Source organism: Carassius auratus, chromosome 43 (genome assembly GCF_003368295.1).
Source record: "Carassius auratus strain Wakin chromosome 43, ASM336829v1, whole genome shotgun sequence".
NCBI classification, from domain to species: domain Eukaryota; kingdom Metazoa; phylum Chordata; class Actinopteri; order Cypriniformes; family Cyprinidae; genus Carassius; species Carassius auratus.
This window is the reverse complement of record NC_039285.1, coordinates 20,371,272-20,624,509: the sequence shown is the minus strand read 5'-3', so window position 1 is coordinate 20,624,509 and position 253,238 is coordinate 20,371,272. Positions and strand designations below refer to the sequence as shown.

The window sequence follows — 253,238 nt, the reverse complement described above, 5'->3', positions numbered from 1 at the left end:
TAGTTGTTTTACAGAACATCAAAGTTACAGCACAGACCAAAAGTTTGGACACACCTTCTCATTCAAAGAGTTTTCTTTATTTTCATGACTATGAAAATTGTAGAGTCACACTGAAGGCATCAAGGGCTATTTGACCAAGAAGGAGAGTGATGGGGTGCTGCTCCAGATGACCTGGCCTCCAGTCACCGGACCTGAACCCAGTCGAGATGGTTTAGGGGTGAGCTGGACCGCAGACAGAAGGCAAAAGAGCCAACAAGTGCTAAGCATCTCTTGGGGAACTCCTTCAAGACTGTTGGAAGACCATTTCAGGTGACTACCTCTTGAAGCTCATCAAGAGAATGCCAAGAGTGTGCAAAGCAGTAATCAAAGCAAAAGGTGGCTACTTTGAAGAACCTACAATATGATATATTTTCAGTTGTTTCACACTTTTTTGTTATGTATATAATTCCATATATAATCCACATGTGTATATTCATAGTTTTGATGCCTTCAGTGTGAATCTACAATTTTCATAGTCATGAAAATAAAGAAAACTCTTTGAATGAGAAGATGTGTCCAAACTTTTGGTCTGTACTGTATATATGACATGATAATAAGGCCTGAAGTTAGGAAGAACATTTTAAGGAAAAAAATAATAAAAAAAGTTTCATAATGATTTTTTCCTTCTCAAATCTTGTATGTGGTTTAAAAACACCCCTGGCCAAACGGGGTGCATCTCTTCCCACTGATAATTACTGTAGTTACCATGTTCTGAACATCACATCCTTTCTTTTCTAACCAGATGTAATCTATATTATGTAATCTATATAATCTATAATATATATATATATATATATATATATATATATATATATATATATATATATATATATAGGTGGCTGAATAAAAATATGTGGACATTATAAAAATTACATCAACTTAGCACCAACAAGCTTGTTAGCTAGACAGTTAGCATCAGCTAACAATATTTACTTATTTTCAATACGATGAACCTTCATGTCTGTCTACTCGTCTAGTTAATCCAAACAATATACATATGTATAACGTTACTTTCGATAAACAATATAAAAACAGACGTCACATAGGACATTTTAATAAAACTGTTAACATTACGGCAGCGGTGAATTTGAACGTGCATGAGTTATTGTATTTAATCTGTGTTATTTTATGGTTTTTTTGTTGTTGTTGTTTTTTGTTGGTTTTTTTACCTAAAATTGATGTGTCTGCATCGTCTGCACTCGAGCATTTCAGTGGGCTTAAATAGATCACTCTTTTCAACGGATTTAGTCCCCAAACAACTGACAGTTTTGACCTAAATATGATATTCAGTTACAATAATTAATCCAAAATTTCGACATTAATAACTTACTTTTAGCAACGTCAGACGCACACGCGCTCACAAGATCTCCCGGTTCTTACTTCTGGGGACTCGTCTTGCACTAAACGGTTCATTTGAATCAGTGAGTGGTCGACACCAGAACAGCTGCAATCGGATCATTCTAATTCGTAAACGAATCGTTTGATGTGATTCGCGATCCGATTTAAAAGTTTATTTTGAAAGGATTCAGTTCGTTCATGATGAACCAGGCACCGCTTCTGCGTGTCGGAGCACGTGATATATTATAGTGAGTAACGATATGTTTTATGAAATGTAGTGAAGTAAAAAGTACGATTTTATGCTTTGGAATGTAGTGAAGTAAAAGTAAAAGTTGCTCAAAATAAAACTACTCCAGTAAAGTACAGATACTTGAAAAATGTACTTAAGTACAGTAACGAAGTAAAGCTACTCCGTTACTGTCCACCACTGGTAAATGGTGAGCCCTCTTCTCTAATTTAAAAGGATCTTCTTTATATTTTCAAAGACTTCTTTGTGTTGTATGAAATGTGCCTTTAGTTGTGGTTGAATAGAGTGATTTAACTGAACTCCCATTTGTCACATCATCTAAAGCTGCATTCACGTCATGTCAGAATGATCGTTATTGCAAGTTGAGTGCACAAGTAATAATTAGCGGGAAACAGGGCCTATGTCAAGAATTATGGCAGAAGCAGATTGTTATTGATCATAATACGTTGTACTTCTGAATGTTGATGATACAATTCAGTATACAATCTTAGTTCCTGTCACTTTGTTTACAGGTGATAGTCACAAATAGACAATAGCATATACATATACATAGTGTTCAAGCCTCTAATGCAAAGATATTTTGATTCTCACACTTACAAGTAAATGCTGTTGTCAATCCTAAAGGCAGGTAGCATGAACACAGCCAAGGTCATGAGATATATCTGTGAAGTTCCCTATCTGTCGGTCACTACGAGTTATGTCGAACGACATATGGGGTCTCACTTGGGAGGCCAATCATCTCTGAATTTAAGAAAAAACGGCAATGAAAATTGGCTAGTGGATTAACATACCTGAGCCACTACCCGTGCCAACGGGTATAAATAGGGCGACAGGTGCATCCACTCATTAGATTTTTGCTTCGGAGCCGAGTAGTTGATGAGAGCAGTCACTACAGAGCCAATTCATCTTTGTTTTGAGGAGCTGTTCCTGGTCGGTGTGACGGCACGGTACAGCGGTGTCCCTGTGAAACGGCGATTCCCCAGGGTCCTTCGGCTAAAAGAGACAGTTTCTAAAAGAGCAAATCACGGACGATTCGCGTCTTTTTCAAGATGCCGTTTCATCCGTGTCCTTCTGGATATGGTCATTTCCTGTCTTCGGTTGACGGTCACGAGCGTTGTCTGCAGTGTCTGAGGCTGCGCTCGTGGATGATTCATGCGTCTACTGTGGGCGTATGAACATGGCAGCGCTGCGATCGCATCTCTCACTCCTCTCACTCCTCAAGGGGAGTGCAGCAGACCCCTCTGTCGCCACCCATCCAGGTTTCTCTGGCTCGAGCAGAGGACCGCCGGCTGGCACTCTGGGAGATCTGAGGGTTACAGTGAGAGCTTCTCCGCCGGGCCACGCCCCACGGACCTCTCGCTCCTCCCGCGGTGCCTGTCCCGTGCAGCTGCCGATTGATTCTGACTTGGAGTTGTCGGCCATGCTTGCCCGGGCAGCCGTGAGTATCGGGCTGGAGGTGACTACACCGCCCAGTCCCGAGCCCTCGCGGCTGGATGATTGGTTTCTCGGCGCGGGACGCGGCTCACAACCTCGTTCTGCCTTTCTTCCGGGAGGTGATGAAGTCGTGGACGGCCCCTTTCATGGCCAGAAGCCGCTCGTCTCCCTCTTCCATCCTCACCACCCTCGATTGCGGGGCAGCCAGGGGGTACGTGGATGTTCCCCAGGTGGAGAGAGCGGTTGCGGTGCACCTGTGCCCGCAAATGCCGCCACTTGGAGGAATCATCCGCGTCTCCCGTCCAAGGCCTGTAAGCTGTCGGCCACGCTCGCTGCCAAGGCTTACAGTGCTGCGGGCCAAGCTGCCTCCGCCCTGCATGCCATGGCTATCCTGCAGGTACACCAAGCCAAGGCGCTCAAAGCAATGCACGAGGGTGGTACCGACCCGGGGTTGATGCAGGAGCTGCGCACAGCGACTGACTTCGCCTTACGGGCAACAAAGGTCACGGCGTGGTCCCTCGGGAAGGTGATGTCCACGCTGGTGGTCCAGGAGCAGCATCTCTGGCTGAACCTGGCTGAGATGAGGGACATGGACAAAGCCCGCTTTCTAGATGCTCCCATCTCCCAGGCAGGCCTGTTCGGCGACACTGTCGAGGACTTTGCCCAGCAGTTCTCGGCGGTGCAAAAGCAGACTGAGGCCATCCAACACATTTTGCCCCTACGTGTTCCTCTGGTTGCCACCATTCCGTCGCGGGCAGCGCCTCAACCTGCTAGTCGCCATGGGCGGCCCCCTGCATCCTCCACACCAGCTCCGCCCCATGCTGAGAGTTCTTCGAGGCCGGCGGCGGCGAGCCCCGCGCAGGAGAGCGGTGCCCCCCGTGTCACTCCTGGCTGCGAAGTCCTCAAGGAAGTCGACTAAGCGGCCCTGACACGTGCAACTCCGAGATGTGGGGAACTGCTCTTCAGGAGCTGGTGAAGACAGCGCCACTCCTTCCCCCGGAAGAGGGCCGGGTGGAGAATCTTCAGTTTATGTTTCTGTTGGTTGCGCCTTACTGGCCCACCCGGACCTGGTTTTCGGAACTCATGCTCCTCATGACAGCCCCTCCTTGGCGCATCCCCCTGAGGAGAGACCTTCTCTCTCAGGGGCTTGGCACCATTTGGCACCTAAGTGATCTGCCCCCAGCGGTGGTAGACACTATCACTCAGGCTAGAGCCCCTTCTACGAGGCAGGCCTATGCTCTGAAGTGGACTCTGTTCACGAATTGGTGTTCTTCTCACCGAGAAGACCCACGGAGTTGCCCGGTCAGAATCGTGCTTTCTTTCCTGCAAGAAAGGTTGGTGCGTAGCCTATCACCCTCCACCCTGAAGGTGTATGTGGCTGCCATTGCAGCCCATCACGATGCAGTAGGCGGCCGGTCCCTGGGGAGGCATGACCTGATCGTTAGGTTCCTGAGGAAGATTACATCCTCCTAGGACACCCCTGATTCCCTCCTGTAACCTCTCTATTGTCCTGGCGGGACTTCAGAGGGGTCCCTTTGAGCCGCTGGATTCAGTCGAGCTTAAGTTCCTGTCTCTCAAGACAGTGCTCCTGATCGCGCTCACTTCCATCAAGAGGGTCGGGGACCTCCAAGCATTTTCGGTAAGTGAAGAGTGCCTTGTGTTAGGGCCGGCCTACTCTCACGTTGTCCTGAGACCCCGGCCTGGATATGTGGCCAAGGTTCCCACCACTCCCTTCCGAGGCCAGGTGGTGAACCTGCAAGCGCTGCCCCTGGAGGAGGCAGACCCAGCCTTGGCGTCGCTGTATTCCGTAAGAGCGCTTCGCATATACGTGGACCGCACCCAGAGCTTTAGAAGCACTGAGCAGCTCCTGGTCTGCTTTGGAGGTCAGTAGAAGGGGAAGGCTGTCTCTAAGCAGAGGTTGGCCCACTGGATAGTGGATGCCATCGCCTTGGCTTACCATTCCCAAGGCGAGCCGTGCCCCCTGGGGGTGAGGGCCCACTCACCGTTAGCATGTACTGGGCTAGGTGTTCATATGGCTTGGTTCCCTACAGGTAATCCCATATGCGTATTCTTCCACGGTAAGGTTTCCCTCTTGGCAAACCCGTGTCTTCCCTTGACAGACCCGTTCTGTCAGTCTCTTCTGGCAGCCGTTCCATCCCTACTCCAAGGTAGGACCTGCCTCAGAGACCCCTTCCATATGTAATACTGCCCCCTGGGTCAGTCCATATCAGTATATCCACATGTCACCTCCCTATGGGTAGGATGTGGTCTCCGTAGCAACCTTCTCCTAAGGCTCACTTCCCCATTGTCTTGCCAGCTGAAAGAACAAATAGGGAAGATTTGAAGCAATCTTTCTCTGAAGGTTGAAATCCCTTCCATTAACTTTATGTGGGCGGAACAGCAGCGGGCCTTCTCCAGCAGCAAAGTACTCACCCTTTGGCCCCTTCGGTACCAAGGTCAGTGAATTTGCGCTGGGGCTTTGGGAAGGTTACGACCTTAAGCGTAGCTTTTGTGGCACGCCAGAGCTTGTCGACAATTGCAGCGCCACAGGGTTGTGACGATGTTCAGGTTGTGGCGTTTTCCATATGTCGTTCGACATAACTTGTAGTGACCGACAGATAGGGAACGTCTCGGTTACGTACGTAGCCCTCGTTCCCTGATGGAGGGAACGGAGACGTTATGTCCCCATGCCTTGAACCATCCGCTGTTGCCGGGACACGTTCTCGGCTCCTCAGCATAAAACCTAATGAGTGGATGCACCTGTTGCCCTATTTATACCCGTTGGCACGGGGAGTGGCTCAGGTATGTTAATCCACTGGCCAATTTTCATTGGCGTTTTCTCTTAAATTCAGAGATGATTGGCCTCCCAAGTGAGACCACATATGTTGTTCGACATAACGTCTCTGTTCCCATCAGGGCACGAGGGTTACATACGTAACCGAGACATTATTCTATTTAATTAAACTCATCCATCCAATTTCCCACTTGGAAAATCACAATAAATTTGCTTTCTTAATTGCAGCAGGATGTTTTATGGTCAGTGGAAAGATATTGAAGTTGAAATGTCCCACATCTGGCTTTGTATGGAACACACACAGCATACTATTCTAACTTGCTGGAGATCCAAACTGGCTAAATAGTGTGGACCAATCAAACACAGATCAATCACAGTAGCTGAAATGACAAAAGGACACTACAGAAAGTTCATGTGGATCGTTTAATGACAGATAATAGTGCTACACTCTAGGGTTACCGAACAGGCTTATGGAATAGTCACATTTTTCTTCTTCATGTACGTATACATACATTTACATATTCTGAAAAATCAGGATCTGGAAAAACTTAGCACAGGATCATGGTAGCTGCTGTAAAACTCAGTCATTACAAAGGCAACAAGACAGAAGACCAAAACCCCAAAGTTTATTTACAATCTTTCTGCTGCACTTTAGTTATTTATTAATTTTTGGTGTATGCTCTGTTCAGTAAAGGTTTGTACAGTATTTGTTTTATGCTCTCAATGTTTTAGGGATAGTTCATCCAAAAATATATAATTTTCATCTTCATTTACTTGCCCTTATCTCTTTCTAAACCGGCATGACTTTAATTCTTCGGAAGAATCCAAGAGGTGGTGCAAAAAATGTGAATGGGGACAGACTCTGTCAAGCTTTAAAAAAGACAATGATATTCGAAGCAGTTCACATTCACATTGATTCACATTCAGATGTGTTGTGAGAACACATTCTGTCTTGTTTGCCATCAGTAAAACCAAATGACATTGAATTTTGCATCTTTCATATTTGCACCCAATTTTGTTATGTTTAAAAATTTCTTAGACCACCTCGATAGAATATGCTAAACATCTCATTGGTGTTCCACAATAAAAATGAAGCTATGTAGGGTTGGAACATCATGAGATTGAGTAAATGATGACAGAATGTTAATTTTGGGATGAACTATGTCCCTTTAACTTTCAAACAGATCAAATGGACATCTTAACTGTTTCTTATGGATGTACAGAAGAAAGCTAGGGTTGCATTGCTAGGCTATTTGTAAAGGATAGGTAGATACATTTTCATACAGTGCATGTAGAGCTCGTAATTTCAAACTTTCCTGCAATTGCACACAAAGGACAGGTTTTCAGGACACCAATTCTGAGTCCTCCACTTATATAGATTTTTAATCTGCATTTGGTTGACCGTCCCTACCGGAGTATGTGAGCGGAGTGAAGAGTGGAGCGGCAGGATTTTTTTTTCTGAAGGAGTGGATTTTATGAAAGTCGGAGCATCGTGCTTTAAAGATCATTAGCTAGCTTGACAGATATCACAGTTAGCACACATATACGTTTGAAAGATGTCTGTTAAAGATTGCGTCATCTGGAAAGCATCTGCTGTGTACAAATATCGGTAGCACTTTATTTTACAGTCCTGTTCCTCAAGTACATACTATGTACTTATTATAATAATTACAATAACTATGTAATAACTAGGTACTAACCCTTAACCTACCCCTAAACCTAACCCTAGCCCATGTAGTTACCTTGTATTACCAGAACTTTCTTAGATAAATACACTGTAAGTACACTATAAGTACATGTTAGTACACGTACTGTAAAATAAAGTGCAACCCAAATATCTGTTAGACATCATTAAAATGTCAGTTGTACATACATTCTTAATCATAAATATCTTAAAGACATCTTCTAAACGTCAATTTGGCATCTGATAGGAAATGTCCTATAGATGTATTGCAGATGAGCCAACGCTCTTAAAAAAAATGTCTTGCAGATGTCAAATAGACATCCCTGTATGTATGTTTATCACTCAAATCAGAAGGAAGGTGAAGGTTATAATGAAGGCGATGGATGAGTGTGGGAGGTTATATCTCAGGCATGTTGGTTTGTAGTATGTGGATACTCAGTATTGATTGTGTGAATTCAAGTTTTAAACTGTTTATTGTACAGGTAGTTAATCTCCGCTCTAAACTAATGTGCTGCTACACTGTTGAACATGCACACACAACACACAAGCTCCCACATAATGTACAGATCATAAGCACATATAAACATTCAGGAGTGCAGAAAATTATTGTCAATGCTGTTCCGTGATTTTGTGATTTCGTGATCAGCTTCGCCTGAGTAGAAAGACGTTGCACAGACAAGTGAGTTAAATTGTAGTTGGAATAATCTAATTGTAGGGTTTAAAAAAAAAATAATAATAATAATTTTTTCTAGTATTGTGCATTTAAAATTTAAATTGTTGCCGCTACACTCTGCTCACAAACTCTGATCCCCAAAGGTCGGGTAACAATCACATCATCAAGTTATCATGACCGCCTAAATTTCAAACAAATAACAAAGAACACAAGTTGCGTAAAATCTGCAGTTCAAATCCCAGTAGCGTGATGGAGTCTCATCCAACAAAGTGTGAACTGGATGTTAAAGTGTGCCCTCATCTAGGAGTTTGTTTACCCCATCGCAGATCTTCCTCAGGTTAAGTCTGTACTCTTCAGATTGGCCGTACAGCTGGGTCAGGAAATCCACATCTGCGAAATGGTTGAAAACGTGGTCGATCCTTGCGTGGGAGCGCATGGTCAAGTGGTGCTCCACCAGCTCATGGAGAAGGTCCCTACATTCCATCAGCAGCTCGGAAAGAATGCCACGATCGAATGTGTACTCCACCTCGTAAAAGCTCACCACTGTCATGGCCGCCTGGTTCATCTTCTTTTTGAAGCGCTCGACGGTCTCCATCTCATCAGGACTGAACTGGTGGTTTCGATAGAGAATGCCAATCTTCAGGGCGATCTTGATGACATCTTTGATGATCTTGTGGGCTTCTTTCTTGCTCTTGGTGTATTCACGACTGGCCTTGTAGAGTTCATCCAGAATCTCGCTGCTGGTATCGTCCGTGAGAAGGTTTGCCACAGCCATGGTGGCCATTTTACTTAAGATCTTCTTTTGGGCCTGAAGGGCCAAACTCTTGGAGTTGAAGCTCTCTTGACCTATACAAACAAAGAAAACATAAAGTTAGCCACTCCAATATTTGTTTTCCTCTCTCTCTCACGTAAGTCAGTTTGAATGTCAGCAATGTTCAATTTTCAATAGAACATTTTTCTGTAAATGGGCTACAGTGTTTTGAGTAACTAGGTCAAGGGCATCAACAGACATCTCTGTCAATATGATAACATGCTGAAAGGCTTCAAATATAAAACATTCCATCTGCCTTTCCTGTATTTTTGTGATAACCTCTATTCAGTTCTTGTTGAATGAAATGTTCTAGCATTTTTAAAAGACTGAAACATTCCTTTGATGTTGAGTTTTGTATTGCAGTCCATCTTCGCTCTTTTCATTTTAAATCTGAATGATGCACATAGTATTGATTTACATATTAGCATTGATGTTTTTTTCTTCTATAAGTTGAGCTGATTTACTACAAAACAAGCATGGAAAAGTAGATGGAAAAATAAGAGTTCTTAGTGACATCAGAAAAAAGAGCAAACAATTTCAGGCTTAGCAAGTTGGTACTGGAAGTATAATTATTGGAAATATAATTTATTTATCAGGTTGTGCAGTTATAAAAGTTAATTAGAAAAGGTTTAGTATCACATTGACCAAGGCAACTGATTTTATGTAATACAATGACATTTACATTTTTTTAAAGGGATTTTATTGAGTATGTAAGTGTGTCACCATAACTGTATGGTGTGTAAACAGATTGCAGCAAAGCTGTTGATTTGCTAATGATTTATACAGGTGTCTAATGGACAGTGATAATATTAGCACAAGCTGTTAGTAAGACTGGAGAGACTGTGCTGTTTAACACAACGTGGGCAGTACCCAGAGTTTCAGTGTGTTCATTCTGCTGAGGTTTGCTGTCTCTTTGATCTGGCGTTGTAGCGGTGGAAACTGCACGTTCAGTAACTCAATAATAAGATTTGGGCAAAAAACAGGACAATGAAAAGAAATGGATTCCATAGAGAGTTTATGAATCTTAGGGGGCTTTCACACCTGCCTCATTTAGTTCGGTTGAATCATACCAGAGTTAGTTTCCCCTTTGGTGCGGTTCGTTTGGGCAGGTGTGAAAGCAGCAATCGCACTCGGGTGCGCACCAAAGGTGGACCAAACAAGAGTACCGAGACCTGCTTGAAGAGGTGGTCTCGGTACACTTTCAAACGAACTCTGGAGTGATTCGTTTGTGGTGAGAACGTGATCCGACCTCGAACAGACCCAACTGCAAAAAGTACTGATCATTTTTGGACTAAACCAGCTGTCGTAGTCAGCTGCGCTGTGCATTATGGGATGAGGAAGTGTTTGTTGACAGTTTGCACTTTAGCTTGGCAGCTCATGGACAAACTCCAAGTTTGTCCATGAGCTGCCAAACTAAAGTGAGGAGGTGCGGAGCCTCATAGAAATTTGGTCTGATGACCATGAGCATGTCAGAGTTAAGAAGAATTAATGCACGCCTCCACTTGAAGTCACGAGCGATGCCCGCTCGCCGTTTGCAGGTTATTAGAAACGTTGTTTTCAAGTCTTATTCGCGCTTCATTGTAGAAATGTATTGTTTGCATATTGTGGTGTATACAAACAATGTAATAGATTATGGCCAGGGACAAAACCAGCCTCCGCAGTCGTCTCTCCATAGTGCTGTCTCCGTGTTGTTTGCTGGCTTTTACTCTTATGTTGGAATTTTCCCGCACGTAAATTCTGACCAATCGAAAAGCAGTTTAGGAAATACGTCATGGCCAATGAGTGATGTGGATGTTGTCATGTGACCAGTGCCGCTGCTAGCCATTTTGGTTACCTAAGCATAATTCCTTTATGATGCCCCCCACCCCGACACAGAGAAGAAAAAAAAACGTTCGCCCACGCAAACAACCAGAAAGGACCATCCGGCATGGGGGGGATGCCGGATGGTCCTTTCTAGACTAGACTAGAGCAATTATTAAATATCTTTCTTGTTCCCCCTGTTTTGTTACATATACATGGCTAAAATGTGGCTAATATTTCTATAGGCTAATGAAATAATACCGGCATTTAAAATAAAAAAAATAATTAGGCTATTTTTGGTGCCCCCTCAGCAATTGGTGCCCTACGCACAGTGCGTGATACGCGTGGTGGGAGCGGCAGCGCTGCATGTGACTGCGTTTTGGTTCGTTTCAACTGGTTCGGACCAAAGCAATCAGTGTGGTGTGAAAAGGAACCAAAAAAACGTAAAAATGCTATAATGAAAGTGAAAGTGAAGTGACATTCAGCCAAGTATGGTGACCCATACTCAGAATTTGTGCTCTGCATTTAACCCATCCGAAATGCACACACACAGAGCAGTGAACACACACACACAGAGCAGTGAACACACACACACACACACTGTGAGCACACACCCGGAGCAGTGGGCAGCCATTTATGCTGCGGCGCCCGGGGAGCAGTTGGGGGTTCGATGCCTTGCTCAAGGACACCTAAGTCGTGGTATTGAAGGTGGAGAGAGAGCTTTTTCATGCACTCCCCCCACCCACAATTCCATCCGGCCCGAGACTAGAACTCACAACCCTTCGATTGGGAGTCCAACCCTCTAACCATTAGGCCACGAACAATTGTTTGCCCTTGGTTCGGATCAGTTGAACCGAACTAGAGATGTGAAAGCACCTTTATGTTGGATTTCTTGACAACTAGTATGAATATGAATAATGTTTCCTACAGAGTTTTGTCCCCCTTTCACTATATGGATTTGAGGATTTATTAAATGGAATTTTTTTTTAAGAATATTTCATTTTGCTTCCTCAATAACCACCCTGACAGAATCAGGTAGTTAATTTAGTGAGTTTTTTTTTTTCTGACTGATTCAAACATTTTATTAAAAGAACCAGCTCATACAAGTCATTTGTTGGTGAATCAGAATACACTGTTCAGGTTGTGTTTTTCCATTCGGTTTCATTTTATTTGTATACAGTTCGGACTACAAGCTAAAATTTCTGCAATATAGATCCAGCAGGGGTGAAGAGCAGTACAGGAAACACTTTAAACACATACATTTCTGAGGAAGTACACACTCAAATGCCTCACAGAAGTTTTTTTAAGAGAACTCATGATAGTGTACTGCAGAAATGTTTTCCGTCCTACCATGTTCCTCTTTTTGTACTTTTGTGCTGCATTTTTGCATCACCCATGATAGACTTTTACATTTGAGTTCATCCATCACGTCCATCATGATGTTCAATATGATATCTCATGGCTTTGTGAGATGCACATGTGGGTTTATCTTGGGCTGAGCTGGTGAGATGGCAGATGGAGGAGGGAATTATTTTGTCATATTTATCTGTAGGAGGCGTGGGCAATCTGAGTGCAAATTTTATTTAGATACCTCCTATAGTTCAAATGACATACTACAGCCGTGATTAACAGAAAAAAAAAAAGAAATCCAGAAAATCAGTTTCTTCCTGTACTCCTCTGCAGAGAGCTGTTGCTCTCGTTTACTGCCTCACACAAATCACAGTTATATGTCAGTGGGGTGGTCTGGAAAATACGTCATTTGAGAATGCCACTGAATGCCACAGAATGGCACTTGAATGCCACACAAACGCCCGACCCGGACCCCGGTCTCTCTTACTTCATGTATAGAGAGCCAGAGTGAAGTTGACCTCTATGTGCACACGTCCAGCTGCCAGGTGAGATAGAGTGACCTCGATCTGATCTTGGAGGCATGACCTTTAGCTAGTGTCTCTGACAGGAATTATGATGTTCACCCTGAATGACAAACTGGTTTATGTAATGTAAGCTGTAGCTCAGCTTGTAGTACATGACACTAGCTACAATGAGGTCATGGGCTTGATTCTCTAGCATACTTAAATAAATGAAAAAATCTCATTGAAATAATACACTTTTAAGTTTACAATTCAATTAAAATGTATTATAGTTTAATTTTATATTATTATATATTATATTTATATAAATGGTAGTATTAAATTCATAAATGTTATATATGTTAATAACATTAAATGTTAATACAATTTGTTGATATTTTGAGTGTGTTTTTTTTTTTTACTCAAGTCAAAATTAAGTACATCCCCATGTATAATTTCATAATTGCTTTTGAAATATGGTTAAAGTGTACTGTTGAATGTATTGACAAGTATTTATTGTAAAGTAAAATATACATTTATTACAATTTAGTACATTTAAAATGCAATCTTTAAATGTAATATCAAATAACACACTGTAGTTCAAATTATGATAAAGTATTTGACGTGCTTTAGTATGTTGGTTAACACATCAAAATAAATGTACTTCTTTAAAGAAGAGCAAAAGATTTTTAAAACAATAATTTAAAATGTACTATAAGGAAACACTTTTAGTTTTACATTATTACAAACTGCACATTTTTGAAGTGTATTGAAGTGTATAAAATTAAAGTCCAAGGGCACCTAGATCGTACCAAAAGGGCACTTTGGCATCATCGATTAAAGGGTCAGGGTCTCGAGTAGGAAATACTGCTGCTGCACATATAACATGTACAACCTGTCCTCCAACCAACACACCATATGGTCTATAATAGACAACTGGATTGTTCATGATGTCATGAAAGTGAAGCCGCCACGCCGCCATAGTGGTAATCCCTAGTAATTTAATTGAATTAATAGGAAATCATAAAAACATCACCTAATAAGTCAGCTATTTTAAATCTGAAGTATCTATGTACATTCCTAAAATGCAAACACCATAGGCATGTAAACAATAATTTTTTAATGTCGGGAATTTCCACTACTTATTAAAAAGCTACATTTATTACAGTAGCGAACATCATGAACATGATAAACATTATATATATATATATATATATATATATATATATATATATATATATATAACAAATAACAAAGAGCTCATCCTGAAATCTGAAGAAAGTTTTATGCTTTGTATACACATACCTTTATTCGCCTTGTACAATTATTAATTGTATATATCATTTTGTTATTGTGTTTTTATTTGTACAGGTGCTAACTGTGACTATATATATATATATATAACAAATAACAAAGAGCTCATCCTGAAATCTGAAGAAAGATTTATGCTTTGTATACACATACCTTTATTCGCCTTGTACAATTATTAATTGTATATATAATTTTGTTATTGTGTTTTTATTTGTACAGGTGCTAACTGCAAATTTTTCAACAATAATTTAGTTACCAGCATTAATTTTGAAGCAGGTATGATTTAAACGGTGGTTAAATTAATTATTAATTTAGGATACAACTACAAGGAAACGGTAAGGCTAGTAAACATATTTGAGCAGTCTTGGAGAGTCTGAAATAGATTTTGCTCAATCAGGACAATAAAGATATACACATCATAATTTATTCAGAGAAATAACTGACTACATACAGTATGGACATAAAGCTTTATTTCAAGATAGTAAGTAAAGCTTTTCAGTTCAGTATGAAGCAATATAGAACAGAGGCTATTGTATTATTCATTGTATATTCAAATCAATTTCTGATATTAATAGGTCCATGTTTAATAATTCCTGAATAATCACGTACATAAAGAAATAGGCTATATTTTGTGTTGAATCAGTTATCTGTGTCAGCAGTGCGCAGGAGACACATCCACCTAAACGGCTTACCGTATTTTTCGGACTATAAGTCGCACCTGACTATAAGTCACATCAGTCCAAAAATACGTCATGATGAGGAAAAAAACATATATAAGTCGCATTTATTTAGACCCATGAACCAAGAGAAAACGTTACCGTCTACAGCCACGAGAGGGTGCTCTATGCTGCTCAGTGTCAGCCTACAGGAGCAATGAGAAGCATAGAGCACCATCTGGCGGCTGTAAACGGTAATGTTTTCTCTTCGTTCATTTCTCTTGGTTCATGTCAAATTAATTTTGATAAATAAGTCGCACCTGACTATAAGTCACATGACCAGCCAAACTATTAAAAAACAGTGTGACTTATAGTCCAGAAAATACGGTATATATATTGTTTATCCTGCCCAAAAAGACTATAAACATTGCAGATAACATCTGAAGTGAAAATTAATTTACATACACATAACATAAAAACGAATCCCATTTGACTGATTTGCTTCAAATCGGGTGATTTTAGGTCAGTGGTTTGCATGTGACTCCGGTAGGGATTAGTAAGATCTAACACTCTTTCCGGTGGCTTCACTGCCATGAGCGATCCAGTCATATATAGATCAATGGTCCGTTTAGGTCGTTTGTTCAAATCCCTGAAATACGAACCCAACAGAGTGTATAGTACATTTACGCCCCTATTGGCAACAGGATGTTTTCATATTAATGTTTTGTACTCTTTTATTTATGATATAATTCGGATTTTGTGTAGTTCAGTTGGTAGAGTATTGCGTTATACGGCGATATGTAATCATGTGATCATTGGTTCAATCCCAAAGAACACACATGCTCATAAAATGTATTTGCGTTATAAATCATAATTTTGCATGATTTCTGAGAGGGGTAGGTTTAGGGGTGGGGTTAGGTGTGGTCATTCGAATGAATAAGCCACCTAGTAAAATTTGTTAAATATAGCTTGTAATTGAGATGCTTGCACAAACAACCTATATAGTCGTTTTTTGTTGGAGGACAGGTCAACAAATACCATAATATATGATATTACCCCATATAAAACATACATAAAATTACCCTGTAGCAGATCTATACAGGTGGAGTGGAGGGGTTCTGAAGTGCTCTGCAACTGCTACATCAAACACGAGCCAAGTATTTGAATGTTGAGCAGCAAGCTCATTGGCTGCTGATGTGAAAAGAAACCAGTCAGCTATGCCATGTGAATGATGACGTAACTATAATTATAACCTATGGACTTTTGTTTAAATGCAGACTATAAAAAGCATTGCTGTTTTGTGAATAAGAAGTAGCAAATTAACAAAAGATTCATATTGCAGTGATCATATTTGTGTTTCTAGTGAAGTGATCTTGGTTGGCATCTAATGCTGGCATCACTTTAAGGTGTTATATAATGAAAATCTGATTTTTCTGGGTTTAAGTGCTATAACTTTGTTTTGGTAAGCCTTTCTCTGCAAACATCTGAAATAAAACAGTGGGTCCCTTTGTGACATGGCAAAGGGATCTCATTATAATATTACACGTTTCCACTCACGGCACCGCCATTCTTGTTTTCGCAAGTGACAACAGTGTGCCAGTTCTAGCTCCATGGCAAAAGTTCACGCAAAGCATGCTAACTGTTCTATCGTTAGCTGCACAGATGAGCACAGATGAGTCCCAGTCTCAGTTTTTGTAACTCATCTGTTTTTTTAACAAACTTTTGTGTATTTGACAGTTTAAGTGCAATAAGACATGAAGATAATTTAATGTAGTACTCACATGCCATGTGGCGGATACTTTCTGTGTGTGTGCTTCCGGTGTGTGTGCTTAGAAAGCACTATATCAGAAGTTTAAACTAATATGGTTTTAAAACATATGATTTCTGTCCGATAGACATGATAATCAAAAACAAACAATGGTCTTTTTTTTAAGAGTATCTGACATATGAGCTGTATATATTATATAGCTATATAAAAGATGTTCCTTTCGAAATAAATGGGTATGATACACTGGGTCATACTGTACTTGGCCACACATCACTTCACTCATATGACTGTAAGTAATGGCCTGTGGTTTGACTCAAATGTTCATTCAGTAGCCATTTTATACAGATTTTGTCTGTGACTCATATGTGAGTTGTTTAAATGATTAATTAAAAGAACCTGCTCATTTAAATATTTGGTTTGTAATTTAAACTATAATGAAGGCACTGTGTTTGATGTTCTGTACAAACAGGCAGCACAAAACATGTTCTGCCTTTCTATATTTTCCACTGTATTTTTTTTTCGTGGGGCCAGAAAATGCAGATTAACCAACACAGAGTTTTCCAAAGCCAGATCTTAAACTAATAAACTTAAACTATTTTTAAACTGCCAGGCTCTGAAACCCCTGGCAGTTGGTTTTGCAGTACACAGGGATTTGACTGTTTCTGCATCTATGTCAGCGCTGATGTTTGTTGTTGTTGTGAATCGAGGCTTTGTTTGGCATCTCTCTCTGTCATTATGTAAAGTCAGTGAGTGACAGACACGACCTGTGGCATCAACAAACGCCAGACCAACCAGACACTGACCCACTAAACAGGCGTTCCTGCTCTCTCTGTTCTCTGGGCCATAAAGTTGTCAGGGGCTTTAGAGGGTCATGCAGATGAAAACAGAAAAAAAAAAAAACTGCACTCTGGAAGTGTGCAAGAGGAGTTCACTAATAATGAATTTTCGTTCAGTCACTGAGAGTAATTATGTGCATTAACTGTCTGTTGGTTTAACATAGATTTACTGAAGCAATTATGCAAAACAGGTAGAGGCATAAACAATTCCAAAATAAATGTTCACTGAAGATAGTTAGCATGTCACAGTTCTCCATTTCACTGACCAATTCTGAGTGCTAAATTGGAGAGGATGCTGTCGACTATCAAGATATTGGATATGACGGTCTTCTTCATTATCTGATGAAAAACAGCTCTTGAATTATTGATCATGTTTTAACGTACACAAAACTGTTCATCATTTGCTTTCCATCGACAATGCAAAATTAATTGCTCCATGAAATATTGCTGACTTGTGAAAAGTGAGAATGTGCTTACTGTAATTACAAATTATGATTTGTATGAAAAAGTAAGCATGAAACTGCTCCCAAACACCCTCAGTGAGGCATGAACAGGAAGGAGTGCACTGTAAGTGTAGCTTGCTGCTTAACTATTACAATGCAACATTGGAGGAACTAACCAACTTGTCATGACTGTTTCCTGAAACCATAGTAACTAAGTCACAAAATCCATCGTTTGAACCACAGTAGTTCAACAATATAAATGTGTTGTTAATGATGTCACATGTAGGTGGTGGAGTAATAACTTAATAATAATCAATTTTGTTTTGTTTTCCTTGTCATTTTGCTTTAAATTGATTGTAAATTGATTCATCAGGGGTTCCCTCTTATGCCCAATTCTGAGATTCTCTTATGCATTCATGCCTAATGCGCACTATTCAGAAACAATGTTGATATGCTTTAATATATAGACTAAAATATATTCAAAAGTAAAGACACATTCTTAGGGGATTGTTCTAACTTTCCCACTATAATTCGCCCCCGCTTTTGATTATATTTGATTAACAATGCTTTGGGAAAATGCACCCCTGATCATATGAAAATTGGGATTTAGATTGTATATACTGTTCTGCAATTCAGACCCTTCTTATTCACTTCATAATTCACAATTGTGGGCTTATTTCATGCAATTGTGTGAAAAATTCAGAAATGAAAGAAGTAAGCTTGCAATTGTGAGATAAAAAGTTGTGAGATAAAGGTAATCGCCATTATCTTTTTTATCTGGTGGAAAAAGGCTTCCATAGTAAACAGCTTCCTCCACAACATAATTTGCTGTAAAACTGCTGCTGTAATGAACATGATATCTGATGACTACTTCACTTCAATAATGACAAGCTAAAATATATAAATTGAATTCCCCATGTCATAGTAACAAGAAACTATGGTATACCAGCAACACTGAATATTATAGCAGTAAAGTTATAATCTCTTAACAAGTGGCTTGTGTATTTTTCTGTCATAATAGGGTATTGGTTTCCTGCTATCCCTGTCTATTGTTTGGAACACATGAAGACAACTGGAGGAGGAGAATGAGGACAGGGAATGCTCCAGCAGCCTACATGGCCTCCACACACTCACCAAGCAAAACCTGCTTAAAACTGATTTGTTTACATCCGACCAATTAAAAAAAACTAACCAATTATTCTCCTCTGACCACATTGTTTTCTGCTGTCTTCCCCAGACTGTGTTTATTGTGTTCAGGCTATTGCTGTGGTGTGCAGAGATCAGATGCTGGTTGAAACGAAGTAAAATTAATAACTCTGTATGATTTTGATATGTAAAGTATTTGGTCATTATTTTAACATACAAATGCTGGTCAGTACATTCAGCAGTACACTTTAACAATATTTAAAGGACAAGATTATAAATAATTATGAAATGACATATGAAGATGTACTTAAGTGGGTCAAAAATCACTCTGAAGTGTATTTTTTTTTTTTTTTACTTAATTGCAATTAACATGTATTTACGTAAGTGTCCAAAAGCATAACATTCAGTTCGAACTTAAGTATATTCTTTAAGATTACATTATTTCCATAATATGTACTCTTTTTAAAAGTGCACTTCTTTTTCAATATCATACCTGTCCAATAGCTGTTTTGTCTTGTTTTTGTTTGTTTTGAACTATAGCCAGTTTTATCATTTCAAAAAATGTGTTTTTATTAAATGTTTGCAAAAGTGACAGCCAATGAATCTTTTGTGTGTTCACGTGTTTGCATATTGACCTTCAAATGAGCATCTGTAGGAAAATGAGATGGACTGGATTTAAATACAGGACACAGTTTTCTTTGTATGCTAGACATGTTTATGTTGCACAAAGAGATTTATGGCTTATGTAATACTTTTTGAAGTATACAGGACTTGAGCCAAAAGATTAAACAAACTCTTAGACAAAAATAAATAACATAATATTTTTATTTTCCCTTCAAGATTTTCCGCTCTGTGCCATGTCAAATACTTTCATGAAGGGTATCCCGGTCTTAGAGGGAGATGTTATTTCTCATGGGATGCTCTTTCAAAGGTCAGGAAACTTACTGAACATTTCAGTTGTTTCATTGAAGTTTCAACTCTTTGACTGTAGACTTTGTAGATTTGGTAGCTTGGTAGTTCTTTACCAGACTTGCATGGACTTTTTTGTGGCCTCTGCTTATCATAAAGCACTATGGTATCAGATAGTAATACAATGTCACTTTGATATACTGTATATCATGGTATTTCATATGGTATTTACATGGTACTTCAAGGAATCCCTTGTGAAAAAGAAGTGTGCTTAATTGCTTTGAATGTGCACTTGTAGTGTATTTCAAATCGTAGATGTATATTCTTAAACTACAGTAGTTGCAGATAATATACTGTTAGTAAAATAAAGACCACTCAAGTGTATTTTAGGATACTTAAAGGGCCTGTCTAAATACCCACACTTGGAGTCTTTGGACTTGACCATCAACTGAGCATGAAGACCACAAGTGTGCGTAGATCTTTTCATAACCTGATAGGACACAATTATATGTGGTAAAAATACAAGTGTTTACAGAGCTCTATTTTGATTTTCAATATTTTGTACTTTAAAATAAACTTCTAAATGTCTGCTCAGTACTCCCTATAACTGATGACATGATTTAATAACTATTTAAGCTATGGTGCTTCTAATTAAGTGATAAAAGCAGTTGTAAATGTACAAAATACGCAGCCATCTTTTCCATTTTTACCATCTTTGCATTAATAAACTGTGCAACACCTCATGTTTCACTACCAAATTATAAGTAATATCTAATTATTATTCAAATGTAACTTACACTAGAAAGGTTTCCATGACAACCCACAAGATCTCGGCAAAAAGTCTCATGACAGCTTAGTTGAAGACACTTCATTTTTGGCAATTCTATCGACTTAATTGCACAGACACTATTGAAAGAGAACTGAATGACATCATCAGCAATGAACTGACTTTAGCTGAGAAACTGACAGTTTACTATTGTTCTCTTTTTAGAACTGCATTACAGCAGAATTGAGTTTTGTTTAGATTATCGACACTATTTTTTTGTTTAACACTGTAAACCTTCTTTGACACCATTTTAATGGAATAAAGCGATACATAAATAAAAGTGACTCGACTTGACAGCAGAAAGTCTCTCTCAGAAGCAGTATTCGAGATGGTGGATTTAATGGCTATAATGTGCGTTAAGGGCACTGCGCTTTGTGTTTTCAAGACTTGGGACAGTCTTGCGCACTTAGATTGCAAGTGTAGGTATGTGTACAGGCCCAAAATTTCTTAACACACTAATTGCACTTTGTCAAATTAATGTCAAATTAAAAGTTTACCTTAAACTACTTTAATTAAGTTGTTTTAATAATACTTAAGTGGGTCGAAAAGGTTACCTAAAGTTCAGCTAATTGTATTTAAATTTTAAACCATAAAACATTTTCATTTATTAACATGCAATTAACTGTCCAAAAACATTACATTCAGTTATTTTAAATTGTATTAATTACATAATAAGTACTCTTTTTAAAAGTTTTACCATGGAAACATCATCCCATACCAGTCCAAAAACACTGCACTACTGTAGTACCATGTCGAAACCCTTATACCATGGTACATTTTGATAGTTTTTTTGTGTCATATCTGCAGTTGGTATGAGTTCAGACTGATAATCTGGATAATAAAGATTGCAGTGTTTCTCAGTGGACAAGCAATGAGCCTGGGGCATTCCACTACCCATAATCCTCCTGTCATACCAATCATTTATGATGGGGACACAGAAAGAGAACTGCTAATGACTACTGTGGTGTCACAACATCACACTTAAATTCACTTGACAAGCTCGCAGCTCCAGATTCGAGAAGTGGTACAAATGGCTGCAGGGGGAGTGAGTGTGTTTGTGCGTGCGATTGACACAAGCTTGTCACAGTGTGTGTGAACCACAAATAGACATTATTAGGGGTTATTTTTGGTGTGTGTGTATATTAGGGGGTGGGAATGGTGAGCGTGTTTGTGTCTCTGGAGGGCTTGCTCTAGAATCAATGTAAATTTAATCAGCATTGTCAGCGTAGTCAGTTTATTGACTGATGAAGGAAACATGCAAAATAAAGCATAAAATATCGTATTGTAAATGTAATTTAGTTGGTATTATTAGAAAACAAACTTATTTTAGTGTGGTATATACATTGGGTACGGAAAGTATTCAGACCCTCTTAAATTTTTCACTCTGTGTTTCAGCCATTTGCTAAAATCATTGAAGTAAAAAAAAATTCTGCATTAATGTACACACAACACCCCATATTAACAGAAAAACACAGAATTGTTGACATTTTTGCAGATTTATTAAAAAAGAAAAACTTAAATATCACATGGTCCTAAGTATTCAGACCCTTTGCTGTGAGTGACTTTCATATATTTAACTCAGGTGCTGTCCATTTCTTCCGATCATCCTTGAGATGGTTCTGCACCTTCATTTGAGTCCAGCTGTGTTTGATTATACTGATTGGACTTGATTAGGAAAGCCACACACCTGTCTATATAAGACCTTACAGCTCACAGAGCATGTCAGAACAAATGAGAATCATGAGGTCAAAGGAGCTGCCTGAAGAGCTCAGAGACAGAACTGTGGCAAGGCACAGATCTGGCCAAGGTTACAAAAACATTTCTGCTGCACTTAATGTTCCTAAGAGCACAGTGGCCTCCGTAATCCTTAAATGGAAGACGTTTGGGACGACCAGAACCCTTCCTAGAGCTGGCCGTCCGGCGAAACTGAGCTATCGGGGGAGAAGAGCCTTGATGAGAGTTAAAGAAGAACCCAAAGATCACTCAGCATCTCTGGAGAGACCTGTAAATAGCTGTCCACCAACGTTTACCATCCAACCAGACAGAACTGGAGAGGATCTGCAAGGAGGAATGGCAGAGGATCCCCAAATCCAGGTGTGAAAAGGGTGTAGATCAAAAGGGTGCGTCTACATACTGAGCAAAGGGTCTGAATACTTAGGACCATGTGATATTTAAGTTTTTATTTTTTAATAAATGTGCAAAAATGTCAACAATTCTGTGTTTTTCTGCCAATATGGGCTGCTGTGTATATTAATGAGGGGAAAAAATGAACTTAAGGGGGTCTGAATACTTTCTGTACCCCTATATATATATATATATATATATTATTTTTTCATTTTATACTTTTAAATTTAGCATGTCAACTTAATGTTGACTTGACATTTAACTGAAACAAGTTTAATTTGTTTTTATTTATTAAAATATAGTTTTACCCTTTATAGTTAACAATAGCACTGACAGTACAGCACTGATTCTTTGGAGGCAAATTTGTTGCTAAAATTGACATCTTCATTCTGGGATGTCTTAAACGTGTGTGTGTGTGTGTGTGTGTTAGAGGTGGAGGAAGAGGTATGTTAGTATAGGCTATATTTATAATATTGATGGTATGTCTGCAGCTAGATAAATTTGCGTGTTTATCTTTGAGGTTTGTTCAGCTGTAGCACTTTTGGAATAGGTGGAGAAGGGTAAACGATTCGATAAACAATTACGTAAAAAATATAATAATTTAAATATTGATCAAAGTTTGTTTATCTTGACCGTGGAGCAAGATTTAATCAGTAGTGAACTTCCCTACCAATCGAGCCTGCTTTTTGTTTTATCCATGACACCAAACACAAATACTCTAATGTCAGAGAATGCTGGTTTAAATTCAACCTTTTTGGACAACATGCCAGCTTTGGATGAGTGTGTGTGTTTCGTGCATTCATGAGGATTTTATTTATTTTTAGGGTGAGGTAACAGTATTTATAAAAGCAATAGAAGTCTATGAAATGTCCCCATTTAGATAGTTAAGTGTGTGTGTACAGTACACACACAGAGGGAGGGGATGTTAATCAGATGCAACATCTTGCGGTGTTTAATTTAATATTGGTGCGGAAAGTATATTCTGCCAGTGATTTTATTACAGTTTACATTTGTAAGTGTTTATATTCTCACCCACACTATCCACAATTCAGTTATAAATACACAATTCGTTTATAAATAAGGACGTTTACTTAACAAGATGTTTAACAGCTGCTGATACTTAAAATTGGAATAAACAGTGGTTCAACTCTAAAAATGACTGTCATCATTTACTCAACGTATCCATGTACTTTCTTGAGGTGAATATCTCCTGAACAGTCAGAATGACAGTTGATGAATGTGAATGTGATAACTTGTTGCTGCGACAAAACATATATATTTATCTCAAAGAAGAAATTACATGGATCGTATTTTGTGTCACTCTTTATTCACTCTGATTTTTCACAAGATTTGCAACAATTAAACATTTGTAATGATGAAATTGTACTTTAGTACATTTAAAATATATTAACGTTAAATGGAATATCAGATAACACACTACAGTTCAAATTATAATCAAGTACTTTACATATGCTTTAGTATGGTGTTCGAAATGGCATACTTGCTTACTGCTTACTGGCCAGTACACAGTGTATACTGCCTACTATTTTTTTTTTAATGAATAGTGTGTGAAACAGTATTCAATAAGCAACAAATGTTTCAGATTAGTATGCTAAAGTGTTGTCACATGACAAACCATTAATTCAGCACAGCTGCTGAGTCCGTTACCTCAGAAATAATGTACTAATTCTTTTTACAAAGGATTGTTGATTAAGGATTCATATTAGTAAACAATGCTATATTGCTCAGTTGAACTGAACTGAACTCAACTAATTAATGGACTTTACATACTGAGCAGAACTCATAATAATTATGTAATAGTTAGGTGGTAGATATTTATATTTCAGTACTATAGTACATTATAAAACAGTATGCATTAACATAGTGTGTTTAAATGATCACACTTAAAAATATTATAAAATTAATGCAACTTTATTGGGACAAATAAACCTCCCAATGGAGGCCTCGAACTCGAGTCGCTCATGTCAAAATCATTCATTAAAATCAGAGGATTTCAGTGACATTAGAGTATGTGAATGATTATTTTCATTTTTGAAACTATTTCTGTAATTTTCTTATTTCTTGTACCATAACACAACAAAGGCCGAAAATGCAATTTTCAAATGTCTGCACCTGACACAGTGACTGCACTGTTGTAATGTTTGATTTCAGGTCTGTGATCAGAGAGATCCGTTGGGATCTGACAGAGGTGTGTCACTGAGTTTAACTGGTCCACTCTGATCAGTGGGAGGACCGTTCATGCTCTGATTGGACGCAGCATTTGGAAAGAACTTGTCACATATTATCAATAGTGTTTTTTCACAGTTTATGTTTTTACAGATCTGCGATAAACCAATGAATGGTTTAGTCAGCTCAATGCAACAAACAAAGACAATGCACACACATGTACGTGTGTGCACACACACAGAGACCATCATTCTCCTGCTTGCTTGTGTGTGCTTGTATGTGTATGTGTATTCATCTAATCCATCATTTCTTGTCATGCATCGTGCTGCCTGAGAGTTCTCATTTATATAATTATATTTACCCCAACCATATCTAAATGTTAGTACCAAAGTTCAGTGTATAACAACCAATCACTTAATGTGCCTGCTGTTTATTGCCCATAGTAAACAAGCAAGAGACAGAGAGAATTAGAACAGACACAGTTTTACACGGTTGGAATATGAGTCCTTATAAGGCATTAATGTTTTTAGCATTGTATTACGTCAAGTATTACTTTTAATATTGCTCAAATGCAGGGACTATCAGTATCAATGAGATATAAAGGTCATAAATGTTTCCTCAAATTGTGCAGACTTATTTTGATTGGTCTTATGATTAAATGGATGTACTCGCTCGTCTCGCCCATCCATTGGACTGATTACACACATGGTTCAGAGCCAGTCATACTGAAGGGTGTCTTGTTACCTCGAGGAACAATGGTTACATGTGTAACCTGAGACGTTTTCTCTCAATAAACTGCTAATTTCCTGCTTATTAATAGTTCGTGAGGTAGTTGTTAAGGTTAGGTGTTGGTTCGGGTTAAGGGATCTAGAATATGGTCATGCAAAATGGCATTAATATGTGCCTAATAAGTACTAATAAACAGCCAAATGCTAGTGATATACATGCTAATAAGCAACTAGTTAATAGTGAGAATTGGACATTAAAGTAGTTAACTATAAAAAAAAATAGATTGCTGAATGCAGTGCTTCTGTGTCAGAGGCTACATGCCATTGGGTAACACATTTGCATAATGTCCGCCTATGTTCTCTGTTGGCGGCTGCAAACAACTTGACTCCGCCCTCAAATACTGTAGCTTGTTTGTGTCGTTAAAAGTTTATTTCTAGAAGATATTGTGTCCTACGCTGTGAAAGTTTTCTGGGCCATCTGACCAATAAGAGCAGAGTAGGCTCATGGAAAGGAAAGGTTTAGAAAGACTGAATCTTAGAACAGCTTCAGACAAGCGGCAGCCTTCCGGTCTCTCTCTTGAAACCAACATGGAAGTGACTTAAGCTGCAAGTCATCGACTGGTAGCTAGAGACTGGCTCCGAAAGAAGTCAATCCCATAGACCCCTACATTAAATTGCCCAACTTTACAGCAGAAAAAAAAAAAAATTATATATATATATATATATATATATATATATATATATATATATATATATATATATAATGTTTACAGTCTAGTGCAAAAAGTGGTTCTGTTCTATAGCTAATTTTGCCCTTTATGGCAATGGGAGTGGGGTGAATTTTTTGTATACCTCATCCATTTAAATTATATTTAGCCTTAAAGTTTTGCATAATTAAGGGCATGGCCATTTGAGTGACAGGTGGATTGCCTGCTTGTCGAGCTAGGCAGGTGTGGTTACAGCAACCAGGCACCTCAGCTCCACCCACGTCCCAGCTTTTTGCCCCTTTTTCGATTGTCCGGGAGTGACGTGTTGCCAAGATATCTATGGCTGTCTCTGCCCACTTTGGGCTTCAATGCTCTTCAGAATCCTACTACTGACATAATGGACACTATGTCTTTGTTTTTATATGGTCTATGCTTCAAACAAATCATTTGAGAATCGTTAGAAAATTAGGTGGTATTAAATGCACATTTTGAGAAAAAAAAGGCATCATAGGGGCACTTCAACTTTAGCTACTAAGCAACCACCTATAACCTGTATATTAGCAACCATTAATAAAACGCTACCAACCACATAGCAATGCTTTTGCAAACCCTCACATTGCACCATTGCAACAAATCTTTCAAGCAGCACTTTTCTAAAGAAAAATTAAAAACAGAATCTGTTTCATTTGTGCACTCTTTGACAGTATTGTTCTGGATTTTACACAGGATCCAGTCCTCCATACAGAGAGTTTTTGATTTTCTATGTAAACATGCACTAGATGAACATGTCTGACCACTGCTCTCGCATGTTTTGCAGCATTTTACCCAACATGGCATTATAAAAACCAACGTAAACTTTGTAATTATGTCAATTTAAGTTTTACTTTAAAGTACATTTTAAATCATTATGTTTTGATAATAAATTTCATGTTTTAAAGACATATTTGATTATAATTTTACCTGTAGTGTTAATTGTTTATAATATATAATAAATCTACTTAATGAAATTAAAGTATACTTGTAGAATTGTACAATGCAAAAACATTTTAAAACAATAGAATTATGGAAAAAAAGTCTTAAGTGGGTCAAAAAGTAAGGTGACGCATTACTGCCACACACATATTTTTTTCCCCACTCAATTATGTCGTAATAACTAGATGTTTTTTTTTTCATAAAAATGACATCTTTACTCGTAATAACGAGATGTTTTCTCGTTAAAACAACATATTTTCTCGTAAAAACTAGATGTGTTCTCGTTAAGACAACATATTTTTCTCGCTAAAATGACATGTTTTTCTCGTAATAATGACATATTATGTCCTAAAAACTATTATTATAGATGGTACATTATGTGAGCGATAATCGACTGTCCGTGCTGCTGTTGCCACAGTCTGACATAAACCAGGATCTGCATGCTGCTGAAATTATTTAAATAAAATGTTTTAAATGTATTTTAATGTAATTGTTTTAATTGTAGTGGTATGTTTATTAGGATTAATCTCCAATCTAGCTACAATATAGTGCTAACCAATAACTGCACCCATGACTTGTTTAGGCTACGATCAGATCAGTTATTTTTGAATAATCAACTCTTGGCTTTATATTTCTTTTATTTGAATGACTGAAGTTTGATTTAACAACAAATCGAAATACGAAAAAAAAAAAAATGAAATAGAGATTTTCTGATAGAAAATGTGTGTGGCAGCAATGAGTCACTGTAAAAAAGCAGTTGATAGTTCAATTTAATATACATTTAAACTATCATACATTTTCATTTCATTGCAAATAACATGCAATAAAGTGTTCGAAAAACATCACATTCAGCTTGAACTTCAGTAGTTTCCTTTAAATTATAAATACTTTTTGTAAGTATGCTAAAGTGTACTTCTTTTTCACAAAATCATCATTGCCAGTAAGTGGTTTTGTCTCTCAATAAATCTCTCTCTGTATCTGTTTTTCACATGCTGTCTGTTGCATAAGATGCAGTATAAATATATTAAAGTGTTATTTCTTCAGCTCTATTTTTTCCCTCCTCTGTGTGTGGGTGGGTGTGTGTGTGAATGTGAAGCTGTCAGCTGAGATTTTTTTCAAACACTAAAGAATTAATTAAAAAGGTGTTGAAAACACATGACTCTAGACACAACACAGACCCCTGCTCTCCTCTCAAACCCCCTCCAGAACCCAACTATTACATCTATAACACAAAAACAAATCTGCTATTTTACATAAACAGATAATGTTGAGTGTGTGCAGGTGGTGATTTGTTTTGACATTAATATATTATAAACATGAATGTAGATTGTTGTGGTCAGAAATGAAGAGGACACACATATGTCCCATAAGACCCACTGCTTGGCATTCTGGGTCAAAGTGAATTTGGATATTTGTTGCCATACACTGAATTTCTTAAAAAATTCAAATTATTACCAGTTAAACCAAGAGGCTTTGCTATTGTTCTCAACGCAGTTCCAAAAAGTGTAATGTTACTTTTAAGAAACTTTAGTTCAGTGGAAATCAACATTTGATGAGTTTTGTGGAAATATTTATATGTTGCTATTTTGAAAACACCAATGTAGCCATAAGGTTATAAGAAATGCTCTTTGTTTTCTCTATTTTCCTGCAGCAATATTTTTTTGGCCTTTATTTTATTTTTTCTATTGGAACTAATGTTTCACTAAAAAAAAAAAATATAGAAGAGCCTTACAAAATACTGCTATGATTTATGCAGTTAAGCATATTTTGGAAAGATACAAGCTAAATATTTCATACATGTCTGAATTTAGGGATTTAGAAACCCATAAAACTAGAGTGTTTGCTAGAGATTTAATTTGACTATCTATCTGTCTGTCTGTCTTTTATCGAGTGCAGCGTTAGTTCAGTCAGGCCATGGAGGCATAGGCTGCGACCAGCTGATGCGGTCAGCTGTCATCGCTCCAATCACTACCACTCTCTTATTAGACACGGGACATCACTAAGGCTTTCAAGTCTTGGCGGGCATGGACCTCACTGCTGAGAGACACTCATCTTTATAATCAGGCTACAGGATAGACGTCCAGCTGCCACAACTACATGATTATCACTGTTTGCTTTAAAGACATTAATAAGAGTCTTAATTGTCATGTATTTCCAATACCGCCAAAGATAAATTGTTCAACAAACTCAAGTAAACTTGCCAAAGTGGTTTCTGTCTGAACTTTCTTTCTGTCATGATCCAGTCTTTGAACTGCCGTTAATTCACCACACAGACTTTCACTCTACACAGTACACCCTGGACTACATTTCCCATGCTCCATTGCACCAATCACATTCACTTGATAACAATTACACAATGCTCCTGAGACCAATCACACACACACACACAAACACACAGCACAATCATCAGACATGCTTTATAAGCATTGGACTTTCCCTCTCACACTTCCGAGTATTGTTCTGCACATATCCTTCTCCTAGCGATAGCTGCGATACTACATAAGCCTTTCCATGTTTGTTTATATTTTTCATTGTCTTGTCTCTATTTCTAGTTTTCATAGTCTTGTCTCTGTTTCTAGTTTTTATAGTTTAGTCTTTTTCTTGCCTTGCCTTGTTACTCGTGTTTTGACCCTTTTGCTTTGGATACTGGATTACCCCTCTTACTTATCCCTCTGGATATTGTAAGCTCATCGAAGACCCAAGCATGCCCTAGGATTACTCTTGTGTCTTGCCCCTATATACCTGTTTACCAGTGTTTGACCCATACCTGTTATGACCATGTCTCTGTCCAGTAAAAGCTTGCATATGGATCCGCACGTCTCATCGGCTCCCACGTTACTCTTTCTTTCTTTCTTTCTTTCTTGACATTTGGGGAGTAAAGAACAATATATTATACTATTAATTTTCTTAGGAAAATACAATATACATAAAGTGGACTCTTCACATTTTATAAATCATACCTAATTATGCATAAACCTTATGGAACTAAAAAACATGTAATGTTATAAAACACTGAATTTTATTATTTTTTTCTTTTCTGGCAGCTAATGTTGTTAAAATGAAATAGGTCTTGTTCTTGTATCATTTATTACAATTGTTTTGAAGGCAGGACATTACTAGATCAAACATACTAAGCATCCCTGTTTAAAATAAAAGCAGAAGTTTCATTAAAAAATGTTTTTTGTGTGTTAGTATGAATCGTTCTTTCTGAAGTGGAATTGTTTTTCTAGGAGGAGGAACTTCTTGTTATGCATTATCTCATAAAAACAGTGGAGTGCTTTACGGTAAGTTACATCAGGTCTTTTCCTGGTATCCTCACACAGATATAAAAAAGTAATCAGGTTTACTTTTCTTGCTGGTCATGAGTTACAAGCAGCTAGCTGAATGTTTGAGATGTTTATTCACACGCTGCCCAGCTGCTGGACTTCAGTGTACTGGAGTAAACATGCATCTCATTCCTTTAACCACTTGAAGTTATTGTTTGGATGATTGACAGCAGGCCAACATTTATTTCAATTCTGAGTCGGAGTATACAGTACAGTATGTTCAGTGCCAGCACAACATCTCTTTATAAATCTCATACACTGATAATTAAATAAGCTCTAATAAAGATTTGTTAGGAACACATGTAATCTTTCTGTGCTTCCGAAAACAGATTTGCACTGAGGGAATTCCTGTTTCTGAGGACGACAAGACTCATCTTTACTTTCCTATCTCAAACTAATGTTGCCATAGGCTACCTCTCTCCTTCCCACTCGTTTTGCTCTCTTTGTCTCTATTTATCTCTCCCTCTTCTGTCTTACTCTGAGGAGAACACTCTGATTTCTGAAAGCTTCTCCAGTGAGGTCCCCGAGGGACAGATTCAACATGAAAACAGCTTCTTCCGCTCTTATATCTCTCCTACTCTGAACCAGCAGCCGTCACAACATGAACGATAAATGATAAAAACATTCAGCAAGTGATGATCTGACTTCTCGAGCTGGAATCCTGTGTAGAATGTAAGAGTTATAATTTGGAAGTCAGATTGCATTTGCAAGGACTGTGTGGGTTATATACAGTATATATGTATGTATACATATGACTCATGACTATATGACTTTTTTTCTTTTATTTGTATATTTATTTTGGAACACAAAATAATATATTTTGAAGAAATAATTGAACCCTTTTAGTCTATGTAACAGCTTTTTAAGTACAAAATAACATTGGTCCCTAATGATACACGTTTTATTATTCTCAAAAACAGTAGCCACTGACTTGCATTTTATGAATGATCAAGGACCATGGTTTCAGCTGAAAATCTTCTATACTGTTTTACTGAAGAAAAAAAGTCACCTACATTTTGAATGACCTGAGGGTAAGTATTAACACCAAATTTCCATTTTTGAGTGAACAACCCCTTTAAGATTGCATGAACTACATACAATAGGAAGTTTGAATAGAGTTTAAGTGGCTTAACAAGTTTAATAATCAATTTTTAGGGCATAAGAACAAACCTTAAGCAGACGTCTTGATGAATATCAACACATTGTGGTCTTTCAAGCACTGTAATAAAGTGTGGTGTGATTAGTAGTGTGTGGTGGCAGCAAAGCTGTGGGCCTCCTCGTCTGGGATCGGCACCAACTCTGGCTTGACGTTTACTCCTCTGAGGAGCTGTCAACTTTCAAAAGACGCACAGCAGAGATGGTTCACTGCGAGTGAAAGCTTGGCACAATATTGTGAGCCTTCACTGTTTCCATACTGGAAAAAGACAGAGAGGAAACGCGCATGGAACAAAAATGGGTAAAATCTAAAAAATAACAAAAAAAGAAGAAGAGAAAGAGAGGAGAGGGAAAGTGTGAGCAATGATGGAAGGTGAAATTCATTGGAAAGACTGATCTAGTCTGCTTAGGTTTCAATTTGATGTAAAGGTCAGAGCTTCTTGCACAATACTGAAGAAAAAAAACGGAGAGCGCAACAGACAAATGCATAAATTAAAAGAGGGAACATCAGGCAGGAAAGAAAAACAAGAAAAACAACAAAGATCTTTTTGTTTCAGTAGTGTTTTACACAGTCATGTATCTCCTGAAGGGATGGACAATACAGCTAAAACAGTTAGTTCATCCTAATATTTTTTAGAAGAGTGATTTTTTTTCAAAGAAGATCAGTCAAAACAAACAGTAAATACAATTTAAAATGTCTAACCCAAGCATAAAAAAAAAAAAAAATTCTATTTATATTTAACAAATAATGTTTTCCAACGTTTTTCCTGCTGAAGTCTTCATAGTTTCGACACTATCATGTTAGTCATGAGACAAGGAAGGATTGTGAAACTAGTTCAATGAAACAACCTCAATGACCAACTAAAATACAAACTACAATCATAATCATCATGAATATATTGTTATATATCGTCTTAGAAGTTTCTCCTGAGAAATCTCACATCTGCCTCTTTTAGAGCTTCAGAAAAGATTAGTTTCAGCCAACCATGTCTCAGATTGATTGCCATTTGTAGTGCATTTCAGATCTTAAAAGTGTATAAAAAACAGCAGTTTTAGATAATATAAGTTAAATAAAAGGCCACATAAGGTTTACTGAAATAAAGTACTCTTTCACGACAGCTTTAAAACGTGTACTTTGGAAAAAAATGACAAATTATAAGTTTACTGCAATTGTAGTTGTTTTAATCTTTTGTTGTCCAGTATACTTATTTTAATGTCTCAAGCTTTTTGCTTATGTACTTAATTGCAGCTCCATCATTAAAAATGTTATAATTACAAATACATTTAATCCATGACACCCAAGTTTAAATTACATTCAATTATTTAGTATATTTTAGTATATTTAGTAGTATGCCATAAATTCTTGTTATTACATCTGCCAGTAGCTTTAGCTTTATATCTTTTATTTATATATTTAGCTATGTAGATTAAATTACATATCAACTATAGTCATGAAATTAATATGTTCTAGGTTCTTGTAATAGGGACTTTTAAATTGTATTTCTTTTTCACAATGCCAATGACTAAGAAATAAAGCATTCCTCTGGGTATAAAACATCTGATCTCTGGCAGTGTATCCACTAAAATGAGCCAGAAACAAGAGAAATCATTACGCTTTTCTATGTGCGACCTATCAACTGCTTTCATTGTTTCTCATCATCTGCAGCCCACACATACACACTAACAGGAAACACTGATTCTGAATCAATACGCTCTTCTCTGACGACACAGTTCAGATTTAGCAGCCTGAACTCATTAGCTGTGTTCCAAACCCTAGAGTCCAGGCATCACAAACACACTTTTAAAGCAAGGACTGATCCAAACAAGATGAAAACAACATGAATGCTGTTTAAAGAAAAATAAAAAATCATTAACCCTACAGTCTGTTCCATTCCGATGCACTCCTTCTGAGTTGTTTTTGACCGCAAGAAAAAAGCCAGTGGCAGTAGCCAGCGAGACGGCTCATTAGAATTAAGAACAGAGCCAGTATCAGTACACATCTCAGTGTGATCTGATCTGATATCAGTCCAGACCGACACATACTGACCTTTGTCTGAAAATGCAGAAGGTATATGGACTATTCTCAATGTGTATGTGGTTTGCACAAGCCTTTGTATTTTTTATGTGTGATAAAACATAAAGGTCAGCTGTCAACACTGTGAGATGTTGGATTTTGCTCCACAGTGTTTCTTTTAAATCAATTTATTGCATGGTAATAGAGATGCATCTGATTGACTGACTAAATGTAGGTCATGTGATAACACTGGTTTATTAGAAGCTTTGATGTCAGGCTCGTTAAATGTGTTTTGTTTGAGAGAGATGGTTTTTCCTTTGTCCTTTGCTCTCTGAGGCTGTTAATTTGGTCCATGGTGTTTAATTGTACATAGACTGTTGCCCTGTGGTATGATTTTATGAGATTCTCTGGTAAAGTGTTGACTGATTCGTGCCATGTATTATGTTTTTCCTACCCCCTATACTGTGCTGCAGGAATAAGTCCTAAAACACAGAAATAAGTCAACATTTTTGAACTTCTGCTTCCAATTTCCTGAAGTCAGTGTGTTTGTGTGTGTGTGTGTTTGAATGGGGTTTTAGTCAAATTCCTGAAATAAGTTCTCTGGTTAAAGGATTAGTTCACTTCCAGAATGAAAATGTCTTGATAATTTACTCACCCCCATGTCAAGGACTTATTCTAAAAGTGAACTAATCCTTTAACACAACTTCAAGCTATGGTTTTATACCACAAAATGCATTGTGATGTTTATTAGCTTTTACGTGTCTTTAAAATCTAACTTAAATTACTAAATGGGACTACAGAGATTGTAGTGGACATGAATCATTAAACATAATGAACAGGAAAACTCTACTAACGAGTTGTCATTGTGTAAACTTGCACTCTTGCAAACTATATTCAAGAATTCATGTTTTTTTCATTCAGATATGTAAATCAACATGTATAAATTGTTAGTAGTCAATTAATGGGGAGATAAACGAAATCGAATCGGTCTGAAAAAATTAATCATTAGATTAATCAATGCATCGAAAAAATAATCGCTAGATTAATCGTTTATAAAATAATCGTTTATCCCAGCCCTAGAAACAATGCTACATATTTGACATAAAATGTTGATCACACACACACTTCGAAATTCATAAAAAGTTCATCATGTTCGGTTGTAAAGATTTTCACCATGATCAAAATGTTTGATCACAGATTTTATTTTCTGCAATTGTCCAGGAGTCAATGGAAAAGTCAAACTTGACTTTTGTTGAAGGAATCAGAGCGATTACAGTTCAGATTGAGTTAAAAAACAACTGCTTAAAATGACTCCTCACTTTTAATGTGTGTTACAGTGTATTACACTCCAATAATTAATCAAAGGATGGCAACATACACCACCACAGATGTCTGGACTAAGTTCAGAATATCAACTGACCCTAGAAATGTCCCACTGCGGGGGTGTCAAGTGTCATATCTGAAATCACAGTGAGTTTTTCGAATTACATTCATCATTGTAATTCTGGTTTTAATATCTTGCATATAATTGCCAGTTTCAAAAGACCATGTTATTTGCCCAGTGGTAGGGGCTCAACTAATGACTGACAATGAGAAGCTAATCAGATGCTTAGCATGAAATCAGATCTAATAATGGCTCTGAATATTCTCAGCGCTCCAGATATAATGACAGATTTAAATGTGCATCTGCTGTTTGTGATATCACTGAGAGCAGCTGCTCTGTGATTATTTAGACTTTGGTGAGTCTAAAAAAGGACAACAAAGGACGAAAACCGCGAGAAGAAAGATGACTGGCCAACCAATGTCAAATATAAGTGTCCTCCTCCAAAGGAGAAGCCAGAACAGCCTGGGGTGATTATGGGGATTTAAGGAAGCCTTTGAGGGCAGAGTTACTCTCCCTCTCGTCTGGCACACACGTGCATTTTCCAGACTCAGCAGAAACCGCAAGAGGTTTGCACCCGGCATTTGATTTCTAAATGGAAGCTAACAGTTTTTAAGTCACTCCCAGTAGATCTTTTAAATGCCAGATGGAGCTTGATACCTTTACATTTGTGTGTCCCAAATTCGATATCACAACCCATTCAAGACTTTCTTCCTTCTGCTTCAGTGCTGATGGACCCAAATTATCTATAGTGAAAATGAAGAGTCAACAACAAATATTAAACTGAAAGGGAAATTTTATATTTAGTTCTTTAGTTCTGCTTTATTTCAGTTCTGTTTTTGCACTTAAGAGTACACATTCATGACTATGTTTCTTAACACACTTAAGTACAGTTCGAAAAGGGCATATAGCAATGTCAAATTAAAATATTTATGCAAATTTTAAATTGTGATATAATTTGTATTTTTGTTATGCTTTAAAGAATTACACTTATTGTAATGTGTTTCATAAATATAATATTTTCTGGATTACAATCCGCCATCAAAAGAATATATTTGATTGTTCTAGCTGCTGCGAGAAAAGGCTATAAACGATCCATCACCCGCAGGATCTGCATGCGATCGCCTTGTAGGGACAACTTCTTTATGTTTGCAGACGTGACGTAAAGATGCAGTGCCATGCTCGAAATTCCCGCAAAAACTTACCCGAATCACTCAAGTAAAAAACATTATTATAAGCTAACCGTTGTAAATCGGGCTAAAGTATCGCGATAGTTTTGAACACTGGCTGGTTATGTACTTGCTGAAATATTGATTTCAGATAATTTTTAACCAAAAAAGTTATGGACTGCAGCTTTAATATTATATTTAAAGTTGATATATTTCAAATGTTTGAAATTGCAACCTCATCATACATTTAAATAAATAACATACAAGTTACAATAGAAATTACATTAAAGTATATTTCAGCTTACCATAAATGATTGTCGGTACATTCACCAGTACAACTATATTTAAATTACAATAAAAGTAACAATGACATATAATACAATAATACAAAGATTGCTTAAGTTATACTTAAGTGGGTTGAAAAAAAACCACTCATGCTAACTACATTTAATATTAATTTAATTTATAATACATTTTAATTTGTCAGTATATCAAGAATGCTATACTACTTTTCACAAGGATGTCTGTATATCTCATTCTGCACCCTTTGCAGAGAATATTTTTTTGTTATGAATATCAGTTTGCTATGAGCATTAATGCTACCTGAAATCATGCCGCTTGCAAGTGTACAATTACTTCTCTAAATGATCAAATTCAGTATGAAAATAAAATACTGTAGGTCAATGGAACATCCCCACCATGATCGAAAAAACAAACGCATGCGCGTTTGTGCACATTCCACATACTTAAAGCCCACAAATTTGTGGACGCACAAGCAATACCATTGTTTACTGTCTGCATCCCTGAACAAACCCCTAACCCCAAGCATGAACTATTAAACTTTGGCTTGTTACTCATTCAGCACTTGAATGACAGTGACATGAACGATACGTTAAACCAGTGGTGTCAATTCAATTCCAGGAGGGCCGGAGTCTGAGTTTTGTTCCAACACTGCTCCAACACACATATTGTACCGTGTAGTTTTCAAATAAGCTCGAAGGACTTGATTATCTGGATCAGGTGTTTAATTAGGGTTGAATCTAAATTCTGCAAGGCTCCGGCCCTTCAGGAATTGAGTCTGACAGCCCTGCCTTTAAACTATGCAGCTTTCTTCTGGTGAATGACGGAGAGGATGACAAAATCTCATGCACTTTGAATTCTTCAATATATCTTGTTTTGTGTTCCACAGACAAAGAGTAAGTAAGGCTTGAACATTAATTTCCCAGAAAATTTCAATCAACTTGTAACTTCAGATAATCCCTAATCCAAACATATATGTATATATGTATAGGGAAATGTATGTCATATTTTATATATATATATATATATATATATATATATATATGTATGTATATGTATATATATATATATATATATATATATATATATATATATATATATATATATATATATACATACATATATGTATATATATATGTTACATACAATGTTTGTATGTAAAAAAAACAAAAAAACAAAACAAAAACAAATTATAGCTGGGTCGGAAGCAAACAAAGCACACATCTATGTACAAAGACAACTCTTGTCACTGGCATAGAAGTGGCCCACCCCACTCCACAGTCTCAGTGGGTGACTTCCTGTCCAGAAAAGCTCTCAGCCTGAAACACTCCTGCCAGCTTCCTCATAACCCTGATGAGTTTGTGTGAGGGTTACTGTCTCACTTTTGGCTCACACTCTCAAATCTCTTCATATGAATGCTTTTATAATTATAAAAGTCATTTATTCTATGAGTTATGCACATTAATTTTGAAAATGGAGCTGTCGGGAACAATTCTGTCTGTCACATCGAGACAGAGTGTTCGATTGTAATATTTTAGATGCATAAAACATCTCAGGAGCCAAAGGACATAAAGATCTACACCGACACACACCCTAAAATTATAGACCCCCAACACACAAAAAAAGAGGGTATGATCCCAGAGAAACAGAATACTGCCAGCTGTGCAATATGTACCGCATACTATTTTTTATACTATTAATGTACATTGAAAATATCCGTGTCATTTCTTATATGATCTTCAGAATGTGCTTAAGTTCATGCCTTACCACGTGTTGATGTTTACGCCAAGCGAGAACTCATGAACCCGCATATGACAGTTGGCTGGAAACAATGGTTCATCATTTGTTTCAGAAAAACATTGATACATCCACTGTGATATCATGTATATTTCTGTCATGTTCACTTTGTATGGTTTTTGAAGTGTCATATTCTGAGGTCCTGTTCACTTACATTACTCACAGATTATTTTCCTTAAAAAGAACATTTTAATTTTTGCATGAGTGTCCCTCCAAAGTAAAAGAGCCAATTGCACTGCAGCTGCTGTTGGAAGTTTCAAATAACATAGAAACAGCCACAAAATAGTTAAACTTTTGCATGTTTGAGCATATGTTGTGTTTCATTATGTATCCATTTTGTCTTTGGTATACATGCTGCATACTACGAAGACATAAATAGTATAATGAACAGTATGTTTTTAAATAAATATAAGATTTAAATTTTTATTCAAATCTCATATTGACTTACACTGGTAGCATGTTCAGCATTCAAAACAAAACCACTGTCTATGGAGATATTTGCATACTGAGTTCTACATGCATGCACAGATCACCTCAGCTTATCTCGAATTTTAGCACTGTTCTTTTGCTGCCTTTTGAGCACAGCTTGTTCCTTCTGGAAATACTAATCTCGTTATTATTGTCATTATCAGAACACGCTGGCCAAAACTGTAAATGCAGAGGCTAATAAAGCCCTCACAGACCCCAGGCAGTTCATTTAACAGTGCTTTGCTGTGGCATTCCTCTGTTTAATAGTAGAGAGCAGTAAAAAATATGGCTGTGGTATGCCTCAGGGAGCGATTATAGACACTCATACTTTTGTCTGATTTCACTGATGTGATTCTTGTTAAATGTGGATCAGAAATATTCCACTATTTCAGCACAGTTTCTCTCAAAATTGCCGAAAAGCTTAGAAGAGTGTTTAGATGGTTACTTTTCTCATTTACACACTCATTCTTCATGCTGAGGGAGGTAAAAAAAAAAAACTATCTTACATTCACTCACACACTCTTGGTTTGCTTTTATCTCTTTGGTGGGGCTGATTTTTCCTCTGGCAGGACACAGAAGCACAAACACAAAGAGGTTTGCCTTCGTTCTGGTCCACACGTGGCTTCACAGTCTCTCTATGCAGTGTGTTGGTTGTGTAATAATGAACTGCTGGTTGGTTGTGTGGTGTTATAGTTCAGATATCAGTACAAACAGATCAAAAATACTGTCTCGTGGATTGAGATGGTTATTTTAGAACAGCTGGATATCACATGCCTCTGAACTGGATTTAACTCAGCTAAAAGTGAACTATATAAATTGGGCTGTTGATTTAAAGCATTAATTTAGTGTGAGTAATAATTTGACAAAATAATCCCACTGGTCCATATGTAAATTCCATAATAAATTATATTCCTTTTGCCTCCAGTTCAAGCTTAATGTACACCTTTTAGATATCAGACTGCATATATATTGTACATAAATTACAACTAACAAGTCTTGTGGGTTACACTTTCTGTGAAGCCCATTTTTATAACACATTATAAGGGTACTCTTAAGGCATAAAAAAAAGTTTAATCTAATAAATTATTACCACAATTGTTAGTTTATCTAAAGTCATTTTTGCTTATTAGTATGGTTGAATTGCATCATCAAAGGTACTGGTACAAACGAAAAAGCAGCAAAAGGGCCTTTCACACCGCTTTACTTCCAGATCTAAATGTACAGTACTAAAGTACGGAGATGATTTTCGCGAACTATTTCCTATTACCATTTAAAGGGTTGCATTCGCACTGACCGTGTGTACTAGGAACTGACGTAAGTCAGTTCACAGTGACGTCATTTGTGCGCGGCATTGAACTACAAAAAACAAAGCAGAACAACGTTAACAAAAGGAGATTGGAGGATCAGAGCTGTGTTTTTGTTTTGTCTTGAAGGTTTTACAATAATGGACATGGAATGTCGACGTATACATAAAGCAATTGAAAGAACGGAATGGAGGACTAAGAATCTCCAACGACAACTGGCAGTGCTACATTTGCTACAAGTGCCTGCACTTCAGCGCCCATCCATCTATCTCTGTTCATCATACGTGTGAAATAAGTTGACACAATGTTTACAGTACAGGTGCTTCTCAGTAAATTAGAATGTTGAGGAAAAAAGTTCATTTCAGTAATTCAACTCAAATTGTGAAACTCATGTATGAATTTGCATGAATGCATGAATCATGTACTCATGTATGATCATGAATTTAAGTCTTTGGTTCTTTTAGGTGTGATGATTTTGGCTCACATTTAACAAAACCCCACCAATTCACTATCTCAACAAATTAGAATATGATTACATGCCAATCAGCTAATCAACTCAAAACACCTGCAAAGATTTCCTGAGTCTTCAAAATGATCTCTCAGTTTGGTTCACTAGGCTACAGAATCATGGGGAAGACTGCTGATCTGAAGAGTTGTCCACAAGACAATCATTGACACCTTTCACAAGGAGTGTAAGTCACAACAATTCATTGCCAATAAGTTGGCTGTTCACAGAGTTCTGTTTCTAAGCATGTTAACAGAAAGCTGAGTGGAACTAAAAAGTGTGGAAGAAAAAGATGCACAGCCAACCGAGAGAACCGCAGCCTTATGAGGATTGTCAAGCGAACTGGATTCAATAATTTTAGAGAATTTCACAAGGAATGGGGAGGCTGGGGTCAAGGCATCAAGAGCCACCATGCACAGATGTGTCAAGGAAATTGGCTACAGTTGTCATACTCCTCTTGTTAAGCCACTTCTGTACCACAGACAGTGTCAGAGGCATCTTACCTGAGCTACGGAGAAGAAGAACTGGACTGTTGCCCAGTAGTCCAAAGTCCTCTTTTCAGATGAGAGCAAGTTCTGTATTGAAATTTGAAAACCAAAGTCCTAGAGTCTGTAAAGGGCAGTCTGTTACTAGAATCGCACCCAGTTCCGACGGTGTGAAAATGCCAAGAAGTGGGTAGTTCCACAATAATTTCTGGTACTATGAAAAGGTTCCTGCGGTGCGAAAGGCCCTAAAAAAGACACTGGATAATAAAATTGGATTAGATACATTTGTGTTGACTTCTTAGTTATAACTAGCGTTACTTTTTTTAATATACTTTTTTTGAGTAAAATGTTACTTTACTAGTTACTTGAAAAAAAGTAATCTGATTATGTAACTCACGTTACTTGTCATGCATTACCCCCAACACTGATTATAATGCATTAAAATTGTTGTTATGATTACCCATGAGATGATACAACTTATTCAGGTTTTATATATTACACTATGTATTCATTATAATGCCTTAAGGATACTCTTATAATATTTTATAAATGTGGGCTTCATAGAAAGTTACTAAACAGATGCAAGAAATTAGTCGACAGGCAACTGTAAAAAATGTATTTTATTATGTAACTATTTTTATAGCACGTTTAAAGATGATTCACAGTTTTACTCAGAATTTTAGTGTTAAAGTGGGAATGATTGAAATATTTGGTAAAGTTGTTTGCGTGAATGGCAAATGAGGTACATTCACCGGAAAAGGCATTCAGCCAACTGTATTGCAATTTAACAGGTTTCATTTGTGAAAGTGGATGTTGACGGTGTGCCAGACTGCATTGGTTCAGAGATAAATAATAAAGCCTGCTGACACAACAAACACACACCCACTCGAACCCTTCGCATTTCACCAGAAAGGGAATCTAAGGGTGGACACATGTCCCAGGAAGTAGATCAAGACCTTTGATTACTTAAACACACACCCTGACCCAATGCAAAACATTTCAGCAGTATCCACAGAAAACTGCTGGGTTTTGGAAAAAAAGACATTCCAAACAGTGTCTGCAGTTTTTAATTACCTACTGACATTTATTGACATGCAGACTCAACACAAATAACCTGAGTACATCTGTTCTTCTGAGTACCTGAAGCCCAAAATCAGACATGGGTTTTCAGTCTAAATTTTGTTTTAAAGAGTAATTATCACAAAAATAATATACTTGAAAAATACATAACTGCAAACTTCATGTAATGTCATCAGCTACTTATTGTGTGTTAATTTCACATAAATTAAAATTCATTATAGTTTTAAATTAAATTACATACTATTACCTGTACTTTATACTGCTGACCCACTTAAGTATGACTTAACTACATCTCACATAAAATGTACTCTCTTTAAGTACACTTAAGTATCCTTTTATTTCATTATTACATTATCTGCGAGTAGCTTTTAAAAATATACTTTAATTGTTTGAAGTACACTATAAGTCACGAGGTAAGGCAGTACAAATCACATGCATTCTTTTGCTATACTCTATATATAGCCCAGCCAAAGGAAAGAAAACCATATTCGAGATCTCTTTGATGCCTGTTTCACACTTTACACAAAAGCATTGTGTAAGTAGAGCAGCAGACCAACATTGTTCTTTCAAACAACATCTTCAGCTCTACAATTCTGAGATCTCCTTTAAGAATTATTAAATACCCTCTGAGCTGTAGATGTTGCAGAGTCACATGTGGCTTTGCATTGTAGTTTCTCTAATCAGCTCTGCACTTACTGATCATGAGGAAAGCATGTGCATGTGAGAAAGAATGTACTATATGTGTGTAGGGTGGGACGGAAATGTCTGGCAGCTATTCCACTGCGAACCTTGCTCCTCATGCTTTATGAATCTAAGGCAAACCAGTCTGCAGCGGATTACTGCAATCTGCAATACTTTACTGGGACTGTACAGAATCTTTCCACCACTGCAGTCCAGGCACCTTGAATTACGTTTTTATTCAAGGAGTAGGCCCATCTAATCTTCTAATTAACCACCAGCGCATTCAAGCAGCCATTTACATTACAGTGTCAGTTGTTCCTGCATCTTTCCACCTCCTCAACTCCATCTCTACAGTGTCTTGCCCTGTATAATAAACTCAATGCATTAGTAGTCCCATATGGGGGATATAAGAGCTTGAACTGAGTATCCTCCAGTGCAGATAGAAATCTAAACACATTTAACCAATCATCTATTCTCCAAACTGCTTTTTCTATCAATACCTCGTGCCACAACCAAAAAAACACCTTGGATGGATGGTCAGTCTGTCAAATGGATAAAAACATGTTTAAAACCTTTACAGCTCAGTGATTAGATAGTCGTCAGAACTGATGAAACTGCAATTTGAAAATGCCAAAATTGCAGTTAACTGTACTGCAACTAGACATCTGGATATGTGTTTGGTTATAACAGTCTTCTCCATCATTTGATAAATTACTGCTGCTGGTTTCCAGTCCAAGAAGGCATATAAAAAAACCTGCGTGCCCATGTTCCCTCAAGTTATGCTGCCCGACCAATCAGCATGTAACTGTCAATTTCCATCAGAATTTGCCATTTTTTTGCCAGTGGATTCGGGAGGTCTGTGGCCATGTCTTCTGAGGCTGAAACTGGAGGCAAACTGGTGGATTATTCAGCCAAGATGGAGAGAAAACAAACAGCAGACTTGATCAGCCAATGGAATACCAGAAACATGAAAGAACATCTCCCTCTCCAGTCCACAACTCCAGAAATCTTTTTAGGGAGACCTCCGGCCAAACCTCACAGTAGCTGAAGAACTCAAGCTTTCCCTCAGAGGGCCACACAACTGAGACAGTCTGTCAGACGCCCCACCAATGTAATGACTTACACATACAACTTGCACTACCACATTTACGCTTCATCAGCAATGGAGTCCTGCAGTTAAAGGAATAGTTCTGCCAAATGTAAAGATTAAAAGTTCTCAGTTATGTATCTTTAAAGGCTGTTATCATTATTACATGAACATATACACATAGCATAGCTAACATCATTAGGCGTTGGAAGGATCTGGTTTTCTGAGCACAGTTGCTGCAGTCTCTATTGAAACTCTAGAAGATACTCAGCAGGAGAATCTGCCTGTAAGTCTTTTTACAGCTCCTTCAGTGAGATTACACTTATTATTTATCGTGACCACATGGTTGTTTCAGATTTGTATGCCAGTTTGTATCATAAGCAGTTCAAGTCTGTGAACCTTGCCAGCAATAAACCAAAAAAAAAAAAAAAAAAAGTGCGGCTGTTCAGTTTTCCACTGCCCTTGCATTCAGCCAGCTCAAATATCACAGATTAACTTCTCCTCGGAGAGCAAAACGCAAAACCTCAGACACAAAGCCCTGAAGAGATGCCACAAGCACTTGGCGGATGGGCGACCTGTCACAGGCTGTCACGCCGGGCGAGGAAGATGAGTACGATGATGAATGTTAAATGTGTTAATGAGAAAAGTAGCCACACGTGCCTGTGCTCGCCTGCACCGCCAGACAGCTGTGAATAGAGTTTGAAAAACAACAACAACAACAACAACAACAAAAAAAAAAAACAACGAGAATGAGAGGACTGATCCCTTACCTGGAGAGATCTCTCCTTCACTCTGTTCCCCAGAATCTGAGTCCATCTTTCCACGAAAAAACCTCTCCACTCTTCTCCTCTTCTCTTTTCACTACTTCCTCTGTTTCTGTCTGTCTCTGTGCTGTCTCCCTGCACTGGAAACTGTTTTCTTGAGCTTTAATGCACCAGCTCTCCGTGTTTAGAATATAACTGACTCAATGAGTGCACACTGTTTGCAGAGCGCCTTTTCTGTGCAGTCAGACTGCCTTTTTTCACTGACACTCACTTGCTTCCACTTTCTCCTCTCATTTGCTTCCTTCCCCTCTCTCTCTCTCTCTCTCTCTCTCTCTTTCTGTGTCCCTCCTCCCCCTTCTCCCCTCAGCTCGACATTGTTATGCCTACAAAAACATTAAGAAGAGGAAAACTCTGCCTCTCCCTCTGAGCTGATTTCTTGCCTGTGCAGAAGGTTTTGTATGTTGAAGAGGTTTTTTCATTCAGTCATATTGCTGGGTGCTTTTTAAGGGGCAACTTCAGTATTTAATGTTAGCAAATGCTTTTCAGATGGACAAGTGAATCAGAAATGACAGCGGTGTTGGTGCTGTATTAGAGTGACGGTGCCACATCAACCAGCTCAAAAATAATAGAGAGACAAAGTGACTAGGTGCCATCAACAGGTCAATGCTAGTTTAGCTGGTTTAGTTAGCCCCTGCTGGTAGGTGATATAACTACACCATTATAGGGGGGAAAGCATCTTTCTCTTTTGATGGTCATTTGAAGTAGTTGCATATTGTGTATATAAAATAGATTTTGAACCATGTCTTGATTGTTTTCCTCTGTTTTCTGCCTTTTATATACGGCTCTGTATAGTCACTATAAGGGTTTGGAATTGTGTGCGTTCTTGCTGTACCATCAGTCAATTAGTGTCAGTGAATGTCATTTCCCAACAGCTTTTGATTGATTAGTCATAACCCATAAGCCTGAATTTAGATAGATTTTTGTACCTCCAAAAGTGATAAGTAGCCTACAGATATATTCAAGTATAGCAAAAACCTTAGAGGATGTATTCATGTAAGTATCTCATCTACTTGAATAGAACAAAATCATTTGTTTAAATTATATTTCAATAACATATTTTAAACCGTATTTTAAAATCTGACACCAACCAGTGTTCGATTTAAAGGGAGATGTGAGGAAAACAACAACAACAACAACAACAAACCTTGCCAAAAGCATCCCCCTGTAAAACCATCCAATTTAGATTAATAGTGTACTGTTTTATATAAAGCATCTAATGCAACTATTTATACTTTTTTACATATGATAATGTACAAGATAAAAATAATTGCTATTGGCCAATCAGATCTGAAAATTTCAATGAACTATGCACAAGATCAAATAAGTATTTGTCTGATTTGCACTCTTTAAAAAAGGCCAAGAGGATGGTGCAAAAACAAGAGAACAGAAGGTAAGTCGACTGTCTTTTAGGACATTCCCCTAATGTGACATTAGAAAGAATAATGGATATAAATACATTGATTCAATAAGGAATCATTGTCAAGGCTGCATTGAATTGTTGAAAATGAATCCAATCACCAAGGTACATGCATATTCTAGGTATATGTATCTGTGAAAAAAGTCAGGTTTTAGTCCCTGAAGTTTTGAGCAAATAATCTGCGTCAAGAGACAACAATTCAAACAATGAAGGGAGAGAAATTATTACCATTAGAAATGAGCACCCTCTCTTAATCATCCACTGTGAAAGCTTAGGTGCGCAGAAAAGTATGGGGCTCAAAAATAATGGTTATTTGGAACTCACTTTAAGAGTTATTTTTATTAAGAATGACAAGAAGAATGGGAATGACTTTAGAGGCAGTAATGTTTAGACTATATAAACACTTCCCAAAGTGAAGTGCCCTTCGATTAATTCCATTAATCAGGTTGGTTGGTACACAGGGGAGTGTGTGTAAGAGAGAGTCTGGTGCTTAGTCATATGAGACTACAGTCACTTAAGTACATCATTAATTTTAAAATGACTTCTATTAAATTTGAAATATGGTTCAAGTGTACTGTCGAATTTACTGACAAGCATTTATGGTAAACAAAAAATGTCATTAACAATATAAATAACAGTTACATTTACACATTTTTAATAATGAAGTTGCAATTTAATTAATGTTTTATGTGTTAACTTTAAATGTAAAAGTAGGTAGTGTTGTAGTGGTTGTAGTAAGTGTTTCAGAATGTTAGTCAACACATTAAAATGAGTTGAAATGTATTCAAAAGCATGACAAATCATTAATAAAACAATGCAAATGTACTTCAGACTGGCGCTTATGATGTGTAAACACAAGTTTACTTTTTATGTGTAAGGCTGGACTACAAACTCCATAGCATTACAATTTCTGCAATTCATATGTCTTCAAGTAGACCCTCTTTTGGTCTCAAATATACAAGTGATTCAAATAAACCTCACACATCTGTCTGCTGAAAACTCCGCCTATATGAAATATTGGTCCAACAATCCTGTTCTACATTACTGCAAATTAAAGTAAAATATACTCTGATTGTGGTGAGGCTCGCAGAATTGAGTTTTCTTCAGAAGCTTCTGTCTGTCTGAGCAGCTGTCATTGTGTCTGTCCGTTGATCTGTTTGTCCTTCAGGAGTTTCTGATAGCTCGTGGCTCTCAGCAGGGTCAGTGTGGTGGCAGATGGCATGGAGGTGCCTCAGGCTGAGGGTGTGTGGGGTCAGCTGTCACATCTTAATAGACAGATGGTCATGAACTTTCTCTCTATGAGTCAAATTTATGTCCCAGCTCAGTCCAATGAAGCAGTCAATCGCCTCAAACCACTCACGCTAAAGTTCAGTTTAAGTCTGATGGTAAAAACATTCATAGGTAAAGATGCTGTAGTTTTTGTCCAATCACAGCCGACTCTTCGTCATTCTTTACCTTTCATTGTATTTGGTGGAACATGTTTTAGTTCCTGTTGGGTTTTCAAGGCTACAAATGTGCTGGCTGTATTCTTGACATTTGACGTCTGTGTTTGCGAAAGTTTATTCTGGTTGATTTTCTACTTTCCACAAAAAGGTAAAACATTTTTATTTTTTGCCATGAAAACCTTTATTGTTGATGTAATTGCTTGCTATTTAAACTCTGCCACCTGCAGTCCTGGAGTAATAAAGTCTGAAACTTATATGTTTGGGATACTTATAATTGTCTTTAAGTTTTGTTATAAGCAATATTGTTTTAACTAATTTCTGTATTTTTTGTCATATATATCATACTGTACATATGTGGGTGTGTGTGTGTGTGCAAGAAATGTTGTTGCAAAGAGTAAAATTTTATTAAAACAATTCAACAAAGGCATCGGTGAACTTATTCATATTTGAGTGATTCTGAGAATGTAACATTGATGACTAATGATCGAAATCTAGTTGACTCTAAACATTCTTGTTCAAAATTATTCGACGCCCAATAGTCAAACTGTATTATTTTAAACCACCAATAAACGCTGGTCAGACTGAACAGGCCACTCGAGTACATCCTATGACTGTTCCCTGAACCAGGCATAAGAAGATTTGGATACTTGGCTATAATGCAAGTCCATTGATCATCAGCATCCGTCTTTGCACCAAAGTCATCACAATTCTTGCCAAAATGGCCTGCTACTTCAAATAATCCATGATGTCCTTCATACAGTCATGATTTCCACTTTCTGCAACAGTGGTCCACCTCCAAGTTTGACCATGGAGATGCTGTTCTTCTGTTTATAAGCTTTGCCTTTTTTGCACAAGACATAATGCTTGTCCATGGGTCCAAATGTTCCAGTTGTGTCACTTCGCTCCATAAAACATTCTTTCAGAACTCCACAGGTCTACTCAAATTAATTTTGACATGTTCAAGTTGGCCGTTTATGTTCTTCTTTGTCAATATTGGAATTTGGCAAGATGCCCCAACACACTTGTCTAATGTTCTTCTTTTACTTTGCATTGAAATGGTTTTCCTCCTTTCATCAGGTCATCTTGCAAGTCTTTGGCTGTACTTTGCAGGTTTTTCTTAGTTGCTCTGATCAAATTCATTATGGTATTGTGCTTTTTCTTCAACACTCTCAAATGTTTTCTGGTAGGCTAAGGGGTTTCACTTTATTTTGATGGTCCCTTTAACACATTCTGTTGACTATAAGTAATGTTGCACCTACATGTCCACTAACTCTCATTAGAGTGTTAGTAGAGTGCTAGAGGACTGGTAGGGTTAGAAAAAGTTGACATGTACTTGCAAAGTTACTTATAGTCTGTCAAATGTCTGTTGGAAGACTATCACAATGAAGAGTTAGCAGATATTAAGCAGAAAGTCTTCTAATACTCTAACGTGGGTTAGTAGACATGTTGGTGCGACATTATTTATTATCAACAGAATGTTCAAAAAAAGACCATTAAATAAAGTGTTATCAAATAAGCTTGCCAGCTGCGTCTCTAAGAACTTTTAATAATTTGAAAATTTTCATGTAGCCTTAGACTTTCTAATGTAACACAACTATTTCTTCTAGAGGTTTTTAGAGAGCTCTGTTGAAGTTGCATATTTGTCATGCATGGGATAAGTTTATGTTTAATAGAGTTTCTAAAGGCTTAATTGCGCTGTAAGAATTTTTTTTTCCCACCATACAAATTTTTTTATCAAATAAAAAAGTGACTTGAAAACAGCAGTGTTGAATAGGGGTTGATATAAACTTCCAATTTTGAGAAAAAAGTCAGAATTGTGAGCTATAAACTCGCAATTACAAGAAAAAACACAATTGCTTGTTATAAAGTCAGAATTGCAAGATATGATCTCGCAATTCTGAGAAAAATATCAGAATTGTAAGTTTATATCTCACAATTCTGAGAAAAAAAGTCGCGATTACCTTTTTTTTCATTCAGTGGCGGAAAAAGGCTTCCTTAGGAATAGGATTTTTTTTTTTTAAAAAAGGTCTAAAATAAAATTTTTAAAATGGTGTCTTTTAAGACATTTTCGTTTTTGGTAAATTAGTTGGTTAGGCTACTTTAAAGCATTAAAGCTGAGTGTTTCAAATATATTATAGTACTGTTTGAACCGTATCCGATGTGGATGCATTTGGAACAAAAACACTTTTTGTCTTAATGAACTAACTGGAAAATTTTAACTAGTTATATGTTTGATCATAACTTCTTATTTAGTAGACAAATAAAAGAGATAAGACAAGAAAAAGTACATCTTTTTAGGTGTTAGATTTTATTGTTAAAAGTATTGAAATGTACACAGTCTACCTCTACACTATTATTCCATTACGAACACAGCCAGCCAGGGTCACTGCCTTATGTGACACAGCTAACAACATGCATTAATTACCATTATCCCAGTACACGTAAATACTGTACAGTCTATTGCAGAGACACACACACGTAAGCAGCTGCCAGTGAGACAGAAAGAGATGAAACCACAGTTTAATGGGAGTTAATTGCCGTCTAATTCACTCTGAGATTAAACCCTGGAGGGAACAGCACGGCTCAAGAAGTTACTGCCAAATACATTCCCTGAAAACCTAACATGAAAAACACAATTCTCAGTCTGCAATGCCAGAACAATCCTGAGTTCAGGCAAACCACAAACTGCCTCTAAAAGCCTCTGATTTTCTGGTAAATGGCGAAAGAACGTGCATGTGGGTGTGCGACTGTTATTATATGTGATAGATTTCCCGGTTATACATAGAACTGCTTTCACAGGTCGTTTGGTTTAGGAAGCTTATGGCTCACTTTTTTATTCCTGTCTGCAATTTATTTATTCCTGTGTGCAATCACAGTATGGTTGTTTTGCCATATCAAAAAAAAAATAAAATAAATAATAATAATAATAATAATAATAATATATATATATATATATATATATATATATATATATATATATATATATATATATATATATATATATATATATATATATATATATATATATATATAATTAATTAATAAAAAATATATGAGGAAATAATAAAGAGCAAAACAATAAAACTATTTTTTACCCAATATGCCATCAAACAGTGTGTATATAAAAAAATGACTAGCGTTTCTAAAGTAGTGTCAGTGTGAATGGAAGAACAGCAAAACAAATTGTGTTTAACTAATTAAAGTCCTCTTATGTCAAACAAATGTTAACATCTCACCCACTTAGAAATCACCACATTATGTCTGAATTAAAGTGAACGTGAAATGACAATCTGTTAGCAAACATGTTTTTAATGATCCCTGAGATTGGTTTATGACAATCTAAATGACAATCTGATAGCAAACATGTTTTTAATGATCCCTGAGATTGGTTTAATAAGAATAGATAACCCATCAATTGAAATGTGCTGTAGTCAACTTTCACCACCAATGGCTCCTCTAGTGAATGGGTGAATGAGAGTTCAAACAGCTCATAAAAGCATCACAATAATCCACGACTCCAGTCCATCAGTTCATATTTGGTGAAGCATAAAGCTGCTTGTTTGTAAGAAACAAATCCATCATTATAATGTTTAACTTTAAACCATCACTTTTGGCCAAAATACTTACTACCTCCTCTGTTGTCTTCTCACATCAAAATCCACCAACATATTCGCCTATGAAATGTCTTTAATCTCTGTATATTATTATCCTGATTTAGATGAGAGAACTTTTTCAGCGGACAGAGGACTGTATTGAAGCAATGTTAAAAACTTCTGTATTACAAAACACACAGTTTGTGGATAACTTGCATAACTTGTGGATTATTGTAAAGTGTTTATCCTCTGTTTGAGCTCTCGTACTGTTGGCACCCATTCACTGCAGCGAATCCACTGGTGAGCAGGTAATGCAACTCTACATTTCTGTAAATCTGCTCCAATTAAGAAATTCATCTGCATCTTGCATGGCCTGAATGTAATTTTCATTTTTGGGTGCACTATTCCTTTAATGAAAATAGTAACTGTGAACTGTATTGGTTAATTGCCAGTCTGAAAAGTAGGAGATCTAATAATAGTCAAACAACAGCAAGTAGTGAAAAAATAAAAAGCTACACAAATCGCTTGTTACTGTAACATAACAGTTAGTTTATAGACATGTAAAATGATTTTAAAAAGCATAAACCTGATGGGACTTGATGTGTTTTGGCTTAAATAAATTATATGTAAAGTAGGACTATATGCAAATTGTGTTTCATATGCCTTTAAGCTAGAAATATCAAATGGAACTGAAACGAGAATTTCTTATTTTATTTATTTATTTTTTATGGAGAGAGTGGACTTCCTCAATTCAGAAGATCACATCACACCACTAGATCCCAGAACACACAGCATATACAGATTTCATTAAAAGACAAATTGCTTCTAAAGTATATATATATAATAATAATAATACCATGTAGTTGCTCTGGGTTAGTTTCACACAGTAACAGAGGGCTCAGTGTTTGTAAGAGCCTTTCTAAAACCACAGAGTGTCCTGAGGATTTGATCTGTCTGACGCCAAAGCCAGATCTGAAGTGAAATGTAACTTTGATGTGATCTCAGAGCTGGAAAGCGTCCATGCCGAATGAAAGAACTAATGGTTTTCTACTATCTCTCTGTCTCTCTGTGCCAGTATGATTTTAATAAGAGGAACGTTATTCCCTTTGCTTTGATTACATATAAAGCAAAGAGTCCTTGTTTGTCTTTGCCACAGAAGACAAACAAGGTTGGCTAACTTTACTTAAAGGAATAGTTCACCCAAAACTGAAATGAAGATACTTGGTTTGGCATCCCTCATTCACATTCCTTTTTGTTCAATGAAAATGAAACTCTCCTTTTAAGTTCCACAGAGGAAAGAAATATTTTTTTTTTATTTATTTATTTATTTTTTTCATTTTGGAGTTAATTACTGTATTTCTTAGTCAAAACTAAGAAACAGTTGTATTGCACCAAGACCTAAAATGAATGGGTCAGATAAGGGAGACATTTAAAATGTGTAGTTGTTGCAAGAAATTGGAAACACTGGTATAAAAAGCACTAATAATCTTTGCTTTTTTCAACAAAACAACAACAACAACAACAACAACAAAAAACTCAACTAAACAAAACTATACTATACTCTTGTTTTGATCCTGCAATGGACAATTATAGATACAAAATGTTCAGGCTGAGGTCGTTCAGGTTTTGCCTCGTAAAACTGATTTTAGGTAGATATCGATCTCATCAGATAGTACTCTTTTTGTTTTCTGTCCTACAAAGTATCCCGTTACTATTTCCATGTGATAAACTGCAGTGCACAAGTGTACTATACAAATGAATCAAACTGAATTGCGAACCATTTCAGACCATTTTGCAAACCCGTTTAAATCATTACATCAAAACAAATGAGTGATTTGTACGCTAATCTGGTATTCCGAACAGCTGACAATATTTCTATCAGCTGTTTAAAATGGTTGTTACTGTATACGGTTATATATATCTCCATTGACAGACATGGATGTTATAATTTAACGGGGTATTTTTGGGGGGTTAGTAATATCTGTTGCTATCGCTAAGCCATCACTAAGGACACACAAAAATATTTATATAATAAAGTGTAAAATGTAGTCATCACTATAACCAGTCATTTTTTGTTGATCATGGCAGCTCTCTCTCCTTGTGTTTTGAGGTTTTCTGCTTAGGGCATACTCTCTTATCATAGAGTTTGCCTTGAATTAGCGAAGGAAACGTTGGTTATAGATATTTGACATGTGGGTCAATGACAAGCTAGAGTGTTCAAGATAATGAAAGCTTTAAATGAAGGGTTTCTTAGAAATGTACCTTGGATTCGTGCTAGATTTATTTCCTAGATCATTTTCAAGGTCGAATGTAATGACTCAGAATGCAAAGTAAAGTAAGCCTCGCATACTGAGAACGTGTGTACACACTAATGATTATTTTCAAATAAATAAACCATTACATTTTCAAAATGTGAAATTAAAATCATGGCCACGTTCGCTTTCATTGTATGGAAAAGAGCAGCGTGAACATTTTGCACGGTCTTTCCTTTACTGTTCCACTGAAGAAAGAATGTGATGGTCTGATGTATTTACATTTTTGGGGGGAGGACTGTTCATTTAACAGATGCTGCACTTATTTATTCCTGTTAATAATTAGAGAATTGTTATGGAAGTGGCCACAGTACATCACAAATGAGCAAGAATAGGTTAGACAGAACTTTCTCTATTACCTCCATCCATAGCTCTTCTTCTGTTGTGCTCTGAAGGCATGAATATCTCCTTGTATTTGCTGATAAATGTTTTCCTGTTTCCTGTTTAGAGAGCATTGACATGGAGATCTCTGGATCAAGCAGGTGTGTGTTTTTTTTTTTAGTGTAACAATGTGTATTTGTCTACAGTGTCATCTGGTCGCCACTAACACAGCTGTGCAGGTTACCACGGCAATAACGAGACATGCGTCATATTCCTTTCCGTCTTCATCTAAGGGTTGGCCACTGATTCTCACAGAAAACAATAAGCAACATGGATCCGGTCTGTCTGAAAGCTCTGCTTTAGACGGCCTGAATATGATAATAATACATCAAAACAACCAATGCAAATGTAATTTAGAAATCATTTAATATGCATGCCAAGTAAGTTAATCTTGACTGTTTTCATCTGCTCATGACCTATTAAGTGGTGTGTGTGTGTGTGTGTGTGTGTGTGTGTATGTGTGTGTTCATGGTCTCTACATGTTGGCTGACAGCTTTACGGGCCCCATGTGGAAGAAATGGCCCTTGAAAACTAATGGACCCTGAGACCCTTATGCTGCCTGCCAGCTACACAACGGAGCTGTACAAATGGGGTCTGCTGAACATCTGTTGAGTCCAACTAGTTTTGAATTCACTGAACTCATTTAAAACTTGACAGCTCGGAATTCTCAATCATTTAAATTAAAACCGTCGTTTAGTTCAGATGATTTATTCACATACAGTGTTCACACTGTCCTAACATGGAGTAACAGCGCCCTCTGCTGGTGAAACTTACTGTATGACGACACACACGTAATGCAGACATACTGCAAGTGCTTTATCATAATCAAACACATGCACTACACATTTGACAACTGATCAACCCCCTTTCCTATTAAGGCAACACAAGGACTGTTGTGTTCTAGCAGTGCAGTCTGTCTGCTTCAGTGTGACCTGTGTCTGTTATTATTTGTATTTATTGTTTACAATTTTACAATGTATCTATACACACATAAATGGTACTTATATTGTATTACATGAAATAGCTACTACACCTTACACCCCTGATTATTATTATTGTGGTTGTTTATTATTGTTGTTATTAGAAAAACAAAAACGATTAAAACAGTAAAACAATTACAGTATGAACCATTAAACAATTAATGAGTAAATCACATACAATATTATTCTAATATCGTTTAGGCCACCTAGCCTAGGCCTATATGATATTTTCTTATTACAAATTACTTAAAAAAAAAAAAAAAATGTTAACATGCATTTTCTTTTTCTCTACTTTATAATTTGTGTGTGTGTGTTTTACACTTATACGGTATATTCATGTTTATGTGTGTGTCTGGGTATGTGTTTTTGTGTATATTTGTTACTGTAAAACTACACATAAAAAAAGAGAAAATAATCAGTTAGTTACACCATTTGAGAATACGTTTATTGACATTTATTAACAGTAGAAGACACCAGTAATTCATAGAAAGCCACATTCATCATATATCAGCCATTGCATAGTGTTCCTGTAGCTCAATTGGTAGAGCGTTGCGATATCAAGCGCTAGGTTGGGGGTTCGATTCCCCGGGAACACATGATAGGTAAAAATTGATAGCCTGAATGCACTGTAAGTCGCTTTAGCGTCTGCTAAACGCATAAATGTAATTTCACACCGAAATATAAACACAAATATCTCTGACTACTAAAAGCAGTAGATAAATACGTTAACAGTGACAGAGCAGCAGGTGGAGGTGAATCAGAGAGCGTTTCTGAGGATGAGCTGCACGCTGAGACTCGAGGGCTCCTCCACCGGCTGCTGTGACAGGTCGTTCGTTTGGGGGATGCTGTCTACAGTACAGCCCTTCACAGGACACACAGAGAAACGGGACAGCAGCGTCACAAGAATGGACTTCATCATCACCATAGCCATGTGCTTCCCCACACACGACCGCGGGCCGGATCCGAACGGCTGGAAGAAACGACTCGGCACCTTGAAAGAGAGACAGAGAAAGGTTAAAACATACTATGTTGATTTATGAAATATTTACTTTATTACTATTATTATTATAAAAAAATATATAATAATTCTGAATCTTTTTTTGGGGGGGAAGTGATGTTTGTTTGTAAATGTTTGTAAGGGCACTGAATACTAAACATTAGATGATTAGATCAAATATATATAAAAAAATCTTTAAAAAACTTATTTATTAAAAAAAAAAAAAAAAAAAAAAATGGGATCATTCTAAAACAATCCCAGAATCTTTCTTATTAATTTATGTGAGTGTATGTGTGTGTGTGTATATATATATATATATATATATATATATATATATACACTATGGTAAATGTTTGTAATGGCACTTACAGTGACAGAAATACAAGACAAGAAACAAATTTCATAATGAGGACTCACGTTTTTCTGGAAGTTGTCTAGACTGAACTCATTCGGCTTGGGGAAGAATTCCGATCTGTGCATCCGACCCACGTTCAGGATGATGTTTGTCCCTCTTTTCACTTTGTAGCCTTCGATGACATCATCATCCAGCGCCCGGCGCATGGTGAAGTCCACGACCGGATGGAACCGGAGCGACTCGTTGATAAAACTCTCCAGAATGTGGAACCCGGACAGATGTGAGTGCTGCAGGCTCCGACCCGCTACAGGATATTCATAGAACCAGACAATCACGTGAATGAAACATACACTGACAACACAATCAAAACGGAATCATTCATCCAAAACAAAAAATTCTGTCAGTATTTAATGACTTTCGTGTCATTACAGCCTGTTATAGAACATCATGAACAGTTTTCTTTTGGAGTCTTTCAATGAATGGAAAAGAGTTATGAATAGAATCTTCTACATTTTTCTTGTATCCTACAGAACATTTCCAGAATACGGGTTTGGAATTATATAAGGATGAGGAAATAATTCCCTTTAAAACAAGATAACTGCATTTTGTGTCTGCTCGTACCTAGGACAGCGTTCATTTCCTGCAGGATCTTTAATTCGACGTCTGGATTCTGTTTGAGCAACAGCAACATGAAGAACAGACTGATAGAGAGAGTGTCTGGAGCTGCGATTATCATCTCCAACACACACTGCCTGACGTTCTCAGTGCTCAGCTCCCCGTGGCTCTAAACACACAAACACATAAGGGGAGTCATTCTCATACATGTTTCAGAAGTGTGTGTAACATTCTGGCATGCCACATTCACCTGAGCAAATATCAGCTCTGCTGTGAAGTCGAGCTGGTCGAATTTTTCTGCACGTGTCAGCTGAACTCTCTTCTGTTCGATCAGAGCTGCAATAGCATCCTGCAACTCCTGACTGAAACACACACACACACACAAATACAGTAGACCATGAAAACATTTTCAAAGCCTTTACAAATGTTCACAACAGAAAAACACTTTACAATTCAGCCATAAAAGAGGGTTTTAAAGCTCTCTGGATTCTGCATTTGTGTATGTCAGATGTTATCACATTCATATACCATGGTATTTCCTCACGGTATCTCCAATATGACATCTCGTGAACTCACGCGTCTCTCTTGTGCTTCCCGTGCAACCACCAGGCCAGTCTGAAGTACACATCAGGTTTGATTAGTACCGTCTGCCAGGTGTCAAAATATTTATGAATCTTCTGAAGCAGATCATGCTCTACAACACAGCAGCACATTATTTAAGAATACATAAGGCCAATAAACATACAGTAGCATATTAAAAATATGATACTGATCAGTTGTTTATAGTTGGTAAGATTTATTGCATAACATTTATAAGATCATTTGTATTCCATAACTGATTATTAAATGTGATTTAAGTGCCTGTATACTTTTAGTTTATGATAGTCTAAGTGTTTCTCAAGACTGACCATTGAGAGGGACTCCTAGAAACAGTCTGTTGGAAATGTCCACTACAATGCACCGCAGTAAGTTGAGGATGTCCACCTGTCCCCGGGCATCCATCAGGTGTGACAAATTATCCAGGTGTGTGTTTGTGGAAGTGATGCAAATCTCCAATGTTCTCTGAAGTCCTGGACCTGTTAAAGCTGTCACACACACACACACACACACATGGCCATGCAGTCTGAATCAGCTTGTTCTCCTTCAGTACAGCATAACTTGCATATTATTAAAAGGTTGCATACCTTTAGCGTAAAAGGAGCGGACTTTCTTCCAGAGTGCCACATTTGAGTTGAATATAATGCCCTGTTCATGCATTCCGATACACTGCAGACCCAGTTTGCTCCCAAAGCGTGAGGTGTACAGAGATTTCCTCAACACATGATACACAGCAGTTGACCTTCGATACACACAGCATTAGAATGCCACATCTGAGTTCATTTATCCTGGAACATTCTGTGATATGGTGCTGGCAAATTCTGTCACTTAATTGCATTCAAAATTAGCTTAATTATTTTGAATGTGCAATTGTAGCACACTTCAAATCTTAAAAGAGTATTATAATAATAATAATAAAAACAATAACGATAATAATAATGAAATACACATACACCAAATTGTAACTTAAAGCTGCGGTAGGGAACTTTTGACGCTCTAGCGGTTAATAAACAGAACTGCTTGCGTCTTGCGGAAGAACATCGTAGCCGGAACTACTTCTCTCTGTTTATGTCTATGAAGAATCACAAAGGTACTGGGTTACTCCGCCGCGCTACCCCCGAGTCTGAATATAAACACTTATTATCGGTGCACCCTAGTGATTCAGGACAAGCTAAAAACACGGTTTGGAAAATGGATTCATGGTGTACTTGCTTATTATATACATTTTTCTACATTTTGAACACAAACAAAGTTACGGGCCGCAGCTCTGATTGGTTGTTTTTTACCGGGAGCGATGGAGTTTCTGCAAATGGCAATAGGACCACTGGGAGGAGCCAGAGGAGCTGGATTTTTTCACAGATTATCTGTCTCGTATTCTACTGTCAGGACATAATGACAGGCATATTAAAGTATGTATATATATATATATATATATATATATATATATATATATATATATATATATATATATATATATATATATATATATTTTTTTTTAATAACTTGAATTTAAACATCATCATAAATGTGTAATAATGAATATGACATTCAAGCTCCAACAGTACATTTTAATCATATTTCACATAGATAAAGTAAATAATTATGAAATTACATACAAATATGCACTCTCAATTGCATTGAATATAAAAAATGTAAATACCATGCAATTACGTGCCCTGTACACATTACATTCAGTTTGCACTAAGTAAATTATTTTAAAGCATATCATTTCTGTATTAGGTACTCCTTTTAAACGTATGCTAAAGTGTAATGTCTTGGGGGGTGGCGTTTGTGTGTGAGAGAAGTTACCTGCTCAAGATGAGAGTTTCCTCACCATTGATCCAAACCCGCACAATGTCTCCGTATTTGCTGTTGTAGTAGTTGCTGGCCGTGCCGATCCCAGACCAGATGAACCGACAGTAAGAGAGAAGAGGACCCAGACCCAGCAAGAAACAAGGACCTGAATGAAACATATTGCAGCAAACAAGCATTAATGCAATGAGGATGTGAAATGCTTTTTAAACAACATTTTCTTGGAGTTGTTAGGACATCATAAGAATTAATAATTAATGTGTTGTGTGGGCCTTCCACTTTTACTCTGAACATTTCATTATCTAATTAGAATGGGTGACTATACTGTCTACCCAAAATATATATAGCATAGTCATGAAAACATGCTTAAAAGGCAAAACACTGCATGATAGGAGATGTAACCAACTGAAAACTCTTCTTTCCCATAACCATCACTTCAAAAAAGAAAAAAAAATAATTGTAATGGATTTAATAAAGTAAATGCTGTGCTAAATAATAAAGGACAATTTTTCAAATGAACCCTACCAACCCGGCACATGGTCTTTCTCTGTCCAATGGTGTCTGATGGCCAGCAGCAGGCAGAGTAACAGCAGCAGTAGTGTGGCCATGGCTCCGCACACATTGTCTTGAGCACCGTAACTGCTGTTATGGGCTCCTTGCATCAGAAGCTCCAGAACAGCCTCACCAAGATGCACCTGCTTCATTCCGCAGGGCTGGAGAAGTTCACCTGCCATGAGAATGGATTGAGTATTACAGCTCCTTCAAGTCTGAAGCACCAGAGCTGCGGACATACTCTTTTATATGTGAGTGGTTACATGGGATTGGATCAGGATAAATCAAAAGTCAAAATAAAAACTCAGCGTAACCTTGCGTGCGTCCTCGTGTCCTTCAGCATCAGTTTCCAAAACATTGTCAAGACACGCAAACCTTCAGCTGTGCCAAACTCATCTCTGCATCATCTTTTCATCAAGACATCAAAGACTTTAGGAGATATGAGACATCTGCGGCATGACCTTGAGTCATTCCACATCCCCTCCTGTTAAAAAAAAAGAAGGGTTTTCAGACTTAGGCATACTAGGGGTTATTGACATAAACCCATAACCAATGCAGCTTGTTGGGAAGCATTACTATTTTTTTTAGTATTATTATCATCATTTTGCAAACAAACTAACACACTTATAAAACAAGTGTACAGAAAATTAAAAATATGTGTCATATTTTATGTTGTCAATGTCATTCAGTCTGGACTTTGTTTTAGGTTTGCAATATTTCCCTGCCTGTGTTTGTTGTCATGGTTACTGATTTGATTTGTCATTTCATTGGCACTAATCATCTAATTTGCATTGTGTACTGAAGTTCTCTCTGTTTCAGTTTAATTCATCTGGTCCCGTGATACGTTTGTGCTGAAGCTACACTGTGTTGGATTAAAAATTTTGGAACATTCACATTCATCTTCTTCTCCATGCATTTGTGACATATTTTCAATTCTTAAATTAAGAACAATAACTTAGAATTAGTATACAGTAGACACTATAGGGCTATCAAATTAACTAATTATAGACATGGGATAGAATCTGTATCTTAGGAGGCATTTGGAGATATTTACACAGACTGTTTCATGCAGCTCAGAGGTGACATGAATGCATTTACACTGCAATTAAAATAGCATTCATGTTTTAATTATCTGAATATAGAAATATGAAATGTTTGAAAATTAAGCATTACTTTAATGTTAAGTTAAAATTGCCAGTAGGTAATAGCAAGCCACTGTAAGTACACTGAATCATTCATTTAACGGATTCAAAGTAAAAAAAAAATCATTTTCATTGTGTTTTTCTTGTTTTGTAATGGCATATTTTTGATCGTTTCTGAAAAAGTTACGTTCAGTTTTATAAAGTTACATTCATTTTTATAGAACCAAATGTAATTCCATAGAAATTTCTTGTATGTCAGAATCTCAGGGTGGTCTTAATAAAGACTTGAGCCTGTAATAAAGGAGTCGACCTTTTGAGCATGCAGCTACAACACACATTACGTATTCGGGGCTGGAATGTCTTTCTCGGAATGAAACAAGTCATCTTTAATTCATTGGAGAACAAAGTGTCCCTCTGCACATTGAAAGCCACATCACTTAAATATGTTGTCACTTCAATAAGGTCTTTGTGGTCCTTGAATTTCGCAGTTCTTCAAATAAGTTGTTTGTCCCCTGTAGCAAAACTGTGGGCAGGAAGCCACAAGGAAGGGAATTGTGGGCACTGTCAAACATAAATTTATAGATAATTGACATTTATCTTGCTTGCTGGTGCTTTCTTACAAAGCATCCAATATAGTGCCTATATCGTGTTTTCGGAAACTGCATTTTGTGATAAATATTAGCTACAAAATTCCATAAGTACATTTACATTTTTCATGATTATGACTTTTTTTGTTGTCCATCCACTTAATTACTTTGGTAGCCCATCACTAACACTTTGCATCTTGGGGAGGGTTTGTGTTGATCTCTGTGATGGTTGTGTGTTTAGCTCAATGTAAGCAATGTAAGCCATACAGCTGTTGTGGGTGGACGTTTGTTCGGTTTCTCATGAGGAGTGCCAAGTGACAGATAATAACAGCAATGTTTGAGACAACGCACAGGGAGTGAAGCCAAACCACTTCCCTTTACTGAACACAGTCCAATGTCTACTCAACTGACCTCTTTGAGGTCTGAGGGCATAAACATAAAATTTTTGAATAAATAGCATGAATCTATCTATCTGTCTACCCCCCCCCCCTCATTTCACATGATCACACATTTGGTTGTGGTTTTGTATACTCTTGCTTCTCATAAAATAAATAAATAAAGATAATTAAAACACAAAAGAGCCATCCTAAATACATTAAAATACGGCGTACCACAGGGCTCTGTTTCAGGCCCTTTGAAATTTATCTTGCACATGCACTCTTTAGGAGATTTATTAGGAAACTGCATTTCATTGCTATATAGATGATATACATCATTTTATCTCCTTTTTCTAACACAATGGATTGCATTAAGGGCACAAATCTAGATTTGCATGTCATGTTGAATATGTTATAGCCTACAGTTATAGTGTACTTCTTTATAACCTTTTCATGATCTAGATCCTCATTATCTGTCAGGAGAGTCAGTGAACTTGGTTGACCTTGAGTGAATTTTGAGTTTTATGGTTAAAGTCAATTTGTTTTTCAAGCCAGACATCTCTACTGCTGGCATGTTGCATTTTGTAGCTTATTATGGCCAAGAACCACCCACTCAGACAGGAAGACTCTCTGACTCTCACATGTAGACTTTCTAATCAGAATTTCAGAAGTAATAAGTATTAATAATTTCACAGACATCACACACACACATATATATATATTACTCAGTAATATACAGCTGTGCTCAAGAATATGCAATCCACTGTATTTCTAGATGTCTTAAAAGTCCTTTTTAAAGATTAAATTACACGAACCACATAAACTTGAGTTACTCCTCAGAAATGCACACTGTAGCAGTCTGGTAATCAGAATTTAATTCCCTGTCAGATTTTTATAACCCCGTATGCACCAGCCAGTGAAAAAAAAGGTTTTCATTTTCAGAAATATTGTACTTTTTATTTATTTTTTTATTTTTTTGCAATATGTAGTTCAATAGTTCAACGATTCTGTGTTTCCCGAAACCATAGTTACGTGGTAAGAACTACAGCTCTCAACCTGTGGTTAGAAGCATAGTTTCTTGTTAGCAAGAGATATAGTCTTAAATAAATATGCTCTTGGGCACAGTAAGCAAGCTAACATGCAGTGTAATCTATATATTACATTCTATCAAAATATAAATACATTTTAATCTTTGTATGTTTGCACATCCTTTAAAAGCATTGAGGTTATAATACAGTTTCTCCCAATAAAATTAACTGATTATGTTGCATTGTTGATTTTTATGCAAGCTAAAATGTTATTTTGTATTTGCACATAGAGTATCCTGATGCGGCTTTCATTTAAACTGAACAGCTGATTGGATTTAATTGGGTCTTATTATGTAACATATGTATTACTTCCAATGCTTATACTAAATATTTGATTTAATTTAATGGACAGTTATCAGTCAAATAAGACTTCTGACAAATAGTGCCTTGTTTGTCAGTGAAGTTGTACCCAACTAATTCTTCTTCTCCTGTGGCGCGGCATATGTATGGTCCATAATAAGAATGCAATCCAGACTTTTAAACTTGCCGGTGCAGTTTCAAGCGCCTCTCACTGCTCTGCACCTGCGTTTCTGGCTCTGACCGAAAACGCGCTGTGGAAACGCGTTGGCTTAGTACTTTTTGTCCCTCTCTGCTATTATAGTTTTGCAAGATGGCGGAACTACATGGAAGCCTCCGTCAACCTACCCGTCCCATGTATATAAAGATAATAAATTCTTCATTTACAAGGATTAGTTTAAACATTGGCATAGGTATTTGTACACCATTGAGGGCATATTTATGAATAAAAATATTGATTTTAGATAATAAAATACCTAAAAAGTTACTTATTGTCCCTTTAAAGAAATGACAGAAAAAAAACTGACTGAACTGAACTCCCAGCATAAGCACATACTCGGTATACACTCTATCCTAATACCTTGTTCCTCGCTTGCGTGATCACACAAACCCAACCAAGGAGCTTGTAGCTCAGCTTGTATGTTTTATTTGGCAATGACCTACAGCTGCAGGGCAAAGGACCACAAAATACAACAGACCTCATGGTTTCATTCAGCACTGTACTAGCATTTATCAGAGGGAATTCATATTAATTTTAATACACAAACAATCTGGCTGTGCACCATTATTATTACTTTTATATTTACATTATTATTGCATAACCAGTACTGGCATTGCCTGCCATTTCCAATTATAGCAAGTGCAGATGTATTCCACATTCATTATATAAGACTATCTCAATGAAAGCGAGGTGCTAACTGATATCAGATCAAAACCAAATTAAAACTACAGAATTGGGTCATGTTGCGTGATATGGGCACTGTAAGAATTGTATGTCAGGCCTTTAACTTCACAAGCATCCTGAGTTCCCTCAAGGGTCTAGGCTCCTTTAGCTGCTGACATTTACTCACTCTGACATGTTGGTGAAATCACCTTGGAGCTGAATAACTTTCTTTTTTTTTCAGTTTTGTTTTGTCTGTATTATTCTCAGATATGGTTATACAGATTTTTTCCATTGCAATGTTTAGTGTACATTTTTGGTGTTAAAAGTTACACTACCTTTGCCAAGACATACAGTTTTTAATTGTCTAATTTAAAAATACATAAAAACACTATATATCTGGAGATGTTTGGAGACAGTCTTAATAGAACTGTTTTATGAAAGTGTTTACTGAAATCTCGCAGTGGCTCTCAGCGTGTCTAGTTTTCTACCACATCATTGGCTGTTGGTGTCGATGTGGATTATGCTGGTCAGCCCACGGTCACGCTGAAGAATGGACTCTACTGCATATAAATCAGGTGACTGCACAAGTGGGGGGTTCTTCTCCAGCGCATCAGGACGGCACAAAGCCGAGCAGCCCTCAGTCACACACAGTCTCAACTCGAAACAAGGACTTCGATTGTTTTCTTGCATCCAGAGACTGTCCTTTTTGGGGGGAATATTCCAGACTTTTATTATTCAGCTTTACTTTTGAAAGTGTTGAGTTGTGTTTCATGGTTTTTTGAAAATCTGAATTGAAGTCAGAATGCTGGATCCACTTGCTGAGTTGAGAAGAACCGGAGGCTTTAGGCAGTGTGGTGGCCGGTTGTCCAGGCAGGTGCGTTGGATCTTGTACAGCGTGTGCGTACTGACAGTAATAAACTGTGCCGGCCTGGTTCTGCTCCTGGTTCAGCAGAGAGAGCTGTGGGCTCATCTGACTGAGGTGGAGAGGCAGATGGTGGAGATTTCTAAGAGCTCCGTGGTGGAGTTCATGACACAGGTGAACGAAGATGAGGCTGAGTACCAGTACTCCAGAAAGAAACGCAGCCGGCAGCATCGAGGGACACGACCCTTTGAGGAGCAAGAGGGGAGTGTGGGAGAGGAAGTCTTGGGAGATTTCCAGTATCAGAATCCACAGACGCATGGCCCGGTTTACCAGCACAAAACAGAAGAGCAGGATGGAATGATGACAATGATGACATACTCCATGGTGCCAGTAAGGAACTCATAATGACATGATTGATTTGTGCAGATTACACAATTAATTTCAATTTTCCAATGCTAACTGGGGATAAAAGTGAAAAGTATCCAATGTAGTTTACTGCTTTCTCTATTTTTGAGAAGAAAAAAAAGATAAAATAGATAACCTGATAGCTGTATAATCCTATATATACCAATATTAAGCTTTCTTTTTCTGTAAGGTTCTTTCTTTCACAACTTTAACTAGTTGAATTGTTTTTTGTCTGAATTTTCTAATAGCTAGATTTTTTTCTTACATAGCATATACAATGTTTTACATTTAAAAAAGAAAATCCTTTGAAAAGTCTGTTATAGATGTCCATAGAAATGTCTGTAAACTCAATATTATATTAGAAGTTTACAGAAATGTCTAACTCTAATACAACAGAATGCAATGCACAATTCAAAATATGAGTAAAACATCAGTGAAAAGATGAATATGGAAAATTCCTTCAGATCAACATCTTAATGCCCTTCTTTTGAAGAGTGTAATGAGAAAAAAAAAAGTAAATGCTGTTATTTGTAGATAATTCTTCTATTCATAAATGCAAAGTAAATGCTTTTAGCTCCTTTTTTCCCCCAGTTTGTTGCTCCTTTGTTACATAATTGAAGACTAGAATAGAACGTTTTTCAACTTGAGTACAAATATGTGTTTCAGGTTAAAATTCTTCTGGATATTTGCAACAGTACTAAAGGAGTCTGTCTGACTGGTGAGTATTAGGATCTACTGGCTCATTTTTATTAACATTTCTTTTTATCTCCAGAATCGATTATCTCCAAGTTCACAGTTTTATTTGATTTCGACTTTCACAGGGCCACCAGGACCGTCAGGAATTCCAGGTAGGAAATGAATTATTCTAATGTTGTTCATATTCTACCACAAGGAAAAAGATGGATGGATGGAAGGATTACAAAAGCATTTTGCATAAATGAAAAGCAGTAAAAAAAAAAAAAAATGATCATGATGTATAAATCTTTCAACTTTAAAGGGGTCATATGATGCGATTTCAAGTTTTTCTTTCTCTTCGGAGTGATACAAGCTTTTGGTGCATTAAAAAGAACTGTAAAGTTGCAAAGACTAAAGTCTCAAACCCAAAGAGATATTCTTTACACAAGTTAAACCTTGTCCACTCCTCGTTTAAACACACCCCAGATTTCTACGTCACGATTTTGGAAGAAAAAGGCTCATTATTGTAACCTTTTGCTGCCAGTGCCATGTCGTGGAGACACTGTTTCGTTGTGGAAGCAAACTACTTTGGCCTTCCAAAAGAGGACACAACTAGAAATCAGTGGTTAAGTTGTATTTTACAACACTGTTCCAGAGCAGTTCAAACCAAATATTTAGATGCGTGCAACATATTTTATGGAGGACTATTTCCTGATCCTGGGAGAGTAGATTACAATGCCGGCTGTTCTGACTCACAGTCTTTAAGTACGTTTACATATGTAAAAGATTTCCCACTGATGATTCAAACACAAGTTTTGAGCAGTGTAGAGTAGCGCTTGTCATTTCTCTGACCACAAATGCAAACATGATTTTGTGTTTACGCGTCACAATGCAACACAACACATAAAAACACAGTATAAGTCATTATAATCAGTAATTATGTCCACACTGGATGCCACAAATGGCCATATATATATATGTATATTCTTTGCATTGTGGTAATGAAAATTGGAAGAGTGTCATAATGTAATAAAAAGTGTCTTTTATTATAGGCATTATTTGTTTCAAATACCAGTATCAGAATTTTACATTTCTTTTTACTTAATTGTGAAATTTGCTAGCAATTTCTGATTTAAATTAATTAATACACCGATTTTCAGTGTAGAATTCCAAATAACGTGTTACTCAAATAATCTTACTTTATGGAATTCCAGGCTTGCCGGGTGTGGACGGAATGCCGGGGTATAATGGAACAGACGGAATTCCAGGGTTGCCAGGAGAGCCTGGAGCACAAGGAAAACGGGGAAAAAGAGGTCAGCTACTGTATATGCAAAAAAAAAAAAAAAAAGACTTGGAAAATCTATCCATCATGCACATGAATGAATATAGTCAAAAACATCTTCTGAAAGAAAATATCCTCCTTTCAAACCTCTTCTCAAATATTTGGCTGCTTTCTATGGCTTTTATCATCCTCTAAGGAAGAGGAGAGGGGAATTTTATCCTGCTTGGGTCACACAGCAGGATTGAGAGAGACTCAGAGATCTCCCACTGAATAAAGCAGAACTCATGATTACAGCTGACTGACCGCTCTGTTCTGAAAGCACAAGAGCCCACAGACATTCTAGAAGTGTCATTCAGCAAATCATTTATTAAGAAACTGAATGAAATTCTTTGTACTCTGGTGGAGAAATTACCAGACAACATTAGAATAAGTTTCATGATGATTCCATACTTTTTGCTCCATAAGCAGATGACTACATTCTGATGCATGAACTGTCAATAAACAGTGTTTACCTGGCTAGGTTACAATGTTAGAAGCGTTAAGAATCAACAAACACCCAGAACACCCTGGCAACCACTAAGAACATCGCCTAGCAACCAACCACACTCACTCTATTTCAGAAAACGCATCTATATATTTATGTCATGTTGGTAACACTTTAGTTAAAGACGTAGTTACAAATTACATGTACCTACTGTAGTAATAATATTAAATTTTTATTAGCAATAAAAGACAGTGGAAAATTACAAGACCTAAACCTAAACCTCTGTAATGTTACTAAAATGAAATATAATTGTAACATTTATTTCATGACTACAATAACTGGCTCTGAATTATTTGAGAACTGTGCTGCATTGAGCTGTGAAGGAATGATTTTTTGCTTCTTTGTACCTGTGTGCAGGTCCTCCGGGTGAGAAGGGTGAGCCTGGTGAGAGAGGAGAGCAAGGGTATGCTGGACCCCCAGGACCCCCTGGAGAACAGGGTGAACCTTCAAATGATGTCATAGTAGAGGGTAAAAACGAGTTCTGTTTCTATTGGGGAAAGAAGGAAAAAAAAGTGAATAGGCCATTTTTAAGCAATAAGGTATATGTGGATGTTGGAATATAGTCAAAAGTTAAAGGGTCATATTTCTTCTGCTTTAATTCGCAGGTCCACCTGGTCCAGTTGGACCCCCTGGCCTCCCTGGTCCACCTGGCCTTCCAGGGCCCCCCGGACCTCAGGGGCCACCAAGACACAGGAGCCACAGAGCACATCTCCAAAGGGGGAAGGAGTCTGTGGGTAATGGCTAAAATGATACATTCTTAAAACATTTAAATATATATATATAATATATATATATATATATATATATATATATATATATATATATATATATATATATATATATATATATATATAAAAATATGTTTCAAAATTACCCCATAATCATAAAACAAAACTATTTGTTTCTTCAAATAATTTAAGAAATTATGAAAATGGATAATTATTGTATTACAGTTTGGTTTTATTTTTTATTATTATTATTATTTTTACCAATTTATATATATATATATATAGTAGGGGTGCTCCGATCACGATTGGCCGATCGTTATGCGCATCTCGTCAGTAAAGCCTGTTCTCTAATCAGCAGTTAATTCCATCAGGTGCGTGATTTCACATAGAGCAGCTGTTACTAAACAGAGCCGTTGTTAATAGAGAATATGCGCAAATCCACTTCATTTTCAGCGTTTATTTGCACATCTTCTCAGTTAACAACGGCTCTGTGTAGTAACAGCTGCTCTATGTGAAATCACGCACCTGATGGAATTAACCGCTGATTAAAAAAACAGCTTTACTGACGAGATGCGCATTAACGATCTGCGTGTGTGTGTGTGTATTACTGGAATGATAATTACAATTGATAATAATAAGAATTATAAAACATTTAATGTGCAGACACGTTGCATTAGTAACATTAACTTACATATTTTTTGTCACAATTTACAAAATGTTTAAATTTTAACATAATTTTCAGTAATTACATTTCTAATGTTCTTTATACTCTATACGTTTTTCTTTCTCTCTCTTTTGATTTCGGGGCAAAACTAAATTGGGTATAGTGAAAATGTCCCCATAAGACACATCATAACATATATGTAATCTCATTGTTTATCTTTAGGTCACCCTAAATCAGTCCCAAATGATGACACCATCACCCAGAAAATGGTATCATGGAAGATAAATGGTACAAACTAGAGCAAAATATTACACTGAACTACAGCCTTTATTACACTTTACCTCTGACAAAGTGATTGTGTTTGGCAGACTGTGTCATAAAATCAGTTCAGAACCCAAGACATCTGATGAAAATGAGCAGCACATTTGGAGCGTGGATGATGGACACCGCTGCTCATGATAATGAGAAGATCTGGGTAGCAGAACATTTCTCAGGTACTGAAGAGAGAACAAATACTCATCAATACAGCATATAAACCCTGCATTTAAACTCTCCTTTCATTTGAAAGTATGAACTGTAATCAAAATGTCTTATCTTTAGTATTTGACACCGTGCACTAAATGCTAACATAGAGCACCTTGTATTGAATCTGGAACATAGCTTTTAAGATTTTAAGATTATCTCATGTTCATTAATTTATCAGGACGTATCATAAAGGAGTACAACAGTATTGCGGCATTCCAGAACAGCAGCAATGAATCCATTGATGTCCGAAAATTTTTCCAAGGTTGCGGTCACGCTGTACATAACGGCTCCATATTCTACCACATCGCTGGAACTTCCAATATTGCCAAGTACGTCTGATGATAGCATGGGCAGATCTCCTTGATAATATCAAGATTAAAAGAAATGTTATTGAACATTTTATTGAATTGAAAATTCTGTCATCACATCACTCCAAACATATGGAGGACTAGGAGTGCCACTTAATAAAGTGAAGGAACTAATTTTCATTTTAATAAATAAATAAAATTTACTTAGTATTAAAATAGAATTAATAGAATTTAAACTATTTAATACTTTGACACACAATGGCTTACAGTCATTCATAAGGAATCTTCCCCTCTGCCCTAGTTCTCAAATCTAATTAACAATTCAATTCACACATGGCACGTCAAGATGCACCAATCCCCATTAAAAATAAACACTTTGAACAAAACGTCTCCTTTTGTGTTCCAGAGGAAGAATGAAAGTTCTTTCATAAGTTTATCTGTAAGAATACTTAATGTTCTTGTAAAACATGTTGTCAATTCTCCAATATTCCCAGGTTTGACCTCCAGACGAAGATCTTACACATGATTACCATTGAAAATGCTTTCTATCATAATAAGTCCTACCTCCTTGAGAACTCAAAGACCTATTTCAAATTGGCAGTGGATGAGAACGGTATGTGGATCATATTTGCCTCCAACACTGACGACAACATAATGGTGGCACGATTGGATGAGAAAACTTTCTCCGTCAACACATACATAAATGCCACCTATCCCAGGACCAAGGTAGGTAATGCATTTATCGCCTGCGGGATCCTCTATGTCACGGATACTAAAGACACAAAAGTGACGTACGCCTTTGACCTCCTGAAAGAGAAGCCTGTTAGTGTCAGTTTAGATCTGAGGGCACCTGGAGGGGTTCTGTCCATGATCTCATACAATCCCAGAGACAAACACCTCTACATATGGGACAGCAGCTATGTCAAGTCATACCAAGTACAGTTCCACTCAGATGAATAATCAAATATCAGTGAAATAAGTGCAATACTTTGTGTTGTGTTTTGTCATGTTCATGCATATTTATAAGCAAATAACCTGTGCTTAAGTTGCCACCCATATATTATATATATTTTTTGAGTGGACCATAGATCAAGAACTAAATTGTATATCAAGTGATATTTGCATACAATATTTGGACACTTGTGCCACCCTTAAAGGGATAGTTCACCCAAAAATGTTAATTTTTGATGTTTATCTGCTTACCCACAGGGCATCCGAGATGTAGGTGACTTTGTTTCTTTAATTGAACACAAAGAAAGATTTTTAACCCAAACCGTTGCAGTCTGTCAGTCATATAATGGAAGTGAATGGTAATCACGGCTTTGAGAGTCAAAAAATATACACAAACAAAACCAAATTAAATCCTGCGGCTCGTGATGATACAATGATGTGTAAAGACACAAAAAGATCGGTCTGTGAAAGAAACTGAACAGTATTTATATTGTGGTTTTTTTTCTACCTCTGATTGACCGATTGATCCAATTTCGAACTGTCCTGAGCACGCTTGCGTCTTCTTCTTCAGATGTCTTTTTCTTTTTCTTCTTCTTGCTTTACAGCAGATTGCATACTTGCATTACCGCCACCTATCTCTCAAATAGACCATTGATCCTCCTATTTGAGATTGTAGCTAGAGTGTCAATGGTCCACTTGAGAGATGGGTGGTAGTAATGCACTAATCAAGTGAGTGATCCGCCGTAAAGCAAGAAGACGACAACAAAGTGTCACAGGCTGGCTGTTGAGAATGTGATCAGGACAGTTCGGACATTGCGGTGAATCAGAGGTAAAAAACAATATAAATACTGCACAAACCGAAGTTTTCATTTTTGGGAGAACTATCCCTTTAAGTTTTGTTGACTTCATGTTATAGATATTGTGTTAGACTGATAGTATGTAAAAAACACAAAATATATTGGCCAAGTGTTGTTTAATTTATATTGCACGCATGTTTATGTAGCTACAAATGCTTGGAAATCCTGAAATAAACCCTGAAACATTTTAATATAAAGATGTGGAGTGAAATGACTTAATTCAAATAAAAAGAATTTATTCAACTTACAAAGGTAAAACTTTGACCATGACAGAACTACCTGTTCCTTCAGATATATCATCCAGTGTTTTTGGGGTTTGCATTTTCACACACGCAGACAGATCAGGCTGTTCAGTAAATACACATCAGACCATCGGTTGAACATTTAAAATACGTACAGTTGACATGGCGCCCAGCAAATCAGACAGAAACACAAATATGATTTTAATAAATACCACATACATCAAACCAAATATACAACTATTCCAGCAGTTATGATAACATCAAAAAATAAACTAAAAGCGCTACTGTGTTTGTACAAGCTATTGTCATAAATAATTTTTATATTTATATTTTTATATATATATATTTATTCATTTAAAACTATTTCCACTTTTTACTAATTGGCCACACACAGCCAGACATTCATTAGTAAATAACAGTTTCTTCTATTAGAGCTTTCATCACTTGTAATGTAGTCACGTGTTATTGTTTCCCCAGATCTGAGTGCAAATATTTAGAATGGATCAAACATGAAAACATGGAAAAATAAATATATAATTAAATAAAACACAAACCTATGCAGTGTTGCACTTTGTCCCAGAAATCTACAATGTACATTGCGTTCCTAAAATTAAATATAAATACAATAATTTGTAAAAGAACCAACTAAACTAAAACGAGCAAACGAACAAATATTTTGTGCAAAAACAAACCGTTTTCTTTTCAAAGTGAGAATTTCTGGGCTTGAGAGATGAAAAGGTCAAAAACGTCATTTCCAGGAGCAAGCATCATCGGCTTGCAAGTAATGTTTAGCTGTTTGGCTGCTACGGAAACAAGCATGTCAGCAGCGTGTGTGTGTTGGGGTGGGGGGGGTGTGTCTCTGGGGCCACGGCGCAACCGCCGGGCCGCCAGGGTACTCTGCCATTTTTACACTCTGCACATACATTAGCAGCCAAGGAGAAAACGTACAGTCAAAACATAATCCAACAACTGGACTTACACTGATATCAGAAGCACAGTGCTGGTATTAAGATGCTAAAATGGGCACAAAATGAAGACACACACACCCACACACACTTAAAAATGGAGCTTTGAGCACTTTTACAGAGCATGACCAATAATCTGGGAATGGAGTGTGATGACTCGAACAGCTCATGCACACCGCTTTCCTACCAACATGTTATCTGGATTTGTGTCCAGAAATGACAGTAGTCGATCGTTAGAATTGAGGGAACTCATGCGTGTTTTCCAACGCCTTTTGTGGGGCGGAGTGGTAAAGATATTCTGCAGCGCGAGATATTTGTTACCTGTTTACAATTCACAGCTAAGGAAATGTGGAGGTGCCGATGAAAGCGTTCGTGTTCTATGGGCGCTCCGGTGTTAGAGGATCTGGAATATACTGGGCGGAATGTTGTAGCGGTCGGGAAGGACCCTCATTTTCAGGGTCCCGTCGGCTCCGCAGGTGAAGATCCGGTTGCCTGGGCAGGTTTCGATTTTCATCACGCCGGCGCCGATGTTTCGGAATATGGACTGTTTAGCGTGCTCGGTGCTGAAGGAGTGCATGAGACCGTGTCCTGCCAACTTCCAGACCTGAACCAGAACAGGAATGTAATTTAAAAACGAATCCAGAAAATAAAGTTATAGAAATCAATTAAAGCTGCAGTTGATAACTTTTGTGAAAATATATTTTTTACATATTTGTTAAACCTGTCATTATGTCCTGACAGTAGAATATGAGACAGATAATCTGTGAAAAAAATCAAGCTCCTCTGGCTCCTCCCAGTGGTCCTATTGCCTTTTGCAGAAATCCATCGCTCCCGGTAAGAAACAACCAATCAGAGGTCCGGTCCGTAACTTTGTTTGTGTTCAAAATGTAGAAAAATTTATATATTAAGCGAGTACACCATGAATCCATTTTCCAAACCGTGTTTTTAACTTGTCCTGAATCACTAGGGTGCACCGATAATAAGTGTTTATATTCTGACTATTTTAGATTGCTTCGGGGATACCGCGGCGGAGTAACCCAGTACCTTTGTGATTCTTCATAGACATAAACAGAGAGAAGCAGCTCTGGCTACAATGTTCTTCCGCAAGACTCAAGCAGTTCTGTTTATTAACCGCTAGAGCGTCAAAAGTTACAGACTGCAGCTTTAATCAATATAATGTATTTTATTAAACACACTGAATTGATTATACATTGTATATTGCAACATACATTCAACATAGTTTTTATACAAAGTTTCTAATGAAATAATAATGTGTTACTGAAATATCAAACATCTAATAGCTTATTCACCTTGTGTATAACTCAGAACAGACACTAACACAGTAAAAACATGCCATTGGAGAAGCGCTAATTAAATATCACCACTGTTAAGCCTTAAGCACATTCTAAATATTTTTGGCAAAATATTTTTGATTGTCGAAATTTCGGTGCATCACTATAAATTTGTTATAGATAAATATATTAGCCAGGTTGATTGACTGACAAATTTTTACCCATTTGAGATTATTGAATGCTGTTAGGTTAGTGACAGGTTAGAAGTAGTGAACTGGCTTGTGTCAGTTCCAAAAGCTAGCAGACTTCCATTATTTCCTAATACAGTAAAATATTGAATGCATTTTTTTAAATAAATTGCATTTTATACTGGAGCAAGAGGTGATCCAACACAAAATTGTTCATCGTATATAAGTAAAAAGAAATTTCCTTAAAATCAAACACTGAATTGTTTTAGTTTAGGTATGAACACTATTCGAATTAAAAACAATACGCTAAATTCTTTACATGGCATAGGACAATTCAGTTTGTAAATGCATAATCAACAGATGTGTGTTACCAGGCTTGTTTACACCCACACAAACTGGACGTCAACAACAAAGATATCAGAAGCATTTCTCCTCCCATTTAAAAGCTGATAAATAACTTAAAAAAAAAAAAAAAAAAAACTGTGATAACTCCAAAAAATAATAATACTGAATTTAAAGAAATCTTTTTATTTAAGTCACTTTGCTTGCATAAATAACCACATAACAGTAACAGGAGATGTCATTTTAGGGGAACATACCTTCATATTCCCTTCGGCTGAGCCGGTGACAAAGAAGTCTTCAGTGGAGTCCATGGCCAGTGCTTTGATGGCCGAATCATGTGCCTGGAATGTGTGGAGCAGCTGTCTCTGACGGATGTCAAAAATACAGACGAATCCCTTCCGGCCGCCCGTGATGATTAGCTGCTGTTTAGGAGCATACTGAATAACCGTTGCACCGTTCTCATGGCACTGGAATGCTGTATATAGAGAGATAGCAGAATAAAAAAAATGAATATCACATCTATACAGAACACACCCATCTCAAAATAAATAATGTATCTCAAATTCTTTTCATATTCAACTGCAAAACAAAGTAACAAGTTAATAAAAAACACACACAAAAGCAATAAAAAGATTATTGTGCTGAATCAGTAAAATCTAAATATAGAAACATAGTTTTAAAGAGAAAAATTAATAAATAAATAAAAATATTGTATAATGAGAGACCTATTTTGAAAATCTATGCTTTACTACTTCCATCTGAAATAATTAAGACTATTGTTATACAATTGATGGTATTTAAAGAATTTAAGTAATCTTTAATGGAAAATGGTTGCATTCTTGCTCTTGTAAATGTCTGTGGTAGACACAAATTAAATAAAAAAAACTAAGAAAATAATAAATCACTCATTCAACATATAAAAAAATAACAAAGAAACTCTTCCCTTAAGAGTCTGTGGGCTCACCGTGTATCATAGAGTTACTTGGAGAGATCAGAGTGTCCCATAAACAAACATTCCTGTGGAAGAAAGGGAAACATTTGCTTCAAAACATTACATAAAACCTGTTTCTATATGTCAGTAGAATAAATCATTTAACTGACCTGCCATCATTGGACTGCCCTGCTGTGCCGATCAGACTAGAGGACGTGATGAAGGCGAAATCACTGCAGCTTTTACTGTGACACTGCCAGCTCTGAAACAAACACAGAGTGATTGCTTATTATTTCATATTATACAGGGACTCTGCGTTATCAAACATGTGTTTAATAGTAAAGTTAGTTTCCATAAGTTCTATAATCAGTTGTTTGCAGATGCCACATGCTTTGATATTACATCTACATCCATCCTACTGTTCAATCACATTATGAGGAGAGTTTGTGACTGTCAGAAATGGAAGGTTTGTGCGGTACAGAGATAAAGCTCTTACCAAATAAGGTTTGGGGTTTGAGGACGTCTGATTGACTTGCCAGAGGCTCAAAAAGCCCTCGCCATCTGCAACACCACACTGAAGACAGACGGAAAGAATGGAGATATTTAAAGCCACAGATCATATTTCCAGCTGTATATTGCACAATGATTCATAGAAAGGACAGAAGACACAACAGGATGACCTTTCCTGAACAGATGTGCTGCTGTACTGGACTTATTACATAACACCACAGACAACAATTAACAGCACTACTCGCTCTGTTCTATGAAGTCGACAGCATAGGAACAGACACAAAAATGATGATTGAAATTATTATACACTACATAAGTAACAGTTACTAAAGGTCAAATGCCATTTCAATGGACAATTAAACATGTATATATTTATATATAAATATATATATATATATATATATATATATATATATATATATATATATATATATATATATATATATATTTTTTTTTTTTTTTGTGTTTTGTAGAATGTGTGATCATTTTTTTCAGGATTCTTTTGTTAATAAAAAGTTCAAAACAAACAGATTTTTTTTTTTTATAGAAATATTTTTAAGAAAAGTGTTCCAACTGTCAATTTTGATCAATTTAATGCATCCTTGCTGAATTGAAAGCATTTAATTCAAAACTTACTGACCCCAAATGGCTAATAATACAAGTGAATAAAAAAATTCAAATGGTTATGAGGTTTAACCATCTAGGTAATGACTGTTTCAGTACCTTGTTGCCCTGTGAGTTGAAATAGAGGCGTGTGACTCGAGCGTTTCCGGCCTGTCTGAAACAGATGAGCTGCTGTGGACGATTCCACTCAAACATCCTCACACTACCGTCCTGAGCACCCGTCATATCTGAAAACACGTCAAAGTCATCAAACAGGAGTTTCCTCAAAACCCGACAGTGTTTGCGTGAAATAAGAGACACTCACAGTACTGATAGATGGGATGAGACGTCATTCTCTTCACGTTATTCAGGTTCCTCTTCATGATCTGACAGAAATACACAAACATAGTAAAACTCATGACTGTTTTCTTAAACTCACACACATGCAACACTGAGATTATTACAGTTTCTACAATTTCTACAATTTACAGTAGAGGTGCGCGATAAATATCGTCCGATAATTAACGCGCATCTCGTCAGTAAAGCCGGTTCTCTAATTAGCGGTAAATTCCATCAGGTGTGGGATTTCACATAAAGCAGCTGTTACTACACAGAGCCGTTGTCAACTGACTAGCTGCGCAAATAAACGCTGAAAACGAATTTGCGCAGCTAGTCAGTTAACAACGGCTCTGTGTAGTAACAGCTGCTCTATGTGAAATCACGCACCTGGCGAGATGCGTATTAATTATCGCACGATATTTATCGCGCACCCCTGATTTACAGTACTCTATAGTATGATTTAGTGAAAGCTCTGCTTGGACTGTTCATTTCAAATGAACCATAAAATATGTAAATCAATGGCAGTATCTTTACCATCCTTGATCCATTGTACCATGGTAACTTGTTGTAACATAGCTAACTACACAATCAAAACGACAATGTGTCTGACGTTTAATTACTTGAATTAATTAGCAGCATGTAGAGCATGGAAAACTAGTTTAAAAGTAGCTTCCTAACTCCACAGTGACATCTTTATCAGCCGTGAAAGAGAACAAGAGTGGAGGTTGATGTCATGACGCAGGTCTGTACCTTGGGCCGCTCCGACTGTCTGCGGTTTACTCCACTACCTCCAAACGCTCTTATCAGCTCAATACAGACTCATCAAGAGCTCTGTTGAGACCACGACTCACTGTTTGTGTTCTGCTGATAGCAGCCAAAAGAAAACACTCAGACGCCGCTCTTCATCTGTGGGTGCAGCTCTGTGGGAACGTGACCATCATGAACTGGATTCAATGCGTGTATATGTACAATGGGGTCCAAAATCCGAAAACCACTAGTAAAAACGTTTTCCCTGAATTTAGTACAACCCTGTGCATTACAACTATTTCAGTATAGTTGTGTAGTTTTATAAAGTTGATTTTAAAAAATGCTAAGTTTCTTTGAGTATTTGGTTTGTTTCTTCTTCCTGTTATGACAGTGATACTGAAGCTGCGTGAACAAAACTTGATGATCATGTTTTCCAGAATGATTTGAGAATCATCTAAAGAGTATATATTGCCCCAGTGTAAGCAAGAAGATCTGACCAACTGTACAAAAGATGGCCGCAGATGTACACATGTTACAATATAGATATTTTGAGCTATTTTGAGTTTATTTCATTAGCGAAAAAATAAATAAATTGCCATTATATTATTAATATTATAATACGACATTATTTTATAAAAAAAAAGTTATTTCCATAAAAATATATATTTATCTTAGATAAAAAAATAATAGATTTCAGTTGAATGAAACAACTTGTAGAAAAAAAAAATTGTTATATGCTGCAGTTTATCAATCTCACTTTATGTAACTATATGTATATATATATATATATATATATATATATATATATATATATATATATATATATATATATATATATATATATATATATATATATTAAATAAATAAAATTCAGCCACTATTTTTTATACTTGTGATTTCATTTTACAAGTTTATTTGCTACCTTTATTCCCATTACAGAAAACGGAGAAACATACCACACTGGCACCCATGCTGGTCTGTCCGCTGCCCAGCCATGGCATAGAGGATGATGCTGCCATTTGTTGGGGGGCAAAGGGACCGGCACTGGCCTGGGCGATATTGGTGTGAGATGAGCGATAATCCACATCGTCAGAGCTACACAGAGAAAACAAGATGTCCATAGCTATCATATCTATGAGCTGAATGATTCAAACACAAACAGACAGGTGACGGACCTGCGAGACTCCTTGTCACAGTCCTCTCCAATCCAGGTGTAAGGCTGAGCTGCGAGCAGTGAGGACACGTCCACTTCCTGGACATCATGAGTAGATGCCAGCACTAACTCATTAGTGTTAGCCTTAGAAAGAACACAAACACAAATTAAATGGACGTTAAAACATAATTATTTTTAATAGAGAGTTTACTGCAGTATGTAGAATTTAAAAGAACAGAAAAGAACATTATTGACAAAAAAATAAATAAAATCACCTGTGTATAAGTTGCTATCTAAAATTAGTGCTATTAAAATAAGCATGTTAACATAGGTGATACATTTTTTTTTCAGTTTAACGTGTTAAAATATTTAAATGCAATTAACACAGGGGCAGAGCTATGGTTGACCACCCAACTCACAACTGCCACTGTGGTCTCTTTTTTCTTGAGAAGAACTGCATTTATTTGGATGCAAAAAGTCTTTACAACTGCATCAAATGGGGGACTTTCCAGACAAGTGTTTAAACTTCTCCCTGCACCAGGCACGAGTAAAATGTGCGTGGAAAAGCAATTGTGCTCATAGCACGTGCTTGTTTAATTGCATGCACCAATGCGCTGACGTCCGCTGTATCATTTCATATCAAATACAATGTAGTTTCTTTCACTCGTTATGTCGGCAAGTCACTAAATAAGCAAATAAAGTTGCCTTAAAAATGTTCATGCATGTATTTGTTATATATGAGTCACATTTAAGAACATGTCCCTGAAATGCAGTGGTTTTCAAAACTGTCCTTGAGCAGCCCATCTAACTCGTCTAACACACCCGATTCAACCCGTCAGCTCATTAGTAGAGACTTTAAGACCTGAGGTGTGTCAGAATAGATGAAGATCCACGTCATGTTCAGAAGCAGCTCTTAAAGTTAGAGCAGCCAAAATATCTAATAACCCAGCTGTTGTGAAGTCTGTTAATTAAAGAACTAAAGAAAAAAATAATAAGAAATCAATATTTGTATAGCTTTAAGGATTCACGTATATTAAATTTAAAATTTAGTGTTTGATGACTTTATTACATTTCTGTATATTTCCTACTTGCCGAAGCGCACAGCTAGCTAAACATTAATTTTATTAATTAAGATTCTAAAGTTGGAGGAGAGAATAGTTTTTAGACGTACCCTGTCTTGAACCATTGTACTAGACGAGCATTTAGGGTTAAAAAGTTTTTTTTTTTTTTCTTTTTTTTTTGGAAAATAAAAAGTTAAACTAATCATTTGGGAGTTGTTGCGCAAAAAAAGAAAAATGCAGAAATGCATATTGAAAATGTTTTTTTGACCTTAAATTTATTTATTTATATTAATGCCACTGATGATGGTTGTTACCAGGTAATAACACACCTCAAATTGTTGCGACTGACCAATCAGAATCAAGTATTCCAGAGTGCTGTGCATTAAATATATATTAGGTATATATTGTATATTTCAAATGTATCATTTCATATCAAATACTGACTTCAAACCGTGAGGCCATTTACAGAGCCACTCTCTCTATAATAGAACTAGAGATATAGTACAAAACTATAATAATAGTTCTATAATAGAGCTAGAGACACAGAATAGAATAGAAAATAGAACTTACCTTGTTAATGGCGAATGCCATGATGATGTCAGATTCTTTATGGATGATTTTGGCTTTGCCTCCCGGGTAGCCCATATCAGCCTCCATCTGTAACACAACACGTATACACAAATACACACTCGTATTAATCTGTTCTGCTGCTGTTTTTAAAATAAGCCCCCAATCACATCCACACACACACAGCAGCAATAGCAGGAAGTTTGCTAACATGCAGTTGAGACCATGTACACACCTCCTCAGAGGGCAAAACCTGAATGAGTTATTACTTGATCTTCTAAACAAGGTGTCAGAAGCAGAATCCAGTCTGATTGGTTAACCACTTTCAGTGCCCGTTGGCGGTGAGTGAGGAAGAGCAGTGCCGAGCCAGACAAGTTAGTGGATGTGAGGAAAGAAACAGACTTGTGTGTGTGTATGTGAGGTCACAGCAGGTTGACAGAGGATTAGAAGCCCAAAGCTTTAAGAGGGTTTCACAGAAACATGAGTACCATTCTGTGACTCAGTACCTTGTTGGTTTTTTGAGCCCCAGTAACGTAGTTTTTTATGAGGTGGTCCACATGATCATCTAAAGACTACACAATACACACCACAACACACACATGGCACAGGACAAAACACATGCACAAGTGACAAACAGATGGAGAAAAACAAATTAAATAATTAAGACAAAAAAAGAATCTAATTTGGAGCATTATTTGGGAACAGATTACATATTCCCTCCAGTCTGTTTCACTACTTACCCTCAACATATAAAGATGGCAACTTACCACAGTTCTGTATTTATTTGATAAAAATCTTGATTAAAAAAAACAAGCTGTTTCTCTTGAAGTTTCTCAAATCCTCTAATTCCAACTAAAACTTCGAAAAAACTTTTTAATTATTTTATGCTGGAACCACCCTTTCAATTCGAGCCCAGTTACCTCATTCTTGCTTTGTCCCCACCTCACTCTGGCTCGTCCCATTTCATACCAAACTCTGGCCCTGTCCCAGGTCTTTACTCTAGCACTGTACCCGCCACTTCTCCTTCATAACTCTGGCCACTCCCCATTTTTTACTTACCTCGCTCAACCAACCTCATTCTATACCATGTCCCGCCCATTTAAACTATCCAGACTGCATCTAAAATCACATACTTCCCAACTATATAGTAGGTGAAAAACAGTATGTGAAAAAAGTAGCACATCCTAATTCACGTTATTCATAAAACAGTGGGCGACACTTCCGGCAAAGTCTCCGAAATTCACATCTGATGGACCTCATGAGGCCTTGGGACAGGATTTTTGAATGGCAGTTAATTGAGCGTCCATGGTTACCTCACTCTGCTTCCTTTTCTTTGTAAAGATGTATCGAATCAAAGTCTCCTGGAGAACCTCCTGCTTGACTAGAAAATGCCACAGACGGCGAGCAGGGAAGGAGTGGCGTTGCTTTGACCTGACGCGTGAAAACAAAACAAAACACATGAACAGTTGTTTACACATGATCATAATTCTTAAAAAAAAGTCAGTTACTCTTTGGTTTAATTGTTATTCTTGGGATTAAATGAGACATCCAGAAGAAGTACTCACTTGAACGGTGTGTTATCTGGTTCTAGCATGGCTTTGTGTCTTAGTATAGCCGGTCCCCCGCCAGCACTCAGGTCCGTGGGGTAGGTGTTGATGTAGTTTGGTGGAGGGCTGTCAAATTTGTTCATTTTTTCCTGGAGAATCTGTTCCCAGTTTTCCAGTGTCTTGAGCACAGCATTGGCCAGGGGAGATGTCACTGGCAACTCTGAGATATTACAGAGAGGCACAGGAAATGGAAGTGGATTACTGAATGTACTTTCAGACAGTTTGAACATGTCAGAGTACATTTCTACTACTCATGCACCTGTGAAGTCCAGTCCTGTCAGGGGCAGGAACGTCTTGACATTGTGCAGGGCAAGTTTGACCATCACAAGGCGGATCAGAGACCAACTACAAAGACACAAACACACATAAACATTCTTCAGTCTACACACTGATAGGATACAAGAAACAAGTATTCTGGTCCACACAGGACAAGGTTTTTAACTAAAAAACTAAATTAATATATTTTAATTAAAAAAGTCGTTTCAGAAGCAAGATTTCTTTACGTCATCCATGAAAAGAGTGAGTTTAAAACAAAATAACTTTATTCAAGAAATACAAGCAGAATGCATTTCTGAGCAAATACAGCAATTTACATAAAATTGGCTTCACAAACATTTTTAGAAAGGAAGTTTTCATAAAGATTGTTTTAAAATTTCAATAAATTTTTGCATTGTATGGCATTTAATTAATATTTAAATTAACACAATGAATCACATCTTAGTTTTACTTCTTGAATTACCTGTAACAATCCTTCTTAATTGTGTTAATGTGTTATATTTCACCTGTAGGAGTTTGGATCGGAGTGTTCTGTCATCTGTGTGTCTGAGAGGAAGGCATCATCATCATCATCATCGTCATCCTCATTGTCACTACCACCGCTTTCATCTGAATCATACAGTGCCCCGCTGTCAGAGAGAGGAAGGAAAGGCTGGAGGAAACACACACACATTCACACAGACAGAAAGAAATGAGACAGACACTCTGATAACTGCTTTTCTGATTTATAAATTGATGAAAAATGTTCCAAACACATCTCTATGAAGCACTTAGAACAAAAAAAAAACATATACATACACACATATACATACACAGTATATACACATTTGTTTATAAATCAGCAGTAGACGCATTCATACTTTGGCCACAAAGTAATCCCACATGCTGAGCTCAGGTGGAATGAATTTCTCTTTATAGGTGGGCCGCTCTACAGGGATGGGCGGTGGTGTGGCTGGAGTCTCTTTAACAGGACGTCCAGGAACAAGCATGCGCATGTTAAACCTGCGTCGCTGTCGGTCCACGTCCTCAGCAGGAGGGGTTGGAGGAGGTACTGCTGGAGAAGAGAGAAGTGAAACAGGGAGTGAGAGATACGTACAATACATAAATATCAAGAAAATAAGAATGTTTGGAATTTCATTCTATCTACTACTTCGGGAAAATAAAGTAGTACGTAGTATGTGCACTGCCAATAAATCGACAGACAAGATAGTCGTCCTTGTACTATTAGCAGAAAAAACTGCCCCAAAGCATATTTCCACCTCCATGCTTGAACGTAGGGATGGTGTTCTTGGGGTCATAGTCAGCATTCCTTTCCCTCCGTACACGCAGAGTCAAGTTAATGCCAAAGAGCACAATTGTAGTCTTATCTGACCACAGCACTTTCTCCCGAGCCTTCTCTGAATCATCTTTGGGAAACTTTAAATGGGCCTGTACATGTGGCTTCTTGAGCAGAGGGACCTTGTGGGTGCTGCAGGATTTCAGTCCATTGTGTTCCGATGGCTTGCTTGGTGACTGTGGTCCTAGGTACAAACCAGATTCCAAAAAAGTTGTGACACTGTATAAATTGCGAGTAAAAAAGGAATGTAATAATTTACAAATCTCATAAATGTTTCACAATAGAATATAGATAACATATCAAATGTTGAAAGTGAGACATTTTGAAATGTCATGCCAAATATTGGCTCATTTTGGATTTCATGAGAGCTACACATTCCAAAAAAGTTGGGACAGGTAGCAATTAGAGGCTGGAAAAGTAAAATGTACATATAAGGAACAGCTGGAGGACCAATTTGCAACTTATTAGGTCAACTGGCAACATGATTAGGTATAAAAAGAGCCTTTCAATGTGGCAGTGTCTCTCAGAAGTCAAGATGGACAGAGGATCACCAATTTCCCCCAATGCTGCGACGAAAAATAGTGGAGCAATATCAGAAAGGAGTTTCTCAGAGAAAAATTGCATAGAGTTTGAAGTTATCATCATCTACAGTGCATAATATAATCCAAAGATTCAGATAATCTGGAACAATCTCTGTGCATAACGGTCAAGGCCGGAAAACCATACTGGATGCCCGTGATTTTTGGGCCCTTAGACTGCACTGCATCACATACAGGAATGCTACTGTAATGGAAATCACAACAAGGGCTCAGGAATATTTCCAGAAAACATTGTCAGTGAACACGTGCCATTCGTTGTTGCCGGCTAAAACTCTATAGGTCAAAAAAGAAGCCATATCTAAACATGATCCAGAAGCGCAGGTGTTTTCTCTGCGCCAAGGCTCATTTAAAATGGATTGTGGCAAAGTGGAAAACTGTTTTGTGGTCAGACAAATCAAAATTTGAAGTTCTTTTTGGAAAACTGGGACACCATGTCATCCGGACTAAAGAGGACAAGGACAACCCAAGCTGTTATCAGCGCCCCGTTCAAAAGCCTGCATCTCTGATGGTATGGGGTTGCATGAGTGTGTGTGGCATGGGCAGCTTACACATCTGAAAAGGCACTGTCAATGCTGAAAGGTATATCCAAGTTCTAGAACAACATATGCTCCCATTCAGACGTTGTCTCTTTCACGGAAGACCTTGCATTTTCCAACATGACAATGCCAGACCACATACTGCATCAATTACAATATCATGGCTGTGTAGAAGAAGGATCCGGGTACTGAAATGACCAGCCTGCAGTCCAGATCTTTCATTCATAGAAAACATTTGGCGCATCATAAAGAGGAAGATGCGACAAAGAAGACCTAAGACAGTTGAGCAACTAGAAGCCTGTATTAGACAAGAATGGGACAACATTCCTATTCCTAAACTTGATCAACTTTCCCCCTTAGTCCCCAGATGTTTGCAGACTGTTATAAAAAGAAGAGGGGATGCCACACAGTGGTAAACATGGCCTTGTCCCAACTTATTTTTAGATGTTTTGATGCCATGAAATTTTAAATCAACTTATTTTTCCCTTAAAATAATCCATTTTCTCAGTTTAAACATTTGATATGTCATCTATGTTTTGTTCTGAATAAAAAATTGAAATTTGAAACTTCCACATCACTGCATTCTATTTTTATTCACAATCTGTACAGTGTCCCAACTTTTGTGGAATCGGGTTTGTACCTTACAAGCTCCTTCTGTGTAGTTCTAGGCTGATCCCTTACCTTTCTCATGATCATCTTTACCCCAAGAGGCAAGATCTTGCACGGAGCTCCAGACCTTTATTCACTCAGTGAAATGCAAATCAATTTTCTAACCTTTAAATAATGTGTTTTTTTTTCTGGATTTTTTTGGTTGATATTCTGTCTCTTTCCGTTAAATTAAACCTACCATTACAATTATAGACCCTTTTTTTCTTTTTTCAGTTGGCAAACTTACAAAATCAGCAGGGGATCAAATAAATATTTTCCCCACTGTACTGCAAGCAGGCGGTTCATTCTTTGATAGAGCTTCACAGTAGGTCGTGCAGCTGGTTGATGGGTAATAAAGCTGAGAGGGTCCCCGTGACCTTACAGAGAGTGTGGCATGATACCAAACTGCTCTGACACACAACACAGCACACTGTCAAGAAATCAAACCTTCCCTGTTATCCTGTTTCTCCTTATCAGGTACGACTATAATAGCTTATGTTTAATAACCAAAATAATGAAATATGTTTAGTTTTAAATCGAATTGCTATTTAAATGTCTCAAGCATTTAGTACACATAACACATCAACATCTCATCTCTTCTTTCTATCTCTGTGATGATGTGTTTTCTTTTGAGCTGAAGTTTGTCTCAATAGCATTTGAAGCATGTTTTTGATTTTGAAAGTGTGTAATGTTTATCTCCAATGTAAGGGAGGACACATCTGAAGAGAAGAACAACATCAAACATCATCCTTCAGGAGTCATGTTCAAAGTGAAACTCCTGCAGTAAGAATCTGAGTGTGAGTACAGTATGTGTGTCTGTGTGGGTGTTCGGGGGGGTATTTTGTAACAAAGAGCTGATAGGGAAACACAGACAGATTAATTTACTTTGTTGATGATCATATAATCTCCTCTTTGAGCGCTGACAGAGAACACCTTGACAAAATGCCAAGAGCCGACAAGCATGAAAACAAAATCTTAATTACTAGGTTATTTTACATTGTTTTATGAATGTGGTACTTTTATGTGACAAGAAGCACATTGCAATTTAACTAATGTTTAAAAACACAAGATTTTTGATTCACAGACAATTAAAGGCCTGTTTTTTATATACTTTACAACATTAATCCCTTAAAAAGGACTTGGATAACTGAAATAAAGCTAAAATATAAAATATTAGATGAAAATATCTAATTAAAAAATTAATGTTGGCATCTCACTGAAAGTGTTACCCTAAAAAGGCTATATGTCAGTTTGACTATTATTATTATTTTTTTGTGACAAGGCAGATCGCTGTGGCGGCAGCTTCAAGCAGTAGCACAAAGCGCACATTAACACAACATCTCCTCCTTTTTACCAATACATATGGCAGTAAATAAACATGAATTAACATCAGAAGGTATACTGAAGTAAATAGTACAACTTACTGATAGTTAAATATAATTTCATGTAATCACTTAATCATCAAACAACTTAAGCAATTTCATGTAATGTTACATTTACCTCAGGAAAGCCATTCAATATTCATAGCTTGTTAGTCAGCAAGTTAGTATATTGAATAAACTATTTTCACTTATGGTTAATTTTGGGTTTCAATGTTTCAGTTAAAAAATAAAGTGCATCTGTGCATCTTTTTTTTGTTTGTTTTGACAGCAGATGCTGATGCCGATATTTTGGAAAGCAGGGAGCCGATATAATTATTATTATTTTTTATTCATATTTATGAAATTTTAAATCATTTGCCACTGGATAAAAAAATAATAATTGTAAAATAAACATACTTATTCTTTAGATGACCAAGTATTTTTCAAAAATAAATTCATATTTAACCAAAACATAATTAAAAAGGAAGTAAACATTGTAACCAACAGGGCACTCAGTATTCTGCAAAGTTTGTGTGCATTGGGAATCATTATATTTTTCAAATAAAGCCAGGGTAACGCTCATTTACAGCAAACAGAGAAAATGGCATAAATATGACAGTGGGTAAATACAGTATTGTTCAAAATAATAGCAGTACAATGTGACTAACCAGAATAATCAAGGTTTTTAGTATATTTTTTATTGCTACCTGGCAAACAAGTTACCAGTAGGTTCAGTAGATTGTCAGAAAACAAACAAGACCCAGCATTCATGATATGCACGCTCTTAAGGCTGTGCAATTGGGCAATTAGTTGAAAGGGGTGTGTTCAAAAAAATAGCAGTGTCTACCTTTGACTGTACAAACTCAAAACTATTTTGTACAAACATTTTTTTTTTCTGGGATTTAGCAATCCTGTGAATCACTAAACTAATATTTAGTTGTATGACCACAGTTTTTTAAAACTGCTTGACATCTGTGTGGCATGGAGTCAACCAACTTGTGGCACCTCTCAGCTGTTATTCCACTCCATGATTCTTTAACAACATTCCACAATTCATTCACATTTCTTGGTTTTGCTTCAGAAACAGCATTTTTGATATCACCCCACAAGTTCTCAATTGGATTAAGGTCTGGAGATTGGGCTGGCCACTCCATAACATTAATTTTGTTGGTTTGGAACCAAGACTTTGCCCGTTTACTAGTGTGTTTTGGGTCATTGTCTTGTTGAAACAACCATTTCAAGGGCATGTCCTCTTCAGCATAGGGCAACATGACCTCTTCAAGTATTTTAACATATGCAAACTGATCCATGATCCCTGGTATGCGATAAACAGGCCCAACACCATAGTAGGAGAAACATGCCCATATCATGATGCTTGCACCTCCATGCTTCACTGTCTTCACTGTGTACTGTGGCTTGAATTCAGAGTTTGGGGGTCGTCTCACAAACTGCCTGTGGCCCTTGGACCCAAAAAGAACAATTTTACTCTCATCAGTCCACAAAATGTTCCTCCATTTCTCTTTAGGCCAGTTGATGTGTTCTTTGGCAAATTGTAACCTCTTCTGCACATGCCTTTTTTTTAACAGAGGGACTTTGCGGGGGATTCTTGAATAGATTAGCTTCACACAGACGTCTTCTAACTGTCACAGTACTTACAGGTAACTCCAGACTGTCTTTGATCATCCTGGAGGTGATCATTGGCTGAGCCTTTGCCATTCTGGTTATTCTTCTATCCATTTTGATGGTTGTCTTCCGTTTTCTTCCACGTCTCTCTGGTTTTGCTCTCCATTTTAAGGCATTGGAGATCATTTTAGCTGAACAGCCTATCATTTTTTGCACCTCTTTATAGGTTTTCCCCTCTCTAATCAACTTTTTAATCAAAGTACGCTGTTCTTCTGAACAATGTCTTGAACGACCCATTTTCCTCAGCTTTCAAATGCATGTTCAACAAGTGTTGGCTTCATCCTTAAATAGGGGCCACCTGATTCACACCTGTTTCTTTACAAAATTGATGACCTCAGTGATTGAATGCCACACTGCTATTTTTTTGAACACACCCCTTTCAACTAATTCAACTAATTGCCCAATTGCACAGCCTTAAGAGCGTGCATATCATGAATGCTGGGTCTCATTTGTTTTCTGAGAATCTACTGAACCTACTGGTAACTTGTTTGCCACGTAGCAATAAAAAAATATACGAAAAACCTTGATTATTCTGGTTAGTCACATTGTACTGCTATTATTTTGAACAATACTGTACATAAAGCGCAGCATAATTTGAAATCACAAGTTTAAAGTATTCAATTCAAATGGACCGACCATCACACAGAGAACACGCGATTGTGCTGTATAAAAATGCACACTTCAAGGTCTCACAGCTGGATTCAACTAAGTTTGCAAAAATAAAAGTCCTGCCTCAAACACCGGCCAAGCAGAAAAACTTATCAATGTCGATATTTGAAAAATGCCTAATATCGGCCGATATATCGGCTTTGGCTATACATTGGTCGACCACTATTTAGTAGGGCTTGAAACAGCACCTTTTATTTTGAAAGAGTATATGGCCTTCAATAAAGCAAGCATAATCAAATTGTTTCCACTATAAAGGTCTCATCAGTGCATCAGACAGAAAGAGAACAGAACAAACTCTGAATGTTGACCTCAGACAGCTGGTGAGCACCTGAGCCTGAGGCACTCACCGCATCTACACGCAGAGGGAAGGTCAGCTGTCTCTCTCTCTCTCTTTCACACACACACACACACACACACACACACACACACACACACACACACACACACACACACACACGCACCTATATCTAGACTACAGTTAAAGGACTAGTTCAATGACAGAATGAAAATGGTGCACCCATAGCATTTTTTTTTTTGTTCAACAAAAGAAAGAAACTCATGCAGGTTTGGAACAAGTTGAGGGTGAGTAATTGATGACAAATTCCATTCTGGAAGTGAACTACTCCTTTAAAAACAGGTGAACAGATTTAAAAGGCTGAACAGAGAGACAAGCAGAGGGAGTGTGTGTGTACCTGGTTTGTTCTCAGAGTGGAACTCTGTCTGCCTGTTTGACTCCAGACTAGCTGTGATGGTCTCACACACACACACACACACACACAAACAGAAACACAAACACGCATGAGATGATGAGATAAAAATGAGACAAAAAAGCATAATATGCACACAAACACAAAAAAAATGCTGGATGAAAACACACACACACACACACACGCACGCACGAACACACACACATACACAGAAAATGAGGCAATGTAATAAATAATGAAATGTAATACATAAAGAACAAACATCACTGCAAACACACGCAGCACCACTCCACACACAAACAGGGAATTACACACACGTCCCCCCAAATAGAATATATGGGTAACACTTATAAGTTCCCATTAGTTAACATTAGTTTATAGATTAACTAACTAACATTAATATATAAGCTACTATAATCATGTATTGTTTGTTGTCAGTTCTTCTTTAATTTTAGCTAATAAAAGTACAACTGTTCATTGTTAGGTCATGTTAGCTCATGTCCCTCAACACAACAGCCGCATTTCCACTGTCGGGCCAGTGCGAGCCAGGGCTTAAAGCGGGCCGGGCGGGGCTCATAGCCCCGGGCCAGTAGCACCGAGGCCAGAATAGCGCAGGGTTTCCACAGTGGAGCTTGAAGCACTGCTGCGCGTCACTAAAACACGCCCTTTACATGCCTCTCATGAACAACGTCATGCAACCTCATTATTTCACCAACAAAGAGAAGTTATCAGAAAACTAAGATATAAGTCACTGGAACATGTGCGATCACAAAACGAAGATGATAAAAGCGGCCGTTTGTTTGCATGCTTTGTTATATGTTCAAATTCAAAAGCATCGTTGTTTTAACTATAGAATAAGTGATGCATTGATCATATTGATTTAATTTATTAGGACTCAAAATTAATCACACATAAATACACTTATTTCTATTTTATTTATTTATTTTTAACGCTCATGAAAATAGCCTGCTTATTCAGTCGAGTCTGTTTCTGTTAATTAGCCACAGTAGCAGTCATATTTAGAATGGATGATAATATCTCTATTTTTATAAAAGCTCCCGAACAAAAAACATTATTAGGCTATATTCTTTTATGATAGGCAACGTGAGAAAAACTCTCGAGACGAGGCTTGTGACAGATAATATAAGTTACTTAATAAATACACGATTGTGATAGAGAATAAGGAGCTGACGTCTGATTTCTTCAAGCGGTCATATTTTACCATGTTTACTATGGTAACATGTTTAGCGTGCATATCTTTTTCATCGCTTATAAATATTTCTGCCTTGTATGGTGATTATAATACACATTGGATCAAGTTATTTCAAACACTCGCTGCTGACTGAAAGTGAGTTTTGAGCTCGACTTATTTAAAAAAAAAGTGTTTAATGCTGGTGTTAAAGCTGTTATCTTTCTGAAATGATCCTCAGCGCAGACTCTCTATTTTTATAAAAGCTTCCAAACAAAAATCATTAGGCCTATTATATTTTGATGATATGCAACGTGGAGCTAAACTCAAGCAACGAGACGACAGATAAAATGTTACTTAATAAATACACAATTGTAATAGAGAATAAGAAGCTGACGTCTGATTTATCCAAGCGGTCATATTTACCATGTTTACTATGGTAACGTTAATGTTTAGCGTGCATAGTCTTTTACATCACTTATAAATATTTCTGCCTTGTTTAGTGATTATTATCCACATCGGATCAAGTTATTTCAAAAACTTGCTGCTAACTAAGAGTGAGTTTTGAGCTCAACTTATTTTAAAATGTCTTTAATGCTGGTGTTTAAGCTGTTATCTTTCTGAAATGACCACGCTGACGCTCTCTAGACATGGAGAAACTCCGCCTTTGTTCATAACTCCTCCTCTAGCCCCAGCTGGCCCGCTTTGGCCCAAGGTTTTCGTCGGGCCAAAAAAACCTGGCCGTTGGCCCTTAGGAAGCCCCGGTGAGGTACGATCAACCCCCGGAAGTGACAGTGGAAACGCGACTGGCCCTCGTAATATTGTACACCCTAATATACATATTGTTTTTATTTTTATAATATACTAGTAAATGTTGCAATTAACATTAACATTAAGATAAATAAATGCTAAAAAGTAATCTGTTAGTTAATGTTAACTAATGTAGTTAACAAACTGAACCCTATTGTAATATATATGGTAGTCTTTTGTAATCTAATCACTGGACTTTTATGTGCTTCCTGATAAAACACTAGAAGTCCATCATTCCTATCTCATTTCCTGTTCCTGTGTGGAGGAAGTGCTTCTGAGCTCTTACTCACAGCTCTCAGGCTGTGCTGTTTCCATGATAATGTTACTATGTTTACAAGCCTCAGTCTGAGGTGGTGCTTGATTGTCAGTCAAGGTCGGTGGGTCAGAATCTGTGACCTTTACATCCTCTGACCCTGTTGCTTTGAGAGCAGCTGACAGGAGATGAAATCTGATTATGAACTGAGACCCCAGAGACCGTTTTCAAGAAGTTTAAACAAAAAAATCAATGGAAGCAAAAACAGCACTTGAATGAACATAGAAACTGTAAAACTAAAAAAAAAAAAAAAAAAATGCTATTAAACTTTTGACAAAGGCCGTTACGTATATATTGTGGACTTCGTTTTCAGATCGCAACATCAACAAACTCCTCTGGCAAGGCAGAAGACTCACCTGGAGTGATTTCAGGTGGCCGCTTGGGTCTGACGATAAGTTTGGCTCCACCCCCAAACACGGCTGCCCACATGCGGTTGTTGAGGGGATGAGCAGCCAGCCGGAAAAGCTCGTTTCCAGAATGTGTGCCAAGACCATGAATCAGCAGACTGAGATAAACAGCCACCACTGCCTCACACAACATGACGTTCAGACGAATCTGATCATCACCCTGAGCACACGCCAGCAGACTGATCAGAGACGACACACCTGAGACAGAGAAAACATCCACAATGAGCCTCCATCCAATCATTTCTTCTATAAATGAATTCTCTCTACTATCAGTCTATCCATCAATTCATCTATACAACATATCTTTTATTCATTCATTCTGTCGTACATCAGTCTATTCATCCATCCATCCATCCATCCGTCAACCCATCCATCATATCCTCTACATCTATTCATCAGTCCATCTGTAACTACGTCCACCTATCTTATTTTCAATCCATCCAATTTCTCCTCCGTTTACCTGTCCATCCGTCCATCCATCCACCCATCCACCCATCCAATCTCAATCATCTTTCTGTCCTTCAGTCCATTCATCTATTAATCCATCCATCATCTCCTTTAAACATTCACTGTTGCTCCAGAAGGAAACACGATGCATTAAGAGCCAGGGGGTGAAAACAGGATGATGTCTCCCAAATTTTTCTTATTTTGTAGAAATAGCATTTTTTCCCCATTTAGTAATGCCCTTGGGAAGCAACAGAAGATACTTGCATGTTTCAATCTTTTGTGATCTTTCTGACTGATCTTCCATCCATCCATCCATCCATCATTATCCTATTCCATGGAGTCTGATCTGATATGTGTTACCTGGCCACTGTGCAGGGGCAGTGGTGGGCGTTGCATGTTCCTCGATGCTCTCGGTGCGAAGTCTACGCCTGTCGCTCAGTAACAGCCCCTGATAGACCATCCCTGTGAACTGACTGGTCTCCGACTGACTACTAATCACACACACAAGAAAAGGTGGGCATGAGTCAGTGACTGTGTGTATATGTTAGAATTAACAGAATGGTATGCTGCTTAGATTGTCTGACAGTAGTTAGAACAATTATCAGTAGTGGCATGTTTGTACCTGTAGCTGTGGCTGTCACACAGAGATTGGTAGATACAAGCTGATAGAGAAGCAGCGAGTGTGTGTAAAGCATTCACCTGAAATACACATGCACATATTAGCAGAAGCACGCAGAAGCGCACACACACAAAAACACTCACGTGCGAGGTCACCCGGCATTTCTCACCCGGTCATCCAGTATGTCGGGGTGTGGTGGAGCCTCCATCTGGACAGTGGTGTAGAGGATATCATGTATGTGGTTTCTGAGATGCAGGACTGGATTGGCGATGACAGTCTTGGTGGGGGCGATGCTGGCCGACAGCAGGGGCAGAGTGGTGGGTAGGGGGAGTGGTGATTGAAGCTGCTTCACTGTCATTTCCTGAGGACACACAATCAACAAATAACATGAGAACACACTCAACCAACCAACTGTTTGCATGAGAGCACAATATAAATCAATCAACACGTTGAACCATCATGTGAGGACATACTTGCTGTGATTCCTGCAGCAGAAAGAGTAACTCCATCCTGACAGAAGTCACTCCTCCACCCTTGGCTCCATGCAGACTGCAGTAACTGAGGAAGACTCTGAGCAGAGCCTGATTCTCTCTCAGCCAGGATTTCCTCCGCTCTGCATGCAGCTGCTTGGCCTGCAGACGCCGTCGCTCCATCTGATGACGTTCGTATGCACCTGCTTCACCACGGATTTGTGAGTCTTCCAGATCCAGAGATCCATCATCTCCCCATTTCTCCAGCTGACCTGCAGCCGCTTTCCCCTCAAACTGAAATACACACACACACACACACAAACAGAATATCTAGAACAGATCAGGAATGGCCAATATATAACATGTTTTTTAAGTGTTGGATAATATTTTGCTGGAAATGTACAACTAATCAACACCATGGATTTTGCAATCATTTTAATATGACTCTTGGGACACTAGTTTTTCTCTTCCTTGCATATTTTAATTGTGTCTTGGAGTTCAAATATGAACCATTTAATTCATTTTCATAATTCAGTTCTTTTGAACTGTCCATTACAATGAATCGCTCACAACACGATTCATCACTCACAGACTTCTTTGTGTGGTATTTTGCATTATTGAAATGATTAGTGCACACTGTTTACTACTACATATTGTTACCTTGCATATAAATTAAATAAATAGAATTGCTTTTGTTCATTTAGTGAAGATTGGGGACATTATTTTAAACTATCTTTCTACTGTGTTTTAGATTTTACATTTAACATTGTCTTCAACTGCTGTTCCTCTGAAAAAAAAAAAGATCTTTCAATGTTGTGATGAAATTGAAGTAGACTTGTTATCACTGGAAAGTGCAGTTACTATATTTTCAATAAACACTGAAACATTACAACATGATATTTGGCCCCCAAAATGCGAATTTTACAAAAGCAACCCTGCCAAAAAACTTATATTTTAACTCCGGGAAGAAATTTTTATCGAGGAACCTCCTGGAAACGTGATTGGCTAGTTTTGGACTAGTTTTGAGAAACAACTGGGCAGGATTTGTTGTGAAAACCTGGCAACCCTGATCTGAACGCACGTGCTGGAGATATACTTCTAATTACAGGAGCGTCTTTACTGATGAGATGCGCATGAAAAATCGCGTTAGATTTTTTGCATACCCCTAGTCAAAATGTGGAACACTACAGAGATTGACCATCTCATGGCATTTAGTAGTTCTTATACAGTACAGCACATAGTATAGTGGTTTATCAAAATCCTAATCAAAGGTTCATTCTGAGATTGAAATCTTGCAATGAGATGGTGAGAATATACCTTATAGTTGCAGATGTAGTGCATGGCCTCGATTTCCTTCTCCAGCCAGTTGTAGAGCTGAAATCGCAGTTTGCCACCATCCACCTCATATCCTGTTGCCAGCGTCCGCAGCTCCGTCATGAGAATCTTCAAACAGGCTCGGAACTTCAGCTGTTCGGCGATCACATCCACCTCTGACTCACCCTTTGAGCCTTCACGCTGCATGGCTGCTGATTTAGATGGCTTTTTGGCCTCCTCATCCTCCACCTCTGGTTTCTTCATGGTCAGCCCACCCTCTTCATCTTCTTCCTTATCATAACCCCAATCCAACTGTAGACCCTCATCCTCCATTTTAACCATTGGTTGACTCCAGTCCAGCCCGGCAGAGGACTCTGCTCCCCAGGCGAGATCTGAAGCCTTTCCACCATTCTCCTTTGGCTGGGGGGCACTGACATTGGCCACAGATGAGCCCTTACTCAGAGAAGATGCTTTCTTAGTGACTTTAGGGATTTTGGATAAGACCTCAAGGGCCAGGAGTGGGCAGCCCACCTTAAAGTGAGCGTTAGCGGTGGTGAAGAAGAGTTTCCGCTCTATCAAGTTTATTTCATCTGCGCAGTTACGTTCTGATGTTATACCAACTGCAACCCCAGATGCTTCGGGCTTGGCAAAATGTCGTCTAATAATCAGAGGGTGTGCACGCAAGTAGTTATAGAAACTAAAGACAACAGGATTGCAAGATTTCACCAGAACATCTGTAAAAAAAGAGAGAAACGTTCCGTCTCAAACACTGTTACTAAAATTATTTGTTACAAATTTCCTCACTAGTTGATTGATAGTAGTTTAAGCATTCATCAGTAGCTATCATATTGCTGGTTTATTAAAGCAATAAAATCAGTTGTTGTAATGCAGTGACTCTTTACCAGGGTTCTTATCATCCTCTTTGTAAATCTGCTCCAGCAGTGTATCCAGAGCTCTGGTGTAGTCCTTCATGATCCAGTATGCAATGCTCCTCAGGAATGGGTCAGGGTGCAGTTTGGTACAGGAGAAGCCACTTCCATCTCTGTTGCAGCCAAGAACCTTCTGGTACAGGATACCCTGACAGGTGGAGGAACTCTCATAATCAGCCTCGTAAAGACGAGCGACAATCATCGCAAGCTGGATGTCCTCCATTTTCTCCAGACAAACCTACCAGAGAGACAGACCAGCTTGTCAAGAACATACACCGGTCACAGGGCTGTCAATAGATTAAACATTTTAATCAGATTAAATCACATTTAATCACACAATTAATTTACTATATCCAGCAAAGATTGAAGGGTGATTCAACAACAAAGAGCTTGTTTACATTTTTGTGCCGCAGTATTTTAAGTTGTTAAGGATTGTAAAATGAATTGCACGTGCTAATACATCAACACTGACAGCCCTAATTTCACTCGAAAATAAAGATAGCTGAAAAACAATAAAGCCTAATTATATTTTAATTTTATTACATTGTGACATTGTCATTACAAAAAAAAAAAGAATGAAAAAATCTAATATTATTTAAAATTGTAAACCATTTATACATTATTGTATATGATATACTGCCTTTATACGGATTTAAACAGAATTACTGTATTTTTCAACTCTGAAACATCACTGTATAGCGGAAATCTAACGAGAATCACCATAAAATTATAATATAAATAATGACAATTGTTTAAAAACGTAATGCTATACTACCGAAAACATGGAACATCATAAAAATAAATATACATTTTACCTTTTTAAACGATATCAGGCTTTTATTTATTTATTCATTTTATTTATTTATTTTTGTGCACAACTATATTTGACTTTTCTATCGATTCAAAAAAAAAAAAATAGACTAAAAGCAGAAGCAAAGCTCATTTACATTCCTAATATAGCTCCACACATCTCATTTTGACAACCTACATACTGACGTAATCTCTCATGAGTGCTGTTATCACTGTGCTTTGACTGTGTGCTGTCAGACATCCAGCCCAAGGTAAATTACAGCTGTTATGTTTAGACTAAAATGAACCGCTCAGGGCTGTTATATCACACTCCACACTCCACTCCAGGAAATCAACAACAGACACTTTCTATATTCTCCTGGGAATTAATTTCAGCATAGTTAAAATAGGATAGTGCAGACCTCAATGGCGTCTTTCAGGGAGCCAGCGAGCAGGAAAAATGCAGCTGACTGTTCAAAGCGCTGTTTGCCCAGGAGAGAGAAGGCGTTCTTTAAAGCCGCCTTCCTCCAGCGGTCCTCACTGAAGTTATGGCTGAAAAACTGGGTCATCTTCTCATCATGCTGAGACCTACACAGAAATCAATACATTATTAAACAGGCGGAAAGCCAACAGCAACACAGCATCAAAAGAATAGCACACTGCATGAGAGATGCAGCTTTAAGAAGGTAACACTGTCTCTATGAATAAGAGTCAGAGAGTTTTGAAGTACCTAAAGAGACCCCAGAGAACAGCCTTCTTCTTCATGGCCAGATAGAACAGAGCTGCATCCAGCGGATCATTATGCCTCTGAAATGCTGCTTTGGCTACCTAATGCAAAGAGGCAGAGATGTATTTTTATTTATGAACTGTAATATCACCATTGCCATACAGTATGTACTCAAAGATCTGTTTACACCAAAGAAGATAATTATAAAGATCACTATAATTATAATTTTTTTTAGCATCTACATTAATGGAAGACAAGTTTTGGTTTATTCTAAATGCCACTTAATGTCCAAGCTCTTTAAATCAGGATGAACTCTGATTGGCTGTCATTGTTTTTATCATTTATCAGCTGGATAAAATCGTTCTGACAGTGATTCCAACATTCATTCTGAGCCGTTATTGTTATAGTTCAGGTGCATTCTTTTAAACTTAGAATGATTTTTAAGACTATATTGATACGTCCTTGGTGTGAACGGGTCTAATATTAACTGAATTAAAAGACAAACAAATCAAAATAAATAAATAAGATGAACTAATATTACACTACATTTCAAATGAAGTGAAACTGTATAGAAATTCATTGAACTAAATTAAAGTCAACTGAAGTTAACTCAAATTAAATGAATTAAACCGAACTGAAAGTGAACTTGAAATGGAGCAGAAACTGAACCGAGTACAAACTGAATTAAATTTAAACAAACTAAACTGCACACAAGTAAAATCGTAGTGAATTAGAAATGAATTTAATTTAGTCAAAGTGAAACAGAAAATGAAAAAGATCAACAGACTTTAAATATTTTGAAGGAAGGAATCAAAATAATTAAACAATGGTTACTGAAATTCTCCTTCTGATATTACTATCAGCCAATAATTTTCCTTTAATTATTATTGACTTTATGGTACACTACTGGTTAATAGCAGTGGTTCCTAACCTAAAATATTATGGCTGTCCCATAAAAAAAAGAAAAAGAAAAAAAGAGTGATAATCAGATGTGCTTGATTTGAGAGATATTCAAAATGTGTATGGGTGGGCGACCTTGAAGAACAGGATTGGAAATTACTGGTTTCTTATTTGTAAACAACACTATGTGTGCGCAAGTATGTTTTCGTGGTCTCACCTTCTCCACCATTCGCCTCAGTGTGTTAATGTTTCTGACCCACCATCCGGCGCCCACTGCCCTGAGCTCAGACCACTGTGGATCTCCTCTCTGCATGGCAGGAATCATGTTCAGCATCTCCTCCTCAGCTTCTGAGTGGAACGCCCATGCAAAGTGACATGTGGACACACCTGGACACACAAACACAGTATAAAGGCAGATTCACACCAAGACCAGAGATATACATGAGGCTTTCAATCCTTAATAACAAGTGAATGCAGAACTTACGGCAAGCAAGCAAAAAAATAAAACCAATCTAGATTTAATACACACACACTTTTTCTTTTTTTTTCTCCACATTAAATTTTAATGCTGGGCCCTTTACTGGTGTTGGAAAAGCTCTTGTATGAGGGAACCATATACCACTTTGTGTGCAGATGGGAGTGTGACGTGTATATGTGTATGTAAGTGAGTGTGTTACCCTGGTGCAGTAGCTGCATCCTGTAGAGTGGGGGTAGGGATGTCAGCAGACAGGTATGTAACCTCATGGCCAGCAGGTAACGTAGACCACACTCATCTAGAGCATCTCCACCTGCAGAAACACACATTTACCACACCATAATCCTTAAAAAATATAGCATTTTTTACTTCTGATTCTTTATCTACAAAGCAATTACACTGCATCAGTTTCGCAAAGCATGACATGAGATCATCACTCTTAAGATATATGGATCTGTCATCAAAGAGTTTTAATGCTCAGAGCACACAATCCTGAACATAATCCAAACCACAATCTGCATCACCACTGCATCAAGAGACTAATATAAACATTTTAACAGTACCAAAAAATCCACCACATCAAAACTCAAGAGACTAATTAAAAACTTCCTCTATTGTGAAATTGCGGATTGAACTTTGAAATTCATCAGCAATCTAATGTTAGGTGAATTAGAGCTACAGTATAAACTCTTGCATGCCGTATGATTTATCCTACTGTCCCTGAACCTTTCTCCTTGCATCTTGGCTCTAGCAAGCTAAATATTTATACCAAGGTTATTCCAAAAAAATATTTATTATGGTTCTCTCTTTGTGTACATGGTTAACCCTACTGACATACTTGACATTTAGCCAACACAACAAGTATATCACATTCAAAAGATACTCGTTAATACTATCAGAGACAAATCATTTTACTTCAACTCAGTATTGTCAAAAGTATCGATGTCAGTGCCAGTCGGTCTTGAAATGTAAAAATGATACCATTATATCCCGCTATCATTCTGAGCGCCGCTGAGCAGGCCATCTGTGTAAGTGCTCAGTGAAGAGCCTGAAACGATGATCAGTGTAGCCAATCACAGATATATCGGTTGCACTTTATTTCACAGTACGTGTACTAACATGTACTTATAGTGTACTTACAGTGTATTTATCTAAGAAAGTTCTGGTAACACATGGGGTAGGGTTAGGTTTAGGGGTAGGTTCAGGGTTAGTACCTAGTCATTACATAGTTATTGTAATTACTATAATAAGTACATAGTATGTACACGAGGAACAGGACTGTAAAATAAAGTGCTACCGATATATCTGTTGAGTGCGTGAACACAATGGCCAATCAGAGGTGTTTAAGAATCCACACAACAAGAGCTAGGATTGTCCATCCCACTAACAAATGCTACTTCGGTCTCTTTTTTTCTTGACAATATTTGCATTTATTTAAAGAGACAACTATAAGAAACTCAATCGCTTGTTGTTTTGTTGAAAAGTGTAAAGACTATGGTTTTGTAAAACCAGAAAAACAATGCTTCGTTTGAGCATCCAGATTAGCCCCAATACTGCAACACTGGCTCAACCTATGACTTTGATCTATTTTTTTGACCAATGAGAAATGGTGGGGGGGGGGGGGGGTTTGAAAAACCTGTACAATTATTATTTTCATTATTTTTGAAAATTTGGTAACCCTTGTGGTGCAAAATTACATCAGTATTAAAGTTGGTACAAAAAGTAAACTCACCAGTGTACTGTTTATCTGTGGGTCCTGCTACTTCTGCACTAGTAGTCGCCACGGTATCAGCAAGAGCCACGAGGAACATCTGCTCAAGGCGTGTGAGACCTGGCAGGCTGGAGTGCATAAGATGTGAAGACAGCACTTGTGCGTGTTCAGGGCCAAAGTACGTGGGGCCGTACTGTGATAGGTTAATCACACGAGTCTTCTTCTCTGGTTTCTCTGCAGCAAAGTTCACAAAATCATCAGTGGTGACAGTCTGCACCTGAAACAGATCAGAGTACTGATCCTCTGACTGTTTTTGTGTCTCACGCTCTGCCCCTTTTCCCACTTCCTCTCCCATCTTGTAAGAGGTGTCCTGGTCTGCAGAAAGCAGTGCGTATAGTGGAAGTGGGGGAATGGAGCTGATTTCGGTGTAATCTCGCCCACCATCACGGCCAGCAACAATAATGTCTTTTGCCGTGCTACCAGTCACGCTGATGGTTCGGGATAGATGCCTCCTGGCACCACCCTCACCTGCTTCCACATCCCTCACCACTGCAACTTCTCCAGCAATGCACTTGACCAGGTGTGCCAAAATGGCCTTAGCACGACGTACCCTTCCGAGGTCCATAAGCTCTAGCAACTGGGTTGGATGGTATTGCGGAAGAGTGGGTGACAATGAATGGGCAGCCTCAAACAAGCCGCCATCTTGAATCACTGCTGGGGGGCGGAACGCATCATCAATTCCTGCACTACCCTCGAAGACGCTCTTAGATCGCGCTCTGCCCTCATTTGAAACCGATATAGTGCGACCTCCAATGCCCTCTGGAGATGAGATGCTGTTGTTGTCTGAGTTGCCCGGTTTTTCATCCTGCCTCCACTGCGCATAAACCTGCATCTCGCAATCCATGCCTACCACCAGGATGCCATCGCGCACCCAGGATAGGGACACCGGCAGGGATGGGGTACCATCCACAGAAGAGACAAGGTTCACAGACCTCAGAAGCACCCAACGAGAGCGAATTCCCTGCTTTATACTGCCCCCTAGAGGCAAGGTGACTGCCATGCCATCCTTCACTCCTGTCTGCTCTGTGACAACCCCTGAGATACGTCCATACATAAGGATATTGGATCCAACCCCAACAGTCAGGATGTGCGACCCATCTTCTTTTGACAGCCAGTCCAGGTGCACAAAGTGTTTGATATTAGGGCTGTCTTTGGTTACAAACAGATCTGACTTGCTATAGACAACCAAATTGCTATCAACACTAACACGTGGATCTAGCGTTTTCACAGGTTTGCTAAAATCATCAAGGTGAATCGTCTGTTCCAGGACCCACTCCGAGCCACCCGTCGACTCGCACTCGTAGATGGATACAAGCATGGAGAAGTCCTGAGGCATGCTACCCTCGTTCTCAGGCAACATCTGTTTGAATGACACCGCAAGTCTTCCCGTGTAGGAGCAGCTGACTGCAACGGGTCGGCCCGCAACACACAAAGAGCTGTCGATGTCTTCTTCCTCTTTCAAGAGACTCCATTGCTCCCACTGATATGAACGTGTCTCTTCGGGGTGTGGCACTGATGATTCCATGTCCACCCTACAGTGCCAGAACCTGACACGTCCATCAGAACAGGTGGTCACAATCAGGTACGGAGCCAAACACACAGGGTAGATAGACGAGGAGCTCAAGTGACCTTTGAAAAGAACACCCAATATTTTTATCACCTACATGATGCTTTAACAGCAGAACACAATTGACAAACACAAACCATCCCCTTACACACCCACAAATGGCTTATTATTACATTTTTATATGACCATTAAGACAGAGACTATGACTAGGATGCTAGTCAAATTACAAACAAATTATTAGGGTCCATGTGAATACAGCTATAGTTACAAATGCTTTAATTATAGATAGGGTACTTTTTCATTTTGGACGATATAGTTTATAGTCCTATCGTCCTATCTTCAGCCTGTAAGATTGCAGATACATGACATTATCATGGTAATTCACTGAATTATTAACTTAGTTTTATAGCCGGAGTCTCCAGTATACAGCTAAAAGCAGCCTAATGTTACTGTAATCTATTAACTACGCATTATATCTTTTTGGTCAACATTTTGGTTTATGAGAAAATTTCACGAGAGGGCAGAATTCAGTCAGCAAGCTCATGCACCAAACAACAAAACTCTGGTGTTTATTTGTATGCGACGACTTGTCTGAACGCCTCTGATTGGCCATTGATTTCATAAACTCAATGTAACAAATAAGCCCTAATGTTAATTATATAATAATACTAGCCTGATATCATCAAAGGCATCAGCCATAGGTGATATCTCTGTCTATCATCGATATATGATATGATCGTTCATCGGCTAACTTTATTACTTTTCACTTGATTTCAATAACCCCCATATTATCATACAATTGTGAGTAGAGTATTTCTACAATGGCATCAGTAAACTGAAATCTTGGTGCACATTAGTACATCTTGTAACCCTAAGCCAAACCCTAATCCTAACCCTAACCATATAGTAAGACTATGTAGTTAATTTATATTATTCAATACTTAAATGCACACACACACACACACACACACACACACACACACACACACATATATATATATATATATATATACATACATACAGACACTGAACAAAATTATTCAATGCAACACTGTTTTTGCTCCCATTTTTCACGAGCTTAACTACTTAACTTCTATGTACACAAAAGGCCTGTTTTTCACAAATATTGTTCATGAATCTGTCTAAATCTGTCTTAGCACTTCTCCTTTCCTGAGATAATCCAGCCACCTCACAGGTGTGGCATTATCAAGACGCTGCCTGGACAGCATGATTTTTGCACATTCGATGGTGTCTGGCAATTTGGGGAGGTGTTCTCTTCACAGATGAATCTCAGTTTTCACTGTACAGGGCAGATGGCAGACAGTGTGTATGGCCTCATGTGGATGAGTGGTTTGCTAATGTGAGCGTTGTGGATCGAGTGGCCCATGGTGGTGGTGGGGTTATGGTATGGGCAGGTGTATGTTATAGAAACGAACACAGGTGCATTTTATTGATGGCATTTTGAATGCACAGAGATACCATGACGAGATCCTGAGGCCCATTGTTGTGCCATTCATCCACGACCATCACCTCAGCTGCAGCATGATAATGCACGGCCCCATGTTGCAAGGATCTGTACACAATTCCTGGAAGCTGAAAACAACCCAGTCCTTGCATGGCCAGCATACTCACCCGACAGGTCACCCATTGAGCATGTTTGGGATGCTCTGGATCAGTGTATATGACCTGATCAACCTGATCAACTCTATTGCACTGCGTGAGGTAAATGGTGGTCACACCAGATACTGACTGGTTTTCGGACCCCCTGGACCCCCCAATACAGTAAAACTGCACATTTTAGAGTGTCCTTTTAGTGTGGCCAGCCTAAGGCAAACCTGTGCAATAATCATGCTGCCTAATCAGCATCTTGATAATGCCACACCTGTGAGGTGGATGGATTATTTCGGCAAAGGGGAAGTGCTCACTAACACAGATTTAGACAGATTTGTGAACAATATTTGAGAGAAACAGGCCTTTTGTGTATATAGAAAATTCTTAGATCTTCGAGTTCATCTCATGAAAATGGGGGCAAAAACAAAAGTGTTGCATTTATAATTTTGTTCAGTATATATATATATATATATATATATATATATATATATACACAGTGGGGATCGAAAGTTTGGGCACCCCTTGCAGAATCTGTGAAAATATGAGTAATTTTCAAAAAATAAGAGAGATCATACTAAATGCATGTTATTTTTTATTTAGTACTGTCCTGAGTAAGATATTGTACATAAAAGATATTAACATTTAGTCCACAAGACAAAATAATTGCTGAAATTATTAAAATAACCCCACTCAAAAGTTTGGGAACCCTTGGTTCTTAGTACTGTGTTCTGTCACCTGATGATTTTCGACTGTCTTTCTGTTTTGTGATGGTTGTGCATGAGTCCCTTGTTTGTTCAGAACAGTTAAACTGAGCATTGTTCTTCAGAAAAATCTTTAAGGTCCTGCAGATTCTTCAGTTTTCCAGCATCTTTGCATATTTGAACCCTTTCCAGCAGTGACTGTATGATTTTGAGATACATCTTTTCAGACTGAGGACATTTGAGGGACTCAAACACAACTATTTAAAAAGATTCAAACATTCACTGATGCTCCAGAATGAAACAAGATGCATTAAGAGCTGGGGGGTGAAAACTTTTGAACACGATGAAGATGGACAAATTTTTCTTATTTTTTAAAAATATAATTGTTTTCCATTTAGTTTTGCCCTTCGTAAGCAACAGAAGATACTTGTATGTTTCCCGGTACACAAATTAAGTACAATTTACCTTGATCTTCAAATTCCAAAAGTTTTCACCCCCAGCTCTTAATGCATCTTGTTTCATTCTGGAGCATCAGTGAATGTTTGAATCTTCTTAAATAGTTGTGTTTGAGTCCCTCAAATGTCCTCAGTCTGAAAAGATGTATCTCAAAATCATACAGTCACTGCTGGAAAGGGTTCAAATATGCAAAGATGCTGGAAAACTGAAGAATCTGCAGGAGCTTAAAGATTTTTCTGAAGAATGCTGCTCAGTTTAACTGTTCAGAACAAACAAGGGACTCATGCACAACCATCACAAAACAGAAAGACAGTCGAGAATCATCAGGTGACAGAACACAGTACTAAGAACCAAGGGTTCCCAAACTTTTGAGTGGGGTTATTTTAATAATTTCAGCATTTTTTTTGTCTTGTGGAATAAATGTTAAAATATTTTATGCACAATATCTTACTCAGGACAGTACTAAATTAAAAATAACATGCATTTAGTATGATCTCTCTTATTTTTTGAAAATTACTCATATTTTCACAGATTCTGCAAGGGGTGCCCAAACTTTCAATCCCCACTGTATATATATATATATATATATATATATATATATATATATATATATATATATATATATATATATATATATATATATAAATACACACACACACGTACACACACACAAATACATGATCATACCGGCAGAGGGCGTAGCTCTGATTAGCTCCACCCCTGGTGGAAGGTCTAGCCGCTGACTGTAGACCAGTTTAGAGCTCAGGATGAGTTTGCTGGCTGACTGCAGGTTGGCAGAAGAGGAGGAACGAGGCAGCTGACTATGAGCTGGAGTGGTGTCAGGAGATGAGTCACCATAGTTCTGACTCAAAGGAACTGTCAGCTGGTTCTGGAATACATGGTCATTTACTGGCTCTTCTGCAAAGATTAGAAAGACAGTAAAATGTAACCGTAATCAATCATGAAATGAATTATCTTGAATGCATTTCAGACAGAGATAGAGGGAGATAGAAACAGAGATCATCAAAAAATATAGACAGACAGTACAATACACAGTGCAGATGTACATTATTGATGCACAACGGGTAAAATAGGGCATCATTTCCTTCTAAATTATTTCCATCTCTAAAAAATAAATGAGTCATTAGAGGAAGTATCCGCTTTCCATTCATGAGACTCCCCTCGTGAGACAATTTCCTCTCATAAGCTGTCTGCAGACAGCTGTGTCATCATTTCATAAATAACCCACATCATACGCACCCACACATGCCTGAACCGAGCGCAGATGAAGATGCCACATTTGTAATACTGAGTTCTGATTTGCATCCTTCTCGATCACCACCAGGTAGAACTTTTCTGAGAAAGGAGGGGGCTGGTACTCTAGAGACAAAGATAACCCAAAAGTAATGTTCTGCAAACACTGTTTAAACCATAATTAGAAAGAAAAGGTTTTTGCACCTTCTGCAGCTGGAACATTAATACTGCTGAAATCTGGTATGTCATCATGCGGTTTGTAGCCTAAAATAAAATCCTCCTGAAATACGTGGAGCAGCTGTGTGTTTGAGCCACACTGAGAGACACAAAAATGCATGCAGTATTACACACAACATATTATTTTCAAATTGCAACATATTTGATTAACAGACTATGTTATCTGCATCTGCACATAAACAGATGTAGAACCCACCTGGTTTGTAATGACATCCAGCTCTATGATGCAGCCAGGTCGGGCAGTGGACTGCTGACTCACAATGTTGAATACTTCACCCACCAGTTTCTAAATTATAAAAGCAACCATCAGAGATCAGCTATATCAATTATGTTTACCCTACATTTATCGGCAGACAAGGACATTATTTTGATCAAATCTACTCGTAGAGGCTCTTACAGAGGTCTCTGGGTCGGAGAGTTCATCCAGTAGTTTGCGGGCATCCACCACAGCCTGATACAGACGCAGGTTTTTACCATCAGACGCCACAAAGCACGCACTTGCAGAGTTACAGTATGATCCTGACAAAAACACAAATATTTTGTTACTAATAACAAAGTCCCTTTAAGGAAAATCATTTCACTTTGCCGCCATATTTGAAAGGCCTCTTGGGCATGGAAGTGCAATTTCCTTTAATGGAGAAACATCAAATTTTCCAAAATTGTTCCCCAAGCATACAATTAAATTTAATATCTGAAATCACCAATGAAATCTGACAGGTTTCCAATAGCTCAAATGGCATCAAAAAAACAAACAAAACGTATTATTCAGACTAAAGCAGCTAGTGCGCATGAGGGGCCCTATTTTAACGATCTGAAACGCAAGTGTCAAAGCGCGAAGCGCAAGTAAGTTTGTGGGCGGGTCTCGGCGCTGTTGCTATTTTCCCGGCGGGATAAATGGCTCTTGCGCCCGGCGCAAATCTAAAGTGGGTTAGTCTGAAGTAGCTTCATTATTCATAGGTGTGGTTTGGGCGTAACGTGAAATAAACCAATCAGAGCGCCATCCAACATTCCCTTTAAAAGCAGGTGCGCAAGCTCCATTATGGATTGCTATTATTATGGCGTATTTACCAGGCGCACGCCAGGAGCGGTTCACAGCCGAGGAGACTGATGTTATTGTAAGAGCAGTGAAAGACAGAGAAGTTGTGTTGTATGGGGATGGGAGAATAATTAGCCTGAATAATTTGTAAGCTAGATTTATGCCTATTTTGTTCACATCTTCGTGGCACACCACAATGATTTCCGTCATCTCATGTGTTAATATTTTTTTAGTGTAACAATTTATGATTTGCAAAAATAACTGTTGCATCTGTGTAGATTACATGAGCAAAGTGTATGCGCGTTGTGCACGCTATACATTATGGTCAAGCATGCGCCCTTAAAATAGCATAATGAACAACGCGCAACGCGCCACTGACTTTAGACTAGGTTTTTTCTGGTCAGTGGCGCAATTGTTTAATGGAACAGCAAAATAGCACCAGGGATTGTTTGCGCCGGAACACGCCTCCTTTTTTGCGCTGAACCGCCCAGGGAGCGCAAGTTCATTCACTAGTTTAGCGACGTGCTTCTGTGGAGGGAAAAGCGCGCTTTGCGCAGGTGCAAAATAGGAATGACACATGCGTCGGTGTACAAAGTCAATTGCGCTGGGTGCAAGATAGGGCCCGAGAAGTCCTAAGCGCATGTCTCAGAATGCTGGCTGTTTCTATAGCAACAAGGACTTCTAACAGCAGCTGCAGGAATGCGAGGACTTTACCAAGTAGCTGTTTTACTCAGAAGGCGAGGCTTTGCTCAATAGAGCGACATATTAAGTGTTTACTTATTGAGCATTTTTCCCACATTCAAAACTATACAAGTGACATGTCTTGGGTATTCTGTAGTCTATAGCCTTATTTGTATGGTAATTATTTCTAATGTGGACAATAGTAATAATTTACGAAAAATCAAAAATGAAAAAGGAACTCCAAGGCACTCTCAATTACAAAAGTTAAAAAGACTTTATTATTACGTCTTGGTCACATTAACCTTCTAAAAAACTCCAAAATGTTTAGGCTACATGCCTTCTTCCAGAAGAAGGCATGTAGCCGAAACGCGTTGGAGTTTTTTAGAAGGTTAATGTGACCAAGAGAGTGCCTTGGAGTTCCTTTTTCATTTTTGGCATCTAGTTTCCATTCCAAAGAGCACCTCTATTTTAACCAATTTTGGAGTCCAGGAAGCGCTCCTTTACCATTCTTTTTTCATTGAAGTAATAATTTACGATTATAAAAGTACATTTGCATGGCACCTCTGTGACAGAACTTATGCATTCCAATGTTGATTTATTCACAGTCGAGGATTAATAATTTTTTAAATGACATTGATTCGATATCGATTCTCAAAAGCCGCAAATCACCATTTTGTTTACTAACATACACACATACTAAAGCGCGTATGACCCTTGCAGTGTTTTCAGCTTCTGCTGTCTAACCATGATGATATGAATACACAAATATCATCTCCAGCTGCTCTGAGAGTCACTTCATTAGCATTTTACGTTTTCGTTTGAGAAAACTACTGTCAGATCACATAAACAGCAGCTGCAAATTCCTCACGGCAACCCGTCAAAATAAAAGTTTAGTTTAACATTACTATATATATATATATATATATTACTATTTAGCAGTCTGTTGTGCAGCACTTTGTTTTGCCAAAAATAAAAGGGTTTAATTTTCATTTTTGATTATGATAAATTAATTTCTGATTACCAGAAAAAAAGAACATTTTAAAGGCCCCTATTATTGTTTAAAAAGGACCCTATACAAAAAAAAAAAAAAGATTTGCAGTGCCCTCCATAAGTATTGGAACAGTAAAGACTGGAGTCAAGACATTTGAAAATATGATTAAAAGATGAATATGCAACAAAACTAAAGAATGTCACATTTTATAATTAGGTCTTTCGACACACATTTTACCAAGTTTTACCAAATAAAAAGGACAGCACTTTTAGAGTTCATCCCACTATTTGGTGTGAGCATAAGTATTGGAACAGTTGAATTTAAGGCAGATGTAAAATATTAAAAGCTAATATTTAGTTGCAGATCCCTTGCATGCAATCAGAGCAGTGAGTCTGGAACCCATAGACATCACCAGACTCTTTGAAATGCTTGTCCCCAGCCTTTAATGCAGCCAATTCCAACTGTTGCTTGTTTTTTTGTGAGTTAAATCTGTAGATTGATATGGGCAATCTAAGACTTTACTTTTCTTTGCCTTGATAAAGTCCTTGACTGAACTTGCAGGGTGTTTTTGGTTATTGTGCTGATCCAATGAGTTTGGTGGCATCATACATTAAGTTATCATTAAAATTAAGAGGTCCTGTTCTAGACACAACCATGCATGTCCATGCAATGACATCATCAAGCTTTACAGATGAGGTTGTATGCTTAGGGTCAGTTCCCTTTTTTCTCCACACTTTTGCTTTCCAATCACTTAGATTAAGGTTAATCTTTGTCTCATCGGTCCATTAACGTATCCTGACCAGAGGTTTGCATCTTGCTGTGTAGCTTCTGTCATTTTGTGTGAAATTCTCTGGGGGACTGTAGATTGACAGAGCAGATAAATGGTGTAGATTGAGAGGTTGAAAGGATACTGCTAGGCAGTTTCTAGGGTGTTCTGGGTGGTTGATAGGGCATTGCTAGGCACTTCCTAGGATTTTGCTATGGTCTTCTGAGTGGTTGATAGGGCACTGCTAAGTAGTTTCTGGGTATTCGACAGGGCATTACTAGGCATTTCTAGGACATTGCTAAGGCTATGCTTGCCAGTTTCTTGGTACTACTGTATTGCTAGGCAGGTTGTACGGTGTTCCAGGTGGTTGCTAGCATATATATATATATATATATATATATATAGGCAGATGCCCCATTCGACAGCACCAAGCATGAAGACGTGTCCGCCATCTTTAATGGTCAACTTTACATCATTCACCATAATAATCAGTGAATATTCGAAGATGTCACAATCCTGCACAGCCGATGGTTATAAAAATCGTGGGGATTTAAATTCCAGAAGAAACGGTATAATCTTTCAAAGATGAGAATGTGTTGGTTTGTGTTTTTAAATGTATTAACTCCATATTTCCCATCTTTTGAAACATTGGTAACTTATGTTACTGTAATGGTGAATGATGTCAAGTTGACCCTTCCAATATGGTGGATAGCTTATGTATAGCTTATGTATAGTGGCCCACAGAAACAGTAGCTAATGAGGCATCTACGTATAAATATCGTGATTGCTATGTCAATGCTATAATGTTCTGGGTGGTTTCTAGTGCATTGGGAAGCAATTTCTAGGATGTTACTAGGGTGTTCTGTATGAATGATAGGAAGTTTCTGAGTGGCCAATAATGCATTGTAAGGTAGTTTCTGGGTAGTTGATGTTCAGGATGTTCATAAGATACTGGATAGTTGTAAAGGAATTGCTTTGGTAATTCTGTGTGGTTGTTAAGGTGCTACAGTTAGATGATTGTTCTTGATGGCTGCAAGTCCGTTATTAGATTGTTCTGCTTTTTCACTCGTTAGTCAAAAAGTGACAGCTCTCATCGCTTAGCAAAGTAATAGGGCAGGTATGTTTCAAAGTTTAGGATTTTGTTTACGTTGCTCTCCCTATATCCAAAAATAATGTATTATATGTCAAACTAAACTTTTGATTATGAATTTCTGAAGGTAGTATGGATACAGCTGTGGGGTTAAACTCACCAAGCACTGAGCTAGGGACGAGTGTTGGCAGCCAGGCCACGTTGGAGAACGCAGATGTGTGGAGCGAGTTGATTCGTGCTAGCTCTGACACGCCCCCTGTGCAGGAGAGTGGGCCAATATGATCGACTCTCCAGAGGATCAGCTCACTGTAGATGGCGTTCGGGTCATGGAATGTACGTGTGGCTGCATTTCGCAGCTGTTTCCCAGGAATGCCTCTCATTGGCCTGGTAGGTTGTAGAGCCACACCCCCAATCTGATCTCCATCAGTGCTTCCAGATCCAGAGGGCGGAGTCAACAATGCATTGTGATGAGATGATGTCAGCAGCAAGGGAAGGACGGTGTGACAAGCCAAATCATTGAGATGGAAACGGTGTCCACAGTAACGGAACTTGTGTGAAACTGTGAGGACATTCGAAAAGGCGGACTTCTCAGCAAAGGTCACAGCCCATTGGTTGAGCGATCCATCAACGTGTTTGGACACCATCATGACGGCAGGGCCGATGACAGCAGCAAGAGAGTGTCCAAAAGCACTGAGCCCCGCAGACGCAGATGCACTCTGAGGAACCCGCCGCTCACTTCTCTTATCCTCCAGAGCGTTGCAGTTCTCTTTGTCCATAAAAGTACATGTGTACATCATGATGTTCTTACTGAGGGAATTAGCATCGCCAGTGGGGAATGCCACTGGGATACGAGAGGAGAACGACACCTGAAAGAGAAAACAAATAGAGTTTATTTAGTGTATCATGGTAATCAGTAGTATAAGCATATTAGTGTATTAAAGGGAACATCGAATGCCCATTTTCCACAAGTTGGTGTGATTCTTTAGGGTCTTCATGAAATGTATGCATCATACTTTGGTTAAAATTCCCCAGTGGTCGAGTAAAACAGCACCCTTTTTGTACCTTGTAAAAACAGCTCCTTTCACAGAGACTAATTTAGGTGCATGTCTCTTTAAATGATAATGAGCTACTGCTTATTCACCCTTCTCTTCTCTTTTTATTTTTGTACATTCAGTGTTGCGTTAAAATCAAAAACAAAATAATCCACTGTGTCCTCAGTGGCTCTGGTGTCGGAAGAAAATGAAGACTCTTACGTTCACTTTTACATTTCAACCTCCATTGCTTACTTGTCATTACCATGGTTTCTGAATGAGTGTATTACCTGAACCTGTCTGAAGATGCCAGGTATGAACTCATCCAGATACTTGACATGCCAGACAAGGAAAGATCCATCAAGCGGATGAATAGTGAAAAGCATGTCTGGATTCTTGTTCCACTCCAGGATGAGAGCATCCAGCTTTCGATCCAGCATAACAGAGGGCAGAGGAACACTGCTGCTCGAACCTGGAGAAGAGGCCTTGGTGCTCCCCTCCTGATCGCCCTCCTCATGCTCTGAAGAGCCCTTATCAGACATCTCATCCAGATCTAACAAAAAACACAAAAGAGTACATTGTACATTATACTGTAAATCTGCAGCAAAGAGTCTAAAAGATACAATAATGCCACAATTAAAATAATCCATGATATGTTCTTTACAGCTTTTAGCCCATGTGTCTGTTAGCATTAAGTACACAAACAGGTTTATTCATAAGGCAGTACCGAAGTCAAACTTGGTTGTCCCTTCCTGTTCAAAGTCTTCAGTGGTTTGTTCCAGGTGTTGTTCAGAAAGTTTGCGCAGCAGCTGCATAAACAGGTCCATGGAGGTGGTGAAGCTCAGATCTTTATTATTCAGCCAGTGAACCATAAACCCTCCACTGACATCCTCAGAAAACAGGCCCGATCCAGCCAGTGCTGCGGGGATATCTGATGACAGAAAGAAAGTTTACACTGCTGTCCGTGCGTGTTTGTGTGAATGCATACATGTACAGTATCAGATGATCATACTTCTATCCTCTTAACCCACCCACAAACTGGAACATAAAACTTTTGGCAAATTTTGGCAAAAATGTTTAGTATGCTCTTTTAATAAAGCTTACTGTATCATATTTGATACACAAACTTCTAAGGCCTCTAAATTATAAACATGATCAACTTTACTAAAAAAACAAACAAAACAGTTCTATACAATCTGCTTTACAGAAAAAAAAGGGGTTATTTTAGTATAATTCTAAAAATGTCCACCTTCATGTCGTAGTATGTCTTTTCTTGTGAAATCTTTAATGATTTTTATACAGTAATAAACTTTTGGAAGCTTTTAAATGATTATGATTTTACTTTTTTAACTTTAGTTAAGTGTGTAATGTTGCTGTTAAGAGCATAGACAACGTCTGCAAAGTTACAATGGCCAAAAATTCAGTGCAAAGTTTACATAAAACCTTCCCTGGGAGCATGCAACTACCTGTAATGGTAAGGGGTCATGGAATTTCTGGACAATGTACACCAAGCCATTAGTGAATCAACACACTGGGCCAGCTAACCAATCTGAGCCTGACTGCATTGTCCTATGTCAAATTAGTTTAAGAGTTTACTATATTATACTATATAGTTTACTAGAGCCATAAAAGCTTGCTGCAATACTCAAAATAAATAAATAAATACATACGCAAACTTTTTTAAAGGGGTCATATGATGCGATTTCATGTGTTTCTTTGTCTTTGGAGTGTTAAAAGCTGCTCGTGCATACAGAAGATACGTATGTAAAGTTGCAAAGATTTAAGTCTCATAACTAAAGTGATATTCTTTACTAAAGTGAACGCTCATCCACACCTTCCTAAAACACCTTGTTCAAACATGCCCCACTGTGTGGAATATTCAAGTGTATGAAGTGCATTTTTACGGAGAAAAGTTTCCTTAACCCGGTAAGGGGTGTAACATTTCCGTCACACGCTTGAGTATTTTGGCCAATCACAACGCACTAGATAGCCGGCCAATCAGAGCACACCACTCTTTAGAGAACTATGAGCTTTTGTCTTAAGTTTCATCATCTGGTCCATAAAAAAAAAAAAAAAAAAAGACAAAGACACATTTTAGATGCCAGGCTTAACCCGTTAATCCGTTTATGAGAACAAAGGAAACATCCTCATAAACCATGCTGTAACTGTAATCTCTATGTAATTATATAAATTATTGTTCACGTTAGGGGTGTAATGATTTATATGCACCGATCTTGAAACATGGATTTTTGAATCATGAATCACTGATTTTGGACATTAAATGATTTTAAATGCTATGAATCTAATAAATCAAAATTTCTATAGCAATTCAATGCTTTCAAAATATATACACAGTAGGTGGTCAACCAAAATGCCTACTACCGCAGCATGTACCACCGCCTCAGGGCCACGGTGTTAACTGCAAGGCAGTCGTTGTTCAGGAAACTACTGCCAGGTGGCACAAAGCTAAACTTTGCAAACTGACAGGAATTATATTTTGTTTTGTAAACGGAGATCAAATAACAAAATTAAACGAAAAAAAAAACTTTATAATATAACATTATAACATCCTTAAAAATCATTAGAACATTTATCTAAAATCTATTTTATTTAATTTAATTTCAAAACATGATACAGCTGTACAGGCTGCAGCCTAATGCATCAAAAAATAAATAAAAAAATTACACATTGGTTATTAAACCGTCATTATGAAAACCATTTAAACTATACAATTTCCAATATGTTTTATTAAGGGTCTTTCATTTCAATCTACAGGCTAATGAAGGTTTTTGAACGAAAAATCCTGACCTCAATTTACTCTGACTCACCATGTTGCATGTTAGAAGCTAGGCCTAGTTCTAACATATTTTGCCATTAGTTACATTAACCCTTAAAGACCTAGAACATTTTCGGGGTGCCTGACACACCTGCACTTTTCTTTGTTTTTCAGACCTATTTTAGCAGTCAGCATCAAGTGCCATATATCATTATAAACAGGGGAACTTGAAGTTTAACCCTTTAAAGCCAGAGGTTTTTTCCTAAAACGTTCGATTTTGACATCTTAATTTCAAAAGGCTATATCTTAAAAGTGATAAAAGATAAAAACTTTCTGTAAATTACAGAAATATTAAGGATAACCCGATGTTTATGTAGGGATTAAATTTTCCCATATAATTTGCATATTATGACGTCATATGGTGGCGGCCATCTTGAATTATAGAATTTTCATGAAAAGTCACGTTTAAATGATAAAATGCAGCACTCCTTTCCCTCCAAAATGTCCCTCACCTTCTGTGTGCTATATTGCACAATACTGAATGCTCAGGTAAATAGTAAGTAGTAAATAAACTATGTAAAGCATTACTAATAAATGGTAGAAACAAACTGAATGAATGTAGCGGTTGGGATTTTGCTGTAGAGATTTTCAATTTACTACATACAGCAGGCACTCTGATTCCATGTATGAGGCACATATATATTATTCATATGACAACCAAACACAAGTAGACAAAACCTGTTTAGTTCAAAAGCTATGCCCCGTGTCACATTGCCTTTGCTCCTGCTACGAGCAGCGTGGCCAGATCTGCCTCGCGTGCGCCGTAAGGCTCTACTTTCACTTTCAGAATCACTTAAATCTTCTGAATGCAAATATTCCGCTTCAGAATCTGGGTCCGCAAATAGAAGTCCCAACACTTCATTGCGGGTAAGCTTTATTGATGCCATTAGATAATAATAATAATAATAATAATAATAATAATAATAATAATAATAATAATAATAATACAAATAATTCAAAATAAAAGATAAGAAAAAAAAACATACATAAATAAAATTATTGTAGGCTATTTGATATTTCTGTCACTTCTGAAATGATGGCTATGCCCCTGGTGTGACAAAATGTCTATACATGGTACTTTTTAAGTCTTTTAAAAATCTTGGCTTGCATAAATTTCTACATATGTCATGCAATAACATCATTAAACTAGCATCTAACAATGGACAAAAGAGTTTTTCTTTTTTTTCTGTAACCTATGGTTCTCTAACCAGAAAGGCTGCTGTGTAATTTGTCCCCCTGACTAAGCATTTAAAGAATTTAGGTAAAGCATTTAAATAAGCCTGTGAATGCACTTAAAGAATGCAGAAACAAATTGTTAATTGAATCGAATCACATTTAATTGTGAATCGAATAGAACTGAATTGTTCTGAATTTGCAAAAATTGTTCCCGAGTCGTAACGAAAAACTATGAATCGCGAATTTGCTGTCTAGACCAAGATTCACAGTCTTAGTTCTCGTATACCATGTTTACAAACAAAAGTTAGTGTGTGTGTGTGTGTGTGTGTGTATGTGTGTGAGCGCACCTGTGTTGGGATTGATGCTGGCAGAGATGTGGAAATGGCAGAGGGCATTGGCGTGGTGTGAAATGTGACGGTGAGTTTCGTGGGACCCCAGCTGGCTGGGCAGCAGCTCTGTGTGGGCTACCAGGGCGGACGATCTTCTGCGGCCCCTTCGCAGGTGCTTGAGGTGGTGGATAGACTGAATGGAGACAGACCATTTTTACCATCACAAATGCAATACATATACAGCAGGCCAACATGAAATGGAGTGTTATAGTCGGAGCTCCAAAAACACACTATCATATGCCATTAAAGTTCCTCCCTTAAAATCAGTGCAGAAACTGCAGATTCCATATGGGTCTACAGATGGCACATGGAGTCAAGTGAGAGTGAGTGTGTGTGTTCAAGATGCGATATTAATAAAAATCCACTTAAGGTTTGACACAATCATGCATTGCTAAACTGAAAAAACTAAAGCCTGTGATTTTATAAAAAAATATATATGTCTGACCTAAAAATGAAAATGTTATCAATTTATAATTAAATACTGACGTTAACACAGGAAAAATGTGTAACAGGCACCTTGCAGATGCAAACGGGGTAAACAATATTATAATAAATTATTTATTACTTAACCGAGCTGTTCAAATTCACATTGGATTCTATTCAGCATGCTTCTGTTTTTCCATTATAACCAAATAATCCACACAAGGATAAAAATCAACAGATGCACTATTACAATAAATGAAGCCCATGCGCATTATATATGTCTGCTCTAAATTAAGATCTACTGAGATTAACTAAGGAAAATAACCAAAGCCTGCTGGTATATATATATATATATATATATATATATATATATATATATATATATATATATATATATATATATGTGTGTGTGTGTGTGTGTGTGTGCCATGTTTGAAGCATGATGATTTGTATTTTCAACCAAATATGATTTAGTTATTAGACAAATTCAGTGTTTGTTAGTTTTTGGTTTACATGGAGACAAAAGTTAGGCAACAGCTTGCTAATATGAAGTTTTCACACATCCTACTGAAGATGACAACTGCTGAGAAGGAAAAAATCTGGTGCAGAAATCATTCAATACTTTGCCATTTGGCAACAATTTCAATATAATTTAATAACACAGACATTTATTTGCATTTAAGCAGGATTTTAGCCTCGATATCGAAGTCGATATGATCTGATATGAAAGGAAGACATACGCCAGAGACAACATTTGCAGGGAGTAATTCATTTTAAAAAGTAACCCAGCTAATACGCAAAGTACATTACAATAATTTAGGGCTACAATGGTCGATTTCAGACTGGTTTTTATGAGCATGTGTTTTTCTGCATGCTGACCTCCAGAGCGTGCTGTATCTTGTCTTTCTGAGCGAAGTTTGGCAGAGAGGAGCTGAAGCTGGTGCTGTTCTCCGAGATCTGTCCCCCCAACAGACTGTCCTCAGGTAAGAGGGTCTCACTCCACAGACGACAGATGCCATCCGCGCAAGACGTCAGCAACACGTTACATACAGAGCCCCTATGACAATGAGAAACACACACAGACATGGGTGGAATTCACAGTGTGAGTTAAGAGTGGGCGGTCAGACTAAAATCTCAGCTGTGTTTCCTCCACTGCTAAATCTACAGAGCTTCAACAAAAGACAATGGAATGAGATGAAGATAATAGCTGACTCACTGAAGTCTCGACTCAAATCTTTCGAAACGAAGCAACAACTTTTTCAATTTTAACTGATATATGCACTTCTGTTCAAAAGTTTAGAATAAGTAAGATTTTATCCTATGCTCAGCAAGGCTGCATTTCTTTGAATTTTTTTTTATATATAATTAAAATTCATCATTATTTTTATTAATTAAATATTTCAAACATAATTTCTTTTTTTTTCTTCTCTTTTTGATGGAATAATTTTTTTTTTTTTTTTTTTTTTTTTTACAAATTATCAGTCTGGCATCAGTACAAAAACAGATTCACATTATGTGGCAGGTGTGTTAATAAACAAAATTAATATTTAAATACTGACTGAATGAACCACCTTTGAAGTCAATGCAAAATAGTCAATACATGCACAGCTGTGACTGCACATCTGTTGAATTCTAGCCCCATGCACATATATGTACCAAATGGTACAAATGGTTTAGCAGTGTATCCACTATTTGACATACTGCTACTACCGCATGCTACATTCTGTCAAACCACTCACCCTAGTATGAGTGAAAGAGTCTGTGGATGTGTTTGACATACTTGGGCATATATTTACTGGTCTTCCTCCAGGAGAAGCCTGTGACCATACGCGGATGTGCCAGATACACAAATGAGAAATGAACCGCTGGGATCTTTTTATCAGTCACGTCTGGCATCACCACTGCAGACTTCCATCCTGTGGTGGGATACCACACCTTCAACAGGCAGTCATCCTGAGAGAGACAGAGAGGGAGAGAAATGGTTGTGCCACTGTGGAATTAAAACCAGCAATGGCAGTCACTGTTAATAAGTGAGTTATTGCGATTGAACCGATTTCATTTCAACTGTTGATTCATTCAGGATCAAAACAGCGTTTTTTTGATACAACTAAATAAATTTTTTATGGCTTTAAGACCCTGCAGAAACCCTGACACAACTATAGCTTTGATAGAGATCGCTTGATATGTCCTGATTATGTGTACACGTCTAACCAAAGTCACAGAAGGCTCCTATGAAGGACGAAGATTGTTAAACAGACACACAGAGAGTCAGTTACAACTGTTATCCAATCATGACAGTGGGCATTTACTTCCAAGTCTTCAATGCAGCATGTCCATATAAAACTAGCATTTCTAGAGCCGGCCTCGAAACCCGGGTAGAAAATAGCATATTACTTATTCCTTTCGATGCTTTTGAATATAAAAATCATGCAAACATCATAAGTATACCTCAGACAACATTATAAAGTAATAAAAAAGCCAGTTCATGACCCCTTTAATGGTGTTTCATAGTTTTATATTGTCTTCAGTCTAAAAAACATTTTATAGGATAAAGACATTACCCCCTTAAAATGCTTACAAATATTTAGCTAGGCTAATAGACTGTACAGTAGCTAACTACTAGTTTAAAAGGATATGATTTAACTACTTTGAAGCCATAGCTTACCTTGTTACTCATATCCATTAGATTCCCAAATACAGCATCAATGTTCAAATAGGAACCAAACAATGTCTTACTTTACACATCACAGTGATAAAGGTTTCTTAAAGGATTAGGTCTAGTATGTAGTCTTTATAATTAGCATAATTTAAGAACAACTTATGTTCACCAATGATCCTACATAATATAAAACATGTTTTGTGTGGTACCTTTCCAGCTGTGGCAAAGTATTCCCCGTCTGGAGACCACTGAGTGATGTGAACAGCAGCAGCAGTTCTGACACAAAAAACACAAAGCAGAGAAATTTAAACACACAAGCAGGTAAATTTCTGTGCACGTAGTGAAGTATGTTTTATAAAGGGTGCATGTTTTAAAGACCCACATTACACCTTCATAAAATGTTCAGGTTTTCACTTTTAAAGATCTACTCTAATTGTACTAGTCTTAATATATATAAAAAAATAATTATTAATAACTTTTATAATTTCAGCCAAGCCGTCTAGGCACCAACATTCTGAATTTTATGTTACCTGACCATTTACTAAACTCTCTCTTACAGTAATATCTATTCACTCAAAGATCACCAACTATGACCACACATAAAAAAAATAATATTTGCTCAAACTCTTAGATAACAGTAGCCACATAATGAACACTAAAATCCATCCCACTTTAAAAGGCACACTGCAGTTAAGCTGAGTTAGTGTGGATCCTCATTAGGGCTGTGAAAAAAAACCTGAATGCGATTTTCATGAGCAGCTCATCAGTAAAGACGCTCCTGTAATTAGTAGTATATTTCCAGCATGTGCATTCAGATCAGGGTTGCCAGGTTTTCACAACAAATCCTGCCCAGTTGCTTCTCAAAACTAGTTCAAAACTAGCGTTTCCAGGAGGGTCCCCGAGAAAAATGGCTTTATTTAGTTTTTTTGTTTTTTTTGGCAGGGTTGCCTTGGGAAAATTCACATTTGAGGGGATAAATATCACGTTATTGGTATTGGGGTTGCTTCAAATTGCGGACATGAAAAACAACCGCAGACTTGGCAACACTGGTTCATGTGGAGCGGCAGTTACTACACAGAAGCGTAGTCTACCGACAACTAACACAAAATCGCTTTTAAAGTCCACAAAGAATCGGCTGCGATTTTAAAAATGGTTTTGTGTAGATTGTCAGTGAATTACGGCTCTGTGTAGTGAATGCCAACCAGTGTTCCCAAGTCTGTGGTTGTTTTTCATGTCCGTGGGTTGAAGCGACAATACCAATAACGTGATATTTAGCCCCTAAAATGCACATTTTACCAAGGCAACCCTGCCAAAAAAACGTATATTTTAACCCCGGGAAGCAATTTTTGGGGGAACTTCCTAGTAACGCGCTTGGGCTAGTTTTGGACTAGTTTTGAGAAGCAACTGGGCAGGATTTGTTGTGAAAACCTGGCAACCCTGACCTGAACGCACGTGCTGGAAATATACTACTAATTACAGGAGTGTCTTTACTGATGAGATGTATATGAAAATTGCATTCGATTTTTTTTGCACAGGCCTAATCCTAATACAGTTACTCGAGTTACTCAAGAAATCGTTTCAGCCCTAGTCTGCACAAAAACAGCAGATGGGCTTAATGAAAAACTGAATTATTCCCCTGCCAGCAGGTGGTGCTTTAGGAGCGGCAAGTAACGACTGTAAAATGGTAACGACTGTAAAATGCAGCAGCTGTATGACTTTGAAATCTAATCGTCACATTAAGCTGTATTTAATATATCATGATGAAAAAGATGTCATGAGTGAAAGCTGAATAAATAGGATTTCCATTGATGTATGGTATATTATGATCGGACAATGTTTGGCCGGGATACAACTACTAGAAAATCTGGAATCTGAGGGTGCAAAAAAATCTAAATAGTGAGAAAACAGCTTTGAAGTTGTCCAAATGAATTCTTAGCAATGCATATTAATAATCTAAAATTAAGCACACACACACACAAATAAGCTGCTATGAATGGCTAACCTCTCCGAAATAAGAAATAAGTAACAATACTTCTGAACTCTATCCTGAGAAAATCCTGGGCTAAAATATGCCTAGGTACCACATAAAGTTCTTATTTAAGCAGGGTAAAAGCATAATTTTTCTATTATATGACCCTTTAAAATAATAACATTCATCAAATGTGTTTACCATTCAGGAAATCAGACAAGCGACATAAAATATTTAGTACGCAGACAGAAGTTTGGTTAAGATCTTGAGCTGCACTCACTTGCACTGCCAGATACATTTCCAGTCGTTGAGAATGAGCTCATTAGCTCTGTCATCATTCAGCTGACTGTCCTCTTCCTCTATCAGCGTGTCACTGCTCGGAGGAGCCCACAGCTGCAAACACTCAGTCGCTGCCAAGATACGATTGCCTACATGACAATCAGATGTAATTAATTCATAACAAAATTTGGCTCCACTGTCTCGTGATAATAGTTAGTTCATTCACTGACAAAGTGTATAGTTCAAACAAACCTTGAGGGTCCCAGGCCAGATTGTAGGTTATAGCACTGAGGAAGAACTGACCAGTCTTCTGCCATTGGTAATTCAGTTGCTTCATAAAAAAAAAAAAGAAAAGAAAATAATTCAAATAAATATTTTTACACTAAATAATTAAATTACATCAGTGATGACTAATTCTTAAGACAGGGGTTAAAACAAAAAAAAATCCTGAGCCTGAACTTTTTCCAGGGGCGGGGCAGCAATGACTGTGGCAACTTTAACATTTGAAAGGATACTATGGCAAAGTTATTGCTTTCTTTATTCAAACTGATTTTCTTTTTCATGAATAAAATCCCGTTTTTATGGAGATGACATGATTAATCTGAGCTCTTTACAAAGCTCCTCTGCTTTGTAATTAGTTTCTCTATGTAAATATGTGCTAGATGGACATTTTTGACCATTGCGCATCAGGGCTGCGACTCTGCCACTGGATACTATTATGCTGTGTTCACACCAAATGTGAATAGAGCGTCAAATTCACGTCTACCCCGTCTAGTTTGCCGCTTGAACATTTTGAGATCATTTGCTTCATTTGCGCGTGAAATTAACTTCACAACAGACGCAAATTCGTGTCATGAGGAACTTCTGCCAGCTGAGTTCACGCAGCATTTTCAACCGAAAATTCTAAATTATTTTAATTTTCAAAATTTTACTGTTATCATGTCATGAAATGTAGTTTTAAAAGTATTTCAGGCGAGAATGTAGTTGTTTTAAACTCAAATATGTGGTTTATTTATAAAGACAGCATATATTTAAAAAATGTGTTTCGCCAATTTCGGAGATGAGCTCCATGCGATTAGCAGGAGCTCCGTCATCATGTATCCGCCGAGAGCAGCCTCACCTCAGCTAGACCTTCTGACATTTGCCACTGGCTCTGATGTCTCTTTAGTGGTTCAAGATAAAATATAATTTGTTTGGGGTATAACGGAATGTTTCTTAACGCGCGTTTCGCACAGAACGCTCGATTCGCGCTTCATTCGCGCGTCTAGTTTGCGCGAATGAAGCGCGAATCGAGCGTTCTGTGCGAAACTGTGCGAATTTGCGTCTTCCGTACTGCGCTAAACGCCTCATTCGCGCCGTGAGACCTCCAGACACGCGTAAACGTGCCTTTTCATTGACTTTTTACATTGAAATCATTCGCGCCAGACGCTCTATTCGCGTTTGGTGTGAACACAGCATTATGCACATCTCATGTTTATAAGAGCAAAACATTCTGATTGGCTAGTAATGTTAGTTTGGTTGAGAGTGAAAGCTGCTCTTCTCATACCATTGGTAGCTGAACTCATGGACTCGAAAGTGATAATCAGCAGTTTTTTTTTTCTTTTTTTTTGCAGCCAAATACTGCATGCCGGAGAGAGAAGTATAATTAATAAAGAGTTTTTGGTAAAAACATGACTATTCAGATTCAGTTAAGTGTTTTCACGAAAATACAGGCCTGCTGCATATATATATATATATATATATATATATATATATATATATATATATATATATATATATATATATATATATACACTATACATACTATCCACTGTCCTCCAGTGCAAAACTCACCTTGTGACGTTTGTTTGGGTTGGAAGCAATTGGTTCAAAAATGCAAACGGTATTTCCATAAGATGCAGCAATCTAAAAAAGAAATAATTATTTACAAAATATTTAAAATGAACAACTATAAAATTGCAGTTCCACCATTAGCAAAGAGAAACTGTGAAGACAAAATCATGTCAAAAACAGTCAGTGAAGATAACTGGATATATATGCTCATATCTATCCATGTTTGTCAGGAGTGAGTTGTAGCTTATCAGATCCACAAGCACATGATGTCTAATCAGTGACTGATGCCAGTGTCTAGAATGTGGCTGCAACAGAAATATATTTTATATGTTTTGCTACATTTCAGGGCTCTGAACCGGTTCAAGGAACGGAAACAAAAACCGTAAACGAACATTTTGACAGGAACAGAACCGGAAACGAAATCAAATCAAATTTTATAGTTCCGAACAGAATCGAAAATTTGAAATGGCCATTAGCCGGTTAATAACTTTATTTTATCATTCCATTTAATATTTGAAATGAGCTGTCAACCAATCACGAATTCCAGCAGTACTATGCAAATGTAACGCTGAAGCCATTGAGTGAAATGACCGCTCGGCTGTGAACTCATCATGGGCAAGTTTCAATGGCAATGCACCGCCTTTAGGGCCGGATTAAGACCAAATTGGGCCTGATGCTGCAGCGCAAAAAGGGCCTATTTTTTCTCGGGGATTGGTGCATGTGCATTTTCGACACTCAAGCGCCAGCATGCTAAGCCTTTCCTGCCCAACTGAGGACCGCGGCTCTCTTTTGATTATTCCCAACTTTGAGAAGCTCCCCTCGCCGGAGGCACTGGACACCATCATGCACAGATAGATACACAACCCAATTCAATGGACAAACAATTTCAAAAGCTTGTACAAGCTCTGCTGATTCGTTCACAGTCACCGGTTTCTGAGTGCGCACAAATGCATCAAACTGTATCAGCTAATTTTAAATTGTTTAAAAAGTCATTTATTTATTTTCAGTAAATTATCAGTTTGCTGCATGGTTTAAATACACTACGCGTATATATATATATATATATATATATATATATATATATATATATATATATATATATATATATATATATATATATACACACACACACACCTTATTTGTCGGACTATAAGTCGCACCTGAGTATAATCAAAAAATATGTCATGATGAGGAAAAAAACATATATAAGTCGCATTTATTTAGAACCATAAACCAAGAGAAAACATTACCATCTTAAACCACGAGAGGGCACTCTATGCTGCTCAGTGGTAGACTACAGGAGCATAGAGCAGCATAGAGTAGCACAGAGCACCCTCTCGCGGCTGTAGACGGTAATGTTTTCTCTTGGTTCATTTCTCCTGGTTCATGTCAAATTAATTTTGATAAATAAGTCACACCAGACTATAAGAAGCACTGGCAGCCAAACTATGAAAAAAAGTGTGACTTATAGTCCGGAAAATATGGTATGCATTTTTTAGAGAAAAAAAAATATTATTTCAATCAGAAATAGACCTAATGCAGAAACAAAATGTTTACAAACATTAGGCTATAATAAACACTGTAAACATAGCTAGGCTATTTTTATAATCATTTGGCATTTAAATACATCACAAATACAGAAATTTTTTATTTTGTGTCGAATGAGAGACCCAACGTTGGTTTCAGTTTTGTTTTAGCCTAAATTAATTAGTTTTGGTTTGTCGTTAATATTGCTATAGCTTCTTGTATTTGTAATTCTTGTTTTTTTCTAAATACTGTTAATTGAAATGATTTGTTTTGGAGGGAGGGGAACTAATATAGCCTAGCGGAGCTTCTCAAATTTCCCGGAAGCTGAACAGTTTTCATTTGCTATATTAACCTCAAAATAATTCTTAGAATGAAATTTAGAGTCCAACTTTCGGACGCATATACAGCGTTACTTATTAGACAGTAACTATTATTTTATAATCTTTGCACTGTAACGTTACTGACTAGGGATGTTTATTTCAGTTATTTTTCCTAACCAACGCTCCTTAACCGATTATTAACTGTTTACCGACAAGATTATTTCAAATAGCCTAATAATAATGGAAAGGTACAAACACTATATAATAAATAACATTTTAGCATCCGGATACGTCGGGAACATGGAAACTTTTGGATTTTCTGCCGAATGAGAGAGGTAGGCCTCAGCTTCACCGTAAATTACTTTATTTTTGGATTGACGTTTTCATATCTTAAACTTTAAAGCATTTGTTTTGGAGAGAAACTAATATTTTTTTTTTTGCTTTCATTTTGCCACAATCTAGAGAAGATGATGCTATATTGGCTGTGACTAAGCATTAGATCTCTATTTTTTCCTTTTCTTTTTGAGTAAAGAAAATGCTATACTTTATTATTATTATATTATTATTATTAGGCAAATTATAGGCATATTGTTTTAAAAAAAAATAACGTTATAACAGGTATTTGGATAATATCAGTGGAACACAGAACAGAAAGGTTAAAATATCGATTCTGCTCGGAGTGAACCGATTGAATTTATATTTTTTATATATATATATATATATATATATATATATATATATATATAACAACCTGGAACTAAACACCCAGAAGACAAAGGAGATCATTGTGGACTTCAGGCGGACTAGGAATCATGCACACACACCCATCTACATCAACGGAGCTGTAGTGGAGCGTGTGTCAAGTTTCAAGTTCCTTGGCATCAACATCTCAGATGACCTCACCTGGTCCCTAAACACCTCCACCCTGGTCAAAAAGGCTCAGCAGCGCCTTTATTTCTTACGGAGCCTTAAAAAAGTTCACCTCAGTCCCAGGATCCTTGCTGAATTCTACCGCTGTACCATTGAGAGCATACTTACAAACTGCATCTCAGTGTGGTACAGCAATTGCTCCGCATCTGACCGCAAAGCACTCCAGCGGGTGGTGAAAACTGCTCAACGGATCACCGGCACCCAGTTAACATCCATCGAGAACATTTATCACAGGCGCTGTCTGGGCAGGGCAAGAAACATCATCAAGGATGCCTCTCACCCTAACCATGGACTTTTCACCCTCCTTCCATCCGGCAGGCGTTACAGAAGCCTACGCTCTCGAACTAGTAAGCTCAGGAAGAGCTTCTTTCCTGAGGCTGTGACACTCCTGAACGCCACCAATCTAACCTGCACCTGCTCTTTTACTGCACTGGTCACAGTACTTTACATACATGTATTGCACTACTCATATTTTGCACAGACTGCACATGGTTAAATCCATTACACTATAAACTGTCTAAGTGGTTACTGTACAAGCACAGTAGACTTTCTACAAAAAATCATTGCACTACTGTTATTTTGCATATAATAGATTGTTCAACAATACTTTGCACACTCATTCAACTGTATTTATAACCACTGTTCTCACGTTCCTGCTGTTCATAATGTATATATAATCCTTCATTGCTCTGTTCATAATGTACATACAATATCTACATTGCATTCATATTTATAATCTGTATATACTCTGCTCAATACTGTATATAGCAACTCCACTGTACATTCTGTATATCATAGCTTTACTTACTCTGCACTTTTACGTATATAAAACACTATATTCTTGCACTTCTGGTTAGATGCTAACTGCATTTCATTAGCTCTGTACTTGTACTCTGCATAATGACAATAAAGTTGAATCTAATCTAATCTAATCTAATATATATATATATATATATATATATATATATATATATATATATATATATATATATATATATTAAAAGTGCACCTTCCCGCACTCAAAACTAGTCATTTCTTGATTAATCAATTCAATCCGATCAAGTGTTTACATGTTCTCTCGCTCGGATTAAAAAAAGGAATAAACCCCCCCTTACAATCCGATAAAAAAATTTGTCGGATCTGGCCAATTCAATCCGATTGACATGTTTACATTTTTTATTCTGTTTGTGTTTCTAGTCCTATTACGATCGGAGTCCATGTAAAAGCAGCTATTGACATTTTGGTAGTTCTTTGCCCTTCAATAAATGCCCATAAGTCAGTCTATGTCAGAATAGTAAACTATATATATAAACATTATATTGCAACATAGCTCATGTTGCCGTTTCACTAGTATGGATTGTTTTGTTATACTATTCCTCATTTGTTCAGTGCTTTGTATTAAAGGTCTGCTAGAAGCATTCATGTAAATGTACAAAGTGTAGTATAGTCTTACCCGGCCGAGCTGCTGAGAGCACTCCACACAGCCCACCTGGATGTTTCCATTCTGAGCTCCAGGAATAATTTGAACACACTCAAAATCACTTGCAAGGATCACGATATCACAGCCTGAGCCATAGGCCTAAAAAAAAAGAAATCACTTTATTAAAGTCTCAGTTAAAATTCTTCAGCAAGAAATTCAACATTTATCAATCATTCAGATTATGCTTCTACATGTATGCAATTAAATTTACTCAATATGATTTACTTAAATGTACACATTATTTATTCTGTGAATTACTATAAGATTGTACCAACAATTTAAGATTGACATGATTATAAATGAGTATATAATTGTATGCAGACTTTTGCATGAACAGTACTGATTTTCTTTCATAATGGGAGAACAGACATATTTTTCGACCGAGATCTGTTTTTTAGTTTTCTTTACCATTTTATTCAGTAAGGATGTATTAAATGTATGATGAGTTTTTAAATGTAAAATGAGTTTTTGGATAATTTCACACACACACAAATTATTTTTCTGTTCATCAAAGAATTCTGAAGAAAAAATAATGACAGTGAAAATTTATGTTTCTTTCTTCAGAAAAAACAAACATGAATCACAGGAATAAATTACATTAAAAATTATACATATATTAAAATAGAAAACTTTACAATATTACTAGTACTAATTTTACTATTACTAGATTAAATTCAAACAATCTTGATGACCATAAAATACTTCTTAAAAAAAAGAAAAAAACATACCAACCCTAAACTTCTGAATGCCCTACTGGGAATCATTCAAAAAAAAAAAAAAATAATAATAATAATAAAATAATGGGGAACTGAATTTTTTTCTCTTCCTTTATTTGTAGTTTAATTGTTATTAATACGTCCCTTTTAATGTTCACTTTCAAGTTTTGTTGTTTCCATTTGAGCTGCGGGTTCAAGTGAAATGTAGCAATGTAAGAAAAATGAGAGGGTAACGATTCAGAAGGGTCATATTCACACACTTACATAACATTTACAATGATACTTTAATTATACCATCTAAACACATTGTGTCATGACTATTTACCTTGTTGTGGTAAAAATACAAAATTACAGAGTTATGCAACAGCAACAAGATTGTAATGCTCTGCATAGAGTAGGGAAGTAAACATTTACACACAGTGTTCGACTCTAACAGATGTGCACATTTGCTGAGCTAAATATACTTACTGATGCATCCTTTTTTTTCTGGGTTACATTTTCTCCTGGCACTGATCTACTGCACATGCTTAGTTTAGCATTTTTTATCATGTTTGGATTAGCACAACACTACTCTCATAATGTTATTGCAAAAATGTAGGAATTGTTCTATAAATAAAATATCTCTATGATCTGCTACAAATGTCAAAATGTACAGTGCACACTACCCTGATTAGTGTGTGACCCGTAAGGCAGTGCAGTCATTCTACGTCTAATGTGACAACTTCTGCATCCAAGTTTGTCTGCTTATACTATTCCCTCAAATCTATTTACGTTTGTGTGTGTACAGTAACAGAAAAGTGGGCAACATTTGGGACATACTACTTCTTCATAACTGTCTTTAATTGCACTCTGTTGCTTAGTTACAAGCATCCCAACAAGGTTTAAATTGCCCTATATGCCAATCAACTTGTCACAGTTAACATCCTTTGCATTTTGTTTTATTTATTTTCCCATCGTATTGGAGAAAAACGAAGAGGAATGTTGATCTACCACTCGAGAGTTTTTTATGCCAATAACTCACCTGATGTTTGCATAATGATGTTTAAAAGTTAATAACGAAACACATCTTCATAGAAATTGCTGCAGATGAAATATAAAGCGGATAAGAATAAAGAAATATTTTTTTCAGCATGTTAAAGCTGCAGTTGGTAACTTTTGACGCTCTAGCAGTTAATAAACAGAACTGCTTGCATCTTGCGGAAGAACATCGTAGCCGGAAATACTTCTCTCTGTTTATGTCTATGAAGAATCACAAAGGTACTGGGTTACTCCGCCGGGGTATCCCCGAAGCAAACTAAAATAGTCCGAATATAAACACTTATTATAGGTGCACCCTAGTGATTCAGGACAAGCTAAAAACACGGTTTGGAAAATGGATTCATGGTGTACTCGCTTATTATATAAATTTTTCTACATTTTGAACACAAACAAAGTTACGGACTGCAGCTCTGATTGGTTGTTTCTTAACGGAAGTGATGTATTTCTGCAAATGGCAATAGGACCACTGGGAGGAGCCAGAGGAGCTTGATTTTTTTATTATATTATACTGTCAGGACATAATGACAGGTTTAATACATATGTAAAAAATATATTTTTACAAAAGTTACCTACTGCAGCTTTAAATACTAATCATTAATCATGCAAACCCCTTTGTCTAAACATCTCTGCTGAACTTTCAGTCTTTTATATCCTCAGTGTTTGAAGTTTTTAAAAACTTCTTATTCATGTTTGTAGTTCGAAATATATTCACGTCCAATACACAATAGGTTGTAGGGTTGGGCATCATTTGAATTTTACTGATTCTGATTCTGCTTATCGATTCCTAGTTTAGATTCCAATAAGAAAAAAAAATCCATTATAAAAAAATAAAATTACGTTTAGATGTCAAACATTTATTCTGTGTCTTTTTACAAAGCATTCTGTCGCAGCAGAATAACATGAGCAAAAATCAGCAACTACAGAACACTGCTAGAGGAATTTTGTCTGTGTAAAAAAAAAAAAAAAAAATACACAGCAAAAGCAACTAGATTAATATAAATTTAACTTATAAAAGTGTTAAAGACAAGTAAAGAGTAAGTAATATAATAGGAACAAACAAATAAATTAATAGCATAAATAAATACAACTGAACCAAATTTCAGGTACAGAAACTGTTATTAAAAAACACTTGAGTTTTCTTTTCCTGAATAAAATATAAATTAAAGCTATTAATTTCAAACGTGAGTTTAAAATATTCTAGCTGAGCCCCTGGCATGAGTTTTTATAGAGACCTTTATTTTAGAATGTATCGCTTATTGTTTCCACGGTGCCGCGTCATGCTTGTCATGTGACACAACACAGTCAAAATAGATCTTTATGACACATGGATCGCTTTTATTTGTTTTTTCCTGTTTTATTCAAAATGTTCCCAAAACATGCTCACTATATTTGTCACAGTGTCTGGTTTGTGTTCCCTGGGTAACCACTAGATGTCCTCCTTCCCCACGGTGTCTGTCACGTCCTGAATCACATTCCCCACGATCTCTGTCTTCTCATTGCACTCAGCTGTCACTAATCATTAATCATTGCACTCAGCCCATTCCCCATTAGCGTTTGTCAATTCCCTGTGTATTTATACCCTGTCTGTCTTAGTATGTGTCACGGAGTCCTTGTAGTGTTCACGACCACTTTTAATGCATTGTCAAATTATTTATTTCTTAAATATTAATAATTATTTGAACAAATTATATCGGCTATCGGCTTCCCTGGTTTCCAAGATATCGGCATCAGCTGTCAAAAAAAAAAAACAATATCGGTCAACCACTAGTAACAAATATGTGTACCTGTATTATTCCAGACAATTGGCTTCAATCATCAAACTAAACTAGAAATGAGTGCAGATCCATGCGCACAAATCAATGTACAGCAAAGTTCACGTGTGATTCATGAAACATTCATATGCCCCAATCTCATCATACAAATGATCGCACCTTGATAAATGTGGCGGTGGAAAACAAGCTGGTGATACACAACCCTAGTGTGTTGAGTGCAGTAGACTATCATTCATGTCCCTCTGCACTGTGAGACTGAACACGACTAAAACAAGACCTCATTCAACAATTTCAGAGAACATGATCCTCTGGGAGAAGACAACTCAACTCATCCTGCCCAAATCTGCTCTGCGTTGCTGTCAGCATTCATGATCCGACATGTGTGCAGTGATTGTAATACCCTTCAGAGATCAAGACTAGTCCCACCGAATGGTTTAAGCTCATAAAGGGCTGTTCTACAGTCCGTTAAGCAGCTACTGACAAACATTACCAGCACTGTTTAAATACTAAATTACCTTCATTTGTAAAGTATCAGCTTTAGTACACCCTATACTGAGCTCAGATAGCTCATCAGTCTACAAACAAGAGCAGATAAACTAGCACTAACTCATTTTGTGATGGGACTGCTTTCTGGTTATGCACTCCAAACAAAATATCTAACTAACCGGGCATACTTTTTCTACACTTTCAATACAGTATGACAGCAGAAACCTTCATCTGATATACAGTACATGCTTTCCATTGCATATGTATTAGTGTAAAAACATTTCTAATTTGTTTATATAGAACTGAGACACAAATCTAAATTACCTGCAACTTTATCTTAAGTAAATCAATAGCAAGCCATAGATGCCGTACATTAACATTGCATTGAAAATATTCTGGTAAGTACCTTTTAAAGGTGACCTATTATGCAAAAATCACTGCACAATGCACACTACACAAATCACAATGCAAATCGCATTGTATCTGAAGGGCAACGCTGAGCCCAGGGTCCAGTGCCGCGCATACCGCGTCCTGTGTGAAAGACCCTTTAGCCATTTTGCAACTAGCCTTCAGCGCGTACTGAGTGAGCGAGCGCAATCTGTAGTGGAAAACGCAGGTTTTAAGAACATGCTTAATGTAATTGAGCCCCGTTACAATATTTGTTCATGAGCCCATTTCAAGCCAGACCGTAATTCCTGCTTTGTTCCAAAAAACATCGATATATAGAGAACCAATTGAGTAAAAACACACTCAATATAAAGAGTTATAGAGTTCCATATAAAAAGTTACATCTTTGTATTTGTTCATAACTACTACAACAATATAACATTTTAATTTTTTTTAATAAGGAGCTGTTTTTGTTTTATACAGTATGCTGCTAAGAAGTCCGCCATTACTGTTTTCTTGCTGTAGCTGCAAGAGATACAATGTCAGCTGTATCACGATATAAGTGTTTCATATCGGTCGATATCAATAATTATTGATATTTTTATGACCTATTTAAAATAAGGACCAGGAGAAAAATATTACATTTAAATATTTTTATTTTAAACTTAAAAGAATTTGTTCACCTCAAAATTAAAATTTCCTTATAATTTACTCACCCCAGTGCCTTCCAAAATGTCCATGTCTTTCTTTCTTCAGTGGAAAAGAAATTAAGCTTTCTGAGGAAACGATAGCAACCGAGTCCATTATACAAAGAAAAAAGAGGAAATGTTTTCCTCAAAAAACTTAATTTATTTTCCACTGAAGAAGTGACCGCTCGTGTGTTTATCCCGGAGTTAGGACATCGCACAAGATTTGTGTCAACACAGAAAACATTTCATCACTGGATTAGATTTGTTAGTTTATTTAAATTTTGGTTTATGTCAGCTGAATGTGCGGAATGCTTTTCAGAGAAGATAAGGCAACGTTATTTTAGTACAATTCACACCCAGCGGTAATTCAGGGAAAAAATAAAAATCTCTGAATGCTTCACGTGAAACTTCGAGCTTCCGACCTCTCATCATGTCAATTCTCAATTGATTTTTATGGTAAAATCAATTTTGTTTAATATTTCTCTCTATCTCAGTAACGTGCCTGTCTAAGGGCGCCTGTCAGAATTAGCGCAGCAGTCATCTTATCTACATCACCCACCAATCAAATAAGGCTTTCCACATTACTCCACGCCGGTTCTGTTACTGAAGAATCCAACACGAGATAACGATATGGCGCAACCAAACTGTTACATGATTTTATCGCCCAGCCCTATAATTTTCAAATCCTATATGTTTGTGCAAATAATTTTACGCCAGACTGCCTCACAAATGAGGGTCAATTCAGTGCTGGAGATGTGCAAAGATTGCTTCTGAAAGAGGGATCAATACCAACGCTTTGTGCGCGAATGTCAGCTCCAGACAAAGTAAGCATCATGTGTCATATTCTGTTTTCCAAAACTGCTTCTTGGCTCTCTGTTAGGCTAATGTTGCTAAAGCTACCATTGTCTGTCAGTTTTCACTGCTGCTGCCTTCACGTGCCACTAGAATGATAGTAAATAAGATTGTGGTAGTTAAAAACTGCATATGGAAGCAATGTGAAGTCGACCACTTGAATTTGTAGAGCACATAATATAATAGCATTCGAAGGTACCATGAGACCAGCTATGTTGTTATTTTTATCGTGTCATGCACCCGTCTGTATAATTTGTGCATTTACTATGCAAAGTACTCTCAGATTGTGTGATGTTTTCCTGTTTTGTTTTTTGGCAATATGCCAGAGCATAAGCTCTTGAAGCTCTGCCCTCCTCTGAAAGGGAGGTAAGAGCACCCACTCATCTGCATTTAAAGGGACAAACACAAAAACGGCGGAAGTGACTAAAACTGCAATTCATTGACTGGCTGTTTGAGGCTGGCTGCAAAAGGGAGTCAGTCCCATAGATTTCCCATGTTAAAATGCCCAACTTTACAGCAAAAAAAAAACATGTTTACAGCCTGTTTCAAAAAATCATTTCAGTCTATATAGCTAATTTTACCCTTCATGAAAACTGTGAGGGGGGTGAATTTATTTTATAATTCATTTGTTTAAATGTTTTTATTTTTTTTGCCCATTTTCATTTACCCTGGAGTGACGCTGCCAAGATGGCGATGGTCCGCTCCGCCCACTTTTGGCTTCAAAAACGCAGTTTTGAAGCATCATGTGTCATATTCTGTTTTCCAAAACTGCTTCTTGGCTCTCTGTTAGGCTAATGTTGCTAAAGCTACCATTGTCTGTCAGTTTTCACTGTTGCTGCCTTCACGTGCTACTAGAATGATAGTAAATAAGATTGTGGTAGTTAAAAACTGCATATGGAAGCAATGTGAAGTCGACCACTTGAATTTGTGCGGAAACCTATGGGTGACATCACGGACACTACGTCCATGTTTTTGGCTCATACCCTAAACGTGATTTCGACAATCTATAGAAATTATCTCTGGGGTATTTTGAGCTATAACTTCACATACACACTCAGGGGACAGCATAGACTTATATTAAATCTTGTAAAAAGGGGCATAATAGGTCACCTTTAGACAGTAGTTGTGTAAAACAGATTTCTACTATTATCTTGTGGCTCAAAGGAAGAACAAACCTCATCGATTCTTGTGTGTCAAATAAGCATATTTGAGTTTTCTTTTTGCATATTTGATGTGCGATAATATAGCCTACTGTATAAATATTTGATACAAAAATTTCTAAGCTCTAAATTATCAACATGAATAAAACTTGTAAAATAATGTACAATTTACATTACAAGCTTTTCTTACTTTTTGGTCATATAAATATCAGCAACCGCCTTTGTTTTAGACTGTTTATAATAGTTTGTCTAAAGGTTCAGTAAACTGTTACATAAAAAAAGACTATAATTTCATATGTCAGGCTTTACAGGGTTAAATCTGTTTATTATATTAAGCCATTGTGTCTCTTCAGAAGACTTGAATTAAACCACTTGAGTCTAGATTACTTTAACAAATTTGATGGTGGAATGGACTTTTTTTTTATTAAGGACATAAATCTTTCAGGGTTTCATTAAAAATATCTTTATTTGTGTTCCGATGCCAAGCAAACTTCTTGTACGATTGGAATGACATGAGAGTGAGTAATTTCTAACAGAATTTTCACTTCAGCAGACCATAGACAATCATAATGCTGCTCATTTTCATCACTACAAGCTATTTGTCTAAAGAACCCGGAAGCACTGCTGTTTCTTTAGTTCAGCGATTAAACATCAGCTCATGTTTACTGGCATGCATAAGTCATATTTATGCATATAAAATATTTCAAGCATCTATAAATGTTGCAATTATTAATGAAATCATATTCCAGTGAGTTAACACCAACCAAATAAAACCCAAAAGACTCCCGCTGGCTAATCCCAGCAGGTCCAGGGATGATGCGTCCGCAGCAGTGAAACTGTGTGTGTCAGCCTTGAGTATGGCGTGTACGTAACATATTCAGACATGCAGTGCTGGGGTGTATTTTTATGCCATGTCCAGTGACAGCTAGTATTTCTTAACAAACACACACTACAACCCACCACTCCACAGGGCCAAAAACACCATGCCTATCCTGTATGACAGCAAGAGATAAATGAAAAGATAAACTAAATAGGTTCCTCTTTGGCAGTCTGTGGGTTTGCTGTGTTGTGGGCAACTGTCATGCTGATGCGGTAAGCTTGACACCCAGAAATTGAGATTGACCGCTCTCACAAACCCAAACTCTTCTGAAGCTATTTATCTCTCCAATGCCTTACTTATCCATTATGATAATGTCTTTCAAATATTTTAATTTGTGAACTTTTCTTAACAAAACTGACATCCTTATTAATAAATCCCAATTGACTGCATATACATCACCGATCAAAAGTTTTAAATATTTAAGATTAATGTTTCTGAAAGAAGTTTCTTTTTCTCACACGACTGCATGTATTTGATAAGCAATACAGTAAAAACAATAATATTTTAAAGTACTATTACTATTAAAAATATCTGTTTTTGACATTCGCTTTGGCGAAATGATGAAAAGTCTGCAAGCTTTGAATGCTTATATTTTCTAAATGTGAACTGTATCACTGTTTTCGAACTGCCTTATAGATAACCTTAAGACTAACATATTGATACTAACACCCAAGAAAACTTTAATTTTGATTTCATGGGTGCTTAAAATAAATAGTATTAAAAGACAGCTACTATAAAGTGGGAACAAAATATCTTATATGTAATATGGCGTGGGGCTTTGAATATTGTGTTGGAAAACAAGCGGCATTTAAAATCAAAAAACAACAATCATGAAAACAACAAATTCACCAGCACCTGCTCACACATGCCCAAACACAGCTCTTTTGCAAGCCAGCAACAGTCATTTCCAAAGAGAAGCTGATCTCCTGAAAGATCACTGAAAACTAGAAAGCCACTGAACTAATCACATGAAAGCTTGTGTGTGGACTTTCTGATGGAGAACCTGCGTCAAGCCAGAGAAATAAACTGATTTTATCACAGGTTTCAGTTCTTGTTTCTGCTGTGTGAAAGCCGCTGTTATGACTGTCAGACTAATCAAAGCGCACAGCAAGAGCACCTTTTCTTAAGAAGACATTGAATGTTTCAAAAACTTGTCTTCCCTACATCATTTTAACAGCAGATATTTATGAGCAGCCAGTAATATTCCAGCACTGAGCCCCATGATGGGCTCAATAAGACTGAAATGGCCAAGGAGAAATGCAGCCAAACATCTTGCTGAATCACATTACTGCTAGACATTCTGTATGTTTTATGGTTACAACGGCAAAAGAAGAAAAAAAACCTGTAATGCATTTGGTACTGGTTGCCTTATTGGGATTTTTAGCATCAAACTGTAGATATAAACATAATGTATAATACAATCATTCCCTGGTGCATATTAGTTACATATTTGTTGTTTTGAGTTCACTAGACCTTTAAGCAACACTTTCTGATGTACCTGTGCAAATAGAAGCTCTAAATTAAACAAACATTTTCAATTCACTGTTAGTGCACAACATGCAGTGATTAGATCTTTACATTACAGACTGTGGCTTGTCAACTGTACTCTGTGACGTCATTGTGTGCACAGCTGATGGGCTCAACATCCAAGTAAAATTGGCAATGTCTCACAAACTACTAAGACAACCTCCTTAGACTGCATTTTTTGGGCATCACATTGCACGTCTGGTGCGGTCTAGGTAGTAACTAGGTTGTGAGATACAATCAACACCAACCTTTAAGCTCCATATCATCATTATTGTCGTGAGTGAGCGATGCAATCGGCTGGAGGCATGCATAGCATGTCATACAATCATGCATGTTAGAGTTTGCATTAGAGACACAGCAGGGGTGTGTGTGCGCGCCTGCTACTGATCTGCAGGGACACAAACACCGCAGATAACCTTGAGGATGACAGATGGCCCACTGAACCCATACACACATCAAGAGGATGATGATTGTGGAGGTGGAGATGATGATGATGCACACAGGCTATATGCACACGCGTCACGCTTGATCATCGATCAAGCACAGGCGAAAAAAATAACGCGCCTCGCAGGTTTATTTCTCACCCACCGTGAACGGGATGTCGTGGACGCTTCCCACGGAGTAGCAGCAGTCCCCCGGGTTAACGGCCCCCGTCAGCACCTGGTGCAGATGCATTTTTGTTTATCACGCCGACGTTGAATTATTTACAGCAGCGACGCTTCTACACCCGCTCGGTTACTCTCCATCTAACGTTAGACCGGGAATCCCATCCGACGGTGTCCGGCCTGGCAGCCGCTCATCCGTCTCTAGAAACCCCGTGCGTTGAAACACACAGGGGCTCTGCTGAAATATGCGTCCCAGTGTCCGATTTCCTGCACAGAATGGTTAATGTTGTCGCGACGCTGTCAACATCAACGAGCGGATTATACGTTACTCATCCTGCTCCTGCTGCTGCTGAGACTGGAGCGCGCGGCACGATCACCGCAGAGGCGCTCGTGCTCTTCGTGCGCGCGACCTAATGACAGCGACAGTGCAGATGTACATGAACTAGACACTACAAAGTTTCCCTGATGCACACTCTTAGCCAAGCAAAGGACCTCCAGTATAAAATATAGTGATTAAGTAAAAAAATAAATAAATAAATGTTAGCAAGAAATAATTTAAACTACATTTAAACTAAAATGTAATGAATTAATTAGGCTATATATATATATATATATATATATATATATATATATATATATATATATATATATATATATATATATATATATATATATATATATATATATATATATATAAGGGAGTCTGTAAAAAATAAATAAAGTATATATTATATAATTTATTTTTTTATTTTTTCCAGACTCCCTTTTTTTTCTTCACAGAACATTCACTGTTGTGGGAAGATTATAGATTATATTAAAATGGGTAATTACATTTTATTTAATGGATCGTATTATAATCTTTCCTAAATTAGGCTACAGAGTATGGAAAGGCAGTAGACAGAAAAAGAAATGTTACGTTTATGGGCGTTATTATATTTTCCATGATACCACTGAGGAAGACTATTCGCTTGTATGACGCTCTCATTTAGTGTCTATGAATCATTTCCGTGTAAAATTTAAAGTTTAGACTCATTTTATTAAAATAACTGCAGACGAAACACAAACGCTCTGATTTTATGAGATGTTCATTATTACAAACTTGGTTAGGTCAGCGCATTCTGGTCCGTCTACATCTAGGGCCTTTAAAGCGCTTCCATGTTTTCGTAGCGCGCGCACGAGCGTGACGGTGACGCGTCTGCTGCACGCGGTCATTGATCGGTGATCGAGGGTGAGGGAAGAGCAGTGCGGGGGTGTTATGTGTGTCAAGTTTAATGTAGATCACGCAGAGCTTAGGTGAATAATAAAGACATTGGGTTGTCGGGTATGATTTCACACAGTCCTGAAAGAATTAACGCCATATTCACACTAAACGCTACAGCTGATCCCTATCAGGGAATCCCAGCACCCCTGCACGCTTCAGTTTGGTGTGTTCTGATAACACTAACAAGACGTTCATAATGTTACATGACATTTACATCATTGACAGTCATGGTACGACTTTCATAACATGGTACAACTATAACATTAAAAAGTGTAACAATAAATGCCATGCACAAATTAAAAAGCGAATGTAATATTACAAATTCACTTTTATAGCATTCATAATTACACGACATAGCATTCATAATAACATTGCTTGGTATTTATAACATGATATGCAATTTATAACACTGACAGTCATGACATGACATGACATTCTTGACATGAAATGACAAAATGCATACCATTCAAAATATTATAGCCTACAATTTGTAATATTGCATAACATTCAAAGCATGACAGGCTACTATTTGACATTTGATAATAGCCTACTGCATAACACTCATAACATCCAATGACTCAAATTATATTAAATATAACATTACATTCATAACAGTGCATGACATTCGTAAAATGCAACCAAATTCAGAACTTTTACTGTTTTAATGCTCATAATATTAAATAAAATAATGTTAATTATAAATGACATTCATAATAATACATGCCTTTCACACATGACATTCAAATCTGCTAAAACAATAATATTAAGTAACATTCACAAACATTTGTGAAATTTACAACATAGCATAACAGTCAGTGTCATCGGACTGAAACTATCATGTAGCGAAAATAACGTTATTTGGCATTCATACATTATATAACATTCATCACATTGAAATTCGTGGTATAATATTTTAACATTAAATTCATCATAATATATTACATCATAGCACTGATAACACCACGTGACTCAAAGATTAATTTAGCAAACATAATATCACATGACATTGTAACATTAAATTACCCATTCAGTAAATCATGTCATAACATTACATGACATTTACAATACTACATGATATTCATAACACAGACTCAGTATACAACATTCCTAATATCTTATGACACTCAACATAATATTCACGACATTCAAAATAATACTCTGCATAATACTGCATCCTTTATCCTAATAATTCAATTAAATTAATTGAATTAATAATTAAAATGTTAGAATAATTTCTCTAAGATTGTAGAATACGTGCTTGGAAAATACAGCAATTATTGTGTCATTTTAAATGTTAAAGAAGTAAAAATGTATGCTTTGTTATACTTTAATGCAACATATAATAGTGACGAAGCAAGTTTTAACAGCAACCCTCTGTGGTCTGTGGCTTGTGTAAATGTCCATATGCACCGACAGTGAAGGGTAGAGCTCGTCACACACACACACACTGGTCTCCATGTATTGTCTACCCCTACGTCTCACACTTTCTTTATTTTTAGATTTTCAAAAACATCATTATGTTTAATTTATTAGATGTTTTCATTGTGGGTACCAAATCACACACACGTGTTTCCACTGTTTTTTTCTTTTTCTTACTTATTTATTTTTTAATGTGCAATATGTATGTTCTTTCCTCTACCCTTTCTGTGTTTTTAGATTTTCACACACACACACACACACACACACACACACACACACACACACACACACACACTTGGCCCCAGGTACATCAGTATTCAAGTTGACTCTCCCTCTGTCCTCTTATTTTGAATCATATTCTTTATCCAGTATGTTTGATTTTGTGAAAATTGGGGACATCCTATAGGCGTGATGGTTTTTATACTGTAGAAACTGTTTATGCTATGGCCCTACACCAACCCTACCCCTAACCCTAACCCTCACAGGGAACTTTGTGTATTTTTACTTTCTCAAAAAAAAAAAAAAAAAAAAACATCATTCTATATGATCTATATGATTTATAAGTGTTTTGAAAAATGGGGAAATGGGTTATGTCCTCATAAGTCACCCTCTCCTTGTACCTGTGTCATGCCCATGTCATTATACAGAGTTGTGTCCTGATATGTCACAAAAACAAGAGCACATACACACACACACACACACACACACACACATTTGATCAGTCTGTACTGATTCAGTGACCAGGGACTCATGATCATGTGATCTATGTGTCCCAGATTGTGTGTGCAGAGGTCACTCATGGATAAAACATCCTCTCTCGTGAATTTCACTTTACAAACAGCTATTTTTAAAACCTTTATCCAGGTTAAACATTGACCTGGGATGTGGAAGTTTAAAAAAAAATATTTTTTTGTAGTTTCAGGAATGTGGCTTAATTAAAAGATATAGTATGCAGCTATCTTTTCTGAATTGTGCATAACACAGGCATCATTATAAATACCACCGCAGCCGAGCATTTTTTTATTTTTATTTTTTTGCAGCAGAGTATTTATAAATGTGTCAAAATAGCTCTGCTGCTCTACTGCTATACAGTATATGATCATCAGAATATGACTGAGAGGAAGTGACAGTCGTGTGACACAGCCTGCAGCACAGATCACCCTTGGTCTTTTGACACAGGGGATTCCTCTCTCTACACTCACACACACACACACACACACACACACACACTTGGCCCCAGGTACATCAGTATTCAAGTTGCCTCTCCCTCTGTCCTCTTATTTTGAATCATATTCTTTATCCAGTATCCATTGCTGGTTAATGCTGTGTTGCACTTCAGGCTGTGTTTGTGTGCAAAGCACGGTTTTCTTCTTTTGAAGAGTCTTCAGAGAGCTGCTGAGATGCAGAAAATCGGATTACTATGGAACTTTCATAGTTATGTGTTATCTGTGCAAGAAGGACATGTGTTATGTTGAAAAAAAAAAACAGTGTTTAGAATTATTATAATTTTTTTAAATTCATTTATTATTTTTCAGAGGGTTACCAGGATGTCATGGCATGTTTTTTTAAACAATTAAAAAAATCGGCGCAAAATTAAGCTATACACAATTAGTTTTACTGCATATACTTTTCTAAGCCAGGAACCCAGAGATAGGGACAGGGCCCCTATTAGACTCTAGGGCTATCACATAATCTTCCGTTGACCTGGTTAGTTAAACCAGGTCAACATTAATGATATGGTGGTGATATTATTATTATTATTGACAGATTCATATATATAACAGATCACAGTGATTGCTTTATGATGAGTGACAGGTGTTTGCTTGTGAGAAGACGTGCTACACGAGTAGGCTTTTTTAAATGAATCTGAAGTCACATTTGTATAGACAAAAGGTCAATTTGTTTCTTCTTCTAAGCTGTTCCAGACGTAGCTGCTACTTTTAGGGCTAAAATGAGTTACTCTTAGTAAAACACATTAGGAGTCTAAAGTTATGAGTGACACGGACATTATTTTTAGGAGTCTCTCTTAAATTCGCCAGTTAGGATCTACTTGTAGCCTTGTATAAGATTCTTTGTGAATGCGGCCACAGGTAAAAAAAAAATTGATATGCGAATTTGAACAGTATGAGAACAGTATTTGAATGTTATTTTCTGGTTGTAAGTGGCTTTGAATAAAAGTTTCTGGTAAATGAATAAATGTAATTGTAAACATGTAGGCCTAAATAAAAGGAAACATATCAGGCTACAGGGGGTCAGGAGACTTGGAGAGTTGAAATAAAAGCTATTTTTGTGAAACTATAAGAATTGAAATTATGATATGATTAGCAGAGGCAACATAACTTTTTTATTATCAGTGGTGCTTGCCATAGGCAAATATTATTATTATTTTACAGGATTTGGAGTCTGTATGGGTTTGTTCTCCTTTAGGGGTGGGTGATATAATAAAAATCTAATAAATCTTTATATATATATATTGTGATTTTATCCTGATTATTTGTCATATTGGTTTTTCTGTTTTACAAGCTATTTGAGCATCACAGCCAAACTAATTTCCCTATTATAAAGCCTTAAACAAAATATGAAAAATTGTGGCATATATTTAGGCCAAAGTGCATGGGTAAAGATACAAATCTTTGTCATTATTTTATCTTTGTTATTAAAAAATTAGAACAAAGATACAACACTAAAATAAAACACTATATACACTGATTCCTATTAACCCCTCAACTGTCACTCACATTTTTTAACATAGACTTTATAGTGCAAGATCCGAACTTAAATTTGCATAATTCATGAACTAAATCATTTTATAACATGATATTGATGTACAGTTTACATGGTAATGCAATGTCTGATTTTAAAATGGGTTTTAAAGGATCAATTTTGAGATTTTAAGTTTTCAGTCTATACTGTATATAATTTCTGATGATTTCTAAAATGTAATAGAGAAAAAGGCAATGAAGAAGTCTTTTTTAAATTTTTTTTAACAAAGGTCAAAACTTAGATTTTTGAAGGTGCACTCTTTTCACAAATTAATCTATTACTTTTCCAACATAATTTTTAACAAAAAAAAAAAGAAAAACATCAAAAAAAAAAAAACAACAAAAAAAAATCTTGTCAAGATTAGATTAGATTTAATTATAATATACACTCAAAAAAAATGATTTAATTAAAAATATTATGTCAACAGGTTCCACGCAATTTAAGTAATCTCAACAAACAATAATTTAGTTCATTTTACAAAAGAAGTTTAAGTACTTAACTTAACAAACCTTAGTAGAGTCAACAAACAACAATTGAGTTTATTGTACGTGAAAATTTTAATTAATGATGACAAGAAAACTGAATAATGCCACTTCAGAAACACCACACCCTTTAATTAGGATTTAATAAATCCATAACACTGAATCAATCAGAGTGCAGCTGCTAAATACAACCACATATTATAGATCTGCTCTTAATTACAGTTCAACAAACAGATCACAAACATGTTTGAAACACAATGTTGCATTTTCAACCATTTATTTATTTGTTTGTATGTTTAATTCTAAAATATAATAGAACAACTTAATTGATTCAAACTTGATAATTAATTACTCACATACCTATCTTATGGTGCTACACTTCTGCAAGAGGGTGACAGAACAACAATTACCAATAATGCACTGCAAAATCCTCAGCCAATGAAATTCAAGTCTGTATTGGTTTTATTAATCTGTTAATTTTATGCAACAATGTTATGTTCGCTGAACAAATAATTTTTAAGTAAAGCTGACAATACACACTTTTGTTGAATTAACTAGACTAAATTAAGTTCACATCGTTAAATTACATTTTTTAAGTAATTAAAAGTGAAAGTACATTTTTTTTGAGTGTGGTGAAGTAAATGTAGGCGTCCCGTATATGGGATGGGGTGACAGTTAAAGGGTTAAAGCAATCGAAATAAAGTTTTTCAGTCAAGAGTACTGAGTGATTTTTCTCTGTGTTTGGTGTTTTATTAATATTAAAGGAATAATTCACCCAAAAATTTAAATAGTGAAGAAAAAAAAACTGAATGAGTTTCCTCCTTCTGCTAAACATAAACTCTGTTTTAAACAAGGAGGAAAACCAAAGAGTTTCTGGTTCACAGTAACTTCCAGAGTATTTTCCCCCCTACTATCAAAGTTAATGTGGACCAGCACCTGTTTGGTTATCAGCTTCTTCAAAATATCTTCTTTTGTGTTCAGCACAAGAAAAAAGTTAATATAGGTTTTGGACAACATGTGAGTGTATAAACAATGACAGAAATAAAATTTTAGGGTGACCTATCCCTTTAATTCACATGGCAGCATGTAGTCCCTAAGACCTACACACATCTGATATACAGACATGCATTTGTTTATTTCAGCTGTTTACTTTCATTTTAGACATATCCATACATAAACCTTGTGTGTTCTGACATTATTATCACAAAACATAACTTAGTAATCAGGCACAGTTTGAAGGGTTTTTTTCGTTTTTATGCTGCGCTTTGATTGTGCTCAGAAAAAATGCACGTCAGAAAAGCACACACATTTTTAAATAACCAGTAAAGATTTAAAGCTGCAGTAGGTAACTTTTGTAAAAATATATTTTTTACATATTTGTTAAACCTGTCATTATGTCCTGACAGTAGAATATGAGACAGATAATCTGTGAAAAAATCTAGCTCCTCTGGCTCCTCCCAGTGGACCTATTGCCATTTGCAGAAACTAATAACCAATCAGAGCTGCGGTCCGTAACTTTGTTTGTGTTCAAAATGTAGAAAAATGTATATAATAATCGAGTACACCATGAATCCATTTTCCAAACCGTGTTTTTAGCTTGTCCTGAATCACTAGGGTGCACCTATAATAAGTGTTTATATTTGGACTATTTTAGATTGCTTCGGGGGTACCACGGCGGAGTAACCCAGTACCTTTGTGATTCTTCATAGACATAAACAGAGAGAAGTAGTTCCGGCTACGATGTTCTTCCGCAAGACGCAAGCAGTTCTGTTTATTAACCGCTGGAGCGTCAAAAGTTAACTACCGCAGCTTTAAAGCAGATGGAAAAAAAAGAATTGTGAATAAGTGTAGTGTCCCGCTGAGTTAACTCTGATGTTAATGTATGTCGCAGTAGATTAATTAAGCTGCGCCAGAACTTCAGCCAGTGGCGGCTCCAGACAATTCTGATTGGGGGGGGGGGGGGGGGGGGGGGGCAATGGGGTTTCCTGGTCATTTCAAAGGGGGTTTAATGAAAACCAACAAAAAAATACAGTGGACACGGCTAATAATTGCATATTACTGCTACTAAACAACAAAAACAACACAGCATATCAACTAATCTCGTTCCCACGGCTCTTGGCCCCACCCCACTCGTCACATTAAGCATCATTATGGGAAGTCGTCTATGGGAAGTTGTGGCCTAATGGTTAGAGGGTTGGACTCCCAATCGAAGGGTTGTGAGTTCTAGTCTCGGGCCGGACGGAATTGTGGGTGGGGGTAGTGCATGAACAGCTCTCTCTCCACCTTCAATACCACGACTTAGGTGCCCTTGAGCAAGGCATCGAACCCCCAAGGCATCGAACCCCCAACTGCTCCCCGGGCGCCGCAGCATAAATGGCTGCCCACTGCTCCGGGTGTGTGCTCACAGTGTGTGTGTGTGTGTGTTCACTGCTCTGTGTGTGTGCATTTCGGATGGGTTAAATGCAGAGCACAAATTCTGAGTATGGGTCACCATACTTGGCTGAATGTCACTTCACTTCACTTACATTTAAATCATTAAATTTAAGCATTCACAAACGATATAAATATATAATTTTATTAAATTTTCCTGACAAATTTTCTTACAAAATAAATTATTTACACATTTTCTTACAAAATTCCTTAGAAATGTTTTTACCAACTTCCTTAAAATAAATAAACAAATCCAAATAAACAATTAATAATTTTTTACAGATCCCCAAGCAAGCAATACAGTCAGACTGCTTTAATTCAAGACAAGGGCCTGCAATACGCTAAGGCCAGAGTGGACTGATGGAAAGGTCACTCGTGTCAGTCCACCAGACGCAAAGCTGACTGAAGACAGAAAACAACAGGGTGGCCATGACAGGAGTTGTTTTCTGAGGTTATGTTTTACTCTGTGACCTGAAACAAAAGATAAATCGGCATTATTTGTCTAAATACTTCACTTTTGCAGGAAAATTATCTTAAGTTCATAATGACTGCTGATCTAACTAAACCAACAAAAAGCTTAACTAGTCTTAGTCTTAGTACCTTAAACCAGTCATGGAGATGCATCTCGTCCAGACTGAGTCTCTTCTCTGGATCAGGCTGCAGACAATCACAAATCATCTGGCGGCATTCTGTGAAGAGAGAAAAAAGAGAGATGTTTGATTATAAACGTATACTTTACACCTGCTCTCTTTGAAGCTATTGGTCCTTTTTGTATGACCTGGAGTTCATTGTTTGGTGAAGATCTCACCTTTTGACAAGCCAGGTCTGGTCCAGAGGTTCACACTGATCTTGTGATGGTCGTAGGATGTAGGGCATTCCCCGCACACCATTTCAAACAAGATGAACCCTAGTGTCCACACTGTGGTTGGCTTTGCTTGGTACCTGCCCTTCAAGTTGAACTCAGGTGGACAGTACTCTTTCGTGCCTGCAGGAAAGATGTCTGATGTTTAATCAATTATCACAGCATGTTGAGTGCATATAAGATGTGTATCTGTGAGATAATTAATAAAGCACTTCATAACACATACCACTAAAGGATTCGAAGGTAGATTTCTTCATGACTGTCCCGCACCCGAAGTCAATTAATTTGACCTCCATGGTGTCCTGGTTCACCAAGATGTTCTCCAGTTTTATATCACGGTGGAAGACGCCACGATCACAGCAAGTTTGAGCGGCATCAATGATCTGCCGCATAATGTTTCTTGCAATCCCCTCGTCAAGCTTTTCTTCATCATCCACGAAAGTAAACAAATCCACGCAAGGCACTGGTCGCTCCATGACTATCACGTAGTGATCTGTGTCATCCTCCCAGTCGAGCAGCTTAATGATCTGGGAAACGCTGGGGCCATTGTTGGCCATGAGCATCAGGCCAATCTCCATTGGCAGACGATTGGGATGACCAGGCTGACAGAAAGAAAACATGATGCTTAGATGGAGGTGGTTTCCCAAATTATACACAAATAATGCCTAGTAAATCTCAATTGTAGACTGTGGTTAAAATTAATATAGGGTGTGATCAACTGAAAACGGTGAATAAGAGACAATGAGAGTGCAGTCTACTCACCACACTGATATATGACATGTCTGGCGTCTTCTCTGAACATTTCACAGCCACCTAATCAACAAAACAAAGAACTAATAATTAGCACGAGGAGATAGTTGAGATCACTCTAGTCATAAATCCTAAACAGATCAAATTGTGTACCTTAAGTCCATCCTCGCAGCGAGTCCCTTCATAAACACTGCCACATCCTCCTTCACCAAGCATGCGGCCGATTTCATATTGCTTGTGAATGTGGCCTGTTATCACACAAACAATTGTGATGAGTATGAAATGCAATTTTATATTATACTGTCTATATAATGGTTTCTAGCATCATTTTCTAATTCTAACAGATTTCTTCTTCTTACCCTTGTCCAGGATGTCCTGCACGAGCTGTTGCTCAGTAGTGAGGAGGACTTCCTCTGTCCCTGCCTCCGTTCTCCCTCCATCGTTCTCAACAGGAGTAACAGGCGTCTCTTCAGACCTGGTGGGGGAGTCTTTGGGTTGTACGCACTGTTCGTGTACACTCTGGTCTATTAACAGATTTAGCACAAGTTTTGAATTAACATCCTAAAAAAATTTACTGTCACTCGAAAATGTTTGGTGTGATAATGTTAGCAGTGTGTTCCTTTTCCTTAATGAAAAGGAAGAATAAGAGAAGTTCCTGTAATTAAAGAATCGGTCATTTATCAATATTTGCATCATCATGACATGTTTTTGTGAGTGTACCATCTCTATCTCTCCAGTGCGTTCCCGCCTCTGTACAGTGTGTCTCTTCCACTTCGGCCAGATCATATGTTCCAGCTCCAATGCAAGGAAAGTGAAGAGCAGGCCACTTCCAGAAGCTCTTCTTCTTCTTCTTCTTCTCCTCACTCCCTTCCTTCTCTCTTCCTCCATCAATCTCAGACACATGAGGATGACGGCTCTCTGATGTGATGGGGCCGTCTTTGGGATGTACACAGAGTTCACTCTGGTCTATTAACAGACAAACAATTGAGGCAAATATGAAATACAATTTTACATGTAAATTTGATTCTGTACAAGTATATAACATAACATTTCCTAATTCTCATATATTTATGAATCTTACTCTTGTCCAGGACGCTGTGTTTCTGCTGTTCCTCAGCAGCAAGGAGGTCTTCAGGAGCTGGATCTAAATATGAAAAAAAAATTAAATTAATTAAAAGGATAAAATACTCAAATTAATGTGGTTCTTGATTTAGGACTAGTTCTCAATTAAATGTATATCCTAAAATTTTAACTCTTAAAAAAAAGAAAAGAATAATGTTACTTTAAAATGTTTGGTGTGGTAATTACAGCAGTGTTTTTGGGAGACTGATCATTGTTATAATTATTTTATAATAATGAAAAGGAGGAATAACAGAAATTCCTGTAATTGAATATTTTGTGCTTTATCAATATTTGATGTGAGTGTACCATCGCTATCTCTCCAGTGCGTTCCCGCCTCTATCCAGTGTTTCTCTTCCACTTCGGCCAGATCATATGTTCCAGCTCCAATGCAAGGAAAGTGAAGAGCAGGCCACTTCCAGAAGCTCTTCTTCTTCTTCTTCTTCTTCTCCTCGCTCCCTTCCTTCTCTCTTCCTCCATCAATCTCAGACACATGAGGATGACGGCTCTCTGATGTGATGGGGCCGTCTTTGGGATGTACGCAGAGTTCACTCTGGTCTATTAACAGACAAACAACTGAGGTAAATATGAAATTCAATTTTACATGTAAATTTGATTCTGTACAACAGTATTTATAGTAACATTTGCTAATTTTCATATATGTATTAATTTTACTCTTGTCCAGGACGCTGTGTTTCTGCTGTTCCTCAGCAGCAAGGAGGTCTTCAGGAGCTGGATCTACAATATCATAAAAAAATAAAAAATAAATAAAAAAGAGTGAAATATTGCATACTTAAATTATTCTGTTATTCTGTTTATAATTATTTTATTTTATAATAATGATAAGGGGGAATAACAGAAATTCCTGTGACTGAATATTTAGTGATTGATGAGTTTTTGATGTGAGTGTACCATCGTTATCTCTCCACTGAATTTCCGCCTCTGTCCCGTATTTCTCCTCGGCTTTGGCCAGGTCATATGTTCCCCTTCGGCTGGAAGGAAAGTGAAGAACGGCCCACTTCCAGAAGCTCTTCATCGATCTCCCTCCATCGCTCTCAAGAGAACCAACCGGCGCCGGTTGATGGTTCTCCGTCATGATGGGGGAGTCTCTGGGGTGTACACAGGGTTCTCGTACACACTCCGAACCAGTCGCTTCTTTTAGTTTTGAAAGCAGTCCCATGATAACACCGTTTGTCAGTCGCTAACAGTCTCTACCAAATATGTTACTTCCAAGACTTCAAAGCACAAAATGAGCAAGTGATTTTTGCGCCTTTATATACCTTCATGGGCGAATTGTGACGTCATAAATTCCCACGCGGAATGGAATACAAAAAAGAAAAAAGAAAAATACGTCATCTAGTTCTTTCAAACGATAACATTCATATCCAATGTTCAGTGCTAACGACAATTTGTTGTAAATAGAAGCAGTTTTATCAATTTTATTAATGTTACCTTAAAGCCATAAAGAAACAGAAGAAAACATAAGGCCTATTGTATTATCGTAAACAGTGGTAACCTGGGTTTAAATTGGGCTGGGGCCGTCCAGGTTTTGATACCCGCACAGATACTCCGAGGGTGACAGTAACGCTTTATTAAGGCCAGACAAGTAACGTTAAGCATGCTGAGGTAAAAAAAAAAAAATCTAAATGAAAATAAACAGTTCAATAAGCAATTACAATAATATTAGGTCACTTACATTTTAGGCTGAACCACAGCGCACCTCACGGAAAACAGCCGATTCATTCCAGAATAATTCCATGTTCTGAATGAATCGGTTGAGTCAATGATTCAGTAGCTCATACATAAACATCTGATGAATCAGCCGTTTGAACGAATCGCTTGAATGAACAACTCAGTGACTCACTAATTAAACGCTCACTGCTGACACCTACTGGCGGTTTAATTTAGTTAAAAAGTATAATTTCCAACATAACTTCTTGTTTGTACATTCAAAAAAAAAAAAAAAAAATATATATATATATTTGAAAAAATTTCATAACATTATTCAAAGCACTTGTATTTTCTTCAGTGTAACTTATTTAATTTGATAATGTAGATATTACAATAATCATATTACTATAATTGAATTTATTGATTAAATGTAAGAATTTTAAATGAAAGATGACATATTAATGAGGTTGGGGGGAAATGCCCTCCATAAAGGTAAAATATGCCCTTGGATTAAATGTATATATAAAAAATGCAGATTTATATGTCACAGCTCATAAAAATCTGATAAGAATATCGTTTCAGAATAAGTCATATTTCATGATCCAAATTGAGGCTAAAGCAAAAGGAGCCCCTACCAATTATTGAGTACAGTAAATTAACATACCTTCCAGAAGGCCATTGGTGGGGTTTTGTTAAATATGAGCCAAAATCATCACAATTAAAACAACCAAAGACTTATCTACTTCAGTCTGTGTGCATTAAATTGAATTAATACACAAATTTCACATTTTGAGTTGAATTGCTGAAATAAACTTTTCCATGACATTTTAATTTAATGAGATGCATCTGTATGCAGTGGCGGCTTCAGGCAATTTTGATGGGGGGGGGGGGGGGGGGGGGGGTGCGCGCAATGGGGGGTCCTGGTCATTTCAAAGGGGGTCTCATGAAAACCAACAAAAAAAAAAAAAAACAGTGGACACTATGGGATTATTTTCCCTCCAAATGTATTGCAGTCACAGATCGAAAAATAATGCGCATAAATAAAATATATTAAAAACATGTGTAAAATAATAATGCACAAAACCGAAAAACAAAAGCAATTTTTTTAAATAACAAACAGGGCAGTCATGGATTACACAACTCTGAAACATGAATTCAACATTTTCCAAATCGCAAACAAAATCAGGTTTCCTGCTCATATGTTATTTTTTTGTGTGATTGTGGTCTTTTCCCCTTTTCTCTTCTTTCCCAGGCGGCAAGGAAGTCGACCGGAAGTTGAAGTCGGCTGCGTGCTGCCATCTTGTAGCAGAACTTCACTTGCGTTAGCATTCCCATTGACTCCCATTCATTTTGGCGTCACTTTGACAGCGAATAACTTTACATCTGAGGCGTTTAAAGACTCCGTTTGTCCATTATTTTTTCTAAAGATACACGACACTGTATAAAGGGCTCCATTACCTTCTATGTTACATTATGGCCCCGTAGAAAAAGTTTTTGTAATAAATAGGCTAACGATTGCGTCATCACCACTCGACTCTCTGTCGCATTACCGTACAGACAGTAAGAGAAGCTCGCAGGCAATTAACTTAATATGGCGTACGCGTACTGGCGTTACATTTTAAAATACTATACAAAATAATTAATCAGAATACTTACTTCTGCTCACTCAAGCCAAAGGACTCCCCGCTCAAGCTCGCCGTCTCTGTAAGATTAACGATGGCAGTTTGCAGGCACAGCTACTGGAACATTTACATCTGTCAGACAGGTTGCTGATGTCGTCAAGCTTCGTTTGAGTCTGCGCGTCAGAAACGGAAGTGCTAAAAAATGCTAAAAATGGGCTTCAATTGTCTCAGTTGAGTTCCAATGGGGTTGCTGTGTCCATTTCTTTTACTGTCTATGTTGTTTCCACGTTCTGCGCTTGCGTTTCTAAAAGTTGCAGTTTGAGTTTCATGTAAATCAGGGCAGGCTTCAGCGTCACCATTGGCCGCAAGTTCTAGATTGACAGCTGCGCCTCTAGCCAATCAGTCCAAAGGGGAGTTGACGTCACTCCAATGTGACTCGTGGCTGCTGTGGCAGGTGTGTGAAGAAGGATAACCAGCGTCAGCAGACAAATCCCGAATGATCTCAGGTAATAAGCCATAAATATTTTGTTAGTAGGTGACAGAAACATTCCCTTTGTGTATTATGTTATTTTCTGCAAGAACTATGTAGTCCGAGTAGGCCGATATGTAGCCTGTTAACACGTGTCTTGTTAGTTTGGTTTATTTACCAATACTTTATATTTTAGGCAGTTGGGCTGCACAATGAATCACACGTGATATTTAATTTATCTTTTTCAGTAAAGCCGGTTGTGTAATCAGTGGTAAATCTCCATCACCTGCTCGCTTTCACAAGGAGCAGCATTAGTGTTCGACTTGAAGCATCTGCTCAGAATGATCACTGTAGGACATCAAAGTACCGCGAGAGAGAGCAATAAGAGAGCATACGGATCGCTCGTGCAGTACTTTGATGTCATACAGTGATCATCCATAGACAGTAAAAGAAATGGACACAGCGACCCCATTGGAACTCAACTGAGACAACTGAAGCCCATTTTTAGCGTTTTTTAGCACTTCCGTTTCTGACGCGCAGACTCAAACGAAGCTTGACGACGTCAGCAATCTGTCTGACAGATGTAAATGTTCTAATAGCTGTGCGTGCAAACTGCCATCGTTAGTCTTGCAGAGACGACGAGCTTGAGCGGGGAGTCCTTTGGCGTGAGTGAGCAGGAGTAAGTATTCTGATTAATTATTTTGTATAGTATTTTAAAATGTAACGCCAGTACGCCATATTAAGTTAATTGCCTGCGAGCTTCTCCTCCTGTCTGTACGGTAATGCGACAGAGAGTCGAGTGGTTATGACGCAATCGTTAGCCTATTTTTTACAAAAACGGTTTCTACGGGGCCATAATGTAACATAGAAGGTAATGGAGCCCTTTATACATTGTCGTGTTTCTTTAGAAATAAATATTGGACAAACGGAGTCTTTAAACGCCTCAGATGTAACGTTATTCGCTGTCAAAGTGACGCCAAAATGAATGGGAGTCAATGGGAATGCTAACGCAAGTGAAGTTCTGCTACAAGATGGCAGCACGCAGCCGACTTCAACTTTCGGTCGACTTCCTTGCCGCCTGTGATCATCCTGTGCAGCTGATTCAAGTCGAACACTAATGCTGCTCCTTTTGAAAGCACGCAGGTGATTGAGATTTACCACTGATTACACAACCAGCTTTACTGACAAGATGCGCATTTAATATCACACAAAGGGAATGTTTCTGTCACTCACTAACAAAATATTTAAGACCAATTACCTGAGATCGTCCGGGATTTTCCTGCTGACATCCCTGCTGACACTGGTTATCCATCTCAACACTAGAGGCCGACATTGATTGTAAACAAAATCACTATCACGTGATTGGGGTGGGTTTGGGACGGGAAAAAATGTTGGTGGGACCTGGGGCCCGTTCTTCGTATGTCGCTTATTACATCCGAGATCAAATGACACATCCAAGATGATATCATCATGCTAATCATGATCCGGCTAATTGGGTTCTTCGAACACACCTGTTGTGTATGATTAGTATCGCTGGATTGAGTTATCTGAGATAATTGCGCATTCATGTGTTGGTTTAAAAGGGGACGTGTATCGATACTTGAAACCATGATCAGCAGTGCAGGGATTGGCAAGACGGCAATGTAATGACGTCATATAATTTAAAATGACACCCGACGAAAAACTTGACAAATTTCTGGACTTTTATATGGAAACAGCCAAGCAAACAAAACTACATAAATGTTATAATAGATACATGAAACAGATAATAGATACATGTTTTTATTTTATTAGAACTTTTTTCATGATTCACAATTATTTAGATTCGCAATTTATAATCGTTGTGCAGTCTTTACATTTTTATTTCAATGTAGAAATTATCTATTAATTTCATTTTATATTTGGGCAGATTTGTTACGTGACAACATTAATGAAAGTTTCTTAAGGGTCAATATCATGTTATCTGCATCTCCTGCACTCAATCAAGCCACTCTTATAATAGCAGTCATCATCAAAATAATGCACGACTCTATTATCTGTATAGCATGTGTGTAAGACTCTAATACAATTATGAAGTAATAATTTTATGACGAATAAATATTTCAGTGAGTAAAACTGGCTGTGTCTATAGTAGGCTGTTATAGACTACACAGCATTTTTATATTAATTTTAAATAATTTTTTAAATGATTATTATTTTAAATTATTGTCCCTGGATCAGTACGATACTCTTGTAATAAAGTAGCGGTGGTAGCAGACATATTTTGAGTATCAGTTCTGGTTGAAAAGAAGCGATCTAATCCTGTTTACATGAAATAAGCCTGCTCCCGAGCAGGTTTAAGCTTACGGACCTGTTGTTATGACAGCAGCTCCGGGATGAGCTTTGAAGAACCAAACGATCCAAGATCACGCCAAATTGTCAACATTCAAATCCAGCTAACTGAGTTAGCGACGTACGAAGAACAGGCCCCTGGAATCGTAATAACAATTTGATCCCCAACTTTCTACACAAATATAGCCAACCTTTTAAAAAAATAAAGTATAAACCCCTATTCCTCAAATCTTGCCCTGGAGGTCCAATGCACTGCTGTGTTTAGCTCCAACCCTGATCAACCTCACCTGTCTGGGATTCTCTAATGATCCCAAAGACATTAATTGGCATTGATTAGCATGCTCAGGTGTGTTTGATTAGGGATAGAGCTAAACTCTGCAGGAAAGTGGATCTCGAGGTCCAGATTTGAGGATCCCTGGTATAAACTGCAGGTTTATATTTTAATTTTGAACTCAATTGTACTCGTCCTGTGTCTTTATGCTGTGGATTTGAAAATCCACTCCCGTGTCACCATCACCCTCTACTTCACACACACACACACACACACACACACACACACACACCTGCCACGAGTCGCATTGGAGTGACGTCAACTCCTCTTTGGACTGATTGGCTAGAGGCGCAGCTGTCAATCTAGAAATTGCGGGTTTTCAACGCTGAAGCCTCCCCTGATTTACGTGAAACTCAAACTGCAACTTTTAGAAACGCAAGCGCAGAACTTGGAAACAAAAGCAAAGGGGAAAAAACCACAAGCACATAAAAAAATAACATATGAGCAGGAAACCTGATTTTGTTTGAGATTTGGAAAATTTTGAATTCATGATTCAGTTTTGTGCAATAGAATTTTAATTGCATTTAAAATTTTGATATACGCTTATTATTTTTCGATCCATGAATGCGCTTTTTGTTATAAAAAAACTGCATTTGTTTTTCGGTTTGGTGCGTTATTATTTTACACGTGTTTTTAAATATTTGATCTTTCCTTGTTATTTTTCGCTCTGTGACTGCAATACATTTGGTGGGATTATAATCCCATAGGACACGGCTAATAACTGCATATTACTGCTACTAAACAACAAAAACAACACAGCATATCAACTACTTTGTTTTTTATTAATTAATCAATTGCAGTTTGCAAACAATATGCTCAAACTTAAAAGGGTTAGTTCACCCAAAAATGTCATTAATGACGCACCCTCATGTCATTTCAAATGCGTAAAACCTCTGTTCATCTTCGGAACACAGTTTAAGATGTTTTAGATTCAGTCCGAGAGCTTTCTGTCCCTCCATTGAAAATGTATGTATGGCAGAGGCGTCATGGCCATTCAAGGTGAGGGGGCACGTGCCCCCTCAGGTTTCTAAGCCAAGTGGATTTTAAATGCAGCTTCCAAACGACGAAAATAGCAGAGTAATATTTTTTATATATTTGATACAATCACACCAGAGTGATTAGATCTTTCAGTGCACAGCTTAGCAGCTAAAATTAAAACCTGGTTCACTGGCTAGTGCTAAGCCAGAGACAGACACGTTCGTACAACGCTTCCTGATAACCAATCAGAAACAATTCTGTTGCACTTATGAATGCAATGGCCAATCAGAGACGTGCGGAAGAGTCATCATTGAAATGCTGTGTTCTGTTCACTTGCTCGCTGACTGAATTATTTAACAAATTCTCTCATCAGAAACAACAAAAAATTCAGATGTGCGTACGAATGTAAATAAGATATTAATTTCATAATGTAAAGTGCTTCAGTGATTTTAATGGGAGTTTTTGCCTGAACTCTGGCTAGACTGAATAAAAATGTTGTAAATAATGTAAATGTTCTTTACTCTCTGTAAAATTAAAGTGTTAAATTAAGTAACTTACAATATACTTATTCAAATTTTAATTAAATGTTTTTATGTGTAGTTAATAGATTACAGTGCTTTGCCAATCACCATTTATTGAACACATAACAATCTATAAAGGTGCAAAACGTGTTCACTTGCACATATTTGAGAATCAAGATTACTTAAGCTGTTAACTTTTTTAACATGGCTGACACTTCCTCTGATTTAAAATAAAGCAATATCCTGGAGTAATTCATTTACTCAAACAGTACACTGACTGAACTGAGAGAACTGAAGATGAACACAGAGCCGAGACAGATAACCAATGAAAGATTGACTCATTCTCGAGTCATGAACCGGTTGCATCGGTTTTCAGATCACCAGTAGTGATGGGAAGGTTGGTTCTTTTCGGCGAACCGGTTCTTTCCAGTTGAAAAAAAAACAGTTCACCAGTTATTTTGCACTCGATGTAATGTCGTAATGATTCAAGCCTTCGGTTTACCCATGCTCATAACAATAGCACAGAATCAGTTCAGAATCAATCACCTAAAGAACCAGTTCGGTTCAGACATGATGTGTTTCTGTGTCTGCTTCACACTGAATCACGCATGCGCAGTATCATCAGCTCCTCGGTTCTCAAACAGCGGTCAAGGTGTTTTTTGACGCCCCAAGACCCCCCCTGGCACCGCTGGTGACTGTAGCTGATAGAATGTGTGCAGCACACAATGCAACAATATTTCTTCGAAAGCAGATTGTGGAGACATTTTTATCGTCCACAACCAAAAATATTAACATCCTACCCTCGGCTGAAATCGAGAACAGGGGCAGACCGGACAGCGAGGGCACTTTAGTGTTGGACCTCAAAGTCGCAGGGGCTCGAGACCACCTAAAATTACATTTATTTGAATGCATTTGTGAGAGCACGATTACGAGTAAATTAGTCCTGCCCATCTGTGCAGTGTCTCTCTACTTATACTGAAGCTGTGGATTTTGATTACTTAAAAACACAAAGACATTTTAGCTATAACTTTTCTGTTTCCAAGCATTTTATTGACAAATCAGGGCAGCATGTGTGAATGATCCGTTATGTGTCTTTACGTGTGTGCGTGCAGTACACTCCTTGTAAGCAGAACATGTTTAGAACGGTTATAGTTATGGCATTAATTGTGCTATTGATTGAGCAGTAAAAGAGCTCTCTGACTTTCAAAAAAACCTGTTTCAGTCAAAATCAGGCTGTTCAGCTCTCAATGCACTTCGATCCTATACACTGCTTTGGGGTAGCAAAGCTCATTTTTAAGATGGCGTGCCACCCTTGTGGACGCCACTGCTTTAAAGCTCTCCCAGGTAAACATTTCATTGGGGTTCTGTTCTCACATGATGCACTTTTACCCCCGAAGCGTGTGCACACTGTCAAAAAGCGCCAAACTGGATTTTTGTTGGGTCAGACCCATCTGCAAGCTATGGAAAAATATGCACAAAAAAATTTTCTTTAAAATTTTTATTTATCATCAGAGGGACAGATTATTTCTCAGGGGAGGCAGGGCTTATCCCCAGCCTCCCCCTACACATGACCCTGCTTTGAAGTGGTGCTACACACAGGGGCGTCGCACCCGTGGGGGATGTGGGGGTTTTAACACCCACACTTTTCCCGGTGAGAGGGTTCGACACCCGCACATTTTCTGCAGTTTTTCCGCAGTTTTGCACAAACGCCTTACTACAGTCGTTCCTCCGTTTCTCTGACCGCTCTGTGTCTGCGTTCGCCGCGGCTGCCTCCTCCCCCCTCCCTCTCAAACATGACACCGGCTTTGAGTGTGATCGGCTGATGATTGGCTGTTCTGCCTTAAGTCCCGCCTCTCTTGGGGTGTTATCGGTCAGCTCGTGCTGAGGAGGCGGGAACTTATGGTTATTTACATCTCCCTTTTCCAGGTACTTTGAATGAGTGTTTATGCTTTAGAGGTTTTTAAATAAGCTTGATATGTGTTTGGGAAGATGTTCTGTTAATCGTTTTGTTGACATGTCGAGTGTTTTCGGTATTATATTTCGTTTTTTAGACTAATGCTAATTGCTATTATTGGGATATTGTTTGCATACCTGTTGAAGAACTATGAAATAAAAGTGTATATTATTTTAATGTTTAAAAACAGTAAATTGTTACATTATTTATACCACCAGAGAAAAAGCTTTGTGTGGGCATTTTTTCCTCCCCTTTTCTGATTTTGCGTTTTTTTCTCCCCTTTTCAGATTTTTTTTTCTTTTTTCTTTTTTTTAATGTAGGATTCTTTTTTTCCCAGCCAAATGCTGCAAGCCGGAAATCCTGCACAGTGCCAGAGAACTTTAAGCCCTGCATTTTGTACCCCTCTGTCAATGTGTTCATCATTTTTATTGTTTATAAACAAACCACATCCATCCCCCACACTTTTGAAAAGCTTGCTACGCCCCTGGCTACACAGACCGATCGGTGTGTGACATCAAAGTGCTGCGAGAGCGATTCAAAAGCACAAGGAGCCGTCTGCTCTAAACCTCTTGCAGTTCTAAGATGTCACTCACCGATCGGTCTGATGGTGATGATCCGCTTTAAGTTGAACAAGCCTAATGAGTCAATGAATCATTCATAAAGAACCATTTACTTCACTCATATAGATCTGCTCTTAATTACAGTTCATCAAACAGATCACAAATATGTTTGAAACACAATGTTGCATTTTCAACCATTTATTTATTTGTTTGTATGTTTAATTCTAAAATATAATAGAACAACTTCATTGATTCAAACTTGATGATTAATTACTCACATACCTATCTTATGGTGCTACACTTCTGCAAGAGGGTGACAGAACAACAATTACCCATAATGCACTGCAAAATCCTCAGCCAATGAGATTCAAGTCTGTATTGGTTTTATTAATCTGTTAATTTTATGCAACAATGTTATGTTCGCTGAACAAATAATTTTTGAGTAAAGCTGACAATACACACTTTTGTTGAATTAACTAGACTAAATTAAGTTCATATCGTTAAATTACATTTTTTAAGTAATTAAAAGTGAAAGTACATTTTTTTTGAGTGTAGTGAAGTAAATGTAGGTGTCCCGTATATGGGATGGGGTGACAGTTAAAGGGTTAAAGCAATCGAAATAAAGTTTTTCAGTCAAGAGTACTGAGTGATTTTTCTCTGTGTTTGGTGTTTTATTAATATTAAAGGAATAATTCACCCAAAAATTTAAATAGTGAAGAAAAAAAACTGAGTTTCCTCCTTCTGCTAAACATAAACTCTGTTTTGAACAAGGAGGAAAACCAAAGAGTTTCTGGTTCACATTAACTTCCAGAGTATTTTCCCCCCTACTATCAAAGTTAATGTGGACCAGCACCTGTTTGGTTATCAGCTTCTTCAAAATATCTTCTTTTGTGTTCAGCACAAGAAAAAGTTAATATAGGTTTTGGACAACATGTGAAGTGTATAAACAATGACAGAAATAAAATTTTAGGGTGACCTATCCCTTTAATTCACATGGCAGCATGTAGTCCCTAAGACCTACACACATCTGATATACAGACATGCATTTGTTTATTTCAGTTGTTTACTTTCATTTTAGACATATCCATACATAAACCTTGTGTGTTTTGACAGTATTATCACAAAACATAACTTAGTAATCAGGCACAGTTTGAAGGTTTTTTTTTCGTTTTTGTGCTGCGCTTTGATTGTGCTCAGAAAAAATGCACGTTAGAAAAGCACACACATTTTTAAATAACCAGTAAAGATTTAAAGCTGCAGTAGGTAACTTTTGTAAAAATATATTTTTTACATATTTGTTAAACCTGTCATTATGTCCTGACAGTAGAATATGAGACAGATAATCTGTGAAAAAATCAAGCTCCTTTGGCTCCTCCCAGTGCGTCCTATTGCCATTTGCAGGAATGCATCCGCTCCCGGTAAGAAACAACCAATCAGAGCTGCGGTCCGTAACTTTGTGTGTTCAAAATGTAGAAAAATGTATATAATAAGCGAGTACACAATGAATCCATTTTCCAAACTGTGTTTTTAGCTTGTCCTGAATCACTAGGGTGCACCTATAATAAGTGTTTATATTCGGACTATTTTAGATTGCTTCGGGGATACCGCGGCGGAGTAACCCAGTACCTTTGTGATTCTTCATAGACATAAACAGAGAGAAGTAGTTCCGGCTACAATGTTCTTAGCAAAACGCAAGCAGTTCTGTTTATTAACCTCTAGAGCGTCAAAAGTTACCTACCGCAGCTTTAAAACAGATGGAAAAAAAAAGAATTGTGAATGAGTGTAGTGTCCCGCTGAGTTAACTCTGATGTTAATGTATGTCGCAGTAGATTAATTAAGCTGCGCCAGAACTTTAGCCAGTGGCGGCTCCAGACAATTCTGATTGGGGGGGGGGGGGGGCAATTGGGGGTTCCTGGTCATTTCAAAGGGGGTTTCATGAAAACCAACAAAAAAATACAGTGGACACGGCTAATAACTGCATATTACTGCTGCTAAACAACAAAAACAACACAGCATATCAACTAATTTGTTTTTTATTAATTAATTTGTTTTAACTTAAAAAATTAATTAATTTAATAATTAGTTTGCAAACAATATGCTCAAACATTAAAGGGTTAGTTCACCCTAGAGTTGTGACGTTCGCGAACGAACCGATTCTTTTGAACGGCTCATAAACATGAACGATGGGAGCCGAGTCGCGACTGGAGAGGAGCCGTTCTTTCTATCGTTCTTTTTTCCTATGCGTGTTCATACAAATGAGCTCCGCCAGGAGACAGAACAGTTATAGGGGGAGGGGCGCACCCAGCGCAGGCCAACCCTTTATAGCGTGATGATATTAGTTATTAGTTGTGCATGCATTTACATTGCATTTTGTGTTCATTTAAAACTTATTTTAAAATCATTAAAAATGTTCTTTTGTGATACTGTACTTGTATAGAAATGTTTCACTAAAAGCTGTTTTCCACAGACATTCATTGCAGCCCACTTTGTTATTGTTCATTGACTTGAAGGGGCTGATGTCCTATTTGCAAAGTTTACAGTAGTAATAGTATGTAGTATGTAGACATTTCCATTTTATTTATTCTAATTTTATCTACTTAAAAAAAAAAAATAGTTTTCTATCAAAATGTTCTTGTGTGATAACAATGTTCTTGTGTGGAAGTGTTTGTAGTAAAAGCTGTTTTGCACAGAAATTCATTGCAGCCGGCTTTGTTTTTTATGTTTATTTGTGAGTAGGTATTGTATGAATAACATAAGTCAACATAGTTTTACACACACACACACACACACACTTTGTACTAAAGGTAAATCAAAATAATGATGTCACTGTCTAAGCAGAGGGATTTGTGCAACCCTATGGAATATAGTCGACACATGAGAAATGAGGTAATAATCAATATTTCAGAATAATTCAAACTCAGATATTGGTGTGTGATATCTGAGCTTTAATTATTTGACTACAAATCTCACCTCATAATACCTCCCAGTGATTATTTCCAGGATAAACTGAGATGCTCCCAAGCTGGCTTCTTAAAACTGACTAAATATTTAAAAAGAGCCAAAAGAGCCATTCTTTTGAACGGCTCTTTGAAAGGAACGGATCGCGAAGATCCGGATCCCCTCAAAGAGCCATAAATCCCATCACTAACTCCTAGATGAATCAGCCATTTGAATGAATCAAGCCAATGAATACATTATTTGATGAGTTAATCATTAAGACATTTACCACCACCTACTGACAGTTTTAGTTTATTATTTAGAGTATAGTTTCATATAATTTAGAGAAATCATTTCATATTTTCATAGTAATAAAATAATAATCCTGTGTGAACAGGGCTTATGATGAATTTTAGCATAAAACTCTGAGAGCATCCTGATACTTAAATTAAAACACAACTGAGAACTGAATCTCTTGAGCTACAAAAAGCAAGCAATAAACATTTTCTCAGGGATGGTTTTTCTTTTTTTTTTTTTATGATACGTTACCTACAGTACCATAGAGCCCTGATTCCAAACCTGTTCTATATCACATCCCTCTGTTTGTTTTTGCTGTGCCTATTTCTAATTTAGACGTTTTATTTCCTGCCCTCTCACCAGCTCATCTGTCATAAACAGAACAAAACAAAATCATCCCTCCTTCCTGTGGTGAAATTAGATCAGGGCTGTTACCCAGGGACAAAGACGAGGATAACCCTGCTCTCATAACTCTCATCAAATTACAGGTCACATCAGCCTGATAAAGAAGAGCAATAATATGAGCACACACTCTCTCTCTCTCTTTCTCAATATAAATGTGCTTGGGGGAAAACAGATGGGCTGCCAGAGAAGTCTGCACTCTTATACCAAATAAAAACTTTAATGATTTAATATGTACTCAAAGCAGGGTTAACTCTTTCATCTTTAGTAAACACCACATAAGAGTCATCAACGCTGCTAGAGAGTATACATTAACACAGTTTATTATTATTATTATTATTTTGAAAGTCACTTGCTAACTGGCTCTGAGACAAACCATGGGTCATAGGAAGGGTGGAATGTTGATCAGTACTGGTTTGGGATGGTTTTAAAGGTTGGGAATTTTGCATAAATGAATTTTACATTCTACATATGATAAAACTGTGATGTTAAGTTTTGAGAAGGAGGGCTACTGGTAGGAAGCTTTTTAGCTGTGTTGATCAACATGCATAACAGCCTCTGTAAAATATGTATTTTAAGTATGGAAATTACATATTTTTGAGTTTTGATATTTGGGATATGTTCATTGGGCTACTTTGGGCACTAACCAACCAACCACACACCAGCCCCCTACCTTGCCCCTCCCGCACCCACTGTTCTCTTATTGGATAACTAAAATAAGGTCACCCTACTGACTCAATATTCAAATAATTAGCAATGGTCACTTTTCCCCGTGATGTGTCCAATCATTGTAGATAGACTTTAGCCACATCCAGTGTATAGGATCGCAACGAATGATGGCACGTATGACTTGTCTTGTTGTGCTACGCTGCATCCAGTGTAGACAGCATCACTGATTACAATGGGTTCTATAGTATTTTGTCATGCCGCTCATGTCCAGTGTAGTCATGGACATGTCTGTGGAGCGCCGGAAACCCCTCACGTTGGCTATTTCCCTCTTCACCATTACAATAAAATCCACCCTTTGGGGAACTTACCTTGATCCTCTTGTCGTGTACTTCTTCACCCTGTCACACTGGTGAAGAAGTCACCAACCAGGATACCACCACATCACTATCACCATTACTTGGTTTGTTTACGGACATTTTTTTCCAGGTTGTTTTTCTCACATCCCCTTCCTGTTTGCCCAGGTGGCGCTCCTCCCCCAACGATGGAGGATCTGTTGAAGCACCTTACCTAGGTGAGCATCTGCCAGCAACAGATTATGGAGCACATGGCCTCCCGACAAGGTGAAACGGAACGAGAGCTTGCCGCCCTCCGCATGACGGTCGCCCCGCGAACTCCGCTACCTGACCCCCGAGCCCAGGCTACCCAGCTCATCCCGAAGATGACGGCGCATGATGACGTCGAGACGTTCCTTCAGATGTTCGAGGCGATCACCGCCTGGGAGGTGTGGCCAAGGGTGGGCGCGGATGCACACGCTGTCCAACGCATATGCGACCATTTCCACTGGCCAGGCCTGGAGGCTGAGGTGAAGCGCTTCTGTCAGGCCTGTCCCACCTGTCAACGGACGTCTCCACGTACCCCTCCCCCCAGCCCACTGATTCCGCTGCCCATCATTGAGGTGTCCCTATACCGCCACGGAAAGGATTGGCCCTGTCACCTACGTGGTACAGTTGGTCCTCCGCAGAGAGGACCAACTGTACCACATGAATATTCTAAAGCACTGGGTCAGAACCGGGGCCCAGCTTGCAGCCCTCGCTCAGTGACCTCCCGTGGCTGTGGACATGGACCCCCACCTCTCGGCCTCCCAAAAATTAGAGCTGCAACACCTGGTCAGTCAGTTCATGTGTTCTCTCCCCAGCCAGGGCGGACCCATGTACTCAAGCAAGATATCCACACAGCACCCGGAGTGATCATCTGGCAGCAGCCCTATCATGTTCCGGAGGCTCGGCAACATGCCATTGAGGAGGAGGTACAGGAGATGTTGAGGTTAGGGACCATCGAACCATCACGCAGCCCCTGGTCCATCTCCATCATCATGGTTCCAAAGCCCAATGGCATCTTCCACTTTTGCAACGACTTCCGCCGCCTAAACGAGGTCTCGGAGTTTAACGGCTACCCAATGCCGCGGGTCGATGAACTCTTGGACCACCTGGGAAGGGCCCGTTACATTTCGACCCTCTACCTCACCAAGGGCTACTGGCAGGTCCCCCTTAACCGAGCTGGCCAAGCCGAAGATGGCGTTCTCGACCCCCAGTGGCCACTGGCAATACCAGGTCCTACCCTTCGGCCTGCATGGGGCTCCCGCCACCTTCCAGTGGTTAATTGACATCCTCTTGTGGCCCCACCAGGCCTACGCGGCCACCTACCTGGACGATGAGGCTGGGCTCACCGCCAACCCCCATAAGTGTCACCTGGCCCTCACCGAAGCCAAGTACCTCGGCTACCAAGTGGGCCGCGAAGAAGGAGAAGAAGGTGGCGGCGATCCTCTTTGCACAGCGGCCCACCCCCAAAACGCAGGTACGGGCCTTTTTTGGGTTGGTGGGATATTACCGCTGTTTCATCCCTAACTTCTCCTCCTTAGCCTCTCCCCTGACAGACCTGACCAGGAAGTAGCCACCAGAAAAGGTCGCATGAAACCCAGAGACAGAGAACGCGTTCCAGCCGGTGAAGGCCACCCTAACCTCCGAGCCCGTACTCAGGGCCCCCGACTTCAATCGCCCCTTTGTGTCCTTTGTGGGCTGGTGGTCACACGCTGCTGTCTGGAGGTAAACACAGAGAATTATTAGCCGAGTCTTTTGGAGACATCTCTCACCTCTGTGTTCGTCGTATATTAAAGCATGTGGTTCACTTACAGACAAGTATAAAAGTAGACAGCTTGTTATCATTTTTAAGATATGTCCACTCAGTATAGTTATTAACTAAATGAACACATAGACCTCAATACTTGACAATACACAATGACATTAACAATCAGTGAATAGTGTTAGAGTATAAATGGGTCATCTTGAATAGAAAATTAACTCCAGATGTCAAAAAACATATTTAACATATAAATACAGTAAGATATACACGTTCACAAGGGCTGTAAAAAGTACTGTAATATTTTTGGTATAATAATCTGAGAGCAAAGACTATCTGTGTGTACCCTAACTGTGCTGCATTGTGCATCTAAGATAAACAATCTCTGCTAAATGTCAAGGAACTAAGAAACAAATAATTCCTTTGACCTTTGGACCACTCTGATCTTCAAGACCACAGAGCACCTCAAAATGCAAGACACTTAATTGTTACACAATAAATACTGCATGCCACATTTCTGAATGCATCAAAGTCTCACAAATTAACTCAGTGTGTGGAATGTAAAATAAGATGAATAAACCAGAATTAAATTGAGTGAACATAAAAGGTTCTCTAAAAGTATTTTAAAATAGATTTCTAATATTTTTTTTCAGCTTTTATGACACATAATAAACATTAAGTTGAAAGTCATCCATTTGCAGGATGTATGACCTAGTTCTGTGTTTAAAAGCAGTGGTTCTGAGTGAGCCATCTGTGTTAAGAGAATATTTTATTTAGGTTTCTCCGTGGGCCACTGCCTTGGCGCAAACCTCAATCCTTCAGCCCTCTGATGCATTACATTTAACGAAAATGTTCTGCAAGACAGTTTTAGCAATTTTCGTTAACAACACTTTGTGTATCAAAATCTGAATCAGAATGAGTTTTAACCCTCTCAAGGCAGGCGTTGCAGATTTGCAACAGTAAAGTAACTAAAAACCTTATTACTCCAGATACATATTTAATGCATCTGGAGTACTAAAAACTTTACTAAAGGTTACTAAAGTTACTAAGTTACTAAAACTTAATTTGAGCCTGAGAGGGTTAATCACCAAGTGTGTGCAAACACAGAAGGGATTTGGGTAATAATATAACACCCAGATATTTGACTGTAGAGGAAGTAACTGTACATCTGTCTAGTTGCAAATTGTAACCTACAAGATTCTGTGTACTGTTTTTTTGGTCCAATAATTAATATCTCTGTCTTATCCGAATTTAATAAGAGAAAATTATTGGTCATCCAATCTTTTAAAATTTTAACACACTCTGTTAGCTTAGATAATTTAGAAGTTTCATCTGGTCTTGTGGAGATATATAGCTGAGTATCATCAGCATAACAGTGGAAACGAATCCCGTATTTTCTAATAATTTTACCAAGGGGCAACATGTATATTGAAAATAGAAGGGGACCTAGGACGGATGCTTGTGGCACTCCATATTTTTCTGGTGATGAGATGACTCCCCATTTAAATAAACAAAATGGTAGCGATCAGATAGGTAGGATCTAAACCATGTTAGAACCTGCCCTTGAATACCTGTATAGTTTTGTAACCGATCTATGAGTATGTCATGATCTATGGTGTCGAACGCAGCACTATTGTTTATTTATTTAATGCATTGATTATATAATATAAATGTATATAATGTATACCACTGTTATGTAATATCATAATATGTAATAAAGATTCTGAAAATGTAAGTGATGCATAAATGGCTTTCACTTATTTAAGGTCCGTAAAATCAATAATGACTGCTTTGTTAGTCAAAGGTTACTGTTGAACTAGTGCACACTACAATAAGGTTCACAAATTCCCTTAAATAATGCTTTGTGAATGGTGAGTCATGTTAATAAACATTCTAAAAACATGAGAAACATTACATCAGTTGATGTTTAGATGGTTTCCAAGTAATAGTCCAGATCCATTCCCAAATGGGGAGTTACTATATTAGATGCTAAATACACTTATGCATATATACGGTAAGTAGTACAATTAAATAAAACGTATCAAATAAAGATATCTACGGGCATAGTTCATTGTTAGTTCATGGTTACTAATATATTAACCAACATGAACTAATTAAGTTGTTAATGTAAAGAGAAGCATTAGTATGTTATGTTATGTTATGTTATGTATGAATGTTAACATGCGCAAAGATTAAGTAATGCTGAACAGATGTGTTGTTCATTTATAGTTAATTTTAACTTATGCATTAACCACAATGTTAACTAGTGCATCTGTTAATGTGAAGAGATGCATGAGTAAATGTGTAAGTTAACATTAACAAAACATTAAGTAATCCTGAACAGTGGAGTTGTTCATTGTTAGTTCATGTTAACTAATGCATTACCTAACACATTAGTATATGAAGAAGTTAACATGAACAAAGATTAATTAATGCTGTTTTATACATTGTTAGTTCATGTTAACTAATGCATTAACTATCGTTAACACAACATTATTGTAAAGGTTTTAGGAGCTCTTGGTACAAACACATTCATACATATTTGACACTGAGAACAGAAAGAACATTTAAATAAGACTTAAGACTAAGGGAAAACAAATAATAATATGTTGTATTCAACTGGAACAGATGATTTATGTAAATATTTGTATTTTATTTAATGTATAAATAAAAGTATATGTATTTACATTATACTTAAGAGGGAGATGCAATAATTAGGTATTAAGAAACGAATTACAGAAGACAGGTGGTAATTTCTGTGTTAGCTGTTTTACTTGCCTATGTTATAATCTAGTGCACAGAGATCTGTAGCATCTCCCTGAGGGGAGGAGTGCAAACAGGTTGTGTCCAGGGTGAGAGGGGTCTGTGATGATGTTACCTGCCCGTTTCTTCACTCTGGGGTTGTACAAGTCCTGAAGGTTTGGCAGGTGCACACCAGTTATCCTTCCAGCTGTCCTAAAAGTCAGTTGCGATCTCCTTTGTCTGGTCTGGGTCAGCCAGCAAATCAGAAGTGCACAGAACCACCTGTGAAAGGTTGACATTTTTCAGTTGAAAAATGAAGCACAACCTCTCCTGGGCCTTTTTTTTTTTTTTTTTTTTTTTTTTTTTTTTTTACAATGGTGTCAATGTGATTGTCCCACTTCAGGTCCTGTGAGATGGTGGTGCCCAAAAACCTGAATGACTCTACTGCAGCCACAATGCTGTTAATGGTGATGAGAGGGGGAGAGCAGGGGGTTCCTCCTAAAGTCTAAAGACTTCACACAGCTGCAGTGATCTGCTAAAAAATAAGTGTGAAGATGGATGAATGCTGGAAAGCACAAGCTTTGAGGCAGGCCTGGAGAAACACCGTCTGCACCTTTGGCTTTCCTTATCTTCTGTTTCTTGAAGACTTTGCACAACTCATCTTCACAGATCTTAAGAGCACACTGAAAAGCTGTAGGTGGAGGGAGGGGAAGGGTGTCAATGGCTGTGTTCGGAGACCTTCAGATAGGGTGCTGGGTGTGAGAGAATGCTTTTTAAACCTGCTGTACAACTCATTCACATGGGCGGCTGAGATGGGGTCTTGTTCAGGCCCTTCCACACTAATGTGGGGTTGCTTCTTGAGAAAACAGTTTTTTTTTCAGCTTTTCAGAATAGCTGCTACAACTACTCATATATCTGTGTATTTGGCTTGTTTATACTCTTACAGGCATCCCCTTTGGCATGGTGAAGCCATTTGAGTTTTGCACTGAACCAAGGTTAGTCAATGTTAAATGACAAATAAACACTGGTTGGAACACACATGTTCTCACAGAAACTGATGTAGGATGTCACAGTGTCAGTGAGCTCATCCAAATCAGTGGCTGAAGAAGCCTCAAAAACACACCAGAGTAAGGAACCAGCATGTACTAGGTTAGTCTTAAATACTTTCAAAGCCTACATTTCATAAGTTCACACTGTTAATGCAAACAATGAAAACAAATCTCTTCATATATACTGTTATTATCCAGATTATCGTATCTCAAAGCAATGAAACTGATCATCCTCTTTCTCATAGATTACTTTATTCTCTATATGGCACCAGAGGGCGCCATAACACTGTTTATCATAAACTACCTCAGCGAGAGAGAGAGAGAGAGAGAGAGAGAGGGAGAATATAATGTAGTTCAAGAATAGTTCGAATGAACTAACAATTAACATTTTTTTCTATATACTGATCTTAGTTATTGTTAATTTCTACATATACTAAAACATTATTTTTTAAATCAAAAGATGTGTCTGATAACAAGTTAATGCACTATGAATTAACACGGACAAACAATGAACAACTGTTGTTTTCCTAAGACTAACAAAGGTTAATACATGCTTTTAAATCGAGTCTGTTGGCCAGAACACACAACCACAGGAACACTCTCTCACACACACACACACACACACACACGAGGAGATGAACCTGCCATATGCTACTGTGCATTTCTTTCCTTTATGGTTCTCATGTATTTTAAAGCCATTGAAAAAATTAAATCTAATGTCATTTGCATTTACAGACATTATTTTGTATTTGTATAGAAATATTTTTTTCCACACAGTATTTTGTATTTGTATTTTAAATACATTTTCATGTATCTATGCCCATCTCTGCACACACACACACACACACACACGCACACATACACACTTGTGATCCTCATCTTGTTGCTGTTGGAAGATGAGAACGGAAAAGTTAAAAGGAACTACATGTTATATAATATCCAATGATATCCTTTTAAGCAATATACCTAATTGTGAAATTAATTATATATTTTCAGACATTTAATAGTATGTTACGTACATGAAACTTAGAATTGATTATAATTTAATTTGGTCCCACTTTAGTTTGGGGCTCAGTTCTCACTATTTACTATTACTTTTAACTCAATAAACTCTTAATTTGCTGCTTATTAATAGTTCTTTAGGTAATTGTTAAGTTTTAGTATGTTTTAGGATTAAGGGATCTAAAATATGGTAATGTAGAATAATTCCTTAATATGTGATTTATAAGTACTTACAGTATAAACAGCTAATATGTCATTAATATGCATATTAATAAGCAACTAGTTGATAGTAAGAATTAGTCGCTAAACTAAAGTGTTTAAATGTATATGAAGTGCAGTTAGTTGAACCTAAGAATGCTGTTTTGCTGTAGAACATCTTTTTAAATGTAATTTCATAATTTCATGAGCTAAATCAGTGGCGTACATGGGGTAAGGCGGTATTCGGGGTGATCGAGCCCCTGCCCCTTTAATCTCCTATGCTAACGTGTCCTTTCAGTCTGATCTAGACCTTTGAAGCACATTACAAGTGCACATTCTATATAATTAAGTGTGTATTTGTGACACTGATATTTTGTTTATTAAAATTATATTTTATAACAATGTTTCAAGAGGTTATTTTTGGTAAATTATTTATTTATTGCAATTATTGTTTTGTTCACGGAAATGTTTTGATGGTTTGATTAGGTTGTTTATAGAGACATGCATATGAAGGCATTTTAGTGAGCAGCGCCATTTTAGTCTTTAAATTCCTGATCTCTCATTCCAGCTGCATTGTGCACCCCTAAATCTTACCAACAGATCCACAAGATGGCTTATCTCTGCCCCACAGAATTCACACAATAGCAATAGAGAGACAGCAGAGATAAATGGGGCCCCACGGCCCCATAAGAGTCATGGGGTGGAACGCATACATTAACATTAAACAGCAATATATTACAGTGATAACAGTCACCGCTGTGACACTGGAATTTGTTTTGACTTGAAAAGAAATAAAGGCCTTGTCACTGCCATTCAGGTGGAGATGGAGGGATTTAAGAGAGATACAGAGAGAGAGATAGAGAGAGAGAAGAGAGAGTTGGTTTATTTAGTAAGTGGTTCCCTTCCAAAGTTACATTTAAGCAGCCGGTGGTATCTTATTGATCCCCAGTTTAAAAAGTTCCATGCCAACCATTAAGCACTGTGCAACTTTTATGTATTTTAGCTGGTGTTTTATATGGAGATTAAAATGGATGGGTGACCGATAGGGGGCAGCAAAACCCAACACAAAAGGTTAAGTATGAAGGAATAATTCACCATATAAATAAATAAACAAACAAACAACAATAATAATAAAAATACATTCTGTAATTGTTTCCTCATGTCTTTCCAAATCTTATTAAAACAGACTCATTTTCCAACTCCCCTAGATTTAAACAGTTGAGTTTTACCATTTTCGAATCCATTCAGCTGATCTCGGGGTCTGGTGGTAGCACTTTAAGCTTACCTTAGCATAGATCATTGAATCTGATTAAACCATTAGCATCTCGCTCAAAAATGACCAAAATTAGCCTATTTTCCAAAAAAAAATGGATCGTTCCTTTAAAAGTCTAATGGACAAAAGTCAACAGGTTTAGAATAGTTAAGAAATATCATACAAGCCGCAGGCTAAGTGCAATATCACACGAGTGCAAATCTCATTAAGTTAATATTGTGTTAATTTAGACACAATTTTATCTGATATGCAAAATTTTGCCAACCAAAATATAAAGACAAATGAGCACTGTTCATCTCCGAGCAACCAACAGCGGCATTTCATTTCTTATTCCACGTTTTGAATTAATTGAGTGAACTATTTGGTGTGTTAACCATTGGCCATAGTCCCGTTGGCTTTGAAGTGGTGCTGCACAGACTAATCATTGTATGGCATCAAAGTATCGCGAGAGCAATTCAAAAGCACAAGTAGCCATATGCTCTCTAAACCTGTGACGGTTCTTTGATGTCACTCACTGGTCAGTCTGATGGTGATGATCCACTTCAAGTCAAACAAGCTTAGCGATTCAATGAATCATTCATAAAGAAACCCTTTACTTCACTCCTAGATGAATCAGCCATTTGAACGAATCAAATGAATGAATAAATGACTCCATGACTTAATCATTAAGACATTACCACCACCTACTGGCAGTTTTAGTTTATTATTTAGAGTATCATTTCATGAAAGAGATTATATTCATTTTCATAGTAATAATGATAAAGTTAAGAAAATAAATTATTAAAGTTGTAATCCACCCAACAACAAAATTACAATTATTTCATCATTTACTTACATGGTCCAAAAGAGTATATGTAATAAATTTTATCCAACAAATTATTTATTGCTGAACCTACTTTTTGTATTCTCTGTTTGATGCTTTGCACAACAATGACTTTAATTGATCTTTTCAGAGGAATTTCTCCAAATCTGATGTGCGATTAATTAATCTCCACATCATGTAATTAATTAGATAAAAGAAAGAAAGAAATGTAATCACTTACCAGCCCTGTATTTGCACACAAACATACACACATTGAACTACCTATAATCAATATATAATCTTGTATTGTTGTTCATTAGATGCTTGGTTAGTTCATTTGTTTATTCATTCAATGTGTTTATTTGATAATTAATTAATCAATCAGAAGTTTATAGACCAATCTAACACCTATTTGTCAGAGGGTAATAAAACAGACACACACAAACACACAGCTCTTGTTTACATTAGCTTGTTCTATTTGCCCAAATAATTTGTTTCCTTGATAAGAGAATGAAGCAGTCCTTTATCGTATGAAAGTCCTTCTGCTCGGTTATATCCAGCACAACACATAACACTTCACACTCTGTAAAAATAACCTCTCAAATCCTATAACGTCTGAACACATAATCAATCGCTCTGCTCCTATTCTCATATCAGTTGATTGTGAATTTGTGTGTTTGTAAACACTGAATTCAGTCCCTGAATTGGCGATGCTGAATGTGGATTTTCTTATTTGGCAGTATCATTATTCATTTCTGCCTGTCATCCTCTTTACCTCAATCTATTGGAGGGGAGAATGAAAAAAAAAGCACATTCAGAAGCGCATTCAGAAGTAACACACACACACACTGATCCGCCACAATAACAGTTCTGTCAAAGAGATAAAGAACTCAATGTTCATCTCTCTTAATCTCACACTGCTTCTCAATCTCTTGTCTCTAATAAACTCATGATCATTAGACAAAATAAAGCTCAGCTTCAGCTCAGCATTCAACACAATTACAGCACAACAGCTCATTAAGAAACTAAACCTGCTGGGCCTTAACAGTTCCGTCTGTAATTGGATCCTGGACATTCTAACTGGAAGACCTCAATCAGTCCATGTTGGCCACAGCACCTCAAGCACTACCACACTGAGCACAGGTGCCCCACAAGGCTGTGTGCTCAGCCCACTGCTCTTCAAGCTTGTTATGAACCCATTTAACTAAATATAAAGATGGGTACGCAACATAAAAAAGCCCAGGAGTCAGAGTTAAAAACAAAACGTAAACAGATTTATTTTCTGATTCGAACAACAGGTTTATACAACGATCAGCTTGACTTCAGTCAGTGATGACAAAACCCCAAAAAATATAGCCCTGTCAGATTACCTTCTCTTATAAATATATACAAAACTTCCCTACCTCCTCGAAGAAAAGGAAAATATACTCTTCCGCAAGCTTCCTGCTGCACTGGTATATCCTGCTCTAAGGTGTAAAAACAAATGAAATCATAGTCCAGTGTCTCTTTTCCCAAGGCTCTCAAAAATGTGCCAAAAAAAATAGGAAAAAGAGGAAAACAGAACAGCAAAGCTGTGTAAGTAGTTGCCCCGTATTTAGACAGTAAACATCTATGCCCAACGAAACAGCAATGTCATGCGCCAAGGTCCCAGAAGGAATGAGCTGTTGTCCTGATGTAATGGGAGTCATAGCAGGTCCAATCCGCTTTGTCAGCACACAATCAGGGACACCTGCACACAATTATAGACGGTGAAATGGCAGGGGAAAAACACAGCATCAGACAATCCCAGGGGAAACCTCAAGGCCACGTAACAAAGCTGCTGACCCACGACTGCACAACCCAACCACATCTTCAAGTTTGGTGGGTCTCATCGGTAACATCGATGAAATGCACTACAGAGAGTAAGTGGCACAGCTGGCTGAATGGTGTGGCACTAACAACCCGCCCTGAATGTGAAGAAGACAAAGGAGGTAGTGATGGACTTCAGGAGAAACTCTGTTGACCACCCCCACTTACCATCGACAGCTCGACTGTGGAGAAAGTCAGCAGCACTAAATTCCTGGGGGTGCACATCACTGAGGATATACCCTGGACCACCAACACCATGTCACTCTACAAGAAGGTACAACAGCGGCTACACTTTCTCTGCTGGCTGAATAGAGTAAGTCTCCCTCCACCCATCCTCAACACTTTCTACAGAGGAACCATAGGGAGTGTGCTGACCAGCTGCATCACTGTCTGGTCTGGGAACTGTAGTGCAGCAGACCGCAAGTCCCTCCAGTGGACAGTGAATACAGCTGCAAATATCATTGGTGCCCCCTACCCTCCATCCTGGACATTGTCGCTCCAGCAAAACCAACAGTATCACGAAGGACCCCACCCATCTCTCCCACAGTCTCTTCCAGCTCCTACCATCAGGAAGATGGAACCGGAGCATCACAGCCTGCTCCACCAGACTGCTCAAGAGCTTTTTCCCCCAGGCTGTGAGAGACCTGAACTGTAGGTACAGTGTTTATGTGTAGCATTTGTATAGTTTATATTTAGTTTTTGCATAGGTTAACATTTATATATAGTATTTAAAGTAAAAATCTGTCAGTAGGTTAGTTGTGTATAGGTTAAGACTGTTTTTGTAATGGTTTAGTATGGAAGACAGGAGGCAAATGCAAGTTGACAGAGTTTATTGTAAGGAGGTGAGATGGATGAAGGTTGGAGAGTGACGCAGGGACCTCGATGGCAGCACAGACTGGTGAGTAGGTGGGTTGAGTGCGCTGGTAGAGATGACGGTGGTGGTAGATCCGTGAGAGGTGAAGATAATCCATGTGAGAGAGGAACAATCCAGAGACGACCGAACAAGAGACAAGCAAGGGCAGGAACATGAGAATCAGGACAGACATCTAACCAAAGGACCTCAAACAATGATCTGACAAACAAGAGACGAAAGACAGGGTGTTAAATAGGCAGTTGGAATGAGATGCACCTGCCAACACCCACATGAAACAATCAACATGACGTAACATGAATACAGCTGGAGACGGTGCATTCATGAACCGTGACAGTACCACTCCTCCTGAGGACGCCTCCTGGCGTCCCCAGAATCTCTTACCTGTCGATTGTAATCATCGATAAGGGAGTGATCAAGGATGTCCCTAGCAGGTACCCAACTTCTCTCCTCCGGACCGTAACTCTCCCAGTCCACTAAGTACTGAAATCCACGTCCCCTCCATCTAGAGTCCAGAATCGCGGCGGGGGGGCTGACCGGGGTAGGCGGATTAATGGGAGAATGAAATACGGGCTTTATTTTAGATACGTGAAAGGCGGGATGAATTCTCCTGTACGCAGGAGGGAGGTTAAGGCGGACTGCCACCGGACTAATGATCTTGGTGACAGTAAACGGGCCGATAAATTTGGGAGCTAATTTATTAGATACGGAGCGGAGAGGAATATTCTTTGTAGAAAGCCACACTTTTTGATCCACGATGTATACGGGAGGCCTAGACCGGTGGAGATCGGCTTTGGCCTTGGTGCGCACCCCCCCTTTGGAGTAGAGTCTCACGGGCTCTAGTCCAAGTGCAGTGACACCTCTGGACGAAGGCGTGAACAGAGGGGACCGCGATTTCAGATTCCATACTGGGAAAAATAAGTGGCTGGTAACCTACACTACACTCAAAAGGAGATAGGCCCATAGCTGATACTGGTAAGGTATTGTGGGCGTACTACACCATAGACAATTGTTGGCTCCAGGAGGAAGGATTCTTGGAGACCAAACATCGCAACACCCTTTCCAAATCTTGGTTGGCTCTCTCGGTTTGACCATTGCTCTGGGGGTGAAACCCTGAGGACAGACTTACAGTCGCTCCCAGTAGTCTACAGAATTCTCGCCAAAATTTTGACACAAATTGGGGTCCCCTGTCTGAAACCACGTCTATCGGGAGGCCATGTAAACAAAAGACGTGGTCTACGACGGTCAACGCTGTCTCCTTGGCTGAGGGTAATTTGGGCAAGGGAATAAAGTGGGCTGCCTTCGAGAACCGGTCCACCACGGTTAAAACTACTTTTTTTACAGCTAATTTTTAGATGTTTAATTCATAAAGCAGTCAGCAAGTGTATCATTGTTGAGATCTATTCTGACTCTCGACAACAAGTCTGATATTACATTGGTCTTTTTCTCATGGGAAACATCTGGTAAGCAGGAGACGCCAAACATAGGTTATGTATCAGTACCATTCCCCTGATCACATTCACAGCACAATAACACCTGCTTAAATATCATCCTCCTCTCTCATTCATACAGCTCTCTTACACCTCGGCTTTCATGAACACGTGGCTGCAGATAGGGGTTTGTATCATATGGAGCAGTTAGTCTCTGTTGGACCGCCACATTGATCTGCTTTGCTGAGGATGTGATTAGATAGATGTCCATAAACGCTGCCGTACACTGAGAAGGACATCAGATAGCTGCCTCTGAGCTCATTTCCATATTAACACAAACGCCTGGGGTCACTTCCTCTGTACCTGCTTTAATGAGAGTCAGCTCCGAGGTCAGAGAGGACATATTAGCTGTGACAAAACCATGCTGACAAATCCTTCTGTCAGCAAAAGTGCTTTAAGAGCTCTCAGAAAAAAATACAAATAAAATATTGTTTGATTTTAATTAATCTGAATTCAAAAGGTGGCCTCAGCAATTTATCATGACTATTTCCTTTATTGTTATGCTCATGTGATATACATAATAAATGTTTAATGTCTGAATACTAATGCAGTATAAATTGAGATGGTGTTACTTTGCTGTGGTTTGTAATAGATGTATTGTGTATGATGAAACACATTTCATAGTCAAACATCATGAAAATGTCATGACGACCAGAGAGCTAAACCTAACTCTGTGGAAGGATTACATCAGCATTTTATTAATGTATCAGTAAAATATATAAATATATATATTTTTGTAATACTTATATTAGTATGTGTGTGTGTGTGTGTGTGTGTGTGTGTGTGTGTGTGTGTGTGTATATATATATATATATATATATATATATATATATATATAATTTATTTATGCCAATGAGATTATTTTTCCTAACCCTGGGTAGTTTTGACCCTGATTAATGTAATAGTTTATTAAACAGTCATGACATGGCGTTTTTTTGATAAAGGCATATTGTATCCAATGAATAGCTTCTCATTAATGGCATTGTAACATTTATCACGTCACCATGTTATTACCTTTTTATAACAATGGTTATTACTATATTTACCACTTTTCATAAATAAATTAAGGAGTTCTTAATTTCAAATGACCGATATAGCTTTAGCAAAACCATGTGATACAAGATTTTTTTATCAATATTTTTTGTTGTATATAGCAATATGTGACATTCATAAGAACATATATAAGAACTTAAGACCAAAAACTATTTATTAAAGATACATATTCATTTTCTGTCAACTTAACATCAAAACAACATAACTATTGCAGAGCATGTTTGGATAGACTTTCACTTTTATGATGAAAAGATATTGATAAATTATTAAATTATTCATGCTTCAATGGTTTATCAAAAAGTAGCAGCAGAGTAGACCTTTCTGCTACATATATATATATATATATATATATATATATATATATATATATTATTATTTTTTTTTTTTTACTTCCCTTTTCAAAATTTGACTATTTGGTCTTTGAACTACACCTTTTTGGCTGTAGTACCATTGAACCGGTTTATGTGTTATATTACTTACATTTGTTGTGTGTTTGTGTTTTTGTATGCATATGACGGTTTATTAACAAAATTCAGTCATAAGTGTGTGAGAGATATGGGAAAGATGCTAAATGTATTTTACACAAGTATTGGTGTTTTATGACCAAATTCAAAATGGCAAATGTGCAAAATGTCTGACACTGGAAAACTGAAAATAGTTCAATTAAATAACTTTCTTCCCCATTCTGATGCACAGTTTGAACTTCAGCAGATGGCCACGCCTCAATGCTCAGTTGCTGCCATGTCTTTGGCTGATTAGGTCTTTGTATTAACGAGCAGTTAAACAGGTGGACCTAATAAAGTGGTCTAGAATCCAGATCTAAAATAAGTGAAGATCTCTGCGGAAAGAAGCCACATCTGTATCATATCTGTACTGTATTTTAGCCATATAGTTAATCTTTATTTATTTATTCTGATCCATAATTTATTTATTTAAAAAAATGTTTATGTCTGTCATGGCAAAGTTTAATATCGCTTTAAAGGAACATTTCATTTCAGAAGCTGCATTACACGAACTGAGCAGTGTTTTGTTTTTACTGTTCAAAAATCAATTCTGACTTGAAATTAGCTAAGGCCTAATGAAAAGTGAATCAAACCTATTTTACACCCGTCCAAAACAAACACAAAATATGATGCAAGGACCCGTGCACATCTGGCAATACTTGCAGCACTGCCCCTCACTCTATCTCACTGTCTACCTGCTCTTTCCTCAGCTGCTTCTGAATAACTCTCTCTCATTAAGAGCCAGTTAGGGCCATGGGATCTCAAGCTTTGAGTCAAATCAAATATTTAACACGGGCTAAACAGCTCAAGAATCAATGATGCGGTCCATAGTTCACACCTGTCGGTCTCATCCTGAGTTAGACTATCACAGTATTGTGTAATGGAATAGACATGATGAGGAATAGTTGATAGTGATATTCCTTTCAACCTAAATATCCTATCATGCCACGGTGGGGCAACTGTCCGTCAATAACCCACTGATGTAGTGTATTTATATTCTTTCCAGAGTTGTATAATTCAACAGCGACACACTGAATCGGACCTGTCAGAAAGTTTATATCAAAGACTGAACAGACTGAACCTCACAAAGATAAGCTTCAGAATCAATACTGAGACAGATCAACTGAACAAAGGCACAATGAAATAACATAAAGTGGACTTAAATGAAGGAAAGAAAAGGAGTTAAGAAAGATAAAGGTGCAGAGTGTAATTTCTGTGAAACTATAAAATTACATTTTCTGAACAAAAACTCACCTCCAGGAGGCATAGTGTTATGACTGTGTTTTAGCGCAATTCTACTCAGTTTTTAAGTTTAGGTATGGGGTGGATTAAGGGATCTAAAATATGGTCATGCAGAATATGGCATTAATATGTGCTTTGTATACTAATAAACAGCCAATATGCGAGTAATATGCATGATAATAAGAAAATAATTAATAGCGAGAATTGTCATATTGCTGTCACGCGTTGGTTTCTGTTTAGTTCCATTTTGCCCCTGTTTGGTTCATTTCCTGATCTCTTCATTAGTTAATTATCATTCTTTAGTTTCCACCTGCATTTGTTAATCATCTCATTTGCCTCTTAGTTGCCTGCCCTTTATAAGCCGTCAGTTTCTTTATCATATTTTTCTTGGATTGATGTTATATTTAAATGGTCTACATGTGTTTGAGTTTGTAAAAATATTCCTGTATCTCCACTCATTCTTCATGCACTTTCCTAAAACCACTACCTTCTGACAATTATATCCAGATGAAAAGGACAAAAAGTTTAAAAAATGCCCAAAACATTAAAGAGTGAAACTATTTTCTATTATTTGAAGTGTTATATTATAGAATTATTACTTTTTTATGTAAGGTTTCTTGAATATTTTGAATCAATTTCATGACTGAAAAGTCAAGGGACAAAAAGTGTCAAGTTGAAGAAGCACCTGTACACAGAAAACAAGCCAGCTCAGTTAGTTCACAATTTTAAGAAATAAAAATAGTCTGTTGCATTACGTTTCTCGCCTTCCTCATTGTGAAATGGTGTATCAAGAGGTAAATAAAATCATAAACTACCAGCCAAACCACTTCCACATATTAAGACAAAGAAAGTGAGGAAATCATGTAGAAATAGCAAGAGTGAATAAAAGAGGGGCTTGGGTTTCTTGTCATTTGAAATGATTGATCCCTGAGAGGCATCATCTGGATCAGAGAACTCTTCAGATAATTATAGAGCTTCTGATAGCGTGTGACACAGTCTTAAACCTCACTGCAGTGATATGGATGAGAGAACAGCCTCATCCCTGGTGTCACTGTAGAATGAACATCAAACATTTCTCTCAAACACAGATCCGATCCAACGCCTCTGTTTTGGTTTGAGGTAAATCCCTTTTCTAAAGCCATTAACACACAGGAATCAAGCGCTCCAAAATATCACTCATATTCTTCAGGAGAGCTCAAGCATTAAACGTGACAAGTGTTAATTGTGTTCATCAAGCAGAAAGAGGTCTGACATTTGATCAGGTATGAGAATGGCGCCCCCTAATTTGGTGTAACCATCAAGTAATGTATACAAAATAATTTTACATTTAGAAATTAAAATTCATTTAAATTCATAATCATAAAATACATATATTTAAGTCATGGGCAGACGTAGCATAATGGTTAGAGAGTTGGACTTGTAACCCAAGGTTGTGGGTTTGAGTCTCAGTACCAGTAGGTATTGTAGGTAGGGGGAGTGAATGACCATCAATTCTCTCCTAAATACCACAACTGAAGTGAGACCCTTGAGAAAGGCACTGAACCCCTACCGGCACTTCTTAACTAATTAATACTACTGTTTTAATTGCATATTAATATATTTTTTTATTATATAAACTTGAAAATTGTGTAATTGATGTTTGGGGGTTCCCTTTGGTAAAAATCTTGTTCTGGACCCCCTTACCCTTGTCGGACCCTTGGAATCATCCTTACCACCTTAGTAAGCACCACGAATCTCAGCATATGGCATAATGCCTGGGCCACCAAGCCTTGCCCTCTCTCATGACCCTTGTTTCATGCTAATTTGACTAATGACTATTTTTAGAGGGGTTTAGAAGTGCAGTCAGGGGCAGGATGGGAGGTTGGGTGGGGGTAGGGGTTAAAACTTATTGCTGGGTAAGTCAGGGTCATTCTCTGCTTTACATTAACCTGCTGCCTTTGGCCAACCACATTCTATTATTAATTTATTTATAACTATTTACAAATAAAACACTGTCTTTGGAAAAAAGATTTGTTGCAGGTCTATTAATTCCGCCCCTGCAGACTATAGGCCGGGACACACCAAGCCGGCGTCAAAGAACTAGCAGCGATGAAAGCTGACGGTGTTGTCGCCTCGTGTCAACAAAGTCAGACCAAAAACATGCGTTGGAACTCACCGCACAGACTACAGCCAACGGCAAACTAACACTTGCGTTCTGCGCATGCCTGAGAGGAAGGAGCTGTTCATATCAGCAGTTATTAATAGTAAATATTTGTCATTCAAAAGGAGAAACCAAAACAAAGATACATTAATAAATAATAAAACATTAATAACTTTTAATCATTTTAAGCGGCTCATGTTGTTATGAAAACATTCATGTATTAGAATGATTGGGATAGATCACGTAACATTTAAACAGCCTGTCTGTACCACCTTCATTAACATGCTTGTTTTCAACACTTTTGCTTTAATTCTCTGCCCAGAGCTCTCACTCTCACTGACGGCCCTGACGCCGATTCAGCATGTCGAATCGGGCAAACTGCCGCTGATGTGAGCCCGGCAAGTGGAGCACACCAAACAAACTAGCCCAACCGTCGCTTTTAAACTGGCCCATAAATAGTTTTTTTCCCCATCCAGATAACAATAATAGTAATAAACAAAAATGACCATGAAAACAATATAGCTAAAAAAATATGGTTGTCACTTTTTCTAATATATAGCTTAAAGTGTTTGTTTTTTAGAGAAAAGAAAAAAAAAATAATCGAAAGAATCTGACTAAACCTCCTAAAACCTATGTTTGTGTGTGTGTGTTTGTGTGTGTGTGTGCTCTTGTTTTTGTGACATATCAGGACACAACTCTGTATAATGACATGGGTATGACACAGGTTTTACAAGGAGAGGGTGATTTTTTTTTTTTTTTTTTTTGAGAAAGTAAAAATGCACAAAGTTTCCTGTGAGGGTTAGGGTTAGGTGTAGGGTTGGAAAAGGGCCATAGAATAGGCATTTTGTACAGTATAAAAACAATTACGCCTATTGGATATCCCCACTTTTCACAAAAACAAACGTGTGTGTGTGTGTGTTTTCACTCTCTAAATATGTGGATCATTAACACATTTTGAAAATTACTGGTTTATATTCAATTTGCACATCTTTTAAATAATGTTGTCACTCTGTGAAGCACAAACCAACTTTTAGTTTAAATTCAGAATTTTGCCCAGGCCTGTCACAAACACATGCACACACATTCACACACACACACACACACACACACACACACACACACACACACACAGGTTGTGCAAAGACATTAAGTCAAATAGAATAAAAGGTATCCATATGCTCAATCACAACATTACTTCATTAATCCTTTCTAAACCTGGTAATAAAACCATATGACCCAGAGGAATTCTAAAACACATTTAAATTAGTGGCAGTAAATAAATACTGTGAAATTTAAGGATACAGAAACAGCTGGAAACAGTTATGGAGGACACATTCCTGAGAGAGAGAGAGAACGAGAGAGAGAGAGGAGAAAGAGAATAGCTCGAAACTGTCTGATCATTCATCACTGATCAGGGTAAACCGCATGTGCTGCAAACACAGTATGTCTGTGAATATTAATTATCATTAAAAAGATCTACTACTAAGGGTGGGAGAAAAAATTGATTCTCCGATGCATCGCAATTCTTTCTTCAATGATTCTGAATCAATTCTGAACATTTCAGATTCGATTCTGATCTTGTTTATTTTTCCCGCATATGGCACGTTTGCGCACTAGAGATGTGTCGGGCTTCAGAATTTGCGCTGTGAGACGTGTACATTGCTTGACAGTCTGTGCTTCCACCCACTATGTTTTACTTTAGATATGCTTTCATTTATGCTGTTTAGTGCATTTATCAGAATCAGAATCAGAATGAGTTTTATTGCCAGGTATGTTTACACATACGAGGAATTTGTTTTCGTGATAGAAGCTCTGCAGGACAACAGAATGACAGCGACAGAACATAAAACACAGAATAAAAGAATACAAAATACAAAAAAATACAAAAAGTAGGTAAGGAATGACAATATACAAACTGACAATTGTAGGCAGGTATATTACAAAAAGCAGTTAAGTATGTACAGGTATATTAAGTGCAAAATTTAAGTGTACACTAAGTATGTGTGTTAGATAAATAAGTGTATGTGTATATAAATATAAAGTGTAGTGTGTTCCACAGTTATCATCAGTTGTTCATTAGATATCAATTGTTCATTAGATGGATTGCCTGAGGGAAGAAACTGTTCCTGTGTCTGGTCGTTCTGGTGCTCAGTGCTCTGTAGCGTCGACCAGATGGCAACAGTTCAAAGAGGGAGTGTGCTGGATGTGAGGGGTCCAGAGTGTTTTTTGCCAGCCCTTTTGCTCAGTCTGTATAAGTAAAGTTCTTGAATAGAAGGGAGGGTTGTACCAATGTTTCTGCGTATTAGATGCACAAAATAGAATAGAAGGGAGGGTTGTACTGATGATTATGCATATTAGATGCACGAAACTCACGCACTGACAGACTTTCACGTGCGCTTTATGTTTGCTGTCCTGAAGCTCAGTTGCGGCTGCAGTTAAATGCACTTGCATCTTCAAATACTTTTATATGAAATTGATGTACACACAGTCAAGTTATCAGAGCAGGACAAAACATCTGATATCGAAATAGATTTGTGCGTGAATGTAGCCTGTTAAAGCGGCCACTTTCTATGATCTCATCAGTAATAATCAAACGGCAATAGTGCTAATAGACACATGAACACTTGTATAAATAAGTATTAAATAAGTAATTGTTTAAAAAAATAAAAATAAAGTTAATTTAAAAAAATAAATATGATTTAAAATTATTTATGAAAATGTAGCCATGTGCAGTAATATTGAAGACTGAGAATGTGACACATTGTGATATTGTGTTGATAATGATAATCGTAATTGAATTGTATTGTGAAACCAGTGAAGATTCACACTCCTGTTTTTAAGATGGCAGTACTGACATACAGACATTCCAACTATAAACAAAAAGCATATAACTGCATTTTTGTTTAAGATATAAAATTGCAAATATGTATTTGCACAGCAGAATAATTAATTGGGGAAAAAATTAGATCAAGAATCATTTTGAAATTGGATCATGACTCCCAGAATCGGAATTTGATCGGACCATGAAGTGCCTGAAGATTACCACCCCTAAAAAACAACCTGTCCTCAAACTGATACACTTGTATAGGTCGTTTGTCCAAATCCCTGAAATACGACCCATCAGACCATATACTACAATTGTGCCCCTATCGACAAAAGGTCATTTTCATATTAATGTTTTGTATTTTTTTATTTGCACTGTGATTTGCGTTTCGTGTAGCTCAGTTGGTAGATTATTGCATTACACATTGATATGCAATCATACTATCATGGGTTGGATCCCAGAGAACAGACGTGCACGTAAAATGTATATGCTCAATAAATCATAATTTAGCATGATTTCTGTGAGGGTTAGGTTTAGGGGTGGGGTTAGGTGTGGTCATTCGAACGAATAAGCCACCTAGTAAAATATGTACGAATTACTGTGAGATTGGTGCAAAAAGTCCACATACTGCATTTAAATAAACGTTCTTTTTGATTGGTAATGACGTTATGCGTCATTTCATGATGACAGATGCAACAGATATACAGGATTGCAATATAACAATTAATAAATGTTTATGTGATACAGATTAAAGTGGCTTGAACGCAGTATAATCATAGGCCATTTTGTGAACATTACACAAATGTGTGCCTAAATAATAATAATAATAATAATAATAAACATTTATCACATTTTATTTTTAATAAGGCCAGCAGAGAAGGCCCTGCTGACCCTGACAGCCCACCACTGGCTGGAACCAAGGTGTTTTTCATACTTAAAGTATACAATTGAGAAAGGAAATTCTTTGCTTTCCTCTTTATGATTTCATGAGAATTTAAAGCAATTCTGGGAAGCCACTGATGGAAAAAGGACACAGCAACAACCACTCCAAACTATTCAGCACAACTACACAGCAAGGACCGAGGAAGAAAGGTTTGAGATAAAAATAAATAAAAAAACAGATCTCAACCATGCACTTTTTGGTACTTATTCCTGAGGGTCAGGCAGCCAGGTGGAAAATGGAAAAATAGTCCATCTACAATATTCATCCAAATAGTCTCATGGGAGTTCAGGGGTAAACAGTCACCCTATGCATAGGTGCATACGTCATTACATCTCTGTGTCTGCTTTCTGCTTTCTGCCTCCGTGTCAGGGCCCAATAAACCAGTGGACCAGGATCCATACTGGGCGACGCTATGCATGTACATGCATGTAACTGCAGAGCCGCGCACATAATTTAATTTAATGAATAAGAGATGTCCTGAGGAACCACGTGTTTAATAATGTAAGATTCTGCTGAATATCCAGGAAAGTGCGACCGACATAGCAAGCTTTAAAATCATCCTTCCTTATAATAACATGGTAGCAGTGTGTGGAAAGGCATTCAAACTCTGCTGTTTTATTACTAGATGAATCTTGTGTTTGCCGTCCGACTCTGCAAGTTCCACACACATGCAGTAAGATTAAAAATTCATAAACAGCTTTTCCTAACAAAATGCCTCTCAGAAGAATCCATCAAAGTTTGATGTCCTCAGCAAAAGGGAAGGAAATGCTTGATGCCATAGATTGTACCTTTCAAAGCCAAATGGAACTAGCAAAACGGAACTAGATAAACCCAAACACATACAGCTGTAAGCAACATACTGGATTATATAGTTATATAGGTTATTTGATAATTTGCTGGTTTGTAATGCTTTTGTATGCAGTTGATAACTATCGTATGAGCTCCTGTTCACTGATATGAGGCTGAATCTTGTTTATAAAAGCTACCCTTGTGGAAAAGACGTACTCAACTAATTTTATTAGATGTGCACTTGTAGTGTAGTGAAATAAATTACAATTAATTAGAAGCCCAACTCCCAATTCAGCAACAACAGATGAATATCCCGTATGGACCCAACTGAACTAAATTGTTTGTTATTTGTTAATTGTTATCCACTGTATGATGAGTGAAATTTATTTTGTTTTCTTGAGTTTTATCCAAACACAGTGTCTGTGAGTTTATTTGCATGAGTTTTAATTGAATCCAGCTTAAGACTGTTTATTTTGTCCAGAAGCATAAATTATGTCTAAATGAGACTTTAGTTGACCCTATAAGACATTGAAAATACGTCCAAAATGACTACATCTGAATTAAATTTGAACTTTCTTGAGAGGTCATGTGGACATCAATATTGGATGTTTAGAAGACTTCAAAACCATTTTTCAACGTCTGACAAAGACTCTGAAAAGACATCTTTTGGACATACTTTTGCTCATTGGTTATTTAGTGATAAAGACCAACTGTAAATTACATATGTCGCACACTGACTAAATATTTATGAAATATAAGTGGTTATGATGGGATTGGGCCATGCTAGTTTGCCAATTTGTGTTAATGGCTCTCTCATCATTTCAGGTATATGCTAAGAGCAAGCTCAAGCTGAAGCATTTAATGGACATTTTTCATTCTTCTTTCGTGTGGTCGAATTGTGTTTAGTTATTTACTTAGTCTTGTAATATGTAAAGAAAAGGTGGTATAATTGTAATGTCAATAAGCCAGCTGGTCCCAGTGTGTATCCAGATCAGATGGTCACTACAGTCACCTGGATCCAGTCTGTATCCAGACCAGATGGTGGATCAGCATCTAGAGACTACCTCTACAGCCATGAATAACAGTGGAGACCATGACAACTAGATGTGCCATAGATCCCCTGTGAAGACCCTGTCAACTAGACGAGCACTGGCACAAAGCCTCAGCAAAGACCACACACAAAAAAAGAAACACACCACATTCGTTTGTCTGGCTATAGGAGAACTGGTCTCCTGATTGAGCCTGGTTTCCCCCAAGGTTTTTTTCTTCTTCTTCCATTTCTGTCACTGATGGAGTTTTGGTTTCTTGCTACTTTTACCTTTGGCTTGCTTAGTTGGGGACTCTTAATTTTTGGGTATAATATGGACTTGATTGCAGGGCCATTAGATTCCATCCATTCTATCCATTTTGACAATCTAGGCAAAATCCAAATTGGTGACACCCCACCCAAATAAATTTAATTATATTTGGATCACTGCTCCCATTAATTGCTCTTAGAAGTAAATTAAATTAATCAACACTTCCATAAGGATGCGTTAAATTCGACAAAGCGTTTTAATAAAAGGATGTATTGATCTGGTGAATTAGCGAATTTTACTATACCAATATTTTTTATTTGGCCATTAAGGTTTTATATGGGAATATAACCCAACACACTGATCCTTTAAAATAAAAAGTGACCGCAAAACATTTTCTTTAGTTTCAATAACTTTTCTTTGTCAATGTAACTCTAAAGAATTTCCAAGTTGACTTAACTTGTTGTGCATGAAGTTTATTTAGTTAATTTTAAAGCAATGGCTTTCCTCACTTTTTTTACGCTGAGTCAACTGATCACTTTTTACAGTGTGCCAGTTTATTCAGAAGCACACTTTAACCATATTTCAATTACAACATCTTGTTTTATTGCATTATTATTTTTTTGTCTAATCCACATTCAACAATAATAATAATACATTTCAAAAAGCTGTCAATATATTGGCTGACTTAAAGCAAACTTTCACAAATATTTACACTTTAATTTATTGTGTTCATGCTAATGTGGTCATGAACTGCATAGACTTTGAAGTAAACACCCACTGCGATGATTAGCTAAAAGCTGTGTATGTTTAACAGCCTACACCCTTCATAGATGGTCACTGCTGGGATTAGTTCACACTACATGACTTGAAACTTTGGCAGATCGATGTGCTGTTCAGACTACATGACTTGCTGTTTGTCTTGATGTCATTGTGGTGTTCACACTTCATGAGACTACGCAAAAGATCCGAAACAGGGGCTCACACACTACATGGGCTGACAACAACTCTGTCACCTAATGACTCCATCCAGTCCCCAAATCACGTTGGAAGTGGAACAGGAATTCATGTGAAAATGCATGAAACAGTAGTTGTTTATTTGAAAATGGACGCTGGGTAGGAATAAGTGCTGCAAGCTGTTTGTGTGATGTTCTATTCTGAAGTTTTTTGTGTCCAAAAATTTCTTAAAGCCGCGTTGCTTCACGTGGTTTTTAAACCCAGTTAGATAAATCTTTATTGTTTGACTCTCCCGTCATTTACCTACCAAATGCGTGATTCCGTGGGCTGGGTTAAAGTGATGTCAAAGAAGGCATTGATCTTCTTCTGCGGAGGAGGTGTTTAGCCACTATTATGTCATGAGGTGGTACATTCAACAAACTGTCTTTTTGGCAGAATTACTTCAATATAATCTGTTTTTAGATTAACAAGTTAGTCTTGAGTTCTGAAATATACAGGATATTTTTATAGTACAATAACCTCTTACACCTCTTACATTGAATCATAGCTCTGTGTAGCTGTTTTTATTTTATATTTTTTTCTCTATAATCTTTCTTACTATCACTGTCTGTTTGTTTGTTTTTTATATTGTAAAATATAACTTAATTCACACCATATTTCTGATATTATCGATCAATCTTATCAGATTAACTTTGATCGTTCACTCTTCCGTGACTGCAGTACACCTGCAAAGCGTTAGCACTCGTTAGCTTGTCATTAGCGTTTTCTTTTCTCCTCTCCTCTCCTCTCTCACGCTGCAGTTTTTCACAAGTTCATCAAACAACCGCAGTAAGAATATTTCATCAAGCACGGTGAGTAATGGCTTCTCCTACAATTGTTATTTGCACCTCTTGCCACATGTACAGTTTATCTATCTCTGTCGCTGATGAGGGATTCACATGTGATAAATGCAGGGAAATAGTTAGGCTGACAGAGAAGATTTCAGAATTAGAGACACGCATCCAAACTTTAATTGAGGACAGTAAGAATGTTAGGGCTCTAGATATGGCTTTGGATGCGTCTAGCTCAGGGATTCCTGTACATTGTCCGGTTCCAGCAGAGCCCCTGCAGCAGGGCAACTGGGTGACGGTGAGGCAGCGTAGTCGTGGGTCAAAACACCGCTCTTCTGTTCCGATCAAAACATTAAACAGGTTCTCCCCACTCAGTGATGCACCCACTGAGAAACCTGATGAAAGTGCTCTAGTTATTGGTGATTCTATTGTACGGAACGTGAATATAGAGACACCAGCCACCATAGTCAAATGTTTACCGGGAGCCAGAGCGCCTGACATCTTGGCAAATTTAAAAGTGCTGGCTAATGCTAAACGTAAATACAGTAAGATTGTTATTCATGCCGGCGCTAATGATGTTCGACTTCGCCAGTCGGAGATCACTAAAAATAACTTTAAAGAGGTGTGTGAACTTGCAAGCACGATGTCAGACACTGTAATATGCTCTGGTCCCCTCCCTGCTTACCGTGGTGACGAGATGCATAGCAGATTGTCATCACTCAATGGCTGGATGTCTAAGTGGTGCCCACAGAATAACATAGGTTATATAGACAATTGGACGAGCTTTTGGGGCAGACCTGACCTGTTTAAAAGAGATGGTCTTCATCCCTCCTGGGGTGGTGCTGCTCTTCTGTCTAGAAATATGGCACATAGTCTTAGTGTTTATACTTGACTAACTGGGGCCCAGGTCAGGAAGCAGACAGACTGGCTAAACCGACCGTCTGCTAGCTGCCTCCCGTCACAGAGGTCAGTTAATTCTCAGCACATAGAGACTCTTTCACCTAGATATCACACTATAGAGACTGTGTCTGTTCCCCGAACTAGAACATACAAAAAACGTCCAAACCAAGTTAAGGTTAACAATTTAATTGAGGTTCAACAAATAAAAAACAAATGCAATATGGATAAACAAATGATAAAGATTGGCTTATTGAATATCAGATCCATTTCTACGAAAACACTTTTTGTAAATAATATGATAACTGATCATAATATAGATGTGCTCTGTTTGACAGAAACCTGGCTAAAACCTGATGATTACATTATTTTAAATGAGTCCACCCCCCAAGATTACTGTTATAAACACGAGCCGCGTCTAAAAGGCAAAGGGGGAGGAGTTGCTTCAATTTATAACAACGTTTACAGGATTTCTCAGAGGGCAGGCTTCAAGTTTAACTCGTTTGAAGTAATGGTGCTTCATATAACATTATCCAGAGAAACCAATGTTAATGATAAATCCCCTGTTATGTTTGTACTGGCTACTGTATACAGGCCACCAGGGCACCATACAGACTTTATTAAAGAGTTTGGTGATTTTACATCCGAGTTAGTTCTGGCTGCAGATAAAGTCTTAATAGTTGGTGATTTTAATATCCATGTCGATAATGAAAAAGATGCATTGGCATCAGCATTTATAGACATTCTGAACTCTATTGGTGTTAGACAACATGTTTCAGGACCTACTCATTGTCGAAATCATACTCTAGATTTAATACTGTCACATGGAATTGATGTTGATAGTGTTGAAATTATTCAGCCAAGTGATGATATCTCAGATCATTATTTAGTTCTGTGTAAACTTCATATAGCCAAAATTGTAAATTCTACTTCTTGTTACAAGTATCGAAGAACCATCACTTCTACCACAAAAGACTGCTTTTTAAGTTATCTTCCTGATGTATCCGAATTCCTTAGCATATCCAAAACCTCAGAACAACTTGATGATGTAACAGAAACTATGGACTCTCTCTTTTCTAGCACTTTAAATACAGTTGCTCCTTTACGCTTAAGGAAGGTTAAGGAAAACAGTTTGACACCATGGTATAATGAGCATACTCGCACCCTAAAGAGAGCAGCCCGAAAAATGGAGCGCAGCTGGAGGAAAACAAAACTAGAGGTATTTCGTATTGCTTGGCGGGAAAGTAGCATATCCTATAGAAAAGCATTAAAAACTGCTAGATCTGATTACTTTTCTTCTCTTTTAGAAGAAAACAAACATAACCCCAGGTATTTATTCAATACAGTGGCTAAATTAACGAAAAATAAAGCCTCAACAAGTGTTGACATTTCCCAACACCACAACAGTAATGACTTTATGAACTACTTTACTTCTAAAATCGATACTATTAGAGATAAAATTGCAACCATTCAGCCGTCAGCTACCGTATCATATCAGACAGTGCACTATAGACCCCCTGAGGAACAGTTCCACTCATTCTCTACTATAGGAGAGGAAGAATTGTATAAACTTGTTAAATCATCTAAACCAACAACATGTATGTTAGACCCTATACCATCTAAGCTCCTAAAAGAGGTGCTTCCAGAAGTCATAGGTCCTCTTCTGACTATTATTAATTCCTCATTGTCATTAGGATATGTCCCCAAAACCTTCAAACTGGCTGTTATTAAGCCTCTCATAAAAAAGCCACAACTTGACCCCAGAGAACTTGTTAATTATAGACCAATCTCGAATCTCCCTTTTCTGTCCAAGATACTAGAAAAGGTGGTATCCTCACAATTATATTCCTTCTTAGAGAATAATGGTATATGTGAGGATTTCCAGTCAGGATTTAGACCGTATCATAGTACTGAGACTGCTCTCCTTAGAGTTACAAATGATCTGCTCTTATCATCTGATCGTGGGTGTATCTCTCTATTAGTTTTATTGGATCTTAGTGCTGCGTTTGACACAATTGACCACAACATTCTTTTGCATAGACTTGAACACTTTGTTGGCATCAGTGGAAGTGCATTAGCATGGTTTAAATCGTACTTATATGACCGCCATCAGTTCGTAGCAGTGAATGAAGATGTATCATATCGATCACAAGTGCAGTATGGAGTACCTCAAGGCTCAGTACTAGGGCCGCTACTCTTCACGCTTTATATGTTACCCTTGGGAGATATCATCAGGAAACATGGTGTTAGTTTTCACTGTTATGCTGATGATACGCAGCTCTATATTTCCTCGCAGCCTGGTGAAACGCACCAATTTGAAAAACTAATGGAATGCATAGTCGATATAAAAAATTGGATGACGAGTAATTTCTTACTGCTAAATTCAGAAAAAACAGAGGTGTTAATCATAGGGCCTAAAAACTCTGCTTATAATAAACTAGAACACTGTCTAAGACTTGATGGTTGCTCTGTCAATTCTTCGTCATCAGTTAGGAACCTAGGTGTGCTACTTGATCGCAATCTTTCCTTAGAAAGCCACGTTTCTAGCATTTGTAAAACTGCATTTTTCCATCTCAAAAATATATCTAAATTACGGCCTATGCTCTCAATGTCAAATGCAGAAATGTTAATCCATGCATTTATGACTTCAAGGTTAGACTATTGTAATGCTTTATTGGGTGGTTGTTCTGCACGCTTGGTAAACAAACTACAGCTAGTCCAAAATGCAGCAGCAAGAGTTCTTACTAGAACCAGGAAGTATGACCATATTAGCCCGGTCCTGTCCACACTGCACTGGCTCCCTATCAAACATCGTATAGATTTTAAAATATTGCTTATTACTTATAAATCCCTGAATGGTTTAGCACCTCAGTATTTGAATGAGCTCCTTTTACATTATACTCCTCTACGTCCGCTACGTTCTCAAAACTCAGGCAATTTGATAATACCTAGAATATCAAAATCAACTGCGGGCGGCAGATCCTTTTCCTATTTGGCGCCTAAACTCTGGAATAACCTACCTAACATTGTTCGGGAGGCAGAGACACTCTTGCAGTTTAAATCTAGATTAAAGACCCATCTCTTTAACCTGGCATACACATAACATACTAATATGCTTTTAATATCCAAATCCGTTAAAGGATTTTTAGGCTGCATTAATTAGGTAAACCGGAACCGGAAACACTTCACATAACACCGTCCTTTCTACATCATTAGAAGAATGGCATCTACGCTAATATTTGTCTGTTTCTCTCTTGTTCCGAGGTCACCGTGGCCACGAGATCCAGTCTGTGTCCAGATCAGAGGGTCACTGCAGTCACCCGGATCCAGTACGTATCCAGACCAGATGGTGGATCAGCACCTAGAAAGGACCTCTACTGCCCTGAAAGACAACGGAGACCAGGACAACTAGAGCCCAGATACGGATCCCCTGTAAAGACCTTGTCTCAGAGGAGCACCAGGACAAGACCACAGGAAACAGATGATTCTTCTGCACAATCTGACTTTGCTGCAGCCTGGAATTGAACTACTGGTTTTCATCTGGTCAGAGGAGAATTGACCCCCCAACTGAGCCTGGTTTCTCCCAAGGTTTTTTTCTCCATTCTGTCACCGATGGAGTTTCGGTTCCTTGCCGCTGTCGCCTCTGGCTTGCTTAGTTGGGGTCACTTCATCTACAGCGATATCATTGACTTGATTGCAAATAAAAACAGACACTATTTCAACTGAACAGAGATGACATAACTGAATTCAATGATGAACTGCCTTTAACTATCATTTTGCATTATTGAGACACTGTTTTCCAAATGAATGTTGTTCAGTGCTTTGACGCAATGTATTTTGTTTAAAGCACTATATAAATAAAGGTGATTGATTGATTGATTACATGTCAAAAGATCAATGGAATTTTGATTTCTCAGTTCATGACCCCTTTAAGTGTCACTATAATCATTACACTATTGCTTGAGTTTATTGAACAGCTCAGTGTCTATGCAGGACCACAGCTGCTCTCTGTGAGATGTAGGAAAATATTCTAGATTTCCTCTCATAGTGATTCCGAGCACTGGTGCAGAATCCATAGATTATCACGTCCAATCATTTTCAACAGGAGCACACATGTATGAAATTAAACAGGCCCATTGGGATACCATCTTATTAGTGTTTGATCGGTGCAAGATGGGTCCTGAGTCCTCAAGGGTGTGTGTGTGTGTGTGGGTGTGGGTGTATCTACAGTCGTGGCCAAAAACATTGCCCCCGTTGGTAAATATGATCAAGTCTGTGAAAATGCATCTGCATTGTTAATCCTTTTTATTATTTTTTTATTTCACAAAAATGTATCCTTGCACTGGATAATAAGAATTTAAAACAGGGGGAATACCATTATGAAATAAAGGTTTTTCTCAAATACTTGTTGGACATAATTACCCCCCCAGAAATTCTTATGAGTAAAATATCTCTGAAGTATATTCCCATTCATATTTACAATTTTGAGCACTCCAGCATGATTTTAATCATGAAATTATCCAGCCATGGCTTCCTGTTTCACAGAAATATAACAATGAGGGAAACAAAGCCCAAATTCCCTTAATTATCCATCAAAATGAGAAAAACCAAACAATATATTTCTGATGTGCAGCAAAAGATAACTGAGTTTCCCAAATTGGTGAAGTGGCTTTAAGAAAAGAGCTAGAGTAGTGACAATTCCTCCTAACTTTACATTTATCTGACACTTTTATCCAAAGCGACTTACAATTGCTATATATGTCTGAGGTTGCACACCTCTGGAGAAACTAGGGGTTAAGTGTCTTGCTCAGTGACACATTGGTTTCTCACTGTGGATTCGAACCCAGGTCTCTCCAAAGGCATGTTTCTTATCCACTGCGCTAACACCACCCCACCTAACTCATCCAAAAACAAACTAAAGCATATTCAGTTAGACATGAACACTCACAACACTCACACACAAACACTCAAGATGGGTTTGGTGAACACAGAGATAAAAAGTACCCCATGTGTACAATGAAATATACAGCTGTTTTTTTTTTTTATGTTGTGGGCCTATATTTCTGCTGGAGGTCCTGGACATCTTGTTTAGACACATGACACCATGGATTCTATCAAATACCAACAGATAAAAAATCAATAAGTAATCAGATTGACTATGTTAAAAACTTATAATGGGCCATGTTTGGATCTTCCAACTGTACAATAACCCAAACACAAACCCCAAACACAATACACAAATGGGTCATTGAGCTCAAAACCAAGCTTCTGCTATGGCCTTTCCAGTCCTCTGACCTGAACCTTATATAAAAAGAGAGGAGTGAACTGAATAGGAGAAGCACCAACATGGAGATGGGAATCTAAAGGGTATGGAGTGATTCTGGATGAAGGAATGGTCTCTGATTTCTTGTGAGGTGTTCTATAACCTCATCAAGCATTATAGGAGAACATTTTGACCTGTTAAACTGGCAAATGGAGGTTTCAAAAACTATTGAATAAAAGGGGGGCATTAATTGTGACCAATGTGTATTAGAGAAAAAACATTTATTTCATAATGCTATTTCCCCCCATTTTAAATACTTATTATCCAATGCAAGGACACATTTTTTTTTTTTTTTTTTTTTTTAAATAAAAAATCAAAAGGATTAACAATGCAGATTAATTTTCACAGCCTTCTTTGATCATATTTACCAAGGGGGCCGATATTTTTGGCAAATAAGCTGCATGTCATTGTAGATTAAAGAAAATGACCTTTATTTGCCCTTAAAGGGAAACATTCAAGAAACTTGTGAGTGCATCTGGATACATAAACAAGAGTGTATGATTTGGATGTGTTTCACTGTGTTTGCAATAATTTAAGGCATTATGTTTCTTTGCACCTGTCACTGTCACCATGAACTATACAGTATATTACATTCATTCGTGAAATGCGTGACAGATGGTTTCAAGTTAGTGTGTGGTACATTTGTGAAAAATAATGTCATGCATTTGTATTACACCATAATGAGAACAGGGTCAAATAAGTTAATGTATGTGTTAATACTTTATATTGATGTCCACTTTAGACATTTTTCTAACTCTAAGTAACTTTGAAACTACATTTCAACTACCAGTCTTAATAGTCTTAAAATTTAGAATTTATCCTATTGACATAATATCTAAGAATTTAGATGAAAACGTATGCCATATTATTTTATAACATTACTATGTATTAGAAAAAAATATGAGGAAGAATAAAATCAAGAGTAATGTAGTGCAAGCACAAAACTCTGAAACACCATGTCCATTTTTGAACATATGACTCTGTTCGGCTTACTACTGCCAAATTTCATTTTCTGATTCAGTTTTAGACGCAAGTCCCTGATTTCTATTTCCGCCACTAAAGAATGTGCAAACACAGCAGAGATTGGGAGATTAGAGGCGCGAAAACAACACGCCGATCCCAGTCTGCTAATTCTCTGTAAACAAAAGAAAATATGGAAATTATTTTATGCAAATATTTTTCCTCTTGGTGAACAAATACTCTCTATTACATAAGATCAGCATCTCTCCTCTGCTTCTTTAAAGAGGTAAGCAGGATTTGTCTCGCTATTTCTGAAATAAAACATCTCTTTCTTTTACAAATCAAAGCTTCCTCTTGGGCGACTGCAAAAATGTTTTGTCATGCTAATAATGAAATGGATAGTCCCATGAATGGGTCCTATTGAAGCAAGAAGTTAGCACAGGAGATATCAAGATGGGAGGAATTTCGGATAGAGGAAACAGAGGAATTTGAGTACATTTTACATTTGTCACTGTGGATGAGGAAGAGTATGAGCTCTTCATCTCAGCTGTAGTTCCTCATGACTCTCAGATCAATATGCAATTCTTGTTTAGCCTTTAAATGCATAGCTCGGGTCTTTAGTGACCGGGACATCAATCTCTACCCTCTCCCTCCTTCATTCTTTAAAAGTTAGACATCAACTTTCTTAGTATTCCTAAATCTATTAATGATAAACAATATAACAAGAAAAAAATAGTTAACTTTAAAACAATGCCAGGTTTATTATTATTATTATTAATATTAATTTAAAAAAAAAATAATAATTAAGTGTATAGGGTCGCTAGAGACCCGAGGTATGTAAACGTGTAAGTATTTTTTCTTGCACAACTATATTTACATATCTGATGACTCGATATGTGTAATGCATTTTTTTTCCTCAAAGTGACACTGTTTGATACACAATGATGATGTGACGTTTCACTGATAATTATCATATAAAACAAATATCATCAGCAAAAATGTAACTGATTTGAATGACTTTACTGCAGAGCAATTGCTATATGCAATGAGAAATAAATGTCACTTTTATTTGATGCTGGATGTGATGAATAAGCTGCCAGTGTCAAAATATTGAATATAGTCATTGAAAATGATTGTTTTGTGAATATGGCTGAGATCCTGACGATGACAGTTCCAAAAGGTAACAAAATATAATTCATTTTGTTCTTCTGTAATTGTGCTTTAAATGTCAAGAGAGTTTTTTGCTATTGCAGCAGCCTCGCTGGATATATAGGTCCAGACCCGAATGTGTAATAATGATTGGCTAAACATACATCCATTTATAGCAGCTGTTCTCAATTCTAGTCCTCGCGCCCCCCTGCTCTGCATATTTTGTATGTCTCTCTTTGTTAACACACATGATTAAGATAATCAGCTAGTTAGAATTGAGCTCCGTGGATGAACTGCCAATAACATGGTCCCTACACAGTGTTCATTGCTCTCGACTCACTGAGCAGGGGAAATCTGTTGAAGTTTACCTCACTTTGGAACATTCATGCACGGATTTGCGCTCCGCAATATCTTCACCCACAGGTGTGACATCATATACCTCTGTAAATAAATACAACTTAAATTCACGTCTCACAAACTTCAATAAACTTTGAATGGAACATGTGTTCCCTTCGAACTGGAATCATGGCAGAAAGGGTGGAGAACAGGGTAGATGTATTTGTGTTTCAAAGCTCCCAAGGGATGTTTTGCTTTGTGTCTTGACATTTGTCTCCTCTACATCAGATCTGGAGACGCCAGGTGACTGAATTCACCAGGACAGAGAGGACACAATAGATTGATCAATCTTTTTGTCTCCCTGATGTGCATCTTTCATCAGCTCTCTACCACCAGCAATCAATCCCTTCCTAAAGTTTATGTATGTGTGTGTGTGTGTCTATCTGAAGGCGGTCCAGAGGCAGGTAAAGAGCAGTTCCCAGAGATGAGCAGACAGACAGACTGGCGGGTGACATGCAGACGCTGCAGAGAAGAACAAAAACCAATCATTGATCTAATTACCCTCTAATGAAGGTGGGAGAACCAAGAGGAAGGGCAATGATACCCCCTTCTCCTTCTAGTTTTGACATCTTGCTCTCTTAGGAACACACACACAACTCATATAAGGCAACTGTGGCTGATATATGAGTCATTCTATATTTAGGGTCACATTTCACGTCAGCCAAAAAGTCAGAAAATACACTGTCTTTGACCGAAATGTTGCTATTTTTATCTTTTTGAATAAAAGGAGCATAACAATGTGCAGATCTTTTTTTTCTACTAAAGGACTTATACAATAACATCATAACAATCTATCAGCCATGACTAAGCAGAAATAGATATATGCCAAATCTATAATATTATATAGGTTTATGTCAATCATGAGGAATTCTGAATGCTTTTTTACACTTGACAAATGTGAATGTAATGTATATAATATTATGGATACAGAATTCATGGAAAGTGTGCAGTGATTAGATCAGTTAAGTTTATACATTGTTTTCCGTGTTTTTAGGCAATTCCTATGTAATTAATGTATTTATTTTTATCAACAACACTCATAAATTGACACTGTTTTTATATTCTTTCTCTGTATATTTATAAACATAACATGTGACCCAAGTTCACCAGAACATGTCCATAACGCAGTTGATGGTCAATTTATCTGCTCTATGTGTAGACAATAATATAGATAAAATACTGAAGAGGAGAAGTTATAACTTTCCATTCTTTCTTCAAATTTTCCTCCAGAAAGGAAAATACATCAGGTGATGTTGGACATGTGACTTTGGAACAAATCATTGGTGATTTATAAAGGGTTTTCTATGGAGTAACACAGCTGACACTGATTTCTCGGACATACACTCAATGGATGATTTAATGTAGATGCATGAACAAAATATTGTATAAAACACCTTACTCATAATTTAATGATTATTTTGGACAAATATTCATAATATATATATATATATATATATATATATATATATATATATATATATATATATATATATATATATATATATATATATATATAGTAATTGCACAGGAAGATGTTACCACCTGCTGGGCATTGCTGCCTGTCGCACCTCCTCCAGTGCCCATGGGTCAGCTGCAGGGTCATCAGCCAGAAATATATATATATATATATATATATATATATATATATATATATATATATATATATATATATATATATATATATATATATATATATTCATAATTTTTACGCAATGCCATGCACATTATAAAAAAACGCCCATCTGGTGGGCAAAACAAACCTTTCATCCACTGCCCGCCAGTTTATATTTCCAGAAATAGCATAGGTTGGCAGGTTGTGTTTCTGTTCAATGTTCATCTGCTTCCTGGTATATAGTATGGATCATTAATAAGGAGTATTTTTTTTTGATCAGAATAAGCTGCAAAATAGATGAGACTTTACTCTTTCATTATAAGTAGATTAAAAGCATTTCAAATCATAATTGTATAGACTAGAACCAGCTGATGTTTAACAGTCTGTTGCAACAAAATACTAAACTAATGAGTTAAAAAAAAAAAAAAAAACTCACTCATTCACACGCGTATATTTCATGTAGGATATGTGTGGATGAGCAGACCAGTGGAGGGAGTCACAATGCCACTGCAGTTAGTCAGTAATTTTGATAAACCAAGTTTATTTCTTTTACTGCTGCTGCTGACAGCTGTGAGTGAACTTAATGACTACACTTGACTGACGTCAGTGCTAATGTATCTGCAGGCCAGATAAGACTTAGATTGCCATACATGCTAATTAAAAACAGCACACACACATAGAGAAGAGCGTCAGGAAAACTAACTTCATTTATTTTATCCCCTCTCATTCATATCAGAGTGTAAACAGAAGGCTTGTCAATAATTCAGGACTAGCGCCAATGCTAACTCATGGTGCTAATGACTTGTACTCACTTTAAATTGGAAAATAAGGCACATTAACAAACAAGAGGATAAATAGACCTCCGTGTTTTGTAGGACTGAAAGCTAAATGTTTTCTCAGTGGATAAACTGAACAAACAAGAAAAATTGTCTTTACTAAAACTCAAAATTCTTCAAAACATCCTATTGATTTTCAATAATGAAAGAAAGTCTAATAGGCAGTGGTATATAAAGTACATGAAAGCCATACTCAAGTAAAATAACAGATATCTTACCAGAAAATGACTTTGGTAGAAGTTGAAGTCACCATTTTGAAATATTACTTGAGTAAAAGTCAAAAAGTATAGTACAGATCGCATTTTTTAAATCTTAAACGTACTAAACTATTGAAAGTAAAAGTAGGCTTCAAAAGCCCCATTGCACATGCACAGCCTGTTTGAAGAAGCCAGTTACTTGAACCAGTACAATCCGTCAATAAAACAATATAAAGACTGCCAGATGTGCAATAATTCTGGGCAATTGTTTGTTCAAATGTTTGTTGTGGAGCGGACCATTAGCGGATGCTTTCAGTAGCATAAATACGTCCGGATTGCTCATGCGGAAAGTACAACACAGGCTTTAGTCCACGAGACCGTAGGGTGTGCCATTAATCATTTTATTGTTTCAGAAGGGTGCTCGAGAGCGCCCCCTTTTCGGCCGTTATATGCCCTCGATCCGCACTTTTGCTGACCCTGCACCAGGGCGAGCTCCGCAGCAGACTTCTACCTGACAGACAAAACGCCATTTCTTCACAAAACTGTGGACTAAGAGGAAGACCGTGAGAGTTTAGGGTGGGATTTGGGATACGACCTTAATGTGTGAATCACTGAATCATTTATTCAACCATATCGTTCCAAAATCTGATTCATTCAATAGGTAAACACCATCCATTGCTTAAGGCTCCAAAGCAGTGGTGTGATCTTTGTTTGGAATAGGAATTTGGAGCAAAAACAAGCAATATTATGTCTAAAAACTAAGTCACTAATTGCTTTACTGAACTTGTATAAAATGCTTATTAAGGTTCACGGTTGCTTGGGCTGAACACATGACTACAAAGATCTTGTAATATAAAAGGAGTGAATTTCATCGACAACTTCAATCTTTTCTGGGGCCATAGAAAACTGTTTAAACCAGATGACCTCCACCCAAACAAACTTGGTGCTAGGGTGCTTAAGGACAATATCTACTTTTCCCTCCGACATCCTTCAGCAGAGTGTGTCAATCCATTCGGCACACACACACCAGGTCCGAGTCATCATGTGGTTGACATATCCCATAACAAACACTGCTGATAGACACCATTCCGGCTGAAGCGTGCGCACAGAGCTCCTCACAGACAGACTGTGATATATCAAAACAGCTATAAGACTCAAGGATGACTTTCTGGAAAACAGCAAGGGAAGCCAGGACAACATATCACAGCCACCGGAAACACCAGAGACACATCTCACCAGACATATTATGCCTTTCTCCAGCATCTCCACTTCTGTGCTTCTCACAGAAAATGGAGGTGTATGTTGGGACTAAACTCTCACGCTCATTCGCTGCAAGTCTGAAGATATCAACAAAAAAACGGCGGGGCCCCCCAACCAACAAAGTCCGTAGGTCCTGCTCCTGTGAGAGCCCTCTGACCCCTGCCACAATGCCAAGGCCCAAACCCTCTATCTGCTGAAGGTGAACCAGGAATACACCACTGCTTATAGGTTTGAAAATGACATGAGAATTAATAAATTCAATACATTTGTAAAACTCTGTATACGTAAAAGTTACGTTTGGCAGCATTAATAATTAAGTGTTGCATTAGAGCAATTTGGCCATTGACACTGACTGGCCACAAACTCTGGCTATTAACTATTTTACTGTTCCAGCTCAATAATGCCAGGATGGCATTACCCAGCTGGGATTGTAAAAAAAAAAATCCAGGCTTATCCTGTAACCCTTGTGTAATTACAACCACGTTACAGCCCTCACATTCCCCTGTGAAATAGAAGTACACTTTAGCATGGGAATACCATATTAAAAGTAGTATGGGAATATCATATTAAAAATAAAAAATTTCAGCATAAACCGAATGTTAGGTTTTTGGCCAGTTGATTCCATGTTCAGTTAATTGAAAATTTACATTAGTTTAAATTTGTATTAAATTTCATTTGTATTTAATTAAATTTAATTAGCTAGAATTGTGTTTTTTAAGTAGGTTCTACATCCTCAAATGTAATTTCATAATCTGTTAAACATGGTTAAAATGCACTGACAAGAATTTATGGTAAACTAAAATATATTTTAGGGTCATTTCTATTGAAACTTGTTGTGTTTTTAAATCTATTTGTAATTACATATTTGTATAATGTGTAATATAATGACATTGCACTTTAGTAGTTGTTTATGTTTATAATCTTAACTATAGTGTGTAATTCAATATAACTGTACATAAAAAATTTAAAGTACTGCTTTAGTATGTTAGTCTAAATATTAGTTTGCTGTACTTTTTTTGAACATTTTGCCAAAACTTAACCATGTTCATTAGAAATAATTAGGTGTTGCGGGGGACAAAGTAGATGGAAACATCTAAAATTAAATTCACATTATCTTTGAAAGTAATCACAAAATACTGAAAAAAGAGCCTGACTCAGCTAGTTATGAAACTCACAAAATCTGTTTAAAATGCACACCAGTCTCCTGATGAATCTAGCATAAACACCACTCAGACCATTAAATGAATACATTGGAAAATTCAAGCCAAAAGAAAAACCTAATTAACCTGCTCCACTACCATGAAAAGGGAATATGAATCAGCAGACCATTTCATTAGCGTCAGACGAAGACAAATTACAACAAAACACAGTCTGAGCAACTATTCAGTGAAAAACACATAAGAAAAGCAACAGGGTGATAAGATAGGATCTATGTATGCTGTAAAGCAAATTGTTTATTAATGCAGCTTTTCATCATTTTATCATAATGCATATTTACATGTTAGTGTTGCTGCAATACTCAGTGACTAGTTGTAGGTCAGGATGCCACAGTGTGTATAGACACTCAATTCAAGTTTATTATCATAAAAGGTAAATATTTGATGAAAGTCTTTTAATTTCTTCTAAATTCTTCATTAAAGCTACATTTTTAGAACTTTAGAAATGTAACAACTTCAGAATTTTATTTTGTCAACTAATTGAAAAAATAAATAATATAGTGACAAATTTACAAAAATAAATAAATAAATAAAATTACAATTTTAATGTATATTGTAAATTAAATGATAATAAAATGACACGATATTATCTCTATAATTCAGCAGTTTTTATTTATTTATCTCTTTTATTTATTTCTTTTATTATTTATTTATTTATTGCTGCATATCAACCACCCTTATGATTGTAGTTTGTGTATTTATCTCCTGCTTGTCTAGGGTTTTGGTAGATGTTTCATGTTTTCAGATCAAGTCTATATAGTCCTTTCTTTTATGTCCAGTTAAACAATTTTAGGAGCAGCATTAACTGCTTTATGAAAAACAGTGTGCAAGTAAAGTGAATCACTTATAGATCCAGATTCACTTACAATAATCCAATTTGAAATACCAGAGACAGCTGAAATGTCTTGTATTGACTGTAAAGAAAGTTCTTTTTCACTTCAAATGTGAAACAAATATTTCAGTAACATATCACACACATAGCAAGATATTATTAAATACTTCAATTGGGGGAAAAAAGTTAGTAAATAACACATTTCCTTCATGTAGCCTACTTGTGGTGCATTTTGGTAAATAACAGAAGGTCTGGTTGCTGTACTCTTACTTCCCTTGGAAGCTTAAAGCTGTATACAGTGACATTCAGAATGAGATCTGGACCTCACGCAAACCATGGCCTACTTCAGTGATGGATCAAAATGTAGCCTTTTCTCCGCTAGAAAAAAGATCTGACATTTAACTACCATTTTCCATCTTTTCTGCTGACAGAGAGGGTTCAGGAAATGCCAGGCACAACAATGCCCCCCGTCTGGAGGTGGGATTTAGTCTTCCGTGAGGTCAGCTCACATGGAGAGGTGGTCAGGGCAGATCATACCACTCTCTTTGATGGGGATGATGTCTTCTTTGAAGTTTTATCAAAGACAACATGACTTTAACCACTTTTGCGGTAACAATAGAACAAAAGCAAGGCCAGGCTCTTATCTGAATGCATGCTGTGAAGCACAAAAAGAACACAGCACTGTCAACAGAGCATGTTGCACAAAGGCCTAAATAAATACAACATTATACACCATCACAAACACAGTATCTTTACTCTGGTCATTCCTGATCGTCCATGAGGGAAATTCCTCTCCAGTTACTGCTAATTTATCTGCAGACGTAGGTCAGCATTTGTGATTTTGTTATCTTTATGAGGTCGTTTGGAGTCACTTGCACGCATTCAGAGACAGCTATTTAAAAGTAAAGTATGGTGTTATTTTTTAGTCAAAAGTTATGAGCGTGTAAGACATGCTCACGAGCACATTATGTTATTTCACACGCGCAAAAATGAACCTTCAGCTGGCATGATAAAAGTAAAAAATAGCATTCCGCGAGCAGAAGCCCGCTGCGCGTGAGCAGGATTCCACTGTACAAGCAGAGTTAACCTATGAGAGTATGTCAGGCGCTCACTTGCAGCTACATGTACATCTCTCGGTTGTTGAATTTGTGCGCGAGTACTTTTATCATGCCAGCTCAAGGTTCATTTTTGCACGTGTGAAATAACAGAATGTGCTCGTGAGCATGTATTGCACGCTCATAACTTTTGACTTAAAAATAAAGCCATAGTAAAGGTTGATTTATACTTCTGAGTCGGACCTATACTGTAGCCTTTCCATCGTAGGCAATGCGTCAGTTTTGATTTATACTTCTGGGTCGAGCTCCGATGTGCAGTACACATGCAAACCACTAGTCTCTAGTGTCCACGGGCATGTTGCTGGTGTAATCTGCAGTACCACAACAAAAGCAGAAGAAGCGGCTCGTCGGAGAAGCATTTTAGCCGTGACGTGGCAAATAAATATCAAATCATTAAATAATTATTTAAAACTACAAAAGAAGACAACAGCGGAACAGGAGAAGATGGCATTCTTTCCATCTCCACAAGGACTTGTATCATGACAGATCAACATTGTTTATCACGGATAACCAATGATGTATAAAGCTATGTAGTATAATAAATGATAAGACACGTGTTCTTTGCTTTGTTTTATTTTATATAAGAAGGTGTAACATTAAAATATATTAAAGTGCACATAAAAACACACAAAACTCAAGTACATACGGAGGGAGGGTTTTTTGTAGAATTTTTTTTTTATGTAGTAAATGTAGTCATCATTATACATGTGTAATTAGAACTGACTTTAATAAAAATGCTTTAATAAATGAAAAAAAAAGCTTTAAAGCTTAATGTATATACACATGTTCTATTATTTATATACTTTGTTATTTGCGCTTCTGGTTAGATGTTAACTGCATTTCATTGGCTCTCTACTTGTACTCTACAATAAAGTTGAATCTAATCTAATCTAATTTGGCATATATCAAATAAAATGGAAGTATTAGTGGAGACCACTGTACAGTTAGTTGGTCAAAACACTCTTAAGTTCATCTTATTGCATTTAATATAAATTTAAGCTTGAATACATTTTCATTAAATTGTAAATAACATGCAATTAACTGTCCAGAAACATTACATTCAATTACATTCATTCATACAGTATGCTAAAGTGTACTTCTTTCTTTCTTTCTTTCTTTTTTTTTTGAAAGCAAAGCAAATGTTATAATAGATTATTTATTTTGCCATTTTATGTATGATTTTTCCATCTTTCAGTATTGCTTCTTCTATAGACAGCCTGTATTGCTGGCACAGATGACTAAGTTTCTTGAATCTAGCTTTGTAATTTAGCTTGCAAGTATAAAAAAGCACTGGAAAAGCAAATAAAAATCAATTTACAAAGTTGCCGTGTAGGAAGATTACTTCTCTATGCTTGTTGTTAATGTCTAATATTGGTGTACTATCTTGCAGTAAAATCTGTTCATTCACTGTTTTGCATTCACAAATCTGCATACATAATTTGATACAGACTTGATTTCCGGAGTTTGCACCTGGAGCATTGAGAACAGACAAAGATGTTCACTTAGACATGTTCAAAGGTAGCAACAATGTTTACATTGCAAATTAAACAAACATAAAAGCTCTCAGAACAAAAAATTACAAGTGGGTAAAATAATTAAAGTTGGAGCAATGAATGGCCTAATGTGACTTCTTATATAATTAATACAGATAAAAGCTAGACTAAAAGCAGCTAGTCTTGCTTAAGGTATCCTGTTAATTAGTGACCACAGACACACTCAATATTGTGAAGATACTTATCAAGGTTATTGATAATGTCAATTTAACACCAGAGAGCCCTTAATTTAGCTTGGAGTGTTGAGCACCAAATGTAACATAAACCAGTCTTAAGTGTAAATACTTCGAAATTGAGATTTATACATAATCTGAAAGCTGAATAAATAAGCTTTCAATAGATGTATGGTTTATTAGGATTTGATAATACCGTATTTGAAAATCTGGAATCTGAGGGTACAAAAAAAAAAAAAAAAAAAAAAAAAAAGAAATTAGTAATAATACTGAGAAAATCACCTTCAAAGTTGTACAAATGAATTCTTAGTCATGCATATTACTAATAAAAAAAAAAAGTTTTGATATATTTACGATAGGAAATTTACAAAATATCTCCATGGAACATTATCTTTACTTAATATCCTAATTATCTTTGGCATAAAAGAAAAATCTATAATTTTTTTTTTTTTTTGGACCTACTTCAGATCCAGGTCCAGGATCATAACTGTGATATAACAAGCATCCCAATTAAACAACCCTCCTGCTTTTGCTAAATCAAATTAGCATATTGCCTTAATGTTTAGTTAGGATTTAACATTTAGATTTAAATTTAGCTATTACATTTATATATTAACATTTAGATTACAATTGCAATCTCTTTCAAAGATTTTATCTATAAATAATTTTTTACATTTAACATAACATTTAAATGTATACAACATGGGAAATGTGAAAACTATTTGTTATTTTAGACAAATCCACTAAACTTGTGTGGGTTTTGTTACTAAATTTGAAGGCCAGTATTTTTTTAAACACTAAAAATATTTGCTTTTATTTAAATTTTTTAATTTAGACCTATTTCAAAAATATTGTTTATATAAAAAGTAGTGGCTCCTTATTTAATATTTGTATATATTTTACATTTAATTTAGACACATATTTGCTAAAACAGTGTTGTTTTGTTGCTAAATTTTGTTGGGGGCCGGGCTTACTTGGGGAAAGTGAAAAGTGGGGGACAGCAGTGGGGTTTGAGTGGGCAATAAACCACATAAAGATGTTTTCATTTCTCACTCCGGATTAGAGCGAGACAGTATGAGATGTCTGTTTGATGGAGTGGTCTCAGTCCTGCGTTTCGATGCTAACAGCATTAGCTTTATCTTACCCTGGTAAATAATCTGCGTTGGCGACTATTCCACTCCATCAGTCAGCTCCTCATTAGCTGCCATGGTAACCTGCCGGTTTAAACCAGTGCACAGGATGTTAAACATGAAGCCCTGTGGGACGGCATGTCTTGACTTAGATAAATGGCCAAGATCAATCTCTACTCCGGCCTGGTGTTGTTAGAAGGGCTGTATCTCTCTAAAGTGCTGCTGAGTGACATTGATCTGGTCTCAGCTGAAATAGAACAGGATGAAATACTGGGGAAACATATAGTTTTGATCACCATACACATAAAAAAAAAAACAACAACAAAAAACAATATAAAGCATTTACAAGGCACTGTCACATTAGCAAAACATTTTTTTATTTTTTATTTGCAATAGTGTAGCATAACATATAAAGCAGCTCACACAGAAGTAATTTTCAAAACAAGCAGTGTTTTGTTGATGAACACACATTAATCGCAGATTACTATTGAAATGACTGCATTTTGCCCAAGAAATTCCACAAATTTTGCACAATAAATGTGACCACACCTCTATTTGGAATAAAACACAACGTTGAGTGATTTGAGACATATCATCTGCACCCAGGTTTTTGCCAGTACAATGTAGGTTAGCGTCACAGATCTTATTCTCCTGTCAAGACATGTCGACCTCTTCACTTTCACAGGGGTCAAGGTTAAAGCCTCTAATGCATTCAAGCGGCTGCATATGACAATAATATGTGTGTGAGTGTGTGGGGGTCTGTCTGTCATTACAAAGCACTCAGACAGAGAGTGCTCATTGATTACAAGAAATACTGCATCCGTCATCTGAACCACCTCTGGGCCAACAAGAGCCAGAAACTGAGACAGACTCTAATGTTCATCTTTATTCACATAGTATATTTTATCAGTCTTATTTAGTTGAATTATTGTGTGCTACTTCTTAATTTATTACTTAGCTTTATTATTTTATTCAGCTTTATTTGTTATTTCACTTTATTTTCATTGTCTGAAGCTACAACACTTCTGCAATAAAATGGGATTGATTTGGCAATAAACCATAGTAAACTAGAACTAAAAAAATGAGAGGAGGGGGGAGGGGGGAGGATGGAGAGTGTGATAGGGTTAACATCTGGGTCCATTGGCAAACAGAATCTTTATTCAAATTTAATTTTGGCCTGCATTTACCATTTACTGCATTGGGATTGGATTCAAACTGGTGTGTGATACTAGTGCTCTTTTTGCTACTAAGAAAAACACATATAATATATTTTGATACTATGAATGGAAAGTGCTGAGTGTCTGCAGCCGTCTCTGTGCCGTTTTTGTCCTGTCAGCGAGAAGCTTTCAGTCAAATTGAGTTGTCCTGAGAGATTTCATTGAGACCGGCCTCCAGAGGTCAGGATGAGGTCACCACCTTACGACCACAACATTAGTCATTCACATCCACATAGCAAATCTGGCATGACACACTGGAGCTTTTCAGAGCTAAACCAGACATAGAGAATGAGAAAAAGGTGATATCATTACAAATGTCAAAAATGTGTTGTTGTTTTTTCCTTACACACAGCACCAGTTGATGTATCACTTTAGACGAATCTGTCTCTCTTTGTGAAACTGAATCAATCACAAAAACAGGCAGTGACACATTGTAATTTTGATTTTTTTTTTTTTTTGCCATATGTGTTGTCACATGGAGTTCTTCTTCTTCTTCTTCTTCTTCTTCTTTACTCATTTCTTACTTGACAAGTGTGCATTTTGGACCCTATAGTTTGTAGTTCTGTGCTGCATTACATTCTTGATATCTTGAAATTTTGAACATAATGGCATTCTGATGCGGATGATGTGGATAAAGAAATAAATCACTGATACTACCATTAGCTTTGCAATTGTTTGATTGCCAACAAAGATTTTTGTTTAGTGATAAACAATGACAATAATGACGATGATATGCTATACTACAATTTGTTGATAAAATTAATGTTTATCATGAACTAAATTACTTCTCCCTAGGTGCCATCGTGTTTAAGTGAAATCAGAGTTGTGGGTTTCAGCATGAGTTTCCAATCTGAAACTCCAACTTCTGGTGGCACTGCATTTGCTTTTATCCAAATAGGAAGCTGGAAATTCTGACTTGAATGAAATGCTAGCACAGGTGCATCTCAATAAATTTTAATGTTTTGGGAAAAGTTTATTTATTTCAGTTATTCAACTCAAATTGTGAAACTTCAATTCAGTCAATCACAAAAATCAATTCAGTGCACACAGACTGAAGTAGTTTAAGTCTTTGGTTCTTTTAATTGTGATGACTTTTGCTCACATTTATCAAAAACCCACCAATTCACTATCTCAACAAATTAGATTATGGTGACATGCCTTATCCACAACATTCTATTTTATTGAGATGCACCTGTATATTGACCAGATTTCTGGTAAAATACATTATGTTTACGACACACACTGTTGCATGAGTGGGCCAGCTGACCAGTTAAAGCTGACTAGAAAGGTAGGCATTAAATATATTGGAACTAAAAAATAAATAAAAAGTATTTCTGTAAGTAATTTAAAGTATGAGAAAAATTATGTTTTTTTATTTTGAAATTGTGTAAATGTATTCAGCAGGCACCGAAAATGAACTTGTAAATTAGTGTAATATTTTTATTTTAAATTCTTCAACGTTATAATTTGATCATTTAAAAGAGGGATTGAAATCTAACTTCTTCTATTATGACCACTGCAAATTGTGTATATTGTACTGTGATAAACAAAAGAAGGAAAAAAGGGGTGAAATTGAAAATTACAAACTGCATGTGATGATATGATGTATTTTAAAAGCATGTACAACCAAATATTGCAAATGTTGTTTGAAAAACAGTAACATCTCTATGGAATTACATTTGTTTCAATAATAATGAACGAAACTTTATAAAACTGAATGTAACTTTTTCAGAAACTATTAAAAATATGCCATTACAAAAGAAGAAAAAAACAATGAAAACAGAAAAAGTGCACTCAGTCGCACAAATTTAACAGGCTCTTCAAATATGCTTCATTCTTTGTTAATGTTTTTCAAAGATTCGTTTTCGCTAATTGTGGATTCTGAATTCATTGCCACAGATTTCGCTTACGTTTCGCAGTTTTTCGTTTGGTGTTTTGACACAAACCTCTCGTGGGGACTTAACAGTTATCTACTCTGATTGGATAGTGAGCTTTTGATGGACAGGTGCTCTCTGACCGGGAAGTACAGACGCCACTCAGTGGCGCACATATTGGAAAACTCTCACGGTGATTTGTATTACTCAATATGTAAATAATATTTGACCTTCGATCGCCTCAGTCTGTAAAGATGAGCTCTTGTCCTTCAAGGCAGCCTAAAGTGAGCTTGTGTTACTGAATGACAATAATAACCCGCAACAAACTGTAGCACACTGTAACATGAAAAACTTGTATCGATGTTACTTCAGTAACACAAGCTTACTTCAAGTTGCCTTGAAGGACAAGCGGAGGAGGAAGATGATGCCGCTCTGTGTCTGTCTCCTTAAAGCTCATCTTTACTGAGACGATCGAAGGTCAAATATTATTTATATTTATTAACACAAGGTACGACGTATTGCATTCAAACCACCACGAGAGCTTTTCTTTTTCTACTTTTATTAATGCAGAGAACAAAAAACATACAAAGGTATAAACATACATCACATAATATCCACCACAAAAAGAACACATAAAAAATAAAATGAGGGCAAAAATCTAAACAAAATTAAACAAGGAGATCAAAGGCAGAGCAAATCTAACAGTCCTTATTGCTTTTTTATTAGACACTGAGATTACATTCAAGTAGATTCCATTTCTTTTATGAAAACAGAGAAGACAGTTTTACAGTTGGAGAATTTGCATTTGTGAACGTGAAATTTGTTTAGAATTTTTTTTAAATTAATAACAAAATTGTTATATTTGGGGTCAGAGTCATAATACCCAAATATAATATTTTTTCATATGTACTGAGAAGCCTGGCAAACACACCAATATCATCCCAGAGTGTAGTGACATGACCAACATAAGTGTACAGTTTCTTCAGAACTCGAACAAAAAGAGTATGTACGATCAATGTCAGATTTAAATCTTTGTATAAACTTCTTTTACAGGGTAGAACCTGTGTATAAGCTTAAAATAAATGTCTTTCACTTTTTCTGTGAAAAAGAATTTTTTGCGGTAAAGACCAGATTTAATCTGGGTGGCGTCTGTACTTCCCGGTCGGAGACCAACTGGCCATCAAAAGCTCACTATCCAATCAGAGTAGATCACTGTTAAGCCCGCCCCCACGAGAGGTTTGTGTCAAAACACCAAACGAAAAACTGCGAAACGTAAGTGAAATCTATGGCAATGCATTCAGAATCCACGATTAGCATAAACGAATCTTTGAAAAACATGAACAAAGAATGAAGCATATTTGAAGAGCATGCTAAATTTGTGTGACTGAGTTCATTTTTTTACATTTTCATAGTGTTTTTCTTCTTTTGTAATGGCATGTTTTTGATATTTTCTGAAAAAGTTATGTTCAATTTTATAAAGTTTCGTTCATTATTATTGAAACAAATGTAATTCCATACATCTGGACACCTTATGTTGTGTCCTTTGAATTTGTATGTGTGCACCATTTGTGAATGTACATCAGTGGACAAATGATACTAATGTGAATTTAAATGCCTTCATCTAATTACATTTATGTCTGGTACACGTTCCTGATATATTTAGATGAAATGGAGAGTATGCGAGCAAAAGACAGAGTCAGAGAGAGAGGCATATGGCATCATATTCGCTTCTCAGCCTGCATGTCTTTGCATAATTCATTCTGTTGTTTTCCAAAACCTCATAAACTTCGAAGATCATTTTAGGAGCTTTAGAAAACAAAACAAAAGAGACTAATGTGATTTCAGAGAGAGCAATAGAGCATTTTCACCCCTTTGAATCCATCAGCAAAATCTTGGAGGTGAAATTCATTAGCTTGCAGTCTTCATTTATCTCTAAGTGAGTCTAGATGACTGTGTATCTGAATAAATCTCTTTTTTTTCACTTTCTCATTCTCTCTCTCAGGGGTCTGAACAAAACAAAAAGCTTTATTAACAGTCTGTAGGCCACCTGTGCAGCAGGTGAGCATTGATGACCTGGTAAGGCATCTCCCGCCGTCTCTTCTCAGGCTGGATCGGTCGCGTACGTCCCCCAGCAGAAGCAAACGCTTCCCCCGCTGCGCAGTCAAATGGTCTTTTCCTCCCTACAGCCTTACAATCTAATAACGCACAGCTTCCCTCCACGGTGAAGAGCTTTTAACGATTGCTGACGCCCACACTCTCTCCATCGCCCCACATGCTCCCAGTTTTTAAAGTAATTCAAGAGCTAAAGGAGCCGTTACAGCAGAAACGTGTACTCCCAATTAAAATTGGATCATGGGGTGCCCTCCTACTCCCTGGCTATGACCACCTCTCATAGTTCAAGAAGTTCCCAGTTTATTTTCTGTCAAACACAGAAACGCAAACTTCAGGCTTGAGTTCATAATAACATTGATAATAAAATTGATTTCTCTTTCTTCATCTATAAAGTAATTGTAGGGGCTGGAGCCGAAAACAGTCTCTTCCTTCTCATGCTCCTCTTTTGGTTTGAGGTTAAGGAAATTGGAGCTGCCTTCGAAGTGCTTGACAGTGGAGAGGCCGGCGGGCTTGACTACAGAGCAGCCATTGTTTCTGGGCTTAGGACTTAGGCACCATGCCACAATCATCGGGAGACAAGAATCCGAACAAATTATCATCATCAAGTCCCATTCGGAAGCAGGCATTAACCATCTGATCGCTCCTGCTCAAAAGATGTATGATACTCAGGAACTCCTCCACATATCACTCCAAAGACTGTCCATCCTGTTGGATGTTCCAGAGTAACTCCTCAGCCTGTTTATACTTTGCTGGTCCATTGCTCTGTCATGGCTTCTACTGTGTTAGAGTAAGGAGAACAAAGACACAAGAGATTCAGGGGACATGGGACAGGCAACTCTTTAAATACAGAACTAAATGAGGGGAATTGACGAGACACATCTGAGCAAATGACAGACACAGTGGGCGTGGCGTCAGGCCTCGGAGAGGCTTTTATTAACAGAAAACTGAAATAAAAGTGGCCAAAGGGGAAAATTGGCCAAAACAACAGCGAATCTGGTGTCCTCGTCATGCTGCGGGGTTCGTGTTTGTCAGGCAGTGTTCATGGAGGAAGGGTCCAGGTAAGGGGCTGAGTCTGCACGCGCTCCCCTCTTCGATCCGGGGCGCGAGGGGCAGCGACTTCTTCTAGCGGCCGCATCCTTCAGGCACATTGGGCTTTTAAACAGCGGTGGTGATGAGGCTCTTTTTCCTTCAGGTGTGCCCCATCACATGCCGCCAGCCCTGGCTCATCCAGCGCCCCTCCTTTCTCACACACCCACTCCAGTCGGGAGCCTATATATATTCCTGTGATGCACAGAATAGTTTTCTGTATCATTGTTCCAGTCTTCAGTGTCACATGATCCTTTAGAAATCCTTCTAATATGCTGATAAAACAGTAGCACTGTATGTAGTGCTGTCATCATATGACCTCACTATGTTTGTCAGAAGATCTCATCACATACAGTAGCGTGTTTAATTCTAGTTAGTATCCAATCAAATTGCAACACAGATTACACAGAATCAAAATGCAAACACAGATTACTTCCGGTTCATCCATCAAAGTGGAAATGAATGATCAAGTCGAACACATTTCATTGAGGGATACAGAATTAATTGCAGTGTGCTCATTTTAACAAGTGTAGTAGTTAATTTGGATATTCTGTGCATATACAAATATTTGCATAATGTGTATAATACACATACTACATATACTGGTATGCTATGCCAAACCTAACCTTCTTCAGATCTCCAGGTTAAATTTTACCATTATGCTCATTACTCACAGCTGCTGGTGCATCCATCTTGGAGAGGTGAGTGAGAGAATTTTGGACCTCTTAAAAAACCTATGAGCCGAACACTCACTAGGGGCTTTTTGCTTTTAGAGTATGAAGTCACCGGTGCGTGTGAGGAAGAGCACTGTGTGTTACTTTAAGTGCATATTCAGTTTGGTCAGTAGGAGTTTAAGCTGGTAAAAGGGTCTGTAATTTAGCTGAGTGCCTTTCTCTGTGGCCCACCACTATCAGAGCTGATTTATGACACCACACTGCCTGATGTATGCAGTTTACTGTGTCCGTTCAGCAAACAGACAGGTCAATGCATATCAGTTCAATTAGTTAACTACATTATTTCTTGAAAGCAGTGTATACTGTGCACTGCACTGAGACAAAGAGACATATTATATTAGATTAAACTACAATAACAATTATATTATAGACCTGTAGGATGACCTTTAATGGTCCGCGTCTATACTGAAATGCATCTGGCTTGACATGATATAAAAAATATACATGTCTCCAGTCATAATCAGTGAAGTTGTCTAATTAGTCAGTTTGATGAACCTGCATTTTAGAGAACGTATTTGTAAAGTTAAATGTATTAATATGAATTTTTATTTGTTAATTACTACAGTAACTCATGACATTTACATTATAGACAGAATCTGGTCTTTGTCTATTTTTGTACAGTATTTGTTTATTCATTTATTTAGGCTTAGTTATTTAGTTATTTAGGCTTCCTTCCTTCCATCCTAAATTAATAAATAAATTCAGTTCAATTCAATCCAATTCATTTCTTACCAAACCCCCATCGAACAGTTGTGTAAATCTTTTTTGTTTGGCTGCTTGTTTGTATGTTTGTTTTCTAACCATATGCATTTATTTTGAGAATAAACTAGGAAACAGCTATACAACACTTAAATAATTGAACAATAATTTAAGATATATAGAAAATGCTACTGTTTCTGAAGTGTAGCATTGAGCTGACAGCTGACTGTCCTGTGTTAGTGAATATCCTGAGGTAAAGTGCCTTCTTGACATTTCCAATAATCTTACAGATGGGTGATGATTGGGTTGACTGGTCAAAGACGATTCCTGAAATTTACATGTAATTGCAACTATTGTTCAAAATCTTTTATAACTACATACAATCATCTCTAACTACATCAAATTATCTTTAACTACACAAAATAATCTTCTTATAGGATAATTTCCTGTAATAAGCTCATGCTGCTCTTTACTGGTGATATCATTTGAAAGTCACTGAAATAAATTCACCAACCCTGGTCATGTGATGGTAAATATTATTCTATTCTATTCTATTCTATTCTATTCTATTCTATTCTATTCTATTCTATTCTATCTTTTAAACACACACACACAAGCCTCTTACAGTTTATAATTTTGGCTAATTGCTGTTCATGTCACCTGTCTGCCCCACTGATTCAGGTTTAAGGAGTAAAGCACCTTCAATCCTAACTGACAGAAAGAGAGAAAGAGAAATTTGATGGTTTAGCAATCTGACACTCGGTTTTCTCTAAATCCAGCCTCACTTAATGAGAGCTCCCAAAACTACTGACTTACTTACAGAAAGAGTATCTTTGAGTTTCATGTTTTTGTACACCATTTGGTGATTAGTAAAATAAGCACATTATCATGTAGAATAAATATTGTTTGGGATTTAGTACATTTTTGAAAATATAATTTTTTTCAATATTCATTCTGACACAAATGGACTTTTCACAATTTTAGCTATTTTATTTTTTTACCCCAAGTTAACATAATTCTGGTTCTTGTACCATTTTTTACAGTGTTCATATACTTTATCCTGGGTAAGTGATCAATCTAGTCAGTTTTCACATTGATTTTGCATTGTATATTTGTAAGATAGATTTTTGTTAACGTTCTAATTTGCATATTTATGAATATGCATTGCATAATGTTTTTTTTTTTTAGAACATAATTACATGTGGAAACAAGTTGTCATAGATACAAATGTATGCATCCATGTATTTGGCTATATGTTTCAGGCTTTGGACATCTGAAATTAACAAAAATTTCCTCAGACATAAAAAATTTAATCAAAGCAATATTTGTAAAACTTTATGCAACAATATAAAGAGGATTTGTGGTTTCTGATTGGTTGTTTTGATAAATTACACCTTAGACAGTCTGAAATAAAAATAAAGTGCCAACCCGCAGTTTTTGCATTTGGAAGATGGGGTTTTGGGGCCTGAGAGTTTTTAAGTCTGCAAAATGGTAGAAGCTAAAAAAAAACAGCTGCAGTCACTTACAGCACCTTTAACCTGTGGTCAAAAAGTTCCCTTTCAAGGGGACTTCGAACTGCATCCTCTAGGGGGCGCTATGGGGAACACCTCATCGTGACCAGTGTCTGAAGCATACATTGAATAAACACCAACGAGTTGGCCGGCGACAGCTTCTGACGTCCCTACCGGCGCGACTATAAACAGGCACCGGGAGAATACATCATCTTTTTCGTCTTTACTGACTGTTCTGTTTGAAGCAGGCATCTGAAAGAACTGGTAAGAGCGATCTTTCTCTGTCTATCATTGCGACTACTAGTGAGCATTTAGACAATGTGTGCATCCATATCTGTGTTATTTGACACCCATTGACTCACACAATATTTGCGTCATTTGTTTGGGTGAAGATCATGCACGCAATGTCTTTGAGGAGGCAATCTACTTGCATTGTGAGTGTTTTTTCAGTGAAAAAGCTCCGCTCCTGTTCGTCTCTCTTTCCGAAAAAAAAGAAGAAAAAAAGGCATGTCAGACTGATCTACTAAGAGACCTGGATAGAGGCGAGGGCCTTTCTCCTGATCAGGTAGCCAAGCTGCGCCGCACAACAGATCTCTCTCCATGCCCATGCTACCAAGCAGGCTGCCTCTGCCATGGGCAGGACTATGGTGGCCATGGTGGTAGCGGAGAGACATCTGTGGATGAACCTGGCAGACATCAGGAAGAAAGAAAAGGCTTTCTTCTCGATGCTCAGGTTTCGCCTTCTGAACTTTTCTGTATTTCCGTTGAGGCAGTGTTCGAGAAATTCGGGCAGACGAAGGCGCTCTCCACTGCTTTCAGATCCTTCTTACACAAATGTCCAGGTCTGAGCCTGAACAACATAGGGGTCCTGGCCTGTCTCGATCTGAGGATCAAAGATGGGCACAGAAGGCTAGTGTCATGACTCGCGCTCCACCTCCGCCTGTGGGTAGGGGTAAGAGGAATCGTGGGTCATGAGGAGGTAAGCAGAACTTAAGGGAAGTGATCCAGACGAGGCAGCATTCTCGTCCAAATCAGAGTGATACCTAGGTCAGAGGTGATGCTCCACTCGCCAGAAGATGGTAAAATTTGAGCTTGCTTCTCCCGTGCGGTTCAGTGCCTCTGCGATGCTTAGGAACCTTTAGGTACTCACACTAAGCTCTGTGTACTTTCTGAAAACCACATGGTGGTTAGTGTGCATGTGAACATTTTGCGCACTTTTTAAAATCCATGTAAGTGGCAAGTGTTCACACAAGACTCCAAGAAATCCTGTACGGTAAGGGTTTAAGCGCTTCACCTCGTTCCCTTTCTTGAGATGATAAGACCTTTGTTCCTTGGGATCCATTCAGCCAGTGTGTTTGTTTATAGACTTCAAGCATTGCTTCCCTCGACATGGGGGGCTATTTGGGCGATTCTTGTGGTAGTGTAGCAGCGCTCCCCTTTCCCAAGAAGGGTTGCCTATGAGTGCGCTACTCTGAATTCGGAGTTCTCCTCTCATATGAGACTCCATTCTCTGTTTTTCCCCCAGAGCGCTCAAGCATTATTTCCACAGATCGAGTTGATGTCTCTCAAACATACTTTTTTGAGATGTACCATTCCATCTATGAGCTGTTCTATCAGAGTGCCATGAGAGCTCTTCCTTAGAACAGTATTTGAAAATCCATGCTATGGTAAGTGTGCACGTGAAGTCTTTGCTTACTTTCTGAAATCCACACTGTGGTAGGTTCACACGCTAGTGTTCTGCACTCTTTCTAAATTCCTATATGGTGAGCACTTCACGTGGTCGCTTCGTGCCCTTTCGTTGGTGTTTTTTTAAATGTATGCTTCATACACTGGTTACAATGAGGTATTCCCCATAGTGCCCCCTAGAGGACCCTTCTCATTCCCTACTCAGGGAACCATGGTTACATTCGTGACCTGAGACGATTCTGACCCAGGGTTAAATGTAGTGTTAAAATCCCTTAAAACGAGTCTACCACAGTGCTTTTGGGTTTTCAGATTGTGGTCAATATGAGAGCAATAACACAATTAGACAACCTAGAACAACCTCAGAACTAGGAAACAGATGGCAATTCTTCAAAAATACAAAATGTAAACTTCCAGTTACAGCCAGCAATAACCAAGACAATAACACTAACACATACTGTGCACAGAAAGCTTATCTATATAGAAAAATATTTTTACAATTTAAAATAACTGTTTTATATTTTTATATATCTTAAAATGTAATTTATTGTCATTTATAATCCTGAGGTGGCAAAGCTGTATTACTCTAGGGCTACATGATCTTTCAGTTTTAACTTTAAATTTAATGCATCCATGATGATGGATATTGAACATTTTTATTATTATTATTTTAAATTAACATTGATAATAACGTCAGAATTATTTTAGAAGGTAATGTGACACTGAATATTCAGCTTTGCCAATTAAATTACATTTTCAAGGTTTTTTGTTTTACAAGCTGTTAACATTTCTAATTATGTGTGCTTAACTTGATAAATATTTGCTTGCCACCACATATCAAAGATTCTCAGAAATAATATGTACATGTACTATGAAAACCTGCAACTGAACTGAATTGATACTGTATTGAACTCTCTTTTCACAAAATGTATGTCTCATTGATTGTTTCACTCAGAAATACATTATATCACAGAGGTAAAATGGATTCAGAATCATTCAATGTCACTTTAAAAGTATTTCCTTTGTCAGCATATGATACTTTGAGAGGACAGAGCTCAGTTTGACTGGGCTCTAACCCTAATTAGTCCCCTAAGTGCTAACCGGTCTCTAACGGACACTGGCTGCTGTCAACAAAGCACTATGGGAAATGAAAAATCTATCCCCTTCTCAGCTTTCTCCTTTCCTTCATCCTCCATCTTTATGTACCACACCGTCCTGCTTTTACTTCCATTACCACCCCATCTATCCTTTCTTTTAGAAATGTCAGGATTTCTCCTGAATGTGTGTGCTCAGACCTCAGCATGACCTCATCCTGGTGTGAGCATTTCTGGTGGCAGTTCTGCACATGGATTCGGGAAGCACAAAGTCTCGGAGGGGGTCCACCGTACCGGCACACAGGTGGAGAACCCCAGCGACGTGTGACAGTGAAAAACGCTCCCAGGAGGAACTCTCTCTGACAGGCCAGCAGGCTCAGCCTGTCTGCACGTCTCAAATATGCAGATGAGAGGAAATAGAGCAGGAAGGGGAAATGTGTCATTCACATATGGCTTTGAATGTTGTTTTTACTGTTACTTTTAAAAGAGAGTGCAGCAGTTCCTGTGGCTGGTAGGGGTGGAAGAGAGTCTTGAGTCCAGGTTTGCATGTTCATCATCTTTTTAAACAAAGGAATGGACATGTTTCAGTAATCAGGACTCAGTTTGATCTAAATGTGGATTACTTGTTATATTCTCTGACAGAAAATATAGAATATATATATATATATATATATATATATATATATATATATATATATGTAGGATGCTTATTTAGGACAACTAAATATTGATGAATACACTGAAATAAAGAAAAAGAAAACATCTATTATTCTCCCTCATTTTTTTTTTTTTTTTAATAGAGTTTTCTTACGTGGAATACAGATGGAGAATTTTAGCACATTGTGAAAGATACTAGTTTCCATATAATTATGTAAAGAATAGGGACAAATGCTGTCAAGCTCCAAAATCTTAATGGATATTCTACATTCTACTGTGCAAAATGTATATTATATCCCCTTATTGCTTGAGCTACACGAAAGTACGGAAGGGCAAAAAAAAAAAATTAAAAAAAAAAAAAAAAAAAAAAAAATATATATATATATATATATATATATATATATATATATATATATATATATATATAATTATAGATATTCATTTGAGCTGTTAATTCAGGTATGTTCTCTAATCCTGCTGATAAAATGATTTTGTTCTCTCTGTACCAGTGTAATGTGGCCATGTGCCTCACTTGGGCTTAGGGTTCTGTTCTGAATGTCTTATTGTTCTGAATGAATCATCATCTGACAGAACCACTCAGAGATGATGAAAACAAACAGAGAACTGAAACTTAACTCACACTCACACACAGCAGGAAATTATCTTCCTGACTGACAACTGCAGTTAAAGAAAGACATTTACTAATATATTTAATGTATTAATAATATATAGGGAACTGATTGAGATGCAACCACTGACAAAATTCATTTATTAGCAGATATGCATGTCTAAATTATTTTTCTTCTTTGAAAATGCACTCAATATTGTTGTGTGTACTGCACTGATTTTTGTCCAATCAAATGCTCTTTAGGATAAGAATTTACCATCCACTAATATGGTCGCCGTAATTTTGCCAAGTAAGACATGTTTCTGGATCAACATTGTAACGGAAACAGGTCAATTTAGCTCAAAGGGAATCATTTAAGATTTTAAAGGGAATTTGAACAGAATCACTGTTTCACGGCTGGTCACTGAGACGCCCTGCGATTCAGTGAACGAGCCGTTTAACATCAAATCTGCGCTGGATACTTATATCCAAACTATAGTGAAACACTATCAATTAGCACAGTAACAAGATCGGCTGTTTAAGACATTAACTTGTAAGCACAAAACACAAGATAATTCTCTTTTCAATATGAATAAGGCTTTATTAGATAAATCTAAGACATATAAACTAATCTAACACATAAACGCATGCACTCATACATTCATACAAGTTGCAGGAAGATCGAAAGTTAGGGAAAGATGAGTTTAAGAGAATGGAAATATGGAATCCCAAGTTTACAGCAATACGTTAAATTGCATAGACATGAACAACCATCAATCAAGTAATTAGCCCTCGCATTGAGTTCCTCAATGAGGTTAAAATTATATTAGATACACCACCAGTAAAGGTCAGAGTCTGGAGGTAAAGTTACTTGCGTCTCCTGTGAAAAAGGAGTCTCGGGGAAAAGGGCTATCCCGAAGTCGTTGATTGGCTGGAAGTTCAGACGCTGAAGTGAGGTCTTGGGAAGCTCGTGGTTGTTGGGCGTTAGCTGAAAGTGCAGAGTCGTGTGCGCTGGTTGAAGTTGAACGGGCACCCGAGGTCAGGCGTCGGAGACTCGATGTTACAAAACTTAACTCAGAACACGAAACTCTCAAACGGAAAAGAAAAGAAATAAAGTTTGACGAGCCAAGGTTGTGTTCCTTCTCATCGTGGCTAAGTAGCAGCAGGCTTGCAGGCCAAAGCACGCTGGAACCACGCTCAAACAGTGATGACTAAACAGCATGGCTAGAGAAGCTAAAGCTAGGTAGCAAAGCTACAAGCTAAACGCTAAGAGCAGGCATGACTGATAGCACAAGCAAGGCTAGAACTAAAAGCAGACATGGCTAATAGCAGCAGCATAGCTAGAGACTAAAAGCAAGATTTTATGGTGTCCTTGGTTTTTAAACTGGCCTGTTGGCCACACCTCAAATGTTGTCTTGACCAATCAGATATTTTCTTGGCTCAGGGGTATCATAAATCATTTTTTTATCTTACCAAGCATACGGTCTGAATTTTCCTGCTCTGGCAGGGTCTAATTTTGGACATGATTCCTATAACACAAATATGATACATGGGACAAATAAATTATTATCTGTATTAATTCAAGCAAGCAGATTCGATCACACACATACCAAACACAATTATGAATCATTAAGCTATGCCATAGTTATTAAAAAAAACATACACAATAAGTGATTATAACATGATAGTCAAATGTGTGGGTTACACATAAATGAATATGGAGTGATGCGATGGACTGATTCATTTATAAGTCTTTTTGAGTTCATTCTGGTCCATATATATGTACAAAAGCAGTTTCTTTGCCATTCTCATGACAAAGAGATGTTCTGTGGAGACAGAGGTTACAAGTCCCCCCCCCTTAGGAATTTCAGTCTGGTTCTGCTGGGTGGGGGGAAGTCAATGGAACTTGTGCAATACTCTCATGCGTTTTCATGTGATGTCCAGCGTTGCATTTCAATTACGAACAACAAATTTGACAATCTCTTCTGCGAATTAAAACTGTCAATAATTGTTCTAGTGGTGTTGATGTTGAAAGCTGTTGTGTAAACAAGTTGTTTGGTTGGTTATCTTCCTTGGGACTTGTGGCACAGAATGTTTTATGACTTCCTGAGGAATTCGGCTCGTGTTCCAACACCGCTTTGATAGACTCTTTAATTTGTCTGGTTTGACTCATTTCTGTTACAACATCATTTGATGATCCTGGATAACATTATTGTCCAACAATATAGACTTAACCCAATCCCTACCCCTAAACCTAACCCTACCCATCCAAAGCGACTTACAAATGAGGACAGTGGAATCAATCAAAAACAACAAAAAGAGCAATGATATATAAGTCTCAATTAGCTTAACACATTACACATAGCAAGGGCATTTAAATAATATAATAAATAAAAAGGAAAACAGATAGAATAGAAAAAGAATACAGCAAGCTAGTGTTAGATATCTTATGTACACACACACACATACACACACACACGCACATAATTGCATAATACATGAAAAGAAAATAGAATACAAAAAAATTAGAAGGGTAATTAGATTTTTTTTTTTTTTTAAGAATAGAAATAGATTAGTGAGTGTTAAAGTTAGAGGGTCAAATAAAGATGCAAGAGATGGGTTTTAAGCTGATTCTTGAAGATGGCTAAGGACTCAGCTGCTCGGATTGAGTTGGGGAGTTCATTCCACCAGAAGGGAACATTTAATTTAAAAGTCCGTAAAAAGTGACTTTGTGCTTCTTTGGGATGGCACAATCAAGCGACGTTCACTTGCAGAATGCAAGCTTCTAGAGGGCACATACGTCTAATGTAATAAATTTTGGTAAATGGGTGCAGAGCCAGTGGTAGTTTTGTAGGCAAACATCAGTGCCTTGAATTTTATGCAAGCAGCTATTGGTAGCCAGTGCAAATTGATAAACTGAAGTGTGACGTGTATTCTTTTTCTGTATTTCATTGATTAATCTTGCTGCCGCGTTCTGGATTAATTGTAAAGGTTTGATAGAACTGGCTGGATGACCTGCCAAGAGAGCATTGCAATAGTCCAGCCTGAACAGAACAATTTTGGTTGATTGGAATGTTGTTCCAGGATTAACAAGGATGTTGATCTAGGAACATGTTGTACTTGTACTTGTAACGCTCACCCCCTAATACTATCCGGATTTGACAAGATGGCAACAAAACATGTAATGTGTCCAAAAATGCCTACTTCATTTCTATATTGTATGTGCTATAAGAAGAAGAAGAAGAAGAAGAAGAAGAAGAAGAAGAAGAAGAAGAAGAAGAAGAAGAAGAAGAAATTGACATAACATACAGCCAAGTATGGTGACCCATACTCAGAATTCGTGCTCTGCTTTTAACCCATCCAAAGTACACACACACACACCGTGAACACACACCCAGAGCTGTGGGCAGCCATTTATGTTACGGTGCCCGGGGAGCAAATCTCTAACCATTAGGCTACGACTTCTTAACAGAAGAAACTGTGGATAAATGGATAATGTCCTGGCAGTATATTAACAGTATATTTTACCTTTGGAATGTATTCATAAAACAGTGGGCGAAAAGTACCCAGATGCTGGAGCAGGAAAGAGATGTAATTAATGACAACAACAAAGCCAACAAGGCGTATGTAGTCCATTATATATTTATACCAATCACACACACACATATTACACAGAACATATTTTTTAATGGGCAAAAAAAAAAAAAAAAAAAAAATTCATCAAACGTACAGTAGTACCTATGTGGTTTCAGAGGCAGATGCATTTAAATACAGTTTTAATACAGTAAAACATTAGATGACTTGAAAAAAACTGCATTCATTCATATGAATTCATGGAGTCTTTATGTGTTTGTCTTGTTGTACTGTGATGATGAGTAATGCTGTGTAAAAAAATTAATAAATAAAAAATACAGCAGTGAGTCTGACTCTCTCCTGTCTGTGATCTGATTGTTTTGACGTTTCTGAAATGGACTGAGAAATGTGCTGCAATGTGCTGATGGGAGGAGAAGAGAGTAGATTGATTGAGAGGAGAGGAAATGAGAGGGGATAGAGAGGGAGGAGAGACAGAGCGAGAGTGATGGTAGACGTTTTTTCAGCAGTAATGTTGCTCAGAATGACTGAATTCTCCCTTACTTGTGTAGAAAACAAAATGGAACATAGTACAACTTTCCTGTTCATGTGGATTAATCATGACTGCATCATTAGCATTTGCTCAATCAGACCTAATTAAATCAGGATTGTTTAATGTCAAGCTAATGCTGTGTTTAGAAAATTATTAGCATCTTGAATATTAGATATGTTTACCCTCTACAGTACTTATAAAAAGCAGCACTACTGTAAGTAAACATGCAATATAGACAGATGACATAATTATGAAATGACTACAGTCTGCATTATCTTAACTCCAGTTCCAAAGTAAAGAATAATGAACTTGGCAAAGCTAATGTCTCCGATCATTAACTGGGCTCAACTCAGTAACAATCCACTTCACAAGAGATGGAAAAACTTTTTATTAAAAATCGTTGAGAGTAAAAACTCCCATTAACTTGACTAAAGAGACTGTATATTAAGTGTCTCCAGCTGAATGCTTTACAGTGTTGAATTAAAATATATGTCAAAGTGTAAGGCTAGTAATTTTAGTGGATAGTGGATACTAAAATTGCTAGATGTCAGTATATTTTAAGCTATGCAGAAATCAGCAATCCTACATTTCAAAACAATATCATAAATCTTGTTTTAATATTTTCTGTGAAGTTGCATTCAGCAGTTTGGTGATAATTTAAGATTTTAGTCATTAGGAAATACACTGTGTTTTGAATAGTACACGCAAATACTGGGGAAGTCGTGGCCTAATGGTTAGAGAGTCGGACTCCCAATCGAAAGGTTGTGAGTTCGAGTCCCGGGCCGGCAGGATTATGGGTGGGGGAGTGCATGTACAGTTCTCTCTCCACCTTCAATACCATGACTTAGGTGCCCTTGAGCAAGGCATCGAACCCCCAACTGCTCCCCGGGCGCCGCAGCATAAATGGCTGCCCACCGGTGTGTGTGCACTTCGGATGGGTTAAATGCAGAGCATAAATTCTGAGTATGGGTCACCATACTTGGATGAATGTCACGTCACTTTCTGTCACTTTCTGTCAAATGAGGTGAAATCTGTACACTGTAAGAAAAAAAAAGTAAAGAAAATTGTTTGGCAATGTGAAGAAATAAAGTTAGAGAATGGAACACACAAAGTATCATATGACCGAACAAGCATTACACACACACAAACGATAACGATACGCGTATTCGTATTGAAGCGTTCGGTACGAGGCTTTCTGTTCGGTATGCGGTACGCATTATGTACCGAACGGTTCGTTGGACTAATTAATTATATTTGGAAAATAAAAAAAAATTGTGAAATATAATGATATGCGTTCAACAAGGTAGCCCAATAACCCAAACGACGTAACAGGCAACGCCCCTGACACCCCCGAAGAAGAAAAAAACACCAACTGCAATGTTTATGTTAGGCTACTCAGTCAGGCGCTCGCTCACTCAGTAAGCGCTGAAGGCTCGTTGCAAAATGGCCAATGCGTTTAACAGACCAGAAATAGAAGATCCTCCAATAACCAAAAGGTCTGGTGTTTGGGTGCACTTTACCAATCGATCGGGGCATCCAAACAAGCCATATGCAATGAACCTTCAGCGCGTACTGAGTGAGTGAGCGCCTATAGTGGAAAACGCAGGTTTTAAGAACATGCTTAATGTAATTGAGCCCCGTTACAATATTCCTTCAGGAGAACATTTCAGCCAGACCGTAATTCCTGCTTTGTTCCAAAAAACATAAATCCTATAGAGAACCAATTGAGTAAAAACACACTCAATATAAAGAGTTATAGAGTTCCATATAAAAAGTTACATCTTTTTATTTTTGTTCATTACTACTACAACAATATAACATTTCTTTTTTTTTATTTTTTTATAAGGAGCTTTTTGTTTTATACAGTTTGCTGCTAAGAAAACACAATAGAAGATGGGTAAAGAATAGCTCCATCATTCACTGTTCAATGTAAAAAAACAACAACAACATACTTTGTTAGTTTTAATAAATAAAACATTTTTTAAAAATCAAGGAAATTTATCTGCCATTTTTTTCTTTTTGCTGTATCTAAAACGTACCGAACCGTACCGAACCGAACCGTGACACCAGTGAATCGTATCGAACCGAACCGTGAATTTTGTGAACCGTTATATATATATATAATGCAGTTAATGGCTTAGCTGGCATTTAGGAGACGGCAAGCTACATGTGGTATTAATCAATAATGCTAGAAAATTTAAACTAATTGATATATGCTGTTAAAATAAACATGATCTGTCTTTCATAATTAACTTATTTGGGCTTAATTACAGTCGAATGAACAGGATGAAGCATAATTAGCTTTTAGACATATAAGAACAGTGTAGGCAACAGAATCATTTCTAACATTTCTGCAACACTATGCTACTGGGAACTTGTTTAGTTTGATTTTGTTTTTACCACCTCTGCTAATGCCTAAATAAATCTGTGAAATCATGAATGAATGAATGCATGTTAAATTATTCATGTTAATTTACTTCAAAACAAATGAAGGTGGGAAATTTAAATTGGGAATTATGGGTGACACGTTTAATTAAACATACACCTCTCAAGATTTATTTTATAGGTTAGAAAAAAAAATAAACAAAACCTTGCATGCATACTCTGTATTTTGTGGCACTGTCATATGTCCAGAGTGAACATTTTTTATTTTATTTTTGTAAGACAATTTAAATAATTTATATTCTGTTTAAACTATCCAAACACATATAATATAATATAATATAGTTGAACATTTGAAAAGAGCAAAAGCTTGCCTGACAATATGGCAGGAAGAAACAGCTGCTACAGTAAATTGATTGATTTTTTTTTTTCTTCAGTAAATTGGACCTTAGTCAGTTATAAATAAACATACAAGGAATTGAACCATCATTTAAACTAATTTACCACTTTAATGTCTTTCAAAATATTTTCAGTTGAAGATTTTTAAATAGTAGTCTATGAAACATAATGCAATATTAGATTAAATCTCGAGCTGTGAACATTTGGCCTGTATAAACAGACTTTCATGTAGTTTTGATGTGAATGAGGTCAGTTTGCCCTGCAGCGACCATTACAATAGAGAAAAGTGGGAATGAGGCCAGTCAGCATGCATTGGGTCTACACTGCATGCATAATTCACATCTTCAGCATTAAAAGCTTCAGGATCAGGGATGCCTGGCTTGGTAGTTGCGTTACCTCAGCAGCACCCTTTCTCTTCCACTCTCTCTCATTCGCTCCACTCTGAGAGGTTGAGTATAGTCCTATAATAAGTGACTGTGGCTCATGCTAAGACAACAAGAATAGACTGTGATGAGACTGTTTCCTAACAGCTGAAAGTGTGTATGTATTTATGAGTGATTGTGTGTGTATGTGTGTGTGTGTGTGTGTGTGTGTGTGTGTGTGTGTGTGTGTGTGTGTGTGTGCGTGTGTGTTTGTGATTTCTGAATTGAGTAGAACTGAGGAAAATAACAGTTTGTCATTTTTTTCCCCATCCTAAAATATGCTTTGAAACAACAAGAACATGAACTAGAGTGGTGTCAGGATGTTGCTGTGATTGCTAAGATGTTCAAGCAGTTGTCAGCAAGCTGCTATATGTGGTTGCTAAGGTGTTTTGAGTGGTAGCTACCCTACCCCCAGGTCTCTGTGATATCATCATGTTTGTAGCACAAGCTCAGTGAATTACACTGATATATAATAGAGACAATACTAGCCTTATAACAGTCTTTTGTGATTTGATTGGATAATGGATGCCTTGCCGTGATTTTATAAGTTAATGTTTTTTTCCCAACTTAGCCTAGATCTGACATAAAGGGCCATTAAGTTACAACTTATGCACTACTAAAACACTTAAATTTTTTTTTTTTTTTTTTTTACTTAACTTAGTTGAAAGGTAACAAATTAAATATTTAAGGGAGCTCCAAACTAGGAATAAGGGTTGGAATACAACATTAATTTGGATTGTATCGATAATCTTTCTTTTTCTTTTTTTTTTTTTTACCAAACATTATAAGAAGCCAAGTACACTACAAATACTTAGTTATTGTACTACAGTAGATTTTCTGGTGTCTGTATAAAACTACTGACCAGGGGTGTGTTTCCCAAAAGCAACTATGGTCGCAAGTTCTGTCATTACCAATAGATTTCAATGGAATTTCCATAGTAAGATAACGATGGTTTTGGGAAATCTACCCCTGTTCAGGACTTCAAGTGCAGGTCAGTTTCATCTAGATAGTGAAGTATACTTGCAGCCAGTAATTGTCAGTAAACTTCAAGTGTGTTAATTATTAGTTAACTTAAACTGTGCTATTTTGAAACAACTATTTTTGTACTGTATTTTAGTTGTAATTAAATTATCCTGAACTTTACATATATATATTGGACTTTTTTGTGCTAAATTGGAACACATCAAGTATACTTAGTACACTTTAAGTATATATCTATTTACATGCTTGATTAGTGATATTAAAGTGTACTTTTTTTGTATTATGAGTACATACAAATTAATTGAGTGTAATTGAGTGAAACACACAAACAATATACAGTACTATAAATGTATTATTTTTGAGAAAAAATATGCTAATTTTCCCAAGTGAATCCACTTTTCATGGTCATTACAATAAATACATAATACATAATATTCAGTAACAGACAGACAAAGAATTAACAATTCAAACTGTGTTTATTTGAACCTCAAATGGTTTTAGCATTGCAAAACATAAAATGCACCAACCATGTTCTTAAATAAAAAGAATACTGAAAGAAACAACCATAAAAAATAAAACATTTTGAAATAGCAGCAACACACAAATGGACTTTTTTTTTGCTGAATTTGCTTTAGATTTTTTTTTTTTTGAGACTTTATTTCAAACATGTAAAATAAATAAAACGAAACAACACAATACAAAACAATTTAAAATTGCAATTCTATAAAGAATTGGCTGCTCACGCATCAGATGTAGCTGTGTGTGGAAACTAGGGTTGTAACAATATATAAATGAATAATAATTTAATTTATGCATTTAGCAGAAAATGTGACGTACAGTGCATTCAGGCTATACATCTTTTACCAGTATGTGTGCTTCCTGGGAATTATACCCACGACATTTTGATCCAACTTGCAAAAAAAATTGGATGCACAGTGGCTGAAAAATCAGCCAATACATCCAACACACTGATGGATGGATAAGTCAAAGGTAGATATTATATGTGTCTGTGAATATTTATTGCCAAGGAGACTGCTATATAAATAGTCTGCTTGATTCGGCATGTCTCTGAGTGGTACCGTTTTATCTACTACATACTGAAATAAATAACTTGTTCTTGTTCTTTTAGGAGTCATTGTTACTGATAAGAATTATTGTTTAATATATACCATGATAATCATAAAACTGTGATATTTTCTGAAACTATTATTATACTGTGAAAATCTCATACCATTACAACCCAAGTGGAAACTCCACGAAAACAGCATTTGTTAAAGTAAAAGAGATAAGGTCTGAGGGCATGTTCATACAACTTTTCTTTTTACTACATCATACTGTGAATATCCTATATTAGAACCCATACTACTTAATAGAATGAACATCATGATTAGCAGTGAGGAATTGTATCAGTACGTCACTTCAGTATTGCTTCCAGTGTATCAGTCAAACATACAGTATAACAGAAGTGAGTACACCACTGTATCTCATTCCACTTCCAAACAATAAAAGAGACTAAAAACATATCATGGGAAACTTCTGCAGCTTTATACAGATATCATTTTTTTCAGCTTTATTTCTCCATAAAATGTATAATGATATGTTATAATAATGCAATTGTATTATATGAATGCAAAGTGAGTGAACTTCAGTTTTTGTTAAACTATGCAACACTTTATGGAACACTTATGACATAGTAGCAACATTCTGCCTTCAGACCAAATGGTGCAATCAAATTAAGTACAGAGTAAATTTTAAAACAATCTAGTAGTTATTAAGTCTTTAGTTTGGACTTTATGTTCCAAATCAGATATGATCTTATGAATGGCTAGTGCATTTCCAACTTTGTCACATAGACTTCCATTGTTTTTAACCCTAAACTTTATTAAACTGAATCAGGTCCGTTTTGATTAGTTGTTGTGTTTAAACACCTGCTAAATGAATGCTGACATGGCACTGTAGGTCTGTCTCATCCAGCTCTCCTGCAGAGATCAAGTTCTGGCTGAAGACTCCAGCGAGATGAACAGCATATGCAAATGATCTGTCCTTCATCAGAACAACTCAATGCGCCAGGCATCAGAATTTTGACTGTACTTCGACCCTTCTGAACCAGCCATGATTACCATAGTAACGTGGAAAGAGAGAGAGAGAAAAAAACAGACAGAAAGGGAGAGCATGGCATACCTGGCACAGGGCACCTACAGGATGCCAGCCCCTGTTCCTTCATGTCAGGGTACAGGGGTATCTGGCATGTGTGTGTTGCCATCTGGAGGCTGGGGGATGCCAGCCATGCTCCACCTTTGCCAGCAGTGGGAATAAACTCAACTCTACCAAAAAAAATAAAAAATAAATAACTATTGGGAAGTCATTTCAGTGAGAGAGAAAAGCTGTCAGACATTACTCTGTTATGGACAAGACAAAGAATGCTTTCTCTATCTTTATATTCTTCCATCTCCAAGGCAGAGATGAATGTGAACAAGGGATACAATGTGACATAATGGGAGGAATTGATGTTGGTTTAAGCACCATGGCCTGCAGATCTGCACACAATAACAAATAAATAGGAAAAGTGCTGCTGTCATTTTATGTGAGATGACAGATTTTTTACCACGCTTATGAATTTACCACTTGAGCTCAGTACACTAACAATAACATTAGGCAGGTTCTGTTTGTCCTGTAGTATCTCCCCCCAGTGGCTCAATGGGTAGCACTCTTGTCTCACAGTAAGAAGGTCTCCAAATTGAGTCATTTTACGGAGCTGGTATTGGTTTCTCTCTGTGTCCTCTGGGTGTTCTGATTCCCCCAAACATTATAAGAAATTACCTTGTAGCTGTTGTTGTAGTATCTTTATTTCTATTAAGGGGCAATATGTGTCCTCTTGAACTGATTTCTATAGGCATTTTTTACCTTTGTAAGGACAGTTGTCATCATACAATTTGTCTGAATCGTCTTTTATGTCTTATATTTCATTTAACTAATTACTTAAAATAAAACAGAGTTCTACAGAAAATTGCACGAAACTGAATGTCATATTCTGATTACACTGATAAAAGTATTTCTGTTTGTTTATTAATTAATTTATTGCTTTCTATATTAGAAAATCAAGACTTTACATTTATTATTTTAATTGCATGAAAAACCAAATTAATATGCAGAAAATTAACAAAGACCATTCCCCATTACTTAATTATCCATAATTTCAGTCTAGCATGAATAGCATTACAAAATTAATATCTAACTTGTATCATATCTGTACTTTATGATTATCATTCCCAGAATTCAGAGAGCAGAATTCAGTCAGTAAGTGTGTGCACTCTGTTTTGTTCATGTTACATTTTGTGGGCTGTAGCTAATATAGTATAACTTCAGCACTTGATTTTTTTGTCCTTCAGTATTTTTGCCATTTGAGATGTACCTTAAGAACGGTATTGTATATAGCTTCTTATTGGAAAATGTCTAGTTTCCATGTCCTCTTTTGTTTTAAGAGTTGGTTAACTCTCTCTGCTGTCTCTGCCTTACATTATGGTAATCTTCGATGCAAAAACTTCACTGCTCATTCAGTGTATTTCTTATCTCCCTAAAAATGTTTTACGTAAGTCTATATATATATATATATATATATATATATATATATATATATATATATATATATATATATACACACACACACACGCACACACACACACACAGGTGCTGGTCATAATTATAATATCATCAAAAAGTTGATTTATTTCACTAATTCCTTTCAAAAAGTGAAACTTGTATATTATATTTATTCATTACACACAAACTGATACTGTATTTCAAATATTTATTTATTTTAATTTTGATGATTATAACTGACAACTGAGCAAAATCCCAAATTCAGTATCTCAGAAAATTAGAATATTACCTAAGACCAATACAAAGAAAGGATTTTTAGAAATCTTGGCCAACTGAAAAGTATGAGCATGTACAGCACTCAATACTTAGTTGTGTCTCCTTTTGCCTGAATTACTGCAGCAATGTGGCGTGGCATGGAGTCGATCAGTCTGTGGCACTGCTCAGGTGTTATGAGAGCCCAGGTTACTCTGATAGTGGCCTTCAGCTCTTCTGGATTGCTGGATCTGGCATATCGCATCTTCCTCTTCAAAATACCCCATATATTTTCTATGGGGTTAAGATCAGGTGAGTTTGCTGGCTAATTAAGAACAGGAATACCATGGTCCTTAAACTAGTTACTGGTAGCAAACTATACTGTTGGAAAATAAAATCTACAAATCATAAAATTGGTCAGCAGCAGGAAGTGTTCTAAAACTTCCTGGTATATGGCTGAGTTGACCTTGGACCTCAGAAAACACAGTGGACCAACACCAGCAGATGACATGGCACCCCAAACCATCACTGACTGTGGAAACTTTACACTGGACCTCAAGCAACATGGATTGTGTGCCTCTCCTCTCTTCCTCCAGACTCTGGGACCCTGATTTCCAAAGGAAATGCTTCTGACGCTGTCTGTTGTTCAAGAGTGGCTTGACACAAGGGTGTGGTTATCCCTTTTGCTTGTACACTTTATTCTAACACATCTTTTCCTTCCCTTCACCTCACACAGAGCTCTGTGAACAGCCAGCCTCTTTTGCAATGACCTTTTGTGTCTTGCCCTCCTTGTGCAAAGTGTCAATGGTCGTCTTTTAAACAACTGTCAAGTAAGGAGTCTTCTTCATGATTGTGTAGCCTACGGAACTAGACTGAGAGACCATTTAAAGGCTTTGCAGGTTTTTGAGTTAATTAGCTGATTAGAGGGTGTCTTCAATATTTAACTTTTTGACAATATTCTTATTTTCTGAGATACTGAATTTGGAATTTTCCTTAGTTGTCAGTTATAATCATCAAAATTAAAATAATTATTTGAAATATATCAGTCTGTGTGTAGTGAATGAATTTAATATACAAGTTTTACTTTTTTTTAACGGAATTAGTGAAATAAACTTTTTTGATGATATTCTAATTATATGACCAGCACCTGTATACTTAGAAAATAATTTGTGTTGCTAGCATCAGTTTCTGTCATATACTGTAGCTAAACTGGTGAACAGCAAATTTCACACAGAAACATTCTAACAAAAGTCCAACTTGTTAGCCGCTGTCAGTGTTTAATCACCCATCTGTGCATTTTTAATACTTTCATGATTTTGATGAAAAACTGAATACGTCAACACAGAATGAATTTGTAGACAAATATTATGTAAAGCTTGCAAAGTTTAGTCAGAAAAAGAAAGAGAGACAATGACAAAAACTGCTTAAGTACAAAGGGAAACCCTTATGAGAAACATGCTGCAAGGGCATAACTATCATTATCAGTCATCAAAGCATAACACAAAATATCAAATTCTCGTAAATATGTGTGTGTCATATGGGATCCACCTGAGTGATCATTGCACCTGATCACACAGCGGGACTGTCCTTTCATTCTCACTATAAACAGTCAGCAGAATATATCTGCTGCCAAATGAGTACTGGGGATTGGCTAATTATAACCATATTATCATAACAGTTTAAAATTCATGCAATTATCCATGTGAATAATTATGTGACCATGTTTATACTTTGATAATGGCTTTTAACAGGCGCCAAATGGAGATGCTTTATTTAATTTCTGAATAACTGACAGTCAGACAAAGACACGTGTCTTTAGGAATCATCTCCCCAAATTCTCGTTCTGCAAAAATGAGTTATGTAATACAGTATAAAAAACTGTATTAATAAACCATTAAAACTAAAATACATTACAGTCAGTGCAACAAATACTTCTATGTTTACAGCTGTTTATTACAAAACACTTTTGAGGGGTCTGCGGCTAATAAGTTTACACACACACACACACACACACACACACACACTACATGGATCAGCTCATAAAAAAAAAAAAGAAGAAAAAAAAAAAAAAACAATCCACCACCAACACATGCCTCTATCCTAAATTTGTGCAAAATTCCAAACACATTGTGATTTACAGATAAATGGATTATCAATTAATACTTATCAATCAATAAAGAGTTGTTTTCACATGATTCCTTGCTCAACACAATGTTATGACCTCAAAACACTTTTATCATAGTGCATGATCTATGAATTAGTACAGATTGATTTTTTTGCATCACATAACCATTTCTATATGCATGGCTTTTCTAATGCAGTAAATTTGCTTTGTAGCTCACCTATCTCAGATTTCCTTTTGTTAACAATGCTGTCAAACTATTAGGTTTAGGGCATGGTTTAGTGTAGGTGGTATGCTATTTTCAAACATTAAAATAACACACATAAGCAGTAACTTTTTAGAGACACTGACCAGACATTTCCCTTTGAACTGCCGCAAGACATAATACATGCAAATGTAATAAAATGTCTCCAAACGTAAATTAATCTGTTTCAGATTAAACTAAACACACTTTAAATGCAACTCACTGGATATTTTACTTCAAAGCTGTTGCAAAAAGTGCAAGTAGCAACATATTACCATTTAGAAAAAAACAAAAAAAAACATTGCAGGTACTTTTTCCCTGGGTTGGTTAAAAATCTACTGAAGACAAAATGTAAAAAAAAAAAAAAAAAAAAAAAAAAATCACCATCAATTCTGTAATGATGTAATACAGTATAGTAATAATACCTTTAATGTACACTTCCATTTTTATCTTAAATGTCATAAAAAATATTTTGCAAATAAAACTTATCGTCTTAAAGATATAGGCTTAATTTTTATGCTAAATTGTATATGTTTTTGACAACACTTTCAGTTGAACTGATGGCTAATATAATTTTCATTGCCAATCGTAGAAGGCGTGGCAGATTACCATCATCTGACACTCTTGACTGTGACTTCACAGCATCACTCCACCACTGCCGTCCAGACAACTGAATCAGTTCTTTAAACAGCAAAAGTGCACCAAACTTCCTTGTATGCCTAGTTCTTACACTATTCTCCATCATTGGATCATTTGATGAATTACTGCTGTGATGTTCACAAACAACCCTTTTAAATGACTGTCCTTTTTTGTAATGATAATTGCACCAAGCATGTTTTATAAATAGGACACGATATATGTCCAGTTTACATAGAAAAGAGGTGAATGACACTGCAGTGAATGACAATGACTTACTCACAGTGTATTGCTATTTTGTGCTTGGTTATACTGGTAAATGGCTGGTTATTGAATGAAATGCAGGTTTTGCACTGGAATAATGAGTCAAAAAGTAGCACCAAGTTTTAGGGAATTTGTCATATACAACAATATAAATCAATCATATTCCTTTAAATAGATGTATGATTAATCCTCCTTCTGCCCATCTCTCCCCTCAGTTTTAAAGGAAAATAAAGTGTTACTATTAATATATTCTTTTAAGGAAACTTAGTTCAGCAGAGCATGAATCCTCTCCTTTCAGGTTACGCTATCCTCCTATTCCAGTTAAATGAGCTGAAAATAATGTGCAGGAACAAAAACACTTGGAAACATTGGGAAATGCTCCTCCTGAGTCTGAGTGAGGTTTGCTGAGGTGACCCTAACAGATCTGCTTTTGAGAGGAGTCAAGAGCCAATTCAATGCAGATGCAAACAGAAAAACAGTAGATCTGCCTGTCAACATGGTTCTTCCTTTTACACATTGTCCTCCTGCGTTCTTTTCCAGGGAAATGCAGTGTCAAATCCAGCTGGATGATACAGTTCTCACAGTCACTGACATATTTTTGATCAGCACAGCGCGTCTGGATGGTTTTAATTTATTATCCTTACAGGACACCGACAGCAGTCTGAAGTAAAACTCACTTGTGTTACCATAAGGGCTATTATTGTACAAAAAAAAAAAAAAAAACTTATATAAATAAACATTTAAACATAAATAAATAAAACCAAAACTGAAGGAAGTGGTTGAAAAACTAACTAGAATAAAGTAGTAAACAATTTTTCAAAGTGACCTGTTTGTCGGTCTGGGACACCCGCCTGTGATGTGGGACACATGAACGACTGCTGATAATGATGCTGATTTACAGTTCATTAAGCATGATAATTTTAAAGCCTCATAATACTGCTAAGTTAAGGTGGCCCTGTTAAATGCAATTATGCTTAAACATTATAAAATATGCAAGCCTGAGTTGAGGCCTACTGTATGTCATTGTCATGACAATCAGTGCATGTCATGTCATCTGTGCTAGAATCAGCAGGCAGCAGATACATTAGACTTTAAAAAATAGTCAGAATGGGTTGATATTCTTCTGGACAAATACAGCAATGACCATTTTAATATAAGTATAAGTATATTTGAAATGCAAAACCTTATTGTCAAGGGCCGGGGAGCAGCTGGCCCGTACAGTTAATGAATAACAGATCAACTATGACAGCCTACATCGCACATCCTGCAATGTGACTATCGTGGATACGTACATTGCAATATCGATGTTTAAACGACACATCGTGCAGCCCTACTGTATAGTCTATAATTTTAGTTAGTTACGTCTGATGTTTGTTCTGTGTACAGTAGGCTACAAAAGTTAATATAGCGTATACATATACTATTTATCATCAAACTGTGATTGTGACTAAATCCAGTATATATACATCTGCCACATGTTGCCACCCCTCAAAAATTCCTGCCCCCTTCTTGCCACCCCATCAATATTTTTCTAGATCAGCCCCTGTTGGTGTGACACCCTATGAACACATTTTAGTTAATGTGATTTTGGAAGAATTTTTTTTTTCATACGCTATTTTTCAGTTTACATATATTCTATTTGTTAAATGTAAAGGGGAGCTGAAACTGTCCTGTATAAATTATTGTCTATTGCTGAATGAGATCGGGACACTTATTTTGAAAATGAGGACTCGTATAAGCAGTGTTGCGCCAGCGCTCTCACTGGGGAATATGTGCGACAGGTCCTGTCTTAATTTTTCCTGTTTTTACAGGTATGACTTTAAAAAATAACAAAACAACATCCACACGAGTTATTTAATTCTTATGTGTATGTTCATGTTGCGAATATATTGTTTATAAATGTTGTGGTTTTTGAAGATGTTGAATATGCGTAGATCATCCACCATTTTGTGAACGCTGTGAAATGGACTTTCATACAGGCTCAGTTACCAGGTTATGATATTCATTATTTTATTTTTTATTCATGCTATATATATGTGTTTGGTTAATCAGAGTTCATGTGTGACATAAATATCAATGCACTTCTCCAGTCACCGTTTCAAACAGACATTCCAGTGCAAACGGATGTAATGCAATTCTATTTCCTGTCAATATAGAAAGGAAAAACAAGTTAATGTAACATGATGGCAGATCTGATTATAAGATCAGTAACTAGAATATTAAATATGTATGGTTTACATATATTTCTCAGGTTCTTAGGCCTTACATGTTCAGACATGTGTGATAACTTTTATGCTCATCAGATACATTGTAACTTTTCTGAGTAGATTTAAAGGAGCAAAGTGAAAAGCTCAAATGTGTTTTTTGTTGTTGTTGGAAAAATGGAAAGATAAACTGTGCATTGTTTTGACGAAAAAAAGAACGATATTTGTGCATTAACGAGAATAGAAAGAATTATACTTTATTGACAGCTTTATTGAATAACAATATAAAAAAAATACATTTAATTAACATCACGTTTACTCCTGTCTCCTCAATTTTTCGTGTTTTTACAGGGACTTTCTAATCTGCCAACACGGCCTTCTGCACAGGGCCTGTAACATTTGCTCTGGGGATCACCCGAACCAGCTTTCATGTGGACAAAGCAGCGTCCAGCCCGGGGTCGTCACATGTGGTTGCTGTAAGCACAAGGTATGCTCCTTTGTAGGAATCCATCTTCCGCACTGTTCTCAAGCCACCCACCTCTGCTCATTCAAGCTGGCCGCGGCTCACTCTAGCCCTCAGGCCTCTGCTCACTCAAGGTGTGTGACGTTGTTCTGTTGAGAAAGCAAAACTACTTTGCTTTTGTCTTTCAAAAGAAAACACAACTATATAATGGGTTTTATGTTTTTGTTTCGTCGCTCCGGCCGAACAAGGCTTCACAATATGTTAAGAGGCATAACATTTCTGTCTCGCGCTTGATGCATTTAGCCAATCACAACGCACTGGATAACTGCACACCTCGCTTTTCATAGAGATGAGCCTTGTAAAAATCAGAAGGCATTTCAGAAGGCAGGGCATAGAGAAGAAACAATAATGTACATTATGTGGAAAATCACGTTATAGGTTTTTTTTTACCGCATAAACACATTTCATTACACCAAATACACAAAATAATGTCATTTTTAGCAGTATCATATGACCCCTTTAACTAAATGTCTGTGGACATGATATTTCAGCATTGTCTGTGCAAAATACAGTACTACTTTTTTGGGTTTTTATTAGCTGGTATATACAATGGATATGCCCATCTTGGTTTTCCAACTTGTATACTGGAAGATGGTCAGCTTAGGTGTGACATCATTCCCAGTTCTGACATCCGACTTCCAAAGTAAACAAAACGCAGCATCACTGCAGCTTGTTCTGGCCAAAAACTATGAGGTTCCATATGCCATTTAGAGACAGGTTTATCAAAAAAAGATTGCATCACAACAATAAATATGCATAGGAAAAATATGTTCAAGTAATGATGCTTTTCTCCCAGTAAGACTATGCAATTGTTCCTATTACGTACAAGATTTGCTGTTAGAAAAAAAGCGTTTATTACATCTGAAATCAAGGCACCTTTATTCACCCCCCAGAACTGTGTGAGGGAGGTTTTATTACAGATATGTGCACTTTATTTGATGTCCTCTGAACTGTTGACAACAAACGCCCTTCCAATCCTTTCAATTGGATAAGCAGGTAAGGACAGTTTTTATAACTGTGGGATATCAAAGGCAGCGAAGGATACATCTATGCTGCCTACAAAAATCATCCAGATGAAGGCATCTCAGGAAACAGGGACTGAAGCTAACACTGAATTTGGACGTGCCTTGCTGCCTTCCTACCTTGTAATGCATCCTCCAAAAGCAGCATTTTTCATTTTTAGGATGCTGTCCTGCTTGACTGAATTGCCTTTAATTATGCTCACCTGAGGGCCTGGTGTTAGATTTAATCACTGTGTGGGCTGCATTACTTTGTTTATGTTTAGGTAAAGGGTAAAAAGCATTGCAAACATAAACATTCCGATATGTCTGGCAGCAACTGTCATAACTGATACATGTAGCTACAGCCCTAAAAGCAAATTCAGAACAAAATTACAGAAACTAGTCACATTGTTTATATATATATATATATATATATATATATATATATATAATTTTTAAGCATGAATTTGTTACTTTATACAGTATGTTCCTTTCATCACTGTTGCTTTTCAGTGGTTTAGTTTAGATAGAATAAAAATATTTAATTTAACCTAAAGATTGCTTGATTTCTTCTGGGTTTTACTGATATACTTAAATGACTTTTTTTTTTTTTCATCAGAATGACCTAGATGGTTAATTTGTTCACTATTTAGGCAGACAGGCTCGAAGGATAAAGTTTTGTAACAAGGCAGTTTAATATGCCTGTAGATAACAATCCATTTAAAATCCCAACAGTTTCAATGGCAATTGATTTGCCGACGCTTTAAAGGTGCCATCTGTAATGTTTGGCAAAAAAAAATCAAGTCATACTCCACATTCCATACCAGATGGGGGCAGTATGCCTCAATAAAATGAATTGGTCTACTCTAGAGTAACAAACGAGAAACGGCATAGTCTCTATGCTCCGCCCCTACTTTCACAACAACACTACACAGCCATAGCCGAAGCCTAACTCAGCGTTCACACCGCCGGCGTCTAAAGCGTCAAAAATCGTTCTTGCCGCTCTGCTCACGACGCTGCAGAAAGATTTGTGAGCACTCAGATGCTGTAACGTAGATCGAATGCTTATTTTCTATTTAAAGCGGCCGCAAAGCAAACAAGCTTGTTGATCTCGTGCAGACTAACCACAAGGAGTTATAACCTCATTAAATATTGTTGTGGACGAAATATTAGGATCCTTTACTTAAAATGAACAATCTCAGACACCTTGGTCCACATATCACTTTTAATTAATTTTTTTATGTCCCTGTAGGCAAACAGGGACACATCATAGATTAATACAAACGCTAAACAGCAATAATCAACCTGTCCTTTATTCTGCTTGGGAAATAATGTGCCAACTCTCAAGCATTCACCGTGAGACACACGCAATTGACTCTTTTCACACGCTTTCACACCACACATCAATTTTTTCACGCACAGAAAAACCACGATGCAAAGAGGACAAGGAGACCAACAGACTAGACAGAACAGGTTAGTTATGATACATAGGGCTGTGCAAAAAATCGAATGCAATTTTCATGCACCTCTCATCAGTAAAGACGCTCCTGTAATTAGAAGTATATCTCCAACATGTGCATTCAGATTAGGGTTGCCAGGTTTTCACAACAAATCCTGACCAGTTGCTTCTTAAAACTAGTCCAAAACTAGCCCAATCGCGTTTCCGGGAGGTTCCCTGATAAAAATTGCTTCCCGGGGTTAAAATATACATTTTTGGGAAGGGTTTCCCTGGTAAAATTGCCATTTAAGGGGCTAAATATCACGTTATTGGTATTGGGATTGCTTCAAACCGCGGACATGAAAAACAATCGCAGACTTGGCAACACTGGTTCAGGTGGAGCGGCAGTTACTGCACAGAGCCTTAGTCTACCGACAACTAACACAAAATCGCTTTCAAAATCGACAAAGAATCGCCTGCGATTTTAACATCGATGTTGTGTAGATTGTCAGTGAATTACGGCTCTGTGTAGTAAATGCCAACCAGTGTTGCCAAGTCTGTGGTGGTTGTTTTTCATGTCCGCTGGTCACAGCGACCCCAATACAAATAACGTGATATTTAGCCCCTAAAATGCGAATTATACCAAGGCAACCCTGCTAAAAAAACATATTTTAACCCCGGGAAGCAATGTTTTATCAGGAACCTTCTGGAAGTGAGATTGGGCTAGTTTTGAGAAGCAACTGGGCAGGATTTGTTGTGAAAACCTGGCAATCCTGATCTGAACACACGTGCTGGAGATATACTCCTAATTACAGGAGCGTCTTTACTGATGAGATGTACATGAGTAAAGACATGCACAGCCCTATAAATAAAATGGGTAACGTTAAGTTATAGCTAGCTAATTATCAAACGCAGCTACGGTTAGCCATCGCTAACATTAGCACGTTTATCGAACAGCCTTCGATACATTTCTATGTTATAACTTCCCGAAAACAAATACACAAACATTTAAAACAAACTTCTAGCGAAATACTAACAGCATCTAACTTGCAAGTTCGGAGTCGAACCTCATTTCTTTCAGGTCCATCAGTTGTCTCCAGCGATTAAAAGCAGTGCCGATGTTTACTCTGGTATTCTTATCGGATTTGATTTTTGATTCCGAGCGCGGTTGTTTCCCTGTAGCGGGTGTTGGTCTCTTGCCAAGGGCTTCAGCTATCCTTCCGCTCTCTTCTCTTCTCTGAACTGAAAGTAGTGGGCTGTACTTTCCACACGATTGACATCAGGTTCAGGTACGCCCTGCGAGTTGTTCATGTATTGCAGGTTGGCTGGTGGTTATGTTGCCCGCATACCGCCTCCCACGGCCGAAACTGGTATTACAACACCTGTCGGGCCGGGGCTAGTAATGCTAATGCTAATTAAGGTTGATATCTCTGCAGCACTATAACTTGAAATTTTTTTAATGACATCATCGCCCTTATTTCTTCTCATTCTTTTGATGCGTGTAGGTCATGTTATGGATATTTTTACCTCAATTTCTGCATATGGCACCTTTAAGGCCTAGAAATTATTTTACTTATTACTTATTTTCTTCACAAATAAGACAAGAACCATCAGTGACCGATTCTCCACACCACAGACTGAGGACAACTTCACAATGACCGATGCACACTCTTTCTGCTCCTTCTCCCCACTCTCAGAGATGGACGTTTCCAAACTTCTCCTGTCCAATCATCTTACTACTCATCCACTTGATCCGATCCCCACTCACCTCCTTCAAGCGATCTCTTCTTCAGTCATACATTTGCTTACTTATGTTATCAATTCCTCTCTTCACTCTGGAACATTTCCCTCAGCATTTAAGCAGGCTCAGGTAAGCCCACGCCTCAAGAAACCATGTCTAAATCCAGCGCTTCTTGAAAACTACAGACCGGTATCCCTTCTTCCATTCATTGCAAAGACACTTGAGCGAGCTTTGTTAAACCAGCTTTCTATGTTCCTTGTACAGAACAACCTCCTAGACAGCAACCAATCTGGCTTCAAAAGTGGCCATTCAACTGAGACTGCTCTGCTCTCGGTTACTGAAGTCCTGTGACTAGCAAGAGCAGCTTCAAAATCCTCAGTACTCATCTTACTGGACCTGTCTGCAGCTTTCGACACCGTTAATCACCAGATTTTCCTGTCCACCCTCAGAAAGATGGGCATCTCTGGAACCGAACTTCTGTGGGTAAAGTCCTACCTCTCTGACAGATCATTCAGTGTGTCTTGGAGGGGTGATGTTTCTAAGTCACAACACCATGCTACTGGGGTTCCTCAAGGCTCAGTACTTGGACCACTTCTCTTCTCCATCTACAAGACGCCATTAGGATCTGTCATTCAGAGGCATGGCTTTTCTTATCACTGCTATCCTGATGACACCCAACTCTACTTCTCATTCCAACCAGATGACCCAACGGTAGCTGCTCGCATTTCAGCCTGTCTGAGTGACATCTCTAGCTGGATGAATGACTTTATCACTTTCAGCTGAACCTTATGAAGACAGAACTCCTGGTGATTCCAGCTAACCCATTGCTTCATCACAACTTCTCTATACAGCTGGGTTCATCAACCATTATATCTTCGAGGACAGCCAGAAACCTAGGAGTTGTGATGGATCATCAGTAAAGCTTCACAGACCACATTGCTACAACAACCCGGTCCTGCAGATTTGCCTTATACAACATCAGGAAGATTAGACCCTTCCTGTCAGAGCAAGCCACCCAACTTCTGGTCCAAGCTCTTGTTCTCTCCAGACTGGACTATTGTAATGCTCTCATGGCGGGCCTTCCTGCATGTACTGTCAAGCCTCTGTAATTGATCCAGAATGCAGCAGCTGGGGTTGTCTTCAATGAGCCAAAGAAAGCTCACGTTTCTTCCTCCTCATCAGGTTACACTGGCTACCAGTAGCTGCTCGCATCATATTCAAGGTACTGATGCTTGCCTACAAGATGACCACTGGCACGGCACCAACATACCTAAACTCACTGGTTAAATCTTATGTGCCCTCCAGAAGTTTGCGCTCTGCAAGTGAACGACGCCTTGTGGTGCCATCCTAAAGAAGCTCAAAATCACTCTCACGGACCTTCTCCTGGACTGTGCCTAGCTGGTGGAATGACCTCCCAATCTCAATTCATACAGCGGAGTCTTTACTTATTTTCAAGAAATATCTAAAGACACCTCTTTTTCACCAGCACCTAACCAACTAATACTAGCACTTTTCCTTCTTTTCTTGTCTTTTCATTTATTAAAACAAAAAAAAAAAACCTGGCTATGCGTTCTGTACTAGACTAACTGAGACTTGTCATGGCACTTGTATACTGTTGTTGTTCTCTTGTTGACCTGACTGTTTCTATTGTTCTCATTTGTAAATCGCTTTGGATAAAAGCGTCAGCTAAATTATTAAATGTAAATGTAGAAATATATGTGACCTGGCTGGTGCTGTCAGCTCCAGTGAAGGTTTGAAACCTTGACTGATTTTTGTGGTGCCATCAGCCAATCAGTGTTATGACTTAATTTTCCATTGAGTAGTCAGTCACATGGCATTTATGGCTCAGAACAACCTGGCAGCTGAACCAAGCACTCATGAGAAAAATGGCAACAAGCAGTTTGTGTACCTCCTGCCAGTTCTGAACCAGCTGAGCTATTGCTTTTGAAATGAATGGGAACTCTAATTGATAGCTTTCTGTGGGCATTACAGACCTCATTGGTTTGAACCTGTGAACCGGAACTGAGATACCAAGAAATCATATCATCACTGCGTCCTTGAGTAAGACACTTGACCCCAGGCAGCTCTGGAGGGACCATTCCTGTAATTCGTGCAAAAAATGTCTGCTAATTGACAATTTACCAAAATACTATTGGATCATTTTCTCAAATCCAATCCATTATGCCAAAAGAGGAGCAGCTGGTAACACATTAGCATTAAAACTGATTGGGTCTCTCACATCAATGTGAAGCTCTCACATGGAAGGCTGCGGTCATACTTGTATTTGTAGCGATAGGGAAGATCCATGCTGCCAGTTTGGTGGTGTACCATTTGGGATGTCAGCAAGTTACAGTTTATAATGGTCTCAGTCACTATGAAGACCAACTATTGTCTCTCTCTCTTTTTTTTTTTTTTGACATTCTGTACATTACACCCCCAATTAAAGTAAATTCTGAAAAAGTTTAAACAAAAACAATTCAATCCAAACCTTAAAAAGCTCATCCAATTGCTTACAATTCAAAATCAAATGTTCTACAGTCTTCTGTTCAATGAGAAATTTGAATCAAGGACTGAATTGGGAAAATCTTGAATAAATTATGACCATTTTCATTTTTGGGTGAACTATCCCTTTAACAGAAGTGAAAAAGGAGCAACTTACAAAATGTTATATATTCTATATATATTTAAAGAAGCACAATAAGACAAATACAATAGAGATACAAATTCAACTTTTTTTTTTCCAGATACTGTAGGTTTTACTTAACATGTATAGCCTACATTTATTTAACATCTTTTTTTGGTTAAAATTTAATGACAGTTATTTAATTTGTTAATTTAATCACAGGTCGTTAATACTTGTCTCCTTTTCTTTCAGACGCGAACGCAACCAAGCAAGCTCGTTGGGAAACACTGGAAGTTCAGATGAGCACTGGATCACAGGTAACAGGGTTAAGCAGGATTCCTGGAAGCAGTAGGACGACAACAACACAGACGTTAGTGTTTCAAAGGTGAGTATACGTTACGTCTCAAATCCTTGGTTTCTCAGCAGGTCAGGAGACAACAGCATTAGGTCTGTTCCTGTTGGAGATTTGACGCTGAACTGAGGCTGTGATGAGGTTGCTAATGGTGAGCAGGTGCAGGTGATTAGTACTCTGGGGAGAGTGATCATTGTGAGATGGATGGGACCGGGCTTGACTGGTCCCTGACAATTTGTAATGCTGTCCTTTTAAGATGGAAGGCATGCATGAAATACTGACACACGTTCAATTTTCACACACCTGTTCTCATTCACTTAATCCATAACCTACTGTATTTACGTGAGATTCTCTACACGGTAAATATTTGGACTGTTGTGTGTGTATTTGAAAGCTGAGAACTGATCATGCTGTAGGCCTATATGAGAACTGAGAGCGAGAGAGAGCACTTCTATCAGCGTTATTCCGCCTATCCCGCCTTCACCAACTTTAAGTTAATTGACAACGAATTGTGACTCCCGGGAAAAACGGGACGTGTGGTTACCTTATCCCAAAACCCTTTGGGTGCTGAGGCCATTGTTTCACATCGCTAGTTCTTGTTTTATTAGCCTATCCATCCACTACGGCTGCTATACTGACTAGATATGCAAACGGCTCTAAACATTTTGAATAGCCTATAGGATGCATTTTGAATGTCCGGTAGTTCTCAAATAACATTATAGTCCAGTCTCGTCTAGTTAACAAAGACGCGGCATACATTTTTTCATAATTTCATCATCAGATATTTTTTTTTAGCCCGCCAACTTAGTCTTAGTCACATAAAAAAACATTCAGAAATTAACACTGGTGAACAGTCTTAACACATAGGTTATATAAAACATTGTTCCCTCTGGCTCCACCATGGTCAGTCATCTACCTGCCTACGCTTCAGGACTAAACTCCTCCAGCTTCGCCTCATCCCTTCATCCCTCTAGCTCCGTTGGAGTCCTCCCTCCCCAAGGCTTCACCTTGGTCCTCTGTCTCACTGGCTCCACCATGGTCATCATGGCTGCGGTCTGGACTCCGCCCTGGTGGTCTTCGGCTCTGCCCTGGCCCTCTTTCCCCTCCCCCTCTTCTTCCACTGCTTCACCTCCTTCCTGGACTACCTTCCAGCATCTGGAAGTCTCTGTCACAGTCTTTATCGTCATTTATGATTTATGCTTCTGGCTCATTTAAATGTTTTGAATGTGGTTACATTGTTCACAATTGAACTGCTTATCCTCATAATGTTCAACCGTACATGAATGAGGACGATAATATTGAGAGGTTAGTATGTGATGTAAATGAGCTGGCTGGAGAGAATAGTAAAATGAAACATACAGAAGAGGTAACTTAACAGGCCATAGCTGAAGTACATGAAAGTGATAATGAAGGAAATGGTTCAGGAAAATGCAGTACAGGATGAAAGTCAGTCTGTAACTTTTTAAAACTTTAAAGACCTAGTTAAAACATTTTTAACTTGCTCTTGTAAGATGTTTCGGACCCACTTTATATTAAGTGGCCTTAACTACTATGTACTTACATTTTAACTAATAATTTAGTACAATGTACTTATTCTGTACATACATGTTTTTTACCTTACACTTATATAAAAAAAAACTACATGTAATTACATCTGTATTTAATTTCTGTAATTACATTTATAATTACACTGTTGACCCATACTTTACACCTTAACCCACCCTTAAACTTACCCATACCTCCAACCCTCTCCCTAACCTTACCCCATCCCACCTCAATAGCAGCAAAAGTGTTTTAAAATACAATATGAACACAATAAGTACATTGTACTTATTTTTTTATGTAAGTACATTGTAGTTAAGGACACCTAATATAAAGTGGGACCGATGTTTCAATTCTAACTTCTTTTTGCTCAATTCATTGCTTTTTTAATACCTTCTTCATTGTCCAACATCATTTTTGCCATTTCTCCTACTTCACATTGCAATTACAAGAAAATTTTTATATGCACCTTTCCGACCTCCCACCATTGACTTTTATTTTCATAATATTTTTTTTGTAACCTCCATTTTCCCAAAGATGAGTAAAATTCTCACAAAACAACTTATATATAATAATTCCTTATTAAAATGCCAATTAAGCTGTGTTGTTATTTTTTATATCTATAGTTACCATATGATGGTCAGAGAAACCACTAGGAATAATAGCAGCATTCGTCACTCTAAGATTAAAAGACTTACTCACAGAGATGCTGCGGGCCAAATGGGTGCCCTAAGCAGAACTGTATTGTTATGCCCCCTCCCCAAGTTATGGAAGTAATAATAAAAAAAAAAAAAACCTACTATAAGGGTCAAAATAGAACTTTAATAAAATATAGAAGTAAATAACTAAATTGTAATTAAATTTTATTATTTACAAATTGCAATTGTAGCTAGACAGTTGCCTATGGCTATGATTTTACTAATACAGTTATCTGAGCAATTTTATAGTGAAAAAATCATTCAATGTAACCGGATCTTTTTGAACCAGTTCACCAAATCGAACTGAATCATTTTAAACGGTTAAAAAAACAAATTGGGACACTGGAGTTATGTGAGGTGTGTGCTTATGAATGTGAGCTGAGGGTGGTTGCTTATCCGTGACAGGTGTGTGTGAGTAGAACTCACATGATGGTGTTCACTGTGATTGGGAAGTGGCTTAGCCTGGCCGGTCTGTGATAGTAGCCCCTCCTCCACGGCCCACTCCTGAGGGACGAAAACCCCAATGTCGTGGTGGCCTACCAATTCCTCGGGGCCCAGGGCGACCTGGATAAGTGGAGTCAAAGGCTTCCAGGAATGTGGGATCAAGGATATCAGATCTGGGGACCTATGAATGTTCTTCTGGCCGACAGGCTTCCCAATACTGAAGATATTCCAAGAGGCCACTACGGTGCTGGGAGTCCAAGATTTCGTTCGCCCAAGTAGATGGTACTGTTCTCCTGGACTAACAGGAGAGGGGGTTCCTCCGTTGGGCCAGGCTCTGTAGAGAGAGGAACAGGAGGATGGAGAGGTTTCAGAAGTGACAATTCAAGGAAGAGTACATTTTATATTGTGATGGAAGCTGGAGTTAAGTGACTGGATTGATCTGTCTGAGGATGGATAAGGGGCCAACATATCTGGGACTGGGCTTCTTGCAGGGCAGGCACATCTGGATGTCCTGTGTTGACAGCCATACCCTTTGTCCAGGTTTGTATGATGGGGTCTCGGTCCTTCAAAGGACTGCTGTCTTCTTAGTCCTGTGCACTGCCCGCTGAAACTCATGGTGAGATGCCTCCCAGACCCTCTCTCTCTCGGAACCATTAATCGACTGAAGGGACATCCGATGGTTCCCCGGACCTGGTGAACAGGGGAGACTGGTACCTGAGTGTGCACGGGAAGGGAGTGAGTCCAGTGGATGGCTGACGAAGAGAGTTTTGTGCGTACTTGGTCAAGCCTAGGAACTGGTTCCAAGTGTTTTGGTGGCCATGGCAGAAGGTTCCTAGAAATCGCCCAATCTCTTGGATTTTCCTCTCTATCTTCCCATTAGACTGGTGATGGTATCCAGACAAGAGGCTTATGGTTACACCTAGGAGGGAGAAGAATGCCTTCCATACTCTGGAGATAAACTGTGGGCCACAGTCGGCAGCGATGTCCTCAGGAATTCCATTATAGTGGGCAGTTGGGAATGGGCAGCAGGAGTAGCTTGCCAGATGGTAGGTGGCGTGGGCTCTTGGAGATGGCAAAGTCTCAACAACCTCTGATAAACCTTCTCACATCACTGGCCATAATGAGCCACCAGAAGCGGTCCTTAAGCAGCGATGTGCTCCTGTTGGGTCCTGTGAGGCCAGTGCCCAGAGAAGTATGAATAGAGTGAACCAGGGATGTTCGTTGTGCTCTGGTGACATATTACACTCCTGGCAGACAGCCTGGTGGAGTAGGCGTGGAAACATTGGTTGAGGTATCTTGGTTTTTATTCCACTGGATGGGTCTAACAATGAGATCCTTGGGGATTATGGTTTCCGGTTCCTCACTGACTTCCTCTGGAGCACAGAGATGAGAGAAAGCATCTACCTTCACATTTTTGGGGCCTGGTCTCTATGAAATGGTAATATTGAATCTAGTAAAGAAGAGAGCCCATTTTGCCTGATGAGGATTGAGTCTTTTGGCATCCTGTAGATACAGGAAGTGCTTATGGTCAGTGAGGACAGTATAAGGGTGATGTGCGCCCTCCAGCCAATGCCTTCATTCTTCCAGGGCATACTTGATCGCAAGGAGTTCCCTGCTGCCGATGTAGTAGTTCCTCTCTCCCAGGCTGAGTTTGTGAGAAAAGGTGGCACATGGATGGAGTTTAGCTGCAGTCTCCTGCTGCTGCAACAGCACCGCTCCTACTCCTGTAGTGGAAGCATCTACCTCCACCACGAAAGGCTTGTTGGGGTCTGGGTGGATGATGAGTGGTGCAGAGGTGAGAGCTTTGTTTAGTGCTTCAAAAGCCTATGTGACAGCTAGTGACCAGCAGAGAGATTTAGGTTTGTCTCTCAACATATTGGTGAGTGAACTGGTTATGGAGCTGTAGCAGTAGATGAATCTTCTATAAAAGTTTGCGAATCCCAGGAAACTTTGGAGTTCTTTGATTGTTTTAGGGACTGGCCAGTTTTGGATGATACTGACCTTTCCCTCGTCCATCTGGATACCACCATCATCTATGACATAACCAAGGAACTGCACTGAGGATTTGTTGGAATGAGAATTTTTTCTGCTTTGAGGAACAGATGGTCTAACTTGGTGAAGAATATGGGAGTGACAAGGGGTAAATCCTTCCATGGGGCAATAGCTCACCCGGAATCAGATCTATGGCGCAGTCCCATGGCCAGTGCGGAGGTAATTGGGAGGCTTTCTTCTGGCAGAATACGTCACTGAAGGGGAATGATGAGGTGTTTGCTGAGGAAGGTGAGGAAAACAGTCAGGGAAACAAGTCCTGCCCCACTTCAGGACCTCATCAGTTCTCCAGGATATGGTAGGATCATGTTGGACCATCAAAGGATGCCCTAGGATCACATCATTGTATAAAACATTCCAAACTTGAAGTTGCTGCGAGAGTTCTAAATTTTAGGGCGTAATCAGTTAAGGACAGGAATCCTTGATGGACATGATATAATTGATCTCAGATAGAGGTATCACCCACAGGTTTACCAAAAACTTAGAGCACAAC

General features: G+C 37.5%; 6 protein-coding genes and 1 long non-coding RNA gene across 11 annotated transcripts; 3 read left to right on the top strand and 4 right to left on the bottom strand.

Moving 5' to 3' along the window:
* Nucleotides 1-8,296: 8,296 nt before the first annotated feature.
* On the bottom strand, nt 8,297-45,120 carry LOC113061869 (tumor necrosis factor alpha-induced protein 8-like protein 3). The gene is made up of 2 exons (XM_026231350.1): nt 44,806-45,120; nt 8,297-9,055 (listed from the first exon to the last, which is right to left on the bottom strand). The coding sequence occupies exons 1-2, from the start codon at nt 44,849-44,851 to the stop codon at nt 8,493-8,495; spliced, it is 609 nt and encodes a 202-aa protein (XP_026087135.1). The 5' UTR covers nt 44,852-45,120; the 3' UTR covers nt 8,297-8,492.
* A 10,299-nt stretch (nt 45,121-55,419) lies between these two features.
* LOC113061867 (ovarian aromatase-like) lies at nt 55,420-67,513 on the bottom strand. Its single transcript, XM_026231347.1, has 11 exons — nt 67,431-67,513; nt 60,230-60,399; nt 59,893-60,090; nt 59,361-59,511; nt 58,139-58,293; nt 57,863-58,039; nt 57,531-57,648; nt 57,205-57,316; nt 56,961-57,123; nt 56,402-56,643; nt 55,420-55,978 (listed from the first exon to the last, which is right to left on the bottom strand). The coding sequence occupies exons 3-11, from the start codon at nt 60,065-60,067 to the stop codon at nt 55,745-55,747; spliced, it is 1,527 nt and encodes a 508-aa protein (XP_026087132.1). The 5' UTR covers nt 60,068-60,090; nt 60,230-60,399; nt 67,431-67,513; the 3' UTR covers nt 55,420-55,744.
* On the top strand, nt 64,885-72,287 carry LOC113061866 (gliomedin-like). The gene is made up of 10 exons (XM_026231346.1): nt 64,885-65,541; nt 66,223-66,274; nt 66,378-66,404; nt 67,446-67,544; nt 68,415-68,525; nt 68,663-68,791; nt 69,672-69,737; nt 69,818-69,943; nt 70,153-70,303; nt 70,777-72,287. The coding sequence occupies exons 1-10, from the start codon at nt 65,092-65,094 to the stop codon at nt 71,240-71,242; spliced, it is 1,677 nt and encodes a 558-aa protein (XP_026087131.1). The 5' UTR covers nt 64,885-65,091; the 3' UTR covers nt 71,243-72,287.
* An 18-nt stretch (nt 72,288-72,305) lies between these two features.
* On the bottom strand, nt 72,306-139,372 carry LOC113061865 (dmX-like protein 2). Of its 5 annotated transcripts, XM_026231340.1 has the most exons (46): nt 138,950-139,372; nt 128,828-128,953; nt 124,598-124,669; nt 123,017-123,095; nt 122,766-122,913; nt 120,726-120,792; nt 119,638-119,810; nt 118,737-118,914; nt 117,393-117,567; nt 113,761-113,964; nt 113,324-113,586; nt 112,163-112,868; nt 107,836-107,957; nt 107,635-107,724; nt 107,406-107,517; nt 107,208-107,327; nt 106,635-106,865; nt 101,574-103,241; nt 100,044-100,154; nt 99,584-99,753; nt 98,470-98,567; nt 98,162-98,327; nt 96,924-97,188; nt 96,025-96,755; nt 94,711-95,001; nt 94,407-94,598; nt 94,241-94,317; nt 93,979-94,109; nt 93,121-93,369; nt 90,438-90,488; nt 83,774-83,967; nt 83,420-83,565; nt 82,897-82,982; nt 82,596-82,797; nt 82,344-82,461; nt 81,537-81,602; nt 81,034-81,120; nt 79,425-79,546; nt 79,206-79,344; nt 77,489-77,549; nt 77,284-77,411; nt 76,547-76,624; nt 76,221-76,312; nt 76,084-76,136; nt 75,377-75,594; nt 72,306-73,901 (listed from the first exon to the last, which is right to left on the bottom strand). In XM_026231340.1, the coding sequence occupies exons 1-46, from the start codon at nt 139,034-139,036 to the stop codon at nt 73,692-73,694; spliced, it is 9,153 nt and encodes a 3,050-aa protein (XP_026087125.1). In that variant the 5' UTR covers nt 139,037-139,372; the 3' UTR covers nt 72,306-73,691. The 5 variants fall into 5 exon arrangements, with proteins under 5 accessions (XP_026087125.1, XP_026087129.1, XP_026087126.1 ...); XM_026231344.1 differs by lacking the exon at nt 81,537-81,602; XM_026231341.1 differs by lacking the exon at nt 90,438-90,488.
* An 8,125-nt stretch (nt 139,373-147,497) lies between these two features.
* LOC113061864 (serine/threonine-protein kinase PKH2-like) lies at nt 147,498-151,904 on the bottom strand. Its single transcript, XM_026231339.1, has 12 exons — nt 150,965-151,904; nt 150,728-150,790; nt 150,362-150,610; nt 150,015-150,077; nt 149,654-149,899; nt 149,293-149,457; nt 149,087-149,181; nt 148,946-148,996; nt 148,410-148,785; nt 148,130-148,306; nt 147,922-148,010; nt 147,498-147,792 (listed from the first exon to the last, which is right to left on the bottom strand). The coding sequence occupies exons 1-12, from the start codon at nt 151,230-151,232 to the stop codon at nt 147,781-147,783; spliced, it is 1,854 nt and encodes a 617-aa protein (XP_026087124.1). The 5' UTR covers nt 151,233-151,904; the 3' UTR covers nt 147,498-147,780.
* A 1,860-nt stretch (nt 151,905-153,764) lies between these two features.
* Nucleotides 153,765-166,518, top strand: LOC113061300 (uncharacterized). The gene is made up of 2 exons (XM_026230328.1): nt 153,765-153,851; nt 165,316-166,518. Exon 2 carries the CDS (start codon nt 165,390-165,392, stop codon nt 166,455-166,457), a length of 1,068 nt encoding a protein of 355 aa, XP_026086113.1. The 5' UTR covers nt 153,765-153,851; nt 165,316-165,389; the 3' UTR covers nt 166,458-166,518.
* Nucleotides 166,519-240,052: 73,534 nt separating this feature from the next.
* LOC113061299 (uncharacterized) lies at nt 240,053-248,576 on the top strand. The gene is made up of 3 exons (XR_003278346.1): nt 240,053-240,122; nt 240,686-240,821; nt 247,913-248,576. It is a non-coding gene; the product is annotated as an uncharacterized LOC113061299 (long non-coding RNA).
* The last annotated feature ends 4,662 nt before the right edge of the window (nt 248,577-253,238 follow it).

What these genes read in the sequence shown, in the direction of transcription:
- LOC113061867 (XM_026231347.1), bottom strand. Translation starts at nt 60,067, where the DNA reads ATGAAGCAGGTGCATCTTGGTGAGGCTGTTCTGGAGCTTCTGATGCAA. An exon ending in GAAACTCTCATCTTGAGCAG is followed by an intron (nt 58,294 to 59,360) that starts GTAACTTCTCTC and finishes TGTGTATCGAAG; the next exon opens with GTCAACTGCTGTGTATCATG. An exon ending in GGAAATGAACGCTGTCCTAG is followed by an intron (nt 56,644 to 56,960) that starts GTACGAGCAGAC and finishes AATATCCTGTAG; the next exon opens with CGGGTCGGAGCCTGCAGCAC.
- LOC113061300 (XM_026230328.1), top strand. Translation starts at nt 165,390, where the DNA reads ATGGAGCACATGGCCTCCCGACAAGGTGAAACGGAACGAGAGCTTGCC.
- LOC113061864 (XM_026231339.1), bottom strand. Translation starts at nt 151,232, where the DNA reads ATGGGACTGCTTTCAAAACTAAAAGAAGCGACTGGTTCGGAGTGTGTA. An exon ending in GCAGGACATCCTGGACAAGG is followed by an intron (nt 149,182 to 149,292) that starts GTAAGAAGAAGA and finishes GTGTGATAACAG; the next exon opens with GCCACATTCACAAGCAATAT. An exon ending in TACCTTCGAATCCTTTAGTG is followed by an intron (nt 148,307 to 148,409) that starts GTATGTGTTATG and finishes TCTTTCCTGCAG; the next exon opens with GCACGAAAGAGTACTGTCCA.
- LOC113061869 (XM_026231350.1), bottom strand. Translation starts at nt 44,851, where the DNA reads ATGGACTCAGATTCTGGGGAACAGAGTGAAGGAGAGATCTCTCCAG. An exon ending in TGAAGGAGAGATCTCTCCAG is followed by an intron (nt 9,056 to 44,805) that starts GTAAGGGATCAG and finishes TTGTTTGTATAG; the next exon opens with GTCAAGAGAGCTTCAACTCC.
- LOC113061865 (XM_026231340.1), bottom strand. Translation starts at nt 139,036, where the DNA reads ATGCATCTGCACCAGGTGCTGACGGGGGCCGTTAACCCGGGGGACTGC. An exon ending in TAATGTTCCAGCTGCAGAAG is followed by an intron (nt 107,328 to 107,405) that starts GTGCAAAAACCT and finishes CTTTGTCTCTAG; the next exon opens with AGTACCAGCCCCCTCCTTTC. An exon ending in TGTGACAAGGAGTCTCGCAG is followed by an intron (nt 79,345 to 79,424) that starts GTCCGTCACCTG and finishes TTCTCTGTGTAG; the next exon opens with CTCTGACGATGTGGATTATC.
- LOC113061866 (XM_026231346.1), top strand. Translation starts at nt 65,092, where the DNA reads ATGCTGGATCCACTTGCTGAGTTGAGAAGAACCGGAGGCTTTAGGCAG. An exon ending in TGACATACTCCATGGTGCCA is followed by an intron (nt 65,542 to 66,222) that starts GTAAGGAACTCA and finishes TATGTGTTTCAG; the next exon opens with GTTAAAATTCTTCTGGATAT. An exon ending in TAAAGGAGTCTGTCTGACTG is followed by an intron (nt 66,275 to 66,377) that starts GTGAGTATTAGG and finishes CGACTTTCACAG; the next exon opens with GGCCACCAGGACCGTCAGGA.